The 288,358-nt window shown below is 46.2% G+C and overlaps 4 protein-coding genes across 4 annotated transcripts; 2 read left to right on the top strand and 2 right to left on the bottom strand.

The window, feature by feature from the left end:
- Positions 1-17,984: 17,984 nt before the first annotated feature.
- On the bottom strand, positions 17,985-36,460 carry LOC131917828 (ADP-ribosylation factor 2). The gene is made up of 5 exons (XM_059271931.1): positions 36,343-36,460; positions 33,729-33,895; positions 28,150-28,260; positions 21,228-21,352; positions 17,985-19,428 (listed from the first exon to the last, which is right to left on the bottom strand). Exons 2-5 carry the CDS (start codon positions 33,874-33,876, stop codon positions 19,267-19,269), a joined length of 546 nt encoding a protein of 181 aa, XP_059127914.1. The 5' UTR covers positions 33,877-33,895; positions 36,343-36,460; the 3' UTR covers positions 17,985-19,266.
- Positions 36,461-47,710: 11,250 nt separating this feature from the next.
- On the top strand, positions 47,711-194,551 carry Nsf (N-ethylmaleimide sensitive factor, vesicle fusing ATPase). The gene is made up of 21 exons (XM_059271930.1): positions 47,711-47,801; positions 71,121-71,206; positions 72,834-72,933; positions 75,583-75,622; positions 95,451-95,617; positions 99,464-99,571; positions 100,281-100,356; positions 103,025-103,180; positions 133,189-133,388; positions 141,004-141,169; positions 141,828-141,902; positions 142,352-142,539; positions 149,982-150,077; positions 150,930-151,086; positions 154,643-154,776; positions 166,142-166,208; positions 167,757-167,836; positions 188,398-188,532; positions 189,554-189,667; positions 192,531-192,586; positions 193,029-194,551. Exons 1-21 carry the CDS (start codon positions 47,790-47,792, stop codon positions 193,048-193,050), a joined length of 2,235 nt encoding a protein of 744 aa, XP_059127913.1. The 5' UTR covers positions 47,711-47,789; the 3' UTR covers positions 193,051-194,551.
- A 4,837-nt stretch (positions 194,552-199,388) lies between these two features.
- Wnt3 (Wnt family member 3) lies at positions 199,389-243,462 on the bottom strand. The gene is made up of 5 exons (XM_059269760.1): positions 243,383-243,462; positions 207,570-207,811; positions 204,400-204,665; positions 203,210-203,697; positions 199,389-199,668 (listed from the first exon to the last, which is right to left on the bottom strand). The coding sequence occupies exons 1-4, from the start codon at positions 243,460-243,462 to the stop codon at positions 203,218-203,220; spliced, it is 1,068 nt and encodes a 355-aa protein (XP_059125743.1). The 3' UTR covers positions 199,389-199,668; positions 203,210-203,217.
- Positions 243,463-267,010: 23,548 nt separating this feature from the next.
- Positions 267,011-288,000, top strand: Wnt9b (Wnt family member 9B). Its single transcript, XM_059270734.1, has 6 exons — positions 267,011-267,285; positions 267,374-267,576; positions 267,727-267,852; positions 284,803-285,102; positions 286,543-286,808; positions 287,527-288,000. Exons 1-6 carry the CDS (start codon positions 267,011-267,013, stop codon positions 287,998-288,000), a joined length of 1,644 nt encoding a protein of 547 aa, XP_059126717.1.
- The last annotated feature ends 358 nt before the right edge of the window (positions 288,001-288,358 follow it).

The raw sequence follows: 288,358 nt of genomic DNA, 5'->3' as shown, positions 1-288,358 counted from the left end.
CCAGATAGAAGCTTGAGGGCTTCTGGGTTCTTAATGTTTTTTATTGGTAGGCTTTATACTAAGTACTTAAAGCTTAGTTATTTGTTTGTTTATGCTTGCATACATGGATGTATGTATCTGTGTGTGCTCGCATGGGTTGGGGGATGCCTGTGTACTCATGTGGACGACAGAAGAGGGTGCCAGGGGTCCTCTGTCACTCTCCACCTACTTCTTTGAGGCAGAGTCTCTCCCTCAACATGGAGCTTGCATTTTCTTGGCTAGGCTAGCAGCCAGCAAGTCTCAGTGGTCCTCAGAGCTGGGTTTACAGGTATGTGCAGGACACTCATCTTGTGGCTGTGGGGATCTGAACTCTGGTCCTCATAATCACTCAGCAAGAGCTGGGTCATCAAGCTTTAGCCCCCCTATTTTAATTTTCTAAATTGATACATAATTGCACCTACCTTTAGGATATAATACAATGTGTGTATGTGAGTGTGTGTATGTGTTCACACCTGTGCATATGTATGTGTGTTCACACCCGTGCACGATCTCAGGTGTCATTCCTCAGATGCTGTCCACTTGTTTTCAGAGATAGGATGGTCTCTCACAGGCCTGGGACTTGTTGAGCAGGCTAGGCTCACTGGCCAGCAAGCACCAAGAATGTTCTGTCTCAGCATCCCCAGCGCTGAGGTTACAGCTGTACATATATCACATATCCTTGGTTTCTTTTTCCGGGTGTTCTGGGATTGAATACAGGCTCTCATGCTTTTCACTGAAAGCACTGGACTAATGGAGCTATCTCCCCAGACCTCACAATGAGATTTAAAAACGACATTTCTTTGCATTATTTTAATTCTATGTGTTTTGGGAGCGGTATGTGCATGTGAGTCGTGCCTGTAGAAGTAAAAGGCATGGGATCCCCCCTGGAACTGGAGTCACAAGCAGTTGTGAGCCACCAAATGTGGACGCTGGGAGCCAAACGGGTCCTCTACAAGAGTAGAAAGTGTTCTTAACCACTGAGCCATCTCTCCAGCCCTCCCAGTGTAATATCTTGCTACATGTATACCATGCATGATGATCAACTCAGGGCAACTCGCGGGCCCTCCCTGCTAATGTGTGTCATTTATTTGTGTTGTAGACAGTCAAAATCTTTTCTTCAGCCATGCTGAAACCCACGATAAATTGTTGCTAATTCCAGTTCCCCTACTGTGCTATAGGACACCAGAATCTTTTCTTCTCTCCTATTGCCTACCCAGTAGTCCCCAGGCACATAAAATTGCCCCAGAAAAGACTCACTGCAGCTGACACTGGGGATTCCCTAAAGAAACAGGCAGGACCTCTGGTTCTGAGTGTTAAATTCGTCAATGGCAGATGACACCCGTGGAGAGTCTATTCAGTTTTAGTATGTTACTCTCTACATTATTCTCAGTGCTACAAAAGGGAGCCAAGAGCTTGAGGACCGTCTCCAACATAAAAGGCAGATAAAGAATAGCACAGAGAGAAGCCTGGACAGAAAACACCAGAGGACTGATCATTGATAGCTACAGGAGTAGAAAAAGCCAAAAGGAGATGCGTCACCCAAGAACCTGAACACAAGACTGTAGAGGAACGAAATCATTCAAATCAGGATGTGATGAAGGGTGCTCATCTCTGAAAATTTTTTTTTTTTTTTTTTTTCAAGACAGGGTTTCTCTGTGTAGCTTTGTGCCTTTCCTGGAACTCGCTTTGTAGACCAGGCTGGCCTTGAACTCACAGAGATCCGCCTGGCTCTGCCTCCTGAGTGCTGGGATTAAAGGCGTGCGCCACCACCGCCCGGCGATCTCTGAAAATTTATTCAAAACAAAACAAAAACTACCGAGTTAGGGCTGAGGAGATGATTCAATAAAGTGCCTGCTCTGCAAACACAGGGACCTAAGTTCAGTACCCAGAACCCACAGTAAAAGAAAAAAAAAAGTGGTGTATGTTTATAATCATAGTGCCGGGAGGCAGAGACTGAGATGGGCGGATCCCTGGGCTCAAGTCTGCGTAGTCATGTTCCAAGCCAATGACAGACCTTGTCTCATTAAAAAACAAAACAAAACAAAACAAAACAAAACATGAGTGCTGTCTAAAAATGTTACATTGGTAAACTGCCGCGTGTGGTTTGAGCCCACGGAGAAGCTGCCTCTGGAAGCGGGGCTGCTCCCATCTCCATTTCAGACCCAAGCATGTTTGTCTCGTGTCCTCCAAGGCCTCTTGTCTGGGCATGGACTGGCCCCCTAACTCTGTGATGGGGATGGAAGAGAACAGTAAAACAGCCCAAGAGGGAAATCACTGGCCCTGGAAACCAGTCAGAAGGGAAACCATTCCCACAGAGGCCACTTGTGTTTACCCCACGGTACAGAAGTGCCTGGTGAGGGGATGAGAAGCAGGGGATGAGAAGCCAAGGACAGAAATCTGCACCAGGAACTCCAGCTGGCTGCCTCGACTTCCCCAGTTGTTGGTTTCTGCTGGATGTCACGCGCTCCTGGCTTGATGCTGTCATTTCTCTCTGTTGCTGTTCGTTCTTTTACTTGGAAGCATCACCCAGGGGGACACTGATCTGCCCAGGACTCCCTCTATTAGAAACTCCAGATGGCTGGCTTAAAGAGACGTCCCTAGTCAGTTTCTGCTGGATGCTTTGAGTACCCAATTTAATGATGCTCTTCTCTCTGTCTATCTACCTATCTATCCACCCACACATCCATTCATCAGCTACTTGCTACTTATTCCTTTACTTTGGCTTGCTGTATACTTCATAAACTTACTCATTCAAAACCAAAAATAAGGCTATCATACAATCTTCTCCAGCCTGGGCTGTCCTCTAGTCTACGCGCACACACACACACACACACACACACACACACACACACACACGCAGAGATTTTCTCTTAATGTAGGAAAAACACTGATTTTATGAAGCAAATCCTTGATTACACCAAGTGTGTGAGTGCATGTGTGTATGTGTGCAATGCACATGCACAAGCACACGTGCAAGTTTCTGGCTCGATCTCTTCTGAACGTTGCAACCCTCTCTCGTCAGCGTCTCTGCACGCTGTCCTCCTTCCATCCCCTCATCCCTTCCACAGTTCCTGTCTCCCCGCTGTCTCGTCCTAAACTGGCCATCACATAAGGCAGGGTTTTTCACTCCTTCATTTGTGAGATCATTTTCTGTTCTCTGCTCTCCGTTTTAAGAGCAAAACAAGCAGAACGCTTTGTTTCTGCATCACAAAATCAAATTAAGATGCTTTTGTGCTTTTCCCTCTGTGGCCTCTGTGGTGTCCCCCTGGATTTCTGCCTGGGAAGCCCTGTGTCCCTCCTCCAGTGGGAAGAGTTTAAGATAAGTAGGTTGCCTCAAATGGGAACAATAGACTTAGCTAGTTGGAGCTCAAATTCAGCATTTAAAGACCAACCCAAGCTGGTCTTTCCTACTTATTAGGAAAGGGGAAAAAAAGTTTAGATCTTTGAAATCTAAAAGAAGGCCTCATTGCTCTAGATCTTTCTATCCAGTTGGCTTTCTATAAAAACCCTAACCCTGCTGGGCGGTGGTGACACACACCTCCCAGCATTCAGGAGGCAGAGGCAGGCGGATCTCTGTGAGTTCGAGGCCAGCCTGGTCTATAGAGGGAGTTCCAAGACAACCAGAGCTACACAGAGAAACCCTGTCTTGAACAACAAAAACAAAAACAAAAACAAAACCTAACCCTTCCAAGCATTTCTGTGACTCTATGCCAAGTTTCTAACAGGACGAGATACTCTCAAGACACATGCAGAGGTAGGTGGTAGACACACGTGTCAAACCCACAGAAAAGACTGCCCAGCTGTTTGTTTCAAGAATGCACTATCTGTGGGATGGGGAGACACCTAGATAAGTAATGATCTCTCCTCCTCCTCCGTCCCTGTTTTCTGGAGGCCAGAAACCTAGCTCGGGCTGGTCTGGAACTCACTATCTAGACCAGGCTCAATCCCTGTCGAACTTACAGTGATTCTCCGGCCTCTGCCTCCTGAGTGCTGGGATTCAAGCATGTTCTGCCATAGTCGCTTCAAATACTGATCTTTCGGTGTGGCGGCAGTGGTGGGAAACACATCGGTGTGGCGGCAGTGGTGGGAAACACATCGGTGTGGCGGCAGTGGTGGGAAACACATCGGTGTGGCGGCAGTGGTGGGAAACACATCGGTGTGGCGGCAGTGGTGGGAAACACATGCAGGTGGCGGCAGAGCCACTCACAGGAGGCAGAGCTCCTCTGTCCAGAGCACTGAAGAAGAGGAGGCAGCTGGGACCCTGGCAGATGCAAACAGCTGGAGGAAGGGGAGGGCAGGCTCTGCACAGAAACAGCGTCTGCAAGGGCACTGGGGTGTGTGAGAACATTCCTTTGTGATTCTCGGGGATGTGACATGACTGGGTGTATAACCAACCCTGCCATGGAGCTTCCCAAGCCTCCATGACACCTGTCACCTGCAGTATCCGGTCCAGCGTCATCAATGTTGTCCTTTCAGTGATGGCTCAGTCCTTCGCTCCCTAGATAAGGAACATTGGGGTGTGACAGCTATTCTGGCAACCAGCAGCCCCAGATTCAGCTCTGATGCCCAATCTGCTCTCCTCTTAGGAGGGAGAATCCCAGCTGTTCCTAGAGGCTGAGAGGGAGGCAGCCTTGTCTCTTGCTGTGCCCTGGCTGTCCTAGTCCCCAGGGCCTCTCTCCAGGCCACTCCCCCCGTGGTGGAGAGAACCACAAATGCTTGCAGTTTGCTCAGTATTGGCTTCACCGTGGAGACTGGGTGCTGCCCTCAGGGCCCCGCAGCTTTCCGGCTAGAAAAATTCTGATGGGGAGGGTGGTCATTTCCACTGTCCACTGAGGCTCAAAGCAGTCTGACCCTCAGAGTCTGGTCCCATCTATTTGCTTTGCAGAGTAAAATGAGACAGTCAGCTCACTGCCTGGGGCCCAGATGACTGCCACAAAGCCCCTGGGGGTCAGCAGAATAAAGGGTGGGTTGGCAGAACCCTACCAAGAAGTCTTCCTCTGCAGAACCCACCATCCCTTCCCTTTCACACCCCTCCTTCAGGAGCTAGCCTGATCTGCTCCCTCCGACCCCAATATACCTGCTCCTCATTAAATGGCAGTTTGCCACTTGGAAGGCAGTGGTGCCCAGTCCAACACCAAGCTTGCTGCCTAACTCATCCCAATGAGTGCAAGGAGGGTGTCAATCCCAGGTCAGACAGGAAAGGCAGGGCTCTGGTTCCAAAACCAGCTCTTTAGACTAGACAGAAAACTGTGCCTTTGAGTTCTGAGGTCCACACAGGACACTGGTCCTTATTGCCTTAAAAAGGAAACATGTATCTATTCATCTGTCTATCATCTATCTATCATCTATTTATCTATCATGTATCATCTATCTATCTATCTATTAATCTATCTACCATCTCTCATCTATCTATCTGTCTGTCTATCCATCATCTCTCATCTATCAATCTATCATCTATCTATCTATCTATCTATCTATCTATCATCTATCATCTATCTATCTATCATCTATCATCTATCTATCTATCTGTCTGTCTGTCTCTCATCTCTCTATCATCTATCTATCTCTCATCTCTCTATCATCTATCTCTCATCTATCTATCTCTCATCTATCATCTATCTATCTATCTATCTATCTATCTATCTATCTATCTATCTGTCATCTATTAGTACACATGTGCATACTCACCTACTACAGTTCACATATGGAGGTCAAAGGACAACTCGAAGGAGTCAGTTCTCTCTCCCACGTGGGTTCCAGGGATTGAACTCACATCCTCAGTGCTTTGAACAAACCCTTTCCCTCCATGAGCCAACTCAGCAGCCCAGGCCTTTTTGCCTTTACCACTGGCTCCCCTCCTTCCTAGACTGCCGAGCTTTAGCATGGTTGGGAGAGGAAGTCAAAACAAGAGGGTTTCCCACTGTAGACTCCCCAGTAGCTAAGAGGCTCCCCAGGGACCTAGAGGGCTGCAGACACACTGCCTGCTACAGTTCCCACTAGCCAAATGTGGGTTAAGTGGCTCGGTTTTGGGGGTGGGCAACCTGTCAACAGAGGGTCTAGCATGTGGGAGCAGAGCCTGGGCAGGAGAGTGAGGCGGGACCTTCAGCTCCATCCACTGGAGAGGACAGAAAAGTAGATATAAGAGAATCTCGGTCTCAGGTAACTGGCCCTAGGAGAAACCACTTGTGACAACTGGGGATCTTTCAGGAGGGACACATACCCAGGACTTGTAGTACAGGAAATCCAGGCTGGTGATACCTACACAGCCTCTAAAACCTGGGAGCAGCCCCCGGTTCACCTCTACCAGCATTCGCCAGGCCACAGCACCACCTACAGGGAAGCCCCTGAATCAACTCCAGACTTATTAGGGTCAGTCCCAAGGGTCTGTGACAGGCAGCTTTATGTGATGATTGTGGACAGCAAACATAGAGGAAAGAACCCATCACCTGCGCCCAGCCCTTTCCATCAACCCTGTCTGTGGTTTGGGCAGGTATTACTGTACCCATTTGACAGACAGAGAAACCAGACTCCTGAAAGCTGGAACCAGCCAGCCCCTGGTGGCAGAACCAGGCAGGATTGCAGCTGGGGCCTTTGCTAAAAGTTTCTGTGCTCTACGGTCTCTCCCCACACAGAAAACAAGAAAAGACAGACATGTGGTAGGTGGGAAATGGAACAAAAATCTGAGGGTTGGTCGGTCTCGAGAGCCAGAATTTGTGTCGCTGCCTCATGACAAACCCCACCCACTCCAGCAGGGAGCAGAACCGTCCCCAGACAGCCGATTACAACACACAGAAAATTGAGCTACTTAGGATTGTCGAGGTGGGGCGCATGGATTTTTTTTCTAAATGACTAAAAAGCTGGCAAGATAATTGAGGACATTATATTTTTCCCCTTCCAGAGCTTGTCTTGGTAACAAACCCTTGTCAGCCAGAACTCGGAGGCCAAGGCTGTCTTCCTTACTGGAAAGGAGATACATAAGCTGTTCAAATTCACCAATTTTAAAATATAACACCTATAATTTCATGAGCTCTGTTGTTACTTGGCCATCCAGATTCCTGAGTTCATATTTCAGTACTGTCAGTGAAAAGGCTAGCAGCCCAATCACGTCAACATTGGTGGTTAGTGTTCAATTAGCCACACGTGAAGTGTCCACCCAGCGGGGGCTCGTACTGAGTGTGTCTCTGGGAAACCTTCTACCACTGTTCTAGTCTGCTTCTCTGTTGCTATGACAAACACCATGACCAAACTGAAGGGAAGAAAGGATTTATTTTAGCTTATTCTCCCAGGCCCCAGTCCATCACTGGGGGAGGCTAGACCAGAAACTTAAGCAGGAACTAGAAGCAGAATCCAGGGAGGAACGCTGTTTGCTGGGTCGCTTGCTGGCTCTTTCTGAGCTAGCTTTCTTTCTGTTTAAATTTGTAAAGATTTACTTTTACTTTATTATGTACATGTGTTTGTGTGGGTGTATGCTGTGTGTGTGCTGATAGTTGAAGAGGCCAGAAGAGGGCATCAGATCCCCTGTAGGTGGGGTTACAGGCAGTTGTAAGATGCATGACATGGGTGCTGGGAACCGAACTTGGCTCTTCTGGAAAAGCCATCTCTCCAGTCCTCACCTAGCTTTCTTACACAGCCTAGGGATAGTGCTGCCCACAGCGGGCTGAGCTCTCCCACATGAATCATCAGTGATGACAATCTCTTACAGACATGGCCACGGGCCAGTCTTATCAAGACATTTCTTCAGTTGAGGTTCCCTCTTTCCAGGTGACTCTTGGTTGTGACAAGACAATAAAAACTAACCAGGACAGCCACCCAATTTATACATCCCAGCAGAAGTTTATTCTGGGGACAGAATCTTGTTGCTACAGTCCCCAGGCAAACAGCAATGTTATCCTGATGGAAGTCTAACTGGAAGGCAGACCTGCCTGCCAGCTGGTACTTCCTCTCCCATCTGCACATAGAGCCTTCAGAAGTGGTTTGACTAGCCCCAGCAACTTTGATTTTTGATTATCTATACTGCAGCTTTGTTTCACTAACTTACAACCTTCCGTGCTTATGCTCCCTAAGTAGCCAACAGCATTTAGTAATTGCCTACTGCATACACATCCCTAGGATGTTTGCTTAACGGTGCAAAGAAAATCTATGCTTCTTTGGGATGCTGGTCTCCTTGGAGTCTCAGTCAGATGACTAGATAATACATATCAAACAGTCACTGTGTACAAAACACATGTCTGAAAACACACACATCTGAGGATGGATGCCCACTGGAGAATTTCTACAGTTGGTTAAAAATAAGAAAGAAAACAAGTTATATTCTTCTGGGGTCTTCTCTACCTCACTCAGCCAGGGGAATGTAGAATATTTTGATTTTGAAGCACAGGGAGTTTTAGCACAAAATGCAACAGTCTGCTATGTTGATTATTTTAAGGGAAGGCTTGTGGGACCAGGGAGAGCATTTACTGTGATGGCCCTTCTTCTATTGAAAGACCCACCAAAGGGGGAAACAATGGCCTTCAGTCTCCTCTCAGAGGTTTCTTCAAATGCATACCCCAGGAAGAGAAACTTAAGGATAGCCTGGACAGACCATCTCAGGCTATCGATCACATCCCAGCTCCATTCACACCTCCAAAGAAAATACCCAGGGAGCAGTGGAGATGGTTTAGTGATAAAGTGCTTGCTGGCAAAAGTGAGAACTTGAGTTCAGATCCCTAGCAACCACATAAAAGCTGAGCCCAGCAGTGAGAGACAGGAGGCTCACCAGCCAATATATGCACACGAGTGTGCACACACACATACAAGCACACACAAAAGCACACACACATACAACCAGATATAAGCACACACACACACAACCAGATATAAGCACACACATGCACACAAACCAGATATAAACACACACACACACACACACACACACACACACACACACACACACACAAATTGTTCCTCCTTAGACCCATCTGTTCCCTCTACAAATTGTTTATCATCCAATGATCTACATCCTCCACCTGCCTCTGCCCTCTGAAGAAGGCACACAGATGTGAAGCCCTCTTGCCATTTGCCTGTTCATGTTGGAAACAAGTACGCCTGATAAAGCTGTCTATCAGCTACATTTATTTATTTGTAAGCCCATTCCAGCAAACCTTCCAAGGGTCAGGTTCCTCTCATCTTTGCAGCTTCACTAATTAACTCTATTTGTTGAACACCCACCTCCCCCGGCTTGGCCCTGGGAGAGGGTTTTGCAAAAGCACGGGCTCTTACCTCGGATTTGACAGCACAGTGGGGAGGTTAGATCCAATTTTTTAAACATGCAAATTACAGAAAGCAACAGAGGCGCCATCGGGAGTGACGGGGAAATTTGGCTCCTGGGAGATTGTCAGAAAGACTTTCCCAGCCGAAAGGGAAGCATCATGTGCAATCTCACCTGCCTGTTGCCAGTCTCTGCCTGTAGCAGCTGAGGACAGGAAAAAGAGCCACTCTGGAGAGCCTCGTTGGTGACAAAGGAGCTCCATCTGGAATGACTTCCTTCTCTGCACTTCCAGATCTTTCCCAGAGTTCCCAGACGTTTACTTTCCCCTGCTCCATTGTTCAGCCACTGTTCTGTCCAGCACATCCATGGACACATTTTGGCTTCTGCTATCCAGCATGAAGCCATTAGTTTTTTTCCCAAGTCAAGGCCTTGCATTACCCAGCTGGCCCTAGGAGCTGCCACTCCGGCAGGTCTTGGGAGGCTGGATTCTTGTCCCACCTTAGAGTTAGGACTATCCAGGAGAGAGTGAAGACATGGGTCATTTTAATTCAGAGCTGCAGCTGTGTAGATTTTAAGAGGAAACTAAAAGACAGATGACGGGAATAGATGGCTTCAGAAGTGTTTACTAGATATAAATATATGTAAATCATGGAGCATGGTACTTCAAACACAGTAAGTGTCCAATGAAAAGTTGGGTGGGTTTTTGTTTGTTCTGGTTTTTGTTTGTTTGTTTGTTTGGTTTTGGTTTTTTTTAGGGGGTTGGATTTTTTTTGTTGTTGTTATTGTTTTTTTTTTGTTTTTTGGGTTTTTTTTGGTTTTTGGTTTTTCGAGACAGGGTTTCTCTGTGTAGCTTTGCGCCTTTCCTGGAACTCGCTTTGTAGACCAGGCTGGCCTCGAACTCACAGAGATCTGCCTGGCTCTGCCTCCTGAGTGCTGGGATTAAAGGTGTGCACCACCACCACCTGGCGAAAACTGCATGTTGTTAATACTATTATTACTGAATTTTTGGAAAGATGGCCTCAGAGTGAGATGCACTCGTAACAAGAGCAACTTTTCTAAGATGAAAAAATCCAGGGCAAGAATAACAGAGATGGACTCTAGATGGATGGTAAGGCAGACGGCCTGGTGTTAGTAAGAGTCTGAAATAATTTAATGTCCCTTTTCTCCTAATATAACTTCCTTTTATTCTTTTCTCTTGGTGGCGGGTCTGAGGTAGGAGTTCACTACATAACGTAGGCTGGCCCTGGAGTCAGGGCCTCAGCCTCCTGAGTACTAGGCTGACAGCTGTGCTCTACCACATTTAGCTGCTTCCATTTTCTTTATTAAAGAGGATGGGGCCAGGCCTGGTGCCATAAGCCTGAGATCCCAGCACTTAGGAAACTAAGGCAGGATGGTCAAGAATTTCAGGTCAGCCTGGGATAAACAGAAAGTCCTTGTCTCAAAAAGAAGGAAGGAAAGAGAGACAGAGGAGGGAGAGAAGAGAAAGGGAGGAATCCAAGGAGGAAAGAAAAGAGGAACTGGCAATTGGAAAGGGTAACAAACGTGACTGTAGGGTGGCTGTGACCCAGGATAGCTGACACACTGCCCTGCCTGAGCTCGGTTCTCTTAATATAACCAAGAACTTGACAGTGTGAGCGCAGAACCCCTGCTGGTAAATACTAAGAAGTCAGGAAGCCCAGAAAGCTGGAGGAAGTGCGAATGAGCAAATGTTCCCCAGCTTGAGGAAGATGGAGAGAAGATTCTGGAAATTATAGACCAGATGTCTTCTTTTGGTGCTGGAGGTGGAACCCAGGTCCTCACATGTGTCAAAGGGTACTGTACCCTGAGCTCCAGCCCCAGCTCCTTCTTACATCCGTCAGTGCTCTGCAATCAAATGGGCTCTGAGCCTTTATAAAGCAGCAGGTATGACTAAGGAGTGGTGGAACTCACCAATTAGTTAAATTAACTTCATCTCCATTGTTGCTAGCTTGGTAATGGCTCACCACACTGCATGCTTCCTTGTAGCAATGCATTGGACAGAACCTTTTCAACAAAAAGTTACTTATTCCTTTTGTGCACATAGAAATGTTTCTCTGTGTGTATGCGTGTGCGTGTGTGTGTGTGTGTGTGTGTGTGTGTGTGTGTGTGTGTGCGCGTGCCTGCCTGGTGCCCTTGAAGGTCAGAAGGCATCCGGTCCCTTGAAACTGGAGTTATAAATGGATGTGAATTGCCTTGAGGGTGCTGGTAACTGAGCCCTCCTCTGCAAGACCACAAAGTGTTCTCCACGGCTGAGCCATCCTCCAGTCCCACTGAAAGCACTTAAAAATTTTTTTTTTGTTTTATGTGCATTGGTGTTTTGCCTGCATGTATGTCTGTGTGAAAATTCCCTAGAACTGGAGTTACAGACAGCTGTAAGCTGCCATGTGGTGCTGGGAATTGAACCACGGTCCTCTGGAAGAGTAGCTGGTTCTCTTAACCACTGAGTCATCTCGTTAACCCCTGAAAGTACTTAGAATTGTTTTTTAATTACTAATTTATTGGTGTATGGGAGTGTGCCTGTGCCATGGTGGACACATGGCAATTGTTTAAAGGACAGCTTGTGGGAGTCAGTTCTCTTTCCACCATGTGGATCCCAGGAATCGAACTCAGGTCCTAAGCCTTGTTAGGATGTGTCTTTGCTTTTTGAACCATCTTGCTGACTTCTGATAGACCTTTTCAGGACTGCTGGTGGATGAGATAAAGAAATAAGGCCTGAGACTTAAACTATGTTTAGCCAAATTGAACAGGACCGAACATCCATGTGTGACCCACCGTAAAGCACATTACAGATCTTCAATATGTATCTGTTCCACTAATGAATCCAGCTGGGAGAAGCCTGTGGCATGCCCCAGTCTCATTCAATGTGGAAAGATAACTTGTGCATCATGGTCTCAATTTGGAGAAGGCAAAACTTGGAGGGAGAACTGGTCCATTCTATGGAGAAACCCAAGATTGGCAAAGCAGCCAAAAGGTTAGGATGATGGGTGGAAAATTAAATAAAATGCAACAAATCCAAGTCATCCATTCGGTCCCTAAGAGCGGCGGCTACACACAGAGAGACGAGGACAGAAGGCCAGGCCTCACTCCATGGGCAAGGTCAGTGCGTCTTGTCAGTGGGAAGTGACTGCTGAAATGCAGCTGCAACCTGCAGCTAGAGGAGGAGGGAGAAGGGAGTGCACGCTTGCATGTACTGAGCGCTTCCTGTACGCCTGTGCAGTGCTGTGTTCACATGCACGCTCTCACTGTGTCTGTGATGTAGTTTTGATCCAAAAGGATGCCCAGAGCTGGGAATGTGACTTGGTTGGCAGAGTATCTGCTTAGCATTCCTGAGTCCTGGGTTCAAGACCCAGCATCACACAAAACTGAGGCACAATGGCCTATGCCTGTAATCTCAGCACTCAAAAGATACTTGAGGCAGAAAGATCATAAGTTAAACATCATCCTCAGCCATATATCAATTAGAGTCCAGCCTGGGCTATATGAAATTCTATCTCCAGAAAAAAAAAAAAGATTTCCTAGGTCAGCATAGTGGCACATACATGTAATTCTAGCCCTTGGGAGACCAAGACAGACAGATCAGAAGTTGGAGGGGATAGCCTGGGCTATGCAGTAATAGACTGTCTAAAACCAACAAAACAGATCTATTGCATTGGAGAGGGGAAAAGTCTGTTTTAAATAGATGAAGTCAGTGGAAATACAGTGTGCAGAGTCAGAAGACTGGGGACAGTATTAGAAGGGACCAACTATGTCAGTAGAAGAGGCTGCTGGGTTTTTAGTCTTTTTGTTTGTTCTGTGGGGACAGAGTCTCACTGTATATTCCTGGCTGGAACTTACTTTGCAGACCAGGCTGACCTCCAACTAAAGTCATAGGCCACCACACCATTGGGTGTTTACACTTTTGAAACCCCTTCACAGAGGAAGGGAAATCAAGTTAGGTTCCACTGGAGTGGAACCACAGTCCTGGCCACAATGGAACTTCGCATCCCCTCAGAAGCCCTATCCTCAGGTGGATGATGTAATAGATGTCTGGAACAACAGGAATTCAAGGGTGGAGGGTATGTGGCCTGGCTGGCTCTGTAGTCTAGGTTTGTGCAGTGAAGGGAAGGGAGATCCAAAGACTGGAAAAAACTGTCATCAAGAAGATTAAAGAAAATATAATTACATGTAATGGATGAAAGTTGATTGGATCCTAGTTTGGGGAGAGAAAATCCATTATAAAAACAGCAGGAGACAACTGGAAAGCAAAGATGTTAGAAAATGACTGAGGAGTTCCTTAAGTACGACAGTGAACTTGTCATCTTCCATTCTCTCCCTCCCTTCCTCCACATTGCACCCCCATGCCACCCAGGCTGGCCTTGAACTCGTGATCCTCCTGCTTCAGCTTTCTGACACTGGTCTTGTATGCCCTTTTTTTTTTCTTTAAAAATATTTTTTTTTTACTTTTATTTAGGTGTATGAGGGTGGTGAGTGCACATTGGGTGCAGGTGTCTGTGCAGTCCAGAAGAGGGTATCAGATCCCCTGGAGCTGGAATTATTGGCACTTGTGGGCCACCTGATGTGGGTATGGGGAAACTGAACTCTGGTCCTCCGGAAAAGCAGTGTGTGATCTTCACTGCGGATCCATCTCTCTGGCCCCCTGATTCTCTGCTTCTGATGAAGAAGGCTTGGATCCCTGCTGATGTTCTCAGGGACAAAGGCTCACAACGTCTGTGTTATTTTTAAAGAAGTCAGCAAAAGGAAAACGAAAATGGAAGTTTACAGAGGAAATGTGGCCAAAGTGAGCAGCAGTATTTAGACAGAGTTTCTAGATAACTAGTTTTAACTTCCATGTTTGAAATTTTTCCAACAAAAAAATGTTGGAAAGCCAGGCACCTGTTTGAAATCCCAGCACTGAGGAGGTGGAGTAAGTAAACCTGAGTTAAGAGGCAAGCCCGGGCTACACAGCCAAGACCTGGTCTCAAAGGGAAAATGTCGAGGGAAGAAGAGGAAGGGGGAGTGCTGGCCAACACGGACTTCCTGGGCATCGAAGGTGGCACATTAGCACTGTGGACGGCAGGCTTTGGGGCCTCACCTCTGCCTGCCAGGGGTCGGTCGGCAGAGCTCTCCAACTGCTGTTTCCCTGCTGTATCTTATTATCAGCTGTGGCTGCTTGAGGCCTTCATTCCTGTATTTATTTAGCTACCACCAAGCCAGGCTGACACCACCACCACCCCACCCCACCCCACCCCACCACCCCCACCCTCACCCCCCGGCCAAGAGATCACATAGGGAGACAGTGCGCGTTAGCACAATCCCCACAGTAACTCGGGGAAGTCCCAGGTTTCCAGAGGCAGATGTTTTTATTTATTTATGTTTTGGTTTCTCAAGACAGGGTTTCTCTGTGTAGTCCTGGAGCTCACTCTGTAGACCAGGCTGGCCTTGAACTCACAGAGATCCGTCTGTCTCTGCCTCTCAGTGCTGAGATCAAAAGTGTGTGACACCACCACCCAGCTTAGAGATACGTGTTTTTAATCATGGTCACACAGCTGGCCTGTGATGGAGCAAGAATTTAAACCCAGTGTCTTGACTTCAGTATCCAAGACCCTGCATCTTAATGTTAAGAAACCCCGGCAAGAAGAAAGTGGCACCTAGAACTCTCACAACTAGGAGAACACTGGGAGTTTCTCTCTGGGGTAAAAAGACTTGAGAGGATGAAATGACTGTCAAGCTCTAGACGTGTTGTAGGGCAACAGATGGGCTTACTTTGCTCACAGCATAACAAGCATGAGTGATGGGATTCACCTGATGTGAGCATGTCATCCCAGCTGGAGAGGCCTGCTCTAGAAGCCCTGAGGTCCCCACACTAAGATAGAGCAGGGGCTGGGTTCCACTCTGAAATGCTCTCTCTCCTCATGACTGTGGCCAACTCAGAATAAATTCTTGTTCCACCACAGGTTCCCTTATCCCTGTGGGTTCAGGACTGTACATTTCATACTTTACTAAGGTATAACTTCCAGACCATACAACTCACCCACTGTTAAGTGGACAATGGATGGGTCTTACCAAACTGCTAGTTGTGTCACTGTTAACACAGCAACCTTTCTGAATGTTCGTCTTCCCTCTGCTTCCTTCCCTGGGGGCCTGCTGCGTGGTCTTCCGCGGACTCTACAGCAGCAGTGAGAACTCAGAGGAGTGTGGATCTCAGTGTCACCGACCTGCATTTGAACAGTGTCCAGGTGGCTCCAACAAATCATGCTAACTTCTTCCTCCCTTCATTTCTTTACATCGTGTGTATGTGTAAGTGGGCATGGGCATGCCATGGCACAGATGAAAACCAGAGGATAACTTGAAGGACAGTCTTCCTGCAAACACTCTCCCCCAGTCATCTCACCCGCCCTTTTTCTTTTCTTTCCTTTTTTTGAGAAAGGCTCTCACATGCAGCCCAGGTGGCCCGGAACTCTCCGCAGTCCCCATGCTCGGCCCCCACACCCACGTTGCTGGGATCACTTTGTCTTTTTATATTTGAGTTTCTCCCTTTGTAATGCAGATGCCGCTCATGTGCCCGCTGGGAAGAGGATGTATACAGAGCCCAGCAACCCTTGAGGCTTCTGACATCTTTATTACCACCCTCAACGTTCTCTGCTCCGATGCCTACTTCACCTTCTCTTCCAGGCAGCCCTGTTTACGAGTTACTCCTGTTGGCCAGCCCTCACTACCTACAAGGGAAGATGGATTCCCTTCTACTTGGGCAGGGCTGTTAGAGGAACTGGGGTGAAGCAGCAGCGCCACCTAGTGGCAGTGAATAAAAGCAAGCTATATACAGGGGGACGTGCAGAGGGCGTCCATCTCTCCAGCCCTGACTTTCTCTTTCCTATAGAAAAGACTCTCAGGCTGGAGAGAAGGTTCAACGGCTAAGAACATTGGCTGCTCTTCCACAGGACCCAGGTTCAATTCTCAGCACCCACATGGTGGCTCATAACTGTCTGTAACTCCAGTTCCAGATCAGACTTCTTCTGGCCTCTGAAGGCACCAGGCACACATGCAGCACACAGACATAATAACCAAACTCATAAAATAAAATTTTAAAAAGAAAAAGCTCTTCAAATTGAGTATGGATGCCCACATCTATGAGTATATGAAGTTACCTCTGAACTAGACACCTCAAAGCCTCTCCAGAGCCTGTCACCAGGGTTTCCAGGGTGATAATGGCAGGACAATATCTACCTGATGCCTGCCAAGGACCCTAGATCACTTTGGTCACACAAGAAACCTACTTTGAAACAAACCACATACTCTTCCTGTCCTAACACTGTGGAAATATCCTCACCACTGAGACATGATGTTTAACAATTCAAATTACATGCTCTGCAATACACTGGTGACTCCCAGGCCCAACTACCCATAATGTCCCATATTCTGACATTCACGAAGACCTGTGCCCCTGATAAACCCTGGGACTGTTTCTAGGACAGGAAGGTGAGGATCAGCTGGTACATGGAAGAGCTCTGTGTTCTCCGTCCCAGCCCAAGCTCTTCCCTTCTGATTGGACGACCACAGCCCCTTCACACCTGGTGTCGTGCTGCAGTGGCACCTCTGCCCTTCCTAGGGTGGTGAAGTCCCTGGCCACTTGCAACCTCAGTGCTTCTAAAATACCCAGAAGCTTCCCAGACAGGAGGAGAGGGGACAGATGCCAAGGGACACGGGACTTCTTTTGGTGCTGATGGAGATCATCTAAAATTGGCAGTGACATACTCTGAACATACTGACTCACTGAATTGTACAATAAAAATAAAAAACTAAAGGAAGCAGATTGGGCCTCCACAATCTGCTTTTTCTGTGAGCATCTGGACCAGTCTTGCTGCACTGAGCATGCTTAAAAAAGACAGAGCTCTCGGCAGCCAGGGAAAGGCAAGGCTGCTAAGGCAACTCTCCCATGCTATCAGTAATGCTGGCCAGTTGGAGACAGTGCTGCTGTCCTTGGATGGACACCATGCTACCCGGGGAAAGAGCAGAGCAAGGCATTCAAAAGCATGTATCACTTAGTCCTCGTCCCTGGGGTCAGTACTGGTATCTCAAGTCGGCAGACAGACAGGCTCGGACACAGCAGGGCTAACAGCGAGTGGCTGGAGGGCAGGGCAAGCTGGAGGCAAACGTGGCTTTCAAAGACCAGGTCTGTTCAGATCCACCAGAGTGAAGTGCCCCTCCTTGCACTTTACTGACACCTCAGTTCCAAAGTCACATGAGAGACATGGCGTAGAAGTACCAGTGAGGAGGGAGGCAGGGGCTGAGGGTAGGGCAGCACCTCCTGGTGTGTCCTGTGTGTGTATCCTGAGAGCTTCTAGGAGAAAGTCAGAAATAAGGGGAAAGAGACTTGACTCAGTTCAGACATCCAGGAGAACATGGCCATGTCTCCTCCTTCTCAAGGAAGTTCTTTATTGTCTAACCAATCACCACATTTACTGTGCCCTAGCACCAGGCCAGGCACACTAAGCATAATTACAAAGGGCAAGAGACTCCCTGCCAATGGGAGGTGTACAACTTCAACATTTCTCAGGAATTCCTCTGTGGTTAAAAATCACATCTGGACTTTGTTGCCAGTATTGCAATGAACATTCTTGAAAATGATTTTTAAAGAAAATCATCACAGTCCACATTCACAATGACATGGATTTTTTTTTCCTAGTATAACTTTGTTACCAATGAACAAGGTTTTATCATGTTCCTTAAAATTCAGCTTGCATTCCCCTTCCTAAAGTAGGAATCAAGATTTTTTGAAAGGGGTTTTAAAAGGTTAAGCAGAAGGGCTTCGGTACAAATGTGGCCAGGAGTTGTGTGGACAGAGGGCTTGGGGCTAAGCCCAGCTCCTCTCCAGACCTTCCTGTCTACCGCTATCTGCAGGGCAGCACAGCACACACTTCCAACAGCTCTCTAGACAATACTGCCGTTGAGGAGGGAGCCCGTGCGCCAGAGTAGTCTAGGTAAAAATGCTTCTCAGAGCAAAGTTTAGCACCAACCCAGGGAGGACCAGGGGTCACTGGGAACTCCATCCCTACATGAACCTCACGACTTTCTCACAAACTCTCAGAACTCCTAGGTGTACGGTTCTGCAAACAGATACTAACCAAAAGCCTACAGCAGACTAGGACAACCAGACACAGTGACGACTCCACCAGGGGCATCTGTCTGCTTCCTGTGAGGAACACTCAGCACAGAGCAGGGAAGTGGGAGCAGCAGCCTCGAGGGCCTGAGACGGTGATGCCAGAACACAAGAGCCACCTCACTTCACTCCCTCCAGCCAACCTGCACTCCACTGTGGACCATGTGGCTTGGGGTAAGAGTCCTGGCCTCCTGCTGGGCCACCAGCCCACAGGGTCTCCATTTGGCAAGTGAAGGACAGGCTGGAAACTTCTCTAGTGTTACAGTCTTGATACTCTAATGAAAAAGGTCACTGATTCCTTTGACTAAGCAAGCTAAACAAGTCGGTATGAACTAACAGAGCCCAGGGGAGGCATTGCCCCCTGAGGCTCTTCAACCTGTGGTCATCACCTAGCTTCTCTTCTTGAGGACCGTTAAAGCACGACAAGTGAGCTGCTCGCTTTGGCACGATGGGAAAGAATGACAGTTCCTTCCTTTCTTCTTACAAAAGGACACTGAAATCCAACAGGATCCCGGGTGTGTGGAGATGCCAGACCCAGGACTGCACAATGGGACCTGTCTGGCTCCAGCTCTCTTCTTTTCCAGCCTGGAGACACTCTAGCACTCACACCCAGGGGGCCTCAGCAGAAATGACCATCAAAGCTAGTGAAATGGAACGTAGCATTCAAAATGTAACACTGCTTCTCTTAAAATGGAATACTGGTTTTCGAATAGCGTGTATAAGGCACGGTGTGAGAAAGCTGCCCCCACTGGCAGCTGCCCAGGCCCATGGGCTCCTCACACGCTCACATGCACACAGGAAAGGCCAGCTGGCTTCGCCACAGTGCACGGGGAATGGGTGCTTCTGATCACTTCTGGTTTTTGAGCTGGTTGGACAGCCAGTCCAGGCCCTCGTAAAGGCCATCGCCACTGGTGGCACAGGTAGCCTGGATGTACCAGTTTCTCTGGCGAAGGGAGTGGAGGCCGAGCTTGTCTGTGATCTCTGCTGCATTCATCGCATTGGGAAGATCCTTAAAAAAAGCAAGCCGACAGTTTACCAACCTGTATCGGCAGGACCTTCCTCTAAAACAGACCCCAACCCTCCGTCCCCGTTTCAGTTGCTCAGGCCCCAAACCTTCACTTTTTCCTTCTCAGTCCACACAACAGGAGATCCCAACGGCCCTACCATCAGAATCTGTTCAGAATCTGACCACCTCTCCCCAGCCTCTCTACCACCACCCTGATCTGACTCCACCTGACCTTGATAATGGAAACAACTTCCTCACTGCTCACCCTGCTTCCGTGCTTGCCCCCAACACCTAGTATCAGATCACATCCTCTTATTAAAACCAAAGCGCCTCTGCTCCCCAAGAAGAGCCAAAGCCGCCTCCACAGCCTGCCAGGCTTTGGGGCCTCTACCTGGCTCATTTCGTCTTTTTATCATAGCACCCCTATGTGTGACCATATAATAGAAGTTATTTACTCTGTGTATTAATTACACACCAGGTCTCTTTTACCTAGAATGTAAAGCAGGAATCTTTTCTCTGACCTATACCTGGGTTACCCACACAGTAAGCTGAAACTAGCTGGAATACATCAGCATCAAAGGAAGATCTAGATGTACTGATATGGAAGAATGTCAAATATATGCTAAGTGAAAATACAAAAGGCTACAAAACAATGCATACCATAATCTCTGAAAGTTAAATAGAAATACAATCACATAATTGTTTATATAAGCATAGAAAGTCTTACCTCTGGAAAGAGATACAAAAAATTTGACTGTTTTAACTCACAGTCAAAGCTAGAGGAATGGAAGATCATTCAGAATATAACACTGGCTTTCTTGAAATGGAATACTGCTTTGTGTACACTGTGAAACACACTGTGTAAGTCATCGTGGGAGAAAGCTGCCCCCACTCCTAGCCACACAGTCCTAAGGGCTCTTCACACGTTCATATGCACACAGGAAAGATGTTTCACTTAACATTCTAAGCGGCTTTTCAAATTCCTACCCTGGACATGCTCCCTTTTTATCATTAAAAATAAAGCCATGATTTTCTTGCTTAAAGCCTGTTGTGTCCACTAGTTAAACTGCCTGGCATCCTGCCGGCACAACAGGGTGACAGGTGAGGGAATCATGATCCACCCACCACAGGAAGTCATGTTTATAGAGTGGGGGTGACGAGACAAACTGCAATTGCTAAGTCTGAAGTGGCAGGCGTGGCTGCAGCACGTCATTACACCACGATCTCAGCTGCATAAGGCATGCAGAGAGAGGAACAGCCCGGTGGACAGGTCGCCTCCAGAATCCCGCTCCATCTTCTCTTTGGCATCTGGTTCTGCTCAGCTCCAGAGGTTGGGCAGTTCTGCACCAGCCTTCCTTCCACATTCATGGCCTTTCCTCCCTAGACGAGCCTCTTCCTCCCCAACGACAGGCCCAAGGACCCAGTCTTCCCTGTGCCCACCCCTCATTCTGCTTCTGGAACCCTTCCCTCCTGGCTCAGAATTAAGAGTCATGCCCAGCACTTCCCACAGCCATTCTGCACTCCTGCCACCAGACACATTAAAAAGTCTTTATCCACTGCCTCTCCTCCCACCACAAAGTAAACACAAATACAGGGCCTTTCTGGTTCACTGCTAAGTACCCAGTACCTGCGGCGTAGCCTGGAACTTAGCAGATGCTCCATTAGTATTTATGGAGCGACTACAAGACATTATAAAAAGGAGATGGAGGAGGCAGACATCTAATTTAGATACCTATATATTTAAATGAGCCATCTGGCAGTAAATTTCAGTCTCAGTGTTCAGAAAGCTAACAACTGCATACCTGTTTGTTTACAAACACCAATAAAACTGCATCTCTGAGCTCATCTTCTGCTAACATTCTGGTTAGTTCTTCTCGGGCCTCATTGACCCGCTCTCTGTCATTACTGTCAACCACGAAAATCAGACCTAAAAAAGAAATCCCAAGCATGTTAGTAATATGAACCGGGAGAGAGCAGCTGTTTATATAACCACACAGCTGTTCCCTGCTCACTGCAAGGCTTCACTGAAGGCAGGCAACAGGAAGAGTACCGTGCAGGCTTATAATCCCAACACTCTGGGGGTGGGAGGGCTGAGGCAGAAATATTACACACAAGTTCAAGGTCAGGCTGAGCTGTTTGTACATAATGAGACTCTGTCTCCCTGCCTCCCACCCCATTATTATTTCTGGAAAGTCTATATGATCCCCAAAGTTAGGAAGCTTATTATACATTCACCTCACCTATCTTGTTTAGAAGGATCACAGCAACTTACCAGATTAACCAGAGGGAACAAAGGAAAGCTAGGCTTAGTTATCAGTCACTTAATTTCCACCTCAGAGGGAAAAAGGATTTTGGAAGAACATGGTTTATACAATGAACAGCGTTTGAGTATGGTTCCCTAAGACAGAGCCTGAACTGAAGGCCTAGGAGCAGGTATGCTGTCTTGGAAGTGGACCAGGGAAGCAGGTATGAAGGCTTGAGGAAGTTCGAAGGAAGGACAGTTCACATAAAAATGAGTAGTCAAGTTGGCAACCCCCAGGTGAGCAGTGCTGGACGCTGTTGGACATTCCAAGCCACATGGAAGCCTTCTGTCCCCGCAGGGGAAAAGGGGGGCATTGTTTGTCCTTCCATACATACCCAAGAGGAACCTAAAAGCTATAAAACCCTCAACATTTGTAGGTCACATTTGTAACAAAGTCAAGAGATTCTTGTGGACGCCTACAGTAAAGAATGTGGTTGCAGGCTGGAGAGATGGCTCAGAGGCTAAGAACACTGGCTGTTCTTCCAGAGGTCCTGAGTTCAATTCCCAGCACCCACATGGTGGCTCACAACCATCTATAATGAGATCTGGCTCCCTCTTCTGGCCTGCAGGGACGCATGCAAACAGAACACTGTATATGTAATAAATAAATGAATCTTTAAAAAAAAAAAAAAAAAGAAGAAGAATGTGGTTGCTCTTTTGTCTCCAGAACTTTGAATGGGAGAGGAGTCCTTGATGGTGGGGAGTCCACCCCTGCTAGTTTATACTAATAAGACTGCCTCTAGGGAAGAGAGGGAGCCTGGGGTTGGTCTCACATGGCCAAATGATTGACTCCATGTGCCTCCGTAATAAAGTCCCAATAAAAACCATGTTCACAGAGCTCACACAGCCTCCCTGGTGGCAGCACTGTTCACTGTCTCACATGCGTGCGCTAGCAGAACCCAGTGGCTGGTCCCTGATTTGGGAGCAGTGGACAACAGAGGCTGTGGCTGGTCGGCACCTCTTGGGTCCTTCCTGTGACTGCGGCATTTATGTCCTTTGCTGCGATAAAACTGTCATTTTAAGGTTAGCTCTGTCCTGAGTTCTGTGATTCATCCTCACAAGCTATCTAACCTGCCAGTGGGGTGAAAACTGCCACACTGTAACCACCCAGCGGGAAGTAAGAGTGGCTGGGGGACCCCAGTCCTGCTACAGCTGGTGACGCAAGTGAGGGACTCTTATACAAGCTGTGTCCTTAAACTGTGAAGTGCAGCCCAGCTCTGGACAGCGGATGTCAGGGCCTTGACACCCCTACTAGATCAGCAGAGAAATTCCAGGAGGTGAGAAACCCAGGCAGGGCAGGCTGAAGGAGGCACCACCAGAGCTACCACATTACTCCTAAGGGAATGGCTAAAGCCTGCCCAGACTTGCCACACTGCTGGAGAAAGCAGTAAGGCAGGAGGAACGTGCAGGGGTGAGCACAGACTTGGGAAGACTCCCTGCCAGTATTCCATGTGACGATACCAGCAGCAAGTTGGTGTTTGGCTGAAAGCAAGGCCTTTGAGACAGAAATGTGAGGCAGGTGCCAAAAAAACTTCCTTGAGCCTAGGCTAGACTACCAGTAGTGACAGCTACTCCATCTCTGGGATGTGGGCGCTAACAAGCTGACTCTTCTAGGCATCCATCAGATCATCCCAGGAGTATACAGTGCCAGTGGTGGACCCTAACACTCTTAAGTCACAGGCACACTGGAGGTCTCAAGGAGCCAGCAGGACAAGGTATCAGACGCTGGTCAAGTGATCCAAGCAGGGAAACTCCTGGAAGAAAACCCTGGCGAGAGACAGACAGCTAGCTATCATCAGAAGGGCATGGCACTGAGCTCAGGGAAGAGACAGAAGACAAGCAGGAAAGAGTCACAGGGAGACCCCGGGACAGAAGCAGAAGTCTGAAGAGAAAGTGAGCTGCTAAGAGGACTCTTCTAGAGGTCTTTGTGCCCAGCTTAAGGCACATTTCATGGGGACACTATGGGATGAGAGACTCTGATAGACAAAAGGAAGTAGGGTCAGATGACAGTGAGATTTCACAACAGGCCAAGAGAGAAAACCAGGCCTGGCCCTCTGCCCATGCCTCTGTGTGTCCCAGGCCCTGCAGGCAGCCTACCCAGCAGACAAGCGCTCTCAGGGCTTCTGACACATTTAGAATCTTCATGCGAGTCAAAGCTGTATCTGGTATAGCATCAGATTAAAAAGGGAAAGCACTCAAGGCCCACCCACACAGATTTGGTATGCTACCGCAGTTCTGAACTCCAATTCTGACAAAGTACTCTAGCAGATGTGAAAATTCAAGCAGATCCTTAGTGCCAAAGCAAAACCCACAGAGCAGAACTGACTGCTGTCGCTTTGCTAGTCCTAACACAAGTACAGCTTTCCGGCCTTTACTGAATACTCCCATCAACATGATGATGCCCATGTGCATGAGACCCAAGAAGTCAGGGATGGAGTCCTTTGAAAGCAAGAGCCAAAATACATACTCCTTCCCTTACCAGTGAAACAGAATTAAGTTAAACTTTACAGCACGTCCTACTTTGCACTGTTGATACAGGTCCTTACCTAAGGACCTACCATCAGAATGACTATACTTACGAAGAGAAAAGTCACACTGACACAAGAAGAGTGTGTAAAGGAGCCCTACACAGCTGGAGAACCATGTGCCAGGCAAGCCTGACCTACATAGCAACTCCCTGCGGCAGAGCACTTGCCCAGCATGTGCAGGGTTCTAAGTCTGATCTCAGCCTTGCCCCTCACCCTGGAAAAAAAGGGAGGAAGGTAGGGGAACGTGTGTGTTACATTTTTTATATCGTCTATACTTGTAGAAAAAATGTGTAGACACAAAAACATAAAGCTGGTTGTGTGTAGGAAGTAAACTGTGAAACAAACCTTTTTTCTTTGTATTCCTTTCTTTGAAACAGATATACTGCCATTCAATAATTAAAAGAATCAAGCTGAGTGTAGTGGCTCATGATTTCAGCCCTAGCACTTGGGAGGCAGAGGCAGGTGGATCTCTGAGTTCAAGGCCAGCCTGGTCTATAGAGTGAGTTCCAGGACAGTCAGAGCTACACAGAGAAACCCTGTCTCAATCTGTCCCTCCCCCCCACCCAAAAAAAGAACCCACAAATCAAGGAGAAAATCCACATCAGAACTAATGAGCTATTTTATGCACGCTACAGTTATCAGGAAATCAAGACAGTGTAAATTATAGTCTACACAGGTAAACCCACACAGGGCTGGGAGAGACTAGGACCTGCTACATGCTGGAAAAACGTTCGAGCCCTGAGCTCTGAGCTCTGAGCTCCACCCTCAGGCTTTTTATTTTTTATTTTGAAACATCTCACAAAGCTGACAAGGCTGCTCTTGAATTTATTCTGTGGCCCAGGCAGACCCTGAACTTGTGATCCTCTCTTGGCTTTCAAGCCTGAACCACCAGGCTTAGCTTTTGATGTCTTAATAGAGAATTACAAGCATTCATTAAGGTCTGTCATACTCACCAGACTGATGGAGAAAATTGAAATTAAAAGACAGTCTGACCTTTGGGAAGGTGGCAGACAAACAGGGGCAGCCTCCAAGACTCCTCCCACATGAAACACGTGGCCCGGCCCGAGACGGCGAGTCCGCTCTTCACACAGCTCCTACTTGTTATTTCATCAAGAGCCCACACTACCACCCTTCACTCCCAGGACACAGCTACTTCCTCCATCAGAGCAACGCTACTGAAATTCTATAAAATTAGGCTTGTGACAAATGGAAGACTAAAGACAAAATGCACCTCAGCTTGATGTTTGATTCAGTGAAAACTGAATAGCGTGGAGAAGAAGTGTGGCCCCGGCTTCTGAGCGCTGCTGCCTCTCAGGCACACAACTGAGCACTTCACAAAACTAGTCTCAGTTCGGCACGGGGCTTCGGGCAGCAGGCATTAGCCTCTTTAAGAGGAGGGAATGGAGGCAGAAGAACTTACCCAACTTTCCCGAGGTTTCTCAGCAGCTGTGTTGAAACCCAGCTGTTCTAGTTATTACAGATGAGAAGGTGCAAAGTGGCCAAGTTGCCAAGCACCAGTCCAAGATAAACACACTCTAGTGAGCATCAAAAAAAAAAATGTAGCCTTCTTTGCAATGCGCTAAATCACAGTGTAAATTACACTTCACCATGGGAGTGATGTGGTTTCTCTGAAAATACAGATTGAAGTATTTTTCCTGACTTCCTTGTCTAGAATGTATTTCAGGAAATCCCGTATTTAAAAGAATTTCAGCAGACAAATAGAGAAAGAGTACCAAAGGGCTTGGGGGAGTGGCTTGATGTCCTTGCTTAGCATACATAAGGCCCTGGGTTCAAGCCCAACACCACAAAGCAAAACAATAAAGAGTTCAAGGCCAGCCTGGATTAGGCAGAGCTCTCTCAGAAGGAATAACACAATTTAAAGAAACCACCATTTTGCAGCTCCTAACAAAACAACAGCATACTCAACATCCTTCAATGTACACTAGGATTATGTGGTAAAAGGTTGATAGGAGTTTCATTTGGGGAAATTAGGCTGACATCATCTGAGCATACTTGGCATCAAAGTATGAAAACCCATGGCTTCTGGGGGCTCAAGATGGGAGAGAGCCAGTGTTTAAGGGGTGCTGGATTTCAGTTGTACAAGATGAGATAGCTTTTGAAGACAGACAATGGTTATGTTTGTACAATATTATGAATGTATTTAATACCAATGACCTGTAAACTTAAAAGTAGTTTATATAGGTCTAGAGGCTCAGTGGCAGGGTGCTTACTTAGCATGCTTGAGGGCCTGGGTTTGATCCAATAGCAGAAACAAAGCAGGACAAAACTGGCTAATTCAGCTAGGGAGGCTGCAGTGGGAAGATCCTGAGTTTTAAGACAGCCTGGACTACATATAACAAGTGCATGTCTTTATTCCCTGGTAAAAAAGTTTATATATATATATATATATATATATATATATATATGTGTGTGTGTGTGTGTGTGTGTGTGTGTGTTTATATGTATGTGTGTGTATATAAACTGTATATATGTATGTATGTACACATACATACACACAATATGACAACAGAATACAAGTACAAAACAACAACAGAAAAATCTTTCGCCCAATTGCTCTACGCAACCTAAGTGTCCATTAATAAATGAACAAGCCAGGGCCAGGAGGTGGTGGTGCAAACCTTTACTCAGGAAGCAGAGACAGATGGATCTCTGTGAGTTCAAGACCAGCCTAGTCTACAAATCGAGTTTCAGGACAGAGAAAGCCTGTCTCAAAAAAACGAAACAAAAACAAAAACAAAAAAAGAAAGAAAAAAGAAAGTAAGTGAAGGCTAACTACGTTTTAAGTTCAAAGCCATCCTAGGTTACATAATTTTGTCTCAAAATAAGAAAAACTTTTTTAAAAACCACTCTATTTTGAGGAAAGATACTCTAAAATCTACAAGCTGAGAAAGTAACTACAAATACAGTTACCTGACCAGTGTAGGTAAAAAAAAAAAAAAAATTACTGTCGAGATAAAAGGGACAGTTAACCTGGCGGTTTGGTCCCAAAGGCTGGCAAATGTTAAAGTCTTTACTATTAGACACACGGAACCAAAACTCCATCAGCTTCAGAATCTTCAAAGCGAATATATTCTAAGTAGACTCCAAAGTGAATAATCTGTAGATGCCATACGGTAAAGTCTACATGGGAACCAGGGTGTGAAAACCGTGTGAACAGTCTGTTTCAACTGGCAAGACCCAGTAAGGCACCGTTTACTGAAAATACTGGGAACAGGAGTGGATTAGAACTGCTTCCCAGAACTCACTGATAAGGAAACAGGTGCAGATGTGAGGTGGTTAGAGATACCTGGAGCAGGAGGGCCAGCGGGGAAGCACTGTGAAGCACTGTGGCCACACAAGATGACAGGATTTGGAGTTCCAGCCATCCCTACCCATCCCTTTCCCTACGGGTGTGACTTTCAGGCATTCTCAGGAGATTTAAAGGAGCCGACTGAATTCAAATTCTTCAAAAACTGGCAATTCATCTAAAACATCACTCAATTAACTGAAAGATGAAATCCATTTTCCCAAACTTCTGCATTAAAAAGAGTTCAAACCCAAGTCCTTTTTCTGGGATATGTCTAAGGGCAACATCACAAAGACACTTCCCCAGTAAGTGCAGGAATGGCTGGCTATCCTAATAAAGCAGTGCCAAGCTGGGTGGTGGTGGTGCACACCTTTGATCCCAGCACTCGAGAGGCAGAGGCAGGCGGATCTCTGTGAGTTTGAGGCCAGCCTAGTCTACAGAGTGAGTTCCAGGATTGCCAAGGCTACACAGAGAAACCCTGTCTCAAAAAATCTAAATAAGTAAATAAAATAAAGCAAAGCAGTGCCAAAAGGCATCGCAAGTTCCCATCTTCAGACACATTCAGTACACACGCTTCCAATCTTTACCTTGAGTGTTCTGGAAGTAATGTCGCCACAAAGGTCTGATTTTGTCCTGGCCACCAACATCCCAGACCGTGAAGCTGATATTTTTATATTCCACAGTCTCCACATTGAAACCTAAGTAGAGATGTTAGAAAAACTTTTCAGTATGATTTTCACTGTCCAACAATTCAAAGTAAGTTCAATTAACACTTGCATAGTACCGTTAACTTATAAAGCGCTTGTAAACCACAGAGCTGTAGATCACAAGGAGAAAGTTCTCACTCTGTCATTCACTGTGCCTGGTGTCTCAAAACTTCTCTGCTCTGACCACCCACCACTAACCACCCATCTAAGCAGCAACCTCCTAGCTCTGCTTCTCTATCAGAAGACCTTCCAGGAACTTCTGAACAAAGAGAGCCATCCACAGAAATGACTTCCACTTCCCACCACACAGTGTAAAAATGTACTTACTTGCCAGGCGGTGATGGCGCACGCCTTTGATCCCAGCACTTGGGAGGTAGAGGCAGACAGATCTCTGTGAGTTCGAGGCTAGCCTGGTCTACAGAGATCCAGGACAGGCACCAAAACTACACAGAGAAACCCTGTCTCAAACAAAACAAAACAAAAAAATGTACTTACTTCTTCCCCATGCTTTTTACCCTCTACCTTAGAACACTGAGTATGTGATGACAATTTCCTCCATCTATGTACTGGATTCAACCTACCCAGACAGTCCGAAGTCTTGTACACATTGCTAATCTCTCCTCTATCTGAGTCATCTCCAACCTGTCCTTATGTATATGGACATATGTACTTCATATGTGTATGCCTGTGTACTTCATATTTCACATCTTAAAAAATAAATGTAAGCTGGGTGTGGTAGCACATCCTGTAATCCCAGCACTCCAGACAGATGAAGACTGATCAGGAGTTCAAGGAGATCCTCAGCTACCTAAAGAGTTCAAAGGCAGCTTGGGCAATGCCTCATTAAAACCCTATGTATTCCTATTAACTCCACCTCTTTACCTTCTGTGGCTTTTTATTTGCTCTTCTAAAGTCAAGAAAATTTCTGAAAATGAGTAATGAATTCTTTCTAATAATACTTGAATAAAGTTCAAACAAATATAACAGGAAGTGGTGTAGAAAGACACTTCTGAATGAACAATTTAGTACATGATAAGGCATTTCACGTTAGCATGGGAAAGTTATTCAATAATGCTGTTGGACAACTCTCTACTCTTGAAAGTCCAATACCTAGCTAATGGTCACATTATCTATTCTTCAAAAAAAACTTCACTTACTCTTATTTGATGTGCATGAATGTTTTGTTGGCATGTATGTGTGCCACATTTGCATCTGGTACCCAAAGAGGGCAGAAAAGGGTATTGGATCCCCTGTTAGAAATGGCTGTGAGCCATCATCTAGGTACTAGGAACTGAACCTGGATCTTCTGCATGATCAGCAAGTGCTCTCAAATGCTGAGCCATCTCTCTAGTCTCCTTTTTAATTTTTTTAAAATGAAAAATGTAAACCTTGTAAAGTTAGTAAAAAAAAAAAAATACCAGCAAATATTTTTATGATCTTAAAAAGAATTGTCTAAAGATACCATAAAACTCAGAAAGAAAAGAAACATAAATTTGGTTTTCTAATAATTTAAAATTTCCTTATGTTAACATAGCAAAAAACAAGGTTGAAAGACAAATTTATCAACTGGAAAATAAGCGCCTGACAAGAGTTGTTCATGATCCAGATTGCATTTCTTCAAGTTAGTAAGAGAGTAAACATCACAACAAAAAACAACTGAACAATAAAAATAAAAACAAATCAAGGAGCAAAGGGAGACATTTTGATTTATTCATCTACAATAAAAACAATCCCAAAAGAAGTCAGTGTTTTCTCCCTATCAGATGGCAGAGTTCCACTTTTCACTGCTAGTGGCACAACCTTTTTTGGAGACTAGTCTGGTAACCTGGATATACACATTAAATATTCACATCTCACGGGAAGTCTTCTTCCAGACCGACTGCAAGGAAATGAAGTACATGTTTGCAAATATGTAAGACAGACTGAAGAGATGCTCAGTGGTTAGAGCACTGGCTGCTCTTCCAGAGGACCTGGGTTTAATTTCCAGCACCCACAAAGTGGCTCACAACTGTCTGTAACTCCAATTCTAAGGGATCAGATGCCCTCTTCTGGTGTCCAAAAGCACCAGGTACACAAATGGTGTACAGATATAAATGCAGGCAAAATACCCACACACAGAAAATAGAAAATAAAAATGTTTTTTAAAAGTGAAAGATAGGCCTGGAGAAATAGCTCAGAGGCAGTAAGAGCACTGGCTGCTCTTCCAGAGGTCCTGAGTTCAATTCCTAGCACCCACATGGTGGCTCACAACCATCTATAATGAGATCTGGTGCCTTCTTCTGACATGCAGGCAAACATGCCAGAACACTGCATACATAATAAATAAAAAAATTTTTAAGTGAAAGATATTTACTTTGACATCATCTACAAAAAACAAATAATTGAGCCTGGTATGGTGGCACAGGCCTGAAATTTTAGCAATTGAGAGGATGAAGCAGCAGGATGGCTGACAGTTTAAGGTCACATACATTGCAAGACTGTGTCTTTAAAAAATAAACAAACAAACAAGCGAAACTAAGGGCTGGAAAAATAGCTCAGGAAGTAAAATGCTTGCCTTGTAAGTGTGAGGGCCTAAATCCAATCCCCAGAATAAGGGGGGGGGGGGAGTTGGGGTAGGATGGACATGGGCTAGAGGATTTATAATCCCAGAACTGGAGAGACAGACAGGAGGGTCCCTGGGGCTTGCTGGCCAACCAGCCTGACCTGATCAGGTGAGTTCCATGCCAGTGAGAGATTCTGCCTCTCAAAATTGGGGAGTGGGGCGGGGTGGATAGCAATTAAAGAATGACACCCAAGGCTATGCTCTGACCTTCACACTCTGAAATGCGAGCATGTGTGCATGCGCACAAACACCTATCCACGAATATTAGTTCAAACTACAGCCATAGAGTGGAACGCTAAAGCAGTTATTAAAACATCCTACTGCTGTCCCTTTTAGTCTAGTGAAGCCAGCTCTTTCTTTTGGTCTCAGCTTTAAGAGTTAAGTCTCAAGCTGGGCAGTGGTGGCGCACACCTTTAATCCCAGCACTCGGGAGGCAGAGGCAGACAGATCTTTGTGAGTTCAAGGCCAGCCTGGTCTACAGAGCGAGATCCAGGAAAGGCACAAAGCTACACAGAGAAACCCTGTCTCGAAAAACCAAAAAAAAAGAGTTAATTCTCAAGGGCACCTCTTCTTTGGTGGCTTCGGCTTCTTTAGCTACATTTACCTAGTGAGTCAGCAGGCTGGACCACTCTCTTTCCAGGTGGTCTTTTATCCTCTAGAACTGGCTTCCTTAACTGATGGTGGCAGCTTTCAGTGACAGTGATGCTTCACTAGTCAAAGCAAGTCATATGACCAAGTTCAGCACCATGAAGGAAGAGGTGCAAAGGCGTTGAGGAACATGAGTCATTGGAGGCCATTAGCTCAACAAACTACCACATCAGTATGTAATTCATTCACCAAAGATTTATCAGACACCTAACATGGCCAGGCGTTTTACCAGATGCTGGGAACAGCGAACAAGACGCATGTGGTCCCTGCTTATCTACACTGTTGGGAAGAAGACAGTGAACAATCAATAAACCACAAGTGTTTCTAAGTGTTACTAAGGACTTCAGGATACTCTGGAAACTGAGAATAAGGGAAAAGGAAAGGAACCTCTGAGAAATTATGCTCAAACTGAGATCCAAAGAGTGTGCTGGCAGCGTTCACTAGGGAAAAGGGAAGGGGCAGAGGAAGAAGGCAGGAAAGCACTCCAGAGGAAAATGGGCAGAAGGTGGAGCACACACACTGTTGAGTGCAAAGTGGGAAAGCAGCACTCATTTTACAAACATACTCATCAAAATCTTTCAATAGGATGTTAAAGACAATTCAAAACTTGTATATATTTTTGCACATAAAAATTTATAGAAGCATGTATTTTTGTTTTATTAGTGTATGTGTGTGTACGGGCATGCATGTACCATGTAGCACACACTTTGTTGCACATGTAGAGGTCAGAGGGCAACTTTGTGGAGTTCCAGGAATCGAACTCAGGTGGTCAGGCATGGCAGCAAGAGCCTTTCCCTGCTGAGCTATGTGCCAGTCCTTATATTGTTTTTATAACTGGGGAGAGCTGTTTACATTTTGAACTAAAACATTTTCAAATTGTATGTGTGAACATTTCTATTAGTTTACAACTTTCTTCAAATGCTGCACCCTCTAAAGCTAGTGCCTAAGGTGAAAGTTGACCCATCTTAGCCATGCCAAAACTCAGACAGTGCCCAAAGGCTCGCTCACGGCAGCCTGGGAATTTGGTTTTGTAGGCAAGTCACAAGGTAAAGATTAAGTTCTGTCAAAACTGCTTTTGCAAATCTCCTGAAGAGCCCATAAAACACAGCACTGGTTCACCATGAGGACAGACCACAGAATTCCTTCAGCTGGATGCCACCTCACGTATTTGTCTTGAGATAGGGCGAAAAGAACACAAAGTCTACCACTAGAATCATACCTGGTTCGGAGAGATGCTCCCAGGGGAAGCCAGGTAGAATGGAGGGGGAGAAAGGCATGACTGGTTCCCACCTAAGGCTTGTACTAGGTCCCACTCCAACAGAATGGGTAGAGGGTAGCACTTCCTTACCATCTCAATGGTTACTATCTTTTTCTCCTTCCCAAGCAAATAGGGCTAAATTTGCTTAACCTAAATTTGTTCACAACTCCCCTGTAAGCCAAGGAACATGCCAGGAATGCTAAGAAGCACTTATAAATACGTATGGTTGGGTGTGGTGGTACACTCAGGAGGATGAGTCAGGAGTGACACAAGTTCAAAGTCAGCTTGGCTACATTGTAAGACTTGTCTCAAAAAAAGCAAAATAACACAACATCTGGGGCTTCAAATCAATGTTCTTGAAGTAGTCAAGGTTTGAAAAATACAAATATGCAATATAAGAAGTACATCAGGGGCTAGAGTAATGGCTCAGAGGGCTAACTGCTTGCTGATTAAGAATGAGGACCTGAGTTCAGATCCCAGCTCACACATAAGAGCCTGCTGGGCAGTGGTGGTGCACACCTTTAATTCCAGCACTCAGGAGACAGAGGCAGACAGATCTCTGAGTTTGAGGCCAGCCTGATGCACAAAGTGAGTTCCAGGACAGCTGGGGCTTCACAGAGAGACCCTGTCTCAAAAAAACAAAAAAAGTGATGGGCCTAACGGCACACATGTGTATCCAGTGCTGCAGGAAGGTAGGGGTGGAGGGTGGTCATACAGGAAGATCCGCAAGCTTAACAGACAGCCAGCCTTGTCAAAATGGCAAGCTCTGGGTTCAGTGAAGAGGCTCTGTCTCAAAAAAAAAAAAAAGGTGGAAAGTGATAGAGAAAACACCTGATATAGACATGCATACACACATATGACACATACATATGCAAATGAAGATTTTGAAAAAGCAACACAAAGTATAATGTGCTAAACTATGAACTGGTAAGGCCACAGTCATGGACATACCTATGGTAGGGATGGTTGTCACAATCTCTCCCAGCTTCAATTTGTACAAAATGGTGGTTTTGCCAGCTGCATCCAAGCCCACCATAAGAATACGCATTTCCTTTTTTCCAAATAGGCTTTTAAACAGTTTTTCAAAAACATTCCCCATTGTAGATGAATTCTGTAACCTAAATGAAAAGCAAGTTGAACAGTTACTCTTTGAGATATATATATATATATATATATATATATATATATATATATATATATAATGCAACACACATAAAATACATGGCACACTTAGTAGTGGTTCCTAGTAAAAGTTAAGTGCAGCTTGGCCAGTAAGGAGAAGTATCTGTTTTCAAAGGAGGCTCCACTAAGCTATCCTCTGATGCTCTGCCAGAAAACTGGACTTTCCACTGCAGCATCCAAGTGGATGTCAGAAGCCCAGCCTCAGTGCCATGCTATGGTGGCAGCCTTTAGTCATCTTGAGCATGGAAGAAATGCCACAACAAACAACTAGACTTTCTTCTGAGCCCACCTGAAACAAAAATGTAAGAAGCAGACACTCTGTTCTCCACAATATGAAGCAAAGTTCTTAAGGCAGGTAAAATATCGATATCCCTAGGAAACTACACTTGCCCTTGGCTGGCAGACAATACCAATACCCAGAGAAGGACTAGGAAGTTTCAGAGTTGAAGATACCAAGTGACACATGCTGTGGGATGTTCTGTATGGCAAATGTGTTGCTAATTAGTCAATAAATAAAACACTGATTGGCCATTGGCTAGGCAGGAAGTGTAGGCGGGACAAGGAGGAGAATAAAGCTGGGAAGTGGAAGGCTGAGTCAGAGAGACACTGCCAGCCGCCACAATGACAAACAGCATGTGAAGATGCCGGTAAGCCACGAGCCATGTGGCAAGGTATAGATTAATAGAAATGGATTAATTTAAGCTGTAAGAACAGTTAGCAAGAAGCCTGCCACGGCCATACAGTTTGTAACCAATATAAGTCTCTGTGTTTACTTGGTTGGGTCTGAGTGGCTGTGGGACTGGCAGGTGAGAGAGATTTGCCCTGACTGTGGGCAAGGCAGGAAAACTCTAGCAACAGACACACATCAAGTAGGCAGGCTGAGGGAATATTTTAGCATCCAGCATTCAATGGTATTGACCATCTTCTTAAAATTTATGAACAAATACAAATATGAATGTTCATGAACCAAAGACAACTACTGTAACCAGGTCAAGGAAAAGATAATTAATTAGTAGACCAGATCCTCCCTGTGCCCCCTCCAGTCACTACTCCCTAGAAGGTAATTATTCTGTTGACTTCTAACAGCTTAAGCATCAATAGTTTTCTTTTTCAGTAGAGTATCTGGCAGGTTATCTGACAAAGCAATGAAGCCAGATGAGTTTTTGTGGAAAGTTTGCCTTCTTCTTAACAGATCAGCCTATTTGAATGGTGTGATACTTCAAAGACTTAAAAGCAGAACGATGTGCACACCCAGTACACTTTGATCAACAATGACTGTTCAAAACAACATCCAGGGCTGGAGCTAGAGTCCCAAAACCCAAACAAAATAAACCCCCACAATACCCTTTATTCCAGAAACTATGGTTTTCCTTTTCAAATTGTTCGCCAAGGAAAGCTTTATTGGGTGTGTGTGTGTGTGTGTGTGTGTGTGTGTGTGTGTGTGTGTGTGTATGTGTGTGTGTGTGTGTGTGTGAAGGACAGCCATTCATCCAGATTCTAGTGACTCAGAGGGGAGAGTGGCCGATTCTAGAAGTCCCACCTTTGAAAGTCAACAGTTCCTACGACGGTTTAATATCATGGACTATGGCCAAGTACACACCGCTCCATTCTACCATGAAAGACAGTGAGCACATTTCTCCTGTACACATATGAGAGCCACATGATCAAAGAAAGAATGACTACTTTCCTCATTCACAGGTCTGTCAAGACTCTAAAAACCGTCCAGTACCTTGATGCATTCAAAATCCCTAGATTCCTTTCATGTTTCCGGGGGTGGGGGAAGAAGTGTCATAGACCAGGAAACTCAAAGGACCATTCATTCGGAGGGAAGGGAGGAACCTCCTGCTTTCAGGGCCCTGTGCCAGATTCTCCTTGTCACCGCACAGCGCACTCACGGTTGTCCCGCTCGTTTCCCTTCGTTTGTCTCCCTGCTCCGATACCCGAGGTCTTAGGCTGCATGGTGGGCAGAGGGGCCCTCTGGAGTAAGATCCATCAACCCTAGGACCCTTTTCCAAAAGTCCGCGGAGGAAAATCCTAAGTGACAATGATAGTGAAACCTCAAGGGCACGGGCGACAGCAGCAGCCAAGGTGAGCGCGCGCAAGGGCGGTCGCGCGCGCCGTGAATCTGGGCCCGGCGAGGGCTCCGTCTGCCCCGGCCACCAGGCCGCTCCCTCGGGACAGCGGACCGCTACGCCGCCGCCGCAGAGCCCGCCGAGCGTCAACCCGCTCCGCGCCGCCCGGCCCGACAGAGGCGGGGAACCCAGTGGACCCAGCCCCTTTCCGAAGGCTGCCGCCGCCGCTCTCCGGTGTCCTGCTCACTGACACGCAGGAAATCAACCGAGCCTCGGGCCCCACTGTCCCTCCCTTGCAGCCCGCGACTCACCTGTCTCTGCAGTGATCGCCTCCACAAAGCCAGTCCCGAAACCGCTACTCGGCCCGGCCGCCTAGAAGAATTCCGCTCGCCTCAATAAAATGGCGACTGGTTGGGGGCGGGAACAGCAACCAACCAATCACCCATCGCCTCCTGGGAGCCCTTGAGCCAATGACCTCGAGGTTTCTTGAGTGACAAGAAATCTGACCAATGGAAAGGACAACAAAGGCTAGGCGAGCGGCGGCCCCACCCCCGCGACCTAGGCGACGGCACCAAGCTCTGGAAATGCCGGTTTCATCTTCCAATGGGAGCTCACCGCATCCGGGCGAGCCGCGCCCACGTGCCCCACCCCCAAGACTACAAGCAACCAATCAGAAAAGCAGAAAGAGTTCTGATTTGCCCCGCCAATCAACTCCGGAAATTCTCAGGGATTGAACTAACCCCGGGAGCATTCTGACCAACCCAGTGCTGCTATATGGGCGGGGCCAGGTTCACAGAAATATTTAAGGAAATTTGCTGCGGTTGAGCTAAAAGTAGAAACTAGTTTGGAGCAGAGTTCCTGGTCGGAAATACCCAGATATCAACATCGAAATTAGACATAAAGAAGAAGATTTCCTAATTAGTGTGAAGCTAGACTGTGCTGTACACAGACTTTCAACAGTTGGGAGAAATATAGTCACCAGCACCTTCCTGGTGTCCCAGAGCTGCAGCGCCCATTTCTTGCGAAATGCTTTACATTACTCGCTCCTCTAAATAATACCAAGTTGTTTTGTTAAAATGCTTAGAAGGCCTGGCGATGTTGCGTAGCCGAGGTAATCCAGAGCTGAGGGCGTAGCTCGGTGGTAGAGCACTACCAGACAAGCTTGTGTGATGGCTTGGCTTCACTTCCCTAGCGCAGCACATAGAACCTCGTACATCAATTAACAGCTTTATTCAGTGCTAAAAAGAACCAACTATGGAAAGCATGACGAGACCTTAATTGTACATTACTAAGTGAAAGGAGCCAGTCAGAAAAGGCTTAATATATATTAGGCAGTAAAAACACTAAGGGTTTCAAGGACTTAGTAGGGAAGGAGGGGTGAATAGGTGAGCACAGGGCACTTTTAGAAAAGCAAAAGTATTCCATATGGTAATCATGATGGGCAGTGCCATTGTACAGGTGTCTAAGCCCAGGAAATGCACAAACCAAGACTTCCCTGGCCATCGTCTGATGGGGGACTGGTCTCTGGAGAGGATGTCAGAAAGGGAAGCAGGAGAACATGGGAGATCTTTTGTTTTGTTTTTTGTTTTTTTGTTTTTCGAGACAGGGTTTCTCTGTGTAGCTTTGGAGCCTGTCCTGGAACTCACTCTGTAGCCCAGGCTGGCCTCGAACTTACAGAGATCCGCTTGCATCTGCCTCCCGAGTGCTGGGATTAAAGGCGTGGGCCACCACCGCCCGGCGAACAAGGGAGATCTTTACACCTTCCTCTCAGTTTTCCTGTGAACCTAGAAGCGCTCTAAAAATGACCCTTTAAAAAAATCATGTGCAAGGAGAGGAGCTGGAGAGAGCACTCCAACGTTTAGAGCACTTCCTGCTCTGGCAGAGGACTCCAGTTTGGTTCCTAGAACCCATGTCAGGTGGCTCACAACCTCCCGGGGGTTCTGATACCCTTCTCTGGCTTCCTTAGGCACTGACACATATGTGGCATACATGCACACATGCATGCACACAAATAAAAATAGATATTTAAAACAACATCCCTGTCCACTTGAAATTCAATTACTGAACCATTGGAATCATGAAAGCATGTGTTTTGTATATATTATATATGCTTTCTAGCTTGCTTGCTTTTTTTTTATGGGGTGAGGATCAAGCCCAGAGCCTTGTACATACGTGTGTGTATGTGTATATATATATGCATATGCATGCACATTAGTCTGTTTCCCATTACTATAACGGAGTAGCTGAGATAATTGACTTAAAAAGAGAAAAGGCTTATTTTGGCTCACAATTTCGATTTAGTCCGTGGTTGACTAACCCCATTGTTTTGGACTGTGGCATCATACAGGAATGGCATGGTGAAAAAAAACCTGTTTGTCATAGCTGGGAAGACACATGCACACACACTCACACATTCACACACACAAACACACATACAGAGTAAATGCCCTAGTTACTTTCAACTGTCAATTTGACACAGCCTAAATTCACCTGAGATAGAGTCTCAATTGAGAGGTTCCCCCAGACTAGATCAGCATGTGGGCATGTCTGTGGGGTTTTGTCTTGATTGTTAATTGATGTGGAAGGATCCAACATACTATGCATGAGAATGAAAGCAAGCTACAGCATTCCTCCGACATCTCTGATACACTTCCAGAGCTGTGAGTGAGTTCCCTGGTTAGAGATGATGTTGTGTGGCATAACAAATAGGACTGCTTTGAGGTTCTTGCCTTAACTTCTCTCAATGATAAACTGTGACCTGGAAGTGTAAGCTAAATAAATTTTTTTCTGTCCTAAGTTACTTTTGGTCAGAATGTTTCGATCATAGTAGCAGAGAATAAACTAGAACACGGAGTTCCCATAATCTCCACCTAGAGTACCTCCTTAGGACTTCCCATGTGGTCCTACAGCTCAAAGGTTCCACAACTGCCCAACAGCACCACAGGCTGGGGATAAAGCCTTTTAACATTTGGGCCTTGTGGGGGAACTTTCTAGATCTGAATTACAGCAATAGTATAGTTGTTTAATGATGTTCTTGGTCGATGTGGAGTGGGGAAGGCTAGAAGAAAATAGGCCTAAAGTACCAGTAATGGGATTCAAGAGACAGGGTTATGATTTTTAAAAAGTATTTGAGAGTAAAATTGTGTACTGATTTTATAATAGGAAACTCGTCTTTTTTTTTTTTTTTTTTTAAGTAAAGAGAACTAAGGATGTAGCTTAGTGGTAGAGTGTTTTTCTGTCATGTGCAAAGTCTGGATTCCATTCACAGAACATACACAAAAGAAGAAAGAAAGATAGAAAGGTAGGTTACCATAAGCATGAATTGTTTGTGGTGACACTGATGTGGTGGCAGAAGCATTTCCCCTAATAAAACACTTCCTGTCAATCAGCTGCTTGCAAAGCATGAAAAACACAATGTGCTCTTGGGAAAAGAGGAAGAAAGTTTCACACTAGGAATGTGTTATTGGGGAAGGCTCTCCACTTCCGGTCAGACTTTAAACTCTGTTAATTGGGCCGAGGGTGCATGTAGCTCAGTGGTGGAGCCCCTGCCAATTATGTGTAAGGCTCTGGGTTCCATTTTCAGCACCAAAAAAAGAAAAAAACAAAAAACTCTTCATTGTCAACATGACTGGATTTGGCATCACCTAGGAAACCCACCTCTGAGCTTACCTATGAGGATGTTTCCAGAGAGGACTAAGAAGGTAAGACACACCCTGAATGTGGGATTCTGGGATGGTGAATATGCTAGATTGTTTTATGTCACCTTGACACAGCTGAGTCATCAGAGAGGAGGGAGCCTCAATTGAGAAAATGTCTCCTTAAGATTGGACTATAGGCAAGCCTGTAGGACATTTTCTTAATTAGTGATTGATGGGGAAGGGCTCAGCCATTGTGGGTGGGGCTACCCCTGGACTGGTGGTCCTGAGTTCTACAAGGAAGCAGGCTGAGCAAGCCATGGGAAGCAAGCCAGTACCCCTCCATGACCTCTGCATCAGCTCCTGCCTCCAGGTTTCTGCCCTGCGTAAGTTCTTGCCCTCACTGCTCTTGATGATGGACTGTGAGTGAAATAAACCCTTTCCTCCCCAAGTGGCTTCTGGTCATGGTGTTTCATCACAGCAATGGTAATCCTAACGAAGACAGTGAATATAAAGGAAAAAAGGAAGAAGACATCTGGGCGCCAGCATTCATCTCTGTTTCCTGACTGCAGCTCCCAAGTGAGCAGTAAGCAGCCTCACAGGCTTGCTGCCATGCTGTCCCCACCATGGTGGACTGTGTCCCTTAAACTGCGAGACAAAATTGACACATCCTTTCTTAACTCGCTTTTGTCAGGGGTTCTGTCACCACAATGAGAAAAAATAATTAATGCAATGTCTTAGTTGTAATAACTGAAGAAATGGTATAGACACTAGCTCAACTGCTTGTCTGCTGGATCAGCTACTGAGTGCAAAGCTTCTCTGGGTAATTCTCTACTTTTTTTTTCTTTAAGATTTATTTACTTATTATGTATACAGTGTTCTGCCTGCATGTCTGCCTGCACACCAGAAGAGGCCACCAAATCTCATTATAGACGGTTGTGAGCCAAGATGTGGTTGCTGGAAATTGAACTCAGGATATCTGGAAGAGCAGCCAGTACTCTTGACCTCTGAGCCATCTCTCCAGCCCCAATTCTCTCATTCTTACATACAACATTAGAGCTTAGAGAGTTTGAAAGCCAAGTAATAGATGTAAGTCAGTGGTCCCATGCTTACATAGCACGTATGAAATCCTGGGTTTGCTCTTCAGCACCAAAACAAAACAACAGCAAAACAGGTAGTGTATCCAAACTACCTTTCCCCAAGCACTATTCTCCATAATGATTGTCTTCTGCCTCTTGAGAAGCCCCTCTATACCCTGTCTTTGTTCTAGAAACAACTCTACAGGACATGCACCCCTTAGGTAAAACCTTAAGACACATCTCTACTTGCCCCTAGGAGTCTACTGAGAACCATTACAGTCAGTGATGTTATCCCAGCTCACAGCAGGAGGTAAGCTCCTAATGTTCAGAGTGACTCAGCCCCTCCCCAGAGACTGACCCAGATGAAGGAAAGCATCGGGAGACTGATATCTAAACACTCCCTTGACAGAGATGCAGGCAGCTTCCTGGCCCCACACTGGATGTACAGAGAGTTAGGCAGCATGGCAAGTAAGTGCACTGGGATCATCTGGTTTCCATAGCAACAGTCCTTCCCTTCCACAGGGAAGCCTGTCATGGATCCTGCCCACTCAGACTTTCCAGAATGGATTGATTTTTGTGATTTTAGGTGTTTGTCTTTATCTGTCAAAGAGCAACCAGCCATTCCTTTGAAAGCCGCCCTCCCTGTCCCCAGCCCATCCCTGCACAGCTGGAATGCTGCATTGCATCAACCGGTTCTTTCCTTTACAAAGCCCACAGCCTTTCTCCATTTTGTTCCCTTTGCTAGCTCTGTGTGCATCATTTCAGGAAGTAGGTCTCACTGACAGAAAACAGACAGATGGCAACTGCATCATCCCAAGCCTGGCTGTGATGGGGCTGTGAAGCTGTTCCCGGGGTGGGCTGACCCGTGGGTTAGGACTGGAGCGACAAGCATAAGGCTGTCTGCCTACACAGTGTCACAGTCTCTGCCATTTTGCTATTACAGCTTTGTTTCCTCCACGAAGCCACTTTCCCCGGCAGTATCCTTTTAAATTGCACCTACAAGTACATTAGGTTACCGACGTGGAATAATTTTGGGAAAGATGGGAGGCGCAGAGGGAAGGATGTAAAAGGAACTCTGAAGGTTGCCTTTGCTACACAATGACACCAGCGAGATGTTCTCCGATCCTGGGCTCTCGGATCCACTGTAGATGCCTCTGAAAATTAAGACGCAGTGGAGAATTTGCCAAACGGAATGGTTTCTGAATCATCTGCATACAAGCCAGCTGGAAGACCTTTGAAACCCACACCCTCCTATGACCCTAATCTCTGTCCCCAATGCCATTTCTCTAATCCTACAGTTTCTACAAAGCAAAGGTACTTCCCCCTTCTGTTAGGGCAGAAAGTATCAAACTATAGCATGGCAAAAAAACAAAACAACCCAAAATGTAGCGTGATAAGCCAAGTGTATCCCAAGGAATCAGCTCAAGTCCTGTTGTTGATATTACCTACCCCACCTCCTCAGGGCATAGGAGGAAGTTCTTTCTCCCAGTGAAATGGACTCACCACTAGGACCATCAAAAGGTCTAGGTCACCAAAACCGTCCTCAGCCTAACTGAACTGCTTCCTAGGCATTATGTGGAGCCGTCATTGGAACATAAACGTTTATCCATGAGCCGTGGTTGTCATTAGATTGGTGACCTGCCAAAAAGCAAGTGGAAATACTCGGTGTCACGGGGTAATCTCTGGAATTACTTCCACATCCTTCCACGTCCCTCACTGACAAGAGACTGACTCTACTCTGGAGAGTTCTTCAGAGAAACAGGCCTGAAAGGTTGTGAGTGCAGCTAGGAAGAGGTTATGGTTGGCTGATGTAATTATGGAGGCTTGGCAAGTCCAAAGTCAAGTGTCACAGGACAGGCTGGAATGGCCTTGAGTATCCCAAGGCAAAGTTGAAGATCTAGTGCAGCAGTCATCTGAATTTTCTCCTGGTCTAAAAGAGGTGGGCGTGGTTTTGTTTGTTTGTTTGTTTGGGTTTTTTTTTTTGTTTATTTTTATTTTTGAGAAGCATAGCCCTGCTTTGCTTAGAACTCATTATGTAGACCAGGCTAGCCTCGAACTCAGAGATCTGCCTGCTTCTGCTTGATTAAAGGTGTGGGCCGCCACATCTAACAAGGTAGGTCTTTAAAAAAATTAGATTATTTTATCATAAATAAAATCATGGCATAGCTAAATTAAGGTAGGCACTCAAACAAACACTTGTGGGGTGGCCTTTTATTCTGTCCAGGACCAACCACTGATTGGATGAGGCCTACCAACACTGTGGAGGGTGATCTTTGCATTCAAACTCCACAGGTTTAAATGTAACTCTCATCCCAAAAGCACTCTCATAGAGAGCCTAGGGTAGTGAATATTGAGCAAGTATTTGGATACCATGGCCTAAACATATAAAACAAACTCTCACACTGGGTCACAAATAGTTATGTTCAGCAAGAGATGACTGTGGTCAAACACTGTCCCTACTTGTGCCTCACTGTCCTTTATCCTGGATTTTTCTGTTTTGTTTGTTTGTTTGTTTTTGTCTTCCTTCCTTTCTTTCTTTCTTTCTTTCTTTCTTTCTTTCTTTTTTTTTTTTGTTGTTTGTTTTGGTTTTTTGAGATAGGGTCTCACTATGTAGCTCTGGCTGTCCTAGAACTCACTATGTAGACCAGGCTCACTTTGAACTCACAGAAATCTGCCTGTGTCTGCCTCCTGAGTGCTGAGATTAAAGGCATGCACCACTATGCATAACTGTTTTTATGTCTTTTGTTAACATCTTCTTTACTATGCCCATTAGTTTTTATCAACTTGACACAAACTAGAGTCACTTGGGAAAGGAGAATCTCAACTGAGGGATTGCCTCTATTAGATTAACCTTGTGAACATGTCTGTGGGGGCAGTTTTTTGATTAATGATTGCTGAGAGAAGGTCCAGCCCACTCTGGGCAATGCCATCCCCTAGGCAGGTGGTCCTGTATTGTATAAGAAAATAAGCCAAGTGAGCCATGGAGAACAAGCCTATAAGCAGCCTTCCATTGAGATCTCTGTTTCGGTTTCTGCCTTGAGTTCCTGCCTTGACATCCTTCAATGATAGACTCTAATCTGTAAGCAGAAATAAACCCTTTCCTTCCCAAGTTGCTTCTGGCCGAGTGTTTCATCACAGCAATAGAAAAGCAAACCAGAACATTTCCCCATCTTTCAGGTACCTTTTGTCTCTGATCCTATTCTTAACTCTTTCTCCTGGCTCCCTAAAAAGACCTCCAGCCTGTAGAAAGTGAGGTTAGTCATCTCCATTTTAGTGCACCTTTAAAACATTTGGATAGTTTTCTTACCTGTGTTCTCACTGTAAAAGGAAAACATATTAAGAGAATTTCAGAGATCAATGGAGAGCTGAGGGGAAGTAGGGTTTTGATTTTGTGAGTGAATGAGTGTGTGTGTGGTGTGTGTGTGTGTGTGTGTGTAAGTGACTTAGACAAATCCAGGCAAAGGGAACAATCACATTTTGCAGAAGACAGAAGAGAGGCAACCTCAAGGGTGCTGGAGAACTAGAGGATGGCCTTGCCGGTTGTTTTGGAGTTTATCTGATTGAACCTGGGTTCTTTTCTCACACCAGGGCCAGCCCTGGTCTGATCATCCTTCCAATGCTGCATGAAGTGAGCAAGCTGCAACTAGACAGGGTGAACCAGAGGTGGCAAAGATATGTGTTATTATCAACTACCACTGTAAGGGCTGTTGAGAAGGTAATGCGCCATTAGCTCTTTGCTGTTTCTAGGATGACCTTGAACATGAGCCAGAGCCAGGCACAGATGGGCTGCAGAGACAATCTGGAACAAGGTCTCCAAGTTCTTCCCCTCCGGTTGAAAGAACAAGCTGTGTTTGCCTGAAGCATCACTGGTAGATCCTGCAGGGCTGGGATCTGTTTTTAGTTTTTAACCACTCACAGGCAGGCGGGCTGGGCCTTCCAAGATGAAAAGCATTTGTCCTTGTTGAAGACATGGAAGAAATTTCCCCTTGCAATTCTTTTACTGAGCAAAGCAAGACAAACAGGCCAGTGGCAGAGATAGATGAACATCAGCCTGAAACGTGACGTTAGATCTTAGAGCTGAGAGCCAGTGTCATCTGGTAATTGGGCAAAATCACTGTAATGTATAGGTTTGAATTCAAAGTAACAACAATAAAAAAAAAGTAAGAGGTGCTCACTAAGTTTATCCATCTGTGCTTCTCAGTTTACATTAGGAGGGCTGAGGTTCAGAAAGGCCACAGCAGGGGAGTGACAGAGAAGGACAAGGAAGCCTCCCAGAGCTTCATTTCATCTAGGATATTTTTCTTTTCTTTTTGTCCCTAAACAGCTTTTTGCCAAGTTGACATCAGAGTTCAACTGTTTCCCTCCCCTTCCTCATAACCCTCGAGGCCACTCATGACTTAGTTACACATTTGAGCTGCCCAGCATAGCACCAGGGGCTCAGATCCGGCAGTTCATGAGATCCACATGCATACTTTCTTCTGTTCTTGGTTCATCTTGAGCTCACACTTTGATTTTATCAGTTCTTTTTGTTGTCCCTGCCCCCCATGACAAGGTCTCATTAAGTAGCTCTGGCTGTCCTGGAATTCACTCTGTAGACCAGGCTGGCCTCAAGCTCACAGAGATCTGCCTGCCTCTGCCTCCCAAGTGCTGGAATTAAAGGTGGTCAACACTACACCTGTCTTGATTTTTATCAGTTCTTATTTTTAAGTTGCTTAAACTTAAACATGCTTGTTCCACTCAGCTCACTCCTGCATGGTATGAGAAACCCCATTCCCACCTCTCCAAACCCCACCCACGCAGAGAATCTCTAAATAAAGGGAAGGTATTGGTGAAATTATTAAGGCCACTCCACATAGTTAAAAGGAGATTTATTTAATGACGTAACTTACAAGTTAAGGGATAGGTAGGTCGCGGGGTCTGGGGAAGGTGTATCGCAGTCCAGTGGTGTTCTCTGGAGCTCTGCTTGGCCCACCTTCACTGTCCAAGGTTCTGGAACCGAGTCAGAGCACAGCCCATCCAGATCTCAGGTCTCCAGGCGCCTCCCTTGGCCCCGCCTTGTAGGCATGACAGTTGCCGAAGTCTCAATGGGTGTTGGAACATCCAGATCAAAGCTGGAATGGCTACCCACTACAGGAAGGCGCCAAAAAGCCCAGTTCCAAATTCTTGTCAGCGACAACAGTTTCCTCCCCTGAAGTTGCCAGCTGCCCAAAAACCCACCTAAAGTGCTCAGCTTTTGACCATACTTGGGCACAAACCCAGCTTGTGGCAGACATGCCATCACGCCTCACCTACATCCTATATACATCTCCCTGCTTTTGTTTGTGGGTGGGGCTTCTCCAGTCTCCATCTCTGGGACTGGAGAACCTGCCTGGGAGTTGCTTTGCTCAAATAAACCTATTGTACTTTTTCAATTCAACTTGATCTGACTTACTGCGTCGGCAGAAAAACTTATTATGGAGGTGCGAGAGGCAGAAAACCTATTAATGCTAAGCTTTAATTCTTTGCTTATTTTCTTTCATATTGGATGAAAATTCCTCCCCCCCCCCAATTATTATAAGTGGCAGGTTCCAAAGAAACCCAGGACAAGTCCCACTCAGTACCTGTGGCTCCCCCCAGCATTTCTCACTCAACTCCCTACCCTAAATCTCTCAAACCCAGTGCTGGGCTTCGCTTCCCTTCCCCCAGCTTCAAATTCCCATACAACTCAGCCATTTTGGTTACATTCTCTCTTGGCCCCACTCTTGGCCTCTTGGTTCTTCTCTCTCCTCCGGTCCCCTCTCCTCTCTCTTTTCTCTTCCTCCTTTGCTCTCCCAACCCCTCTCTCCTCTCATAGCCCATTCTACCCTGCTGGCCATGTTCAGTCTGGACTCTTCCAGATGCCTCTGGCTGTGTTCTCCCTGATATTTACAATAAAACCTTTCTCAACCTTACCGTGGGGAGGCCATATGGTCATATCTTCATTTTCTTCAATAAGAAATTAAAGCTAAGCTTTAATATTCCTTATTGTCTCCGGCCAATGTGAAAAGAAATATTAACAAGGGGATTTAAAGCATCTGATAGAGAATCTTTCTTCCTGCAGCCTCAAGTTAGACCTTTTTGAGATTCCAGTGAAGAGATGTCGTGAAGGAAGGCAACATGGAGGTTAAAAGACTGAACTTGGTTTTGGGGAGAAGGCAATGCTAAGTAAGATGCTTTCTCAGCAGGTGAAGAGCTCAATTAGGACGCCTGGCATCCACGAGCATGGCAACAGGTATTTGTAACATACGTCCTGAGGAGGGAGAGGCAGGAGGATTCCCTGGGAATTGCTGGCCATCCAAGCCTATGTGGTAGGTGAGAGAGGTCTTATCTTGAAAAAATAAGATGAACAAGTGATTGAAGAAGACATCTTGGTATCTTCTGGCCTAAACACATACATGCACACACATAACCCCTCATACACAGACTGAACTTTATTTGCAGAATACTCTAAAAATGAAACAATACTGGAAAAAAGATTACCAAAGGTATAAATTGTGCTTATACCTGAAATTACTGAGCCATAAAGCTAACAAATATATAACTATGATTCACTTTCAAAACAAATGCTCCTGCAAAAGAAAAACCTGGATTCAAATAGAATCCGAATTCCGAACCAGCTTCTGGCTATGGCCCTTCCTTGGGGGAAAGGCCAGTACACACACACACACACACACACACACACACACACACACACACACAGGGTTTTCTCGGCGCATTCCCTTTTAGGAGGTCTGGAAGCACAAAGCTAAAAGGCCACTAAAGGCCACGTGGCCAACGCCCATGGCTTCTGTGGAAACAGGGTGGCAGGGAGGCTGCCAGCTTGTCTTCAAGCCAAAATGGCGCCGCTCGGCCTGCGCGCGCGCGCACGGGCTGGGGAAGGGTGCCGGGGACGCGGCCGGGCGCGGGCGCGGCCTCCCGGCGGCTGCGCGCCTGCGCGAGGGCGGGCTGCTGGCGGGCACGCGCGCGGCGGGGGCGGGCTCAGCCGAGTGCGGAGCTGCAGCCTCGGAACCGGACGTGTCCGCGAAGATGGCGGGCCGGGTGAGTGGCGGCCGGGCAACCCCAGCTCGCGGCGGGATCGCGGGGTTCGCGACCGCTGCGAGGCCCACGCGGGCTCCGGGGAGGGGACGCGACGCAGAGCCCCGGGGAACACTGAAAGAGGAGAGATCAGAGTAGGGCTGGAGGCGAGACCCGGCAGCTGCGGCAGGGGATTAGCTCTGCTCAGAAACTCTGTCCTCCCCGAGGGTTGTCTCCTGGTCTCCCGGGTCTCCCGCATCTCCCGTGCCATCCCCTGGGGCTCGTTTCCTTCGTCCTCCAGGCACCCTGAGGGTGGTGACCACTCGAGCCCCCTCTGACGAGCACTGAGTGTCCTCCGCGTCCCTCCGAGGGTTTCTGAGGTGGCACTGCTGGATAACCGCGGGGTGTAGTCTGCTGCAGTCAGGGCGAGGGTGTGGGAACCCGTTTCTCGTTGTTCTTAAATGAACGATGTCCTAAATGAATGATGTTATGAAGAGAGGAGGGGGCTGCAAATGACTTTTAGGGTTAACCTCAGACCATCCTCTGGGGAGAAACCTGTCAACTGTCGAGTGAAACTGCAGTGTCTTTAGCCCGATGTGCAGGTGGATTCGGGGTGTCACGTTCTGTTTTTCTAATTGACAGTCACTTCGAATGCAGCAGGCAGTGCTGTAGTGTCAGGATTTACATTTTACTTCTTCCTTAAGCTTGTAAGGATGGGGTTGGGGAGAAGAGATGGGACCAGGTCACTGCTGTTATTGCAGTATGCATTAGAGCTAAGAGCTCTGATGGATGGATCTGGCCCAGAGATTACCCTGGTCCAAAACGTGGGGACATTAACTGCGTCATTACAGACTGAAGAGGTGCTTGACCGATTCACTTACCCCTGAATATTTGAATAGGTTTGCATTCATGCATGCACATATGAAAATGCCCTGTCTAAAGAGAATTGTAGGTCATGAGATTCTAGAGTTCCAAAGAGACCTTAGAGGTCATCAGTCTAGCTCCATCTCGTTCTCTTCTTTTTCTTATAATCCCCCATTTATCTCAGGCTGGCCCTTCCAAATGTACCTCACGGTCTATTTTTGCCTCCTCAGGAGCCCCTCTTCTGAATCATTAGTTGTTTTGGAACATATTGGAGCTTCTCTTGTCTTAAACAAACCCTCCCTCTGCCCCCACACGTCACTTTTATTTTACAGCAATAACTTGTGATGATTTTCTGTGTTTATTGTCTCCCATTTATTTACCACCTGCTCCCTCCGTGGCCCACCAGTCTGACTGAAACCAGCCCCTAAAATTAATACACATTTTTCAAGCTTTGTCATACTTGATGTCTCAGCAACATCTGACATTGTTGACTGTTGCTTCCTCTGTGTGTGTGTGTGTGTGTGTGTGTGTGTGTGTGTGTGTGTGTAACAGCTCTGCCTGTCCTAGAATTTGCTCTTTAGACCAGGCTGGCCTGGTGTTCACAGAGACCCACCTGCCTCTGCCTCCCTAGTGCGGGGATTTAAAGGCGAGCGCCACTGCTGGGCCTGACCTTTGCATCCTCAATGGGAGACACTCTTCCCCCGTTTCCGTGATGCCTTGCTACTGTTTCAACTAATCTCTCTTGCAGACTCGCCTGTCTCCACCCTGTCATTCAATTCCCATACTGTTTTATCTCCTCCCATAATCCCTTCTGAGCCAAAGCTATAACTAACTGTCTGTATGCCTGAGGTTCTCAAGATTTCACCCATCCCCCACAGAACTGTCCTCTAAATTCCAAATTGATACGTGAAACTGCCTATTTAAATTCAAGAACAAGGCTGGGCCCGTACCTTTGATCCCCACAGAGATAGAGGCAGGAGGATCTCTGAGTTCGAGGCCAGCCTGGTCCACATAGTGAGTTCCAGGATAGACCAGGTTACATAGAGAGACACTGTCTAAATAAATAAATAAATAAATACATAAATAAATAAATAAATAAATAAATAAGTAAGTAAATAAATAAATTCAAGACAGCTTGAAGTCTTGTTCAAGTACTTTTCTGTTTTTCTTTCATTGAATGGTACCATCACTCTTCTGGTGGAAACCTGGTGGGTATGATGTGTGTGTGTGTGTGTGTGTGTGTGTGTGTGTGTGTGTGTGTGCACATGCATAGTCATATATGTTTAGGTCAAAGGACAACACTGAACCCAGTGTCTCTGCTACCCACCCTCCTTCAGACAGTGTTTCTTTTGTTGTTCACCTTGCTTATGCCAGGCTAGCTGGCTTTCCGGCCTCTGGAGAATCTGCCCAGGATTGTGGACATGAGCCATATTATCTGGCTTTACAGTGGTTCTGGGGATTTGAACTCAGGTCCTCACATTTGCAGGACAAGTGTTTTATCCACTCAGCTGTCTCCCCAACCCTCTTCTCTATACCTCTGCCACATCCTCTGCTCTACCCTCTGTACATTTCATCCCTGTCTTCCTATCCACACACTAAGGATAACAAAAATAATTTTTAAAGCTATTTAATTGGGGCCCAGAAAAGGTAGCAGCTTTGGGAGTATTGTTGCTTTTAGCCATGCTCACTACTAAAACCATCCACTGCAGTCACTGCATCCTTTCCCCTGGTCAGCTCACCATTCTGCACCTTCATTCCCACCCTTTTCTCTCTCTGGTCTGGATAACTGCAGGAGGTTTCCACGTAGCCTCCTTCTGGCATTCTCCCCACTCCCGTTCTCCACACTGCTTCTTCTTCCCGTGCCCTCTACTGCTTCAGCCCCTCCTCAGCAATGCCCCGTCTTTGCGGAGAAGATCAGCTGCTTACCACTGAGGCTCCTTGGGGTTTTGCTCCTCGCTCCCTCCACTCACCTTTACTGTCTGTGCTCACGTTATATAAGCCTTTCAATTCCTTGAAGCTATAGCAGTTTCTCTTACCACAAGGTCTTTGCTGGGCTCTTTCTTTTCTTTGTAAGGTTCTGCCTCCAACCATTTACCTCCTACTCAGAGAACACTTGGGAAGCTGGTTCTGATCTCTCGGCTGTAAATCAGGATACTTTGTTACACAGCCTTGAAAACCTGTGTTCCTATCTTAGAGCTTTATCTGTTTCTCATTGTAACTGTGTTAGTGTGCTGTACCTGGTGTGTATGTCTTTAATCCCAGGACTTGGGAGACAGAGGCAGGAGGATCACAGTATGTTTGAGGCCAGTCTGATGTACGTACTGAGTTCTAGGCCAGCCTGAACTATAGGATGTTGTGGAATATTACTTTAACTGTGTAAAGATATGTTACATTTGTTTAAGTTGTGGAATATTACCTTTTGTAAAGATGTGTTACATCTGTTTATGCTGCATTTGTTTAACGATGTAAAGATGTGTTGCTCTGCCTGCCTAAGGCACCTAATTAGTATTAGTCTAATACAAAGCTGAGTGGCCTGCCGGGCGGTGGTGGCACACGCCTTTAATCCCAGCACTCGGGAGGCAGAGGCAGGTGGATCTCTATGAGTTTGAGGCCAGCCTGGTCTATAGACAGAGATCCAGGACAGGCACCAAAACTACACAGAGAAACCCTGTCTCGAAAACAAACAAACAAACAAACAAAAACAAAACAAACAAAAAGCTGAGTGGCCAATAGCCATTCAGCAGAGGGATGGGTGGGGCTAGCGGGCAGAAAGAATAAGTAGGAGGAGGAGTCTAGGCTTGAGAAGTGGAGAAAATGAGGGAGAAAAAGAGGGAGACACCGGGGGCCTGCCAAGCAGCCACCAACCAGACACGAAGTAGGACATACAGAAGGAAAGAAAGACAAAAAGCCCTGAGGCAAAACTTAGATGAAGAGAAACAGGTTAAATAAAGTTACAAGAGCTAGCAAGAAGCAAGCCTAAACTAAGGCCAAGCATTCATAATTAATAAGTCTCCCTGTCATGATTTGGAGACTGGGGTCCGAGAAAGCCTGGTACAATAGAATAAGACCCTGACTCAGTATTAGTAAAGTATTAGTGTGATTATTTGTCTCCACTTCAAGAAAGCTTATGCAATCCTAGATATTTACTCTTTATTATCTTTTTTATACACTTGCTTTTGTACATCAGTCTAGTAGAGATTTAAAAAGTATCGTCAAGTGCAATAAATTTTAGAAAATAAAGTTTAATTCCTTAAAGCACTATTTGATATATGGACTTATTCTTTTTTTGAGTATTGAAGGTGTAAAGGTGAACGTATATTATTTTTACATCTATTTGTTTATTTATGAGTGTGCACATTTGTGCCATAGTGCATGTGTAGAGGACAACTTGTGGGAGTCAGTTCTCTCCTTCCACCACGTGGGCCCAGGCCTTGAATTCAGGTTGTCAGGCTTGGTAGCAGGTGCCTTTACTTGCGGAACCATCTCACCTATTTAAAGGTATATTATTTTATCATAGAAAAATCTCTCATTGGCTGAAGAGTAACCCATTGGAAATGCCTGCATTTGGAGTACACCAAACACTTGCTGTAAAGCTGGTTGTTTTTTCTTTTTTTGTGAGACAGGGTCTTCCTATGTATCCCATGCTGGCCTGGAATTCACTTTGTAAAATGGGCTGACCTACTCACAGAGATTTGCCTATCTCTGCCTCAGAATGCTGGGACTAATGGTTTGTGCCGCTACACCCAGCCCTATAATGCAGTCTCTAAACACTCATACTCTGGGTTGCTGACATTAAACTTCATATAAGAAATGCAACTTGATCTCATCAATGTAATTTCCATTTTGTCCTGATTACCACAGTGAGGTTAAGCATTTTTCCTGTTGGTCACTGGAGAGTTCTTCCGTGCATTATCATTGTACAGCTTTTGTTCATTTTTTTGGTTGGGTTATTCATATTTTCTTACTTGTATAGTTTTTTTCCTTTTGAGGAGGGCAGTATTTGCTTTAGATTCGAGTTGTTAGTTGCAGATAGCTTCTAGATGATCTTTTTTTCATGTTGTTTACAAAGTTTTAGATTTAACTGTTATTGTTAAATTTGCCTTTTTTTTTTTTAGCCTGTGTGGTTTGTACTTTTATGTGATCTTCAAGAAAGCTTACCCTACTTTGAAATCATAAAGATCTTACTTGAAAAGTTTTGTTTGCTTTGCCTGTTGTGGTGATTAATTCATCTGGAACTTATTTTTGTGTTTGGTGTGAGTTATGAAGTTAACTTTATCCTGCCGTCTGTGAGAACAGCTGTCCTGATGTTTATTGAGTCCGTCTTCTATCCCCACTGGTTGGTGATATACCTCAGCATGTGTGCGTCTGAGGCTGCACTCCATTGTCTCCTTACTACTCCCTGCTGCCTCAGGGAGTGCACCTCTCCTCCTTTAACACAGTTGAAAATCCCATTTATGTACTTGTTTGTTTTTGTGTGTATGTGTGTGGTTGGACATGTGTCAATGCATACATGTGTGGAGGTCAAAGGACAACCTGAAGGAGTCTGTCCTTTCCTTTCACTGTGTGAGTCTTGAGGATTGAACTCTGCCTTTTCCCATGGAGCCATCTTTCAAAATTCAGCTAAATAACTTTTAAAACCGATTTTCTCCTTTTCTAAAAACAATTTGTTTGGTTTTTGGTTTTAAGGCAAAAGGTATAGTTTATCACAACTTGAAGCTGTACATTTGAACCAAGTGACGTAGCACCAGCTCTTTATGAATCATGCGGGTTATTTCCATCTTCTGTCTTATTCAGAATGAGGTGCTGAGGGTCCGTGGATTTGCACTAGTGAAGTAGAGGAGGGAATAGGAAAATCATTCGGGTAAGAAATAATAGTGAGTTTTGAAATCACTAGACCAATAGAATGTTTTACAGACTTAGTGATGAGATTCACTTTTGTTGTAAAGAGGTTTTAGTATTAAGAGCTTATGAACATATAAGTTCTTACATGATTTGACAAGCTAGGGCAATATTATCACCAAGTTCTGGGTCTTCTAAAGAACCTCTTTGTTGGGGATTTCTTTTTCTTTTCTTTCTTTTTTTATTAGCCTTAGCTTCTAGAACATGTTCTCCTAAGGAATGACTCTGATAACATTTTGTGAGATAAAGCAGATTTAATTCCTTCTTGTTTAGAATGAGCCTGGAATGGATGTATAGCACTCACTAAGTGATTGCTGAGCAAGCCAGCGCCTTTGAAGGACAGTTCAGTCTTAATGTTATCTTCTCTACTGAGCTGTCGGGTAATCCTAAGTAATGCTGTTGTTTCTTGAGTTATCCAAACCATTAATAACATAGAACTAAATGTAGACAACTGCTTGACTCTAAAATAGTTCTTTTTCTCTACCTGTAGATAAATTGAATTTTTTAAATATGTAGCCTTCCAATCAATTTACAGTGAATTAAAGGACAATATAAGTTTAATCTGTGTTTGCTAAATTAAATGATTCAGTATACTGAATAGTACTGAGGCCTCTGTATACACGCTGAAGCCTCAGTATTGCTTGTGTTCTTCTGTAGAAAGAAGAAAAGGAACTAGTCTATGTTACAGATACATACACATATATTTGAATATATATTTGAAAATAATTTTTCCCATACAATATATTCTGATCCTGGTTTCCCCTCATCCAGTTCCTCCCAGATCCTTCCTATTGACCCAGCTTCATACCCTTTCTCTCTCTTCCTTTAGAAAACAGTCAAACAAAAGAAACAAAACAGAATTAAAAAAAAGAAAAAGAACAGTAAATGTACACACGCATGCACGCACACACAATCACTCAAAACTCATAAAAACACAAAATGAGAAACCATAATATACAAGCTTTTAGGACAGTTAAGACAAAAGATACCCAAACAGAGCCATATGAGACAAAAAGTCTATAAAAATACCATTGAGTTCATTTTGTGCTGGTCATCTACTGTCACATAGTGTCTACCCATAAGTACAATTAATATACCCATTGAGATGCCATTGGAAAAAAACTAATTTTTCCTTTGCAAGTAGGTGTCAGTTGGAGATAGTGTCTTGTTAGGGATGGGAGCCTGTGTCCACTTCCCTGACTCAGTGTTGGGACCCTGTCTGGCTTGAACCTGTGCAGGCCCTGTTCAGGCTGCCTTAGTCTCTATTAGTTCGTATATATGTCAGTCTTTTTTTTTTTTTATTCATTCATTATTTTATGTGTATATGTTTTGTTTGCATGTTTTTCTGTGCACTACGTGTGTGCCTGAGGAGGCCAGAAGAGGGGATCAGATCCCCTAGAACTGGAGTTATAGACAGTGTGTACTGCCAGGTGGGTGCTGGGAATTAAACTCAGGTCCTCTGGAAGAATGGCCAATGCTCTTAACCACTGAGCCGTCTCTCTAGGCCCTTAGCATTGCATTTCTCATGATGTTTTTGTATCTCTGGTACAAGGACTGTCACAGTGTTTCTGCAGAGCAGCCATCACCTGAGAGCTTGTTAGGACAACTCAGGCTTGCTCCAGGCTGACAGATGCATTGACTCTGGAACTCGGCAATCTTTTCAGCAATCTCCTTCAGCAGTCTCCAGCTGATTGTGCTGCATGGTGGGCTGAGAGCTGTTGACTTTGTATCTCCCTTCTCCAGTGTGGGTCCCTGTGGATTGTGGAAGGTTTTCTATTTTTTTAAACTGTATTCAGCCTTGATGTTCATGTTTCAGGTTGTCTTTTCTCCTCTTTAGGACCTCTGCCTGCACCCAGTTTTTCAAATATCGGAGTTGTGCTATTTTTTTACGATATAGTGAAGGTCCTCTCATTGATCTTCCTACATAAAAATTTTAGAATGCTAGATAAAATATTAAAAAACTGCTGGGCGGTGGTGGCGCACGCCTTTAATCCCAGCACTTGGGAGGCAGAGGCAGGTGGACTCTGTGAGTTCGAGGCCAGCCTGGTCTACAGAGTCAGTTCCAGGAAAGGCTCCAAAACTACACAGAGAAACCCTGTCTCAAAAAAAAAATTTTTTTTAAAAACTGAGTTCAGGACTGGAGAGATGGCTTAGAGGTTCGGAGCACTTGCTGCTCTTCCAGAGGACCTGGTTTAGTTGCCAGCACCCATATCAAGTGGCTCACAAGCACCTGTTTCTCTCAGTTCCAGGGAATCCCATGTTGTCTTCTGGCCTCTGCAGGCTGCTGGACATGTGTGCGCACACATACACAAAAATAACAATAAAAATAAAAATAAGTCTTAAAAATAATTGAATTCAGAGAGGTAGCTGGCCAGAGCTTAAAGAATAATCGGACCAAAACCTATGTGCAAGTGGAAAATGTCGGCCAAGCGCTTTTGCCTTGAGGGGGTTATTTCCACTTATGCCTCTAGAGCTCAGAGAACAGGAGATAGACATTGGTGGTTTTGGTAGAATCCCCCTAGTAAAGATGGCCCCTCCAGGGGATACACCTCATAATAAATGTCAGCTAGGAATAAACTTGTTCCACCCAGGGATCGAAAAGGAAAATTTTCTGTTTCACTTTGGTGCTGCGTAGGGTCGCAAAAACAACAACAAAAACAAAAACAAAAAAAAAACCTCTTAAATATTTTTATTCACTGGATCACCTTGAAGTTTGGATTCTGATTTCACACTGCCCGGTTGGTATGAAACCCTTAAGCCAGTAATTAGGTGTAAAGTGGCACGGTAGTGGCAGTGCCCCCACACGCCTCGAATGTCCCAGCAGCAGCAAGCATAACCCCAGGACTCAGGAAATTCCTAAAAATGAAGTTTTGAAAAAAATAGAGACAGAGTCACAAATGACACAAACAAGACTCAGCAAAAAAAAGAAGAGGGTTAGAGAGCTGGTGAGGTGGTTCAGTGGGTTAGGGCGATGGCCGCCAAGGCTGACGATCTGAGTTCGATCCCGGGGACCCACATGGTGGGAGAAGAGAGCTGAACGAGCCTGCAAGATTCTCCTCTGATCTCCACACTCAAGTGGAGGCGCACACATCTTTCCTTAATAAGTGAATAAGTGCACGCCAGAGGCAGGCAGATCTCTGAGTGCAAGCCCAGTCTGCTCTACAGAGAGAGTTCCAAACCAGCCAAGGTTACATAGTGAGACCCTGTCTCAAAATAACAAAAACAAACAAAAAAGGAGTTGGAATTTCCAAAGGCTTCAGATATTGAAATTAGCAGACACATAGTAAATATATGCATTTAATATGCTTATAGAAATAAGACTTTAAGAATGAACAGCAAGAGGGGTTGGGGATTTAGCTCAGTAGTAGAGCAAGCGCAAGGTCCTGGGTTCGGTCCTCAGCTCCAGAAAAAAAAAGAATGAGCAGCAAGAGTATGAAATGATAGATTTGAAGAGATTTAGAAAAATAATTTTTTTTTTTCCCTAGAGAAGGTGTCTCTGTGTAGCTTTGGAGCCTGTCCTGGAACTTGCTCTGTAGACCAGGCTGGCCTCAAACTCACAGAGATCCGCCTGCCTCTGCCTCCCGAGTGCTGGGATTAAAGACATGCGCCATCCAGGCAATAAATTTGTTTTTTATTGAATTTTTTTTTTTTTTTTTTTGGTTTTTAGTGGCAAGGTTTCTCTGTATAGCCCTGGATGTCCTGGAACTCACTCTATAGACCAGGCTGGTCTTGAACACAGAGATCCACCTGCCTCAGCCTCCCTAGTTCTGGAAGTAAAGGTATTCGCTACCACTACCCAGCTTGAAAAAAATGTTTGTCATACAATATATTCTGATCACACTTACCCCCTCTCCAAACGCCTGCTAGATCCTTCCCACCTTCCCACCCACCCAACTTCACACTCTCTTAAAAACAAAAAGAGCCCAAAAAACATACCAAACAAAACAAAACAAAACCCCCACAAAAACACAAAAACAGAAACCAAAATATACAAGCAAAAGACTAATAAAAAAAAGCCTAAACGAAACAAAATTAGACAAAAAGTCCATGAAAATACCATTGAGTTAATTTCGTATTGGCTAACTACTTCTGGCCAGAAAATAAAAATTTGAAAAAAATTATTTGGAATTCAGTTCCAAGGAAGTGGAAAGCAGTGGAAGGGTTGAGGAGAGCATGAAAGATGGGAAAGGAGGTCTGCTCTAGTCAGGCTCCTGGTGGAGAAGGAGGAGGCAAAGGCTGTGTTTGAAGAGAGAATGCCTGGAGAACTGACCTGTGTGCCAGTTCAGAAAGTCTGAAGTAGCCGGATGTGGAGGCTCTTCCCCTCGACGCTGGAGCAGAAGGGCTCCTGTGAGCTGAGGCCAGGCTGGGCTACACAGCAAGACCCTGTTTCCAAACAAGAGCAAGGGCAGTAATAGTACCCGAGATAAATCAGTGATGTCTTGTGGGAATTTCGAGGAACTAACTTATGATGGCAGTTGCACCTCAGTGGGGTACGGGTAGGCTTAGACTCAAAGTCGTTTATGAGTTTCGTTGTATTCAGGAAGGAGTTAGAGCTACTTGATATGTATATTCATATTTCCAGGGTAACTACTGAAATAATAAAAATAGGAATAATAATGGGAAATTGAATTTTAAACATTTAAGAAAGTGAAAAATAAACAGAAAAGTGCAATTAAGAGGAATCAAAATGATAGATAGAAATAAATAGAAGCAGCGGCAGGTGTGGTGGTACACTCCTGTAATCCCAGCACTTGGGGCCTGAGGCAGGAGGATTGGGAATTCGAGGCTAGTCTAGGCTATGTAGCAAGACTCTGTGTCCAATAACACTCACACACCCAAAACCAAATAAACAGAGAACAAATCCTGCTAAGACTAAATGCTTCACTCAGAAAAAGAGTGTCATTTTAGATTTTTAAAGAGTGTATGGTAACAACTCCCGAGCCCAGAAACTATTTGCTTTTATTTATTCATTTGTCTGTCTGTCTGTCTGCCTATCTATCTATCTGTCTGTCCGTCCGTCCGTCCGTCCGTCCATCCATCCATCCATCCATCCATCTATCTATCTATCTGTCTATCTGTCTATCTATCTATCTATCTAAGATGGATTTCACTATATAACCCTGACTGGCCTCAAACTTGCTTATGTAGAATAGGCTAACTTTGAACTCACGGAGATCGGCCTGCTACTACCTCCCAATGCTAGGATGAAAGGCATGCGCCCCTATGCCTGGCTACAAGCCTTTATTTTTAGGATAGTCACTATAGATACAGGTAGAAAGCAAAAAGATTTTTTAAAAAAAATCTGATGAGATAATTTGTAAACAAAAAAGAGGTAAAGTGATCACAATAGACATCAGACAGTGTGAACTTTAACACTGAAGAAAGGAGTCAGGTCAGGAACCATTGAGTTCAGTTATCCATAAAGAGAAGACAGTTCTAAATGTGTGTGAACCTAATCATTGCCTCCATTTACAAAGTGTAAAGTGATGGAGCTGAGCAGGATAGGGGGACAGGGAAAACCAAGGGGGCACAGGACAGGAAGGGAGCCTCCTCGCCTCAGAATCTGTTGTTATCTCTTACCGGCAGAGAGTCAAGAATTCCAGCACAATTAATAAAATTTTCAGTGAAGGCCTACATAGAGGCAAAGCCTTTCGGATAGTGATATTACAGATAATGCTACAATTGCAGGACCCTCGCTTAAGGCCTAAGCATGCATGGCTTTCAAGTATGGTCTTATTTCTTTCCCACATATAAACCTGAAATTTTCCAAGAATCTCCCAAACAAGACTATAAACTTCCTTTACAGTTTTTTTTTTTTATTTTTAAAGTCTGAATTCCTTTTATGACATTTGTGATCTGTGGTTTACCTCACCAGCTTCAGTCCTCCTCAGTGCTCCTAGGAACGACCCCATGATTTCACTTACTGAAGAGAGAAAAAATGTGAAAAGGTTTCTTAGCAACCCTTTGAGGTGTAGTATCAGATGCCCCAAATGCACGCGTGGCCGTTACAAAGAACTCCAGCACTTTCTCTTGAGAAGCCCACGCCAGTCCTGGGGTGTGTAGTCCTTTTCTGAAGTTCCACCACTCTCACCCACGCTTAGGTGTGTGCTAATACCTTTCCTAATCAACTCCAGCTCCACTTCAGACTGTCTTGTCTCGAAGTTGTTTTCTGCTGCACAGGAAGACTCCTGGCTTTACCTGAACAGTGGTCCCTCAGAGACTCCATCCTGGCTACTCCAGGTGGCCACAGGGTGGAGCCGCCTCTGATCCAGCTGCTTCCGACAGAAATGGTGATGGTGGGGTTTCAGGCCTTTCTTAGTAACTGATGAAGAAACAAAACAGAACAGTCATGTAAACTGATAAAAGCCAATTAAAGTCCAGTTTCTCTCCAGGCCTGGTAGTGTAGACCTATAATCCTAGCTACTTGGAAGGCTGAGGCAGGAAGGTTGCAATTGTACTTCAAGGCCCACCTGGACTGCAGAGTGAGTTAAGACCCTGTCTGAACATTTAAAACAAGACCAGGTACTGTTGCTCAGTGGTAGAGTGCTTGCGTGCACTAGGCCATCGGTTTTTAGCCCCATTATGGGGTGGTAGGTTTATTAAAAATATCCAGTTTGTCAGTTGAATTGGCCACATTTCAAGCTCTACATATGACTAATGGCTGCTGGATCTGACAGCACAAAAAGTCCTTCTGCATGACTCTGATTTGGAAGGCTTAAATTAACAGTCTTATAAGGGGTAAATACTGAGCAGCACACTCAAGGTACAAAGCTCTCTATTGAGCAGGGTAAGTAAACTAGAAATGAGACCAGAAAGTGACTGAAAAGCTAGAGACCAGCAGGCTTTCTCAGAGAGAGAGAGAGAGAGAGAGAGAGAGAGAGAGAGAGAGAGAGAGAGAGAGAGAGAGAGAATGAAGGAATGAAGACAGCCCTGGCTGTTGTGGAACTACTCTGTAAACCAGGCTGGCCTCGAACTCAGAGATCTGGCTACCTCAGCTTCCCAAAGGCATGTACCACCACCACCCAGCAGCAGATTTCTTAAACAGAATGAAGCCAGAAATTGCTATAAAGGAGTAAAAACAGACTCCATTAAATTGAAGACTACTTATCAGAAGGCATTGTTGTACTTTGCTCAGACTGACATAACAAAATCCTACATATGGAGTGGCTTAAACAACAGAAACATGCTGTGGATATCACTCTGTATGCTGTGAATGTGTTGCTCTGATTGGTTAATAAATAAGATGCTGATTGGCCAGTAGCCAGAAGAGAATTCTGGGAACAGGAAGGCTGAGTCAGGAGACACTGCCAGCCGCTGCCATGAGAAGCAAGGTGTAAAGATACTGGTAAGCTGTGAGCCATGAGCCATGTGGCAAGGTATAGATTTATAGAAATGGGTTAATTTAAGATGTAAGATCTAGCTAGCAAGAAGCCTGAGCCATTAGGCCATACAGTCTGTAATTAATATAAGCCTCTGTGTGTTTATTTGGATCTGAGTGGCTGCGGGCCTGGGTGGGACTGGAGAAAACTTCCACTACAGAAACATATTTTCTTCTGGTTCAGGGGCCTGGAAGTTCAAAATCAGGGTGCCAGCATGATAGGCTGGTAAGTGCTCTCTATCTGGACTCGATACAGCCTTCTAGCTGTGTGCCCACATTGTGGGGAGAGAGATGTCTTTTCTTAGAAGGCTAGAAGCCTCTCTCCAGAGTAGCCACTGGGGTAGCTGTGCAGGTTTTAGGTTTTAGTACCTCAGTATATAAGTGAGTGTGGGTGGGAGATGACTGAAGTCCTTCCATAGCATACACCACGTGAGAGAGGACAGACAGGCTGCAGAGTGTGAGAACATACTTAAAGCACATGTATTTGGTAGAACTTGTACCTGGAATACAAAATACAAAAACAAATGAACAAACCACCAAACCAAACCAAAACAAAACCCTGCCAACTAGTCATAAAAAGAAACAACAGAAAGCCAGTAGAAAAACAGATAAAAGGTTCAAACAGGCATTGCAGAAAGAGTGTGTCTGTAACATTTGCTAAGTGCTTGACCTCATTCATCATCAGAGAAACAGGAACTGAAGCTTGGGGAGGCAATGCTGCACTCTCACCAGGAAGTAGATGAAGCACCAAAATCCCAAGTGTACGGATGTGGAGCAGCTGAAGTCCTAACATCCTGTGGGAAGGAATGAAGACAAACCAGTACAGCCCCTTTGGAAACACCTGTAACGTCCCAAAACATGCACACAGAAACACGGACATTGTATTTTTTTTTTTCTTATTTTTTTTGAGACAAGGTTTCTCTGGGTATCCCTGTCTGTCCTGGAGCTCACTCTGTAGACTAGGCTGGCCTTGAACTCACAGAGATCTACCTTTCTCTGCCTCCTGAGTGCTGGGATTAAAGGTGTGCATCACCACCGCCTGGCATTGGTTCCACATTTCCAAAATAAACACACCTAAGGTAATCAACACCCAGTTTAAGAAAGACGGTATTACTAGCATCCCACAGGGCCGGTATCTTCTAGCACTGTCCTCCTAGCAAAACAGCTGCCCCTTCCTCACATCAGCCAGGCCTCCTGCCCCTCACTGTGTGCCAGCCCCTCTTCCCGGCCATTTGTATGCAGTTCTGCCCTAAGTGTATGTGGCCTCAGAATCCAGAGAAGGTGCTAGAGTGTAGAGACAGAAGACTAGAGAAAAGGGGGGCTTTTCTATGTGGCCCTGGGGGAGCCATGCTGGATGCTGACCTTTCCCCCCCTTTTTTTTTTCCCTGTTTTTTGTTTTGTTTTGTTTTTTTGTTTTTGTTTTTTTCTTTTTTGGTATGCTATGTGAGCACTCAAGTGCTAACCCTGTATTCCCAGCTTGCCCAAAAGATCCTATCTAAGGAACAGAAGTATGCTAGTAATTCCTGTTTACTGATGAAAATCAGCCATTTGGACATTTAAAAGTAATTTCTGAATTATAAAATATGTAATCGTTACCATTATGTTGTACTTATATTTGTTATTAAGCTGTGTTAAGTGAGAAACCTCTAAGTATTAAAAATACGTTGTGAGTGTGTGTGTGTGTGTGTGTGTGTGTGTGTGTGTGTGTGTGTAATTACAGAGCTTCAGAGCAATACAACAATTAAGGTAACTATCACGAGGCCTGTCGATGTATTTTGCTGTTTTGAAGACATGGTACTCACTAGACCTCAGACTTTGTGATGTCTTTAGGTGCATCTCTGTATTTTCATTTGTTTTTGAAGAATTGGGGTCAATTTGTTTTGATTTCCTTAGCAACTTTTGGAGTAAACTTTGTTTGGAGTAGGAACACCGTGTTGTGGAATACAATCCTGAAATGAACCCGGCATCTTGCAGTTTTGAAAACACCTTCACAGATCTTTTCTTGTTAGATTCTCGGAGCAACCTGATGAGTTGGCACTGTCAGAATTTGGTTCACAAAACAAAACTCAACCAACCAAAAACTCCACAGCCATCATCATACTTCACGGTGAAGTTGGTAGAAGCTTCCCGTGGAGATCAGGACCGAGACTAGGATGTCTCCTTTGGCCCCTTCTGTTCACCACCCATTGCCAGTTGTCGGGGGCCAACGGGCAAGGGAAGGAAAGGAATAAAGGCACCTGTAACCACCGCTATGCGGTGGTTTTCCTTTGTTGGTGTTTTGGGTTGAACTGGGGAGTGAACCTAGAGACTCGGTGCATGCTGGGTATGTGCTCTTCCATTGGGGCTACATCTCCAGCCATAGATGACGGTCCTAAAAAATGTATCTATCTGAAAAAAAAATGAATTAGAGCGAGTAACTAGGTTCAGCAAAGCCTTACCAGAGAAGAGCAATATCCAGAAGCCAGCTGCGTTTCTATATGATGGCAATGGATGATCTAGAAGTGGAAATAAGGCAACAGTTCCCTGTATTAGCATCAGAAATAATAAGTTGAGCAGTTCAAAGACCTAACTGTGATTCTTCCAAGGAAGGGTAGATTTTTAAAATGCATGCTTTTGGATTAAGCAATTTTTTTTTGTTTTGTTTTGTTTGTTTTTTGAGACAGGGTTTCTCTGTGTAGTTTTGGTGCCTTTCCTGGAACTCACTCTGTAGCCCAAGCTGCCTTGAACTCACTGAGATCTGCCTGCCTCTGCCTCCCGAGTGCTGGGATTAAAGGCATGTGCCACCACTGCCTGGCCTGCGATGGTTTTTTACGATGTGATACAAAAGCATAAGCAATCAGGAAAAATAGGATTTTATTTGAAATTTTCATATGTTAAAGGAGATGATTAAGAAAGTGACGATAACCTCCAGAATGGGGGAATGCATTTGTAAACAAGATATCTGGTTAGCACATAGGAGAAAATTGAAGACGTATGTTCATATGTAAACTTGAGTGTAGAGCCAGGCATGGAGGTGCACACTGTAATCTTGCCACTCCAAAACTGAGGCAGGAGAATCACAAGGTAGAGATCACAGCTGGCTGTGTAGCAAGGCCCTGTCTCAACAAACAAACAAACAAACAAAACCCCTATTTTTCCACATAACTCTTCTGCTTGGATGTTCAGAGCAGCATTATTCTTAAAATTCCTACATGGAAACAACCTGAATGTTCATTGAAGATGAAATGATAAACAAGTGTGGTCTGTCCATATGATGGGATATAGCTCAGTTGTAGAAAATAATGAAGTATAGATGATATGTGCTCCAACCTGGTTGGACCTTGAAAACATTGCACTAAGAGGAATAGGCCAGACACAAAGCACAAACACCATATGATTGCATTTCCACAGATGGCTTCTTTTACTCAACATTACTTTTTTGAAGTTCACCGTGTATATACCTGTCAGAACACCACCCAAGAATGAAGTAGTGTGAGGAGAATTCTGAGTGCTTATGAGAAAAATCCCAAGAAAACAGTCTTGTGACCTCACTTTCTTCAAAACATGGAATTGTTCTTGGAATGTGTTTTCATGCTCCTCCCGGGTGTTGTGGATAGGGGTGGGTTTACTTCAGATTACTCATTGTTGCTTGCTGCTGTTATTCTAGTAAATGTTTACACATGTGCATGCACAGCTTGTCCTTGTGACTGTATACAGCTTGAACTTACAAGGATGTAACTCGGGTGATTTTTCTTGACCCTTGGAGTATAAATTGTCTGATGCTCGGAATAAAGTTGGCTATTGCATGAGGCTTTAATCCATCTCACTGACTGGCTCCATTCTTCCAGGTCCCACTGCCTTTAGAACAGTAAACATATACCAATGATTAATTTTTCTCTAATTGCTAGTAGTATTTCATTTTACAGCTATGACATAGTTGTTTACCCACTCATCTTTTGGAGGACTTTTGTGATGTTTCCATTTTTGTCTATCGTGAATATAGATGCTATGAACCTTTATGTTTAGTGTCTGTGTGGACATAAGTTTTTAGGTTTCTTGGCCAAAGACCTGGGGTTACATTTGCTAGGCCACATGAACTTTATGAAAGTGCTTCATACAGTTGCCAGTATTTGATGTTGTCAGCCTTTGATGTTCCTGTTTTCTGGCATGGGTTTCCCCAGAAAGACCAAATTGAAAATTTTTTAGAATTTAAATTTATAAAAGAATCTCAAGATCATGATGGGGAAACCTACAGAGACAATCAAACCAAACTAGTGGGAACTCGTGAACTTTAGACCAACAGCTGTGGAGTTTCCATGGGACTGGACTAGGCCCACTGCACAAGGGAGACAGTTGTGTAGCTTGATCTGCTTAAGGGTTCCCCTGGCAGTAGGATCAGGATCCATCCCTGGTGTATGAGCTGGCTTTTTGGAACCCACTGCCTATGGTGGGACATCTTACACAGCCTTGATGCAGGGGGAGAGGCTTGGACCTTCCTCTACTGAATGTACCAGGCTCCGATGACTACCCATGGGAGGCCATACCTTGTTGGAGGAGGCAATAGGGGGTGGGTTGGGGAGGGGGGAGGCTGGAGGGGCAGGAGAAGGAAAGAGAGGGGGAATCTGTGGTTGGTGCGTAAAATGAATAAAAATTCCTTAATTTAAAAGAAGAAGAATTTTGAGCACTTGATAGATGTCATGTGCAGAGTGTTTGTCTGAGTTAGGGAATGCCAAGGATATTCCAAGAGACGTGAAAATAACTGGCACACCATGCTTCCCACCCCCTATCCCATCATTTCTAGTACCCTACATCTTCAGAATTTTAAAAAAAACAAATTACATTTCTTTATGTCTGGGGTTGGGGGGTGGGGAGGTGTCTGCATATACCATGGCCTGCATGTGGACAAGCTGTCTCAAGACCAACAATAAAACAAAACCCCAAAGCAAGCACACTTTTTTTTTTTTTTTTAAAGCAGAAGGTGTGGTAGGAGTTTATAGCATTGGAGGTTCTGTAGCCCTTGCAGGTAGGCATTTATGATGACATCTCTGTGTTGCTCTGGACCAATCATATCCCTTGAAACTATGTGCAGTGTTAGTGATCAGGCACTTGTGGCACTTGAAATGTGGGTAGTGGTACTCCAAAATGGAATTCTAAGTTTTCATTAACATTACCAGTTGTATGTCTGGGGATCACTTTGTTGAAAAATGAAGGTTTCTCTTTGTCTTTCTCTGAAACAGTCTCACGTAGAAACGGTCTGGGGAGAAACTTGTGGTCGTCTTCTTCCTGCCTCAGCTACCCCAATGCTTAGATTACAGATGTGAGCACCCCACCCCTCACCCCTCAAACACACAGACACATAGTGCAAGTGTAATTCTAAACCATTAGTTCTTCAGAAATGATCCTCTAGGAGGAACAATTGAGTGGGGCTTGTCATCTGGCCTGGCCCTGGGGCCAGTTTCTATATTTTGCTCTCCTCTTTCCTGTGGGAATATGCGCATCTCTAGAGAAATGTAACCAAGGCCTGAGGCGCCAGAGGAAAGGCGGTGTGTTTTATAAGGGTTATAGTCAGGGTAGGAGGGACTGTTTGGTGATGAGCCCTTTCCAGTCTGCTAGCACACTCTTTCTTTTCAGTTCCTTTCTTTCGGGATAGGGTCTCGTGTAGCCCAGGCTGGACTTTAAGTCCCTACATAGCTGAGGATTATCTTAAACTCCTGATCTTCCTGTCTCCAGCTCTCTTGTGCTAAGATCACAGGAGAGTATTACCACTCGCTGCCTCATATGTATTTTTCTCTGCTTATTTTCCTGCACCGTTATTTGTTTTAAAAGTTCACTTGAGTAATCCGTTTTCTTCAGGGAACCTTTACACAAGAGTGTGTTATTTAAATTCCCAAACTTAAATACTGTCCAGAGAAATCTTGCTTAAGTGCCTCCTTCCACACACTTTTTTTTTCCTTTTTTTTTTTTTTTTTTTTTTTGAAGAGAAACAAATTCTCTGCAGTTTAAAGCTTCTGGAATAACCAATGGCATAATTACTTGTACCACTGTTCCCTTTGGTTTGTTGACATTCTTCTCTCTCTCTCTCTCTCTCTCTCTCTCTCTCTCTCTCTCTCTCTCTCTCTCTCTAGTTTTTTTGAGACAGGGTTTCTCTGTGTAGCTTTGCCCCTTTCCTGGAACTCACTCTGTAGCCCAGGCTGGCCTCGAACTCACTGAGATCCGCCTGGATCTGCCTCCCGAGTGCTGGGATTAAAGGCTCTCAAATAGTGAGCGGTCTATAGTGGTAATGTAATGTTTGGGAATTTAAGTTGTTACAATGAAGACATATTTATCCTTAAACAGTGTTGTATTCCAGTAACTCAAACAGCTCAAGTTAATAAAACTACCCATCACTGATTGTGATTTCATGTTTAAAAGGCTGTAGGTCTGTAGTGGTTGGCTTTTATTATTGTTCCCTAGAGGCAAAGCCAGTGTTAGAAAAATTGTAGAATTTTCCCTTGGCACTTCTATGATAAGTAGACAACTCCACTATTTATAGGGACTTACACTTTGTTTAAAAATGAGATCCCCTGCTTGGCTTACCATAAACACAAATGCTTCTGGGTTCTAATAGGAAGGCCCTTCAGTCATAGCATCTGTTTCCATTGGCCAGCCAGATGCTATCCGCAGATCCCCACCCCACTCCTTATTAAAGGACATGGACAGTTAAACAGGTTACATTTTGTAAAGTTTGTATTGTGTTGGCTTTATCAGTTGTGTAATTTTTGTTCTAGTTATTGTTTTCTGTTTTTCCATTTGTTTGTATCTGCGTATGGTGCACGTTTGTATGTGCATGTTTTTACATGTGTGTAGGTGCATATGTTTGTGTGTGCACATGTGTTCTGCATGTACATGTAAAGCAGAAGGATTATGTCAAGATTCATCTTCAATTGCGCTTCCTCTTTATCCATTGAGGTAGCAGCTCTCAGCCAAACTCAGCTCCCAGATATGGCTAGACACTTTAACCAGTTTTCTCCGGGGATCTCCTGTCCCCATCTCCCAAGCTATCTTCCTAGCCCCAAGCTTTGTAACTTTGAACTGTTAAGTCATTTGAGTCTGATTATATCATATCCTAAATGACCTTGTGCTGTGTACGCTTGTTCTTTGGGCGGTTTAAAATGCAGTTGAAACAGGTTTGTATTAATTTATAATGTTTCAAAAGCACTCACTGTGTGCCAGGCCCAGGAGCAGTCACCAGGAAGGACAGACATATTCTTAGACTTGCCCTATATATGATTCTGGCATGCAGGAAGACCATAAGGACATATCCAGGTCTTCCAGTTACCTTTCATCAGTTTAGATGGGAGGGGCAGATGTCCAGGATGTCTCCTGGAATAAGTATTGCCTTCGCTGGGAATATAGGAACTGGCCAAGTAAGGGATGCATGTTTAAGGGAAATATCATAAAAGGAAGAAACTTGAAGGTGAAGAGACTGTGGGAAGACAGAAAACTTTAAATAGCTTGATGTGTTTTTGACAGCCGGCTGGTCAAGGTGTGACCTTAAGCAAAAGGCTGTTTCATTTGGAAGGTGAATTTGTAACCTTCACTCTGTTCATGTCATGGGAAATCAGTGATTTCCAAACATTTGGTCATGAATCCCATGCATAAAAGGTGTTTATATAACTCCAGTATGTCCATATTGTGTATTCACTGATGATGTACTAAGATTTTATATACATAGTGAAACATATAGAAAAGAATAAGCAAGCTAACGATCAAATGTATAATCTCATATTTTTACTTTACTAGTAACCCATAAAATGGTGAGTCATTGTTCTTTGAAATCTTTTGTTTGTTTGTTTGTTTTGTTTTGTTTTGTTTTGTTTTGAGACAGAGTTTCTCTGTGTAACAGCTCTGGCTGTCCTGGAACTCGATTTGTAGACCAGACTGGCCTCGAACTCACAGAGATCCTGCCTCTGCCTCCGAGTGCTGGATTGAAGAAGGGCATTACCACCATCTGGCTGTTCTTTAAGATCTTGCTTAAGTGTTTTTCAATACATCTGTTCAAAGGCCTGTTCCTAAATTTAGCTTATTTTGACACTCCATTTTAGCGGCAATCAAAGCCTAGATCAAAGTAAGGGAATTTGGCTGCACTTTTGAAATTATAATAGTCTGTGTTTTTTTTTTTTTTTTAAATCAAACTAATCACCATTTATGGAAATGTTTTCCTGAAATGTGGCTCGTACATTTCCATCTGTCTACTTGTTTTTCTGCAAATTAATCAAAATGCATTACACTTTTCATAGTGCTAATAAATGTGTTCAGAAACCCCCCTGAAAGCCGCCAGGTGGATGATTGTCTTAGAAGCTATTCTGCTCTGCTCTGTTCCTGGCTTTAAAACATACACACATGAGTTTGGAGTTTGTTTTTAGGTTGGATGTATTCACAGGCGTGGAGGTCGAGGATAATTTCAGGAGTCCGTTCTCTTCTTCCTGTGCAGGTCCAAGGGATCAAACTCAGGTTGCCAAGCTTTGGCAGCCAGTGCCTTCACGGTTCATTCTGAAGATGCTCTTTTCAATAGTACACTTAGCAATAGCACCATTTGCAGATATCCACTTTTGAAATGCAATCTGCATTAGAACAATGTCTTTTTTTCCATTTTGGAAAACATTTTTATTTTATGGGGAGGTGCAGGGCAAGTTTTTGTCTATATAGTATCTTTTTGGTAATGTGCTACTGTACTCTCTTTAGAAATAGTTACCATGTTTGAAACACTCATTTTTTTATAAAAAAATTACGTAACTCGTTTCTGTTTTGAAACCCTTTTTGTTTTGTTTTGTGTTTGAGACGAGGTCCCACTGTGCTTTAGGCTGCCTGGAACTCAACTGTGATGTCCAGGCTGGCCTGGAAGCTGTGGTCTTCCTGCCTTAGCCTCAAGACAGCTGCCGTTACTGATGTGCACCAACACCTTAAGCTCTTTCAAGTATTTTGTAATTACCAGTAATCCCTGTATGATCTTTAAAAAGGAAAGAAAAGACAAGACAGGCTGGAGCAATAGCTTGGTAGTTGTGAGCTCTTGCTGATCTTGACAGGACCAGTCTAGTTCCCAGCACCCACACTGGGTGGCTCACAACTGACCCTGACTCCAGCTACAGGGGATCTGACACTCTGTCCTGGCCCCCTTAGGTACCCACAACACATGGCATATGTCACACAAACTATAAAATAGTTTTTAAAAAGGAAATCTTTTGATAGCTACTTTCTCTGTCCATGTGGAGTGTAGGAGAGATTCAATGTTGTAAAGACCTTGTTTACATAAAATTGATCTCAACGACATCCTGCACGCCTCTTTGGTTCTGACCAACCTGTGAATAAGGCAGTAACTGCAGTGTTTTTCTGCACTTCAGGACTTTGTGTCTCTTCTAGGAAAACAAAAATCATTATTTAGAAGATTATTTGGCTAGTAGGTATTGACTAAAAAGGCCATTGTTGCTGTTTTTCTTTGTGGGTACATCTTATAATTATTTTGTTGAGAAATGTTTGGAAGGTTTTTTTTTTATGTGTGTGGTTTTGTTTTTGTTTTGTTTTCTCTTTCGAGACAGGGTCTTGCTTTGTAGTCCAGGCTAGCCTCAAATTTGCAGTAATCTTCCTGCTTCAGGCTGGAAGATGATTTTCTTTCATCTATAGGAAATACAATTCATAGCCACTTGGGATCTCTTATAAAAAGATGCTTTTCATGACGCCTTTTATCAAATTTACTACCTGACTTTATTTCATTTTACCAGTCGTGATTCTTTTCTACGAAAGAGATAGAAAATCAATTCAAATAAGCTTGAGCAAAAAAAGAATGTATTGGTTCTATGCAATAGTCTTTGACTCGGTTGTCGGGTCTGTGTTTCCAAGTGTGTATACCTCGTCTGTGGCCTATGCTTTCTCCAGGACACTGTTGTCATTTAAAGTGGAAAGTCTTCATGTAGTAGTGTGTCAAGGAAGAGTGCTTTCTTCTAGTGCCATGGGGGAGAGAAGATAGGCGTGTGTGTGTATCTGCAGTCACACAAGCCACAGGAAATAAGAGATGGGCAGCTTCCCAAATGAAGGGCTTGCTGCTACCCAGGAGGAAGAAAAGCAGGAGTCAGAACAGAGGAATGCTTACTGCAGCGCTTATGGTGATGGAGAGTAAAGAGCAGGAGGCATGCCATGTTCTTTCAGGTTAGAAAACATGACTTAATCTTGTGTTTCTGATCTTACAGAGTATGCAAGCTGCGAGATGCCCTACTGATGAACTGTCTTTAAGTAACTGTGCGGTTGTGAATGAGAAGGATTACCAGTCTGGCCAGTGAGTAGCCATATGACTTGATTCTTTGAACTTGCTAAGATTTGTTACACAAACTTCCAAAGACTCATTGTAGGGAAACTTTGGGAAATTACCTTTTTTTACTACTCTTGCTGAGTTGGAAAATGGAGATGAGAGTTATATAATTCAGTCATTACTATGTCAAGCCTTGATACAGTATACATACTACATAGAACCTCTTTAGAAGCTGATTTTCTTAGCATAGACACACTTGGTACAGGGATCACATAGCGTGGTTGGTAGTCATCTTGCTCTGAAGTCACATTGTTCAAGTTTGGTCCTCGTTCTGACAGTCACAAACTGGTGACCACAGATAAGGCATTTGCCACCTTTGTGTTCCTGTGTCCTGATCTATAAAATGGGGGAGTTGTAGGAATAACTTACTCCACTATAACATTTACACCGGTGCCCAGCGTGTTAGCAGGTCCTCCATAATTTCCACTAGTGTGATCATTGTTACTGTGATCATGGAAGAGGTGTAAAAGGTGAAGATTTACAAAACCCTCAAATCTTTAAAGGAATTTTTTATCATAATTTATCCTAACTGATTCACATCTCCTACTGACCTTCCAAAGGCTCTTGGTAAGTTCAGTACCATCTCCATCAAAAGGCTCTCTCTGGGGTCTTATGGAATTAGCCACAGCATGAGCAGGAGATGATATCAAACATTCTCTGATGCCAAACTGAAGATAAGATTTTCAACAAATGGACTGAAGTGTCAGTGACCAATGAGAGAGTTTTATGGAATTCTTTCACATAAACTTTCCACTTAAAATATAGTAGATATAAAGGGCTTGTGTTTTAGCAGCAAAGCAGTATATGCAAATACTAACTATAACATTGAAAAGTATAACATTGTAAAAAAGCTACTTGTTGAAAGATAGTGGGTTGGGTGGTGACACGTGGCATGGTGTGTGCCTGGCGTGTGTAGGTTCTTCTGCAGCTGTTCCCCATCCCCACCGTCCTTTATATACAAAAGATAGTGCTGGCCCATAACCAAATTTGAAGAGTCTATCTCAAAGGACTCATTAGTTTCCTGGGGAAACTAATTATCATTATGTAATATGTATGTTGTGGATAATGTCTGATGACTTATGAATTGGTCCAGAGTTCTTTGAAATTTTGACATCTGTATGAAAGTTGATGTATTTGAGGAAATTTTCATTTTAATAGCTATTTTATGTATTGCTATCATAAATGTTCAAGCTTTGAGAGTCTGATGAAAGATTTAATAAACAACCTTAAAAACTAACAGCTGTACCATCTATATCCTAGCTCATCTACCTTTGGTTCTCCTACATTTATTTTATTGGGATATGTGAAATTACTCTCAGGAAAGGAAATTCATCTTTCTTTTACTTACTAACAAGGACTCTGAATCGCTGCTTCAGTTCCCTGTAAAGTGGAAACGTCACAAAGTTGGATTTGTATAGGCCAAGGTGTCTTTATGTCTAGAAGACATTTTGAGTTATAATTTCTGGCAACTAAGTTTGTGGTTTTCTATCAGCACGCTCATGTGATGCCATGTTTCTACCTGTGTATGGGAAGAACACATGTAGAAGACATGTTCTTATTGATTTGGAGTCCTGATTGTGCTCTTGTCTTTTAGGCATGTGATCGTGAGGACATCTCCCAATCACAAATACATATTTACACTGAGGACTCACCCATCAGTGGTTCCAGGAAGCATTGCATTCAGCTTGCCTCAGGTAACAAATGACAATGTGTTTTCTTATAGCCTGAAAGTTGCAGCAGAGTCCATTCATTCTAAGTAACTGTATTGACTCATACTGAAGAAAAACACCTAGATGTAACATAGTTTAAAGATACATTCTTCTTTGAAAAAGTGTTTATTTATTTTGTTTCGGGGGAGGGCGCACGTGCCACAGTGGAGGTCAGAGAACAAGAACTGGTAGGAGTTACTCTATCATGTGGGTCCTGGGTCTCAAGTTCATGTCTGAAGTAATATCAGTTAGCTCTTGGAAAAGGTGTGGTGTTCTTTTGATGCTGAATCCCAGGGTAACAGAAAATAACACTTTTTTTTATAAATTAACATCTAATAATAGAGCTTTTATAAGAATTTATTTAACTTTATCTTATGTGCATTGGTATGAAGGTGTCTGATCCCCTGGAACTGGAGTTCCAGACAGTTGTGAGCCTCCGTGTGGGTGCTGGGAATTGAACTCCGTCCTCTGGAGGAGCAGACAGTGGTCTTAGCTGCTGAACCATCTCTCCAGCCCCCGACAGAGGTTTTATAATGCTGTAGTGTCAGACCTAGCCTGCAAAGAGTAGTTGTTTAGATTACTACCTAACTTTCTGGGCTTCTCTAGAGCTGGGAAGATGGTGCGTGTAACAGTGGGCAGAGTGTGAGGAATCCACAGTCAGGTTTAACTAGCATCATTAAGTGTCATCTTGGCCAGATAGAAGGTGGCGTTTTACGGAGGGAATTTTAGGGGATGTGGGACAGAGGAAGGAATGTGACTTGTGGGAAAGAAGTTGAAAGGGGAGCATTCACCACACATATTCATGGTGTAGCACCTTTTTAACCATCTGCCCCAGAATCCACTGGGGTCACACGAGTAGGCAAGCTGAGTTTTCAGCCGGAAGTTATTGAGTAAAGATATTGCTAGCAGTCCACTGAGTCTGCTTAATGGGCAAAGGAATTTGTTAGAGAAGGGAAACTCATGATACAGAACAGAGGAATTATTGCAGGGTCCTGGAAGACTTAGGCACAGTCCTACATTGTTCTTTCTCCCGGTTTGTCTCCAGCATCCAAAACCACGAGGGAGCGAAGAGAGTGATGTGTACGTGCATCCCAGGTCTTAAGGGTCCTGAGCGGCCACACCCCAGGGGCATGTACTTCAAGGTCATAGCTAGAACAGCTACCCACTACATCAAGTTCTTTTTCTCAGCAGTCTATGGAATGTTCTCAGTAATAGCTGATTTTAAATCTGTGTCAAGGTAGCCCTTGAATTCCCACCTGCCTGCATTCTGTCCTGCCTCTTGCCAGTGTAGTCAAGACTGAGGAGCTTTAGGTGCCTGAAAATTTTTTGAGCAGACTGCACAGGGTCGTCCTGACCAGATCATGGTTTGAGTCCCAGCTTAAGTTTCAGTGTGGATCATCTGACTAGTTTTTGTTTAATTTCATGAATTAAATTTGTATTTATGGTATTCTAACAAGTCATACAAAACTATCGGCAGCCATGCACTTAATACAGAACAGCTGCCAGAGTGAAGACGGTGAGGTATGTTACGTTGTACAAAGCTTTCCACACCGGCCAGCTTTGCTCTAGAGGGGCACTCCGGGCACACCACGCATGCTGGCACACAGTGGCACACACTAAGAAGGATTCCAAGTTCCAGACTGTTGGAACCTGTAGCTGGAGAGCTTCTCTCCAGCTTCCGCCAAGCCCACTTATAAAATAAACACACAGACGCTTATGTTATTTAAACTGTTTGGCCTAATGGCTCAGGCTTCTAGCTATCTAGTTCTTACATCTTAAATTAACCCATTTCTATTAGTCTATACTTTGCCATGTTGCTCGTGGCTTACCTGGTACCTTACATCTCAATTTTCATGGCAGCGGCTGGCAGCGTCTCTCTGACTCAGCCTTCCTGTTCCCAGAATTCTCTTCTCTCCTTGTCCTGCCTATACTTCCTGCCTGACTACTGGCCAATCAGCATTTTATTTATACAGAGCAATATCCACAGCAGGAACCCTGTCTCAAACAACATCAACAACAATAAAAACCAAATCCCCAAAACAAAAAAGTCGAGCTTCGAAAATGTCTATAAGGTCTAATATACATTCATTTTTGGACTATCTGTTAAAAAAGGAACCACAATTTGGTTAGCTTAAAATAATAGAAAATTTAAACAATATAGAAATTGTTAAAAAGAAAACAAAAATAGATAAAAATGAAAAAATATGATTCTCCAGTAGTCCTGAAAGCTAGGAACTTGAAAAGGTATCACAGAGGCAAGCCGCCTCTGAGGGCTCGGGAAGGCTGACAGAGCCCAGCCGGTGGTGGTGTTGGCAGCCCCTGACTGGCTCCACTTCAGTTTCTACCTCTGTCGTCACAGACATTCTCCTCGTGTCCCTAGTCATGTTGGCTCGGGGCTTATCCTCATGCAGTCTGCAAAGTCCCTAATTCTAAATACAGTGGGACCCACGGGTCCTGGGGGCTAAAGACTGGTATTTGGGGTGTGGGGTTACAGTTCAGCACGTAACAACACACTGTGTCTGGGCTTTCCAGCGTCTTCCTGAAATTCATGCCTATTCATCTTTTCTTTATTTCTCTGATTCTGATTGACTTGATTTTAACTTGTTTTTTTTTCCTCTCTCATTTATTTTATAGCGAAAATGGGCTGGACTTTCTATTGGGCAGGAAATAGAAGGTAGGTGGTATTTTTTAGCTATCTAAAGCTGGGTTTCCGTATTTTTCTCACAGTTGTTAAGATCTGTATAGTTAGTGATTATTGGGCCTTAACCATTCATGCCGTCAGAGTACCAGTGACAGCTGTGTAAACAGAGCAAAGGCGTGCTGCCCCCAGCCCTTCTTTTCTCTCAATAAAGTGTGTCCTACGATCTTACAGTTCGTCAGCTTTCCACCTGGTTCCTAGAGCTAGCGCTCGGGCCCTCGTGCTTATAGGGCAGGCGTTTTACCAGCTGAGCTGTCTCCCTGGCCCCTGATCATTTTTATCTTTAAAAAAAATCTTACTTTTCCTGTCTTCATTCACAGAACCTTAGTCAGTTCATTTGAACTTACTCTCTCGTGAGGGATTTCATTGCCTTCCTCATACTTACGTCTGTTCTCGGTTTTAGTCTCCTGACTTAGCTGTGAGGAGGCTGGTGGAGCTCAGTGGGTGCCTCATGTAGTGACTTGCCCTCTATTGCTGCAATAAAGATGACCAAAAGCAACTTGGGGAGGGAAGGGTTTGTTTGGCTTACATGTTGCTATCACAGTCCACCCTTGGCGGGAGCCAGGGCGGAAAGTCAAGCAGGGCAGGAACCTGGAGGCATGAACCAGAGCAGAGATCACCAAGGAATACTGCTTACAGGCTTGCTCTCCATGGCTCTCTAAGCTTGGTTTCTTATACAATCCAGGACTATCTGCCTGGTGGTGGCACTGCCCAGAGTGGGCTGGACCCTCCCACGTCAATCATTAGGCAAGAAAATTTCCCATAGATTTGCCTACAGGCCAGTCTAATGGAGGCACTTCCTCACTGAGGTCGCTCCTCCCAGATCACTGTAGGTCATGTCAGGCTGACAACAGCTAACTGGTACACCTGGCAGTACGTGTATGTGGCCCTGTATTGGGTCCCCAGATCATAAAAAGCAAATAAGAAGAAACAAACTCACAGATTGGAAAGATGGGTTAGTGCTCATGAACACAGGAGGACCAGGAGTTCAGATCCCCAGCACCCACATAGATGTTGGATGGGTGTGGTAGCCTGCTTATAATCCCAGCATTTGGGAGGAGGAGACAATCGAGTGAGCTGGCTGGCTAGACCGGCAGAATCAGTAAGCTCCAGGTATAACAAGACTCTGCCTCAATTATATAGGGTGGAAATCTATAAGGTAGGTTTTCACATATATGTGCATGCCCGTGCCCCCCTACACAACTGTGCTCAGACCATATACACACATCACACATACATACACGTGCAAAAACAAATGACAAAAAACCCCAAAAATTTGTCTAAGGATAGATGATTTAAATTATGACATGTGGGGTTTTTTTTTTGTTTTTTTGTTTTTTGTTTTTTTTTGTGTGTGTGTGTGTGTATGTGTGTGTGTGTGTGTGTTTTGTTTTGTTTTGTTTTCTATTTCATGGATGTTTGGGGGAAGACAATTAAAATGTGGTGTTTTATTATATGTTGCTTTCTTTTTATAGTGATTTTGCAAGCAAGTATCTTTCTCATGGTTTATGGTTAATATTATTGGTCTAGGAACATTCTTTTCTGTTACTATGGAGAAATACAATCTTCACTGTGGATAACTTGAGGTGGAAGGGAAAGGTTGGTTGACATGGCCTGTTTCTCTGTTGGTTTCATATGATCCTTAATTTTATTTTCTAATTGCCTTTTTTTAAAAAAAGATTGTATTTATTTTTATTTTATATACACTGGTGTCTCGCCTGAATGTATGTCTGTGTGAGAGTGTCAGACCCTCTGGAGCTGGAGTTACAGACAGTCGTGAGCTGCCATGTGGGTGCTGGGTATTGAACCCAGGTCCTCTGGAAGAGCAGTCAGTGTTCTTATCCTCTCAGCCAACTTTCCAGCCCCTTGAACTGCCCCTTTTTCTCCACTGCCACATTTCTCAAAGCACCAGCCTTTCTTTATCTGATCCTTCCAAGTAATTGATGTTGGGGCTGGAAAGATGGCTCAGTGGTTAAGAGCACAGGCTACTCTTTCAGAGAACCCAGGTTTAGTTCACAGTACCCAAACAGAGGCTCACAACCCTCTGTAATCCCAGTCCCAGGGGATCTGATGCCCTCTTCTGGCTCCCAAGGGCCCTGTATGCATTGATGCATGGGCATAAATAAAGGCAAAATACCCATATGCACATTAAAATTAAAATAAGGAAACAATAGCCTGGAGAAATGGTTCAGCTGTTAAAGGCTAGGCTCAAAACCAAAATATTTTTTAAAAAAGGAAAAAAGATTGATGTTGCTACCTCTAGTCTTACTTTCAAGTAATTTCTCTGTATCTGGAGCTATAGACTGCCAAGTCCCCTGTCTGTCTCTCTGTCTGTCTGTCTTGAGACGGTCTCATTATATAGCCCTCGCTGGCTGGAATTCTCTATGTAGACTAGGCTGGCCTCAAACTCACAGAGATCCTCTTGTTTTTGCCTTCTGAATGCTGGGATTAAAATCATGTACACCATGCCTAGCTGAATTCCAATCTTTGCTTTACTGTCACTTGGTGCTATATTTATCTTTTGGGGGGATGTTTTTGCCTGGGTTTTATCTGTGGTCATCCCTCCCACTCTCCTTTTCTGCTCCCCTCTTCCCACAGTGGGAGCTCTGTATACTCGTCTCTCTTTTCAAGTAATTTAGTTTTCATGGTGTTCTGTGACTGGGGACCGTGTGTGGTATGATTGTCCTCCTCATTGCTATCATGGGGCCACTGTTATCTGTCAGCCCAGCACTTTTGAGGATATTCTCAGATTTAGTAGCTTTAAAGTGGATCAAAGAAGATAGCATTTGAGAGGAGTTGGTTAAGTGGTAGCACACTGGTCATCTCTCTCAGCAGAGTGACAGCAAAGGACTGTGGGAGGATCCCAGTGGGAATGTTTGCCTAGAAACACGACAGCTTCCTTTTTTTCTGAGTTGGAGGGAAGGTAAGCGTTTTGATTACCTTTAGTTATTGTGGAATCAATAAGAGAGATGAGGAAAATGGGGTGAAATGAAGGGGCTTAGTTTAGAATCGGATGGAGAGGAATACATAGTCGGTGCCTTCCAGACTAGCCTAAAAGGATTGCCTGGAAGGTTTCTTTTTAAAAAACAGTTTCACAGGCTCTTGGGGGATTCACGTGTCTGTGTCACCTTTAAGTGGTCCTTCTCAGGAACATTTTGGGAAACACTGACATAAGTGATTCCCTTAACTATCACCTCTTCACCTGAAGCATCACGCCGAGCTGGGAAAGCGGAGGAGTTGGCACCAAAACGAAGTAGGTCAGCGCGCGAAGCCAGGGTTCCCTGTTCAGCAGAGAGAAAGCAAGGACTTGGTGAAATAATGAGGATACGTTTGAATGTGGGACCAGCTTCTAGTTTTGTTACATTTATTTGTTGAAATAGAAGCACAAGAATGTTTTTAAATTTAACTTCAAAAAGACTTATTTTTTGTGTATGTGTATGTCTGCATGACTTTGTGAGTATGTGTTCACCTACATGCATGATGGTGCCTTCAGAGGCCAAGGGCATTGGATGCCCTTGGAACTGGAGTTCCAAGCAATTGTGAGCTTCCCTGTGTGGATGCTAGGAACTAAACCCAGGTATTTGCCTTAACCTCTGAGCTGTCTCTCCAGCCCTTTAACTTAATATAATATCTTATATAATTTAATATTATGATTAATTAATGTAATATGAAGTTATATATAACTATGTAATTTAAATATATAATTTAATATAATTGTTTTCTGTTTGAAAAGGTGTATGTGGTAGTCTGGATGTCAGTGGCCCCCATAGGCTCATGTATTTGAATGCTTGATCCTCAGTTGGTGAACTATTTGAGAAGGATTAAGAGGTGTGGCCTTGTTGGAGAAGGTGCGTCACTGGGGGCTAGCTTTGAGGTTTTAAAAGCCCATGCCATTCCCAGTTACCTTTCTCTCTGCCTTGTGTTTATGGACCAGGACGTAAGCTCTGTTACTGCTCCAGCACCATGCCTGCCTGCCTGCTGCCATGTCCCCTGCTATGATGATCATGGACTCTAACTCTTTGGAACTGTGAGCCCCCAAATAAAATGCTTTCTTTTATAGGTTGTCTTTGCCATGGTGCCTTATCACAGCAATAGAACAGTAACTAAGACAGTAGATTGTAAACTTTGGTGGGTTAAAAATACATTTTATGGCTGACAGTATGTTACAAAACAGTTTCCTTCTACCAAGAAATGGTTTCTTGTCTAGAATCAGATCTTTTTGGTTTTTTTGAGACAGCCCTTGTAAACCAGGCTGTCCTCCAACTCACAGAGATCCACCTGCCTCTGCTTCAAGTGCTGCCATTAAAGGTGTATGCCACCACCACCCATCTGAGAGTCAGATCTTTAGAGAGGTGAATCAAGGAGACTTTATGGGTCAAACAGTAAGTCAAGTGATTGATCCAGACTAAGGCAGGTGGGGCAGCTGTGTGAAGCATGGACTGGGGTCTGGCTGATGTGGATGGTGTGGTCCTAAAGGTAGGAACTGCTCGTCAGTGTCAATGGTGATTCAGGTGTGCTTTGGAGAAAGATGATTCAAGAGTTATGGGGTGGGAGTCCTGGCTGTGAGGCTTTATAGGTAAATCAGTCATTTTAGTGTGAGAGTGTTTCCTGGAAGGATCACCTAATGTGTCTTCTTTCTGTTTGACAGTGTCATATTTTATCAAATTTAATTCAACTTCCCTGAACCTGGAGTTACAAACAACTGTGATACAGCATGTGCAGGTCCTCTGCAAGCAGCCAGTACTCTTAACTGTTGGACCATCTCTCCAGCATTTGTAAAAGTCACTTTAATTACTACAATGTTTTTGAAAAATTCCGTACCTTTTTGAAAACCTTCAGGCACCTGAATCTTTGGGACTGGCCATGGTGCTGACCTTCTGGGACACTGTCCATGGTGCTGACCATAGCCTTGGAAAATGTAGCCGCTTGGCTTTTGCTATATAGGAACATGACCTTAAATTAAAATGTATTTAGTAAATACAGTTTAGTGATGACATTTAATATACATATTCATATTTTTCAACTTGAAGATAGTGCATATATGTATTTTAGAGACTATCTTTATTAAATTAGATCAAGATTTTATTCTAATAAAATTGCTATACACTGTTCCATGTTATGAGTTTACTGCATCTTGTTCCTTGTTCTCCTACTGATCAGTGTTTCTCAGTGTTTGGCCATTGCAAATCATGCTGTAGCTGAGTCTCCCTAGAGATCTCTCTGTGGACAAATGTTCAAGAGTGTCTGGGACAGATGCCTGTAATGGAATTACCTACTTGTTTATTTTCACAATGTTTCAAACTATAAGTATTTTACTACATAGAAAGCAGTGAATCTCTCTTGGTTATAAAAGTCACTCAACATATAACTATAACTTACTATTGCTACAAAATGTGACAAGGGAACAAAACATCAGAACTGGAGGCAGGAGAGTATTCTAAAACTTTGGCTGAAACTTGAATTTACTCTTCCATCTTTAGTACATTTTCTGGCCCTTACTGGGGCTCTGTTTTTTTTTTTTATAAATTATTTAAAATATATTTGCCCCCACTTAAGATGTCAAGCCAAAGTATGTAATTACATATAATAAAAATGTAATTACACAAGCAATTTCATTCAAAGAATTACAGAAAGTCTTTGTATACAACTCAAGTGGCTATAATCTATGAAGTAAATTTAGCATAGAGCCGGGCGGTGGTGGCGCACGCCTTTAATCCCAGCACTCGGGAGGCAGAGCCAGGCGGATCTCTGTTAGTTCGAGGCCAGCCTGGTTTACAGAGCGAGATCCAGGAAAGGCGCAAAGCTACACAGAGAAACCCTGTCTCGAAAATCAAAAAAAAAAAAAAATTTAGAATAGAATTGGAGTTTACTGATTGTTAAAACTTACCTAACCCAGTCTTCCTGGTGACAGCTGTGACAGCTGAAGGCACAGAGAGATTAAATGATTTATTTAGATTCCAGTAGGATCTGTCCATACACAGACTCAGAATTCTTTTGGAGAGAATGTCTTCATGAACCACTGACGTCTTAGTGTCGGGTGTTTAGTAACGATGAGTCATTTCAAAGCCTTACAGTGACTCTTGTTTCACTCCTTACTATTGGACCAGAGTAACGCATAAATGAACAACACCCTTGTCCAAAATTAATGTTAAAATCCATTTTTTGCATTTTTTTTCTTCAAGACAGGGTTTCTCTGTGTAGCCTTGGCTATCCTGGAACTTCCTCTGTAGATCAGCTTGACCTCAAACTCACAGAGATCTGCCTGCCTCTGCCTCCTGAATTCTGGGATTAAAGGTGTACACCACCACTGCCTGGCTTTATTTTTTGTATATTTTTAAGATTCATTTTTTTGAGGCAAGAGATATGGCTCAGAAGTTAAGAAAATTCATTGCTCTTGCAGAGGACCTGAATTTGATTCCCAGGACCCATTTCAGGCTTCTCACAACTGTCTGTAACTCAAGCTCCAGGATCTGACACCTCCGGCCTCTGAGGGCACTGACATGCACAAGCACACTCATACACTAAACACATAAGTTAAACACACATAATAGATAAATCTTAAAGAGTGTGTCTTTCTTCTTTGGCAGTTTCATACATGTATATAATAAAGTTTAGTCATTCTTGCCCTCCCATTATCCTCTCATCCCTCTTCCCTCTTTTCATTGAAATCATTCTCCCAGCAACTCTTCTACTTTCGTTCTGGAGTGTGTGTGTGTGTGTGTGTGTGTGTGTGTGTGTGTGTGTCTACCTGAGTTTGTTTAGGATTGTTTGCATGAGCATGGGTGGGAGGTTAGTTACTGGAGCATGGGCATCTTATCCATGGCTACACCATGGAAGAAAGTGACACTTCTTCCCCCAGCTCTCATGAACTGTCGTAGTTCCTCCAAGAAGGGTGGGGACCCTGTGAACCCTTCCCTCTTCCATGATGAAAGGTTCAAGGGCCCAAGCTTATGTAGGTCTGTGTGGATAACAGATAATGGTGTGTTCATGAGTTCAAAAGCCTTGTCATGTCCAGAAGATGTCTTTTAAAACAAAACAAAACATTTACTTATTTAATATTTGTATAAGTGTTTGTCATGGTGTGCACTTGGCAGTCAGAGGAGAACTAGTGTGGTTCAGTTCTTTTCCCCCACCCTGTGGGTTCTAAGGATTGCACTCAGGTTGTCAGGCCTAGCTGTGAGTACTTTTGCCCCCTGAACTCCCTTGCTAGCCCAGATGTTCTTTTGCAGTGTACCTCCACGTCCTCTGGCTCTTTCATTCTTTCCACCCCATCTTCTGGGAAAAAAATCCAAAAAAAAAATTACTTAAAAAGGTTTTTTAATGTGTATGTGTATGTCTCAGTGTGTGGGTGTGTACATAAATGTAAGAGAAGGTGCCAGTGTTCAGATCATTGGATCCCCTGGAGCTGGACTTACAGAGTTGTGAGTCATCTGATATGGGTGTTGGGAATTGAACTCAAAGCAGATTGCTTAGCTGCCTAGTCCCCCCTCCAGCCCCTTTATCACCTGTTATGAGCACTATAGAAACAAGTATTTGGCAGGACTGGGGCAGGAAGCTAGTCGGTTGCAAGGCTGGTTAAAGGCCTTTTCTTGGAGTTTTGGTCTGTGGACTAGAGTGCTGTGTGTCTTTTATGTATAAATTTCAGTCACAATTTCTTTTTTTAAATAATTTTTTTAAGATTTATTTAATGTATATGGTGTTCTATCTGCATGTACACCACCTGCATGCTAGGAAAAGGCATCAGATCCCATTGTAGATGGCTGTGAGCCGCCATGTGGTTGCTGGGAATTGAACTTAGGACCTCTGGAAGAGCAGCCAGTGCTCTTAACTGCTGAGCCATGTCTCCAGTTCAAGTCATAATTTCTTAATGGGTTTCTTTAAAATGCAAGGAGAACTTATACTATTTGAAACATGTGGGAGAAATATTTAAATACTTGTAGATTTTAAAAAGTTATCATTATTTATTTGTTTGTTTGATATGTATGGATGTTTACTTGCATGTATGCCTGTATGCTATGTGTGTACCTTGTATTTGTGGAGGCCAGAAGAGGGCATCAGATCTCCTGAAATTGGAATTACAGATGGTTGTGATGTGGATGCTGGGAATTGAACCTGGGTCTTCTGGAAGAGCAATAAGTGTTCTTAGTCACTGAGCTATCACTCCAGTCCCCCTATTGGATTTTGTGTAGATTTCATCCATAATCTTTTCTAACTTTCTTGCTCATGCCTAGCTGATTTTTTTTTCTTTTTAAAGAGCAAACTAAAAGTGTTTCCCACTATTTTATAACATCAATTGTAGTGTTCATCCCACTGATTGAGAATAAGACCACTACCACAGTTTAAAGCCAAATTTAAAGCAAGCTTTAATGAAATACTGGCCAGGTGGATGGGCTCTGGCCAGGTCCATACTCAGGTTCCTGGAAAATGGCCCAGAATCAAGTATGACAAGGGTTTAAGAAGGAAAACCCAGCCGGGCCTTAATTCACACCTTTAATTCCAGCACTCGGGAGGCAGAGCCAGGTGGATTTCTGTGTATTCAAGGCCAGCCTGGTCTACAGATCAAGATCCAGGACAGACACCAAAACTACACCAAGAAACCCTGTCTCGAAAAACCAGAAAAAAAAAAAAAAGGAAAACCCATAATTCATTGCATTTCCCATCCGGTCTAATCAGGGTTATGCATATATCCTGACATATTTCCTGTCTATTTCTCTTCCACCCATGTGTGATCAAGCACATCCAGTGCAGATGAGTTGAACAAACTTGTTTAGGGAAGTGAAAACATGTGACTTATTGTTGTAGTTTGAATGTAATTGGCTCCCATATTCCCATAACCTCATAGGGAGTGGCACTATTAGGAGGTGTGGATTTGTTAGAGTGGGTATGGCCTTGTTAGAGGAAGTATGTCACTGTAGGGGGCGAGAGTTGAGGGTTCATATACTCAGGATACTGCCAAGTGAGTCAGTCGACTTCCCATTGCCTGCAAGATTTAGGACACTCAGCTATTACTCCAGCACTATGCCTGCCTACATGCTGTCAAGCTCCCTGCCATGATGGACTGAACCTCTGAACTGTAAGCAAGCCCCCTCAAATGTTTCCTTTATAAGAGTTGCTGTGATCATGGTGTTTCTTCACAACAATAGTAAACTCTAACTAAGACACTTGTTATCTCCCATAAACAATGACCTCCAGCATTTCAGGAACTATCTGTCCTTGGGCAGGGGACTTGCAGATCAGAGGCGTTTTTGTTTCATGGATCTCTCTGGCATAGCAATTAAAGCTTAAAATGTAACTTTGGCTGTCACATTCTCCCCTTGAGTTGTATCCTGAATTAAATCCTTGACTCTGTGATGGGTAACTGTTTATATTGGGATCCAATAAACATCAGCTTAATGGTACCCAGACAGGAATTATTATTTAGTTAAGGCAATGATGTAAGAGCCAACAGCAATTAGCAGAAGCAGATGTGCCAAAGGCCCTGTGATGGTTGACATCAGAGTTACTATCTAGAAGGAACCTGGAAATGAAAATGAGGACCAGTTACTTACTTCATCTCAGGTCCCCGTTTTTGCAATGAGTTTTTTGAATACAGCCAGATTATTTCTAACGATTCCTGAGTAGTTTATATGGAAACAACAATTTTCTCTTAAAGCTATTTAATAACCTCTCTGTTTTACATAGGTTGAGTGCCCTATCATATTGTAGAACTATTTCAGCTAGTGAGTCTACCTGTAGATAGATCTCATGGGTCTATTTGGTTTTAACAGGTACCTTTCTTGGTATGCCAGTAGGCACTATAGGTAGCTATAGTCCCCTATGTCGGGGAGTTTCCTTTTGGTCTAACATCCCAGCCTGTTTGGGGATAAGGGACAGTGTACTCTCTTTTGAAACTACTTCCTGCTGAAACTAGAACATTGTTGTCAGGGCCCAGGAAGCTGGAATGCTAGTCAAAGGCCAGGAGGGAATTCAGGCAATGGGGCATTCATCAGAAGCATCTGGTTCGCTGACCCAGCTGAAGAGACAGGGAGCATTCACATAGGCTGGACTAGTCCACATCAGCTTTCAGCAAGTTTAGGGCTTCTGGTCATTTGGAGTGTGTTGTAGTCAGCAGATGATGCTTAGATGTGTCTGTCAGCCAAGTGGAAATCTGCTGAGACTAGGGACAGAAGTTAAAATTTAGGAACTTAAAGGAAAATCTTACATTTGGAACTTTTAGGCCCATAGTTTTTGGTATGCCAGTAGGCACTATAGGCATATAATAGAGGAAGGGGAGGAGCCCCAAGACCAAGAAAGAGAGAAAGAGAGAATAGACAGGTGGGAGAATTTAGGCTGTACTTCTCTGGAGTCCTTTTGACCTGTGAATTCAAGTCTTATGACTCCCTCGATTCTCTGAAGCTTACATGAATTTTTTTGGTTTACAAAAAGACATAAAAGTTTTAGATATATTAGCATTACCATCTGTACTTAAATCCGTATTGTAGAAAAAGCAGGTAACAGGTGTCTGTAAAACACCAGGAGTAGACTCACACCTTTGAGTCCTAGCTATAGCTGTAGATTTGGGTTAAAAAGCATTAACATTTTCCCTCTGTCCAGGAGGCTAGATATAGATTGGACAGAGATGTCTTTGGCCTGATGAGCAGCATATTTAAGTCTACATTTAGAAAACAACAAAAGGAAATTTAAAATCTTGAGCTTGTGACTGAACAGTAAGTAGTCAGTGCTCTACCAACTTATCAGAACTCCACTGATCCAGTGTTAAAACTCTGAACTTTTGAAATCTTCGTGTAACAACAGCATAGAAGGGGAAAGAATTCTGAAACATTTCCCATTTTCACATACCTTAAATCATTTACTTACACCTTTACAACTTGCATTTATACATCTCAAATCACTTTCTGAGACCCTAAAAACTTACTTAAACTTTTACATCCTCAGACCTTCATATATCTTAGATCCTCAGAACTTACATAGACTTTAACATTTTTTCTTTCCTTCTAATCATTTACATAAGCAGTTATTACTGAAAATAGTCATTGCAAATCATGTTTCTTTAGTGGAAAGTTATACCTGAAACCTGTTTATCTTTTAATATGAAGCCTGTTAGCAAGGCAAACCTGTCTACCTTTTTTCTACAGGAGACCTAGTAGCTCTAGAAAAAGTAAGGCTTGATTTTTACATATGAAATAAGTTAACAAGCTGGCTGCAGCCTGGGGTAAGAACCTGGTTGTCTGCTGCTGCTAAGCTGACAAAGCTATAGTTAGTGTAGCCATCAGTACTATCAAAGAGCTGAGAAGGATAAATTATAGCATGAAGTGTAATCCAAATGGCCTTTGTATTGATTAAAATGGCAGAGACTAGTCCATTACCTAGGTAGCCATCCCAGGCCCCTGTGGTCTCCATGGCATTAGGGGCAGAGGTACCAGGATAGCATCAGTCTTCAGCTGCCAGGTCCAGAAGGTGAGAGGCTTTCCTGTGGAGTAGGAACATGGGAGAGACTGATCTTACTTTGTCTAGGCAAAGTGAGGCAATCAACTCTTCAGTGCCCTGCTTGTCCACAGTTTGGGCCAGGTCCTGGGGGCAGATGCTGCATTGGGGCAGTTTTGCCTAATGGTTACTATTACCACAGTCCAGGCAGAGACATCATGGTGTCCCATTGCCTCCTTTGGAGACTTTGAGGTTACTGCTAGGGTCTGGAAGCCTCTGTCATAGTAAGCTTTTTCCAGTAAATATTTTAAATATCATATTCATCAGATCTTTAACAAGTTTGAGGACTATTATCTATTAAGTATATCTGAGCTAACCTAGGCTTAACCTTGAAATCATATCTAACATGACTACAAATTTGATTATTATAGATGACTAACTACTAACCTGTATTTCTTAATTATACTTTATATTTTTAAATGAGCTGCATAGGGACAATACCTTAAATAATAGTAGAAAGAATGAGAGAGACAGAGACAGAGAGAGAGAAAGAGCACAACAAAAAATAATCTTCAGTTTGTATCAATATACAAAAATCCATACCAATATGGAATGTTTGAGACTAGTAGTTGTTTTTTTAGTTTAAAAGTAGATTCAAAATCTATGCTTTTATCCTATCATTTTTATTTTTGAAGTAGATTCAATAATCTACCCTTTCCTAATATCCCCCTTCTTTTTTTTTTTAAAGATCCCTGAATCTAAGCTTCTTTGTCTAGTTTCCTCCTTGACTATGATCAATAACAACTTGCAGCCAACCCCCCCCCCCCAAACAATGACAAACATTCACTGAATGACCAGAAACCATCCATCCTACCTCTTGGGAATGTGGGCATCATGTTCTCCGGACTGTTTCCTGTTGTCTGGGGTGACAGCATCTCTAGGGGACCCTTAGAATGGGATAATGGTCCAGTCCTGGGAGAGCTAGCTATGTTTTTTTGTTTGTTTGTTTAGTCTCTGTGTGATGGGAAAGTGTAAGCTTATCTGAAGTCTTGGCTGGAGTAGTCTGTGAAGCTGGACCATCTCAGCTAGCAGCTTTGAAGTTGTTTTAGATACAGATTTTTGGGGAAAGTGTAACTGAGGCATTCTGAGAAGCTGGATCATTTGGGCTACTTGTCTTGTCTTTATTCATGTCTGGTCCTTTTGTTCTGAAAACTTACAAACTTTTAAAGGTAACAAACATATCTGTATTAACGCAAGTATGGAATGTGTGGTGTGCACAAAACAAATTATTTGTTTTATGTTTGATCAGGTAAAAGACATCTGTCAACTTTATAAGTCCATTTGGACTGTATAACCAAACTGTTATGAGGACTCTGTAGCCAACAAGACTTATCATGTCTCATCCAGTCTCAGAGCTGTTCCCATGTAGAGAGATCAGCATTTATGTCACCTGTCCTGTAGTCTTTTCTGGCTTCCTCTCTCATGTTTGCAGCTAAGATCCTCAGGAGGTCTCCCTGGTCAAATTTGATCTTTATTAATTTTGAAGGAATCCATAGCTTTGTGGAAACAAACGTCTCCCACAACACAACACATTTCCCAACTTCCATTCTGGAGCTAAGACATCTCTAAAGCATATATGCTGGTTTAATTCAGCAGTCCCTTCCACAATCCAATATCTCTTAGCAGCTTAAAATCAACAAAGCAGCATGCAGGATCCAGGCGCCCTGTGTACTTCCCATCCTTATGTGGCTTATTTGATATTACTTTTCTTTTTCTTTAAAGACTTTATTTTTTTAAAACTATTTATTTAGTTTTATGACTGTCTATACCCATTCTTTTTTCTTTCTTTAGTACCTAAGCACATTTTTCAAGTACATTGTAACCTGTTCAAAGGTTTTCTTGGCCTGGACCTGGTTTTGTTTTTTTCTTTTCTTTTCTTTTCTTTCTCAAGTCTGTAGTGTTCTCTGACAGCATGAGCCAAAGCTTAAACTGTTAGGCAGCAGCTAGGCCCTCTGCCCAGTGGCTCTAGCAGCTGGCTCTGCCCCCCTTGGCTCCCTGAGAGTCTGGCCTCATGCTGGTGTGGTATGGACAGGAGCTGCATTTACTGCCCCAGCTCTGGGAAGTTGTTGAGCCCACTTTATGGAGTCCCCATGAGAGACAGCCAACTGTTGTGAGTGCTCTCGGAGAGGCCCAGGTGGCGACTGCAGCGGTGCTGACTGACATGACTTCTGTGGGGTCATGCCCCATGTTGGGCACTAAATATAGTCCAGTTTTTCTTAGTTATCTTTAACAGTTCACAATAACTTACTAGCTTTCATAAGACTAGGACTTCCTGGGGTAGGGCTTGTGAGAAGGGATTGGGGGAGCCTAGAGGCTAGCATTGCCCTCGACAAGTAATAGGCACCACAGCCATGTGTTAAGGAAGGGCCACAGTTTCCTTTTGCCAGAGTTAAGGAGAATGACCCCCTTTTTAGCAAGCAGGAACTTTCTTCAAACCCCTGAGGGAATGGGGTCTTTTGTCTAAATGCCTGACCTTGGGAAAAGGACTTTATAGCTTTATCTCTGTTAAGTTTGAGCCTTAAAAACCAATTTCTGAATTGAAACTCCTTCAGTATCAAAATAAACCTTTTAACTCGTAAAAATAGTCCACAGAGAGAGTAGGAAATTTCCTGATCCTTTTGTAGTACACCAATTCAGAATATAACAGTTTCTTATATGACTCAGTTTATCACAATAGCTTAAATTTAACAAAGTTAGCAAAGACAAGGAGGCTAGACAAAGACATTCCATTTATTTATTTATTTATTTATTTATTTATTTATTTATTTATTTATTTATTTATTTATTTATTATACATTGTTCTGCCTGCATGTATGCCTGCACACCCAGAAGAGGGCACCAAATCTCATTACAGATGGTTGTGAGCCACCATGTGGTTGCTGGGAATTGAACTCAAGACCTCTGGAAGGGCAGCCAGTGCTCTTAACCTCTGAGCCATCTCTCCAGCCCAACAAAGACATTCTTAAGCGTGAATAGACCTTAGGTAAGGAGAGACATTCTCTGAGCCAGTGGTTCCCAACTTTCCCAATGCTTCAGCCCTTCAATACAGTTCCCCATGTTGTGGTGACCCCCCAACCACAAAATCATTCTTATTGCTATTTCATGACTACATTTTTGTCACTGTTATGAATCTTATTGCAAACATCCAACAGGTGGTCTAGGCTACCCCATGAAAAGGTCTTTCAGCTCCCAGAGGGATCAGACTTCGAGGTTGAGGAGGTACTTCAAGTTCTTTGCTGGACTGCTTAGATCATTCATTGTCTTGCTGACTCATAAGATAGGAACATCCCAATTTCTGGTCTTTAGTATTTGGTGCACATAGATGTAGCCTTAATTTTTAATCTTTTATTTATTTTAAGTTCAAACATTAATAATATAAAACATTTTATAAACTTAAAATGTCCCATAGTCTTATAAATTTAAATATTTTAAAAGTTGTTCCTTTGAAAAAAAATCCAGTTTTTATGTGTGTAAGTGGTTGGAGACGTGGCTCAGTGGTTAAGAACACCGACTGTAAGACGAATTGCTAAATGGTCTTATTAATAAAAAAAAACCCAGAGCCAGATATTGGGGTAAAAAACTGAGAGATCAGAAAAGCAGAAAGAAGCCAGCCAAGTTCTTACCACTTGGAAATCCTCAGCCAAAGGGACCTACTTCCTGTATACCCACACCTATATGCCTTATCTCACTTCCTCTCTCCACCCAGCTACATCACTTCCTGTCTGTCTACAGACCTCCAGACCTCTATGGTTAGTGCTGGGATTAAAAGCATGTGTCACCACGCCTGGTTCTGTTCCCCAGTGTGGCCTTGAACTCACAGAGACCGAATGGATCTTTGCCTCCTGAATGCTAGGATTAAAGGCATGTGCTACCATTGTGTGACTTCTATGTTTAATATAGTGGCTGGCTTTTCCCTCTGATTCTCAGATAAGCTTTATTAGGATGCACAATATATTGGGGATACAATATATCACCACAACTGACTGTTCTTCCAGAGGACCCAGGTTCAATTCCCAGCACCCATATGGTGGCTCACAACTGTCTGTAACTACAGTTCCAGGGGACTGGATACCCTTACACAACCCAAAACACCAATGCACATAAACATAGATAAATATTTTTTTAATCCAGTTTTTTAACTTTCTGTAAAACTCTAAAATTTCCTCTTAAATAAGTTTAAAATCCCTCAACTGACAGGGTGGTGGTGGTGCATGCCTATAATCCCAGCTCTCGTGAGACAGAGACAGGCAAGGCAGATCTCCATGAGTTCAAGGCCAGCCTGGTCTACAAAGTGAGTCCCAGGACAGCCACAGCAGTTACACAGAGAAACTCTATCTCAAGAAACTAAAAAAAGGTGTAAAAAATAAAATTCTCAACTGTGTGTTCCTACAATATCGAAAATAAAGTCCCCCCTCCCTTGTTTTTAACCTCAGGAGGGAGAAAACAAGGAATAGCCACAAACTGCATAAGGCAAAACCAGGCTCCAATAGTGCAGTTCAAAGCTCAATATCTGGGATTCATTCACAATCCTTTTGGGTTTTTCCAGAGGCTTGGATCACCTCTTTGGCCCACCCTCAGCAGCATATACATAGCCTGCCTTATATATCTCAGCCTGTTCCATTTCATTGTGGCTGGTGCTTCTGGTGACTATCACATGGCACCAGCATTTCCAAAACTGCGAAGGTCCGCTATTGCAACTGAGCTCTCTTTAGGAACTCTAGCCTTGCCACACATTTGCAAACCTCAGCATTTCCCCATGATCCTTCATGTCTTTAAAACCGTTACCACCTGTTGACTCTTCAATTACAAAGTTTAGCTGCCAGAGAAAGGTACATTCTTGCCTATAAAAACACGGAGGTGCAGCTTCGATAGCTTATTAAACAAACATTGTTTTTAAATTCTATCTTTCATAAACCTTGTTTTCAGGACAGGACAAGAATTATCATACAAAAATTCATCCTAATCCAAAATATCCTGGAGACCCACTCCATGTGGTCACCTTTAATGAAGATGGTGGTGAAATCACATGACATCTGTCCTCTCCAACCCTAGTGAAGATGACTGCCAGACACATGGCTGCCCAAAGATGGTGGCAACCCATATTTTGCTTATATCACAAAATGGAATCATGCCACATGGTTCCTTTAAAATTACCCATGCATAGATTTTTAACTATCAACTCCCAGTGTTAAAAGTTTTAACTTTTTTTTTCAGGATTTTACAGATTTTTAACCATATTCAACAAAACAAACTTACAAATCTCAAGGTACAGAATGTGCACATAAACCAGGTCTAATGTTTTGTCTGTTCTGCTTTGCTGTCTTTCCCCTGTCACTGTGTCAGGAGCTCAGACTGACACAGGACATAGAGGAAACTTTCAAATATGCCCGGGTCTAGTGAAAGAAGAGCCATAATCCAACTCTAAAGCCAGATTTCAAATAAAATAGAACAACATAAAACAATTTAAATGTTATCCACACTCGAAAGACATCCGAACTCCTACTAACCTGAATCCAGTGACCAGAGAGCTCAGAGATAAGTTTTGAGCCCTGGCTGTAAATGCAGCCATGGCAGTGGTGGTGACTGGCTGCTCTCGGCAGCAGGAACAGCAAAAATATCCAAACCATTTCTGTTTCAGCTCCATGCTTGCAACAAAACTTATGGATACACCAGAAAACACAGACAAAACTTTCCAACAAGACAAACAATGCAATAAAACTTACAGACCATGAGAAAACACAGAGAGACAAAACTTCCCAACAAAACAAGCATATACAACTTTCTTAAGAAATAGACAAAACTTTCCAACAAGACAAACAAAACTTTCTCCTAGAAATGAAACTTTCCAACCAGAACCAGATGGGTGTAAGATGTCTCAGTATGCCCAGGAGAATATTGGGATCTCATAGAAACCCCTCCACATCCCAGAAAGGGATCCCATAAAACAGAACCAGATTATGACTCACCAGGAGGCCTCCATAGATGCTTGCTGCATTTCTCAGCATGAAAGTTCACTCCAATAGTCTGCAAACTGAAGGCAACCTTGCAGCCTTTGAACATTTCAAGGCATGTGCCTCCTGAGTGGCCCTTTAGCCCCAGAGTTCTGGAGTGAAGTTTCAGCTTTAGAATTTGGGTGGGTGGTCTGAATCTCAATGGGGCCTCCAGAAAATGCTAATCCCACCAACTGAGAATAAGACCACTATCGCAGTTTAAAGCCAAATTTGAAGCAAGCTTTAATTAAATATTGGCCAGGTGGATGGGCTCTGGCCAAGTCCAAACTCAGGTGCCTGGGAAATGGCTTAGAATCAAATATGGCAAGGGCTTAAGAAGGAAAACCCACAATTCATTGCATTTCCCATCAGATCCAATCAGGGACAAGCGTACATCCTGACATATTTCCTGCCTTTGAACCTCCCGCCCACATGTGATCAAGCACATCCGGTGCAGATGGGTCAAACAAACTTGTTTAGGGAGTGAAAACATGTGACTTGTTATCTCCATACACAACAGCCTCCAGCATTTCAGGAACTATTTGTTCTTGGGCAAGAGGCTTGCAGATCAGAGGCATTTTTGTTTCATGGATCTCTATAACGTAGTAATTAAAATTTAAAATGTAACTTTGGCTCTCAAAGTAGAATGTCAAAATTTCATATTTTAACTATTTAATTACATTGTATAATTACTCTACCAAGCATAACTAACATAAAGAGATTAGAGAGTGAGCATGGCTAACTCATGGTGTGCACAGCTCTAGGGCTGGGGACCTGCAGACTCAGGGCATTAGGAAGGCATCAGTGCACTCTAGAATGGGCCTTCAGGGAACACGAGGAGGAATTACACATGTATTAGCCCCACTGAAGAGCAGGGCTGGGCTCGTACTCACTGGACATAAACGAGTTGCCCTATTGGGGAAAGTCAAATGCAGAAGTTTCTCCGGACTTCCCTGGGCAGCTTTCCTGCTTTTTCTGGTGCTCCCAGTATCAGACGCCGTAGTGGAATATCTTTTGCTTTAAAAGTTTGTTTAGAAACCGGAACATATTAATAAACACAAACTGATTTAAAAATCAGCCTTTTTTCCCTCTGAACATGCTTCCTCACAATTATGTATCATTGAGAAATTTTCTTTTGATACCCATTTCTACCAATATGGTATATAAACTTTGTGTTGTACAGTTAAGCATTTGAGGCTGAATAGTTATTACATCATATAAAATTACATGTAGTGCTTTAATGTTGAAGTTCATGACATTATAGTCTAAAAGCCAATTTAAAACTCTTCCCAAGGCTTATATCGAGCTATATATATGCTTGTCTTGTGGATTGGAGGCATATGGCTACCGCTCCTTGATGTAGCATGAATCCTAATTGGACTTAATATCAGGGTAAATGCTGAAAGGTCAGGGAAGCAGAGCAGCCAGCTACTAGCAAGACTTTTTACTTCTACCAATTCCTCAGACCAAAAAGGACCAAATTCCTATCTCCACCCAGCCATATCACTTTCTGTCTCCACCTCCCTAGTGCTGGGATTAAAGGTGTGTGCCACCACTGTCTGGCTCTGTTTCTCTTTTACACTGGATCAATCTTGTGTAGCCCAGGGTGGCCTTGAACTCACAGATCCATCTGCCTTTGCCTTCCAAATGTTGGGATTAAAGGCTTGCACCACCATTTCCTGGCCTCTGTGGTTAACTAGTTGCTTAGCTCCACACTCTGATCTTCTTCAGGCAAGCTTTATTTGTTAGAGCACAAACAAAATATCATCACACCTGGATACGGTGGGTGCTCAGTAAACACACTTGCAATGTTACGGAGAAGTGTAAGGTAGAACTTAGATTACAGGAAATAACCCCTGGAAACATTGTTTCTGAAAACTGCCATCCCCCATCCCCCCTCCCCCACTGCCTCTTAACTTTCTTAGAGCAAGGAATCTTCCCACTTCTCTCATGGTAGCACTTTCTTAGATCAAACAAAAATCATCTTTGGTAACCACATGCTGGGCCAACTCCATGGAGGCCACCTATACTGTCGCTTTGTCCTCTGTTAAATGAGGAGGAGGGAGGTGCAGGGACTGTGAAGAGGGATGAGGGGTCAAAGGTGAGGGAGAGTGTCATTTAATATTTTCTTCTTAACTCAGGTGAGTAAGGAAGGAAATGTCTGACTCTTGATTTTCAAGTCTGTGCTTGTGTGTTCCTCCAGGGAAGCCCACGTGGAGTTCCCTTTTGGTCAAATGCTGCTGTATTCCCTCATGTTGAGCTCTTTGTAACTAGAAACCTAAGTTTTTGGTGTTCCTGTGGTTCTTAAAGAATGCTCCTTTTCCTCCTAGTTGCCTTGTATTCGTTCGACAAAGCCAAGCAGTGCATCGGCACAATGACCATCGAGATTGACTTTCTGCAGAAAAAGAACATCGACTCCAACCCCTACGACACAGACAAGATGGCGGCAGAATTTATCCAGCAGTTCAACAACCAGGCCTTCTCCGTGGGGCAGCAGGTAGACACATTATAGGCATCCAAATGAGGAACTTTTCATAGGAAACTGAGGAGTGAGTTTCCTGAACCAATAGGAGTCTGTTCAGAAAAGGCTTCTCACAGCTTTAGGAGCCGGAAAGATGGCTCAGCAATTAAGAGCACTGGCTGCTCTTCTGCAGGATCCAAGTTCAGTTCCCAGCTCCCATTTCAGACAACTCACAACTACCTGTAACTCCAGCTCCAGCGCTACTGCTGTGTTCTGGCATCCAAGGATCCCTGTGTGTGGCACACATGCACATAGACATAAAATTAAAAACATCTTTTAAATTGTGTTAAGATGTCACATAGAGTCACAACAGCTTTTCTGCCTGCACATTTGGGAAGACGGTAGAGATATAGTCTGAATTTTTTTTTTTTTCTTTTCTTGCTGTGGGACATGAGATTTATTTCTAGGATATCTTCCTGTGTCATTAGTATGTTTCTGTAGAAGAGCAGCACTTGGGGCTGAGGAGATTGTTCAGTCAGTAAAGTGCCTGCTAAGCAAGCCTGAAGAACTGAGCTTGACCTCTAGCACCCAGGCAAAAAGCTGGGAGTGATGGGATGAACCTACTCGATTGTAACCCCACCCTGGGGAGGCAGGGGCAGAGCATCCCTGGAGGCCCCTGGCCAGCGGGCCTAGCCAGGTCAGTGAGAGACCCTGACCAGGTAAGAAAGACAAGATGGAGAGCAATGAGGAACAATACTTGAAGTTGACGTCTGGCCTTTACACACACATGCATGCACACCTGCACACACGTCGACATGCACACACATGTAGTATGTCTTAACTTTTGGTAGGGGGTGGACTTCCTGGGATTTCTAAGAAAGCTATGTGCATATATTACCAAGTTCATTATAGAGACCCTGAAGCTTACTTAGCCTCTCGCTGGGAACATTTGCCAGTGTTGCCTCTTTCTATGCTTCAGTTAATATCAACTGATTAATCTAGGAGAAACAATCTTTTAGCCATAAAGTGTGCTCAGTTGTTAGAGTGCGTCACAGCATGCATGAAGCCCTGGGTTCTGTCACTAGCCCTAGCACCACTTAAAACCAGGCATGATGGTGTCTGTCTGTAATCCCAGCACTTGGACAGTAGAGGTGGGAGGATCAGGAGTTCAAGGTCATCCTCAGTTACACAGCAAGTTTGAGACCAGCCAGGGTTCCATGAGATCCTGTCTCAAAAAAATAAAAAAAGAAAGTGGGAATTCATGCATTCTTTATACAGGTAAATAATTGTAGCTCTTTTGCCCTTACTGTTATATTTGTCTTATTTGTGATTTTGTGTTTTGAAAACAGGGCTCTTCCTATGTAGCCCAGGCTGACCCTAAACTCTAGCCAACATCTTCAACCACCCAAGTGCTGAGCTAATAGGCCTGAGCCACTACATCTGCCTTTGTGTTTTTCTCAGTTACTCTGCACTCCGTTCTCATTTCACAGCTCCATAGCAACAATCTCAGATGTTGTTGGGAGACCTGGGTGGGCAAGTCCTTTTCAGAGGAGTTTCAAAGTCAAAGCGGCTTTTATAATGGTTGTTTGCCCTCTTTCTGCCCCTCTGTTGTATGAGTTTGGTGCAGTTCTGCAGCGAAGACTTAGTATGTGTTAGCACAGCACCCTGACTGCCAAAGCAGATGGAATCATCCGGCTGTCTCTAGGAAGCCGGACAGGAAAGAGATTTGCAAAAATGCTTTTTGCCCTTGCAATTTTTTGTTTTAGAAAGTGATTTTATTTTAAATGGATACATTATTTTGTTTTGTTTTGTTTTGGGGTTTTTTTGAGATAGGGTTTCTCTGTGTAGTTTTGGTGCCTGTCCTGGATCTCGCTCTGTAGACCAGGCTGGCCTCGAACTCACAGAGATCTTCCTGGCTCTGCCTCCCGAGTGCTGGGACTAAAGGCGTGTGCCACCACCGTCTGGCTGATACATTAATTTTTTTCTTCTAATCTCTAGTCTGGTAAATCTCAGTAGTCACATTCCATATAAACATAAACTCTTTGGGTCCTCAAAAGTAAATAGTGGAATCCTAGGAGCAAAGTCTCGGGGGTTGCTGGCCGCCAGCACTGCCATGGCCACCGATATACCTAGACTGCCCTGAGGTCTCTGTCTTGGGAGATAGCCGCGGAGGGAGAGCAGAAGGCAAGAATGGTTGAGGTGAATGGAGTGTTGTTACTTTTATTTCATTTTTTCCCTGATAAATATGGAAGGATAGCAGCCCAGAGTATTCATATATTATAGTATCAGACTTTTGCAGGCAGAACCTGAGTTACTGATGTACAGGAACAAAATACAATGTTTTTTAATGAAAGCATTATAATTAGCTGGGCATAGTGGCACACACCTTAAATCCCAGCACTCAGAAGGCAGAAGCAAGAAGATCTCTTAGTTCGAGGCCAGAGCTACATAGTGAGACCTGGTCTCAAAAAAAAAAAAAAAAAGCAAATGAACAAAAATCAAACAAACAAACAAAAAACCCTAAAAGAAGAAAACATTGGAATTAGATGAACCTTAGATTTACTTGTCTGACTTCCTCCCAAACGAGAAGTTTTAATTTCAGAGAAGGTCAATCTTGTGCCCACGGATACACAGCTGGGGACATAAAGATGAATGGAACAAGTATTTAAGAGCATAAGGTACGTCCCAGTCATTATTTTGGGCATGGCAGGTTCATGGGGCACAGAGTACACACAGTTCCTGCTGTTGCAGAACTTTCTAGTTAAGACAGGATCGAGCAATGCCACCAGATGCAAGAAACCGCCGCTGTGCTCAACCCGCCGCTGGTTGGGTTAGCTGCTCTAGAACACTCCTAGATTCCACCTAGCTGTCTAGATGTTGACTACTGTCCACTGTCGAGGTTTTTTGTTTTGTTTTGTTTTGTTTTGGGCTGTGCTATCTTCCTTCTGGATTCCTAGGTATTTTGAGTATATTTGTATTCAGGTTATGAGTTTTAACCTTTGATTTTAGCTTTGGTATCTTAAGATACCAACTTAAGACATTCTCTGATGTTTATAATAACTTAAAATCCAATAACATGTAGATATCAATAACACTATGAAAGAAAATACTTGAGAAAACAGAAAAAAACCCATCCGACCCCAACCAAGTCCCCGTTCTTTGTAGTAGTGGTGACAGAGTCACCTCAGCACATAGAAGGCACTCTGCAGTACTTGGTAATGAGTGATGGAGCTTTCAAAGCTGCCCACACTTGTGGCAAGTGCTTGTATTATTTATAGGAAGGGCTGACTTAGAGTTACAGACCCACGCCTGACCCGGCACTATCATTGACTCGGCCTCCGCCCTGGTGCTCAACCTGTTTCTAGATCGATGCTTGTTGTTGTTGTTGTTTTTGTTGTTTCGAGACAGGGTTTCTCTGTGTAACAGCCCTGGCTTTCCTGGAACTCACTCTGTAGCCCAGGCTGGCCTTGAACTCACAGAGATCCGCCTGCCTCTGCCTCCCGAGTGCTGGGGTTAAAGGGATGCACCACCACCACCCAGCTCCTCATAAACAATGTTAAAGCTACATTTTATGCATGTGAGTGTTTTGTACTGCATGTGCCTGGCACTGTGGAGGTCAGCAGAGAGCACCAGATCTCAGCTTTCTTACTAGTGGTTTCCCGAAGTGTTTGAGTGTTGATTATGTCACCTCCCGTTGTACGAATGAATGCACATGGCTTCCTTTTCCTGTCCTTTGGGTCTGTGAGTAGTGTGACTGAGGAGCAGAAACTGAGAGGAGGATTCAGAAGAAAACTGGTTTCCACCTTTGGAGTTTCGGTGATGTGACAAGAAGCCCATGGTGATGTTAGGTAACTTTCCTGCCATTATGTCTTCTCTCCACAGCTTGTCTTTAGCTTCAACGATAAGCTCTTTGGATTACTGGTGAAGGACATTGAAGCCATGGACCCTAGCATCCTGAAGGGAGAGCCCGCATCAGGTAAACGGCAGAAGGTAAGCTTTATTCCTGGTCTTTCCTGGGGAATCCTCCTGATGTGACTTGTGCAGGCTGCTGTGTTTCTGGCCGTTCTCCTGGTGCAGAAGTTCTTCATATTGTACACTCTTCCCTCTGAGTACTAGCCCAGTGGCTCTCAACCTTCCTGATGCTGCCCCCTCTAATACAGTTCTTCATGTTGTGGTGACCCCAAACTATAACATTATTTCATTGCTACTTCCTAACTGTAATTTTGCTACTGTTAGGAATGGTAAGTATCTGCTATGTGACCCCCAGGTTGAGAACCACTGTACTAAGACCTCACTTTTGGCTATAGTTATCATTGCTACTGAAATAGAAATTAAAACATGCCTAACTGCAGAGCCACTTGTAATTTGTACTTTTTATAAAAGATTTGTTTATTTATATGAGTGCTCTGTCTGTTTGTACACCGGAATGCCAGCAGAGGGCATCAGATCCCATCATAGATAGTCGTGAGCCATCATGTGGGTGCTGGGAACTGAACTCAGGACCTTTGGAAGATCAGCCAGTGCTCTTAACCGCTCATCCATCTCTCCAGCTCCTGTAATTTGTACTTGTAGTCTTAGTTGAATACAGATACTTACTATAAATGAAGGAGGACATAACTGTGACTATGCAGACATTGCACAGAAACACTTGCTTTGAAATGTCTGTTGCCCACTCACTCATTTTCATCTTTCTGTGCAGATTGAAGTAGGACTGGTTGTTGGAAACAGTCAAGTTGCATTTGAAAAAGCAGAAAATTCATCGCTCAATCTTATTGGTAAGATTTACAGTTTTAGAAAACTACGCATGAAGCTGAGATGTCTCTGATGTTACATATGACTGGTGGGGAAGAAGAGGGACCCCTCCCTAGGGCTTATCCCCGAATCCGGGCATTTGTGCTGTCAGATGTGCTGACACGAGACCTTCGCCTGGAGCGCCTCGTCCAACAGAAATAGAATGTGAAACACACAGGCACCTTTTCATTTCCTTTTCTCGTAGTCATGTCAAAAGTGATTAAAAAGAACAATGACATTTTTCAGTTTTGAGATTCTGAGATAATTTTAGGCTCACAAAGATTTGTAGAAGTAGCTCAGAGGATCCCTGCAGCCTTTCCCACTTTCCCCTGGTGTGAACATTATACCAAAGTTTCTAAAGCTGGCAAGTTCACATGGATTGGTTGCTGCTGCCCAAAGTGCTGTCTTCCTTGGGTCTCACCAGGTTTTCCATTACGGCTTCTCTCTGTCCCAGGGTCTTATTCAGGTGATCCCATACTACATAGAGTTGTTCTATGTGGGGTTGGGGATTTAGCTCAGTGGTAGAGTGCTTGCCTAGCAAGCACAAGGCCCTGGGTTCGGTCCTCAGCTCCAGAAAAAGAAAAAAAAAAAAAAAAAAGAGTTGTTCTATGTGAGTCTTCCCATCTCTGACACCTCCTCCAAAATTCACTATCTTCTGTGTCCTTCAGCGCTGGTCAGCCCCTCAGCTAACTGCTGTGTTAAATGAAATACCATCACCGTTCTCCAGTGATCGAGTGATGAGTGGGTGCAGATTTGGTTCTCGTTTACTAGCCTTACTTTCATATGCTAAAATGATGCAGTTTAATCTCCAAGAATAGCAACTCATTTAAATAATGATGTGCTAACTCGAATTTATGGTTGACATAATTATGTTCAAGTCTGTCCCAAGAGAACAGAGAAGGTTTTCATTGGCTGTACAATCGTGTCCGAAGTTACTTAACTGTTTAAATGTGGGTTGTTTTTTTTAAATCAGTAATTTACCAGTCTCTATTGCGGTTTCTTTTACCTTTTTAGCAAAAGCCTTTCTTTTTCATTATGTGTGTGTCTGTGTATGTGTGTGGTCTGTGCATGAGGACAGTGGACGGAGGCCAGAGGATGGCATCAGATCCCCTGGAACTGGAGGTACAGGTGGTTATGAGCCTTTCGGCATGAGTACTGGGAACCGAACTCAGGTCCTCTGCAAGAGCAGTAAATGATCTTAACTGCTGAGCCATCTTGCCTGCCCAGACATGCCTTGAACTTGTAAACCTCCTGTCCTAGTGCTCTGGCATGCTAGGATCGGAGGCATATGCCACCATGCCTAAAACACAACCCACATTCTAAATTTGATTTTATTTTTATATTATTTTATAATGTACCTTATGTAGTTTCTGTGTAGCTATATGTGTTTGGGCACATGTGACATGGAACATGTGTGGAGGACAGAGGACAACTTTTCTTCCACTGTGTGAGTCATGGGGATCAAACCCAGGCTGTCCGGCCACAAGTGCCTTAATTCACCAAGCCACCACATCAGTAACCCCTAATTTGCTTTTTTTAGTTTAACATGTTTCAAGGATTTTAAATATATATCTAAAATATGATTTTAACACCCACATATATCCCAATTTTATGAAGGATGTATTGTAATTTTCTATTACTGACATGGAATATTTATGATGTGACTTACTTGTATTTTTATTTTTGTCTGCTTTTTGTTTGGGATAAATATCTTATCCCAAGGCAATTCTATAACCTTTGGACAGTGTAGGTGTTTTCAAGTAACTTATGAGATGTGATTTCAGTTAGAAAATAAAATTGTAGTAAAAAAATTTGTCATGCAGTAAGTTTGACCACAAGAGGGCAGTAGAGTATAAGCAAAATATTTTTGATCCCCTTCTAAAGAAAATCTTAAGTTGCAGAACTCTAACCAGAAAATTATTACCTGCAAATTTTTTAGTGTGATATTTTCTTCTTCATCTTCATAAAATCTCTATTCCCCTCTTTGTTTAGAGTGTGCTAAGGCACCTTGTTCTCTGTGTCTGACATAGGTGTGGTTCTCTTGAGGTACTTTAGGTGGCACTCTGACATTTAAATTAAACTATTTTTGTCTTTATGAGAGAATTTGTAAGTGTAACTTGCAGTCATTAAAGCCTTTAGAATGTTTTTGGACTTTTGTGTACATGTGACAAGACGTCACACTCATTCCACACAACTTAGGCTGAGGAGTTATCTACCATCATACGCTTACCCTGGGCAAATTCATGTATCTCATATACACTTACCAGGAGCTGTGAGCCAGTGCTCGCCATGAGCGACATTTCTGGAGCTAGTGGAATTTACATCAGATATATGTATGGTGTTTCCTTTCATCAACTAAGTTAATTTGGTTGGATTAAAAGTTAATGAAACGGAGTTCTGTGGACTGATTACAAATAGACTGGGCTAGCATAAGTTTAGTTGGTTTGGGAAGTTTGTTACTGACCATGAATGGAGAGCAGATGAAGTAGGTAAGTCGGTCTTATGCTTCTCACTAGAAAAATCTGCCAAGTGTGTGCTGTCCACCTTTACAGAACACCTGTGTGTCAGCTCACTCTGGAGGTCCAGAGGGCATATGTCCTTTTTACACTCAACCTCAACGTTTTCTTCACAATTTGTGTGTGTCTGACCCAGGCAAAGCTAAAACCAAGGAGAACCGCCAGTCCATCATCAATCCTGACTGGAACTTTGAGAAAATGGGGATCGGCGGTCTGGACAAGGAGTTTTCAGATATCTTCCGACGCGCATTTGCCTCTCGGGTGTTCCCTCCGGAGATCGTGGAGCAGATGGGTGAGTTTCTGGGGCTCCTAAGGAGGCACACAGCTGACGAGAAGTCCTTCTCAATAGTTCTGAAATGATTTTTGAAATCCACCCAAGTATTTTTAAATTTTTACTTATTAAAACAATACCTTAAGTTTCATGAAAAACTCTCAAAATATTTACTCTTATGGGGGAAATAATAGAAGTAATACTTATAGTTGCTCCATTTTGTTTGTTTAGTTTACAGTGTTTTTCTGTGGGCGGTTTTAGAAATGGGGCCTCATTCTGAAGACCCACTGTGGGTCGGGCTCACCCGCCAAACTGTCACATCCATCCGTGTGGACATTGTGCCGATGCTGGCTGCTGCTCCGCGTCATAATGCCTTATGGGCCCCATCAGCACTTCCTCGAGTCTAGTAAATGGATACTTGGCAAGGTTTTTAATTAGATAAGTCCGATCCCCAAAGACAAATGCCGGAGACACATGGGAGTTTGCATACTGCCTGTGAAGAAGTACTCGCTGTCTTCATTTGTCACTTTTCTCCTGAAGGTTTATTTAATTTATCTGTGTGAAGTGATTCTCTTTGCCCGGTGGAAATACTGTCAGGACGGTTTTCATATCCGTATCATTCGTTGGATTGGAATGTGAGCAGCAGAGTATCTGAGAAAGGAATTTATAACGCAGACCGAGAGTGAAAACAGGATCAGATCCAAAAAGCTGGAGGAAGACCAGCGTCCTACCCCCTCCCCCTGTTCTTTCTCCTGAAATTGCTACCAGGAGATAATAGCATATTCATTATGGTGGATGAGAGCCGCTTTCCAGGCACTGAGTGCTGGGCTGCATCAGCCGGCCAGGTCGGCCGCTTTTCTGCCTGTTGCTCGCTCTAGTAAATTACAAGCATAACACACACCTGTTCACTGGGTAAAGGTCGAGTTTAGAATTGGATTAAGTCAAAATGACAGAGACCCTCATCACCTGAGTTTTATGCACCTTGAAATGGCAGTGACATACTCCTTATCTGAAAAACACAAAGGCCAAACCCATTAAAAAAAAAAAAAAAAAAAAAAAAAACCCCACTAACCTCGAAAGTTGGAAGAAGTGTGGCCGGTCACTATCCCTTAAAGTATATTTTGAGAACCAATAAATACTTAAGGTGTTTTGATCAAAACATGGAAATATTATTTAAATATATTTTTGGTAAAAACGGATGGTTCTAAATGTTACAAGTTTTTCTTGTGGACTATTTTTACTGGTTTCATGACTGAGGCCTAGGAGAGGATAAGGACGCTGTGTGTCTTTGAGTGTTTGTGGGGTCCAGCAACAAGCAGGATAACAGCTGCTCCTGAAGGGTGCTGTACCGTGAGGGTGCTGCTGTAAATGTCTGCCCAGGGTCGAGGAGCCCGTGGTTCAGGCACCGGCGTCCTGTGTGACCCCTGCTCACGGGCCTCTGCCTGAGGCTGCAAAGCCCTCAGCGGGTTTGTGACTCTGCCACCTCTCAGTTGACGGTTACCCTGGAATCTGATCTGTGGCTGATGGGTTTTAGATGAAATGAACTGGAGGCAGTGTTTGTACTTGCTGACCGAGGACTGCGAATTTGAATTTTGAGTGCCTCTCCCCAGAGCCCTTTTTATGGCTTTGTTTTCTTACTACACTTACACTATTTTAAGACAGAAAAAAAAAAATAAGTTTTATCCTTTTAAAAGTACCCGACCATGACTTTCTTCTGTCAAGAGGCACGTATTATCAGTTTAATTCAAATGACAGCCTGCTGTAAAGCTGCCTTGGCTTTTGAGCTGATTTAAAAATAAATCAACAACAACAAACAAACAAAAAACAAAAACAAAAAAAATTGCTGTTTTCTTTATTTTAAAGGAAGTGCCTGAGCATCTTTTTTAAAAAGGAAGCTCTGCTGCTCAGGGTTTATGTCGGAGAAATAGTTATCTTTTAGGTAGATTTCTTTTCTTTAAATTTTGGGGGAGTTAATAAAGTATTTCATTGCCCTCCCAGAAGAATTTGGTCCCACAGCTACCAATTGGCTTGGTAAAAAGTGAAAAGTGCAACATAGGAATCATATATACACTTGATCTTTGACAAAAGGCTGAAACAATCAAACCAAATATAAATAAAATTCTACATGTTCCTTTTCCTCAATCTGCTAGGTAGAAATAAAATTGGCTGATTTTTTTTCTCACTCTTAATCACTAAGTAGATTTAATAATATACTTCTTGGTTTTAATAATTAGTGTATGATTAGTTAAATCAATTAAAATGAGAAAAATATTTAGAAAATAATTATGTAGATTATTAGACATTTGTAAGCAGAAAACTTTATTTTGGGCTTAACATATTGTCTTTCCTGTAAAGTCTGGAGTTAGACTTCCTTTGAAATAAGAATATTAATTGGATTTTTTGCATATGTACATATATGTATATTAATATTTCTAATTTAAAAAGTGAGATGTCATTAATTTTCTTTTCTTTGGCCATCGTATTTATGAGACTGATGGTCATGTCTCTAGGTACATTATGTCTTTCATTTGGTTGTAAAATTTCCTATTTCTTCTTAAAAACTGAAAGTAGAGACTAGAAACATACAGAATATTGTGATGGGATTTGAGATGACTAAGGGGTTTAACTGAGACACAGTTGTGAGGTAAAAGTAGAGAGCAGATGAGTAACAAACATGAAAACAGCCATCGTTGAGTCTGGAGTAGCATCTCTGTCTTCAGGTACTTTCACATGGTATATACCTTCCTGCTTTTTAAAACGTTTGTTATAGAATTAAAACTAGGGAAATCCTTAAAGAGAAAATCAACCACATAAAATTCTAGAGACTGGGGATGATAGCTGTGTGTGGGATAGAAAAGGCCTCATTTATGGCGAATGTCAGCTGAGATTTCTGTTACTGTGTCTAATCAGCCTATTTCCCACCCCCATTTCCTTTTTGTCTTGTCTGTAGCAATTAGGCTAACTCAGACACAAGCGGGTAGGCCATTGTTAGAAATGGTGAAAACTAAACCTCTATTTGACACCCGGTGAACATCAAATAGTTAGATTGTCTCCCAGCTCCTCGATGATGCTTCATCGACAGCTCCTTTTAGTCCTTCCTCCACGAGATAACAGTGCCACCATTTGTGTCCTAGCATAGTCGTGTGAGCATCAGAAGCTAGCCTTCGAAGGTTAGGTGAGTAGACTCAGTGGTTAATGGCTGGCTGCCCTTGAGCGTTCTGTGTCCTGTCCAGATCTTTACCGCACTTACTCCTTGAATGCAGTTTCGTGGAGAATACTCAGGATGAATGAGTGACGAATCACGCCACTTGTCACGGTAGCTCTTATGTTGGCAAAGGGTGTTTCTACAAAGAAACTTCGTTTTTCAGCATCCCTGGCAATAACCTCGAAACTGTAAATGTTAGAGCCAAAGAACAAATCCTTTTTAAGAACACTGGAATGAAGGCTGACAGGCTACTCAGCGGCTGGACATCGTCTTGGGAGTAGGACTGCATCTCCCCATGGGCAGGTGCTGTGTCTGGAGAGCTGGGGAAAGGTTGGAGGGACCCAGGGTTACAGATTCACTGCCTTTCAGGGACAGGTGGACTCTGGGTGTCCAGGCCACCAAGGCGAAAGCCCCTTCCTAAGGACTTATGACCCATTCTTTGAAACTGACACTGCATTCTTTTTGTCCCCCTTTCCCTGTCCCTCCCTGACTAAGCCCGTTTCCAACCTTCATGTTCAATATTTCTTTGGAAATTAAAGAGGAAAGCAGCTCTAAGTGTGCTCTAAGTGAGACCGAGTTCCTCAGGAGAGAGGATACGGAGCCTCCAGTCACACCCAGACAGCTTTCACATGCAAAGACCAGCACAAATAAAACGGGAAGAAAGGGCACTGGGTTCTGTGCACGCCATCTTTGGGAGAAAGGGAGTTCTTGCTAAGATTAACATAAACACTGACACTCTGAAAATGCATTTTCACACCCCCACTCACGAGGAGAGCTTGCAATTTAAATGGGGGTTAAGACATCTCAGCGAACTCGGGGCTCTGTAAACAGAGCCCTGAGGCTAAAGAGCTTATCTGAAATTTGAAAAAAAATGGGGGAGGGGGGAGGAAAAAAAATGAAGGTTTCTGACATTCATCTTTTTTTCTTGTATTAGTCATAACTTGCTTTTCAGCTATATTTTAGGTTTCGAATGCCAACCTGACATCTGTTCAAGTCTGCCTGTAATTTATTAGCAAAGGAAGAGAAAGCAGTTGCTCGCCATTGGGAGATACAAACCCCTCTCCCTGCCTTTGCACGGGATATGAGGAATGCAATGACTTACTAATTCTCTCTTCAGGTCAGACGCATTAGAAAGGTTTATTTTGTTTGTTTCTAATGAAAATAGTTCATGATTTTGTAACTTCCAAAGTCTCTACAGCAGGATTTAAGTGGCAAAGGGTATACACTTAAAACAAAACAAAATAAAACACCTATAGGTAAAGTAGCCTTTTGCATATAGAAATCCCTTTTACCTCGGGTTGATTCCCCATTGTTTGCCTCCCCTCCCCCTCCTTCCCTGCTCTTCCTTCTTCCTTCCCTTTCTTTTATAGCTCAGGCTTGCCTAGAAATTACTGTGTAGCTCTGGCTGGCCTCACACTTTTGACCCGCTTGCCTCAGCCTCCTGAGTGCTGGAATTAGAGACATGTACCACAACACCTAATCCCCCTGATTTTTAACTTTTAAGTTACATTTATATTTGAATAGTAATAATGTAGTTGTATCTATATCTCAAAGTCAGACTATATTTAAATTCATCTGGCATTTTAAAGTTTATAAGCAGACTTTTGAAACTAAATCTTTTGGCAAAATAGTACAGTTGGTAGAGTACACAGTGGGTCAGATTTCCTGGTAACAGTGGTGTGCCTTATAGGCCAATAACTGGATCTTTACAAAGTTCAACTCTGATCTCTGGGGGATGTAGCTCAGTGGTAGAGGCCAAGACCAGCATACATCAGGTGCTAGGTTCAATCCCCGGTAGCAGCAAACAGCCAAACAAACCAGCAAACAAATAAACAAACAAACAAAAAACTTTAATACTGAAGACTCAATACTGACCTGAATGTCCACCAGTAAGGAAAATCCCAGCTGAGCTGTGCTGCACAACCTGTAAACCACAGGCGAACCCGTGTGAACTTGATTTGCTCCAGATGCACAGACATGCTTATGTTATCAAAAAGGTGTCAAACAAACAAATAAACAAACAAATGCCATATAGAAGCCCCTAAGGACACATTGAATAGAAAGAAAATGTTTACCTCTAGGAGAAGGGGAGAGGACCAAACGGAGATCATCTTTCTTTTCTATTTCCCTTTGTGTATTTTATTGGGAGTTTGTATCTCTAATATACAGTTTGAAAAATAAGCAACCAGATCCTCGCACAGGCTATTTCAGGATGGCCCTCAGTACTGAGCACAGGTCTGTCCTTGGCTTTCACAAAGCGCATAGGGTTCTAGGCTGGATTCCCAGGACCCTGGTGGCAGCATGACAGAGGGCGGACAGAGACACCTGTCCTGCTCTACTGAAGGAGGAGAAGTTTCTCGATAGGTAATAACTTCCTGTCAACTGCTTCCTCCTGGTAATTCCCACATAATGAGGAGTGTTAAGTCCTTTGTCCTCCCTCTAAAGGGGTGAGCACTTGTGTCAAGGCCTTTAGGTGGACAGCTGAAGAAGCATGTGAGGAGAGAGCAGAAGGGTGACTTGGGAGAGCAGAATTTCTGACACCTGAAGAACTACGCCCAAATTTATCTTCACTATTCAAAGACTCTTTAATACTGAAGACTCAACTCTCTGTGACTCCCACGTGAAACAGCGTCTGCCTCTTCTGTCTTACACACCTTAGAGTGTTGATGGTGATGATAACTAGTACTTGTGAAGTGGGAGACACTGTTCTACATACTTGGCTTGTACTTTGTATATTAACTTATTCAATCCTCACGACAACCTTATGGGGCATGTACTGTATTGTTCCCATTTTATGGAGAAGGAAACTGAGGCCCAGAGAAGTAGTTAATCCAAGACCCATAGTCAATGGTAAGGGCAGATTTGAACCCGGCATGGCCTCAGAGTTCATGCCATTGACCCTTATATTCTTCTCTCATGAAAGCCCATCACGTGAGATCATTGTAGTGGGTCTTCTTGAACCAGTTTGGAGCAACCTTAGAGGTGATCTTTGCATTGGCCACAGGTATTTCAGCCATGGTATCATTAATCTGTTGGGCCAGATAATCATTTAGTACAGAAGCTAGCTGACCTATACACTGTAAATTACTCTTTCTAGTAATCTGATATGTTCAGATTGTCATGAACTGGACACATAAAGAGCAGGCAGTAGGACTGTAATGCTTTGTATGGAATGCCACCTTTTAAGGTGTGTTTTTAGCACCAATTGTCGCATAATGCAGGAAGTGATTACTATGCTGTGTCAGAGACATTGTCTTTAGTAAGCTATCAGCCTAGACACAAAACATAATCAACATCAAATGACCACTTAAAGTTAACCAACAGAACCTACTAGATGACGTCAAAGCCAGCATGTGATTAAGCACCAGCCAATAGTGTAGACAGAGGAATTCGTCCAGGAACTTAAGGAAATTCTCGAAAGGCTTCGTGGAGGAGCGAGAGTTTAAATGCCAGTGACCTTGGATAGCAGGAGGCAGAGGACGACTGTCCATGTAGAGAAACAGCTAAGGAAGGTAGAGAATTCGAAGCTCCAAGCAGTGTAGCAGTCCTGGTGTTGGGGAACAATGTAAGATTTGAAAGTCAAGGTGTCAAGTTGGAGTTGGGTTGTGGAAGATTGTGAATCAGTGAGACTTTTTCTGTCCATGACATAACCTTCCAGACAGACTGGCCTCCTTTCTTTCTTTCTTTCTTTCTTTCTTTCTTTCTTTCTTTCTTTCTTTCTTTCTTTCTTTCTTTCTTTCTTCCTTCCTTCCTTCCTTCCTTCCTTTTTTCCTTCCTTCCTTCCTTCCTTCCTTCCTTCCTTCCTTCCTTCTTTCTTTCTTTCTTTCTTTCTTTCTTTCTTTCTTTCTTTCGTTTTTCAAGACAGCATTTCTGTGTTTAAACCTTGCTGTCCTGGAACTCACTCTGTAGACCAGGCTGACCTCGAACTCAGAGATCCACCTGCCTCTGCCTCCCAAGTGCTGGGATTAAAGGCGTGCGCCACCACCGCCCGGGCCGGCTGTCATTCTTAATGTACTCTGATACTTTGATTCCTAAGGCAAGGTTTCCTGATCTTTGCCCAGTGCATACTTCAGGCTGTGTTACTCTTTGCTATAAGGAACTCACCCTGTACATCACACATCGTCAGATGGTTAGCAGCATCTATCCTCCTTTTGAGATTCTTTCCTTGCTGTCCACCCAGTGTCAGTTAAATAATGTCTCAGCTGGCTGGCAGAATCAGACTGCATATGCTGAAAGACTTTGAAGGAAATAACCATACTGTCATCTGTCCATCAACTGTCAGCATCGGGTTGTTGGGAATGTTGTCCACCAGCCATTGTCAGACCAGGAACCACTATTACCGGTCTGTGATAAGATAAATATTGAGAGACTGAGAGTAAGCAATTGGAAATGCTTATGGCAATTTGACATTACTATGATGTTGTAAACTATATTTTATAAAAATATTGTAATAGATTGAAAGTTTTAAAAGAAACGTGTAGACCATAGGTAGTTTAGGTGGTTTGAGAAACACGGACAAATATAGGTAAACAGTTCTCAGATAAATGAGATAATTGAACAAATGATTGTAAGGAGAAGTTATCAGAGACTTTTCAACAGTGGAGTGATGCAATTCAAGTTAACACTTTAGGGGAGTTGTTACAGGTATCCTGTGCGAGGGGTCACTGGAAAGGCGGTGGAGGCCCGGGGTCTGGGAGGTGGTGGGTGCTGGTTGTCTATGCAGTGTGCAGAACCTTGCCTATCACGGCACTGACAGGATGGTGGTGAAAACGAGGCTGGCAGAAGTGAGTGATGAGGCATGTGGATGACGGGCTTGGAAGTGACAGCCAGGCCGTGTGAGAAGATATGGGAAAGAAGGAAGTCATAAAGTTCTACTTGTAGGGCAGTGGGAAGATGCCATGGCACATCTTCTCAACACTAAAAGGAACAGGAAGCAGAGCTGGAGAAAGCCAGAATTCTGACAGTTAAATCTGGCCAGTGTCCGTCAGTCAGTCTACACGTACTTAGGAAGCACCCGTTGGCACTGCACTGTCCCCTTGACTTGGCTTCTCTCCAGTTTTTTTTTTTTTTTAATCTCCTTGCCTCCCCTTTCCCATCCCCTTTGTGTCCCTTAAGATTGTGTGTGTGTGTATATGTGTGTGTGTGTGTGTGTGTGTGTGTGTGTGTGTGTGAGGGGTCCTCAGGGGTTTGTTTTAGATCTCTTTATTTACTTTATATTTTCCCTCAAATGGATCGTGTCCACTTCCATAGTGTTAATTAGTGTCTTCGTGCTATTAACTCTTATTAAAGAACATGTGAGTTCTTTCTCTGCCTCAGTTTAGAGCTCAGGGTTTCCATAGACATTAACCTATTGGTTATTCCACCATCGTACAGGAAGTTCTAAATTAAACTCATCCCGATGCAGCCTTCCTCCTCAGGCATACTTCCACTTTTGAGTTGTCTGTTCCTGGAAGTATGATAGCTCAAAGCCGAGGCCCCTTCTCTGCCTGGAAATGGAATGCCATTTCCGGTCAGTCGTGGAACAGACCGTCCGTGCTGCAGACACTGATCAGCTCCCGCACTTCTCTCCTCCTCCTCGCCCTGCCACTCTGCGGGACACCAGTATCTGGCCTGAGTCGCTGCGGAGCGTCGCCTTGCCCTTCTTTAATCCATTCTCCACACTGTAACTGGAGGGCTTTTTTTTTTTTTTTAATAAAAAGGCAAGTCTGAGCCTGTCCGTCCACTGCTTCAAACTCCTTAGCAGCTCTCCGTAACTCCTTGCACAGTTTACAAGCCCTGAGTGTTCTGGCAGCTGCCAAACTTTCCTGCCTCATCTGGGCCTGCACCCTTCCCCCCTGCGCTGGGTTCCAGCCAGAGTGAGCTATTTTCAGTGCCTCTAATTTGCTGTGCTACTGTCTCTTCCCTTTGTATCTTGGGGCATGTTTTGACCATCATTTTGCTCAGTTCTTGTTCATCCTTCAGGTCTCGGCTTTGATCTGACACTTTCCAGAGTGTTCTGGCTTTAGTATGCTTCCTATGCATCCCATATGTCCTTGTATGCATTGCTCTGCTGTGTGATGGTTGCTTATTGCCTAGCTAAACATTTTCTAGAAATGAGTAAATGCCAGGAGCTTGATTAATCTGAATGAAACGGAACACTTACACTCCTGCTCTGCCCTCAAGATGCTTACAGCCTCTCTGGGAACAACACTGCATTTGTATATCCCAGAGCAGTACATGAAACACGAGACACCCTAGGAGCCAGGCTAATGGGGAAGGCCATGTGATAAAGCACACGTACATAGGAAGAGTGATGCTGAACCCTGTCTTCTACAAGTCAGAGCAGGGAGGGTGGTTCTGGTTCCTTATTAAGTCGGAGTAGGTACTCTTCAATTCATTTTTGCTCTAGGAAAGACTTCTTGGAATAGTTCCAGCTAGATCTCCATTCTAGAGATAGGAAGGGGGCAAGTTTTCTTAGGCATTGCTCGGCTGCTCTTGGTTTGACAATGGCTGTTCATATGTATGGGTGTTAGAAGAACAGAGTTCAAGGGTCAAAGCATCAGCTCAGGGGTGGGGAAGGGCACAGCACTCATTACTTGTATGTACACACTTGTATTTTCTGCTTTACAGATTATAAAAAGTAACCTAGCCTCATAAAGCAATGCCAATATGCAGAGTAAAAGAATAAGATCTCCGTTGTACCCTTCCCAGTTTCTATCAGAAGTAGTCACTGTAACATCAGTGAGTGTTTTTAGACCCTTTCATGAATATTTATACACACATGCATATTTGGCTCTGTCTACTCATGTATGGATGTTTTTGATTGTTTTTTTTTTTTTCTTTTAAATAAGATCACAACAGCTATTGTTCTGTGACTTCTAATAGTGTATCTTGGTCTTTTTTCCATGATAAAACCTGGATAGCATTTTATTTTCTTAAAAAGATAAACAGCACTAGAAAAATTGTCTGTCTGCATGCCCTTCAGCGGTAAGTTAGCCCACGATCCTCGGCAGTGACAAAGTCCTTGGGTACAGCAGAAGGTTGCCTTAGAGTCTTCCTTTACTGCTTATCCCTGTGTGACCCTGGACCAGGAAATACTTCAGGACACTAGTCCCCAAACTCTTTGAGCCTTGTGTCCTAACCCACAAAAGTATTTCTTGGTAGGCTCATTGTCAGGGTGGCATTAACGTGAACATTTTCTAACCTGGTACCTTACTTGTACTCCATAGACAATGCTTGGTTTAACAACACTGCCAAACGTTGTAACTCTATAAAGGGCAAAAATGTGGAGCCCGACCCTTTTAATCAGGTGTTGAGACGTTTCCTTTTCATCTTAACCTTTCCTTGCTGTTGAGAAAAGCTAACACCTGGGATTATCGTCTTAGGCTGTTTTGTAATTACCCATTCTGAATAGTGTTTGTTGATAGGTAGTCAAGGGGACACTTGGCGATCCTCGTCTGTTTGTGAACTCAAACCTGGGCTGATTTGTATTCTCTTTGTCACATCTCATCAGAGAGACTGATAAATGCTCTGCCACTGCTATAAATCTTGTGTGTTTCTTATATGTGATATGCTGAGTTGGAAAAACAACAGACACATTGGTAGATATAGAGAGTACGGCGCCAGAAAAAGAGGTCGAAGAATTAGTCCTGTTAACAAATGTGGCCTGGGATTCAGCTGCTCAGTCGAAGAGTACTACCTCAATTCAGTAAGACTTTTCCAGAATTCCATACAATTTATTATTAGAGCAATCTACCTTTGATATATTTAATATGCTCATACTCTAAAAATGCCTACAAGGAACTTGGGTTTTCCTTGTTTTCTAGAGTTAACATGGGCCTGTGAGATGGGTAAAGGTGTTTGTCCCCAAGCCTGATGATCTGAGTTGGATCCATGCAATCCATGTGATGGAAGGAGACAACCAACTTCTGCAAGTTTTCTCTGACCGCCACATGTACACAGACACACACACAACACCAAATAAGTGTTAAAAAAAAAAAAAAAAGAACTAACATGGGCTGGATGTGATGCTAAGGTGTGTGGGAAGAGAAGGATTTAGAGACATTAGACAGGGGTTAATCCCTTTTACATATCATTTTACAAATATTGTGCAATATTACTTTGAAAGAAATGCTTAAGTAATGTATCAAATACTCAGAGATTTACTTGTGACTTGGAGTTCTGCAGCATCGACTTTGCTTTTATGCAGTATAAGAAAGTCATAGTTTGAGTCCTGTTCATACTCAGTGACTAAACATTGGTCTATAGAAAGGACCATGCATCTGTACCTTAAACTTCTATGCTATTTACATGCGTATCTATTCTAATTTGTCCACAATTTCTTTGATTTTTAAAGTGCTTTGTTTTAAAAACCTGTGTAGTACTCTGCCATGAGAGGAATCTTAGACTTAAGAGCCTTTTGACGATTTATGTGGTTACAACAGGACAGGCGCATCATGAGTATGTTGCCACCCCACATGCTGTTTGACTTCTTTTTTTTCTTTCTGCTACCAAATTACGTCACTTCCTCCATGGATCTTATTTAGGACCCAACTGTGGCTTCGATAAGCATAGAAAAAAAGAGGGTCAGGATTACCTACCTGCATCACAAATTCTCTTCTCTATCTGGCTGTAGCAGGCTGAGCACACTGATGGAAGGTGGCTGTGGAACTCAGTTGTTGATTTGTGTGTGTCATAAGTGGGAATAGCTTTAGTGGGATCCATCTTTGGAGTGAAAGACTGTAGTTTATAGCTGCAGTTCAAAGACTGAGCCCTTTCTGTATATTTTCTAAAAAGAAAATCATTGTTTAAAAATTGTTTTGAACTGGTATTGGTATAATTCTGCTTTCAGAAAATCATGAATTTGAAGAAAAATATGATTTGGAAAGACAGACCGAAATTGAGCGAAAGACACTGTGTAGATTCATTTTTTTCTGTTATCTTCACCAGACATGGTTTTAACCTCTTACTAGTAAACACTTGCTTTCTGTTCTCTGTGGCTGCTGGCAAGCTGTGGGGATTTTTTTTTCAAGTGGCTTGTTACCCATCCTGCGTTATTTAGTACTCCTCTCCCTTTCTGTGAAGAAACCAAAAGTGGGTATGTATCTGTGCATACAGGTTTCAGTGCATCAGGGAGCTGAAGCGTTGACTCAGATCTAGACTGTAGTGGAGTGGGGACCTCAGAGATCGTTAGTCTGGCATTTTGCCTTGATTAGCAAATATACCGACATAAAGACACAACCCTTCGAGTTCCACCGACACCAGGCCGAGAAGGGCTCCTTTTCATTTTTATTTCACTCTTGGCAACACCAGGCTCCCAGGAGACCCAGCACCTTGTTTAGGCTAAAGTCCCAGTCAGATAGAGTCTAGGCCTGGCCCCCAGTCTGGTGCCCTTTAGGCTTGGTGACTCAGACACGTAAACGATCTGATTTATTGTTGGCTCTTCTTTAAATTTTAGATTTCACAACTTGATTGAGAAACTCTTGAGAGCAAGCTTCAGTCTTCTGGAGTCTAAGGTTGATTCACAGAGCCCATTCTTGCCCCTGTCAGTCACTGCAGGTTCCCTGCTGGGCCCACAAGTTTGGGGAGACATTTTTTTTAACCTAGTCATTTTTAACCTAGTCATAAAAAGTCCCTTGACTTTTCATGGATCACTTAGCTCTGTTTCTGAAAACATTAGTAATTTATGTTCACTATATTTCAAAACCACAGATGACCAGAAAGAAAAGTAAGAGAATAACTATTTTTAGAAAGTGAAAAGGTTAGTTTTCTTCAGTGTATCGTTCTGTTAGTTTTTGTTGTTTTTCTGTGCATGAGTTTATATACACACATTTTTTTTTTTCATTTTGTACTGGTTTTTCTCCCTATACAACAAGTTGACTTTTTAAAAAATAGGTAACATTCTGTTTCATAAAATGCTAATGCCATCAGTTATTTAATCAGCCTCCTATAATTTTTGAGATTTTCACTATTATATACCATTTATGACAAGCACCCTTGGAGTTATGTATTTCTGCCTAACCATAGTTATTTTTGTTTGTTTTGTTTTGTTTTGTTTTTTTGAGACAGGGTGTCTCTTTGTAACAGCTCTGGCTGTCCTGGATCTCGCTCTGTAGACCAGGCTGGCCTGGAACTCACATAGATCCGCCTGGCTCTGCCTCCCCAGTGCTGGGATTAAAGGTGTGCGCCACTGCCCGGCCTAACCGTAGTTCTTTCAGATAAATTCCCGGAAGTGGACTTGCTGAATCAGAGAGCATTAGTAATTATACCCATTTTTGTATGCCTTGGCAAAGTTAGCCTTCCTTTTTATGTATTATTATCATTATTACTATAGGTTTTCTGAGATAGGGTCTCACTCTGTAACCCAGGCTGGCCTAGAGGTCATGGCAATCCTCCTGCTTCAGCTTCCTGAGTGTTGAAAGTACAGGGCTGATACCACTGTGCCAACTTTAGATTTCCTTTTTTGAAGTCAAGCTGTCACATGGATGAAAGCAGACAACAGGGAGTGAAGAGAAGTGGCAATGTTAAAAATGTCAAGGCACACTGATGGACACACCCAAAGTAAATCTCAAACTAAACTAGTGTTTCCTTTTGGGTCTCAGTTTCCTCATCACTGGAGAGGGGAAGGTAGATCAGGAATCAGCTTGGTGGAATTACCATCATGGAAGTACCTCATTCCGGTGAAACACAAGGCCGCACATACAGGCGGCTCTCATCAGCACAGCTGGACTGTCTTTGGAAGAATTTTCACACAGCCATGCGCCCACTAGAGGCAGTTGTTTGCCTTTGGCTTTCTCAGCATTTTAAAAGCTTGTTTCCCATAGTTGTAGCTTTGATTTTTAGTACAGAGCTACTTCTCACAGAGGCCATCTTGTGTCCTGGAAGAACTCTGCTTAGCACAGTTCTTGATTATGTACTAGAGCAGTGGTTCTCAGTCTTCCTAACACTGCGACCCTTTAGTTTCTCATGTCGTGAGGATCCCCAACCATGAAATGATGTCGTTGCTACTTCATGACTGTAATTTTGTTACTGCTGTGAATCGTAATGTATCTGAAATGTAGGATATCAGATTTGTGACAGCAAAGGGGTCACGACCCACAGGTTTAGAACTACTTACTAGAGACTGAGCAGATATCTAGGAAAGTTGAGTGTGATACCCCAGCACATGAAAGCAGATACCCCACCCATTTTCTTTTCTGAAGACCCCACTTCTTGCTCCATTTCCTGTTGCTATAACAGAATACCTGAGACTGGTCCACTTGTGAAGGAAAAGGAGTATAGTTAGCTCACAGGTATAAGAGCTGGAAGTCCAAGATCAGACGGATGCAACTGATAAGGGCTTCGTGCTGGATCCTAACATAGGAAAAGGGCAGGACAAGCAGACGTGTGCAGGAGAGCTGACATGTACAGGCAGGCACTCCTTGCAGCAGCTCATAGAGTAACTAATCAGTTCCACAAAAGTGAGGGTCACCCACTGTGGATACAGTTAGTTAGCCCACTTCCTCGAGGGGGCCGTTGCTCCCTCTTAACAACTTCATGACCTCTTTAAACATGTTTTAGATTTATTTATTTTTATTTTACGTGTATGGGTGTTTTGCCCGCATGTATATCTGTACACCACATGCATGCCTGTGTCCACAAAGGTCAGAAGAGGGCATTGGATCCCTTGGAACTGGAGTTACAGATGGTTGTGATCCACCATGTGGGTACTAGGACTCAAACTCAGGTCTTCTAGAAGAACAGCAAGTGCTCTTTACCCCCCGAGCCATATCTCTATCCCCCAAATGTGTATTTGGTAACATTAGTTTATTTTTGTTGTTGTTTGTTGTTTGAGACAGGGTCTCACTATGTAGCCCCAGCTGTCCTGGAATTCCCTATGTAGACCAGGCTATTCTTGAACTCACGGAGATCGACCTATCTACCCAGTGCTGGGATTAAATATGTGTGCCACCATACCTGGCAATTCAATGGCCTCTTAAACATCCCCTCACCTCTCAACATTTCAACATTTGCCTTGGAGGGCACATATCATATTCAAAGCATAGCACCCACCATATTTCTTCATTTTGAGGAGTTATTCCAAGTGTCTCCCATCTCTTCTGATGCTTTTCCTATTCAGGAACACGGTATCTCTTTCTCTGGTATATATAAGAATTTTTGAGGCTTTAAAAGAATACAAATTCCAGGCTGTGCCTCAAGTGCACTGAATGTGGACCAAGCAGAGCTGAGATCCAGCTCTAGCAGTAGCTGGGCCTCCCTGGGGGTTCAGCCCTGTTAGGTAGATTGGTGGTCAAGAGCCAAATCTGCCTCTTTCTACATGTCTCCATGAGGAAATCATTTAGGCTCCATGCTCTTTCCTACAGAGAGGAGGAACAGTACCTTGTCGTAGAACTTTGTGACTGCATGAGAGAACACACTAATGGTTCAGCCTGATTTGAACACTACACAACACATTTCAAACACTACATATCCCTTAATAGGTACAACTTGATGTGTCTGCATATTGGTTAATTTTTAATTAAAATAAAATAAATCAAAGACTATATTAAAACATTTAGGATAGTCCTTCCATTTTGTAGTTACTTTAATCTCTAGCTTCCTGGATCCTGTATGCATTTACTATTTATTTACTTATTTAAAAATAGTGTTTATATTTTTTCAACTTTTGAGGGTCAGCATGCTCAGAGAATACTGAAAATTGCAAGAAGCAAAGCACTAGAAACTTGCCTAACTACCAGCAATTTTGACGTATCCTTTTATTCCTTATATAACAAATATACATTTCTATATGGCTGAGCTTATGTATGTATCTCAGTTTTCCCGTATATCATGAATATTTACTAATATACAAGTCCCAAAGCCTTGAGCATTTTTATAACGAAGCATATAATACCAATGAAATTGAAGGTGTATTTTATTATCTTTCATGAAAACAAAAAAAATCTTAAAATCAAAATGCCATGAGGCCTCTGGAGATACATACTGGCAGGTGGACAGCTACATACTCTGTTCATATAATGCCTAATTTAAAACAAGGTGCGTGGCATTTGAGTGGAAATTTTTAGACACTTCAGTATCAGATTTGCACTGTCATAATATTTGCATATGCAATGTTTTCATTTAATTGTTTAATATTGTATTCCTATACTCCAGCCAAAAGAAAGGCACCACGTATCAGTGGTTATAATCACAGTGTAAATGTGAATATATCTGAGTGCATCTCTGCTTCTTAACAACCTAGGGGGTATTGATAAGACTGCTTAGAGGTAGTTTAACAGTGCCACATCCCAGATGTTTCTTTTCTCTTAATTTTCACAAAAAGAATTTGCTAATTGTTTAATTCACTGGCTCCACTTTTATCATACATTATCATCTGTAAGTATCTAAAAGCTTCGTGTTGTGAAATAAGGACTGGTAAACACAGGCGCATTACCAGAGCAGATGACGTCTATAGAAGTAGGGAACTATCTGAAAGTATCTCTGGGTGTGAAGATGCTAACAGAGAGCTTCCCCTTGCCCTTCCTCTCCCTCCTCCCTGTACTCAGTGTGAAAGTGCAGAACTGTTAGCTTAATAATGATCGCTCCCGAAAACAAGCCTTCCTAACTTAACGAAAGAACAGCTCTAAGCCATCCTACTACTGTGTCTCAGCACTGAGGACCAGTTTGTGCTTTACATAGACCACTGCTAACTTAGTGCCCTCGCAGACCAGTGAGTAGATAGTCTGAAATTATCTAAGAAAAACAAATGGAACCTTTCCATTTCCACCTCCTTTACCACCCTGTGACTGAACAGTATGCAGGTCAGAGACGTGAAGAAGTTTAGCAGTTTCACTTGAACTGACTGAGAAAATGCTTAAAATGGGGGCCAGGGAGATGGTTCCGTTGTTCAAGTGTTGGCCACACAAGCATGAGAACCTCAGTTCAGAACCCCAGCACTTGTGCAAAAACTAAGTTTGGCCTCTGGAACCCCAGTACTGGCGTAGGGGTAGCCCTGGGGCTCACCATCCAGTCAGTATAGCCACATGGAATCAGTGAGTTCCAGGTTCAGCAACAGACCCTGTCTCAAAAATAAGCTAGTGAGCTAGAGAGATGGCCCAGTGGTTAAGACACTTACTGGTCTTGTAGAATACCTGGGTTCAGTTCCCAGCACCAATATGGCAGCTTACTGCCATCTGTAACTCCAGCTACAGGGGAGTTTGACACCCTCTGCTGGCCTCTTCAGGCGCCAGACATACATGTGGTGCACATACACACATGTAGACAACACCCATACACATAAGATAAATAAATAAGTCTTTTTAAAAGCAGGTAGAGAGTGACTGAGGCAGACACCCCCTGTGAGCCCAAACAACTCTTCCTCCATTAAGTTGCTTCTATCTGGTACTGTCACACATGACTGAGACGCCATCCTGGAGTGCTTACTTCAGATCCCTGCAGGACTAGCTGGCCCCACCAGAGACCGTCAGCCTTGTGTGGGCTCCGCATTGCACTGGGTCCTGAGGCTCTGCTAGCCCACACTCCTGCCTTCTGTTCCTGAGTGACTTCTGCCACTCCAGGTGGCGCTTCCTAGGTTAAGTGAGACGTCTCTGTGACCAGCTCTGGTTTTCCTGAGACCACACAGAAGGAGAATAATCCTACTTCTCCTTCTTTGTGAAAGTTCTTAAAGTCTGTAAAGAAAAGAGTTCTGCTGATCTCAGACCTCCTCAGATCCTTCTTTCTCCAAGGCTCATTTCCCAATCAGGTTGTTTCCTGTCCACTTTTCTGAACATTAACGTCTGTTTATAGTTACTTTAAGTTGGGCACCCAGGGTTGAGGGGAGTACTGTGAGTGTGGGTCCTTTGGTAGACACATCAGTCTCCCAGTGCAGGCTAGAACTAAATGTGTTAACATTTTAGACATCGTTTTGTCTTCACTCCCATTGAATTTACTACTGGGGAAAACTATCTCTCACAAATTCTTATTGCTCCCACTGCACTCATGTAGAGGAAACTTCCATCTAGTCCTGATAATTTGATCTCTCTAGACTTGCTGTCTTCTGCAGCTACAATTGTCAAAGGATAGGAAATGTATTATTATCAGCTTGTGACTCAGTGGAGGCCAAGAACATACACACGAAGTGAAATAAGAAGCCAGGGATGCTCCGGCAGCTAGTACATTATTAGTTCTCACTATGCTTGCTTGGTGTGTCCTCTGCCTTGCTTTTAGAGGCATGGAAGGGCACATATTACATATTCGCCTATCTCAGGTCCCCTTCAGACTTCATGAATTCACGTTTCTTAGAGTGATACCTGGAAATACGCATTTAAATAAACCCTGTACGGCCTTGATACACATTGTTTTGACACATTGTTTTGACAATTGCTACTATAGGTATTGAAGAATTGAGTCCAAAGATGTGATCAGAGTCAAATAGTGTTAATTAAGGAAGTGATTTTTCCCCCCTTTGGTAGCCTAGGCTGACGTTAAACTCACTTGTTTAGCCCAGGTTGGCCTTAAAATCACAACAATCTTTAGTCTCCTGAGTGCTGGTGTTACAGACGTTTAACACCAAGCCTGGCTTAAGGCTGTGGTTTCTGAGGAACAGAAGACTGTGAATGAGAGAGAGGAAGAGGTTCCAGGTGAAGGAAGAGAAGCCAGCCCTGAGCTGTCCGCCAGAGCAGACCTGGGTTTGGCTGAAGCAGATGTCCTGTAGAGCAGCAAGAACGTAAAGGCTGAGGGACAGAGGCGACAGAAGGGCAAACTGCAGACTGCTGAGATCAGAAAGCAGACAATGCCAGGTGGCAGCAAGGCAGGACCTGCTACAGAAGAGCATGATCTTTGTCATCAAGAATTCGTGAAATACCAGGCAACACCCTAGGAGGGAGTGTGAAAGGGTGGGGGTGTCAGCAAAGATTAGTTGGGAAGGTTGCCCCACACATCCCATCTCTCATTCTAGGCTATCTGATGAGAAGATCTATACTGAATTTCAGTTGACTAATTTGGATCTAGACCAGTCAGATGGTAGACAGCTAGCACAGCTGCTTGGTGCTCAGGCCCGGGTCCCTTTCTACTCACAGCAGAGCTCAGTGCCTCCTTGCAGCGGCACCCCCCCCCCCCAGATAAAAATGCTGTAAAGAGAGTGGAGGCTGGAGTCGAGTGGTCTTCATCTTAAATGTCTCCTTAAGGATTTGGAAAGCACACAGATGCAGGAGTGTGAGGGTAACCTCCCTTCCATGCTGATCAACACTCTTAGAGACAGAAGTTGATGAAAGTCGTGCTCCAAGTTTTTCCTGCCTGGTTAGAAAAACAAAAACTGGCACTGGAGAGATGTTTAAAGCATGCACCCGAGAGTGGTTTCCAGCTTGTCCTGCAGCTCACAATGGCCTGTAACTCCAGCTCCCAGGGATCTAATGCCCCCTTCTCACCTCCACCAGCCTCGCACTCACATGTGCATAACGACACATACAAAAGTAAATCTTGCCGGGTGGTGGTGACACACGCCTTTAATCTTAGCCCTTGGGATGCAGAGGCAGGTGGATCTCCGAGTTCTAGGCCAGCCTGGTCTACATAACAGGTTCCAGGACAACCAGGACTACATAAATGGACCCTGTGTCATAATAAATAGAATATATAAATAAGTAAACTTTTTTTAAAAACCTGTTTCTTAACATAATCATCCTGTACTCTGAAAAGAGGAAGTCAAGTAGAACTATATTTGTTAGTTCCAATTCATACTTTTTAAAGACACAGAAGCCAAAATTATGAAAACTTAGAGATCAAATATCAATAATAACTGGGACTGTACTTTGTACAAGTCCATGCACTTTTTAGTGTTAAACATTTAGAGCTGGTTTGCACACCTGCTTAGAGAAGCTTGCAAGACTTGTGACGATGCCCTGACTTGCATTGGTCTCGACAGACTCCTCCTTGGCAAGCGCCGCTGTCTGTGTTTGAGCTGGAAGCCACTTGGGATTCCCCTTTAAATATCACTAATCATTCATATCCTGCCCCCACTCTTGAAGTGAATTAGGCACTCCTATCTCAATGCTAATTTGATAGAGATCATTTCTAATTTATTGACATCCTGACAGTGAGTTTCCCCCTTTGAATACCTGTGATTTTGCTGACAGTTTTTCCTTGATGCAGTTGGCCTCTGGTGACATCTAGGGAAAAAAAAAAAAAAACGTTTGTTTAACTCACATTGACATGTCTCATTTTGGATGGTATTTTCAAAGATTCTAAACAGCAAACATTACTGTTTATTCCTTGAGTTGCAGAACTAAGGCTATGTAATTTTTATTACTCGATTTTAGGACATCATAATGAACTTATTAGGTGACCTATAAATATTTTTGTGTGTTATCTTCATCAGTGGGGCTAGAAATGCTTGTCGTTGTGGTGAAGCCTTGTTCTGTGTAGACTTTTAGACCACCAGTCACTTCATGCTGTCTGTAATGTACACCTTAACATCTCTTGAAGTTTATCCCATCAAAATTTTTACAGTATGTTAACACCTGGGTCTAAGTGTGTATCCTGATTTTGTATGTTGTTGAAGGATTGTTGATTTAGCTAAGAGACTAATAGTTAGAAGGGGAAATAATGTATTTCTGGTTCCCCTCAAACTAATGGGAAAGATGTATTGTGCTTGTTTAGACTGCAATAATACACTTTTGGGCAGATACTGAGAAATGGCTCATGTGGTTCCCAGTAGACTCAGGTCCTGTCAGGTGAGCTCAAGCAGAGCAAAGACTATGCCCCCATAGAGTCAGTGTTACCCTTCTAATACTGGTAGAGACTTTAAGAGGGGTTGCAGTTGGGGAAGTGAAGAGAACTTTGGAAAAGAAACCTACTAAAGATAAATGGGAGAAAAGATAGAGGGATGTGCACCAGTGGAATTGATCATCGTGGTGGCTTGGCTTTTATGGATGGGGCTACATACTGATGCTGCGTGAGCTTAGGAATTTGAGAAATTGGTGGAGTGGGCTCTGCTTGAGGTCCAGAGAAGTGAGATAATTGATTCCGATAGTCCAGCTGGAAGAACAGCTAACACTGTGGGAAATCCTGACTTCACTGACTTGCTAGGAACATCTCTGGGGAAATGCTATGGTGTGGTGTATGTGCTGCTGTGTTCATTTGGAGCTTGAGTTTCTTCATTGCAACAGACACTGTAATTCTCAGCATTCCATGACAATAGTAGTGCTAGGAAAGTTTTAAGGTGCAAGATGGCCACCTTGTCATGCTCAGAAGTGATGAGCCAGCCGGGCAGTGGTGGCGCACGCCTTTAATCCCAGCACTCGGGAGGCAGAGCCAAGCAGATCTCTGTGAGTTCGAGGCCAGCCTGGGCTACCAAGTGAGTTCCAGGAAAGGAGCAAAGCTACACAGAGAAACCCTGTCTCGAAAAACCAAAAAAAAAAAAAAAAAAAAAAAAAAGAAGTGATGAGCCATAAGCAAAGTAGTTAATTATTTCAAGCTTTACGGTTGCATCTAATGTGATCTAATTCTTAAGTAGCAGTTAAAGGTCTGGTTCGTTTCATTGTTCATCCATAGCCAGACAATAAAAATGAGCAACTATTACTTAGCAACAAACATCTAGGCATTGTCACTGAGAATCAGCAGTTGCTTTCTGTATGTTATGCTTGATTATCACAGTGACCTTCAGGTACTTACTATTATTTCCACCTAGTGAGTGGATTTTAATCTAGACAAGCGGATTTCAGCATCTCTACTATATGTGTGTGCATTTGTGTATGTGTGTATATACATGGTGCCCATGTGTCCAAATGTATGTGGAAGCCAGAGGTGTCTTTCCCAATTGCAGAACCTCCCCCCCCCACTTTTTCTTTTAGTTTTGAGATTATAATATAATTACATGATTTTCCTTTTCTAGAACCCCTATTTTTTTTTAACAGTATGTATAACTGAGTTTAACACAAAAGACTGTCCTTTATTCTGAGATTACTTCTGTCATTCCTTTTGATACTAAATGTGTTTTCTTATATGAAATAATGGTCATATCTCTTATTTATTCATTTATTTTTGAGGCAGTGTCTCACTGTGTCACCTTGGCTGTCCTGGAACTCATGATGTACATCAAGCTGGTCTTAAACCCATAAGGTTCCACTTGCCTCTCCCTCCTGAGTCCTGGGATTAAAGGCTACATAGTTCTTTTTTAAAAAGAAATCTTTACCTGACAAAATTAAAAACAAACAAACAAAAACCCTAACCAACACTATTACAGCATTCCTCCCCAGTTTGGAGGGCGGTGTTTCTCTTGTTTATGGGGAGTGGTTTTTGAATTATTATTACATTTATTTATTGTGTGTGTGTGTATGTATGTACATGCATGTGCACATGCCATAATTCACAAGTGGAGGACAGAAGACAACTTGCAAAGGAGTTGGTTCTCTCCTTCCACCATGTGGGTTTCAGGGATCCAACTGAAGTCATCCGCTTGCTGATGAGCATCTTTACTCCTGAGCCATCTCATCAACCTGCTCTGGAACTCTCCATCCTTCTGCCTCTGCCTTCTGAGCACTGCAGTCACAGGTATGCACCACCCCACCTGCTCCTTACCTGTTTTAAAACATGTCTGGCTTTGCTTTCTAGTTTGTGACATCCGAGTCTAAGAACTGGTTAGAAAAATCAAGGCATAGTAATTTTTAATGTTCTCTAGAAATCTCCACTTGATTTATTTCCTATTTAGTCCAATCAATCTTCAACCTATCTTGCACCTTAACACAAATCATACCCTCAGTCTTTTTGACAAATGTCTTCTGAGAAACATAATTAAGATGGAGCTTTTGTGCTGCAGAGTTTAGGAAATGTCTGGAACTGCTTTATTTTAAAGGATCTGGAATGAGATGGCAATCAGTTTTCAACTGGGTTCTTTCTAGACAGTCTTCCAGTGTCTCATTGCCTAAATCATTACTAAAGCAGCCTGTGATCATTTGCTGTGTGGTGGTTTGAATGAAAATGGCCCCCATAGGCTCACAGAGAGTGGCACTATTGGGAGGTGTAGCCTTGTTGGAGCAGGTGTGGCTTTGTTAGAGGAAGTATGTCACTGGGGTGGGCTTTGAGGTTTAAATGCTCAAGCCAGGCCCTGTGTGTCTCTCTTCCTGCTGCCTATGGATCCAGATATAGAACTCTAGGCTCCTTCTCCAGCACCATGTCTGTCATGCCACCGTGCTTCCCGCCATAATGATAATGTACCAAACCTCTGAACTGTAAGCCAGCCCCAGTTAGACACTTTTTTTCATAAAAGTTGCCATGAAGAAAAAAAAAAATTTGGGGGGTGGGGAGGGAATCCAGGCAGTGGTGGCTCATACCTTTAATCCCAGCACTTGGGAGGCAGAGGCAAGTGGATCTTTGTGAGTTCGAGGCCAGCCTGGTCTACAGAGCGAGATCTACGATAGCCAGTGCTATACAGAGAAACCCTGTCTTGAAAAACAAACAACAACAACAAAAGAGTTGCCATGGTCGTGGTGTCTCTTCACAGCAGTAGAAACCCAAGACATGCTGTTTGTTTGGTATCTTGTGTTCTTTGTGTCTTTGTAATCGCTAGTGCGTGTTGAATCGGTGAATGTTAGGAGTGTTGTCACTGAAGACTTTGGTGTTTGGGTAACACAATGAGCGTGAAGGGAGCCATTCCAGAGAAGAGCAGGCAGGAGAGCCCGGCAGAAGCTGTCTGCATTACTTGTTCCTAAGTGCAGTTTCACTGTGTGTTCTATTTAGCTGTGTGCTGTTGGCAACTTTACCACCCTTGTTATACTGTTTTGTCCACTAAACTTCGTTCTTGGTCCGTCTCACACTCCCACTCTTTGATTACACCCAAGACTTTGGATCGCCAGTAACCACTTCAGATTCCAGCTTCCTGCCGTCTTCCTCTTTAGCTTTGTTTTCTTCCCCTTACTTCCAGTACACACACACATACACACACACACACACACACACACACACACACACACACACACACACACACACACACCATCCCAACGCCAGTGAGTTAGATTCCACTGGAGCCTCAGTTAGTCTCCAGCCTTAACTGTCCTCTTGTCCGGCTTTACCCAGCCTGCACTGCATGTTTTATCAGACTCATCCCCTTCGGTTGTAGCCTTGCTACAACGTGTCAGTCTCCAGTGTTTCTCAGCCTGCCGAGCCTGTGCCGGTATCTGCCTGTTAAGTTTGACTTTAGAAAAAAAGCCACACTTGTGGTGTGGGATCTCACTTTAAAATTAGGATCCACAGCTCAGATGGTCCCTGGGTGTTTCGTTCCTGGGTCTTACCCAGTCAGCCTATTGTCCTGTTCTCTGAGATCACTGGGTTTTTTCTACCTGCCCCCACCCTCCAGCTTCCCCAGTAGCCTAGAATCTTTAGAATCTTGCTTTCCACCATGTGGGTCCTGGAAATTGAACTCAGAAATCAGGCCATGAGGCTTGGTTGCAGGAGCCTTTCCCCAGCGAACCATCTCGCCAGCCCCTGATTATCATTCCTTTCCACTCATTATCCAGGTTATTCAGTAGTGTGTTCAGAGAGTTTTCTTTTCTTCCCTCCCTCCCTGCCTCCCTTCCTCTTTGCCTCCCTCCCTCCCTCATTTGTTCATTTGTTACATGGGATGGGGGTGGGGGTGTCCATGTGCATATGGAAATCTGAGGACAACTTGCTGGAATTGGTTCTCTCCTTCCATTGTGGGTTCTGGGGCTTGAATTTATGTCATCAGGCTTGCCAGCAAGTGCCTTTGCCTCCTGAGCCATCTTGGTGGCTCCTACATAGTGTTTATATTTGGCTTGTCTTTCTTTCTTTTTCTTGGGGCGGGGGGTGTAGCTAGAGTTTTCCTTCCTGGCCCACGGTCAGGGCAAATCTCTGTCACCCGCCAGTCCCACAGCCACTCAGACCCGACCAAGTAAACACAGAGACTTATATTGCTTACAAACTGTATGACCGTACCAGGCTTCTTGCTAACTGTTTTTACAGCTTAAATTAATCCATTTCCTTTCATCTATACCTTGCCACGTGGCTCGTGGCTTACCGTCATCTTCACATGCTGTTTCTCATCATGGCGGCTGGCAGTGTCTCTCTGACTCAGCCTTCCACTTCCCAGCTTTATTCTCCTCCTTGTCCCGCCTACACTTCCTGCCTAGCCAATGGCCAATCAGTGTTTTATTTATTGACTAATTAGCAACACATTTGCCATACAGAACATCCCACAGCAGGGGGGTGCGTTGAGTCAGGGTTTCTCTGTGTAGACCAGGCTGGCCGGAAGTCACAGAGATCCTTCTGCCTCTGCCCGCCAAGGATTGAGATTAAAGGCGTGCGTCCACCACTGCCATCCTGCTTTGGTTTGTGCTTCTAATGCTTCAGCTCAGACCCAGGTCCTTGCACACACCAGGCCAGTGCTTTGAATGAGCTGCATCCTCAGAGCCTCTCATTTAGTGTCCAGGGTGACCTTTGAGAGTCTAGGAATCCCTCAGTTGTGTGGAGATGCATGTGTGCATTTTCCTAGGGAGCTCCATTAGACTGTCCGTGGGAAAGAAAGGAGGAAGAAGCTAAGCATGGAGTTGTGTGCCTGTAATTCTACAGCATGGGAGGTTTGGGCAAGAGGGTCAGGAGTTCAAGCCTAACGAGCTGGATGAGACCCTGTCCCAAACAAACAAAATCAATACACACACACACACACACACACACACACACACACACACACACACACAGTGGGTGGGGGAGGGATGGAAATGAGAATGAATTGAAAGAATATGTCAGCTTCAATAATTTCTACTAGTCTCTTTTTCTTCTCTATCTTCCTTTTTATATCTAATTTACTGGTCCAGCGTACTGATCACTGAGGAGCCTATACAACATCAAGCAGGGGTAAAAGTGGCAGCAGATGGTTCTACAGCCTGGGATCAGAGAGCCCCAAAATCAGAGCCGGGAAAAGCTCAGGAGAAAGCTGGGCATCCGTGGTGGAATGGGGCTTCCTCCTGATGCCTCCAGGTGCCTGGTCCCAGAGAACTTGGAGTGATATGAAAGTTCAAGTGGCAAAAATCCAGTCAGCTAGTGAGTCAGTCTCTACAGAAAAAGGCTGAGTATCCCTTCAGCGACCCTTCCATCCCCTATAAGTTCAAAACTTGTGGATGAGTTGGCGAGATGAGATGGCTCAGTGGCTAAGGGTGATTGCTGCCAAGCCCAATGACGTGAGTTCAATCCCCAGGACCCACATGAGGGAGGAGAGAATCAACTCCCTCTAGTTGTCCTCTGACCTCCGTATTCTAACCATGGCATGTATGCACCCTCCCCAACCAAATAAATACATAAAATTTTAACTCACTGGCATGGTGGGAAGGTCCACCACAGACCTGTCAGTCTCCAGGCACCTCCAAGGCTCTGGCCATAGCAAGTCGCTGTTGGCATCTGTATCCATACCCCTGTGCCTGTGGCTCTCTTTAGTCTCTCTTCCTGGTATCATTTCCTTTCCACTGTCCAAATATGACTCCCACTCATCCTTCCAGGCTAGATTCAGGATCTCTTTGTCCCAGTGTCCAGCCCTAATTTTCTCCTATCAACTCCGTGGAATCAGTCTTTCTTGGGTAGATGCCAAAGATATGTCTTACATTTCACTGATAGGTTGTGGTATAATGTGGATGCTTGACTTCCGTCTTTCCTGCTAAGCCAGGAATTCCATGCAGGTAGGGACTGCTTCTTGCATGTCTGTATCCCTAACACCTCCCTCAGTGCTTCCCAACAGGAGCTTACTTAATACACGTTTGTTGAATGGAATCAGTTTATATGACTCACTTAAAATTAGAGACCAGTGCTTATTTAATAAGTCAGGACAGACTGTAATAATAGTAAAAACAAAGTCTCATTTCCACTGCTTATCCAAATAACTGATTCTTTTGTGGAGCTGGATTTTGAAAATCTTTTTGTCGATGTATATTTCTTTGATATGCTAGACAGGAATCTAGGACCGATACGGCCTCGAAGCAGCACAGATACACTGTGGATGTTGCACTGGCTGTACTGCTATGTCAAAGATAACATACAGTGCCTTTCATAAGCGTGCATCTCAGCCTTCTCTCTTCATTGTCATGGCAATATTTTGTGGACTATTTATAAGGTCCAAGTTAGTTTAAATCAAACCACACTAAACTAAGCATTTTCCAGACACAAGAACAGAACGCCAAAGTTTGGAATCTGGTATTCCTGTATAGTTTGTTTGCCAATCTGCAACGGCTTGGTCACTCAAATAGGTTATTTATTTATTTATTTTACTTTTACAGATTTAAATTAGTTCAGTAGTAAAATTCATAAATTAAGGGTTTCAAATAATTTTGAAAAATGGTATTTTTCTCCCTCAGATTCTTTGAATTTCTAAGAAAAGGAATCAAGGATTTGCTTATTTGGCCCTTTTTTGAGTGCATGCTATGGGCTAAGCATTATGCTGGGTTAGTTGTGATTCAAGATCAATAAAACAGTATTTTTCCTTAAACAGCACACCATCCCAGAGAGAAGGTATACAAACAAATGATTGCAATGTAAACCTCAGAGAAGAGAAAGGAAAACTCCTCCTTTGAGAGCCAAGGTTGGGGTTAAGAATGGATGTGTTTGCAGACCAGGGTCTGCAGGCGAAGCGGAGAGCTGAAGGGAGGTCACAATTGATAATCTCTTTTTTTAAATATGCGAAGTGGGAATCTAGGTCATCTCTGAGAATTAGTGGCATGAGGTAGCTCTTGAGAAGAACTGAGTATTTCAATAATTCATAAGGAGAATTAGGAAAGAGATAACAAAGACAAGTCAAGGATGGCATGTGGTACGAGCAAGCTGTGAGAGCCGAGCTGAAATTGGATAGTGTGGGGGAGGAGGCTCCATCAGTCAGCACAGCGCTGTAATTTGCTCCCGCTCTGCTCTATGACCATATTGTGCCCAGGGCTCACAGGAAGTATGGCCTGTTCTGGAAGAGGTCTCCATAAGAGGAGGCCGACAGACTTGGAGAAAGTCCAGACCAGAGGAGAATAGGCCTGGACCCTGTAGGTCCTCGGCAACCTTGGCTCCTCCTCCTCCTCTTCTCCTGATGTTTATTCACTTTTATGTGTGTGCGTATGTGAAGGGTTTTGCCTGCATGTGTTGGTGCACCATGTGCATGCCTGAAGACGGCAGAATCCCCTGGAACTGGAGTTACAGATGATTGTGAGCCGCTGTGAGGGCGCAGGGAACTGAGTCCAGGTCCTCTGGAGGAGCAGCCAGTGCTCTTAACCACTGAGCCCTCATGGCTTTCTCTCACTCCCGCCACCGCCTACCTATGGTCTGTGCATGCGACAATCAGATGGTAACAGCTGGCTTAAACAGGACGATTAGGAGTCACTCTCCAAATCCTAGTTGTCCTTGAGGTTTGAATGTGGGCTGTGATCCGTGGTGCCAGCTTCTAGGAGAAGAACCAGGTTTACCCCGTAATGCAGTATGAACCTCTTGCTGAGGTCAAAGACATTTTACTTGGCTAGGTTCTTGGGGCAGAGCTTTTACTCTGTGATGAAAAAGGTTATGGTACCAAGCCTTCATGAGTCTCCGGTAAGTTCCCTTTCTGCCTGCGAGCTTACCCAGGAATATAGCTCTCATGTTTTCAAGAAGTTGTAATGGTGTCTTTTCTTGACATAAAGATGTTACATATGGATGTCACTGTCAGCCCAAAGACCTTCCCCCTCGGAGTAGTTAGTTGTAATCGTGTGATTTCTTTTACTTGCTGTGGCAAGTAAACGGTGGCATTGTACTTTTTCCCCTTCGAGATAGACTTCTTAAGACTCTCATTTCAGAAAAGGGTAGGCCGTTTCTCACAGGAACGCACTGTGTTGCACTCCAGCGTTTTTACCTGTAGTTCTGAGAACAGCTCTGAGGTCTGATAATGAGTTACTTCATAGAGTGCTGTTTCAGTGTAGTATAAAGGAAAACTGTGTTCAACAGAAACCATGGACCATGACAGCGAAACACTGAAGCTTAGTGTCCCCAGAAGAGTAAAGAGAATCACAGGTCATCTTCATCTCAAGAAACTGAGCAAACAGCCCTGTAGTCAGCTGGAGATGCTCTGGGGAGTCTAGATCATCAGTCTTAGTTTGGCTTATCAGTGACAAGTCTTGAATACTATTTTTGAAACTTCATTTCCATCTGGATGGCCCTAAAAAGCCACATACATTGTCACTCGACATTTGTCAGGTGCAGACATCCAGATTTATTCACAAGTTGGTGCCATCTATCTAGACCTCAGAACTCTTCACACTGTCCAACCCAGACACACTTGCTTCTCCAAGTTTGTTTGGGCTGGTCAACCAATTGTTACCTTGTGACTAAGATATAGTTCCCATAGCCCACTGTGTTGTAATTGATGTGTTTTCCATTAGACTTTCTCAAGGCAGACTTTCCTCTGAATCTCAAAGGATAATGAAGCAAGTAATAATTCCTAGTTAGATATTAGGTCAAAGAGACAGTTCCAGAGTAAAAGTGTTCATTCTAAGTGTTAGTTAAAGAGTTTTCCAAAAATCGGTAACTGGCAGCTTCCCTTCCCCCTTCAAATATAGCCGCGGTTAGGCCTGGTTTCTGGATTTTCAGTTTAAAAATTTGACTTTAAAAATTCTTGGGGTTGGGGATTTAGCTCAGTGGTAGGGCGCTTGCCTAGCAACCACAAGGCCCTGGGTTTGGTCCTCAGCTTCGGGGGAAGAACAATTCTTGTCTGTCCTCAGCAAACATATACTGCTGTATGTGAGTGACATTGGTATGTAAGTGACATCAGTGGCTTGTCCTAAGGTGCACGTGAAGAAGGCAGACTTCCTTTAGATGTCCTCCTTGATTTCAGTCAGTTGGTGTAAGTCTGTCTCTCTTTCCTTTTTAGGTTGTAAACATGTTAAAGGCATCCTGTTGTACGGACCCCCTGGTTGTGGTAAGACTCTCTTGGCTCGACAGATTGGCAAGATGCTGAATGCAAGAGAACCCAAGGTGGTCAACGGACCAGAAATCCTTAACAAGTATGTGGGAGAATCGGAGGCCAACATTCGTAAACTTTTTGCTGATGCTGAAGAGGAGCAAAGGAGGGTATGTGAACATATAAGACTAACATACTAAAAACTTCGTGTGGCTTACATGATGATTGGCACCGAGTGACACCCAGAGACACAGAGCTGACCTGTGATCTATATTTTGAAACAACTCTTGCAGGAAAAATTTAGTTACATACAGCATTGCCCTAGAGCAGTGGTTCTCAACCTGTGGGTTGTGACCTCTTTGGGAGTTGAACAACCTTTTCATATGGGTCACATATCAGATATCCTGCATAGCATACATTTATATTATGATTCATAATAGTAGCAAAGTTACAGTTATGAAGAAGCAATGAAAATAATTTTGTGGTTGGGGGTCACCACAGCATGAGGAACTATATTAAAGGGTTGCAGCATAAGGAAGATTGAGAACCCCTGGCCTAGAGGTTATGTGGGGTTTACATGATGTGAAATGCCATTACTCACATGTTCAAAAACAGATCTTGGATATATATTCAAGTGGTGCTTTTGGACCACACTGTTTCCAAACAGTTGAACTCATTTGTCTTTTGGGAAAGGAGGGAAGTTAAGTCTGTGAATAGACTGTAGGAATCCTCTATGTGTAAAGTCCCCCATGAAGTAAATACCTTAGTCACACTGAGTCAGCTCAGTTGTGGAGTAGCATCTTTCAAATTACAGCATTACCAATTATTCCCACCTATAATGAAATGAAAGAATTTGGAAGTTATTTGGAGCTCCAAGGGCTCTATTTAAATTGGCTACAAGTTTAAAAACTCAAAAGCTGGATTTGGGCCTTAGGAAAAAAATGATTTAAAAGCCAGACCTGAGTTTCTTGACTGTGACAGTTGTTTGATGTATTGTTTTGACTGTATCACAAGTTGCCCAGATGTTTGGTTATACATCCTGGGTGTGTTTGTAAAGTGTTTCTGGGTAAAATTAACTTTGAATTGTTCAGCTGAGTAAAGCAGATTGTCTTCTCACTTTGAGCCGATGTCTTCTAAACAGAAACAAAGGACCTAGAAGCCACTGAACTACATTGTAAGAGCTGAGAGAAAAATTGATTTTTTTTTTTTTTTTAGTTTAATATGAGTTATTGGGCTAAGAGTATAGTTCAGTGGTGGAGCACTGTGTGAGGCCCTAGGTTCAATCCCAGCACTGCAAAATTAAATGAGTGAATTTCTCATTCACGCTAACATTTGAATGATGTTGTGCTTCCTAGTCTGAGGAGGTCAGGATGGTCCTTCTCTGTTGAGTTTTCTTTGCTCTGTATGGCCAACAACGGTGTTAGGATATCAACCGAACTCTTGCATCGTTTTTCACATAACTCCAGCATTCTTCCACTGTATTACCATCATAACCTTCTTGAACACAGCAGGGAATAATTGCTAATGCTATCATCTCAAAGATGATGAAATAGCACAATCCATCTTAGAGTTAAGAAAAGGTCCAGCAGACTTTGTGGTTATTGAAAGATAAAATGAGGTTTAGTATATTTTAAGAATACGTGGTGGTTTTCTTTTTCTTTTTTTTTTTCTTTGTTCTTTGGAAATTTAGAAAAAAGAAAAAGTATGAGGCAACAGTCCCTATAAATAATGTCAACTAAAAAAAAAAATACCTAAAAAGGTAAAATTGAGTCTAATGGTAGCCATGATAGTTATGCACTAAACAAAGATGAGTTGAAGCGTAGTCTAGAGGAACAGCTCATAAACTCTCACTGTGAGAGTTTCCATGTAGTTGAATAGATAATTTTGGTACTGTTTTTAAACTCAAAGCTTAAACATGCACTACTAATGATAAAACTGCACCGGCAAAGAGTTTCTAGATGGATATTAATCATACCCAGCCTCTTCTGGTATACCCAGCTAATGACCCCATGGAGGGTAAATGTGTGTCACAAAAGCCTCCCCTTTGTGACTCTGGACAGTCCAGGCTGACAGAGATGAGTGCTTCCATGTAGGTCAACTCGATAAATTTAGAACACCACTTTAAAGGCGAGCACCACCACGGCCTACTATTTTCCAACAGTTTCTTACTGAACCTACAGCTGCCATTTGGCTAGACTTGCTGGCTGAGCAGCCCCCAGGATCTGCCTGTCTTGCCCACCTAGTCTGGGGTTTCAGGTGCATGCCACTGGCCACCTTTTATGCAGGTGCTGGGCATCTGAACTGAGTCCTCATTCTGTGCAGTGAGCACTTTGCCCAGCGAGTTATCTCCCCAGCCCCGTTCTTCATTGTATTTTTCCTTTTTCCTTTCGGTTGTCATTGGTGGAGGGTTTTCTTCTGTTAGAATGATTCTGATGTCCATTTAGAAGTAAACGTGGTTCAAAGTAGTTTTAAAAAGATTTATTTCTTTTATTTGGTGTGTATTTGTAAGTTCCTGCATGTTTATGCATGAACATACCATATACGTGTGCCGTATACATGTCTGGTGCCCTCAGAACCAGAATAAGGCATTGGATCCCATAGAACTGGAGTTACAGTTGTTTGTGAGCTGCCATGAGGGTGCCAGGAGTCCAATCTGAGTCCTCTGCAGGAGCGTTCACACACGTACACACACACACACACACACACACAGAAACCCCCACTAGCTAAAAATTAATATGTATTGTAAAAATTTAAAGAGAATAAAATGTAGGTGACCATCAGTTTATATAATGGAGATGGATTTTTGTTTTTGTTTTTTTTTTTGGTTTTTTTTTTTTTTTTTTTTTTTTTGGTTTTTCGAGACAGGGTTTCTCTGTGTAGCTTTGCGCCTTTCTTGGGACTCACTTGGTAGCCCAGGCTGGCCTCGAACTCACAGAGATCTGCCTGGCTCTGCCTCCCGAGTGCTGGGATTAAAGGCGTGCGCCACCACCGCCCGGCTAGATGGATTTTTAAAAAGTAACAGAAAACAATAAAAATAAAAACTGATATTGGCTATTTGTGGTAGTTTGAATGTAATTGGCCCCATAATCTCATAGGGATTGGCACTATTAGAAGATGTGGTTTTGTTGGAGTGGATATGGCCTTATTAGAGGAAATGTGTCAGTGTGGGGTGGGCTTTGAGGTTTCCTATGCTCAGGATACTGCCCAGTGTGTCCTGTTGCCTGCAAGGTGTAGGACTCTCAGCTATTCCTCCAGCACCACATCTGCCTGCATGCTGCCATGTTCCTCACCATGATGATAACGGACTGAAACTCTGAGACTGTAAACCACCCAATTAAATGTTTTCTTTATAAGAGTTTGCCAGGTCAAGATGTCTCTTCACAGCAATAAAAACCCTAACTAAGACACTGTTTCAATACTAAAACCAAAGAGAACACTCGCCTTCTACTTAACAAAAAGTATGCTATAAATAATATTAAGATAACAAAGGGCAAACTGAAATGAAATATTTATAAAATATATTAATAGACTTAATTTAAAAGCATTTTTTTATAAATCAATAATAAAAGAAACATACAGGAGACAAATCAAATAAGAAAAACTTAGCAATGGTAAAAAATATATAATTTCTGGTTTTGGTTGTGAGCCTAGCCTTTAACAGCTGAACCATCTCTCCAGCTCAAAAATATATAATTTAACCAAGCTGTGGTGGTACATACCTTTAATCCCAGCACTTGGGAGGCAGAGCTAGGCGGATCTCTTTAAATTCAAGGCCAGCCTGGTCTACAGAGCAAGTTCCAGGACAGGCTCTAAAGCTACACAGAGAAACCCTGTCTTGAAAAACAAACAAAAGGGGCTGGAGAGATGGCTCAGAGGTTAAGAGCACTGACTGCTCTTCCAGAGGTCCTGAGTTCAATTCCCAGCAACCACATGGTGGCTCACAACCATCTGTAATGACATCTGGTGCCCTCTTCTGGCCTGCAGTCATACATGCTGTATACGTAATAAATAAATCTTTAAAAAAAAAAAAAAAAAAGTATTAAAAAAAGAAAAAGAAAAACAAACAAAAAATATAATTTCGGTAATTATTAAAATGTGATTTAGAAGTAGAAAACTCAGTTCCTAGTACCATTAAAACCAATGAAACACACAGAGAAAGGTACTAGCACATTGGTAATTATTTTTTAAAGTTTCTGATATTTCTTATTTGTGAGAACATAACAAAATAGGCACAGTCATGCATTGTGGAATTCTAAACTGATTTAAAAAGTTTTTCTGAGGGGACTGATGATGTAACCCTAAATTTATCCCCAGGACTACAAAACAGCAACAACGAATTAGTTTAGAAAAGCATTTGACACTCTATTTTAAGGTCTTTAAAATATCCAGTATACCCTTTAACGTAACAGTTGTATTTAGGAAGTAATTATGTATTTTGTCAAGGATTTATGTATAAAAATGTTAATTGCAGCAACATATATAATTAGAAATATATAATTAGAAATAATTAAATATCTAGCAGAAAGGAATTAATGTTGAGTATGGGTGTTGAACTGTGAAACCAGTCATGATGAAATATTAGAGAGCTACTAATAATCATATTGTAGTTCTGGATTTAAGGTAATAACTAGACTGGAAAAGCAAGTAGGCTGAGAGTATTACACAGTAATAATATTTTGACTAGTTGACTTTGGTGGTTATGATCTCTTTATGTTTTCATATATTTTCCCACATTGTATATTTTGCAATTAGGTATTTTGCAGTTAGAGAGAGTGAGAGAATTTTGGCATACTCAGCCCTAAATGGAATGTCTTTATCAATGTAAATGGACATTTCCATGTCCCAACTGCCCGGTCCCAAAAAACTGACTCAGAGGCTGAATATGAATTATAAATGCTTGGCTGATAGCTCAGGCTTATTATTAACTAGCTCTTACATTTTAAGTTAACCCATATTTCTATTTATGCTTTGCCACATGGCAGTACCTTTATTAGCATGGCATGTTCATCTGCTGCTCTCTGTGCATCTGGATGGTGACTCCTGACTCTGCCCTTCTCCTTCCCATCATCCTTAGTTTGGTCACCCCGCCTATCCTTCTTGCCTGGCTACTGGCCAATCAGCATTTTATTAAACCAATTCAAGTGACAAATCTTTACAGTGTACAAGAGAATTATTCCACAGTAATCAAACCCCTCTCCTCCAGGCTCAGGGATCAATAGACAAGAGAGGCAGAAAGATTGTAAGAACCAGAGGTGGTGGATAATTCCAAGGGAGCAGTCTTCCAGACACAACAGGACTGATGCACATATAAAATCAGAGACCGCCGGGTGGTGGTGGTCACGCCTTTAATCCCAGCACTTGGGAGGCAGAGCCAGGGGAATCTCTGTGAGTTCGAGGCCAGGCTGGGCTACCAAGTGAGTTCCAGGAAAGGCGCAAAGCTACACAGAGAAACCCTGTCTTGAAAAACCAAAAAAATAAAATAAAATCAGAGACCATGACAGTGTGCACAAGACCTACTCAAGTTCAAACTGGACAAAACCACACTGGGAGAAAAGGAAGTGGACACAGAGTTCCACCCCTAATCAGGAAGCTATTTGCAGTTGATACCTGCTAGAAGAGAACAAATCAGTTTTCTCCAACTGATTGTCACTGAATATATCAACCATACTCCAGGGCAGGACCCATGCCCAGGAGAATTAGTCAACATAAAATGGACTCCATGGTGTGTGTGTGTGTGTGTGTGTGTGTGTGTGTGTGTGTGTGTGTGTGGTGTGGTGTGGTTGTGTCTCTGTGTTGCATGCATGCTTTTTGTCTTGGTATTTTTTTTTCCTTATTTTTTTTTGTTGGTGGCATTTTGTTTTGACTTGGTTTTTTGTTTTGTTTTTGTTTTGAGAGAGGGAAAGAACGTGAAGTTGGGTGGGTAGGGAGGTCGAAAGGATCTGGATGGAGTTGGGGGAGGGGAAAGAATACAATCAAAATACTTTTCATGAAAATAATTTTAATAAATAAAACAACGTATTTTACTTTAAAACAAGTAGAAACAAAAATAAGTACTTGAAATTGTTTTCAGAGAACAGTAAATGTTTAAGAGAATACAAGGTGTGATGAGTTCCCATTTTTTAAAAATTCTTTCTTTTTATTTATTATTTATTATGTATACAGTGTTCTGCCTGCATATATGCCTGCAGGCTGTAAGAGGGCACCAGATCTCATTACAGGTGGTTGTGAGCCACCATGTGGTTGCTGGGAATTGAACTCAGGACCTCTGGAAGAGCAGCCAATGCTCTTAAATATTGAGCCATCTTTCCAGCCCGAGTTCCCAATTTTTAAATAAAGTGTAGAAATCTGTAGAGGCCACCTAGATGATTTAGTGGGTAAAGGACCCCTGAGCTCACATGGTGAAAGGAAAGAACCAACTCCCACAAGATGTGCTCTGACCTCTTGTGATCCATGACTCACACACATAAATGTACACACACGCATACACACACCACCACCACCACCATAAATAACTGTAAATATGAAAAATAAAAATTTGTTATAACATTAATAGCATTTATCTTTAGGTGATGAGTAGTTTTTAACTTTATTTTTAATTGTTTTATAACTTTTGCTAAGTTAACATATTTCCTAAGGTAAAAATACATCTCTTATTTTAATTGATTATAATTACTTTGTGTGTGTTTGTGTGCAAGGACTGACCTTTTGGAGGTCCTCCCGTTTGGGAGCTATCTGTCCACCATGGAGATTTCAGGGATCTGATTGGGTCATCAGGCTTGAACCATGGCTCATCCCCGACCCTTTCTTTTAAAATTGTATGTGTGTGTATGTATGTGTGTATGTATGTTTGTGTGTGTAAGTATGGGTGTGACTGTGGATATGTATGTACCATGGCATGTGTGTGGAGGTGAAAGGAAAACTTGGGGGAATCAGTTCTTAGACCGTGTGGGTCCCAGGGATTGAATTCAGGTCATCAAGCCTTTACCTGCTGAGCCGTTTCAGCGGCCCCGTCAGCCTCTTTGAAAGGTTGCATTTTTACAGGCTGGGTGTGTGGAGGCAAAAGTGGGTGAGTCGATGTTCCAGGCCAGCCAGGGCTACATAGAGAGACCCGTCTCAAACAAAACACACGTCTCGTGCCCTCCAAACAGGGATTGTATTTTTACCAGAGATTAATATAACCATATCTAATCCTTAGGTTCACTGTGCTCATCACTTAATTTATGTCATTTATATATTTTTATGTTTAGATTATGTGTATTCTCTTCTGTTTTGTTATTTTTTGTTGTTCTTTTCAGTGTTAAACATAGAAAGTAAAAGAATCATGATTGACATCAATTAATTTTATATTTCAAAATAGTAGAGAGGATTTTGATGCCTCCCAAATGAAGAAGTAAGTGTTGCATGCTTGAAGTGGTGGATATGTTACCTTGACCTGATCATTGTATGCACACGTTGAAATGTCATCACATCCCATAATAACCGTATCAGTTAAAGTTGGAAGACGTTTTCTAGTGTGCTCCTCCCTCTGGTCCCTCACAGGAAGCTTAATAACTAAGTATAAATTGCTAGAAAGCCCATGCTAGTTTAAGCTAGTGAATTATTACTGTTTTGCAGTTCAAACACCTTTGAGAGGGCAACAACCATGATTTAACTTACACTCATCTATATTTATTAGTCAAAATGCACCAAAATCAACCTGTAGAGTGCTTTGTTTTGCCTTTCTTGATTAGTTTGTTTAATAATGCATTCAGATTGTGACCTCTAACAGAATTCCTTCCTTCATAGCTTGGCGCTAACAGTGGCTTGCACATCATCATCTTTGATGAAATCGATGCCATCTGCAAGCAGAGAGGAAGCATGGCTGGTAGCACAGGAGTTCATGACACCGTTGTCAACCAGCTGCTGTCCAAGATCGATGGTGTTGAGCAGCTGAACAACATCCTGGTTATTGGTATGTCTGAAGTAAAGGGCGACCCTACACACTAACCTCTGGCTCACCCATCTGGGCTTCGGTGCCTGCTCTGCTCTCCCAGAGCGTTTTAACTGTTGTACGTTCGGAGCTGCTGCTTGGGATGCTTTTTAGGAGGGAAAGACATTACTGCTTTATGGACATTGAAACCCCTGCCTACAGGAGGGGAGACCTGCGAGCTGGAGAAGCCGTAGCCCTCTCTCCTTTTAGCCACTTACTTGCTCTCGCTGAACCTTAAAAAAAAAAAAAAAAGTTCTCTTTTTAAATAGGCATTTCATTACAAAGTCTTGCAGTGTTTTCTACTAGATAAAAAAATAAATGCTGTTTTTAGTTTAGTGTTATTTGCTTTGTGTTTGGCTTTTATAAAATGTCCTTAGGGAAGTTACTATTTGTGTGTGTGTGGGGGGGGGCTTCAGCACAGGGTTTCTCTGTGTAGCCCTGGCTGTCCCAAAATTCACTCTGTAGACCAGGCTGGCCTCAAACTCAGAGATCCACCTGCTTCTGCCTCCCAAGTGCTGGGATTAAAGGTGTGCACCACCACTGCCCAGCTGGGAGGTTACTGATTTTACATAGACTGAACTATATTTTATCTTCCTTTACTTCTGATCATTTGCTCACTGTTCTTAATATCTGCATTCAGGAATGACCAATAGACCAGATTTAATAGATGAGGCTCTCCTTCGACCTGGAAGACTGGAAGTAAAAATGGAGATAGGTAAGTAAAGTAGATCACTGGTGTGTCTGTGTGCATGTGTGTATCCATGTGTGTGGGGTGTGTGTTTATGTTTGCATGTGGTGGGTTTGTGCATGTGTTTGCGTGCAGTGTGTGTGTGTATGTGTGTACATGTGCATGGTGTGCATGTGTGTTGTGTGTGTGAGCATGTGTCCATGTCTGTGTGTGGTATGTGTGAATGTATGTGGTACGTGTGTGCATGTGTGTGAACATGTATGCATGTGTGGTGTATGTGTGTGTGTGTGTGTGTGTGTGTGTGCAAACATACGTGTATGTAGTCTGCCAGCGTACCTGTGTTTTCACATGTGGTTTCAGAGTTCATAATGAGAGCAATGTCATATTAAATGCTCACTGTCTTATCGCATTGGGATTGTAAGTGTATCTTCTGATGGACTCTGAAGACGAGGAAAATGTCTGGTTTTTTCCCTCAGGCTTGCCCGACGAGAAGGGTCGACTACAGATCCTTCATATCCACACAGCGAGGATGAGAGGGCATCAGTTACTGTCTGCAGACGTGGACATTAAGGAACTGGCCGTGGAGACTAAGAACTTCAGTGGTGCTGAGCTGGAAGGTCTGGTGCGAGCAGCGCAGTCCACGGCCATGAACAGACACATAAAGGTCAGGAAAACCGATGACCAGGTGGAGCATGCGGCCTGGGAGTGCCAGGCTGCCATTCTGTCTCTCTTTACCACACGGGTCAAGTAGAGTAGTGCTGACTTTTGGTGTCAAGAGAGGTGGAGTAGGGATTAGTTTTCCACTAGAGGACAAATGGCGGTGTCTGCCCAGTGGTGACCACCAGCTTATTTGGTCACTACCAACTGGCAGACAGAGGATTCTGAAGACAGTTGTTTTCAACCTTTGTGCTCTCTTAAGGTACACTCTGTTAAAGAAGCTGAGTTCCTCATCCAGGAGCTGCTGCATGTGCAAACACTGGATACTTGCTAGTTTTCAAGTTTGGGGCTGGAGACACAAGATGTGAATCTTGAGCTTTTCCCTCAAGGGGTTCAGTCAGGAAAATGGACTAGTATGATGTGTTAGTTTCTGATTTGTGTGTGTGCTATTGAGGGTTGAACTCAGGGTACTCTACCTCTGAGTTACAGCCCTTTTATCCTTTTTATTTTGGTCTTGCTAATTTGCTCAGACAGGACTTGAGCTTGTGACATATCACAGACATGCTTTGAGCTTATGATGCTCCTGCCTCAGGTTCCGTGTAGCTGGGATTGTAGGCGTGCTCCACTGTGCTTGGCTTAGTACAGCTACATTATAGATACAGTGGTAAAAATATGTATCGAGTCCTTGTATTTTGATAAGTGAAGTCTAAGAAATAAGTGCCCTTGGCTCTTTCTCGTGCTGCAGTTACTCCGGTAATTCCGTAGTTCCCAGTCTCCCGTCTCATCTCCTGACAGTGCCCGTCTCCTAACCCTCTGATTGACGTGTAGGAATACCACTTGGGTGTTTTCTCTGATCTCAGATATAAGATTCTCCAGCCACTTTCCCTCTTGCTCCTGTTTCTTTTGATCCCATCCCCCCAGGTTAAGATTGCAGAGTCACCTCTGCGTCCTAGTCAGGCCGTCTGTCATGAAGGGGTCTGTCTTGGAGCAGTTTTCCACCGTGGTTGCTACCACACACTTCCTCTTCACTAACTACCCTGGTTCAGATCATTTTATCTTCACGGCAGCCATGTCTGCAAAGCACACTCTTAGTTCCTCGCCTAGTTTCAGATCCGACTAACTGGCTCCTCCAGGTCTTCCCCAGTTCATCTCTACGTATTCCAGCCAAACTGAAGTACTCACTGGTTACCACACTCTTTTGTCCTCAGCCTCTCCGCTCCTGCTGTTTTGTTTTGTTGTTATTCTTCTGTGAACCTCAACACTCTTTCTTTACCTGGTGTGTATGCTGTTCTTTGCTTAAATCTTTTCTCCCTTTCCCTTTCAAGAATGCTCCACCGCCTTCCTTCCTGAAGTAGTTAGTCACATAGCATGTGTGATTCCTCCAGCTGACTTTGACTCCAAATAGTTTATCAGGCAGGTGCGGGGCTCAGTGGGTAAAGGCATGTAGTGTGCAAGCATTATGACCTGAATTGACCACCAGACCCATGTAAAGGTAGGAGAGAACCAAGTCCACAAGTTCACATGGACTGTCACACATGCTGCCCCTCCCCCATCACACACCCACACCCACACTAATAAATAATAAATTCTTTTAAAAATGTAAATAAAAAATAGGTTTATTACTGGACCTGGTGGGTACAGGCTTGTAACCCAGTAGTTGGAAGCTAAGGCAAGAGATTTGTTTTAAGTTTAAGGCCTGCTTGAGGTACAGACCAGGTACCAGGCCAGCCAGGATTACATAACAAGACTCTGCTTCAATACCCCTCTCAAATACAAGTTTATTTAGTACCAGATATGTGTCATATACTGTACAAGCAGTTAAAGCTATAACTGCAAAGAACTTAACTGCCTGCTGTTGATCAGCACACACCGTATACAAGAATAGAAAACAAGCCGGGCGGTGGTGGCACACGCCTTTAATCCCAGCACTCGGGAGGCAGAGGCAGGCGGATCTCTGTGAGTTCGAGGCCAGCCTGGTCTACAGAGTGAGTTCCAGGAAAGGCTCCAAAGCTACATAGAGAGACCCTGTCTTAAAAACAAACAAACAAACAAACACAAAAATAATGCATGATAAAGGAAACGAGCAGACGTCAGATGGGATCAACTGTGGGGTGAGAGAAGCCTTCACAGAGGAATTTTCCAGAAGTATGTGAGTAGCTCTTGGTGTGTAAACAGGGATGTTTGCAGAGGCACACAAACAGCATGATAGGCTAGAGTAACTTCATATTGCCTCAGCATGGAAGAGGAGGGATGCAAGGAGGCAGGATTAGGGCAAGTCAGGAGACAGCAGAGGATGAGCACAGGGAGCCTTCTGTTCTCTGCAGAGAAGTGCAGACTTTCCTGTGAGTCATGTCAAACCCTTGAAGAGCTTTAAGCATAGTGGTGACAGTATTACAACGTAAGGTCTCTCTGGCGGCTGTGTCAAGTGGGAGTGCAGTGGGTGACACTGGACAAGAGAGGGGGACTTTTGTAACAGATCAGGCAGGAGGTAACGGCCTCAAGAGGGAGGTTGAGCATGTGGTCTTTATTTAGGGCCATCCTATCTTTGTCTAGACCACACTTTGGTTCTTGACCAGACCCAGCCAACCAGTTCTTCTGCATAAAGCTTTAAAAGAAGACAGTCATACCCGTTACTGTGTTTATTTGTGGCTGTGTTTGTCCTATAATGGCAGAGCTTATTTTGCAGTAGAATCTTTGTGGCCTGAAAAGGCTTTTACAGAACAGGGTTGCTTGTCCATATTCTAACCTGTTAAGTCCACTTCTTCATCCTGTTCTTTTCCTTCTCCCTCCTTGCTACAAACAGTGTAAATTAAGAGGCCAGTGAGATGGCTCAGTTGATAAAGGTGCTTGCTGCCAAGCCTGACAACCTGAGTTTTACCCCCAGACTCTACCTGGTAGAAAGAGAGGAGTAATTCCTGTAAATTGTCCTCTGACCTTCACAAGCACATAGTGTCATGCATGCCCCCACCCATACATACACATCATACACACACACACACACACACACACACTAATAATTTTTTTTTCTTATTAGAGACAGGGTTTTCAGAACATTTAGGTCAAAGCAAAGATTGAGCTGGGTCAACAAGACAGGCTTCCTGGTGGGCAGTGGTTTTAGGTTTTCTGAAACAAACAGGACATCCAGTCGTGAACTACCTGGTGTTTGTGTCATTATACTTGAGCCTGTGTTCATGGTCAGCTGAACCTCACGTGACATTTGGTTGTTTTTATGTTGAGAAGAATTTCGGCTTCAGGTAGAGAAGACTCATAACCCAAATTTCTTCCCTGATCTGTTGAAAGGAATAATACAGGAGTTACAGCTGGAGCAACTCTCGGAGCTGTGTTTGTGAACTTCAATAAAATTACTTCTTCTTTTCCATAGACCTGTTGGCTGATTAAAGTCATTCTTCCCTTAATTTCGGAGGAATGATAAGAGCCTGGAAAGGTCAGGTTTGGAAGGTTACAAAGCGTAAGGGTGACCACTTGATATTTGCTGGTGTTGAAATACGAGCTTATGAGTTTGTGTCTAAGCTGGTAGGTGTTGCTGCTTCTGTATTGATTAGCTGATGCAAATAAAATGCCGAAAATAGCTTATTAACTCAACCAAATGGGGGGAAAAGGTCTTTTGAGTATAGAAGTTCAGAATCGTTGAGTTTTAAAATAAAATTGTGTTGATATTGATAAAATAGTAGGTGTTAACTGGGAAAAACCCAACATTAATGACCAAGCAGAATAATTCAGCACTAGAATATTATTTACAGTTAGGTGACTTTAAAAATTCCCAGAGTGCCTGGAAACACTTTATTCTCCTCCCCAACTCCTAGCCATCTTAGTTCATTATAATCGTCTGTTGTTGTTGACTCAGGCTTCTGTGTAGCCCTGACTGTCTTCACTGTGTAGTCCAGGCTGGCCCAGAACTCCCTCCTCCTGCCCCAGCCTCCCAAGTGCTGGGATTGCACATACAAGCTACAATATCCAGCTTAAATTAAAAAAAAAAAAATTATGATTGACATATAACAATTAGCCATATATGTAGGCTTATTTTAATACATGTATGCAATATATAATGAATAGTTTGGGATAACTGCCATACTCACACACTTCTTGGTTTGGGGAACATTCAGAATCTCTTACTAGCAGTTTTGAAATAAACACTAGTGTGCCAGCCTGGGAACCACCCTCTCCATCCCCTTTCACTCAGGGCCTCTGCTAATCACTTGTATCTGTGTTTTTAGGCAAGGTCTCAGTAGACCAGGCTGGCCTCAAACTCTAGAGCCCCCTGCCTCCATCTCTTTAGGTGCTAGGTCCCTGTGGGTACTGTCTTTAGGAAAAACTGAAGTATCACTCCATGGGCCCTGTTAGTGCTCAAGAGAGGGTTCTTAGAAAAGCAAGCCCTCTGGCCTCTTGCTTGGAGATGGGAATTCTTTCTCCTACACATGCCCTTACTCCAGGGCCCTTGCCAGAGCCTACGCCATGTTGTTTAGACTTTCAGCATCCTAAACCGAGATCAATAAACCTCTTTTTTTTTTTTTTTAAATAAAGCCAGTCTGTTTCAGGTATTAAGAATTCAAGGATGCCAGATATACAGGGAAAATGAGAATAGCTCAAACATCCCTTTCCTTCCCCTTTCTAGAGCTAGCCAGCATTTGAGATGTACCTTTACTACTTGCTTTCTCCACATTTGTATTCATAGACACACATACTTTATAGAAAGGGGAATAAGTATAATTGTACTGAGATTTTTTTATTTTTCATTCTCCAGTATATTTTGGAAAGTATTGCATGTTAGCACTTGTAAGGTCCCTCCATTATTTTGGACTGATGTCCAGTAGTCTAGTAAACTACCACATACAAGCTAGCTAGACTGGGCATGATAGTGAATTTCTGTAGAAGACAGCAATAGGAAGTCCACTTGGGCCCAGGAGTTTGAGGCCAGCCTGTACAAGCCATGAGGCCAGAGAACATGCACATCCTATTTCATGCTTTATTTTTTATTTTTTGGGGCACTCGATAAGTATATTGAATGAATGAGCTAATAATTTATTTAACATTAAATTATTTCTGGCTGTGACTATTTAAAAATGCTGTTGAACAGTGCTCATCTGTGTCTCCTGGTACAGTAAGAGAGCTGTTTTCTAGAGCGGATATCTAGTTGTGTGTGTGACTACTGGTTTCATTGTCTCCCGGTACTGCCAGCGAGAACCATCACACCAGTTCTAGTCCAGGGTTACGGGCTTGTTTTTGTTTCTCAGAAAGGCTCTGGGACTTCACCTTCTTCTTTGATGTTCAGTGGGTTTGCCCCAGTGTGTCTAGACAGGCTGGATTTCTTTCTATTGATCCCGATCAGCACTCATTGAACTGCAAAGACACACCTTTCTCCAGCTGGGGAAAATTCCCTCCCTTTTGTCGTGTCTTGTGTGTTAATCAGTTTCTCTGTCCTCTGCTCCGAAGACTGTTCCGGTGAATGGCAGATTTGCTGTGATTTTTCATCTTTCCAGCTGCTGTCACTTGCTGGGATTTGGAGCAGAAAAGGAAGCAAATGCATGTGTTCTGTTTGCCATCCTGATCCAGTTTCCTGACATAGTTCTTTTTATCCCTCAAGGCTGAGTTTTCCTTTTTAAATGTCTATTTTTTTTCTTTTCCTTTTTTCTTTTTTCTTTTCTTTTTTTTTTTTTTATGTCTCAGCAGTCTGTTCCTAAAGGAACATGACTCATATTTTATAATATCCATGGAAGGTTGATGTGTGCCTAACATAGTCTTGTTTTATAGTCACTGTTTTTAACATGGCTTTTTTAAAAAGCCGTGATATCAGTTTAAAAATGAAGTTCTCTTGCTTTGTGCTATTGGGAGTGCGCCCAGTCACATTAAAAAGAAAAAAAAAATGTGTTGCTATCTTAATCACTCATCAGGTCCAGGCAGCTCCAAGTGCTGATAGAGGCCTTGATGCTTCTCCAGATGTGCGAGTGCGAGCTCCAGGTGCAGGGAGCAGAGTATTTGGGGCTGGCACGTAGGTTCTTGAGTACAAATCAGAGTTTTAAGTTCTTAGTCTCCTGGAGTAACTCATGGTTCTTAAACTCGGCTCAGTACCGGAGTCATCTATGGCACTTTCTAAAACGAGAGGTGCCTGGGCCCTCCACTGAGCTGTTCAAGGTGGGGCTGCTGGCATCTGCATGTCTGGAAAGACCCTAGGGGACATCCTGATACACAGCCAAGGCTGGATATCATTGTCCCTGAGTATTTCTTTGTTGTGTTAAAGTAGATGTAGCCTTAACTGTTATAATTGTACATTTTAGTGATATTAAACACATTCATAATATGTAGCTATTACTACCACCCACATTCAGAACTCTTTTCATCTTGTAAGTCTGAAACTTTGTATCTATTAAAAAAGTAACCCTCTATTCCCATCTCCTCCCATCCTAGGTAACTATAGCTCTGTTTTCTGTAGGACCTTGAGTATCCTATGTCATTCAAGTAGAGTCATACAGTGTGTGTCTTTTTGTGACTGGCTTGCCTCTATCAACACAATGTCTTCAAGGTCATCTGTGTTGTGTGATGCTCAGATTTCCTTCTTTCTAAGACTGAATAATACTCTGCTGGGTGTCCATAACATGTCTGATTGTCCGTTCATCTGTCGGTGAACATCTGGGCTGCTTCCTCACCTCAGCTGCCCCGTTCCATGCCCTTGTGAACAAATATGGCTGTAAAACGCCTAAGACCCAATTTCTGCTCTCTGGGGTATATATCAAAGGAGACGTGGTTAGATTATAGGCAATCCAGTTTCCTTCCTTCCTTCCTTCCTTCCTTCCTTCCTTCCTTCCTTCCTCCCTCCCCCCCCCCTTCTTTTTTCCCTGAGACAGGGTCTCTTTGTATAGCTCTGGCTGTCCTGGAACTCTCTCTGTAGACCAGGCTGACCTCAAACTCAGAGATCCTCCTGCCTCTGCCTCCCAGTGCTGAGGTCAAAGGGATGAACCACCATGCCTAGCCTCAGTCCTGGTGTTATTTTTGTGAGGAGCTTTTGTGTTTTACATTCCTATCAACAACCCAGGAGTCTAGTTTCTCCACCTTCTTGCCTTAACCTCCTGATTACTGGTGTGCACCACACTTCACTTTGTGTACTTCTCTAAGAATTAGTGGTGTTGGCCATCTTTTAATGTGCTGTTGACAGTCACAACATGTCTGGGAAGGCTCTAGAAGACACGCTGATGTTTGGCCAAGGTTGGCCATCATTGTCTCTGTTCCTTGGAGAAAATGTCTGTTCAAGTACCTAGTTTTTGTTATTGGGTTTTAGGAGTGGTATATATTCCAGCTATTAACCTCTTTAACATATGTGATTTGCAGGTATTTGAGAATTTCATATATGAAAATATTCTTTTAACTCCTCTATTCAGAGACTGGGAATACTGCTAAGTTTTCTAAACTCTTTGGTTTTGTTTTTTTTCTTCTCAGGCCAGTACGAAAGTGGAGGTAGACATGGAGAAAGCAGAGAGTCTGCAGGTGACAAGGGGAGACTTCCTGGCTTCTTTGGAGAACGACATCAAACCAGTGAGTATGCAGTGTTGAGTGTGGCCCACAGAGTGGGTGTGGCCCGCAGAGTGAGTGTGGCCCACAGAGTGGGTGTGGCCCGCAGAGTGGGTGTGGCCCGCAGAGTGGGTGTGGCCCGCAGAGTGGGTGTGGCCTGCAGAGTGATGACTGCTGCTATGGAAGAGGGAAAATGCCTTTCTACCATGTGCTTCAGGACCTGTTTACACATGAGAAAATCTTACTGTAGCAATCAGTAAACACTGATTGCTCAGTCTTTGACCAATACTTCCTGTAATAGAGATCTTACCTTCTTACAAAGCAGCCCTTTCAGTTTTGAGACTTTCTATTTCTTAGTTCTTCATATTGAACTTTATAGATTTTTATATAACCTCAAGCTACGGAAACCTAAATTCAATCCTTCCTTTCCATGTCAGCCTCTATGACATGGAAAATGAACCCTTGGGAGCTGGAAAGATAGCTCAATGGTTAAGTGTTACAGAGAACCTGAGTTCAGTTCCCAACACCCAACTCAGAGATCTGCCTGCCTCTGCCTCCACAGTGCAGAGGGATTTACATGGGCTACCTGAGCTCCCTACCACTGTGCTCAGTCTCAATCCTCAGCTTGGTCCTTCTCCAAAGTCTCCGTGGAGTTAGACTTGATTTTATTGCCAGTTTTTATCCAATGCATTGGAGAATGAGACAGTTTTTGTTTCTTGGTCAGAAATCATTTAATCCAAAATGTCTGCCAAGAGGACATGGCAAGGAATGGGTTGTGTGACCCAAACAGCACAATGACAGAGACAAAAAGAGATGCGGTAGTTTAGTTTCAGTACTAAAGACTGAAATACTCTATCCTTCCCTCTGCCTCCATAGGCATTTGGCACGAACCAAGAGGACTACGCAAGTTACATTATGAATGGAATCATCAAGTGGGGCGACCCCGTGACCCGTGTCCTGGATGACGGAGAGCTGCTGGTCCAGCAAACTAAAAACAGTGACCGGACCCCATTGGTTAGCGTCCTTCTGGAAGGTAAGAAGGATGATGCCATGGCCTTAAAGGTTTGAAAAATACAGAGAAGGCAGCATTTGTTTTAAAAAGCTATTCCATACCTTTCAGAAAGGTAAATGATTTTTAGTTCTAAGCTTCGTTCATAATAGGCAAATAGTATCCCAGCCTATGTGCCGATGTTGGGCAGATTGAAATAGGGGAGTGGAATGTCACAGACACGTGACTGCAGCGAGTTTTCTCACAAGAATGTACTTCTCTAGGACTTAACTGTCCTAGAGACTGCATAGCTCAGTGCAGGAACTTGTGATGTGGAGACAAAGACAGTCCCGAGCATCAGTCTTGGCATAGAGAAAACTCGTAAAGAAAGAAACCCTGCAGCGCAGTGTGGTGCACACCTTTAATCCCAGCTCTCAGGAGGCAGAGGCAGGCAGATATCTGTGAGTTCCAGGCCAGCCAGAGTGAGTTTCAGGACAGCCAGGGCTACACAGAGAAACCTTGTCTTGTACTGCCCCCCCCACCTCCCAAAAAAAGACAAGAAAGAAAGAAATCCCTAATTTTAGCATACACATGCAAAGGTGTGGGGGGGTACAAGTTGTTTTGCCCAGGAGTGGTCAGAGAGCTGGAGGTGATGCTTCATTTAGGCCTTGAGTGATCCTTCGTATTTTATCAAGTCAACAAAGGGAAGGACTTGCCATTTGCAACCAGTTAGCTTAACATTAGTTTGACAGCAGAAAAGTCCAGTGAGGCCAGATGACAGGGGAGCCTTGCTCCGTCTAAGGTCTGAGGAGAAGGCTTCTGAAAGAAGCATGGTGAGCCGAGAGCCAGAGGATGCGTGGAGGCTCGCCAGGCCAAAGAACTGAGAGGATAGTCTACCAAAAGAGACCTGCAGGTGGACAGTCCCTCGGCAGGAAAGACCTAGAAGCAGAAAGATGAGCTAAACTAGGATTGACGACGTAGATGGGAGGGGCCGGTGAAATGGCTTACAGGGCTGCTTGCTGTGCGGGTTTGGTGTCACCGGAGCCCACAGGAAGAAGATAACGGCTTTGCCGAGTTGTCCTCCGGCCTCCACAGGCATGCCATGGCATGCAGACATACACGTTCACATAGTAATAATAATAATAATAATAATAATAATAATAATAATAATAACAAAACTGAACTGGATAGCTTACAGACCTGTCCTACCTAGGGCTGGTTGTAGCTCAGTGAGTGTGTGCTTGCTTGGCGTGTGGGGAGCCTTGAGTTCCATCTCCAGCAGCAGAGGGGAAAAAAGAAAAGATTTCGATCATGTCTTAGGAGCGCTGGGCAGCCACTTGGAAGCTTTTTAGCAGTGAAGTCACATAGCAGATTTGTATTTTGAAAACATAACCGTGGCTGCTTTATGATGATGAGAAATGGACAGGGGCAGCAAAAGTCACAGGAAGCTGCTGGGTAGAAGCAGGTGACTTGGCCTAGTGAGGACTGCCTGTGCGTGGAAGCAGCGTGGTAACGGAAGCATCTGAGAAATATGAAGGAGGTGGACTAAATGCCGATGAGAGTTATCATCACATTTTCTTCTGGTCCTTTCTACTTGCCAGCTACTCCATCAGTACTTCACAGGCACTGTCTCCTAGGCCTCACCTCAGGCCTGTGAGTGCAGATGCTGTGTGTTATTATTATTATTATTATTATTATTAGTTTTTCAAGACAGGGTTTCTCTGGGTAGCCCTGGCTATCCAGGAACTCTGTCTATAGACCAGGCTGGCCTTGATCTGCCTACCTCTGTCTCCTGAGTGCCAGGTTCAAGGTGTGTGCCACCACACAGGGAAACAGAAGCATAGACATCCTGGTTAGATTAAATATTGGCAGGGTGCTGGAGAGGTAGCTCAGTAGTTATGGCTGCTTACTGCTTTGCAGATAATCTGAGTTCAGTACCCAACCCTGTGACAGGCATCTCACAACAGGCTGTAACTCCAGCTCCAGATCTGACATCCTCTTCTGGCCTCTTCAGACACACTGCACAGACACACACACACACACACACACACACACACACACACACACACACACATAAATTTTTGAAAGAAAATAAGTCTTTTAAAAATAAAAACATAAGCCAAGTGGTGGTGGCGGCGGCGGTGCACGCCTTTAATCCCGGTGCTCAGTAGACAGAGGCGGGAGGATGTCTAGGCTAGCCTGGTCTACAGAGTGAGTTCCAGGACAGCCAGGGCTACACAGAGAAACCCTGTCTTGAAAAGCAAAAAAATAAAATAAAATAACATGAAAATAAAAAACAAAAAGATAAATAAATATGGACAAAGTGTCAAACATGACCCCCAGCCTGGTCACAGCGGGGCTGTTCATCAGAGAACACTGGCAGAGAAAAGAAAGCTCACGAACTCACTCTGGAGCAGCTGAATTCCAGGTTCCTGTAGGATGATGTGATTAGCAGTGTTGACTAGCTTATTTGATTTGCAGGTCTGAAGCTCACGGGAGCAGTAGGGCTGCCCGAGATCGGGATCTGCCCTTGTAGTCACAGGAGTGGAGACAGTCCTTAAATAAAGGGGTGGATGAGATGCAGACAGGGTCTGGAGCTTTTATCTGAGACTCGTTAACAGTTCGGGACTAAATAGAGCAGGAAAAAATGACAAGGGAGACTAAGAATAATGGAGGGGAGGAAGAAGGGAGAGGGTGTGCTGTCAGGAAGCCAAGAAAGGCGCTTCAGGACAGAGGAGCTGCACGCTCCTCACAGGCCAGAATACCTGTGTGGAGTTGGTGACCTTGATAGGAGTCTGGCCATGTGATGGCGGCCCTACATCTGGGTGAGGATGGCTGAGAGATGCAAGGTCAAGCCGCCGGGGAGATAGGTAGGGAAGTTCCACTCTAAAGAGAAATGAAGGGGTCAGGTTGAGAAGTATGAAATCCAGACAGAGGGTTTTGGCTTATTTATCGAGCTTTCAGATCTGCAAAACTTATTTAAATGCCGTTGGAAATGTGGCATTTAAATGTCCCATTCCAGAGAGGATGGCAAGGAAGGCTTGACTGGTTATGACTAGAAGGAAGGACATGTCTTCCAATACACAGAAGAGGTGGTGGTGTGTGTCTGATTGCAGGTGACTATGGATTTGATTGCCTTTGTGAGAACAAATGAGTCTTCAGCATTCTAGCCTTATGACACTTTTGTTTCTAATAAAGCAGTTTTCCCCTGCACCAATATCATCTAAGAAAGCTGTATTTTTGTTACCAAGAGAGAAAAATATTTGATACAACTAATAATTCACATACTGATATGCATTTGGATACATTTTCTTTCTTTCAGAAGCAAAATCCTTGTGTTCTTGCTTAGTCAGAAGGTTGGAAGATTAAGGGTATGTGAGAAAGCAGGAAGGCATGCATTTCACCATCCTTTTGAGAAATGCTAATCAGTTCATTAAGTTTAGTTGCTAATAAATAAAAGGAAACATGTCTGCTGTGAACCTGTCAGGAAATGTTAATGAGCAACTAGTTGAGGCCTCAGAGCCTTGTGGAGAAAAGTTTGAACTTGTTTGATGCTCTGTGCTTAGGCTCTCTGTTTCCCTCCACCTGTCTTTTTATGCAGGCCCTCCGCACAGCGGGAAGACTGCCCTAGCTGCAAAGATTGCCGAGGAGTCCAACTTCCCCTTCATCAAGATCTGCTCCCCGGATAAGATGATTGGCTTCTCTGAGACAGCCAAGTGCCAGGCCATGAAGAAGGTATCAAGATCTTGATTTTCATTTTCATTTCTAGTCTTAGATGAGTGTGTACATATGTTCACACGTACACGTACCTATATACACATGCGTACAAAACCGTAGCAACTCTGGCCTCAAACAGAACTGTCAGCGGAACTTGAGAGCAGATGGTGACCATTTCAGATTCTCCAACTTTGTGGTGCATATGTGTTGAGAGTTTCTTTGCCTTCCAAATTTTACTGTCTTAGTACGTATCAACAGTGATTTTCACCTCTTGTCTATATCAATTTGATTAAAGAAAGATCACTTAAGAGGGTCAGGTAGAGTGGAATAAATTCTTTTATGTTTTGTTTCTTTAGTTCTTTATCAACATACAAAGCCAAACTGTTCAGGTTCAATTAAGTTGACTATAGTTTGGAAAAGAACAGAAATTAAAATGTCTATTGAAGCTTTTCTCAAGAACCCCTACACAGGACGGTTGTGTATCACGTGATAAAGAAGAACCTGATTCTCAAGTTAATGCCCTCCTCACCCTTCTCCCTTTCTCCAATTGTCTGTCACTTTCTGAATGCCACTCTGAGCCATTAGTGAAGTTAGAGTGACACAGAGTGGAGTTGGGACTATCTGGTCCATCTCACCTGCATCTGGGCAAGAACCGAGGAAGACCTCTGGAATGGCCGCTGCGGTGGTGGCGAACGTGTTTAATCCCAGCACTCGGGAGGCAGAGACCAGTGGATCTCTGTGAGTTCGAGGCCAGCCTGGTCTACAGAGTGAGTTCCAGGACAGCCAGGGCCACACAGAGAAACCCTGTCTCTTTTCACTTGGTGCCTGTGTTGATGCTGGCATTCTAATTTTGCATACCTTGATTGTTGTTTTGTTTTGTTTGAGTGAACCTGGCACATGCCAGCCAAGTACTTACACTTGAACTCTTCCTCCAGCACCCCCCCCTCCCCCGTTTCAAGCTTGTGTTTTCCCTCTAAAGGCGACCCTTAAGCTACTTGTGTTGAAACTTGAGGTAACCCTTGGAACTGGTAGTCCCTGAACTTGGCGCTTGGGGAAAAGCTGGTTATATTTGCATTGCCGTAAACCGTTTACTTCTGCCCTTGTTCAGAGTCAGTAGCCTGTGCAGATGGCAGCTGACTCCTTCGCGTTCCAGCTGCTGCCGGCTCCTCCCTCAGAAGTGCTCTGAGATGTGGGTGGATGGCCCTTGCTTCTCTGTAAAGTTTTTAAAAGGACTTTAGGCTTCTGCAGATCAAAGCCACCTTGTGAGTGTGAGATAGTATCATTTTTATTATTTTAATCTCTTGCAAATTGACTTGGGGGGGGAAGGTAATATGTGCTGATTTTAGAGGCTTAAATGGTTAAATTAATGACTTAATAACTTATGATTTAATCTTTAAATTGCTGAAGCCTTTTAAGGTAGAGTTTTAGATGAGCAGAAAGCTAAGGAATATAAAACTAAGAGTCCATACCAGCTTATTCAAAATTGTTCTGATTCATGATTCACTGTCTGGATCATCCGTATGCTCTTAAAATTGCCACAAAAAAAAAAAAAAAAAAATCTGCCTCAGCAGAATAATAAATAAATCCACATTAGACTTTGTTTTCCTTGGAGTAGGGGAATATTATTTCCTTTAACTAAACTAAGAATAGAGAAAATAATGCACCATAGGTGTCTCAGAAACATTAGAAATACTCTAAAGCTTGGCCAGCACTCAGTTCCGGGGTGTTACCTAATGGCTGGCTGACTAATGCCCGAGGGCTCCAACTGCTCTGAACACTCCAGGTCTCCCAGGTTGATTCTGAGATGAAGTGAAAAGGCCATGCTTCAGTCCTTCTAACTGCCTCCTCCATGTTCTTGTCCCCACGATGTTAGTGTGAGGATGGGAAAAGGGTGTTTTAACGTTCTTTTCAGACCACAGATAATTTGTGATGTTTTATTCTGAAAAAAGCATTTCTTTCCTTTTAAGTGTCCTCTTGCTGGGCGGTGGTGGCACACACCTTTAATCCCAGCACTCGGGAGCCAGAGGCAGGCGGATCTCTGTGAGTTCAAGGCCAGGCTAGTTTACAGAGTGAGTTCCAGGACAGGCACCAAAGCTACATGGAGAAACCCTGTCTTGAAAAACCAAAAAAAAAAAAAAAAAAAAAAAAAAAAAAAAAAAAAAGCAAAATAATCTGTATTTACATTTTAATCCTAACACTTAGGAGGCAGAGGCAGGTGGATCTCTGTGAGTTGGGGACTAGCCTGGTCTACATAGAGAGACCTTGTCTCAAAAAAAAAAAGAAAAGAAAAGAAAACCATAAATAAATAAATGAAACATAACTGCAGCTTATCTCAGTGTTATTAATGGTTGAATAATACACATTTAAATAGTACCCTCTGGGAAGTTAAGAGTGCATACTGCAGAGGACCCGAGTTCAGTTCCCAGCACCCACATCAGGCGGTTCACAACCACTATAACCCAGGCTCCAGCTTTAAGGGGACCTGATGCTTCTGGCCACCACAGGTACCTTCATTCATGTACCCAGGCACATACACATAATTTAAAAGTAATAAAAATATTTTTAAAAATCACTTTGTTTTAGGTTATTTCCAAGTTTTTTTTCACAATTGGAAATAATATTCTAACTGGGCAGTGGTGGCGCACGCCTTTAATCCTAACACTGGGCAGGTAGAGCCAGGTGGAGCTCTGTGAGTTCCAGGGCAGTCTGGTCTACTGAGGACAGCCAGGACACAGAGAAACTCTGTCTCAAAACAGATAGATAGATAGATAGATAGATAGATAGATAGATAGATAGATAATTACTGAACTAGAGAAATCACTGCCCCATATTTTTATTAGGTTGATTTACATCATGTGACTAAATACTTGGGTTTTGATTCAAATAGACCTGAGTTTGAATCCCATCTCTGTCACACTGTGGTCTCTGTCACCTTGAGTAAGTGATTTTCTCTAAAAGCCTTGAAGTCTTTGTTTTTTCATGTTTGAAGTAATGTCTGTTTAGAGCATGCTAGTGCATAACCTCCATCCCAGCACTCAGTAGACTGAGACAGTAGGATTGCCACGTAGAGGCAGTGTGAGAATTAAATGAGGTAGTAATTTATTTAAAGTAACATGGCATTTCTTGGACAGAACATGTACTTAATAAGTATAGTGGCTGATTTTACTTATTATTATACAGGTTTCTCCTTATTACTTTAGGATAAATCTTCAGGATTTGGATTGCCAATATTTATTAATATTTTTATTATAAATTTTTATTTTTTCAGATTATAATAAAATTACACCATTTCCCCCTTCTCTTTCTTCCCTTCAGCCTCTCCCATGAACCCCCTTGTTCTCTCTCAAATTCATGGCTTTTTTTCTTTAATTGTTGTTATATGTATGTGTGTATGTGTGTGTGTGTGTATATATATATATACTATATATACATATATATACTATATAAACACAAGCTGCTCAGTGCATATAATATTGTTTGTATGTATGTTTTCAGGGCTGACCAGTTGGTTGGTACTGGATAACCAGTTGGTGTGCTCTTCTGGGGAAGACTGTTAAATTCAGCATTCCTTGGTTGCCTGAAGTCCTTCTCGGGCTGAGGCCCTGTGGGCTTCTCTCTTTCCATCTTAGCATGTTTTCTGGTGTCCTCCCTCTTCATGTCAGGTTTAGGCAGCCATGTTGGTGAGACTTGATGGGTTTAGCTTCTCTGACATTTCTAGGAGACATATTCTCATAGCGAAAAAAGGAAAAAGAAACCTTAATATTTGTGAAGATTTTCACATGTATTGCTATCAAACCTTTTATATAAAGATAATACTGATTTTACATGGCCCATTCCTTCAGAAAGTTGTGCTAATTCATACTTGAAAAAAATGTGAAAAGGATGAGTTTCTTTGGATTTTTGCCCCAGCTTAGTGTTATTAAATTTTTCTTCTCTAATTTGTTAGGTTTTTAATTTAAATTAAATGTTAGGCATTTAATTCTTTCTTGAGCTACATTTTAATGCCTCTGGTAGAGTATCTGTTTAGCACGTGCCAGGCCTGGTACTCCATCTCTAGCGCACGCGCGCGCACGTGTGTGTGTGTGTGTGTGTGTGTGTGTGTGTGTGTGTGTGTGTGTATGTGTGTGTGTGTGTGTGTCCAAATACTCTATAGTTATCATAGTTTATAAGTTCCAAGATACCACAATATTTTAATTTTGTCAAATAGGAGTGGTCTAAGTTAGTTCATTCAATATCTTTATTATCATTTTATTACTTGGATGTAACAGATACTTTTTATGAAGAGGGCCATAATTATACTATTGCTTTTCCCCCAAAATGATGGTGCAAAAATACATGAAAATAGTTTATTCTCAGTTCATTTAAAATTTGCCATGTACTTCTGTTATTTCTCCAGTAAATCCTTTCTGCGTGGATAAACTCAACACTGTCAAGCACTTAGGAAGCGTTGTCTTCTCACTCTGGGTGGGGAGGGGAAGTGCCATATGCTCCACCAAGATATTTGAAATATTTGCAGATACTTCTTTTTTCTCCTATTTTATGTTTGCTTCCCAAACTTCATTCTGTTCTAAAATTTTAATTCTTTTATCCATTTTTGCATCTATACTGTAAAAAAATCTATTTTGCTGGCTGTTAACGACATTAAAAAAGGGAACAGCGCAATAGAATTTGATTTTAACTAATTACCTAATCATGATGCTTCTGAGTACACATTTAGTATGGAGATAAAATAGACAAGCCAGATATTACTAAAATTTTTAGACAAAATTAAATAAAAAACATTGGCAATATATGGAACTTCTATTAATAGCATGATTCTTCTTATTTTCAAAGGTTTGAAAATTAGTGGAAGAAATTTTCCTTCCCACCAGCTTTTGGAGAAAGAAATAATCTTCTGTGAATATCCTACTGTAAATCCACAGCAAACTGTAGTCTGCACAGACAGTCATGGCGCCTAATCCCCCTCTTTTCATGCTTTAGTCCGTACAAAGAGCAGAGCTGGAAACTGGATCTTCTGACAGCAGTTACTAAGCAACAGAATTTGGATGTTTTGGGTTGACATCCTAACGTATCATGGAGCTGATGCGGTGAAGTTTGAGCATGTATGAGTTGAGCAGTGTGGGTGCCCCAGTCCTAGTGGACGTCCCTTGGCTTTTGGACGAACACACTGTCTTTGGCTGGGCACGTAAAGGAGGAGCAGAGCTTTGAGACCTCGTGGCTTTTAGACTGAGAAGCACGCCCTCTCTGTGGATCATGATAGTGAAAAATGTCAGACTTTTTCTTGAAAAGCAGGGAGAACAAATAAGGGATTTTAAGGTCAATCCAAGAAGCTTTAGTGCTTTGCCAAAACTTGAGGTCCACCTTCCTGCATAGCCTGTTTGCTTGGTCTGCTCCCAAATTATTTTTAGAGACCAGAGATTATTACTGATAGTGCCAGTTGAAATTTGCTCATTTACGTTTTTATATGCTACCAAATATCATTAGCATATGCTTTCCACTAATTGTTGACAGATTTACTGCATTAGGGATTTTCTAAGCCATGAGCTTCCTCCTGTCATTAGATTTCTGCTAACTAGGCTGAGGTACTTCACGCCAACTACTCCAGAATTGAAGTGAACCTTCCAGTCACCGAAAGAGAGAGCTTAGCTTTACTTAGTGAAGAGCACTAAAGAGGTTATAGAAATGAAGGATAGAAGCTCCTTAGAGCACACTTTGCTGTGGCTTGTGACTCTCAAAGACTGGGATTAACATGGAGCTAATAATGCTGGCATCCTCCCTGGAGCGCTCATGGCAGACCGGAGAAGCAGCTGCTGCCCCGCCCCCTCACAGGTGGCTCTAGCTTGTCTGAGAGTCCAAGGCTGAGAGAGCTCTGTGCCCTGAACACTTGCAGTGTCCTGCCCCCTCGCCGGCCTGCCCCCTCGCCGGCCTGCCCCAGTCCCTGCCCCGTCCCTGCCTCAGTGCTTTCACTGCGTCTGCAGCATGCCCCCGTGAGCCCGGGTAACCCGCCCGTGAGCCCGGGTTACCCGCCCGTGAGCCCGGGTTACCCGTGGTCTGGTTGTCTCTCTGACCCTCAGGTCTGTGTCCTGTCTGCCTTTACCAAGAGGAGACGTGCTGCAGCGTGCTTTACAGTGACTGGGGACAGACTCTGGGAGTCCGTTTTCTAGAGATTATCTTCATCCTTCAGAGCAAATACCATCATTTCCACACAGACCCATAGTGTCCTTCCCTCTGGTCCTTCCTTCTTCAATCCTTCCTTTTCCTCCTTCCAGCCTTCTTCAGGCTTCCCACTGATTTCCTTGGACCCCATGCCTATCTGCTGACAGTTCATCTGCTCTATAGGACACTCCCCGATGACTCCAGAATGAGTACATTCCTTAGATTAATCTCTCTGGAGTCTGTGAGGGATAGCTCCTAGCTGCAGCTTCCACCCACCTGACTGCTCCAGGGTGGTGGCATATTTGATCCAGAGCAGGCGCCATGTGTCCGCTGTGTTGTTACTGATGGCGAGATGTGATGGCATTCTAACTGGGGCACTTTGCATGATTTTTGTTTTTCTGTATCTTTTCTTCCAATATCTCACCTCCTTTTGAATTGATTTACATAAAATTATGGTAGAACTTTCCAGCTTGGTATGTAAATATCTCATTAGATTTAGGCTGGCAGCTGATCTCCTGTGTTTGCCCGTCAAGGCTGAGTCTCATCTTAGTGAGCGCCCCGCTGGGGCCTGGGCCAGGAAACAGTTTCTGATAAGACTACACATGAATCGTGGATCCAGGGGAAGAGGGAAGAAGACCTCATGTTAGACTGGTGACCAGATAGAGGGTCTGTGTGTGTAGGGAGTGAACAGGGTGTGTGTGCACATTCAGATTAGAGCAGAGGAGTCAGAGTTAGCTAGTCAAGTCAGAGGGCGTTGGCACAGCCCTTGTGGAGAGTACATTGTTAACAGGGCTAGCTGTGAGTGCTCCTCTCTCTGTAGCATTTACTACACTGGGAGCTGTTTATTTTTTAAAAAAAAAAAAAATGAAAGTACAAAATACTTTATATTAAATGAATACCATTGCTATTTTTCTTCTAAAATTCCAGGTAGTCCCTAAGGGGTTCCTGCTACTTGACACAAAACTGTCTATTCTTTTCTTTTGAAAGGACCTCACATAACCCAGGCTAGCCTCAGACTTTCTTATGCAGCTGAGACAGGCCCAGATCTGAGCTTGCTGCCTCCCAGGTGTTGGGATTACAAGTGGGCGCCATCACACACGCACTTCACACATAAAAAATTTGCTATGTAAGTTACACATTGCATTGAGAAAGAAGAGCCAATTTGGGAGCGGGGGTTGCAGGGAGATAGTGTAAACTTTAAACAGCTGGCCAGGCCCTGATACCCCAGGTTTCAGTCACTCCAATCTGTGATTTCATAGCTTGAGTGCCAGAATGATGTGCCTGCCTCAAAACCTTTAGTAAATCTTTGAGAACTGTTTTGCAAAGCAAAGTACTGTTTTTAGTGATTCCCTGCATTTACACAATATGACAAAGGCTTTAATACCAATTCAGACTTCAGAAATAGCAAAGAACCACTGCTCCCAGGCCTTCCAGTAGTCTTGAACTAACTCAAAGCCAAAGTAGCCATCAGGAAACTGAACAGCTCTTCGTTCCCCAAAAAGCTCCTCTTCCTTTGTTTGAGCTAGGATGGGGTGGGCTAGCTGAGCAGTCCTCCCCTTCCTGTTCAGATGTGCTCACCATCCATTCCCAGACTGATCCTTCGGCTCCTGTTTCTCCGGCATCGCCACACTCACGCTTCACTAAGTTGTTCCTCTCTGCCCCGTGCACACACACATACACACACACACACACACACACACACACACACACACACACCCAGATACCTGCAGTAGCTGCTCTCTTCTCCATACGTTCACTTCCCAGCCACCGCTTCTCACCTGAAGGCCTGCAGTCTCAGACTCTAACTCTTCTCTTGCTTTTCTTGACGTCAACCTGGAAAATGTTTCTAAAATGTAAAAATGGACATTTCAGTTCATTGTTTAAAACTCTAGAGTGGATTTTTTAAAAATCACCTTTACAATAAATTTTTAGCTCATAGAAAATTTTAAGATCCTCTCGGTCAAGCTAGGCAGTGGTGGTGCATCTCTTTAGTCCCAGCTCTCAGGAAGCAGATGCAGGATGATCTCTGAGTTCAAGGCCTGACTGGCCTACAGAGCGAGTTCCAGGACAGCCAGGCTGCATATTGAGACCCTGGGTTTTTGTTTTGTTTTGCTTTGGGAGAAATGTTGTGTGTCCAGTGCTCTTCGCAAGCTCCTCTCTGCCTCACTGCTCACTCACCACTCTGCCCACATTATACCCTCACGTCTGCTTTTTAACGTTATCTGCTTCCTACAGCCTTCCTGCATTTCCTCTGTCTGGACCCTGATATTCAGTATACTATAATACGTTCTCCTCCTTATTTAAATTTTGGCTTAAATGTCTTTTTTTTTTTTTTTTTTAAATGTGGGAAACCACCCTTGTCCCCTACACGCCTGTGTGGCTTGGGATAGCTTCAGTTGTGCAGCAGTAAGCAGCGCCCCCAAATCTCAAAGCCATAACACACTGCACTGTTCTTACTCAGAGGACATGTGGGCACCATGGCTCCGAAGGTGACCCTTGCTCACTGTACCTTCTCAGAGACTCAAGCGAGTAGGTAATATGTAGGTGACTCCTACACTGACTGCTCTTCTCTCAGGAAGGTGTCTTCACAGTCACAGGGACCTTTCCCATTCTAACTTCCGACAGGGTGCAGTCATCTGCCTCATTACTCTCTCCAGAGTGCTCCATGAGCACTTGACACGTGATAGGAATTAAAAACATTTGGTGACTGAGGGACTGAAGTGACTGAATGAATATGGCGCTGACATTTCTACCGTATCGGCCCTTCATATTGTGTTCTTCCCGGAAGTCCCATCCAGCCGCCATTTCCCCTGCCACTGTGCTGAGAGCGTTTTCTTATCCTGACTCGGACAGCTCCAACTACGTATTTGATACTCTGCTTGAATATAAAACAATACACAAATTTTAATTGATTTTTTTTTAACAAACACTCGTTACTTTTCTGGTCTGGCATTAAATTAATTGATCTGAGGACCTAGAGATAATGAAACAGTACTTGCCTTCTGGGTTTTTACGGTCTAGTTTAATATATAGGGAAATATAGTGAATCTACAATATACATCATATAGAAAATGCTGGGCCAACAGAATAGAAAGAAAAATGGTGCAGGACAAGATGTACTTGGAGCTTGTGTTGTCTCAATTAGTGAATCTGCTAAGCAGACGTCATTACTGAATACTGCCTTGTGCTGGGTGCTAAAGATGGTATGAACAGGGTGATATTTTTATACATTTCACATTCCATTGGGGAGACAGGTAGCTGAAGAGAAAAGGCTAAGTGGGGCTGTGACACAGTGTGGAACAGTGTTGTGTGATAGACTCTTTCTGGGAAGACACAACACACAAGCACACGCACACACACACACACACACACACACACACACACACACACTCCAACCTATGAGTTTTATTGTGGTTATTTACAGGAAAAAAGTAAGGGGTTCCTTACAGGAGCAACAATAACTCAATGAGAGCTGCATCCCCAAGCCCACTCCAGCATGGTGACAGCTCACCAGGCTGGGCCTGGGGCTCACTGCACAGCCCGCAGCAGCCCTGCAGGCTGGAGTGTCCTTCCCAGGTGGTCCAGTTGGGATGGCCTCTTCAGGCAGCTGAGCTGGTCTTTGCTCCTTGGAGGCTGGACTTACCTCAGAGTCCTCTTTGCAGCTTGGCTTGCCTGAGAGTGATTCACAGTGGTCTTTCCTGTTCATACAGTTTCAGGGAGGGAGGGGCCTAGCAAATCTGGTCAGTTTCAGGGACTTTCTGAGGCTGTGTTGAGTTGTTCACTTCCTTTCTTTCTTTTTTTTTTTTTTAAAAAGATTTATTTATTTATTATGTATACAGTGTTCTGCCTGCATGTATGTCTGCAGGCCAGAAGAGGACACCAGATCTCATTATAGATGGTTGTGAGCCACCATGTGGTTGCTGGAGATTGAACTCAGGACCTCTGGAAGAGCAGTCAGTGCTCTTATCCACTGAGCCATCTCTCCAGCCCCAATTTTTATGCCTTTTTTTTTGTTTTTTGTTTTTCGTTTTTTGTTTTGTTTTTTGAGACAGGGTTTCTCTGTGTAGCTTTGCGCCTTTCCTGAATCTCACTCTGTAGACCAGGCTGGCCTGGAACTCACTCCTCTGCCTCCCGAGTGCTGGGATTAAAGGTGTGCACCACCACCGCCCGGCTCACTTCCTTTCTTAAGTACCTTCCTGCAAAATTGAATGTTTGAATCTGGTAGGAAACTGCTACACAACAGTGATAAAGGGTAAAGGACATGAACCAAAAGAAAGCATTTCTACTGGAGGGGCTGATCTGACCAAATACATGGAGATGGAACATGTTTGGTTTTTACGCCACAGAAGAAGTAACCAGGAACCGAGTTAAGATGGTGACCATGGGAAACTCTCCATGGTAGGCTTTCTTAACTGTTAAGGATTCTTTAAGGACCAACTATGTGCAGGTTAATTTAAGTTTAGTATGAAAAATATTAGTATCAGTTTGATTACTTTATTTCTATACTTAATTCTAAATCTTCTATGGTTCAAGGACACCAACCAGGGAATACCGTTCCGCCGAAAGCATTATGTGGTGAGGCTGGGCCATTTTTGCCACTGTGGTTCGCCAAGGTTATGTATCAACCAGAGAGATTAGACTGGATGCAGAGAGTAATTTGTATTTATGACACTGGTGGGTGCACTGAGTACCATTTACAGTGTCTAGAACAGACCTGTCACCATTCCTAAGGGGCTGGCCTGAAGGCTGTGGGCACTGATCTTCAGCTTCAACATCAACAGACTCTTCTGTCTCATTTGAAACTGCTGCTCTCTGTTTGCAGGACATAACAGCTTGCGTTAATTTACTGACTGTATTTGACCACCATCTTATTGTTGGTCCTGACCAGTTATTTAACCGCTTTCTGTTTCCCGCAAGTGCTCTTTAAGTTCTAAGGTCATGTGATCTATTAATGCACTGTCGTCTGGGCAACTAGTGTGACGCTGTGCTTTGTTTAGGTGTTGGTCAAGAATTACCAACATTTACCTGGGCATCATCATGGCACACATTTTTAATCCCAGCATTCAGGAGGCAGAGACAGGTGAATCTCTGTGAGTTCAAGACCAGCCTGGTGTAGATAGTGAGACCCTGTCTCAAAACAATGGGGAAAAAATAACCAAATTTAGTCTTCTTGGACTAGTCCTTATTGTGGAGGACGGTGACGTCATGGTGGTTTTCTTTCTTCCAGATCTTTGATGATGCGTACAAATCTCAACTCAGTTGTGTGGTTGTGGATGACATTGAAAGACTGCTTGGTGAGTTGTAACTTCGGCTGTTCTACTCTGCCATGTGACAACTAAAATCTTGAAATTACAGGAGAAAAATATTTGTGTGGGAATTTGTAGGCTATGGGGCAGTAGAGTCCCTTGTGTTACAGGGACTATAATAGTGTCTCTCATATGAAACAGTAGTCATGATGTCCTGTCCATAATAAATGAGGAATGTAGGGTCAAAATGATAAAATTCTGAAAATTAAAGGTGCTCTACAGTAATTTTAAAAAATACTAATTAAATATCTTTTGGATTGAAGTACAGTGGTTACAAAGATGAGTGAGACTTAGTCCCTGCTCTCAACTCAGAAGTAAATGTCAGGAAAGCTTTGTTACTTTTACATTTTTGTTCATTATAAATTAAGTCAGTCTGGTGTATATCATTATAACAGTAGATTAGGACGGGACATCAGGAACATCTGATGACCTGATAGACACTGGCGGGGACACCCAGCACTGGTGCAGTAATGATTTCAAGTTAACTGTTCTTCACTACCCTGTGATGTTTCAGCCTTATGCTGTGTCCTCTGCTGTTGGCTTGTTACGTTTTGATAGTGTTTATTGTAAAACAAAGCGGGAATACCCATGAGGCCTCCTTAAGTTAATAGTGTTTACCTAGTGGCCAGGATTTGGGGTGCGCCATGTTTGGGACATCTCAGTCCAGTTTATAGGATTATTTCTTTAAGAACTTTTCGCTATGTTCACAGCTCTGTGTAAACCTTTTTATCCAAACACAATTAAGGCATGTGGTCATAGCAACACACTGTGTCAGGAATTTGTTCCCTCTGAGTATATTTTCACTTGTCTGAATAGTTGTTTTTTTGTACTTTGTTCATTTATTCAAGTATTACTACTGTACTAGAATTGCAACTGTTCTAGAAGGATCTCAGAAGAAAACGACACTACCTATCTTTTATGATGAGAAGTAATGTAACTAGAGTATGCCTGTATCCCAGGTGTTCAGAAAACGGGCGAAGCCTGCAGGGCTCCAAGCACGGGGCTAGATTCCCATGCAGAGGGAGCTGGCTGGGGAAGTAGCTTTCCTGCTCAGGTTTCCCGGGTAGAGAGAGCCTTATTACCTGCATTTTCTGAAGGCCAGTCTGAATACTTCTCTATCCTTGTCGTTATATTATCACTTCTTTTCATATCGTTTTTCTCCTCTTGGGATCTTTACGGCTGAGCCACATCCCAGCTGTTTCTCCCTATTGTTTCTTGTGTCCTATATGTGAAGATACTATGATGGCTTCCAGTCATGTCTTAGAAATGTCTGGTAACTACACCTAAATATTCTATCCTTTAGGAAAAATTAGTCCCTGAAGACCAGAAAATATGTCTACATGACTCAAAGTGGATATTGAGAAGCTTTTTTTTTATGTACTGTTTTGAGAATGTCGATTATTAAGGATGTCTTTTTCATGGTGGAGCTGCCTGCCTCTTACTACAGCTGATGTTTAGTTGCTGGAGACAGATCTGCGTGTTTGGATGTGTGCCCCAAGATCGCAATCCTGAACCCCAGCCATGTTTCTCTTTCAGATTATGTACCCATTGGCCCCCGGTTCTCTAACCTGGTGTTGCAAGCTCTTCTTGTGCTGCTGAAAAAGGCACCTCCTCAGGTAACCTAGTAATAAGAAGGACGTTTCCAGACCCTCCCGCGAAGTTTATACTCAGGTAACCTAGTAATAAGAAGGACGTTTCCAGACCCTCCCGCGAAGTTTATACTCAGGTAACCTAGTAATAAGAAGGACGTGGGCTGGAGAGATGGCTCAGCGGTTAAGAGCACTGGCTGTTCTTCCAGAGGTCCTGAGTTCAATTCCCAGCAACCACATGGTGGCTCACAACCATCCGTAATGAGATCTGGTGCCCTCTTCTGGCCTGCAGGTGTATATGCAGACAGAACACTGTATACATAATGAATAAATAAATCTTAAAAAAAAAAAAAAAAAAAAAAAAAAAAAAAAAGAAGGACGTTTCCAGACCCTCCCGCGAAGTTTATACTCAGGTAACCTAGTAATAAGAAGGACGTTTCCAGACCCTCCCGCGAAGTTTATACTCAGGTAACCTAGTAATAATAAGGACATTTCTAGACCCTCCCATGAAGTTTATACAGTGGAGCACTCCAAATATGCAGCTCATCACAGACATAAAATTCTGTTGTTGAGGCCCCTGGAAGGGTCTGGCCTAGCCTTCTGTCTTAAGGTGAATTGTTTTCTTGTCATATTTTTTTTTTCCTTTTTCCTTTCCTGAAAATACCAAGATCTGACCATTTTAGTTAGTTTTAGATCTTGTTTTGTGAGTTCTCCAGCATAGTCCACATCCCTAACCCCGTCCTCTTCAGAGGTAGATTGTGATACAGATGCAGGATTAAATACACGTTCCCGTTTGTTTCTTTGAGCATTTCATAGTTTTCCTGAGGATTTGTATTTGAGAATTACACGTACATTTACTAAGCCAGCAGCTTTGTTGTTGAGTTTTAGCTCGTGAGGATGACGTGAAGACGTTTCTCCCGTGCCACATGCTGCTCTTTAGGAACAGAGCTGGGATCACCCTTCATTTGCTCGAATCTTTACTGATACAGCTGCTGGAGTTACTGACCCTGACCCCTTAACAAATGCCGAAGCATCCTGTGAGGATTCATTAAGAGTGTTACATCTGTCCAGGTCGCCAGGGTGTGCTTGGCTGTGTCACAGGACATTTTCCAGGTTAATTCTATGTGGTAGAACATTGAAGACATTCCAATCAAAGGGAGACACACAAAGAGGGTGAGCAATTATTTGAAAACAATTAGTGCCTGTATGGGAGTCTCATATATGATTCACTATGAGGAGAAAGAAATAATAAAATTAGTTTGTGATACTAATATGTAATTTAACAGTTACATACACACATGCATATTTTACACTTAAAGACTGATCTTGATTTTCTAGATTTTTAGTGCTTCCTAAAAATTTTCTAAAGTCATAACATCATCGAAATTTTGCAGTCTATGGAACATGGAAGGATTTTCTTTTTTACCTACTAGGGATCAAACCCAGGGCTTCACGCATACTAGGCAGGTTCTCAATAGTCTTCGTTTGACTTTGAGATGGGACTCTCACTGTGTTGCCCAGACTCCCTCAAATTCCTGAGCTTGAGTGAGTCTCCTGCCTCAGCCTTTTGAAGTTTCCCCTATGCTAAGGCTGAAGTTAAGAGAAGTGAGTATATTTTTGGCTTCTCTTGATTCCTTCTGTTTTTTAAATAAGTAAATAGATACATGTGTCTAAAGTTGCTAAAACAAAATAAAACATTTCTACATACTCATACACAATCTATTTTTACTAAGCTAGCATATTTTAAATTTTTAGAATGGGAGATATTTTTCAGGCATTTAAAAATATTATAATAGTCAGCTTTTTGTTTAAACAGAACGTATGCAAAAGTTCACTTAGGAGAAGAATGAATAGCTTTTCCATGTTATTTTCAAATTTTTCCTTTACCTGATCATGTGCTATCCACGTTGAGTCTAAGTAAAGATGCATTTCTTCTCTGAAAGCTCTTTATATCCAAAATAAACATAAATAGAAAATACTAACAAATGTCATATTTTAAAATATCATTTCATTGTATTTATAATTGGGGTTCCATGCCATAGGCCCTGTGGAGGTCAAAGGACAGCCTTGAAGGATTGCTTCTCTTTGTTCACCTTTCTGTGGGTTCTAAGGATTGAACCTGGGTCATGGTCAGGCTTCCTTGAAAGCACATTTACCCCCAAGACATCTTGCTGCATTTTGATTAGAGACTAAAGAATAACTGTTTCTGTTTCTTCAAATAATTGTAATGTCTTAAGGGAAGGAAAATTATCTCATGCTTCTGATTCTCACAGCACACATGCACACACACATCCCTCATAGTTTATTCGGCAGACATATTGAATACACATTTATAACTACATATGCATCTTCTTATGTTGATGGTCTTAGGTTATAAAACAAGATGTGTTTAGTGTAAAAACATTTTTAAAAGTCCAGTGGCCAGCAAAATGGTTCAGCAGATAAAGGCGCTTGCCGTGCAAGCCTGATGACCTGTGTTCAGTTCCCCAAATCTATGAAAAGGTAGAAGGAGAGAACTGACTCCACAAAGGTGCCCTCTGACCTCACATTTGTACTATGGCACATGCTGTCCCCATCACACACACGCACACACACGCACACACACACACGCACACGCACTATTTTTTTTAAATTTTATGTGAAATTCAAATGACCAGTTAATACTTGAGTAGAGCATTCATTTTCGTGTTCACCAGGGACTGTAAACCAAGACCAACACAGTGAAGTACTTTATATTTTGGATTATAGATGACTATGATCCAAAAATCGGGTGGAAGTAAGTGCTGGTGAAGAGTTAGATAAATTGGAAAGCATATAAACTGTTAGTAAAAATATGAAAATCGTGTTGCCTTTGGGAAGTTTAGCAGTTCCTCAAAAGTTTCAACTGGAAGTCAGGAGATGCCTCATCAGTCCACTTCTAGAATCCACCCAAAACAAGGGAGAACACACATCTGCATAAGAGCTTTTCATGAATGTTCGTAGCTGGATTATTAATAGAAACCCAAAAGGAAAACAATGTGAATCTAAGTAGAATAAAATATAGCATAACCATGAAGTGGAATATTATTCAGCAATGGAAATGCACTCAGAACATGCTTCAACATAAATGGACCTTGAAAATGTGCTAAGTGAGAAAAGACCATCACAAAAGACCACATACTATGATTTCATTTCTTTTTATTTTTAGACTTACTCATTTTATTTTATATGTATGGGTGTTTTGACTGCATTATGTCTGTGCACTATGTGTGTGGCTGATGCCCTCAGAGACCAGAAGAGGGCATCAGATATCCTGGAACTGGAGTTACAGATGGTTGTGAGCCATCATGTGGATGCTGAGAATCAAACCCAGGTCCTCAGCAAGGACAGCCAATGCTCTAAACAGAGCCACCTCTCCAGCCCCAGTATGATTCCATTTCTATGAAGTGTCCACAATTGGAGGTTCTGTAGAGATAGAAGGTCCATTATCAATGGTTGCCTGGGGCTAGGAGGGCTGGATTGTGAGAATAAGAGGCGACTGCTAATGAAGGTGGGACTTCTTTCTGGAAAGATGAAAATTCTAAGATCAAGTGTGGTGAGAGCTGCCCATGTCTGTGAACAGACCGAAAACTGTTGAGCTGCACACTTTAATGAACTATGTGCTTTACAAATTATATCTCAATAAAGTTGTTACATTTTTCAAATGTAGTTTCTCAAGGCATGTGAATGATGAAAGAAGAATTATATAGAGGGTTAAAAGTAAAGGGCAAGTCACCAGGGTACATGGAGAAATCCCAGCTTGGGAGCAATCTTATACCCAGCAATTGGATCATTAAAAAGGGCCGTGGAATGAATTTCTCTAAGAAGTAGAGATGTATGTAAGAAGTAAGAAACCTGGTTACCTTAGTGACAGGGAATGGCAGGGATTCTCTTTTAAGGGAACACTGGCCTGTCATTAGTCAGAACTTGGTGACTCTGACCCCGTCTGCCAGGTGACCTACTGTGTAAGTGAATTTGTGGCAGAAGAAATTAGTAGTGAAAATATTTCTAGTTGGCACAAGTTTAACAGAACAAAAATATGCCCTGACTACACCACTTTGCTTTGTAAATGTATTGTACATTGTCTCAAGAAAAGGAAAATCATTTTTAAGCTGGTCCAGTGTGGAGAATGTTGGTGACTATAGGAAGAACATCCACTTGAGCAAACTGGCTGCATGGATTTTTCTATTTAATAGTAAAGCTAGAGGCACTGAGTTAGGTAGAGAGTGAGGGTCACAGGAAACTGTTCTTTCTGGCAAGAAAACAAAAGCCATGGGCATCTTTCTTTAGAGAGCACCGTGCATCTTCCAAGAGCAGTCGTATCAGTCACAGGAGTCTTAATTTTGCATTTGTCGTAATTCCAGCTTTCTTACAGAAATACTGTGTGTGCGTGTGTGCACATGCTCCCATGACAGAATCCCCCGGGGCCGGTGTTGTTATGTATCCAGATATTCCCTTTCCACTTCCCCTCCCCCACCCTCCCCTCTTGTAAACTGGCTTATTAAAACTGGGTCTCAAGCCCTCCTTTTTCCCTTTGTGATCGCCTGGGTCTTGGATTTTCGGTGTAGAACTAAAAATTCAAGGCAGATTTCAGTTACTAGGATAATTTTCTTTGAATTTTAAATTTTTCTAAGCAAATGCATAGATTTTTAATGAACCTGGTATTCAGTGGATTTGCTTTAAATTTATCTGGAGAGTTACTTTCATGATTGATTTATTAGCCCTTTGAAAGTATAAAAAGTGGTATCGGTAGTTCATGAAGACTGAGAAACATCATCACATTCTGTTTAGCATCTTTTTAAAACCAATTAAAAGCTTTTCTAAAATGGATTGAACAGGAGAAAATAAAACATGTTCCCTAGGTCTTTATTTCAATCAAGTTTCCCTGTGTTCTGCGGGAGAAGAGATCGAGGGGGGATAGAGAGCCTGAAAAGGGCTGTCCCAGCAGGGAGCCGAGCCGGAGAAAAGGCCTCTCTGAGAACTCAGCCGCAGCAGCTCCGAAAGCTCCCAGCCGGCTTCATCTACATGCAGAGTCACACAAGGCATGGAGGCGCTCCCCGGCACACAGAGGTTTCACATGTGCTTCCCTGCTGATTCCTGTGAAAAGCTAACAATTGGCTTGGAGGGTAAAAGACCACTGCGGTTCACCCTCCCTGAGCTGGACGTACAATTTGTCCAGTGTTAGGAAATGTCCGGCTTAGCAGTGAGAGGCTTGAAGACACCCCTCCTTGCAGTGAGATCCTAATGCCGGCGCTTTTACTCCATGACACTGGGGCTCTTTTCAAGGTTTGCAGATTTATGGAAGTTGGGGGGTGGGGGGTGTGCTTCTCCAGATCAAGAGGATGAAAGCCGAAGTCTCCATGTCAGGGAAGAGCCCCAGTAAAGCGGGAAGGACAGGTGAACCCCTGTACCCGCAGCACCGTAGCTTTAATGTTTCCTCTTGGGATCTAATGCCATGCTTAAAAAATAGCTTTATCATTTGGAAGACAAGTGCCCCAAAAGGAGCTATTCAGGCCTTAAAAACAACACAATTTCCCAGTTTCCTCAACAAGTCTAAGGGCATTCAAGTCATGAACTGGCTTCTTAATTCTGGGTGTTGCTGACATTGTTTGGAGTCCCACTGGAAGCCCCATCGGAATAGGATAGGATAGACTAGAGTAGCCTTGCACTCGTGGAAAACCAATCCCTTTTCAGTGCCTCCCAACCTTCTTTTATCATGGCATATAGAAAATGGCAGCTGATTGCATGTGTGAGTGAGTAGCCAAGGACACTCAAAGCTGGCCAGGGACCCATGCCCCAGGTGCCCTTTGCCTTCTCCTCAGCTGATGAGAATCAACACATTAATTCACATATAACTCAGTTGTGCCATAGCAATAGTATACTCTTAAATTATAAACTTGAAGCCGGGCGGTGGTGGCGCACGCCTTTAATCCCAGCACTCGGGAGGCAGAGCCAGGCGGATCTCTGTGAGTTCGAGGCCAGCCTGGGCTACCAAGTGAGTTCCAGGACAGGCGCAAAGCTACACAGAGAAACCCTGTCTCGAAAAACCAAAAAAAAAAAAAAAAATTATAAACTTGAAAATTCTTAACAATATTACTGAAGTAAAGCTCAGACCTAATAATTAAGAATTTAAACTGAATTTAACTACAAGAACTCTACTGCTCTAGTGCCTAGGAATGTTCTTTGTTTTTTAAAGGAAAGGAGACTGGATGTGCTGGGGCATGCTTGTAATCCTAACTCCCAGGAAGCAGGGGCAGAAGGACTGAGTTCAAGGCCAGCCTGGGCTACATTGTAAGACCCTGTCTAAGAAAAAAAAAAAAAAGAAAGAAAGAAAAAAAAAGAAAGTTAGGTGTGGTGGGGCTCACACATATATAATCCTAGCCTTTAGGAGGAAGAGGCAAGAGGACCAGAAGTTCAAGGTCATCTCCTTTGCTATATAGACTGTTCAAGGCCAGCCTGAACTACATGAGTTCCTGTCTCAAAAAAGATATGTGAGGGATGGTATTGTTGGGGCATAAATGGGCCAATAAAAAACTATAGCTAGGGGTTGGAGATTTAGCTCAGTGGTAGAGCGCTTGCCTAACAAGTGCAAGGCCCTGGGTTTGGTCCTCAGCTCCAAAAACAAACAAAAACAAAAACAAACAAACAAAAAAAAAAAACTTTAGCTAGGCGGGTAGTAATCTAGTTACTGCTCTTTGGGAGAGTATTCAATAAAATATTCTTTAAAAAAAGAAAACTATAGATCTCTGGGTAGGTGGGTGTGCTTCTCCATGGATTTTGTTTTAATGCCGCCTGTCTATAGACGGCACTGTTTTTATGTGATTCCCTTAGGACATTTCAGTACATAGGTCTTACAGTGGCTGTGTCATTGGGAAGGTCTTGGTAATACTGGGCAACTCTTCAGGCTTTGGGTTGCTTTAGTGAATAAACAGATGATGGAAGACTCCAAGCCCTACAGGCCTAAACATGAGAATCTTTCCATCGATCTGTTTAAAATGAATGCTGGTTAATGACTGCAGTGTGACTCAGTAAGATGTATAACCACTTCAGGAGAGGGGTGTGCTCACTTTGCCTGACACATTACATTCATGTAACCACTCGACAGGGTGACTTTTGCAGTGGGCTTCCTTTAAAAAAAAAATAATAATAATAATGACTGACAGGGCAGTGGCCTAATTTTTCCATTTATTAAATGTCAATGATATAATATAGCTACTGTGTTTTATAAGTCTATTTTATATGTACTTTTCTTAGAATGGGTTTTCTTGGAGGGTCACATGTAAATTGAATAAAATATATAAGTGCAGAATAGTTTCAAATATATCAAAAATAGTAAAAGATATTTGATGAACCCTTTTTTAAAACATTGCTACAGATATCTGCTGAGTAAAATCAGCAAATATCTCAAAGGGTTTGACTTTTTAAAATTGTTTTTGGAAGAATACATCTACGATAGGCATTGATTAATACCAAAATCAATTCTGGGTTGTCTATGCATGCTCATGTGTGTGAGCGTGCATATGTGTGTGGTGTATACACCATTTTCCAGTAACACAGAATATCTCAATTTTAATCAGCAGAGAAATGTTGATGAAAATTTTGCCTCCCAGCTAGAACTTGGCCTTGACCTCTTTCATCCTAGGTCAGTTACCCCACTATGACACCAGCTCTGGAGGTGGTGTGTACAGCACCTAGCATTCATTGGCACCATTTACTTCCTAGTAGTACCTTCTCTGCAGAACTTGCTCTTTGAGATGGACTCAGTTAGAAATCCTGAATTCAAGTCTTAGTTCAGCCTTAGACTGGGATCTTAGTGTCTATGTGTATTTCTTTATTTATGTAGGTGGAAAGAATTCTTTTCCTATCCAGTTGAGGGTCAACTAAGATATTATATAGTAAAGGTCTTTATAAATATGGCACACGCCTTTAATCCCAGCACTTGGGAGGCAGAGGCAGGCATATCTCTGAGTTCAAGTCCAGCCTGATCTACAGAGTGAGTTCCAGGACAGCCAGGGCTACACAGAGAAACCCTGTCTCGAAGGGGGGAAAAAAAAAAAAATGTATGAACTACAACCGTATAAGGTATAAAGCAAAGAAACCTCTTTAGGTATCCACGGGACCTTTTTCAGCTGGTGAGGTAGACACCTGAAGAGTGCAACTCTGTGTAGAGGAAATGTCACCAGAGAGTAAGCTCAGAGTTCTAGCTTCTGTCCCCTGCTGTGCAGTACTAAGGAAGGAAATGGGCTTCTCGCCTCTGTGCACATTCAGTGAGATTTGCAGGCTAAGTCCTAAGACAAACGTATTTGTCTGGGTTTTAGAGATTATTGTGATAAAAGAATGAAACAGAGACAAGAATTTCAGAGCTCAATAAGATGGGGGAGGGGAGATTCCAGCCACTGAGCTCCCTGAGGATCTGGTGCTGGTTGCACTTGTACTGACCCACCTGTTGCCTTTCCGTGAAGCCCCTGGAGGCTGTGGCCTGTGTTCTTCCTCCCCACTCCCAGGACAACTGAGTGACAGTTCGTGTTCTTTCGTGAGTCCCTGCAGTCCCTGAGCTCCCTGGGACTTTATGCCAAGCACTGTGTGCCTAACAGCTGCTGGGCAAGAGTCAACCTTACAAAAAGACTAGGACAGTCTATCTATGAGATTCCTGGTGTTTATTGGAAAGTAAATAGAACTGGAACCCGATGGCTTAAGTCACAGTTTGTCTGTAAACCACACACCGTGACAGCCCTCCTTGTCACACAGAGTCCTTTTCACTGGGTGTTCCAGGCTGCCATATACCTGGTACACGCGCGCGCGCACGCACACACACACACACACACACACACACACACACACGTTTGTTTTGTTCTGAAATAGGAGCTATGCATGGCTCAGGCTGGCCAGGAATTTGCAGTCCTCATGTCTCAGCCTCCCAGGTGCCTGAGGCCGATAGGTGTGTACAGCTGTCTCAGTTCTGGAGATACCGTTTTAGGGGTGGATATTTTGAAAACCACGGGTCTTAAGTACACATAGAACTGTTATTGGTAATATAAATAAGAGGACAGGAAAAATCAAAAGACAAATCTGAATCCAGTCATTTAGCTTCTGAGCTTCAGTTTTTCTCATTTGTGAAATGAGAATGACCTTCAAAAGTGTCTGAGTTGTGGGAAATAAGAACCGTATTAATGGTCTCTGTGTGTGCATTGTGCAGGTACACATACACATGTATTTGTGCACGAATGTGTAAGCACATGTGGAGGGCAGAACACAGCTCCAGGTATTTCCTCAGTTGCTGAAACAAGTTCTTGCTCTAGCCTGGGGCTGGCCAGTAGGCCAGGCTGGCCAGCCAGTGAACTCCAAGAATCAGCCTGTGTCCCCCTTCTCAGTGTTGATACAGGAAAGTGGTCTGCACACACAGCTTAACCTGCCCCCGCCCCCGTGGGTTTTAGGGATCGAATGCAAGGCCTTGGACTTGCATAGAAAGCGCTTTACCACCTGAGCCATCTGAGCTATCAAAGGGGTCAAGAACCAGTTCTTCATTAACTGCAAAGTGCAGCTCAAGTAGTACTTTATTCTTCATTTTCAAAGAAAACTGACTTCCCAAACAAATAAATAAGGGCAACAGAGAAATCCACCCTATCAAATGAGCGAGGCTTCAGGGTCTGTAGCCCTAGCTGCCAAGCGACCTACCTGCCTTAGGGAGCTCAGAGCAAGGTGCAGAGGGGCCAACTCAAGAAAGAACAGTGGTATGGGAAGAGAAGAGAAGGAGCAAGTCACCATGACAGCAGCAAGACAGACAGCTCTCTGTGGCAGGCCCCCAAATGTGGGGGACAGAGAGAGGAAGGAGAATGGAAGGAAGTTTGAAGCTAGCCTGGCCTATATAGCGAGTTCTACTCAAGCCTGGGTTACAGTGTGAGGCCCTATCTCAAAAATCAACATACACACACATACAAGAAAATGAGAGGAGAGAAAGGGGGCTTTTATGAATTGTGGCACACTCTTGGGAGGTAGAGGCAGGAGTATGCCAAGTTTAAGGCCAGCCTGGCTACATAGCAAGACCTGTCTCAAAAAAATCGTAAGGGGTAGAGTAGATATCTCCAAACTGTTTGTTGTCATTGCCTTTCATCAACTGGACTCCAGATTTTCTGCATATATTCCAATACTGTTACAAACAAGGAAAACTGGGCTCAGCATCCCCTAAATTCTCATACAAGCATTATTCTGTAAGAGGGTGTTCTCTGTAAAACACAGAATAGCAGTGTCTTACGGCGACAGAAGTGCCACATTTTTGTCTTTAGCACAGCTGTTCTACCTAGATGGTAGCATTGTAGGTGATTTTTTTTCTGCTTGGTTATTTCTTATATTTTATAAAATTTCTGCAGTAAATGTTTATTACTTCAGTAATCAAGAAAAAAATTATATATATGTACAGCCTAGCAGTGTAACTCTTTGTTTTATTTTGTTTGCTTTGTTGAGATAGGGTCTCATGTAGCCCAGGATGGCCTCAAAAGCATTGGATGAGTCCGCCTTGTTGGAGTATGTATGATGTATATTTCTAACCTTGCTTTTTCTTTTAAGATGAATTCTGTACTGTCTGTAAGATACTCTGTGGTAGTGAGGGGGCCCTTTGGCTCTGACAGTTGTCCCTGATCTACTCAGTGCTGTGCTTCCCATCTGAGTGGATGATGGTTGAGCACCCATGTAGCCCAAGGTGACCAAGATAAATGACAGTTGTTATGGTCCAGCTGGTGGAAGGGTTATTTTTTCCATCTGGAACATGTCTTTAGACATTTGAGGTTGAAGTACTTTCTACCCTGGGCAGTGGTGGTGCATACCTTTATTCCCACCACCCAGGAGGCAGAGGCAGATGGATCTTTGAGTTTGAGGCCAGCTTGGTCTACAGAGCAAGTTCCAGGACAGCCAAAGCTGTTACACAAAGAAATCCTGTCTTGAAAAACCAGAAAAGAGCCGGGCAGTGGTGGCATACACCTTTAATCCCAGCACTCGGGAGGCAGAGCCAGGCGGATCTCTGTGAGTTCGAGGCCAGCCTGGTCTACAGAGCGAGAACCAGGACAGGCTCCAAAACTACACACAGAAACCCTGTCTCAAAAAACCAAAAAAAAAAAAAAAAACCTATCTGTTCTACAGTATAGAAAGTGAAGATGAGTATGATGCTTGCTCAGTTGTGGGGTTTGCAGGCAAGGTGTACACCCATGCAGTGTAGATGACACCCACTGTCGAGCCTGGCGTGGGGCTGAGGCAACCCCAAGATGGTTGCCAGGATGTGTCATTCAATTTGATTTTTTTTAAATATCAAATGTGTTTTCAGTGTCTCCGTATCCCATGCATGGGCAGTGCATTCTTGTTCTGGAGGGTTCTGTGGCAACCCCTCGCATGAGGAAGAAGTAGAGAGGCACTTGCTTCTTCACACGAGGTGCTATGTGGAAAGCAGTGCAGGTGTGACCCGGTTTGCACAGCCCCCGCTGGCTGTTCTCAGTCCTCACTCTCAGACACCAGTGACAAGGATGTGCCTGTACCCAAATCAGCAGGGCGCCGTAGCCTTCCATGCAAAGATTCTTGGGAATTTGAGGAGATGCTTTGGGTTCAGTAAACCATCTCAGGTTTTACTGGGGGTAAGAACAGGGATTCATAAGAAAGCATGGGCTTCACTTTTGACTGAAGCATTGAGTGTTTGGCCTTCATGTATGTCTGTGTTGATGTATGACTGGTGCCCTCAGAGTCCAGAAGAGGGCATTGGATCCCCTAGAACTGGAGTTACAGATGACTCTGAGTGCTGGGATTTGAACCTGGGTCCTCTATAAGAGCAGCCAATGCCTTTAACCATTGAGCCATCATCTCTCCAGCTTCCAAAGTGAATTCTTATTTCTCAAATGTTATGTGTTCATGCTTTTAAAAAGTTTGCTGTGTATATCTTTGGTATCTGAGGCAAAATGTGCTAAACACGGTGTTAATGGATAAGGATTGTCCTCTCCACCGTGTGTCAGTGTGCTCAGCAAGGGATGTTGGCACGTGCAGACTGTGTGCAGCTGTCAACAGAGAGACCCACATGCCCTGTGTGTTAATGGGTTTGTGCCTCCCAGCTCCTTGGTGATGCCACTGACTGATACTTGCAGGACTCCAGGGAGTGAGGTCTCTGCAGGGCCGTCTCTAAAGGGTCTCTCACTAGTTTGGTGCTTCTGTCTGAAGAACTAAGGAGAGCAGCCACCAGGGCTCAGGGGTGTCTTACAGTAAAAGTCACAAGGCTCTGGTGTTAGAACAAGAACACAGTGACTGGGGACGGGGGAAGCTTTGTCCATGGACAAATATGTAGAGTTTATCGTTTTATTTTTGCTGTATGTTACCATAGTGTTAAAAACATCTTCAACCTGAGTCCCCCACTTTTAATTGTAAAAGAAATTAAAATGTTTCTGTGGGCCCCTCAAAGTCTTAGGGGCCTCGGACAGTGTCCTAGTAGGCTGGTTTGTAAAGATGACTGAACCTTGGTCTCGTTGTGTTCAGTCCTAGACAGTAGAGGATTTTGCTTCCTTCTTAGTCCTTACCTGTGTTCTGGGTAATTGAAATTGTTTAGCAAGTTGCCTCTTCAGAGGTGAGATGTTATTACAGGACACACTGAATCATATTCTGTGGTTAAATGTGGACAGAGTATGGGGGAAGGGAGGTTCTGAAATACGAACATGGTACAGATGCCCACTGGTGTAAAACTCCCAACAGCTTGTGCAAAAAGAGAGGTTCCCTGGGGTGCAAACCACAGAGGTGGAAATAAAGTTAGAACAGTGATGCATTCAGAACAGGAGTTAATTTACAGATATGAAGCTGAAAACCAAGCTAGGTGCATCAGGGGCTGGACCTCAGGGGCTGGACCGGCTAAACAGCCTGGGGCAGAGGTGTCCACATAAGCCATTCCTCTTGGCATTAAGAACAGTGTGGCACGGTCAGTACAACTTTATTTTCTTAAGTTATTTAACCTTTTCTCCTAAGAGTTCAGAGGTCATTTCTAGCAGATGTCTATCCCAAACTTGTAATTAGTAGGACAGCTATTATAGACATGGGTTTAAAATTGCACATGGTGCCAGGTGTGGTGGTACACATGCCTTTAATCCCAGCACTGGGGAGGCAGAGGCCAGAGAAGCTCTGAGTTTAAGGCCAGCCTGGTCTACAAAGCGAGTTCAAGTACTACACAGAGAAACCCTGTCTCAAAATAAACAAACAAACAAATAAACAAATAAATAAACAAATAGGATTGCATGTGATGGTACTCCTGGCTACTGTGTATGAGGCCCCGGGTTCAGTTCCCAGCATCACAAAAACAGGCAGCCAACGATGGACCGGTAAGGTTAATGGAAAGTCAGTGGGCATGAACTCCAGGTTCAGCCCCTTTCTGGAGCGAAGACCAAGACACATCACCTCCCCTCAGGTTCCTCAGCTACCAAATGAGGAAGGGGATGAGAGGACAGGGAGAAGGGAGCCTCCTTAGGTGCTGCTCCAAGTGCACGATCACGTGATCCCGGGTCTTTCTCGTGAATTGCTGCAACAGATTCTCTACGATCACAAAGTTGTCTGCTTTTGTCCAGGCTCTGGTTTCTACCCCATCAGCCGTGAGAGCCTTCCCTTGTCCCCTGCTCTGCCTGCAGCACCAGGTTGGCTACAAAGGACGAGGCAAAGAATTCGCTCCAGGGGAGTGTCTAATGGGGAATTTAAGTGTAGTTGTCTGCTTAGTTAGAGCGTGATTTATTTGAGACATCCTTCCTTTGGTATTCAGCTTCAGCATTTAACTGAAGGAGAAAAAGGGAGGAGGAGTAAAAAGAGAAGACGGGGCCACTGCAGGGCCAGACACGTGAGCCATGATCCGAAATACAGGCTGGCCATGGAGAAGCCGAAGAGGGCCATCACTGCTGCTGCCCTGATTCTGTGCGTGCGTGCGTGTGTGCGTGTGCACGTGTGTGTGTGTGTGTGTGCGTGTGTGTGCGTGTGTGTGTGTGTGTGCGTGTGTGCGTGTGTGTGTGCGCGTGTGTGCGTGCGTGTGCGTGCGTGTGTGTGTGTGTGTGTGCGTGTGTGCGTGTGTGTGTGTGTGTGTGTGTGTGTGTGGTTTGTTTGCAGTGTTGGGGCTTAAAGCCAGGGTTTCCCACCTGTGGGCAAGCTCTCTGTCACTGAGCCACACTCGGCCCTGCTTCTGGCTGGGTTTCACTTGGTGTACGGCAAACCAAGAACTGAAGGAGGCAATAATATTTCTTATCTCACTAACTTGGGTTCGTAGCTTCCCATAAATCTCTTTCCTTTGCTAGAGAAGCTGATAGTATACAGTCAATAGCTAAGCGATTGGTCAGCTAAAAAAATGTTCTGACAGCCTTTGGCATCAACTTAAATTGTAAATAAAGCACACTCACCACCCATTCTGGAATATTTTCATTAAAACTTAGTGTGTCATAGCATTCAACACTTAGGGCTCGAGGCCATAGATGTCCTAAAATGATGGTTTCCTGTTAAACATTTGGTGTAATGTACATTTAGGGCGAGAAGAGAGATCGTAGCAGTAGAGCCATCTACTACCCTTGAACTGAACGAGTCGTCATTCATTCCTTCAACATGTATTTATTAACTGTCCTCTGCACATGGCCCTGTGGTATCCCTGGGTAGTTGAGTAAAACCAAACACACTTCAGCTCTCCCCCACAAAAGACCCGTGAGACACACAATAATAAGCAAATACAGAGAACGAGTCAGTAGATGGTGTATAAAAGGTGATTTGACCGTGAGACCACAGAGCAGACTAAGGGAGAGGACACAGGGCGGGTATGCGGCTTGAGAAGCTGTGGGAAATGGGCATTCAAGCAAGCCCTTGATGGAGGGGAAGCACCATGCTGACGGGGAAGGGACTGGAAGTGCACATGTGTGCGTGCGCCAGGCAGCTGGGTCCAAGTGTGTCAGCGCCTGGCAGCTGAGGAAGTGTCAGATCTCTACGTCAGTGCAGGGAGGGAAGCAATGGGGTCAGGAAGAACTGTTCTTGAGGTCTCAGTAGCAAATGACACAAGAGAGAGAGAGAGAGAGAGAGAGAGAGAGAGAGAGAGAGAGAGAGAGAGAGAGAGAGAGAGAGAGACAGACCCTTCCCAAGAATGAACCCAGGAAGGTAAAAGGTGAGATCACTGCTGGCCTCTGTCCTGCCTTTCAAAGGCCCCTCAGACCCCACTACAGTGATGCCTCCCAGAAGGGTTGTGGCCTGAGCCTTCTTCCTCCCTGGGCCTCACTGTCACCCCAAGTAGGCTGAATATTAGGACCCTGTCATCCCTCTGAGAGCAAGCCTGGTGCCTGGGTGTATGCATGTCCCATGTCACTGCTAGGGCCTCGGTGTTGGGAAAAGAACCTTGGGTCCTGCTGCTCACTCACCTGACCTGACAGGAACCCCCCCCCCCACCCCCCGCCTTCTAGGATCCCTTCAGAACCATGCCTGCACACTCCTGCTTCCTCTCCTTCTTGCTGGTGTGATGGTGATGTTGGAGAGCCCCTCCCCAGCATTCTTTGCCTCATGCTCTGTCTCACAAGTAGGTAAGATTTTTCTAATCCCGTTTTAATGGTTGAGGAGGAGTCTGGTGCTGAGATAATCTACCCCCAACATCTGTCACACAGCTGTAAACGATGGTGCTAGTCCCTTTTCTACTGCACAGGCTACCCAGCCTTCAGGAGAACTCCCTTGCTCCCCGCTTTACCTCTCAGGCTGGCATCAAAAGCACCCCCATTATGTGTAAGTAAACCTTTTCCTTTGGGGGAGGTTTACTGAGAACTGGCATGGTATCCATGTGGCTGCCATGTTCCAGGCCACAAGAGGAGGGCATGCTGCAGACACTTGCCAGGGTCCCTTCTCTCCACCACAGTCCTTTTTCCGTTAAGACCCTTCTCTGGTTTCCCCTGATGCTTTCTGTGTTAATTCTTTTTCCTTCCTTTAGCATTCCAAGTCTTCCTTCCATTGGCTGCCCTCATCTCTCCAGAGAGACTTGGTACTGTGGCTCAGCTGCTCCCACCACCGACATGGGGTTTGGTAGCATTAGAGGTCTATCCTGCTCCTCCAGGGCCGTGTCAGTGCCCTATGCTGCTGCTCCAGGTTACCCCACTCTGAGACACTCCCCCCTCCTCCAAGGCTCCATAGCCATTGCCACAGAATGTTTTTTGGTATGTGACTTGGTAGTGGTCCCTTTGTGCTGACCATCCAGTTTCCCAGCTAAACTGCAGTCACTTTGGAGGTGCAAACTAAATTTCATCTTTCACATACCTAAAAAGAATAAATTCTTGTTAATGTTCCAATTAGTGAATGTTAATTTCATCTTTTTCTCACTAGGTTTACAAATTCCTAGTATTCTGACATTTCTTTTTCACTCTTCTACAAAAACATCAGATTGTGATCATCAGAAAATAGAGGTTAAGGCCCATCACACATGGCAGATTTGAACCTCGCTTTTAAACTCAGTTCTTAATCCATCCCAGGGTTTCCGATTGTTCCGGGTTAATTCTTCTTACCGAGGGTGTGTTATATTTGCTGCATTGAATGGTAAGAAAGAACAGCCTTTCTTTCCTGCATAACTGACTTCACTTTTGTTGGCGGGTTGAGGCCAGCCCTTCCATTTCACTGCAGTTATTATATTGGTGGCATTTTTTTATTTAGGAAAAGAAAAAAAAGCTTTATTCCACATAAACTTTTGTTACAAATCAGTTGATTGGGGCCAATCAATGGCAGATCTCTGAAAGGGTGTGGATTATCTGGTTAGCCCTTTGTGTGGCAAAAGGCTTAGATGTTGCTTGGCGCTTGGCTCTTTCTTCAGCCTGTAAAGAAGTGGGTTTTTGAAGGATCAACACCTGACTGAGCCCTGCTTTTTTCATGGTAATGTTTTCACCTGAGTTGCCCCTTATAGTACTAAGACTTAGTTAACTAATACTTATTTAACCTTGGAACAATGTTCACCGTAATCCGATTGGCAGATAGTCATTTTATTTAGGCCTTTTCTGTGTCTCGTCAGGACCAGCAAATCTCAGTAGAGGATGCTGGGAGCGACTCCCTGCCCCCAAATAGGTTACCACTGCTTTGTTTCCCCCTTCCATGGGACATGTTTGGGCACCGTGGGCTTTAAACCCGTAGCCACACATTAGCAAGATAGATTTCCCCTTTGGACGGAACCCGCCTCTTCTAAAGCCCCACTTCTATGACTGCCGGTGGCTCCTGTCCTTCAGATGAGACCCAGTGTGGCTCTTACATTAGTACGTCCGCAACTGTTTTTCCATGAGAACACTTCCAGATGAACATTACCACTAATTAATACACAAAACGATCCAGCACAATTTAATTATTTGGTAATGTTTTTCAGTGTTTTCTTAAAGATGATGCTTTACAAGTCAAGGCCTGAGCTTGCCTGGGTCGTGACCTCTCCACAGTGTTTGCCGTCTTGTTAAACAAGAAGAGAGGCAAAACATAAATTAGCGTCTCCATTATAAGTTACCCCACACTTCCCGATCTTTCAACACTCGGAAGCCATCAGAGTGGCTGTGGAGAAAGTTGCTTGAGGAAGATGGCGGTGATTAGAAAGTCCAGCTTCCTTTTTTTTTTCTTAAGGAATTTTTTATTCATTTTCTATACCAATCACAGATCTCCCTCTCCTCCCTCATCCCACTCCCCCCCCATTCTCCCCCTCAACCTACTCCCCATTCTCTCCTCTAATAAGGCAAGGCCTCCCATGGAGAGTCATCGGAGCCTGGTACATTCAGTTGAGGCAGGTCCAAGCCTCTCCCCCTGCATCAAAGCTGTGCAAGGTGTCCCACCATAGGTAGTGGGCTCCAAAAAGCCAGCTCATGCATTAGAGATGGATCCTGATCCTACTGCCAGGGGGGCCTTTAAGCAGATCAAGCTACACAACTGTCTCCCTCCTGCAGAGGGCCTAGTCCAGTCCCATGGAAACTCCACAGCTGTTGATCTAAAACTCGTGAGTTCCCACTAGTTTGGTTTGGTTGTCTCTGTAGGTTTCCCCATCATGATCTTGATGCCCTTGCTCATAGAATCCCTCTTACCTCTCTTCGACTGGACTCCTGGAGCTCAGCCTGGTGCTTGGCTGTGGATCTCTGCATCTGCTTCTATCAGTTACTGGATGAAGGCTCTCTGATGACAGTTAGGGTACTCACTGATCTGATTACTGGGGTAAGCCAGTTCAGGCACCCTCTCCACTATTGCTAGTAGTCTAAGCTGGGGTCATCCTTGTGGGTTCCTGGGAACCTCCCCAGCCCCAGGCCTCTCCCCAGCCCCATGACGTCTCCCTCCATCATGGTATCTCCCTCATTACTCCTCCACTCTGTCGCTGCTCCAGCTGGACCATCTCATTCCCTCATGTTATCATCCCCCACCCCCCACCCTCCATTGCCCCCTTCATCCCCAGTACAGCCACTTTGGAAATCAGTATGGTGGTTTCTCAGAAAATTGGGAGTCAATCTTCCTCAAGACCCAGCTATACCACTCTTGGGCATATATCCAAGGAATGATCAGTCTTACCACAAGGACACTTGCTCAACTATATTCATAGCAGCATTACTTGTAAGAGCCAGAACCTGGAAACAGCCTAGGTACCCCTCAACCGAAGAATGGATAAAGAAAATGTGGCACATATGCACAATGGAGTACTACTCAGCAGTAAAAAAAAAAAAAACAAAAAACAAGACATCATGACATTTGCAGGCAAATGGATGGAACTAGAAAATATCATCCTGAGTGAGGTAACCCAGACTCAGAAAGACAAACATAGCATGTACTCACTCATAAGTAAAGCAAACGATAACCAGACTACAACCCACAGCTCCAGAGAAGCAAGCTAACAAGGAGGACCCTAAGAGGGACACATGGACCGCCCTGGGAAGGGGAAATAGAAGAGCTCTCCATTAAAGTCCAGCTTTCTGTAGTGAGCAAGAGGCGTCTACAAGCCTCTCTTTTAGGGAGACCAATGTTTCCCTCTGTGAGAGGAGAGAGATGAGGTAGCTGGGCAGAGGATGCTGGGAACCTAAGGGGAGAAAAGCAGCTGATTTCCTTAGTTATTATGAGCCAGAAGGCCAAGACAGGAGCATCACTGAGCTCAGGAGTTGAAGGCCAGCCTGGGCACATAGCCAGATACTGTCAACAACAGTCACAATTGTAATGAGACTATTCCAGCTTTGATATCTGTTAGCTTTGAGGAACCTTCCAAAGTTAGCATTAGAATTTATTGTTAATGTATTTTTTTTAGTATAGAAGCCTTTTTTGTTATAGTTGAAATATAGATAAGTGTGTTCATGTGTGATTACCCCAGCACCCAGCTTTTGTCATTCTTTTGCCTTTGGACCTCTGCTCCGTCTGACTTAGTGTCGTCGTTCCTGCTCCTCTTCAGCTCACCCACTGCAGATGGGGCCTGCAGACTCCTCCCTGCAGAGAGCACAGCTGCTTCTGCCAGGCTCTGCCTGGCGTAGCATAAGCCTCCTTTCCACATGGCATAGTGTGGGGGGTTCGTTGTGGTTTTTATCTTTCTACCTCTCTATACAAGGTCGTTCCACAGTCATTCAGGAACTTGGCAAATGTCTGTTGATGAGTATTTGGTTTTTTGGGTTGATAGGCTTTTTTCTAGTTGATTTATTGAACAGTAATAATGATTAGCTTTTAATTTGTATCTATCATAAATAAATTTCTACCATGGAATCTTTATACAGTCATCTGTTGAACCAAGGAGTTAATATTGTCAGGAGGGTTTCTGCGTGTGTGTGTGTGTGTGTGTGTGTGTGTGTGTGTGTGTGTGTGTGTGTGGTGTGTTTATGTGTGCACACATACATGTGCTAGAACTTGAACTGGTCTCTGTATGTAGACAAGTACTGTACCAGTGAGCTGCAACTCTGCCTTCCACTTTGTTTCTTACAGACTTCGTGATGGTGCATTCTTATTCTTGGCATATAGTGGACAAAAGCAATGAGTACAATTGAGAAAAGCTGTCTTGCTTTGTTGACCGTTAGTGGTATAGTGTATACAAAGCCCAAGTTGAAGTTTTTGGAGGTTTGGGGGACAGGCAGAGGGGATTGTTTTATTTTGGAGACAGGGTCTCACTATGCAGCTCTGGCTAGCCTGGAACTCACTATGTAGACCAAGCTGGGAGAGGTAGGCAGATCTCTGTGAATTAGGAGCGAGCTAGTCCACATATTGAGTTCCAGGCTAGCCACAGCTACATAGTGAGACCCTATCTAAAGAAAAGCCCTACTTCGGATCACACCTGCGCCATTCTGACTTGAGGGTGGAACTGTACCATACACTTCAGTATCTCTAGCTTTGGTTTGGTGTCCCCAGTTTACTGGTCCCTTGTCTGCTGGCATAAGTGGGAAGGACCTGCTTCATTGTTACTGCTGCTGAATTGTGGCATCTGTGCCTTGTTTAGTTTTATTTGGAAAATTCTGGTTTTTTGTGTATTTTGCCTGCTCATTTACATACACAAATAAGTAGATTCTGCTCATATCATTCAAGCTTCCTCCAGTCTCCTCGTTAGTCCATTTCAGTGCACTGTAACACATATTTCTCTCGGTAACCAGGGCCGCAAGCTTCTCATCATTGGGACCACCAGCCGCAAAGATGTCCTTCAGGAAATGGAGATGCTTAATGCCTTCAGCACCACCATCCACGTGCCCAACATTGCCACAGGAGAGCAGCTGCTGGAAGCTTTGGAGGTAAAGATGAGTCGCTGTTAGAACTGTTTATCAGAAAGGAGTTGAGGCCTGAGATAATTAAGGAAGGGTCCTCAACCATAGCAACAGGCATTTAGTGGCACATCAAGCTAGAATGTGGGGCCCTGGGATGTTATCTTCAGTTCTTTTCAGAAGCTAGAGAGGACGGACGCAAAGGAGAGCGGATAAACTTGTCATTCCTGGGTGTGGGCAGCACACAGACTGCAGGGGTCAGTCACTCTCTTCCCAGCAGGTGACACCTCCAGACTACATGACAGGGGTTCGAATGGGGGCAGTGTAGGGGGTCATCACTGTCTCTTCCCAATGGCTGGCAGCACATTTCTTTACATTTAATAAACCAGAACAATGATTAAATCCTTTAAAACTACAAAAAAGCTACCCAAACTTTACAACTTTATAACGTAGAAATGTTTCCTTAATTTTTAAAGCCTTTAATTTAAACACTGAGTCTTTCATTAAATGTTGATTAATATTAATGTGCACAAATGACTGGATGAGATCTGTTGGAAAATGTGATGTAAGTTGTTCGGTGTGGGAGAGTCAGGGAGGCTTCTTAAAGGTCCCATCACTTCAGAGTTGCTGTGTGCTCCACACAGAGCAGAAGTCGGTATGAGAAGTAGTTCAGGGTCACCTGTTTGAGCAGCCTTTTGTAGCTGGGATGGGTAAGAGAAAAAGTCAGTCTACTTTGACATATACAGATTGTTCCTAGGAAGGAAGGCTAATACATTTAACTTGTATTTAAGTTTACTGGAGGTCTCTAGAAAAACAGCTTAAGATATGTCCTTCCAGACAAGGCAATCTCAGCACCAGGGAGGCTGAGGCAGGAGGATTACCATGAGTTTGAGGAGAGTCTGGGCTATGGAATAAGGCGTTACCCTTGTATGGTCACGCATGGCTAGGAAGGTCAGTCCATTCCATTCAGGAAGCTCCTCCCACTGGTCACTTAAGGGTGTGTTGGTGTGTGCACTGTAAGTGTCTTTATTATTGTTTATTGCTTTTGTAGCTTTTGGGCAACTTCAAAGATAAGGAACGCACCACAATTGCTCAGCAAGTCAAAGGGAAGAAGGTCTGGATAGGAATCAAGAAGTTACTAATGTTGATTGAGATGTCCCTGCAGGTAAGGCGATTCCTTCTCTGTGTGAGTCACAGGAACGGCGGTGGCACACCAAGAGGACCTTCGATCCTCTCCCAAGGCCCAGGGACACTGGTGCCATCCTTAATCTTCAGAAACAAATGAGAACAGCATAGTGTGACTCTTAATTTTAATGTGGAGAGTTATTAGGTCTGAAAATTAGAAAGGACTTCAAAGAGCGATCTAGAAAATATGAAGGCCATGTCCACAGGTTGTCAGTGAATTAGCACAGGTCACACACTCTGCTGTGGTACTCTACATCATAGTCAGCAAGTGACTGCAAAAGCCTGGGAGACGTGTAAGGACAGACACATTGACTTGTACAGGTTAGATGTGACCTCCGTCTATGTCCCCTGACTGAACTCCTAGAAATTCCTTTCATTTTTTATTTTTGTGTTTGTTTTTGTTTTTTGAGACACGATTTCTCTGTGGAGCCCTGGCTGTCCTGGAGTGCTCTATGTAGACGGGGCTAGCCTCAAATTCAGAGGTCCGCCTGCCTATGCCTCCCTAGTGCTGGGATTAAAGGCGTTGCACCACCATGCTTAGCTCCCTAGAAGTCCCGTGCAGACTGCTGTACGGTTAAAGCATCCAGGCTGCCATAAACAACTCAGCCCAAGCCCACTGCCCTTATCACACCCTGTCACAGGCAGAGGAGACTACTTTGGAACTTCCTGGTATCTACTAGGACTCCCTCCCTTCTTCTGGAACCCCTTGTCTCCATGTGCCTGTACACATGCACACATGTACATCATACATGTGTGCAGACTAAGGTCTGTGTGTTCACACACCTCGGCTGCCACTCACTGTGCACGGCCCCAGGGCCAGCTCAGCACTCCCTCGCACAAATGAATGGGTATGTGAATGAGTGAATGAGTGATCCATCCCCAGACTTGAGTAGATAGATTGGAGTTATTCTAAGCATTGTGCGTCACTGGGCAGCCCTGCCCTTCCCAGTGTGAGCAGCAGTGGGGTTTCTCAGATTCACATTTACAGCTGAAGGAAGCTCTAGGGCCAATAAATAAGAAATATGGAGAGAATTCTTTTAATTCTCTCTGATAAACTTAATTTAAAATTAAATTTTTGTGGTTTTCAGACACCAAGAGTTTCCCGAGCTTCCAGCGACTGTTTTTAAGTGGATTTATGTATTTTCCATTATGAGCAGTAAATTAGACCATAGACTGAATGCTGTGCTCGGGCTTATTCCTGGTGAAGGCGCACATACAGGTGTACTGGCTCTGTCCCTGAGACAAGATAAATCTGTCAGAAAGTCAACACTACCTTCTTTTTTCAGTTTCAGTGCGATCTTTGAAAATAATTGCATAGAAGAAACTATGCGAGGTTTTCTCCCCACCCCCCTTCCTCTTCTTCCTGGGATGCCTGCAGCTCAGTGATCAAGTTAATACCTCTTATGTGTGTGGGGTAGAAAGTGAGAGTGGGGTGCTCAGCCTAATCTTCAGGGACTGACACTTCATAGGCCTGGGGTTTGAACCCCTTCACGTCAAATGGATTCCGTGCAGCTGAGTGACTTCTCTTTAGATCTGCCTCAGGAGCTGAGCCCGAGTAAAGAGGCATGTAGTTCAGCAGAATGGAAGTCATGCTCACTCGGCTCGCCATACCCGATTTTGTTAAAACTTGCTCAGTGTTGAGGATCTGCTCTGACTGGATGTCACCTGAGGGAATAAAGTCATTTATCTAGATTACTTTTTTCCTCCCTTTCTCTTGACTTTTAATTCCATAGCTACAGGCAAGTCAGTAAGTCGTTCCTCACACATATTAAATATAGTTAATGGGCAAAGACCTGCATGTGCTGACTACAGCGAGCTCCAGCCAGCTCCATTTTTTAGAAAGAACTCTGACAACTGATTCATGTGTAATTCTAGTCCCAACGAGGAAAAATGGTTCTTTTGTTAGCTGTTCGCACTTTTTCCTAGGTCTTTGTAGTCTGACCCCTTAACTTTGATACATTTGAAACTTCTGTTCAGGGTTTCGCTGGGGACAGAGGGACGAATCTTTTTCACAAAGTGGTTGGAGGGGAATTTGATTGTGCAGTTGCCCGCAGCTGCGCACAGCCCAGCGTAGCATTTGCAAGCTGCTCCTACAGGGCAGGGAGTTCCTCTTGGGACCAGACTTCTGCCCTACAACATGCTTTAAAAGTGAGGCGTTTCTGACAATAAAAATTCATACTAAGGAATTAGAGATGTTTGTTTGTAATGATCGTTTTCCAGGTCACCGCAAGTCTCAGTAAGAATACCATACACGTAAGAAAGTGGAGTAAATTGGATACAAAACGACAACTAAGAGAGATAATTAGTAACAATGACTCAACCGAGCTCCTGGATCAAAACCCACCATCTTGTCTTGGGCCTGTGGCACACTGGCAGCCAGAGGCCAGGTGTCCCAAGAGCCCATCAGCACTTTCTGCTCTCTTAAGTCTGGTGGCATCTCCACCAGTCCCAAAAGGACACCGCAGCTAAGAAAGCCAGGTCACTGAGTATATGCAAGTCATAACTGTATCCTGGTCACTCAGTCAGCCTCAATTTGGCTTCTTCAAGTTCTGTCTTCTTCCTTCAGTAAGATGCATGAATTAGATATCATTTGAACTCCCATGAGTCATAGCACCCTGACTGCATCCAAGCATGTCTGGACCCCCATGAGTGACCATAGTCTAGTTTATGGTGATGCCCTACTGGTATGCTTTTCCTCCTCACACCAAAATAGCCAAGGGAGCACTTGGCTGAGGTGCCCATGAATGACCTCGCCCTGCTGTGAAAAAAGTGCTTCTTTTTTTTTTTTTTTTAAATGAAAAGTGCCATCGACACGTCTTCTTTGTTTCTTCTGATGATTTTAGATGGATCCTGAGTACCGAGTGAGGAAGTTCTTGGCCCTCTTGAGAGAAGAAGGCGCGTAAGTATATGCCGTGCTCAGAAGCACCCACTGTAGGTACCCATCTGTGAGGTCCCAGGGCTTGCCCTGAGCACTGATGCACTGCGGTGCACGAGTCCGATGCTTTCTTTCCTGCATAACCTTGTTCCCATGCATTAGCATCTTCCTGTGCTGTAGGTCCGAGGGACCAAACATGGAAGTGGGCTGTTCTGTCCGTCTGCTCTCCTTGTCCTGCTTCTCAAAGCTTCCTTGTCACAGCGCAGGGAAAACTTGAGGGTACATATTTATTGGAACCTGCTTTTAAAATGCATGGAGCTGTGACCATTTTCTTTTAGAAAATGCCCATCAAGTAGCAAATGCATGTTGGAAAATGTAGAGAAAACAGGAAGCTTTTAGTGATTTCTTGGTGAATTTTTTTGGCAGAGCTCATGGTTTTGTGTCTACTTTGGAATTTCTTTTGCAGTAGCCCTCTGGACTTTGATTAAAAACGGACTGTTTACAGCAGTGACCAAGGGAAGTGACCAAGGTAAAGACGGCCTGGGATCGTCACTCATCGTACTCAAGACACCGGACTAAGTGACACATTCACCACCCTCGACACACTTGCTCTGCATGATTAGTGCAGTGAACTCCCTCGTGCTTTTGAGATATCCTAGTGTTTCCTGGAAGGTGTAAACTTGCTTTAGACCACTGTGCTCACCGCCCATGCTAGCTAAGATGATTCCTGCTTACATGGGAGGCATGCTGCACCTGTGCACGCTGCTCCCACCACACCCACCCCTAGAAAACACTTGGCCTACCAGAAGGTAGGCTTCTACACGTGACCAAGAGCGAAGGTGGAAGTTCTGAGGGATTCACTTAGCGCTCCTCCGTGCTAACAGCTGGGTATCTGGTTAAGAGGTTCTTCCACAGAATGGGTTATTATCTTTGCCTGAAGAAGCAGGCTTTGAATGTCTAAGATGCTGTTCTCAATCATTTTCAGAGATATTTCCAAGTTGCAATCAGGAGAGCTTTCCTAATCGGAAGTCCCATCATTCCTGTGGTGGCTGTGATATGCCCTGAGTGTAATTAATTGGTTCTGTGGTAAGAGATATGCTAATCATTACCACTTGGTAGATGCTGTTAAAACCTTATGAAAGATACATATGGAAAGCTGTACATCTCTAAACAGAAAAAAAATATTAAAATAATTTACAAGCCTCTCAGCTCTAATTAGTGTCCAACTGTAAGTGGGTCAGCTCCCTGGGATGACGTCAGAGGCTTGTTAGTGCCATCCTCTTCCTTTTCCTCAGCCGAATGGCTTATAATTTACTCTCCCTGCATCTCAAGTGATCTGTAATGTCTAAAGCACATAAATAAAACACTATTATCCAGCAAAACAAGCCACCTCCTAGTCCTCTCTCAGTCCTTGAATATCCATTCCAGTGTGTTCAGTTCTTCCGAAACAGGAGGAACACACCCAGCCCTTTGGAGGGTGATTTGTCTAATCAGTGGGTTAGAAGAAATTTAATTAGGTCGTCATTTGTGGTGATGAGTCTTAGGGAGCATGCCCCTCTCCCCGCTGCTGCTAAAAATGCAAAGACAGTGATCCGCAGTCATCCAGGAGGCTGGATGCCGCAGGGGCACCTGGTTATGACTCTGACACTGTTCCCACAGTAGAAGGCAAATCATCTCCTAATCTTGCTGTCTGTATGCTTCGTTTTGGGTTTTCATCCCTGGCTTATTTTGTGGCTTTAGAAGAGTGGATTGTGTTGTGAAACTGTGATGCCTGTGGCCAGTGCCGTGGTCCCCGTCCATCACCATGGTCCCTGTTGTCTGTGGTCCTGCCTTTCTCCTCCCAACAAAGCCGTGTATGGATTAACTTATGTTTCTTGTTCAATGAAGTTAATGTCTTGTGTTTTTGTCCAAAATTATATTGAAAAAGATAAATATTATATTGTGTAATGCAAATTGAAGGAATGCAATAAAGAGTAAATATACTTGAAATGTTGTGTAGATCAGTATTTTTACCAAACAGCACCGATCGCTTGACAGGACTGTATGAAGAAGGGGCTCAGGAGAGAAGCCCCTCCTTGTTCTGTTACAACTAGCACAGGAAATGGATAGTATTAAGGGGACTGGAGAGATGGCTTACCAGTTAAGAGCACTTATTATTCCAGAGGACCCGGTTTGATTCCCAGAATCCACATGGCAGCTCACAGCTGTCTCTAACTCACACATGTGGTACAGATATATATGCAAGCAAAACACATAGACTAAGTTTTAGGCCAAGCTGATGGCACGTGCCTTTAATCTCAGCACTTGTATTTATGTATGTATTATATATGTATGCAGTTCGTATCCAAAATGTGTTTTAAGACTGTCTTATTGTAGCCTAAAAATTACAGTGAGCAGCCTCTAAGTTTTGACCATATGTCCTGGAATTAAGGAGGAGATTCAGTTATGTCTGATAATCAAACCCTAATCAACAGACCTGCGGAAGCAGAGTCAGCCCATAGCCATCTGACCAGACACAGAAGACAAAGGCAGGATTTTGGTTTGCTTTTAGAAGTCAGTGCAGAATGAAAGCCACCGGCAACTGCTGAGGCTGCGTCCCAGTGACATCCAGGTGGGCGCGAGCACACCGACACCATGGCATCAGGATGCACCGATGACATCTGTGGTCCGCAGGAGCCCCAAGGGGGTGAGGGTGGGATTTGCAAGGAGGTTGGGACGTAGTGGTGCACACCTACAACCCCAGCACTCCAGAGGCAGAGCTGAAGGATCAGCGCAACTTTGAGGCCAGCCTGGTCTACACAGTGCCAGGATGGCCATCACTGCAGAATGAGGCTGTGTCCACTCTGAAATTGCAATGGCGCATATTTGTGACTGTCTAGCACAGTCTCCATAGTGGACAGCCACTGCTGGGGATTAATCAGTGGTGAGATAGCCAAGTTCTGTTAAGCCAGGCATGGCAGTGGAACACCGTACTTTCTGCTGAACTCACTTCCTGAGTGTAGACCCGCTTTATTCATGCAGATATGCCCAGCAACACACGAGAAAACCAGCAGGTCCGCCCAGAACAGCCTCACTCCATTTGCCTTGCTTCTCCTAGCTTTCTCCTCAGCTCTTCTCCCTGAATTTGTGCCTCATCCATGAACTCAACAACCTGTCTTCAGAATAATATTGCTTTGAGGAAAGCCTCACAATATTGTCCCATTTTCTTCACTCAAAAAAAAATTTTTTTTTTTTTTTTTTTAAAGACAGGGTCTCACTGTGTAGCACTGGCTGGCCTAAAACAGAGATCCACCCATCTCTGCCTCCCAGGTGCTTAAATGAAAGGCACGCACCACCACGTACAACTTAAAACATCCTCTGCCCAGTGTTTCTAACCAATATTCAAGCTCAGCTATAGATTGTATTCTCCTTAATAGAATACGATGGTCATAGGATACAGATAGCCTTACTAAGTATGACTAGGAACTATTTAAATATTTGGCGATCTTGTAGGTTTAAAAAAATAAAAAATAAAACCCAGAATGCTGGGAGAGAAGAGTATTTACCTCATGGAAAAGTGAAATGGAATAAAAGAAGGCCAGCCGCCCCAGCCAGGAGCTCTGCCTCTACCCTGGAGGTGCTTCTCACAAGTGGGACAAGATTCCTAGGGGTGAAAGATGCATCAAAGGGAGACTCTTGTGGTCCGAGGGGTGTAAGGCAAGGGACCTGGTATTGGCAACCCATCTCCACCATCAGAAGTCGATGACCTCATTTTCTGACGGTGCAGTGCAAGTAACTGTTATTTCTAATGGTGGCAGACCAGGAGAAAGAAAGGAAAAACAAAAAAACAACAAACAAAAAAAACTCTTTAGCTCTTCTCCAAAGCGTGTGCCAGAAACACTGAAGGGGACGTGTAGTGGGTAGCTCTTCTGTCTATGATTTTGAAGGTCCACCCCTAGAGATGCAGCAGGTAACTGCTCCACCTGCCTATGACCTTGAAGTACATGTCCCTGGGGCATGGCCTCTCAGTGACCCTTAAGACCTGAGCTGCAGGTAGGCATCGCTCTCTTCGCTCCCTCGTGGGACTTGGATCCAGAACCTGTGTCAATTTTGTTCTGTACAGTGAGTTTCTCCCCTTAATAAATTCTTTGCTCTTTAAACAGACTCCATGGATTTCTCGTTATAGAGATGTTTTGTAGGTAGGTCTGAGAACTGAAGTCATAAAACTGCATGCCTTTAATCCCAGCACTCAGGAGACAGAGGTAGACAGGTTTCTGTGAGTTTAAGGCCAGCCTGGTCTACAAAGCGAGTTCTATAGCCAAGGCTACACAAAGAAACCATGTCTTGAAAAACAAAAACATCAACAACAACAACAACAAAAAAGATGATGTGGCCAGGCGGTGGTGGCGCATGCCTTTAATCCCAGCACTCGGGAGGCAGAGGCAGGCGGATCTCTGTGAATTTGAGGCCAGCCTGGGCTACCAAGTGAGTTCCAGGAAAGGTGCAAAGCTACACAGAGAAACCCTGTCTCAAAAAACCAAAACAAACAAACAAACAAACAAAAAGATGATGGGATGAGGGCCTCAGGTGAGTCTTCCTGAAAGTCCAGCCCATGGAGAGTGCCCTTCCCAGAGTTCCTAGCAAGTTCTTTCTATCCAAACCAACCTACAATTGCAATGTCAAGTGGTCCAGAGCCCAGGTGGGACACACCATCTTGCCAACCTACTTACCTCTTCCACAGTTCAGCTGTTATATGGAGCTGGCAGGGGGTGGGGGGCAGCCATTTCTGGTCCAGCTTCGTTTTCAGTAGAGCAATTCCTCATTCCCCAACAAACAGAGGACAATGTGGTGAGGAGGGGAGTAAGATAATGGCTGGCCAGCCCTATGACCCGCTGACCTGGGCCAAATCTTTTAGAAATATCTGAGACATCAACATACATGTTAAAAATGTTCAAGTCTGTGAATGAATTACTGACCAAATTTGTTCTTCCCCATATTGGAAATTCCTTGTTTGATGTTGACTTAGTATCAAGAAATACTTTAAGTCTCATGTCACATCTGTTGTCCATGACATCTCATCTTGCTTAGAGAGCAGAGGAAATGACCGTAATGTGGCCATTTAATTAGCAGAGGCCACGACCTTCAGATACCCTTGACCTAAGGATGAATCTGGAGACTCCACACATTGTACAATGTATCTGTTTGAAGTTTACCTTTTCTTTAATGACTTAATGGAAAAAAACTGTATGATGAAATAGATTTTCTCCAAATATATATATATATATATATATTTATATAATATATAATCTTAGTTAACTCAAAGGTATATACATTGTATAATAAATAATATTTATAAAAAGAGACTTTTTGAATATAAAATCAAAAAGATCAACAACTTCTACAACTTTTTACAAAACTTTGGATACAGCAGGTTGGTAGGAAATTCCCATTGGATACTATTACCTGACTATGGCGAGGATAATTACAATGCACTCATGTACTATTATTAAATAATTACTTGTCAGCTACTTGAATACACCCCAGAAACATGACTTTATCACTTTTAATATAGAATACATAGATATGAAAAGACTTTTAAATTTTGTATCCGTTCTGCTGAAGTGTCCTCATATAAGCAAGCATTATCCAGTTGACTTTGATTTCAGACTTCTGGAAGGAGAGGTGGGAGGGGGCATTTGGGATGCTAGGAAGGGGTGGGGAGGTGTACCTTGAGCAGTGCTCACGGTCACAGGGTGGGGAGTGCAGGCAAGGGCCTACACTTGGCAAGCCAACTGCCCAACAGGAAAGTTAAGTAACTGCCCAGATGTCAAGTCAGAGTTAGCAGACCCCAGACAGAAGAGGGGAAGGACAAATTCTTGCTCGGCTCCATTCCTCGGTCGCATCTCCGCTTTCTGATTCTCCTTAAGACAGAGTTGATGGATTTATGCATGCTGCCACGCCCATCTTCCTAACCCCAGCCAGGACCACCGTGCATCAGAACTCAGTTGGGAGGTGCTTCATTCTCTGGCTTGCCTCCTCTGAGCATCGACTCCAGATCTTGGGAACCGAGATAAGCTACCTCACTTACAGGTGGGGGAAGGGAAGCGCTGTGAGGCCTGCCCTCCTAACACAAGGGAAACGGGAATCTTCACCCTCCCCGCCTGCCAGCTGCAAGTTTGGAATTGCAAGATGATTGTTTCCACACTGGTGCTGTTAGTTAACTAAGGTGTCCAGCTGTTCTCCCTAGTGTCTGCTGGTGAGCAGGACTGAGAAGGGCAGAGCAGCCCCCTCTTTCTGCAGGTAGAGCATGGAGCTGGAAGAGACTTGCCTGCACGTCTAACCTATTTACAAGGGCCACCATGACAGACAGATGCAGTGACAGTAGAAGCTGTGGGATGACAGAAAAAGATGTTGAGATCTGACTATTTCTAATGCAGAGCAGGGCTATAGAAAAAAAAAAAATGAGCCTAAGAGGAACTCAGATATTCTTCAAATAGCTTCCCAGGCGGTCCAGAATTCTGAGTTCTTCAAAACTCAAGATCCTGCTCCGACAACGGCCTAGGGCCTCCCCGCCACTACATCCTGGCTATCCCTATGGCTTTTCTCAGAATGGGAAAGTATGTCAAACTGAATGGGAATAGATGGACAAAAGGGACTGCAGGGCTCTGTTCTATTTCACAACCCCCACCTCAGAGGCATCTTGGAATGTCACGAGTAGAGGCAGCTTGGAGACAGACTCTTGCCATGCTCTTGTCTTTACCACCAGGCCAAGAGCTCGCATTAGCCCAGCCTGTTCTGTTGCAGTAGAATTTTTTTTTCACTTTTATTTTCTTTAACATGTGCAAAGGTAAGCCTCGGGTCTGTCCCCAGCAGACCCTGGAAAACCAAAAAAGAAAGCCCCTCTGTAAAGCCACACACCATCCAGAGCAGGGTGAGAAACGTTAGATGAGAAGGGAGAGGCCTCCCGTCCGAGGCCGGCTGGGTCCAGGTCGTGGATCACATGCAGCTGGTAAACAGTCCACGCTCCTTGCTGGCCAGTGCCGAAGGCTGGCCCCAGATCTAGATCCTGCTTCCCATGGGACTTCGATGAATGGATCCAGCGGCACAATCTACCCCTTCCCAGTGCCCTTTGGGAAATAAACAGGAAGAGTCAGAAACCTAGTAACTGCTGTTGACATCACCCCCTGGGATGCAAAGATCACAGGCTGTTGACTCGGCTGGTCTTGCTCTCTCCTAACCTCAGAGCCTGCCTGTGGAGGGAGGACATGCCATCAGCAGGAACAGCGGGAACACACACACACACACACACACACACACACACACACACACACACATCAAACCTTCTAGCTGAGGAAGCCCGCTGTAAGTAACTATGGCAGCACTATTCCATGTAGAGATGGAGAAACCCAGTAGTCTGAGGGACCGACCAGCAGGGCTAGTGCCACTGGCCACACGGTCTGTGTTTCCGCTCAGGCACCAGCAGCTCGCTATGAATTGTCCAAAAGAAAGGGAATCAACTAATTATGATGAATCCCTTCCCAGAGTGCTCGCTCTACTGAGAATGTTGATTCCTCTGTACAGTCCTATCCGGTAGGATTTGAGGTACCAAGGCCATCACCTCCCAGGAAGCCCCAGCCAACCCTCAGCTGTGGGGCTGGCAGAGCTGAACAGGCAGCTCAAGATGACCTGGATATGCCCAAGGTGCCACAAAAGACTAGTGGCAGACCCAGGACACATGGCCAGTTAGATGAGGTGACTGGGTCCACAGCTTTTCCAACATAGCGATAAAAAGCATAAACCCAATGCTTGTAAACTGAAGGTATTCAGGTACCAAGCCAGCAGCTAACTGGAGACAGTGGACAAAACCCAAGCAATGGAGAAAGTATCTTCCCCACTTAGGCAGGGCGGGGGTGCTGCCACTGTGCTGAGCTCTCCCCGGAGGGTACGGAGGGCCTGTGGCCTGCCCTGCCCTGCTCTGCGGCTCCTTCTCTGCCTATTCTGCCAAGAAAAATGCCAGAGACTTTCTCTGCCTGCTGTCTCCCTGTCCGATGGTCTCTTGGGTTCCATCAGTAGTAGTAGCACCTACAGGGGTGAGAGGGTGGGAAGGAAACAGGTCTCAACCAGCTTCGGGCAAAGCAGGCGACAAGAGCCTGGAGAAAGGAACTCTTGACCAGCCCTGCTGGGCCCCAGAGTCTGAGCACTGGGCCAGGCTCTTCATGACTGTGTCTAATTCCCAGCAGCCCAGCAGGACACAGATCTTATCAAGAGGAAACCCGGGCTCAGCAGGGCAAAGGACCTCACAGTGGGAGAGAGCTCCCTTCTTATCAGGAGGTGTGAGTTTGAGAGCTCCACTATGTGAAGGACTGAGGCTGTGATCTACATGGTCTTGAAACCGTATCTGCATGACAGTGGAAAACCACCGAGTGTCTATCACAGAAACGGAGAAAGGGGGTTGCTTTCCTTCCTTCCTCCCCAGCACTAGAGAGTGAACCCAGGGTTTGACAGATGCTCCACTACCTAGCTACACCTGATTCTTCTTAGGGGATGATTTTTAGTACAAGGGTTGGAGCGGAGCGATTTCCTGGACTTCAAAGACCAACCTAGCACTTCCTTCTTGGCCTGGAGGATCTCAGTCGCCCACATGGGCAAGGACTGAGTCACAGGACCTGTATCTGGGACCCACACTGCCTCCGTGGGTCCAATATGAGGCTTGGGCTGGGGGTGCTGTGGCCCTAGCAAGATGACATAGGGGGCTTCTGGGGGCAAGCACATGAGTCTGTTGAGGCCACTAATACAGTCTGTCCTTCAGTGAAATGGGCGGGCTAGACAAATGGCCCTCCTACCTGGCCAGAAGGAGACTACACCTACATATCTCCTCAAAATGGCCAGAGCTGGTGTCATCTGATTGTGGTGGCAGGGCTCCATCATACCACAGAGGAGCTCAGAGAAAGGGACCACCCATGGTTTTCTGACAATTCCTTCCACCCCACCAGCCTGCGAGTCTCCGCTTACTCGCTGACCCTTCTCCTGTCCTTTCCAAAAGCAGAAAGACTGCCAAGGTGACGCTGTCCCTTTGCAGCAGCCCTGTGATGACGCTCTGATGCCTTCTCTGACATTTCTGATTAGAGTTAGCTTCAGAGTTAGCATTCTTGAGCTTTATAGAAATCCAGAAAGGTGCCCATTCCGCCATCACTGTGCATGTGAGGAAGTCAGTAAGGAGTCCGAGGTTCAAGAGCAGGCAAGTGAAGTGCTGGGGCTCCACTGCTGTCCTCCCCAACCTTGACCTTGATACAGAAAACTGCCCCCTCCTCTATGGTTCTAGACCCTGCCAGGATGGAACGTACACCCTACAGGGGCTTCTTAGATGGACTGAGAAAGGTGTCACCCTTCGGTCAGAGGTAGTTCCTGTGATGTCAGGTACGTCCCAGCCCTGCACAGTGCAAACGTGAGCTACCAGCTCCAGTGTGTCACCGGCTGGCTCCAAGGTGCTTGGGTGGAACACATTGCCCTGGCCAGCCATAAACGGACAGAGAACTGCTTTTCTATCAGTCAAGCACTGTCCCCGGCATTCTTCCCCTCATTCCTCACAGCGGCTCAGGAAGGGTAACAGGTGTTAAAGTCAAGGTTGTTGGTTGACAAGTGGGGTGAGCCGGCTGATCACAGGACCTAATTGCAAAGCCTGGGATGCACGGCAGACCCTTCTCAGGGGAGAGGGACGGAGAGAAGGGCCACGCTGACCTTAGGAAGCGCCCATGCCAGAGACTTTAGGACCACTCTGCTTCTAGGCTGACCTTCCCTGGGGTCCTCCCACGCAGACCACCTCTGGGAAGCTTGGGAGCATAATCCACCAGCCTTTTATCCCGTGATTACTCACCACAGTCACTCTGAACTGGGATCCTTTCTCCTTCCCATCGCCCTCCATAAACTTGGTGAGAGTGCTCCCTGCTCCACCCAAGCTTCAGATCTTGCTCCCCCACCCACCTCCTCAAGCTCTGGAGGATTTGTGCTAGGCCAAAGCTTGCCCTCTTAGTTCATGGTTGATGTGAAATGACTCTGCCCCAGGGTATGAGAGACTTTCCAACCCACTGTTTCAGGCATTTTTTTTTTCTTCTTTTTTTTAGGACAGGGTCTCCCTATGTATTCCTGGCCGTCCTGGAACTTTCTATGTATACCAGACTGGCCTCGAAGTCACAGAGACCTATTTGCCTCTGCCTCCTGAGTGCTGGGATTAAAAGTCAGTAACCACTATACCCAGATCCTGTTTCTGGCATCTGAACCTCTCCTCATTGGACAGTGAGGACACTGAGGCCCTAAGAAATGAAAATTAGGGGCTCAGCTGGGACCAGACCTCAGCCTCTCTCTTCTGGCTGCACAGATGCTCAAAAATGACAGCCAGCAGCCATGAACAAATCTGGTCTAGCTCATCGTTGCTAATTTGTGTAAGATTTTTAATCAATTGCTTGTGGCTTATGTGCACACCGTTGGTTATTACCTGAGCCTGGTGTAAATCTGCTACGTCACTGCCCAAGACCGGTTCCCATAGAAGCGTGGGAAGCTCTGGATTCCCACTTAACGGCTGGGGGAACTTGCCTGTCTTGGGAAGCTTAGAAACAGAGAAGAGGGGAGAGGAGCCCTGTGCCGAGCCCTGTGCCCCGCCCTGCGCCCTACCTGGCTCCCTACTTGCAGGTGTGCACATCGTAGATGCGGATGCATTCCTGGCAGCTGACGTAGCAGCACCAGTGGAAGACGCAATGGCACTTCTCCTTCCGCTTCTCCGTCCTCGTGTTGTGGCCGCGGCCACAGCACAGAAGATCGCAGCCATCGATGCCATGGGAGGTGACGTTACAAGTCCTGTCCCTGGTGCCAAAGGAGCCCGTCTCCGGGTTGGGCTCACAGAAGTTGGGGGAGTTCTCATAGTAGACTAGGTCCCTCTCGGTGGGTGGCTTGAAGAGTGCGTACTTGGCTCGCAGGGTCTCCACCCAGCCTCGGGACTCCCGGTGCTTCTCCACCACCATCTCTGAGGCGCTGTCGTACTTGTCCTTGAGGAAGTCGCCAATGGCACGGAAGTCAGGCTGGGCCCACCAGCAGGTCTTCACCTCACAGCTGCCGGACAGCCCGTGGCATTTGCACTTCAGGTGCATGTGGTCCAGGATGGTCTGGGGAAAAGGAGCAGCAGCTGGCCCAGACTGACCCCCCTGGGGCACCCGCCCCCGTGCCCCACACCCTCTTTTGCCCTTACTCAGTGCCAGGAAGAATGGATGGAAACCAGTGTCCCTAGCACTGAGACACCCCCAAGCGCTGGCAGGCTTCACCTTCATGTCACATTCACACAAGTGGTGCTAAGGAGGGACTGACTGTTAGGCCCCTTCAGTGCTGTCGCTGAGAGCTAAGCCATGGGCCCAAGGTTCCACAACCACAGGAAGGGGGAAGGCTGGACTCATAAAGTCAGTTCCCACCCCACAACCACATCACAGGCTTGCACAGACTCCGCCTGCCAAGCAGCATACTATAGTATAGTCTGCAGGTGCTTGCTCCTACCGGGCAGCAACACTCCCTGGCAGGTTTATATCCCCCAGAGAACCAGGAACAGGGCCACATGTGATGATTTGAGTTTGATACCAGAACCTACACGTTGGGGAGAACTGACTCCTACAAGTTGTCCTCCGACTTCCACACACACAGCGTGACACATACACAGAGACAATGAATAAGCAAGTGTACTTAAATTTGAAAAAATAACAACCTACTCAGGAGTAGCTGGGGGAGAAAGGAAAGAGGGTGCTCAAGGGAGTACTCTGGGGTGTGGATGGGCCAGGATTCCCGGCTGGGGCTCCCAGAGTTGTGGGTAGCTGACTCACTGTGCGGCCTGCCTCGTTATTATGCTTGTTCATAGCCGAGCGGGCATCGGGTCTGTTTTCCCGTGCATCCGCAAACTCCCGCGACACAAGCACCCCGAAGTCGGCGTCCTCGCTGCAGCCGCCCCACTTCCAGCCTTCTCCAGGTGGCCCCTTATGATGCGAGTCGCAGCCGCAGATAGTGGAGGTACCCTCGGCGCAGGAGCGCGTGACCGCGAAGGCTACACCAGCCGAGGCGATGGCATGCACGAAGGCTGATTCGCGAGTGGCTGCAGAAGGATGTCGGGGAGAAGACGCTCAGGCTGGAGTCTAGGGTACAAAGCCTGGGAAGGACCCTGAGGGCTGGGAAGGAACTCAAGGGCCCATTAGCTATCGAGGGAAGAGCAAGTGCCCTCCTGCTCCTCTTTAGTGAGTTCAGACCCTAGCTGGTATTCTCCCTTTACAGATGGGCAAACTGAGGCCCGGGCTGCAATGCTGCTCTGATAGGAGGGTCTACGATGGGACGGGAATGAACACTGAGGAGCTAAGGTGGCCACACCCTGTCCTGGCTCTTGGTCTCCAACTTTGCACCTTCACAAGCACACCTTCCCAAAACAGTTCTGAGCCCTCTACTCTGGAAACTGGAACCTGCAGCCTCAACCTACTAATTCACCTATGTTCCGCCCAAATCTCGGTTCCCCGAAGGCAGATTCCTCATCTGAGTTTCGCATTACACTCTGCAAAATGGGTGCAGCTTCTCCTGCCATAGCTGCCCATTTCCTGTCCACATCCTTCAAAGCCACAAGGGTCGAGACACAGGGTAGTTTTTCTGCCTTTGGCCCCAGGGTCCCGGGAAGAGGAGATTCTCAGGGAGTGTCTCTAGCCTTGTTACAGTAAGAGCTACCCCCTGAACGCTGCGAACACACAGATCTGTCTTTCGGATGCTTTATTCCCTAAAATGTTCTAAACTCTGTTTTATAGACAGAGCACTGCGAGGCCAGAGTGGGCCCAGCCATCTCTTCTTATAGGACCCCAGAGCGGGTCGTGCCATATTGCTCAGGTGGTCGGACCCAGGTCTCCTTTCCTAGGTCATAGCCACAGCAGCCTCTGCTGGCACGAAGCCCTCACGCGCCGGTGGCGCGTCCCACTTTCCCTGTAGCCTGAGAAGGAGCTGCCGCAGGAGCACGGGCCGGGCCCCGGGGGCTGCGCGCGGTGGTGATCCGGGCCTCCGGGCCCGTGCGCCCTAGGGGAGGGCGCCCCTGGCTTCCGGCGACCCGGCCCCGCCACGCTCGGTTCCCAGCGCCGGGGCCGCGGGGGTGGCGGGGGCGGGGCGGGGATTAGCCTGGGAGCGGCGCTGCCAGCCCCGCTGTGCCGGTCCCCGTCCGGCGGGGCCCGCTGCGCCGCTCAATCCGCCTTTGTTCGCGCGGTGTCACACCGCATTACCCGCATAATGCGGCCGCCGAGCCCCGGCCGCCGGGCCGGCCGCCACCACGTAGCAACGGGCGGCTCCCGCGGCCGGGCCGCGCCCCCAGCCCCGGCGCCGGGCAGCGCGATCCCCGGGAGGCGGCGGCCAGAGGGCGTGTGAATGGCGCGGCGACCGGAGCGGGCGCGCGGCGGGGGGCGGCGCTCGCGCCCTCGGGGAGCCGCGGGGGACCGCGGCCTCGCGCCTTCCGGCAGCCCACCCCCGCACCTACTGGGACGTGAGCAAAAGTGGACAGGACCCACCGCCTGCTCACGGGGCACCGGGGCGCGGGTACGCCTTCCCGGAACCTCACCCCACCGCCTTCATCAAATCCCAGTGTCTCAGCCCCATATTCCCTGCACAACCGGGACACAAACTGCCCTCTTGCAGTGGGACCGAGGCATGTGGCACAACCCACTGAGGCGAATCTAAACAGCAGACCCACAGCGAACCGGTAGAAAGCTGAAAGGTCTGGGTGGACGATGTCCTAGGCGGGAGGCATGATCAGAAGGCCGGTGTTGCTTTTGGGGAGGCGTCGGGACGCCGGGCTGTTTGATTAAGCGCTACCTGGACTGAGGTGGGGCGCCGGAAGGCGGTGAGACCAACAGGCGGGCGAGATCGGGTTTGAAAAGCCAGCCGCCGCCGCCGCCACTTGGCCCCAATTAGAGGCCAAACCTTTTATGTAAACAAGGAATAATTAGCTTTGATAATAGAAGCGTAAACAGAATCATCATCCATTGATTTGCTAATTGCCCTCCTGTCCCATGACAATAGCCAGCGTTTTTTGCCTGTAGGTTGTACAGACCCTTCGCACTAGAGCACAGGTGGGGGGGAGGGAGCGGAATTCGCTCCAATCGGGAGGGTAGTCAGCTCCCATCTCCCAAACTCAGCCGACTCTCAGTCACCCCTCCTCTTCCTGGCTGTGAATGCAGCTTTTATCAATTCCTTCTAAGAGGAAGAGCAACGCCACCACCCCCAATCGGCTGGCAAAACTCCAGTCGAGGCCAGCCCAGCTAGGGTCATTAAATTCCTAAACACAGGAGGTTCTGGAGCCAAAGTCCCCTCCTAGGAGCGGTGGCCCCACTCATCCCTCCCTCTCTTACACCCCATGCTCAAAGTCAAATGTGGCTACTTTCATCCACCAGGGTCACAGCTGGTTACACTTCCAGGTCTCAAGATAGCTGAGAGCAATCTACAGGCCACCAGTTTATGGGCATGTCTCGCTTTCAGGACATGGGAACCAACAGGAACTCTCAGGGGACCCTTGGAGGCCATGAAGTGCTGCTACCAGCACCAGGCAGCTTCCTCACATCCTGGAGGCTTTTCCATGTCACAACACCTAGGCCTGGTACCATCCCACCCCCACCCCAAAGCCGTATTTGCATAGCACTTAACACAGCATACGGGAAATGTCACACATGTCCACATCAAAGCCTGGGTTCCCGCTGTGTCATCCAGGAAGGAAGGCTCCGGGCTCCTTGGTGCCTGCCCTCCAATCTCAGGACCTTGCTGCATCTCAGGGCTACCCAGCCCCCTGCAGCACTGGAAAAGATGTGCTGATGTGGAGACAGCCTAGTCTGTCCAGAGATGGACCCCACCCACTTTCCACCAACTTTATTGCCCTCCTAGGGAGATCTTGGACTCAGAGTTTCCCACGATGGGAGGAAGCCGGGCAGGTTCCTGGGACCCAGGACCCTGCCCGGCCACCTCCCACCCAGCCCCAGGCAAGTACCTTTGTCCAGGACAGGCCCGAAGATGGCCAAGCTGTCATCTATGGTGGTGCAGTTCCATCGTCGGCCCCGGAACTGATGCTGGCACTCCTGGATGCCCAGCTTCACACCTTCCGCTACACTGGGCATGATCTCGATGTAATTGCGGCAGAAGCGCAGTTGCTTGGGGACCAGGCCTGGGATGGAGCCGCAGAGCAGAGGCTGGGAGCCCAGAGATGTGTACTGCTGGCCCAGGGCCAGGGACCTGCAGGCAGACAATGGGGATGGCACTGTAGATACAAAACATTTGGCCCAGTACGGATGTCATTTCTTCACAGAGGAGGGAGTAGGGTAGGGTGGGATGATCCATGGCTCTGAGAAGCCTGGCACCTCGTGCTTCTTTTGGCTCCCTTGGGGACATGGTGTCCCATGAAGGTACAGCACTGGTTTAGGCAGTGTCCCTCTGACATGGACACATCTGACTTGCAGGGTATGTGGAGCAGCCTCGCCTCTGGGGGAGGAGGGACTTTGCGGGTCTGTATTATGTCATGAAAATAACCCTCGACTGGAAATGTAGAATTGGGGCCGAGAGCAAGTTCTGCCCAGTGCCTGGGCCCAGTTGCCCTGGTGGGAATTGCAGGACTCCCGCTGAGCAATCTCCCAGGGACTCTAGGATTCATGGGCCATGCGGAGACTAACAGCCATTCATTCGTGGGAGGAATCCACATAAAGGACAAAGGAAGCAGAGGCCATTGTGGCTCCAGCTCCATCTTAGGAAAAAACAAAACAGAAGCATAAGTCTCAGCAGAGCTTACACACACACACACCAAAGACCCCGCAGCCCCTTCCCCAGGATTAGACTTGACCAAGAGCCTGTCTGCCTCTGATGTCAACACTCTGTCTACAAGGGCCTCCACCTCCATCTTTCTTGTTCCCTAGAAGTTTCTAGAGTGCCACCTCCCCTCACCAGAAACAGAGGCTCCATGTCATGACTAGTTTTAACTCAAGAGCAAAAGGAAAAGTCTCAGCAGGCATTTCCCCCCACCCTGTTCTTCAGTCAAGTCACCCCATTCTTCTGCCCCCCACTCTTCAACCCTTGGGAAGTACATGTGGGGGGCAGGGTCATATACTCTAGACAAATCAAGGTACTGCCAGAGCCTCCCTCTCCTTTTTCCTTCCCTCTTCCCAAGACAGGGACAGCAGAAATGACGGCGTGGGTCCAGGGGCTTCACAGACAATTGTAGCCAGCCCTGTGATAAAGGGTAGTGTCCTAGAAGAAGGTGACCTAGGTACTGGCCAAGGTCAAGTCCTGGATTCAGGAGCCTTGGGAAGAGGGCCTTGGAGCTTCTGGAGTGGGTCAGAAAGCATGCCAGAGCTTCTTGACTAGGTATGGGTGAACCAAACACGGGACATTTATGGATTCCTGTTGCTCAGCACCTTTCACAAAGCAGACCTGATCCATTTTTGAACATCTCTGTTTGCTGATGAAGAACCAGGGTTTCCAGAACGCTTGCCCCAGACTTCTTGGGAACAAGTATGTGGCCGATCAGAGTATGCAGTAAGCTGCCTTCCCAGGACCCTTCCCAGGACCCTTCCCCCACATTAGACGCTCAGAGTCTTGCTCAATTCAGAGACTCCAGGGCAACGTGGCACACAGCACCGCCACTTCCGGCAGCCTCTGGTCTCAGCTGTCAGGGGAAGAAGTCCAGGTTTTCCCATTTGTTGATTGGGAAGAGAGACTGGGGGAGGGGGGATGCAGAACTGGGGGATTTTGAATTGGTGAGGAGTCATGTCCAGATCTGAGAGTCCCCAGCCTGGCCTTTCAGAGCCTCAGGCATGCCTGCAAGTGATCTCCCACTGAGTTCTCCCCAACCCAAAGCCCTGAGCCCTTTTGAAAAGGAAAATCCAGAGACCTGGTGGCGCATTCCTGTAATCTCAACACTTGGGAAAAGCAAGAGGATCAGGAGTTGCAAGCTAGCCTGGGCTACAAGAGACTCTGTCTCATTGAGACAGAACAAGAGTGAGAAGAAAGAGGTAGCCACTGAAGCATTAATGTCGCACCATCATGGCTAACTGCAGCTCGGTTCACTAAGTGCCCTTTCCTGATAGCAGCACCCCAGCACACAGTGGGGACTTTACTAGCAGTGCAGACCACAGACAGAGCCAAGGGACTGCTGTTAGAAACTAGACTGCCTGGCTCCAGAGCTCCAGCCACTTACCTCTGCCTTATGTGAGGCCTGCTGGGTCTCCAGGGAGCTGGGGTAACTTCTGTCTACACCTTAGTGGGCTCATGTCTAAGAGAGACAATGATGAACCCAGAGCCTGATGGCACACAGCACATGAAGCCCTGGAGGGAGCCCCACTCTGTGTATAGAAGAAAACACCTAACATGTGTTATAGGTCTGACCTCGGCTGGGCACAGTTCTAAGTACTTATGCCATTAACCTGTTTAATCCTCATAGGTCTGTGACGTAGAAACGGCCGTCATCACCATCATCCCATTTCATAGACAAGAAAACCAAGGCAAGGATCTGCAGGCCTCTCTCATGGCCTGTTCTCTCTCTTCCTTCTTTAACCCTTACCATGCCCTTTCCCAGCACACAGCCCTGGTCTGCACTCACCTCCCAAGCCCTGCAGTCATTAGAAAGGAAAAGTGTAGCAAGGGTTTAATGTAGACAGCTCATCACCCTGAGTTATGCTCCCTCCTCTTCCAAACCTGTCCCCTTAGCCTGGCTCATAATCAAGCTGCCAAGCCAAGCAATTTCCTTAACGTCTCTGCATCCCAGTTTCTTCTTCTGTGAGACAGACCCCACAGGAGGAGTAAAGGTGGACAGCCAGGCACGTCAGAACCCCCCAAAGACTGGTGGCCATGCCCTCAGTACTCTGTCCCTGCCATATCACCACCCTCATTTCTCTCGTCCTCATTTCCCTGACTTGGTACAACACATGAGAATTTCCAAAGCCACCTCCCATTAAACAGGCCTCAGGACAGAACTGAGACCCTTCACCAACAGTCCTGACAGGGCTGGCAGAGCAAAGCCCTCTGACAGACAGGCCGAGCTGAGCAAAGCCATGTGTGACTTGGATGAATGTTCAAGCTAACCAAAGGGCATGGGAGCATTTCCAGGATGCTCTGGTCAAAGGTCTCAGTGGATCTGGACATCCTGTGGTAATTAGCCAGGGCCTCTGGGGATGGGGCTCAGATCTATGGATGGCTTTGGGCTCTTCAGCCTGTGGCCTGGGGACTGAATTCTGTGGGACAGACAGCTGCCCTCCCAGACATGCCCTGCCGGCCCTGAGCTGTGCCCACGCAGCATGGCTGACATTCCATCATCGCAGACATATCAATGTAACCCACTTCTTGTCCCCATTACAGAAGAGCTTGTCCCCCTGGGAGAGTCAACAGGAGAAGCCTCCTCTTCTCTCTCTCCCCAGTGTGAGTGGCTTTGATGAGATTTGCCTTAAGGCCTGCTAAAACTGCTTCACACCCTTTGCACATGCTGAGCTCTCCCTCCACCTGAGTGCCTCTCTGCAGCCCATACCCAAGGCAAACCCATCCTGAATCATTTCTAAAGACTTCCATGAACTCCCAGGCAGAAATAACCTCTCCTAGCTTGAGTTCTCCTGCACCTCATTCACCCCTTCTCACTACAGAAGGCTAGCTAATTTGTTTGCAGCCTGTCACACAAAGGGGGCTTGTCTTCTATTGTTTCCCCCCACACATACACCAGCACACTTGGGCTTCCAGGCAAGAAACAGAGGATGCCCCCCAAAGAGCCAGCCTGATGCCCCCACTCGGCAGGTTCCAGGCAGCCGGAGGTTTCACCCACACACAGGACAAGACTCCTCAGTTCCGCTGAGGGACTTCCTACATTGAGGATCTGAGATGATGGCCAGGCTCCCAAAAGAGGCTGGGGCATGGCTGGCACCAGCAGCTGGTGAGGGGGAGGGCAGAGGGCTTGCCAGGCCTGCCCTGCTGGGTAGGGGCTATTTATACTCAGCTCCTGTCCCTTTCTTGCCCTGCTCTGCCCAAGGCCCTGTTGCCTTCAGCCCCAGGGACGGCTCATCCTTCATCCAACTACCCACCATCCAGCTGGACTAGGGCAAAGACACAAGCAGCCAAATGAATGGGCTGTAGTTGGCAGCAAGCCATAGGCCCATCATAGAGACCTGAGTGCTGGCCCTAAGGAAGAAGTACCACTCTCCAATTAGGCCAGACTGAAAACATCCCCATAGCCTTGTCAGGTTCCCACTGCCACCGAGTTCTTGGTCACCTATTTGTCATCTGTGGATAGAGGGCTGTGGGTGGGTGTGCATGGTGACAAGATCAGACACACAAAGTTCTCCTTGCTGGGGAGGGAGCCTGGACCTTGCCCAGGCTAGGCAAGGGCTCTGCTGCCCTAGATAGTGGTGTTCTGAGACAAGACCATAGTCTGTAGCCCATGTGGGCCTTGGCCTTGCAATCCTCCTGCCTCGGACACCTGAGTACTAGGATTATGGGCGTGCACCCCACATCCAACTCAGACGCAACAATTTTAATGAGTTAATTTGTATTCTTTATTTACATATATAATTAATTAGAAGGAAAATGGGGGAAAGATCTGCAGCCGTTCCCAAAGAAAGCGAGAGTGCCTGGTTAATACTTCTCACAGTGAGATACAGAATTCTTTCTTTTGTTTTTGTTTTAGAGACAGGATCTCACGTACCCCAGGCCGGTCTTGAACTCCCCATGTAGCCAAGGATGATCTTAAATTTTTGAGCCTCCTGCCTCTACCTGAGTTCGAGAATTGTTGGCATGAGCCACCGTACCCCATTAATACAGTGCTGGGGAATCCAACTCAGGCCTTTGTGCCTGCTGTGAAGGCACCCCACCAACTGAGCTATACCTTTCGCCCCAGTCAGAGAATTCAGGGCAGCCTAGCTGCTGCATTGACTCACAAAGGGAAGTGTCCCTGTGACCTGAAATACCTGCAGACTCTGTATCCCAGCATGACTGAGCCCCCACTGGGGCGCGGCTGGCTGCGCCAGTCAACACCAGGCTCATCCTACCAGGTAGCCTCTCCTGTAGCCAAGCCCGGCTTGTTTTGTTTGCTTTTAAGTTTAGAGTCTCCCAATACAGGATCTTAGAGCTTAGGGAGGTGTTGGGAGTCACCAGGTCCAGGCCAGGCTGCTGTCTTCACTATTTTTGTTTGAAAATGGACACAAACACAACCTCCCTCCTCTCCCTATTTTAAAAGAGGGATTTGCTCGTGTGTGTGTGTGTGTGTGTGTGTGTGTGTGTGTGTGTGTGTGTGTGTAAAATGAACACAGAATTTCCATAAGATCCAGCAGCCCCAGCCTAGGCTCATATTCCACAGTAATGAATGTTTAGGATGATAAGAATGTTCTAGAAATAATGGTGGTAGTTGCATGACAATGGAATGTACTTAACACATTGATTTATACAATTAATAATAGCTAAAATGAGCAGGACTGTGTCTACCTGGGTCCCTCAACTTTTTAGGAAACTTTTGGAGAACCACTGGTCTGCTCTAGTTTTATGGGGATACCAAAGCTCAAAGAGGTTTCATTGTTTTTCTGGGTCACTCAGTTAACTGGAAAGATCAGGAGCTGTGGCCACAGCTCTCCATTACCAACAGGCTCTTCTCCCTGCACCGCTGTCCCTTCCTGTGAGTCCCAGGGTATGATAAAGACACATTCTCAGAAGCTACTCTAGCACTTGGAGGAGTGGACAGAATGAATCTCAGAGCCACAGCACAGGGAGAAAGCTCTCTGGATCCTCCATTGGTCTTGGGAGGAGTTCTGTGGTCAAGCCACCCCCATCTTGCTCTTCTTGAGATCATGGGAGTCCTTGCCCTTCCCTTCTCATGGAGCTAAGTAGCCATCCTTCCAGCCTCAAAGAGGGATCACTATGAGATTCTGATCCACAAACCTAGGACCTCATAAAATAAACACCCAGGGATTGGGAGGGAGAGGAAGGCTCTACTCCTCTCCTGCACAGACCACAGGGTTTCTAAAAGACCATAAAGGCACACAGCCAGGTACTCTGTCTGCTGGCTTCTAGGCAATTCTAGACAGAGACCTAACCTGCATGTGGTCCAGCAGAACTCTACCCTGTCTGGGCAATATGGAAACTTCTAGAAGCCAAAAGAAAATCTTGAGACATGAGCAGAAAGAGCCAAGGTATTGCCTTTCCACTTAAACAAGGTAGAGCTGTTGGGTATATTGAGGGAGGGGACAAAGTTCCTTCATGTGCCTGAGGGCTGAGAAGGAGCTGAGCCTGGTGGGCCAGAGTTCTCTCAACTCCTGGATCCTCCATGGGCCCTGGAAGGGGACATTTGCCCTGGCACCTCGTCAAGAAGCTTTGACAAAGCGAGTGGAGGCACAAAACTCAAGATGCACATCTGCTACCACCTTTCCTGGAATATGTGCTGATCTCAGACACACAAGGACCCTGTGCAAGCTGAGCAGCTACTATACCCTTCCCAGCACAGTGCATGGCCAAGGAGACGTCTCTGAGTGATGCCATGCCCGGCAATTCACAAAGGAAACCTAGATGACGCCCTTCACAGAAGTGGGGAGCCCCTGGACCTCTCTCCACCCCACAGGCCCAAGGGAGCATCTGCCTTTCTGGATCCAGCAGCAACAGAGACCACTCAGCTCATAATACAGGTGCTGAGGGGAAGTAGGAGGAGCCCAAGGTAGGGCTGAGTTTCCAGTTTGTCCAAGTCTGGGTCGGCAGACTGGGCCCAGAGAGAACAAGCAAACGGAGGCTTGGTCCCAGCAGCTGGGCTCACGTCCTTCCCTGGTAAACACATTCACTCAACGCCTGCTCACTCGGCATCACTTACTGAATGATGACTCCAGACCTGGCAGAGCTCCAGGTCCTAGGAACACAGAGATGAATGAAGCCCCACAGAACAGCACCCAGGCCAGGAGGCATCTATCAGCGACAGACCAACAAGCCCTCTTCAAGTACCTACCAGCTCAGGGCACTGTGGATGCCACACAAGGGCAGGAGATGGTCTTTGGACACTTGTCATTTACAACTCCTGTCCTTTTTGCCCTAGCATAGGGAAAAATCACTTAGTCTTCCAGAGGGGAACCAATGGGTCCCTGCTGCCGTGATCAGGAGCAGCTCTGCACCTGGTAATTAGATCCGGGTTCTCTTAAGCACTTGGAACAGAGAGCAGCCTCAGAACAGCTGGTATACCTGGGTAACCATTTTATCTCTCACCTGAAGAGTCTTGGGCTATTCAGAGGAACAGATTAGGAGAGAAAGGCTGGTAAGGGACCCACCTGCCCAGCTTTACACCCCTTCAGGCAGGCTGGAAGAGTTTGAAGCATCCGAAGCTGGACTTCGGTCTGTTGATTTATCAGTCACATGTGCCATGGGACAAGGGCAGCCCTAGAGATCAAAAGCTGGGAAGCAGCTGGGAGACTGATGTGACAGTTGGCAATAAGGAGATTCTGGGACCTGGCAAAACATTGCCACAGCCAGAGACCTCAATGCCACTGGCCTCAGGTGAGCCAGAGAGGTTATCCGGGGCTGTGGCAGTGGATGGGCATGCTGTATGTCTCAAGACAAGGGCTTCAGGGACAGAGAGAAGGCTGTGGATAAGGACAAAGAGAGAGGAAGGGGTGAGGGTCTGAACCAGGATGACCAGGAAGATGGAGATGGCATCCATCAAGGCTAGAAGCTAAGGAAAAGGAAGTCTTGGGGACAGTGACAGCTCCAGACCTTATATGGGGAGCACCGAGCCCAAGAAGAATACAGAAGGCAGATATTCCCACTTGAGGACAGTTATTCAGAAGGTAGAGTGGAATGGTACTCTAGACCTTATCTCCCCAACAGGTACCTGGGGGAGCTGGGCCAACTGGAAACCTCATGTTGGGGCACTGATACCGTATGGTACCCAGGCAGGGAGGTTCGACACTGGCCCAGCCCAAACCTCACACAGATAGGCCTAAAACCTGTAGGACGCTAGGTTACATCCTTGGTTTCTGTTCATGGTCCTTACAGAGGCATACAGTCTGCATGTGTGGGTGGGCATCACACTGTTCCTTCTGCTGTCCCTTGTCTGCTCTTTTCTCCCTAAGTGAGAGCTCTGCTTCACCCTAAGCCATCACCTCAGCCAGGTGAAGCCATCACCTCAGCCAGGTGAAGCCATCACCTCACCTCCTCCTGTGGAGACTCCTATCTGGCCCACACAGTGGGGTTTATCCCCAGTCTGACCTTCTCCACCCAGTGAGAGCTGCCTGGGAACCAGCATCTGTGTCTGTTTCTCAGGCTGGCTCGGCTGAACTCTGGGTTTTGGGCTTTGGCTAGACTTTCTCATGTCACCAAGACCACCACGAGCACGGCAGGAGACAGAAGGCAGAGCCTCTTGGAGAATATGAAGGAAAAGGGATTCCAGGCTGGCAGTCCACATCATGGGGTGAAACCAACAGGCATGAAGAAAGAAAACCAATGTCAAAGTCATTCCTTCTGGAAGGAAGCAGCCACTGAGAAGGGCAGGTGGCTTTCTTCTTCTTCTTCCTCTCTCCCTGAGGTTCCCATGGAACTCAAGCAACAGAACTTACTGGCTGTGCTGGCCAAGAGACTGTCTACATTGGGAGTAACTCCAATAACTCATCTTCACCCCCTATTTCTAGAAGCTCCTTTCCGGGCCAAGAGGAGGCCTTCAAGGAAACAGTGCCCTTGCCCGGAATCCCAAAGAGCCTTGATGCTGCGCAGCCATGGAAGGAAGAAAATGATATGAGAAGCAGCATGCCCCCGAGGGGCTACTGGAGCCCCTATCAGAGGGAGGTGGTAGCCGGGTGGACCCTTTCCACCCAAGACAGCCCAGCCTCAATGGAATGTCTACTCTCCGCCGCCGCCGTGCAGCGGGCCTGCAGGCCCTGATCTGATAAGGTGTGACAAGGCCGCCTGAAAAATGTTGAAACCTGTGAAATGTTGAAACCTGTTTTTTGAGGTGTTGTGAGCATGAGCCAGCCCCCACCCCACCCCCGCCTCCATTTCACAGGAAGGTGGAGTCCATCACAGTGGAGAGGGGAGGACAGAAGGACTGTCCCTCCTGGCTAAATTGGGGGTTGGAGCACGGAGCAGGCTGGTGGGCCCTGAAGAGGAGGGAAGAGGGTTAATAACTGTCGGGGGAGAAGGAGGAATCCAGAGACTTGGAAGGGGAAAGGTGGCAGATGAGAAAACAGGAAAAGACGGTTCCGGCAGCCATGGCCTGCTCTGCAGCCTGGCCTGGTTCACTTTCTCTAGGCTTATCAGGGGGAAGACTCAACCCAGGATATCCAAAGGTGTCAGGGCCAGACCAGGGACCTCCCACCTCAGACCCCAAGAAGGTCTCTCTGAGAAGTGCCAGCTGTCTCGGGGACATGGCTTCCAGGAACTTAGGTCAAGAACTGAGTCATTTCCTACCAAGCAGTTCCCAAGTGAATCCCATGATCTTCCCTTCCCCACCCCCACTGGGCAGGGTAGTCCTTGCCTTTGGAAACCGTGGTCTGACCTCTAGCCTCAGACACCACAGTTAGGCCCTGTTTCACAGACAAGACAACCAAGGCTCAAAGGTTTGCTTGGGTCACATCATCCCTGCCTGGCAGTTGGAACGACTCTCCTAGTTCCCCCCAGATGCATTTAGGCTTTAGAGGGGGAAAGATGTCGAGCATCCCTGAAACCCTGTCAAGAGTAGGGGTCTCTGGGTACAAGGCTGATAGATAATAAAAGCTTGTAGAATACAAGTTTCTGCTTGAAAATGCCCCTTGCTGGCTTCTGGCTGGTTGGAGGAGGGTGTGATATAGAACGTATTATATAGAAATGATAAGATAAAGAGGTAGATTATTGAATCTGCTTTTAAAAAGCAACTACTAGTTTTAAATATTTTGCACTGGATTGGATTTTTGTATATTATATACAAATTTTGTATATTGATATAAATTTGAAATTGTTTTTGTTAGAATACACTGTACATACATTTCTAATCTTGTTCAATTGTACCTATATAGCTCATTTAACAATGTAGTGCAAATTGCTAGTCCTTGAAAGTTATTACTACCAACTAATTAGGATATAAAGAAATGAAAGTTAGTAGTTATTACAATCGAACTTGTAGTCATATTAGGTATGTTTTCAAGGTCAAACAGATATATTTTAGATAGACAGGTCATCTTTAAACACTTCAGAGATCTACAGAATATGGCATTTAAGATGTTTTAATAACATAGATTCTTTTTTTTTTTTATGACAATGGGAAATGTCTGCTCCTGGCAGCACCAATCTACTTCAGAGAAGATGATGGGCATTGAAGAAAACTCCATATGGTGTTTACTTTCTTCGTGGCAAGTTAGCCTCCGGAAAAGAAAATGCCCTTATTTCCACTGCTGACAAAATGGACAAGCAGGACACAAAAGAAAGGACTGCCAAACCTTGCCAAGACAAAGTAGGAAGACCCTTCAGAATATCCTGCTCCACAGATAAGTCTGTCAGATATGCTAGGCCTGTTGGCTGAAGATGGATGCCCCAACGTTGCAGAGGAACACTGGGTGACTGTCCAGGCAGCCAGCTGTTTCTGTCATTTCTCACATTTTTCAGAATTTGCTTATTTGCACTTCCTATTTACTTAGGTAATAGTATTTCCTTCTTGGGTCTCCAAGGGAGTCGAAGACTAGATAGTTATAGTTTTCCTTGTTAACATATTCAGAAAAGAAACTCACTAAAGAGGTGTAATGTGTAAAAGTTTGAAAGACATCAAAAGATAGTTTTTGGTGGGTAATACAAGTTAGGATAGATAGTTAATTAGGTACAACACTTTGCACTCACCAAAATAAGATAGATAATAGAGTATTTTCTCTGAATTTGTCAAATGTTAATGGACTAGACATTACTAATGTAATTCTTGACTATATGTGTTGTATATATTTATTGTACTTATTGTATATAGTTTTTCTTGTATTAGTTATAATCTTTTTTTTATTATTTTAGACAAAAAAGGGGAAATGTGGTGATATACTGTATACTCTAATAAAATTTGCCTGAAGATCAGAGAACAGAACAAGCCACTAAATCAAACATAGAGGTCAGGCAGTGGTAGCACACACCTTTAATCCTAGTATTTTTGCCTGAGGAAAGCTTTTCAGGCTGGGGAGTCCTAGAGTTAAGAGGTGGCTTATTCCTTTGTCTCTCTGATCTTTCAGCATTCACCTCAATATCAGGCTCCAGGTTTTTTATAAAAAGATCATTTAACAATTCACGTTATGCAAGTGTGAGGAGTCCCACTTGAGGTAGAATTCTAAAAACAAGAGTGTCTATTGGAGAGAGGCTGAGAGAGGTGTCAAAGAGATGGTCTGTGCTCTAGGCCTGAAAGCTCAGCTTGATTTGGTTGTCCTTTTCTCTCTGGGCTCAGCCGTTTATTTCTTTACCTACCAACCTGCCAATCAGAACTACAGATGTTCCCTAAGCCCAGTTTGCTTCATTGGCACCTTTGAACCTTATCCACTTCCTCCTTGCTGACCCTCTAAATCAGAGTTACAGATGGCAGAGACAGTCTCGCACGTGCAGATGGGTGCCTGACAGGATCTGGTTAATTGTTCCAGGAAATGAAGATGGCCAGTTCCTTGGTCTGAACTGTTCTGGGTTCTCATGGAGCTTTCCCTTCAAGCCAAGTTTTCGTAAAAAGAGAAAACAGCCTGCCTAGCCATTCATTTCACTTTGAGCTCTTATTCACCCCTCAAGATCTGGAGATTAAAATCCCCTCCTGTTTCCAATTTAGACTGCTCCTTCTGGTCATCTCTTGAGCTTATCAGAGGGAGGCATGACCCTGAACACCCTCCACTGAGCCATCCATTTACAGAGTCCATTTTGCCGCTAAATGGTGATGCTTTTCAGAGAACAAATTGTCTCTGCCACTGGGAACTACTAAGTGGAGAGTTTGGCTTCCCAATGGGCACAGGACCCCTGGGAGGGCCTCCTTGGACTAGACCCAGTGGCTCCCACTGACTTCCCCTGTCATTCCTCCCTGCCCAATCACTCAGGCTGCCACCATGACAAGCTGAGGGCAGAAGCCACCCTGCTGGTTCTCTGGGCTTTTTCCACAGCTGCTGCACAGCCTGGGAAATCCTTATCTGAGTTGTCGGATGCAGAAAGCTGAGCTATTGCCTGGAAGCTCACTCTAGACCATCTCTCTGGGGGCTCCATGAAGGCCACAAGCCTGCCGTATACCTTCATTTCAGAGGCAATTACCCTGGGCCAGCCCTGCGCTAGACATTGAGAGCATATAGATGTTTGTGGGTATAGTTATAATCTTACAAGAACCATGGACTCCAAGAGCAGCCTAGAGATGCTGGCTGGGACCTAGGTGCCTCCCTGCCCATTTCAGATCCAGATATCAGCTACTGCTGGGACCAGAGCCTTGAGAACTCACCTTTCTCCATACCTCCCATACCATGCCCTTTGGAGGGCCGAAGGTGATCACTGCCCAGCTGGCTGCTCAGGTCAGGAAGGCAAATGAGACACTGAAGCAGGCAACTTACCAGGGGCAGATGTGAAAACCCAGACACACGGACTCCAGCGCTAACCCGCTGGACCAGCCCATCTGGGAAGGAGACTAGGAAACCCCATTAAACACCTCCAGAGAAGTAGGACGGCCGAATAGCCGGAGATGGTGCAATGCAGGGTACCCAACCTCCTCTATAAAGTTCACTGCCAAAGACGTTTGACCTAAGAGGTAACCTTCAGCTGTCAGGGAAATGAGAGGCAGAGGAACAAGCCATATGATGCTTCAGAGGCAAGCAGACTAGCTGAGAATAGGCCACGTGATGAACGACTACAGGCCGTAGCTCTCTGAAGAGCCAACGTCATTTTGAAAAGTGCGTTGGGCATGAGGAGAAATACTTTCAGGTTAAAATGAAGGCAAGAGGCAACAAATAACTGGAGCCTAGGTTGAAAACCCTTAGGGTAAAGGCAGTAGAGGTCACCACCAGAAACCCGAATCACTGGGAATCCTTAGGAGTTCTGTTAAGCAGCATGAAGTCTTGAGTTCGGAGCCAACCTCACGTATCAGAATCTCAAGAGTTCGTGATGAATAGAATTTACTTTACAATTGTTCAGCAAAAACAAACGTGTATGTGTAAAACATTAGAAATGGCTGCACTGGGAAGCACATAGATGCTTGCTCCTTGTATTGTTTTTGTCTGCTTTTCATGTAGCTCTGCCTGGCCTGGGACTAGCTATGACCCCTCCTGGCTCCCATGACCTTGGATGTGCTAGCTAAGCACTCTACCCATTCAGCTACATACATCTCCTGCCCCGCTTCGACTTTTCTGGCTCACTTTCCCCCTTGTGTTGTGGTGTTGAACGCTAGGCCCTGGTAGCATGCTCTGCCAGCCCTAAACCTCTGAGCAAGACCCACAGCCTTCATTTACAATTTTCGTAATAAAACTTTGAAGAACAATAGAAGATCCCAACACATTTGTGGGGACTTCTGGACGTAATCTGCGCAGGGCTGGACCTGCGATGGCCCAGTTGTTGGGAGCACCACCAGGTCGGGGCCCTGGAATCGACACTGGCACCCCGGCACCAGCACCAGCACCAGCACCAGCACCAGCACCAGCACCAGCACCAGCACCAGCGGGCCAGCGGCAGCAGGTGCGCAGGCTGCAGCCAGGGGCGGGTGGGGATGGGGGCGGGCGCCTCGCCACACCCGGTGCTCAGGGCTACGTTCCCGCTCCGTGCCTTTCAAGGTGGGTATTTCCACCGCATTCCCAGGAGGTCTCCCTTGCGCCTCGTCCCCCACAGCGCCAAGGATCCGCAGGTGAAGGCAGCCTGGTCGGCACCTGGACTTCCCCCGCCCTCCTTCTGGAGGCTGTGCGCAAGTTCAAAGCGCTGCCTGCTCCTCCCTCCCGGGCCCATTCCCGGGAGCGAGCCTCAACACCTTCCTTTGCACCCCCTGCCCCACACCCACATCATCACATTCACCAGTCCCGGGCTCCTGCCTCCAGTTCCTCCACTGAGCCTGGCCTTTCCTCTCTGGGTTTGTGAGTGCCCACTCCATACTCTTAGCTGCCGGCAGACCCAAGCAGGACCCCATTAGGAATTCCAGCATTCAGGAGGGCCACTGGGTCTCAATGATGACTACATGTGAAGTTCACAGTAATGATGTCTGGTAGTCCTTGAATCCATAGGACGTGAGGGGTCTGGGTGCTCAGTGGGTCCTTCCTGCCTTTCAAGGAGCAGGCCAGGAGCCAAAGGAGACTGGGGCCCACTCATAAGGCTCCACTGGTGGGCCCTATCTGCCCCGCCCCACGCCACACATCCTTTCCTGGTACCCAGAGTGGGCCTGCCTTTCTTTCCCATCCCCTGGTGTTGCCCTCATCCTAGAGCTCCGGGTTTCTCAAGCCTCCATCTTGACAGCCGCAGCAGCCAAACTGTGTTTTGATCAGCAGCGCCGAGTGAAAAGTGTTTGGGCATGTCCCTCATCTACATAGGCCGGGTGTAAATCACAGGCGCCTCTGAGCTCGAAGTTTAAGAGCCTTGCTGCTAACCGCTTGCTAACTAACATCCATTGGAGAAGAAAGGTCCCAGTGAAAAATACTTTGAAAAGAAACTTTGTCTTAGGCACTGTTGGGGGACCCCAACTCCTGTCCATACTACATTCCTCCTTGTATCTTTCTTCTCAATTGTCCCTGATTTCTCCACCCAGATTTCCAAGCCTTGAGGTGGGGGTTTACATGCCTGTGAGTACAGAAACTCAGACATGTTGGGTGTCCACAAACAGGCCTGGGGTTTAAGGTCTCAAGACTTGCCTCTTACAGGGATGCAGGCTGAGTCCACTCTGTTCACCCATTTCCTCTCAGTGTGCCCAACCTTGTCATCCCAGAAGGCCACAGGGCCCAGCTGATAACACAGGCATTTCTGCCTCTACAGTCTCAAGCTTCATTGTATTTCTTCTCAAGGAAAACAGGCTTTGTGCACAAGACTCTGTTCTCTCTCTCTCTCTCTCTCTCTCTCTCTCTCTCTCTCTCTCTCTCTCTCTCACACACACACACACACACACACATACATATTTAACAAGAAATTCTAATTACAGATTTCTTTTTAGTACTGGGGATTAAACCCAAGGCTTCACACTGCTAGGCAAGTCCTCAACTGCTGAGCTATGCATATAATATATTATATATGATAGAATGTATTATATATAATATACTATATATAATGTAATATGTAATAGCCCTTTCCCTATTATACAGTATACAGTATATAATACAATATAATATATATATAATATGATACAATATATAACAGCCCTTTCCCTATTATATAGATACGAATATATAGATATAGATAGATAGAGTCTTGCTAAATTCTGGAGCCCACCTTGAGCTTTCTTTTTTAACCATCTTTGGTGAGACAGGGTGTCACTACATAGTCTTAGCTGATCTAAAACTCACAGTGTAGACCAGGCTTGCCTTGAACTCACAGAGAATCACCTCTACCTCTTCAGTGATGGGATTAAAGACATATGTTCACCTTGGACTTTCTATCCTCCTGCCTCAGCTCTTCAATAGGTGGGTTTACAGGCCTGCACCATGAAGCTTGGGCAAATTATAGATTTTTCTGCTAAGGAGCTGTGTGTTCAGGATGAGGGAAGATGCCAGCACAGACCAATGGCTAAGGATTCCTCAGGAGTCACCCTGGCCCTGAGTGGTCACAAGAGGAGCCCACAAAACAGGGGGAGATGAGATAATGAGGGGTCTCTTTGTGGAAGCAGCTATAAATGAAATAAAGGGGAGTGCTTTTACAGGTGCATTCTCAGTGGTGAATAAGATAATACAGGGTGCACTTGTCTGGGGAGACAGTAGTTAATAAGACCATGAAGAAATAATTTCCCGAGCTCTGGTGTAAGGGAGTGAGGGAACCCACTTCCAGGGCACTCACGATGGTTATTATTGTTTGTAAAGGATAGCATTTATTGAGCCCTGACTCTGTGTCAGCACTTTACACAAACTACATCCTTTAATTTGCCAAAGAACCCAATGACGTTATTATCTCCATCTGACAAGTGATGGCATGGGTTTAGAGGCTAGGTGACAAGTCTGGGGTCATGGAAGGTGGTACTGAAGTTGCTAAGAAAGCAAGAAGAGACATTTATTAGGACAAGGTCTCTACAGTGTGTCAATGGAGGGCTGAGGCGCTCAAGCCTGTCTTGTTGCTCAGGGTGAGCATTGGACTCACACTGGGGCCTCTGCCTCCTGATATTTCTTCTCTTGAATGTTGATGTGGATCTTCTAACCTTGACATTTGTGTCTCTGCATCAAAGCAGGGCTGTGTCTCAGGCATCTTCAGGGGACAAGAGACCCCCATCTCAGGATCAGAGGGGTAAAATATATGAGTTCAAGTAACCACAGAAAATTCCAGGTTACCAGGCCTCTTCCAAGATACCAAGTCCAGAAGATGTGAGTTCTCAGAACCAGTGAGGACATGAGGTTCTCGGGGGAGCTGGGCACCTTTGAGACTGCAAAGCTGTTCCCCAGAACCTCTGGACTCAGATGCATTCTTTCAAAAGCACCAAGGGGTTCAGGCTGCTGCCTCTGCATGGTGGAAACTAGAGGCTCAAAAGGAACTACAGGGCCTGGAACGGTTTGCTCTCTCCTCCTACACTGATGCCATTTTGTCTGACGGTCTAGATCTGCCCTCTGGTAATAACTCATTCTGACATAATGCATTTATTTGGCACTCGATGTGTGTCCCACGCTAACCTGATGCTGTCACGGTCCCTCACCTGGAAGACTGTGTACTCTAATAGTGGGGTATGCACCCCGGGGCTAGAAGACAGTGGCAAGGACACAGCCAGCTTCAGACAGAGCTGAGGAGACCCAGAGAAGGGGGCCACAGGGCAGGATGGGATGGATAACCCATTGGGGGTTGGCATATTGTATTATATTATATTACCTTGAGACAGGGTCTCACTGTGTAGCCCTGGCTGGCCTGGAACTCACTATGCAGACCAGGCTGGCCTCTAATATATGGAAATTACCCTACCCTCACCTCCTGGAAGCTGGGATTACAGGTATGTACCACCACACCTGGCACCGTTGTTTTAAAAATCTTTTATTCATTCCAACTAAGTACAACCGTTGATAGTGGTACACACAGTGGGTACAGAATAAATGCATTCAGCCAGAATCTGGTATCACCAGAGGGTAGGACCTGGACCAGGAGACCAGAGGGAGAGGAGGTGCTCCATGCTTCTGCTCTCAGAAGAAAGGAACCTCAGACACAGAGATGTAAGCAGCACACCAGCTCAGAGGGGCAAGGGAAGATGGAGGCAGGGGCTGATGGCCAGCTGCCGAGTTCAGATCCTACAGGCATCAATGTGGGGACCATCTGTGTGTCTGAAAGAAGGAGATTGGCAGGATCCTGGGCACTCTTGGGTCCAGCCTGACAAAGTATCTCTTGAGGCAGAGGAGTCAGCACTGAACAGGATCCTTCCATATCTCTGAGAAATTCAGACTGTCCTTGGTTACTGCTTGTTACCTTGTACCACTGCAGAGAAGACAAAAACCCATCGCTTCCGCCTCCCCTGCTCCTCACACTAGCCAAGCTCTCAGCAGACCAGGGGTCTGTGAGTGGCTTTGAATTCTTTCTTTACCAGGCCACAAAGATCTCAGTCTTTCTCCACCAGATTCTCTGGCTCTGTCAGCTCAATAGCATCTTTGGATCACCTGCTGGGCAACCTCATCTACATGCCTCCACCCCTCTGAACCATTTTGTCTTTGCCCTTCCTTGCTGAGGGGACCATAGCTTGTTACTGAAGCCCCCAGCCTTCACTGCTCCCCAGTGAACAGCCCTGGTGTCCATGTGAGGCATCAGCCCTTCATTTCAGCCTTCTGCAAAGCCCCCATGCTCGCTTCTGTTGGGTGGCCAGAACTAAGACAGGTCTAGAACGAAGGCTGGCCAGTGTAAAGAGGAGGAGGCAGCTGCTCTGCAGCTTGTGGGTTCCCCTGATGAGTGGGCAAGGATGAGCTCTGACAAGCTTCCTTGAGCTCAAGGCCAAGACAGGGATCCTGCGGTGTGTGCCTCGGAGTGAGAAGTGACCCCAAGCAACCTCAGTCCTTACTGTCTGACCTCCTGGAGCTTCTAACCCTAGGGGGAAGTGGTCGTAGTGTTCTGTGTGCAAACATCTCCCAGCACACACAGTCTTGTGCAGGAGGCTGAGGACCATGGCAGTCAGCCACACTCTGTGAACCCTCTGTTCTAGGACTCCGCTGCAGCACAGGGCACTCCAGCCACACATGTCAAAGAGATCTCTGTTTCAGTATCCTTAGCTTCCTGGGTCTGTCAGGAAAGCACTGGCCACCCTAGGGCCTCCCAACTTCCTGCTTGCTTGCCTATGTGTTCTCTCCCTCCAACACCTCCACCCCCACCACACACACACACACACACACACACACACACACACACACACACACACACAACCCAACCAGGCACTGTTATGGACTCCAGTTTGTTAGGATGAATAAAGGATCCAAATAACAAAGCCCAGCAGTGTTGTAAATGGTAGTGCACACTTGCACTTCCAGTGTCTGGGAGGCTGGAGCAGGAGAGTCATTACAAGTTCAAGGAGAATTTTCCCTACATAGTGAGTCCTAGGCCAGCCAGAGCTACATAGTGAGAGCCTGTCTCAAAGCAAGCAAACAAACGGTCTGGGATTGTAGAACTCTTGTCTCATACACATAAGGCCCTGAGTTTCATCTCTGCTGTCACATAAACTGAGTGTGGTCCTGTGATCCCAGAACTTGGAGATAGAGGCAGGAAGGTCAGAAGTTAATCCTCTACTATACAGTGGGTCCCAGACCAGCCTAGACTATGTGAGAGCCTGTTTCAATTTAAACAAACCAACAACGAAGACTCCAAGCAAACAAAAAGCCAGCCAGGGTGGTAGCACATGACTGTAATTCCAGTACTTGGCAGGAAGTTGTCATAATTTTGAGCCAGTCTAGCCTGGTCTACATATTGAATTTCAGACCAGTCAGAGCTACAAAATCAATGAGACCCGATCTCATTGATTTAAAATAAAAGCCTGGTTGCATAGTCAGTTAAGGTAACTGTGGGTGGGAACAAGAGGAGGAGCCGTCCAGTCTCCAAGCTGAGGCAGAGACTGGCAGGTAAAAGACACATCTGGTCTGGCTCCAGAGTCTGCAGACTTAATCATGGTGCACTCCAGTCCCTGGGAAGGATAAACAGCAGACCTCCCCGGCCTGCGTTCACCCAGCAGCCAGGGAGTAAGCACCCATTCTTGAGAACCGGAGGGGCGTATGGAAGCGAGCCTCTGCCCTGCCAGGGCTCCAGGCCTCCCTGTGAAACAGATGCCTAAAAACCAGTGACAGGAGGCCTAATTTGAGTGATTCACTCCACGTGGGTGTTGGAGGAAGGCTTTGCAGAAATACTGTAGGCAGGGTTGGACACTGGCCAGACGGCCTCTCAAGTGTCCCTGACTCCTCCCAGGACAAGAGACCCAGCTGGACCACAGAGCAGTGAGCCCATGGCTGATGGCTCCATTCACCGTTCACCCTTGCGTCATTCATTCATCTCAAGCCCCTCTGGGATGGAGATGCTTCATACAGGATAGTCAAAAAAAAAAAAAAAAAAAAAAAAAAAAAAAGCTTGAAAGAAAAGTTGCAGCCTCCCGCTGGGGAAAATAAGACCACAGAAGCAAACGGAAAGCCGAAAGGGGCAGAAGGGTTTGCTAGGACTGCAATTTCCTAACCGAGTAACGCTTGATACCTAAGGGAGAAAAGGCTCCTGGGCTAGCTACTTTGGGGAAACAGACTAGACAAATAATAATAATAATAATAATAATAATAATAATAATAATAATAAAAGGACCACTTCTGCAGTTCACCTGGTGCCACTGAGATTCCAGCGAACAGGGGTGACTTCTAAATTTATTTGACCCTAGAAGCCTTTCCCAGCAGGATCATGTAGGGCTGGTGTGACGAGACACACTTTGAGACATAGTGCTCTGACCCAAATGATGCTCAGAAGAGCTGGGGGTGGGGGGTGGGGGTGGGGCACAGAAGCCAAGCTGGGATAAGGGAGGCTTTGAGATGGAATTTGAAAAGGCTTTGGAAGGTCACAGGCAAAAAGAGGAAGGATGAGAAGAAGATGGGATCATTGTTTAAGGCAACAGCTGGACATCAATCTAAGAAGAACATTCGATAGCCACACCTCCCACAACCTACAGCTCTACTCCTAGGCAAGTGTCTTCAGAGAACTCTCCTCCAAGTGCACGGAAAGATGTGTGTCCGTGGAAGAAAGTGAGCAGATACAGCGTCTGCTCCACAGCTGTGAACATGAAGGAGATACAGAAGGATTCAGCAGCAGAATGCAACTTAGAAACATAATACAGTAAGAACAAAGACACATGTGGTGGTTCACACCTTTAGTCCCAGATCTTGGAAAGTAGAGCCAGGTAGATCTCTGTGAGTTCCAGGCCAGCCTGCTCTACATAATAAATTCCAGGCCAGCCAAGGCTATACCATAAGACTCTGTCTCAAAAAGAAGAGAAAAATCACAGAAGACCGCAGACAAGCTAACTCCATTTTTTAAAAAATTCTAAAAATAAACAAAGTGAAAAATGTAGTACAGGCACTCTTGTCTGGAGACACTTTTTATCTTTTGTTGTTGTTATTGCTGTTTGAGACTGGGTTTCTCTGTGTGGTCCTGGCTGTCCTGGAACTTGAACTCAAAGATCTACCTACCTCTGCCTCCCCAGTGCTGGGGTTAAAGGCATGTACCACAACACTCAGTTGGCTTTTTTTTTTTTTTTTTTTTTGGTTTTTCGAGACAGGGTTTCTTTGTGTAGCTTTGCGCCTTTCCTGGAACTCGCTTTGGAGACCAGGCTGGCCTCGAACTCACAGAGATCCACCTGGCTCTGCCTCCCGAGTGCTGGGATTAAAGGCGTGCGCCACCACCGCCCAGCTTCAGTTGGCTTTTTAATCTTAGTCATGGAATAAATGTGCAGGGGCTGGGGCGACTGCTCCCTCAGGAAGCTTTGCAAGCAACAGCCAAGTGTGGTGGTAACTCCAGCACTGGGGATGCATTGACAGGACTTCCTGAACAATCTAGCCTAATTAGTGAGCTCCATGCCGGGTGAGAGACACCTGCCCTCCCCGCTCTAAAAAAAGACGAAATTCAGAATGTGGTCCCATCCAGAGGGAGGTGGTGGTGGGGTGGGGAGGGAGAAGCCTGTGGGACAGATGTAGAAGTTCTGGTTCTTCAGGGTGTGGGGAAGTTCAGGGTTTCATCTTGTTATGACATCCCATATATGATGTGTTTGCTGTGTGTGTGTGTGTGTGTGTGTGTGTGTGTGTGTGTGTGTGTGTGAAGTGCTGTATAATAAAAAAAGAATATTCATTCACCAGTTCTCAGCAGAACAGCTGGTGTCTGTGTAGGATACATATCAGCCACATTATTAGCATATCATTTCTTCTTGTCTGTGATCCTCCAAGCAGTTCACCAAGGCCCTCTTCCCTAAAAGACGGATGTGCACAGCAGCCCAGACTCCCAGGAGTCCTAGCCAGGCTTATTCACCACACTTTGCAGGACTGAAATGACCGGTGCTTCAGCCATATTAAACCTGCACAGACCAGCCCAGGAGCCCCAGTAAAACTCCCTGAAGCCACATCTGACATGCCCACCTGTTCCCAGGAGCCAGGGGCTGAGCAGGACACCAGGACACAGGGTCAGGCCAGTGTCCTCACTGAATCACTAGCATCCTGCCCTGAATCACTCCCACTCTGGTTTTCAAATAAGGTGATAATTGAGACACACCATCACAGGGTGTATGGCTTTCCCCAAGCGTGGCCCTTTCTCTAGAGCAGGATGACCCGCATTCTTCCTGGTACTGAGTACTCGGACAACCCTCGCTGTACCGGAATGACCTGCACACCACCCATGATCAGTCCCTGTAAGCTCAGCTCCTGTGTAGCGGGGACTTCTCAACTTCCCTGACATCACACTGCTCTTGCCCTGTTTTACATGGAAGAAATAGAGGCTCAGAAATTTTCAAGTAACCCTTCCCCCCAAAGTCTGGGAGCTACCAAGTGACAGGTCTGAGACGTGCCATGTTCCCTGGACAGCTCTTCTTCAAATGCAACAAGAGGTGTGTGTGTCCATGAAAGGCTAGAAGCTCAAGACTGGGTCCTGATGAGATCGTGGGTGAGGGAGATGCTGTTCAGTGGGTGGGAAGCAGCTAAGCCCCACTAGAGCTTCTGTGGAGGAACCTTGAGTCACTGGCCCAACAATCACTAGAATGACTGTGCCCTGCATCCCTCAGGTTACAATATGAGGCTCACTTGGGTCACAGAGACACAAAGCAGAACCTATATCCTCAAGATCTGAGCCCCTCTTTGGGAGAATAAGATAGATGCCCATGAGATGTGACTGGGAAGCCAAGAAACAGATGATAGTATCAGTCGATCTTGAGGAGGAGGACATTGGGGGGAGGAGGGAACACGCCTGGAGCAGAAAGACTGAGCCTCTGTCCAGCAGGGCGCATTCAGCACCATCCCTTCAACCTAGGACCTGTCCTCAAGATGTCTTGTGTTCTGTGCTGCCTGGCAGGGGTGGGTAGAGATGAAGAAGACCCGGACCCACTGAGGCTCGAGGAGGGGCTCGGGTGGGGCAGGTGCTGGTGGAGGGCTTCAGTGAGGCAGCGGTGGCAGCTTCACTTTGCAGAGTGGACAGGAGTCCTCGCAGCCTCCCCAGGAGAAGGTAGGGACATGCACAAAGGCACGGGGAGGTGATGCATCATAAGAGCCACAAAACGTCCAGTGAGATTAATGATGGCAAATGGGAGGATTACTCACTGTGTAGACGCCAGACCCTGTCTGTCTCATATGTTATATGCTTTAATCCTCATGATCCCCGTTTTACAGAGGGAAAAGTTGAGGCTCAGAGAAAATAAGGTCACCCAGATACATAGACAGAAACCCAGGACTGTCCTCTGGAGCTCTGCTCTATTCCTTGTAAGTGAAAGGAGGCTAGAAGAAAAGCAGACGTCGGTGGAGCTGGGGTAGCCGGGAGGAGAGCCAGGCAAGGGTTGGATGGTGCAGGGTCAATGTCAGCCTCGGGGTTAGAAAACACTGCAGTCAGGTGTGTTACCTGGTGATGTCACTGTCCTTCTGATCACACCATCTAAAACCACAAAACCGGCTAAGCACCGGGGAAGGCCATTTGAAACAGAGTGCCAAGATGAGACCCAAGATTAGCAAAGAGAGCCCTGAAGGGGGAGGGAACAGACCTGGGACAGTCCCCAGCACTGCTGCTGAACAAGGGATTCACGTGCTAAGGTGAGAAGCCTAGCTGCAAGGCTGGAGTGGGGACCAGGTCCTCTCCCAGATTCTGTGCTGGGAGAACCTAGATAGACCCATTTTCCCATCCAACTTCCTCAGCCTGGCCAGAGTGTGTGGGATAGGACTACTAAATGAAGGCTCACTCATTAAGTACCAGAGACTAAAAACCTTTACCTTGGATTAGCAAATGTCAATATTCGAATTCTACTGAGCTCATTGACCTGAACTCACAGGAGCCATGTGCTGTGTGTATACATATGTGTGTGTGTGTGTGTGTGTGTGTGTGTGTGTGTGTGTGTGTGTGTGTGTGTACAATACTAGCTTCCTATCTGGGAAAATTACCAATTAGGTTTAGTTAGTTCTTTAAAGAGTTCATTCTAGAAAATGGTAACATGGACAGAAAGAGGCCCCTGGCCTCTACAGTGTTCATCTTTCCATTGTCCCATGCTGGACACTTGGCCAAACCTCCAGATATCCACAGCCCCTGCAAATAGCCTGCCTGACCTCTTTTTGGGCTATCAGCAATGTGGCCTCCCCCTGTAGGAAAAACCTCAGGCAGAAACCTGCAGAGCTCAAAAGGAGGTTCACAGTCATCTGGGAAGGAGTCCTGAGACACTGGGATGCCTGCAGCATGACCAAGGTGGGTGTGGACCCTGGGGGTATGAGCACTGGGACTCCAGACTTCTGGCTCCATAGAGAGGGGCACAATTGTCAGACAACAGAGCGGAACCCTCTGCCTCAAAGGCCCGGGCAAGACCCCGCATAACTTGGGCTAAAGGTAATTCTATGGACCACAGGACTAGAGAACAATGCCAAGAAAGACCTGAAGGGCAGTGGTTCAAGGTAGGTTACCTCTAAAGGACTGTTCTGGAGAAAGGAGACTCCAGGAGAAATATATCCAGTCCTCAAATGCAAACTGAGAACTCTCAGTGATGCTTATATCCCCGGAGACCAAATGAAATCATCTGGGCTTAGATTAAGTCCACAGATTGACCTTTAGGGAACTTCCTGGCTATTGGGGTGGAGTGTAGTATCACTGAGAGGCTGTGAACCCTGGAGGGCCTGGCTTCCAGCAGTCAGCATTATAACTAGGGCTGAGGTCTACTGGCTGAGAAGCCTTGGGCACTGAAGTGTGGTTCTCTCAGGGCCTCAGTTTGTCACCTGTAGAATGGGGAGAAGAAGAGTACATGCTTCCAAGACCATTGGGGATAATGTGTGTGATAGTCTCTCTGTGCACATGAGGCTGAGGCTGGAGCATCCGGATTGACGACTTGCTAACTACTAAATCCCATTCCCAGATGTTCACTTTCTGAAGTCAGGGGCACTACTACATGCCAGAGTCATGGCCATCCTGGAAGGCTCCAGAATCTCTCACCCTGCAAAAGCTTTCACTGAGATGGAGGGCCACTCAGAGTGGATTTGGATGTTCTCTTTGCTCAAGTCAAGGGATCGGTGGGGTGGTCTCTAAGGTGCCAACCAAGGGCAGGAGTTGAGAGGTAAGCTGAAGCTTTGCAGGGTAGTGGGTAGGCTGCCCTCCTTCCCTCCCTCCTCTCCCGAGTTCTCTTCCGCTTCTGTTTTCATTTCTTAGGTTTTTATTTTTATTTTTTGTTTATTCATTTATTTATTTTGACACATGGTCTCTCTTGTCACCCTGGCCATCCTGAAACTTGCCATGTAGACCAGGCTGATCTTGAACTTACAGAAACCTGCCTGTCTTGGCCTCCTGAGTGTCGGAGTCAAAGGCATCACATGCATGGCTCTCCTCTCCTTCTGGACAAAGATCCTACCACGGGACAGCCGCGGTGAAGCGCAGCCCAGGCCTAGGCCGGCTCTCACCCAGGGCTTTGCTAATAGGAAAGCCTGGGCCAAGGGAGGCCACCCTGTGTGATCCTGAGCCTGCCTCCTCTGCTCCCCCCACCCTCATGCCACCCTGAACCTTGCAGGGTGTTGCCCTACAGTGGCTTCCGGAATAATAGCAACTGAGCCGGAGAGAGGGGAAGGGTTCCTTGGGCACTGGGTGTCACCTGTGAAATGGCATCAAGAGTCTAGTTAGCTCCCAAGGTGAGGGAGGTGGGACAAAACAGGTGTGTTGGGGACCAAGCAAAGGGAAGGCACAGCCATCGAAGAGTTGGTAGAGTGCTCGCCCACCCAACACCGAAGAAAACCAGGAATAGCGGTGCATGCTAATCCTAGTACTGGGAGAGTGGACTCCCGAGGATGAGAAGTTCAAGCTCATCCTTGGCTATCATGTTGGAGACTTTGTCTTGAAAGAAAGAGAAACAGATTCCCAGGAGGTAGGATGCCATCTTCAAGTTTACACTAAAGCACATCATGAGGGCATCCCTGTAAACAGCATGCCCAAAGACAAGGTTTCTGAGGACATGCAGGAAGCAGATGATAGACACCGAATACACACACACTTCCTCCAACCCAAAACTGTTTGCTCAGAGTTGCTTCTCTGAAACAGCCATTTTTCTCCCCGATTCACCCATTTCCTCCGTTCTTTCTTTTATAGAGGCAGATTCTCATTGTACAGCCCAAGCTGGCCTCAAACTTGCGATCTTCCTGCCTCAGCCTCAGCCTCAGCCTCAGCCTCAGCCTCAGGGATTACAGGCACACTACCACCATACTGACAAAGCATATTTTGCTGCCCAGCAGTAGTGGCATACACCTTTAATCCCAGCACTTGGGAAGCAGAAGCAGAGGGATCTCTGAGTTCGAGGCCAGCCTGGTCTACAGAGCGAGTTCCAAGACAGCCAGGGCCACCACACAAAAAAACCCTGTCTCAAAAAACTAAAAAAAAAAGAAAAAAAGAAAGAAAGAAAGAAAAAAATGTATTTTGCTTTTTCATTTTTGTGTGCCTTGCCTCTTTTCAGAAAGAATTCAGCACAGCTGGCAGCCAACATCCTGTCTGAAGACAAAAAATATTTATGGAGCATCAGTAGCCGCTACACAGAGACCAAGCATGGAGAATTCTAGATGCACTAGGCATGGGGTTTGCCTGCAAGGAGTTTAGAATACAAAAATGTTTCTGGATAAATAGCAGAGTGCAGACTGAAGAGCTGGACCCAGCAAAGGAGGGCACAGATACGCTGCTCAAGGTCAGCGTAGGTGTCAGCATCGGGCACCAAATGCGGCTCTGGGTTCCTAATGGCCAGGACATAAAGGAAGCATGCTCTGTAAGAAAGGGGAGAGCAGCCAGGTCTCTCAGCGGGAAATAGTGCCGAATACTTAGCTGTGAAAGTCAGGTGGAAGATCAACAGCCCGGAGACACCACCTGAATTAATTCTGAGGCGGCGGAGGCAAGATGGCTTATCCGAGACCTGAGTTCATTCCTCCAAACCCACGGAGAAAAGTTGGGTGTGGTGGTGTGCCTGTGACCCCAGAGCTGGGGAGGCAGGAAAAGGAAGATCCCTGAGGCTCACTAGCCAGCCCACCCAGTCTAATAAGTAAGGCTGAGGTCCCAGGGAGAGGCTGTGTTTCAAACACCCAAGAGAGTGACTAAGGAGCGACACCTGAGCTTGTACTCTGGCCTCACACTCCAATGCATGCGTGAACATACTCTCCCCCACATATGCATGCATAGCTCCCCCACACACACACACACAAAGACTGCTTCTGGCCCACACAGGGTGAAGATTAGGCTTCAAGGAGGAAAGGGGAACCACGAGGGTGATGGTACTGTTAGCAGGCAGTAACCCTGGCGGTCATTGACTGCCTTCCAGTTAAGAAAACAAAGGCCCAATGATTGACCAAGGTTAGCCCTACTTAGTCCAAGGGTAACAAAATGCTCACATGACTACACTGTACCATCCCAGCTGGAGGGCAGTCTGACCACCTCCATTGACAGGTGCCTGTCCCCAGTAAGCGTTCCTGGACTCCTTAGAGTGGGATCTCTCTCTCTCTCTCTCTCTCTCTCTCTCTCACACACACACACACACACACACACACACACACACACACACACACACACACACAAGTAGCGGTTCTCAAGTTGAAAGTCAATTGAGATCTGGCCTCAGAATGATCTTTTGGAGAACAAGGTATTACAGGAATAAACAGCTTCCTGACTAGGAAGTCCTCTTGCAAACCTGAGTGGAGGCAGAAGAAAGGGCATGGGCTCCAACCCTCCTCCCACCGTGTGTGGCCTAGGTGACGTAGCTGCTCCTCTTTAAGCTCGGAAGAATATCTTCTAGCTCCTGTAGGTCTGCGTAGACCACCACACAGCATGCAGTACCCAAGGGCACCTGCCTCTAGGTCTTGCCAACTTTAGATGCACAGCATGGGCTGGGTGAACATGGAGGAAGGGCACATAGATAGAAAAACTCTGCAATCTAGCTGAGAGAACACAGAGAGAACGAACAAGGGCCAGGGGAATGGACATGGCGGAGACATCCCAGCATCTAGAATAGCAGCAGCAGCCTGCTCAGGTGAAGGAAGGTCCCATTGCCTTAGGAGACACTGATGGCCCTCTACACTTCAGGGCTGTCAGCTGCATGACCCGAGCCAGGCTAGACCGGTGCTGAGCACAGCAGAAATAAGCCCTGGCCAACCTGGGGAAGGAGTCCTCCTGCCTTCTCAGAAGTCCTCCTTCCTCCATCTCAGAAGGAGGAAGTGGGAGAAGCCAGCGAATAAGCACAGGGGCTCATGTTCTATTTCATGTTGGGTTGGAGGGAGGAGTTGGCCAGGGTTTCTGAAAGGCATGTTGTATAGGTAGGTATAGGTCAAAACAAAACAAAAGGAGTCTAGACCGGAAGTGGGGAGCCATGGGAGGTTTCGGAGGAGTGGAGTGACACCCTCAGAGAGCCACATTATAAAGTGTGGAGAAGCTAGAGAGAGGCCGCATGCTGGTTCACATGGTCGCAAGTTCCATTTGCATTCATAGCAGGCACTGGAAGATTGGTTTTCCTTGCCAATCCAGCTGGCTCCGATAGATAAGTGGGACTCTGCGCCCAGGGGCAGGTTTGGCAGAAAGGCCCTCCCAGCAGACCTGGGCACGGGGTCCTGTTACTCCCATCCCCCTTGCCAACACAGGGACGCACACTCTCCTCTAGCCTCTCCAGCCCAGCTTGAGGAACAGGGCCGGGCTGCTGTGGGTTTTCTTGGTATTCCCTGGGGGTGTTTAGATTTCTTGATGACCTCAGGCTTCAAAAGAGCCCTTCCAGCTGCCTACCTTGCCCTCACATCCCTCACCTCCACCCAGACCTCCTACCCCAGCTCTCAGTGGGAATCAGGCCTGTAGGCTCTGAGTGGACCTCCAGAGCCGAAACTGGGGCATGCCTGCTGTCACTGGGTCTTAAACTGAAGCAAGGGCTCTGCTCCCTACAGATTCTACCCAGAGATTAGAGGTCCACTGCAGCTACTCTTTACCTCGTATGGGTAGGGGATGGGGCTTTCGGTCATCTTTCTAGCAATGGTAGCTGCTGACTCTGGGGGTACTGACATTCTGAGCTCTTAGCAGCCCCACAGGCAGGGAAGGTGTGTTACTGCCCATTTGGCAGATGAGAAAACTGAGGTCTGGAAAGGTTGGCAACTCAGTCAGCACCTTGCAGCTGCTTGAGTGTAGAGTTTATGGTCTGCACCTTGCCCTGGAATCAGTTTACAGTTTTCCACCGGGCACAGACACCTCAAATATCTGCTGACTCTGCACAAAGCATCACTTTGGAAGAGGAAAACTACGTTCAACAGCTCAGGTTCCCTGGCCAGGCCCTACCTGGAAACTATCTCTCACTCTGATTCCTCTCTGTTCTCCTCAAGCACAGCACACTTCTGGGACCCCATCCTTCCTTCAGATGTGTGAGTGTGCCTGACATTTCTGGAATTCACTCCACATACATTAATGAGGCCATTTTGAGAAGGCTTGCCTCAGGGGGAACCAGAGAACTGTCTGCTGTCCCCATCCTGACCCCTGCCAACTCTTGCCAGCTCTACTAACCAAGCTCAAATAAGCAAACGGGGGCTGCAGGCATGAGCACCCCTACCCCTGCCTGCCCCGCACCCCTACCCCTGCCTGCCCCATACCTTTCTTGGCCCCTGAACCAGAAGTAAAGTACCTGGAGCTGAAAATGCAATAGAGACTGTCAGAGTCACCACGCCGGTCACCAGGCAGCCAGGTGAGCTGTGGGGCACCCAGAAAAGTTAGTTTAAGGGAGGCCTTGTGGGGTTCCCACCCTCTAACACAAGGCTGATCCTACCAGAACCTCTGTGGTGTGAAGGCGGTAATCATACTTCCAAGCAAGATGGTCCAACACAGAGACTTCAGCCTCTAAACAGCAGGCTTGGTCTCTCACCCCTACTGACCACCAGGACCCAAACCACAGGACAAGAAGCCAACTGGAAGGTCTTCACAAGCAACCATAGGACTCGGCACTAAGGGGAAGTGGAGAGCTGCTACATAGAGAAGATTCTAGAAGTCTTCAGCCCAGATGACTTAGCTATTCTCCCGTGGAAGCAGTGTGGAGACCCAATGGTCCTTCCCAGCATTTCCCTCTTCTACTCGGCTCCATCGGCCTGTCCTGGGGGAGTCCTCATGGGACCCTAATCCTCTTTCCCATTCCTTCCTCCTCTCAGTGACCTAGCATTCAGTACAGAGGAGTCACTAAGAAGAACCCTATTTGGAGCTGGGACATCACAGGTACCAGGCCCGGAGGGGACGCGGTGGAAGTCTCTTCTTTACTGTCGCCCCACATACCTCCACCCCCCAAAGAATGTAATTAAGCAGCAGGCTTCGGCCAGGAGCCTAGCTTTCTGTCTTCCGTCTATAAATCACCTCCTGAGTCATCCCCTAGCTCCAGAAGCGACTTCACCTTATGCTGGGGCTGCTCCAGCAGCCAGTGCCCAAGCCTACCCCTCCCCACCAGGCTCATGTGCTCTCTTCCTGTGGCTTCAGAGTTTGGGAGACTGTGGGGTGTCAGGAGGTTTAGAGGAGACCCAGCACCTCTGCCCACTGGGCAGCAAAAAGCTCAACTTCCTCTACTTTTGATGAAAGTTACGAGTCTGTGGGCTCTAATGCCAAGCATTATGGGACAAGGAGAAATAAGAGTCATGCAGACCAACCTGGGAAGGTTTCTTGGGAGAAGTAAGCCCGGATTCAGGACCAGACAGAGGTTCAAACATTGAACTGTACTTCCTGTCTATGGGCAGCATTCTAGGAGCTTATATTCGATCACCAATGTTCACAAGGTAGAAGATATAACTCTGTTTTTCATATGGGGAAACTGAGTCTGGGAGTGGCCGCTTGGCCTTGGTTACTATGTGAGCCAGCAGCCTGGAGACGGAGGAATGGAATGCTTAGGAGAGATTTGGAGGTTCATCAAAAAGGCTTGGCAGTCGTGGGGCAGGGGTTTGGGCTTTGGGCAAGTACACCAGCTACAGCCGTAAAGGGGTGCACTGTCTAGGCAGGTCCCAAATGTCTGCTGTGGAGTCCCCATCATATGCCTGGGACACTGAGAAGATGGACTGAACACCCCTCAGCATAGTCAAGGGCATGAAGCCCAGAGAGAGGCAGGGACCTAACGCACAGAGAAGGACAAAGATTCACCCTAGGTCACACAACCAATGGGTGGTAAGCTTAGAACTTAGACATGAGTCTCTCCACTCCCAGCCTGAACAATTTCCAGCACCTCAGTGTGAATATATATATAAATAGAATATATAGCCAGACAGTGGTGGTGGTGGCACATGCCTTTAATACCAGCACTTGGGAGGCAGAGCCAAGCAGATCTCTGAGTTCGAGGCCAGCCTGGTCTACATAGCGAGTTCCAGGACAGTCAGGGCTACACAGAGAAACCCTGTCTCAATGCCCCTCCCAAAAAAGAAAATATGTGGGGACCCAGCCTTTGAAGTGGGGTGCTAGGTAGAGGTAAAGGAGGCCCTTCTCTTCAGCAGCTTTGTAGGAGGCTGCTGGATTTAGCTGTCATCCCCCAGCCTCTGCATCCTCCAGCAGACACTGAGTTCTGTAGTGACAGGATGGGAGAAGTTTGCTTGGACCTTGTTCCTTGGGAATTCTTACCTGGGACACCCCCCCTCCCGCCCACCCCACCCCCACCTCACCCCTTGTCTGCCTCTGGCCTCTTTAATCAGGGGTGGAGCATGAGCCCAGATGTGAGGGAGTGTGGGCCCTGGAGAGCTCTAGCTAAGTTTACAGCAGGGCAGCTTTATAAAGGCCTAGACTCCCGAGTCACTTCTTCTGACATCCAGGGTCCCAAGACCTCAGAACCTCCTGGGTGGAGAAGCAGGTCACGCTCAACTTTTACCTCTTGGTCCCAAAGCTGTCGATAAGACACTTAGAGATTTGGGGGAGACTTTCCCCTGACGGCTGTGTCTCCCCCCAAACCCCCCGCCCCATGCCTTCCTCCCTGTATATTCCAGTAGGTTCTTCCCAAGGACACAGCTCCCAGTATTAGTATAGCCTTGGACCTGTTTTCTTTTTTTTTGTTTGTTTGTTTGCTTAGCAATGTATGATGCCTTCAGAAGGATACCAACAGATCTACCACCAATTGCCCTCCCTTTGCAGCTTGAGGCCCCGCCCACAATAGAGGTGGGCTGGGTAGGAGGGCCGTGAACTCATTTTCAAGGGGCCTGCATTCATTTCCCCCAGACGAATCCCCCAAGGCAAGATCTTCTCTGGAAGGGCGACCACCCTGCTGAAGCTTGGCCATTCGATCTGGTATCTCCCAGCTGTCTGTCTGTCTGTGGGATCTACAGCCTCCAGCCAGCTCAGCTCCTCACCAGCCCAAGCCCCAGCTGTAATTCCTGCCTGTTACAAGTGTTAACACCTGGCCTGGGGCCTTCCTCCCCCGCAGTCTCCAGGTGCCTGCCTCCCTGGGCCCAGTCTACTGACCCCCACTGGGGGTTGACTGAACACGTTCCCATGCCTCTGAGACAGGCAGGCTGTTGGGTGGGTGTTGAGCAGGGGAGAGGCAGCAGGATGTGACACATGGAGAAACTGAGGCAGGGCTTAAGAGAGGCGCTCGGGTGGGGGATGGGCTCTGGGGTGGTGGAATAAGAAGAGCCCAGGTGTCCTAACAGGCTTGGAGTCCTCAATGAAACATCTTAAAACTGCAAGGTTGGGTGGGCTGGTGATCCTGGGTAAAATGTGAGAAAAGTGGCCCAGGAAGGGGAGGGGTCCGTGGTCTTCAGTCACCCAGCGTTTTATCAGACGTCTCCTGTGGAACACAGCTGACACAGGGCAAGGTCCTAGGAAGATAGTTTTCCCAAGAAAGAGAAGGACAGATTTCTGTACCCCCAGCTAGTTAGCACTGACAAGGAGAGCAAATCGAGCTTGCCGCCGTCACTGGTTCTACCCAGTGAGGCCACTACCTGGCTGGGAGGCTCTGCAGCACAGGGCTCCCTTCTGGACTAAGGGGCCTCTCTCAGATCCCCTTCCTCATCTGCTTTCTGTCAGTCTTGGGGCCCAAGAAAGGAAGAGTGGAGATAGGTGACTGGGGGTGGGGGGTGTCTTCCTTGAGGTGATGTGGACCGAAATCCCAGCTAAGTGATTTCCCCTGTAAATCCCTCCTGGGGAATGTGTGAGCTGGGTGGGCCAAGGAGGGCAGGCAGTGATGGACTCAAACGCTAAAAGGACTGGAATCTGCCTGCCTGGGGGCGGAGGGGGGAAATCAAGAATTTGAGGCCTCCCCACTCTCCAGCTCCAGCCCTGAGAAGGTGATTCATGCCCCACCCCGGGCTCCAAGACTTTCCAAAAGGAAACTGCAGAAGAAGGAGGGTCAGTGGCCATAGTCCTCAAGCAGACAGGGCACACTGGTGCCAAGGAAGGCCCTGCCCCCACTCCAGCTGGGAGCCCAGGCCAATTGTGTCTGCAGCCACCTTCTGAGACCTCCACTTCCTGCCTGTCCTTCCCCTCAGGGCCATGGATGTCCACCAAGCACCCCATCTCAGGTGTCCCTCACGCCCACAAGTCAGGTGTCTGCAAACACGACCACAGACACATAGCCACTGGGACAAAACTATGCCACTGGCGCTTGGGGACAAGATCAGAAACAGGCCTAGACACAGCCCTCTCCCAGGTATCGATTCAAGGCTCACCCTCATACTTCCAACCACAAGCAGGTCATGTCACAAACACTAATATCATGCACAAAGACATTTGCTGAACCTCCTCCCTTACACTATCAAGAAGGCATGCTTTCGTGTGCAGGGGCTTACATCAACACATGCACAAACAAAACACAGATTCAAACACACATATTGTCACATCCAGCATCACAAGCAAAGCCAGGCGGTCCCCTTCACAGGCGGTCCCCTTCACACAAGCAAAGATACTTCTAGACTTCTGTCTCACAGCACGAATCAGCCACTTGCTGATACCTGTGTGCAGACACAGCTCACCCCGCTATGGGCCATTGATCCGCTAGGCACCGGCCACAAGATTTCACATGCACAGTTGCCTGGGTCTCAGGCACTACCAACTCTTACCCACAGAGACACACTGGTGCAGACATACTTCTTAGGGTCATAGACACAGAACACACACTGCACCACATACACAGAAGTAACCATAGACACGGACAAACCAGCCATCCCTATTTAAAAAAAAAAAAAAAATCCTCTCTCTCTCTGGCTCAGACAAAGCAACCACCTGGTCCCCCCTCGACCCCCAAACAGGCCATGTGTGCAGCGTTATGTTAGGGCTTGGCTCGGCCTTCTAGGTTCTCCTAGTATTGCTTCTTGTTGGTTGGGAACCTTATCTAGACATTCCTGGACACCGGCACACACAAACCCCACTGCTACCACCTCCTAAACCACTGGCACTGCCCCAGGAAGTGCTCTCTTCCAGTTCACAGAACTAGGAAGCCCACTCTTCTCTTTCGTCCATGTCATTTCGAGGACTCTAAGCATTTCTTCCTGTGCATCCCCAGGCTCCCAGAGAAGGTAGAGCATTGCCTTGGCTGGGGGATGGAAAAAGAGTCAAGAGGCAACCTTCCTCCGACTGACAGAACCCCACCCTGGAATTCCTGGCTGCCCCCAGCATGCCCAGGCTCTGTATACACCACATGGGAGGCCTTAGACCAGCCCAAGTCCACAGGAAAGAAAGCCTGTCTGCCCTTGGGGTGTCTGCCTAAGGAGCAACTCCTAGTCCCTCTAAATAGACCCTTGGCCAGGCCATGGCTTGGGCGTTTGGGTTCATGACTGTCCCCTCCCTTAGCCCCCAGATATCCCCCAAAGCAGCTGGAAGAGTTGGGGTGTGGCCGGGCATCTCGTAGGCTCTGGCCTCATGTTGCAGACTTGCAGGTAGCAGGCAAGGCATTCAGGCAGCACAGTCACCCTGGTGGCACTCCTCTGTAACTTTCACCCCAGGGGCCAGTCTCCTTCTCACTCCCGGGTCCCAAATTCCTCCTCCTCACCTCCCACCCCCAGGCCGATTGCCGCTGTCCAGGAGGGGAGGGTTCTTTTATTAAAGTTTTCCGGAATGCAGGGGGCTGGAGACTGGGATAGCTGGGGTGTAATTTAGAAAACTGGTTTTAGTGTCTTCCCCAATAGGACCTGCGGAGGGGGAGCAGCAATGGGGTTTGTAAAACAGGGGAGTCCCTGGAGCGGGGGGGGGGGCTCCCAAAAGGCTGTTTATTTTCCAGTGAGTCCCCTCACACACCAACCAGCCCCGAAGTACTCCGCCTGCTTTCCCAGCCTTATTTACTAAAATGCCTTTTGTATCCGTATTTCTCAGGGACAGAATTCCCCTTTCCCTCTCCCTTTCTCCTCCTTTCTCCGTCTTCCAAAAGCAACGAATTTGACATGGAGAACTGGGTTTTCCGCTCAAAGAACAACAAACCTATCCCTCCCAAACAACTACATTTTCAAAGATCCCTTTTCTCCGGGATGGACAAGCAAAGAACGAATACACCCGGATCAGCAATGGCATCTAGGACCAGCAAATTCTACATTCACTTCAGAGGCTCAAGAGTGGGGAGAATCTGGTGAAATGCCCCCCAAGTCCCCTTTTGGGATCCCCAAAGCCCTTAGGATCTGAAATAGGAAGGCAAACGCGAGTATTGTGGGAGAAATCTCTTGACCGAGACACCGAAGAGGTGGGGTGGCGAAAAAAGGACAGAATAATTTTGTCCATGTATAGACCCTAAAATGGAGAAGAGGAGTGGCCGGGCCCCAGGGAGAGCACAGAAATCCAAATGTAAGCAAACGAAGGGTCTCCGGGCCCCCCAAATTAGAGTGGGAGAGGGTGTAGACTAAGGATGAGAGATCTTCAGGGGTAGAGAGAGCCCTCCCGCCTCTGCGGTTGGTAGCAGGGAAAATGGTGATTATCGGGAGAAGCCAGGAGTTGGATTCGGTAGGCAACACCAGCAGAAAATCCAGGAGGGGTGGACGGCTGGGGGGCTGGAGAGAAGCAAGGAGAAAGGAGCCCTAGGCCTGCCGTTGCCCAGACCCGGCCAGCGCCCCCCACCGTCCCCGGGCGCGGCCGAGAGGTCGGGGCCTCAGGCAGACAGGAGGCAAGTCTTACCACCAAATTGGGTAGCCGGCGAGGACCCTGGTGCCACTGAGCAGGAGGCCGAGTAGCAGCCCGAGCAGGTGGGGCTCCATTAGAAGCAGCGCCGAGGAGGAAGTTTGCCGGCGATCATGAAGAGGGGGAGCGACGCCCCCAATAGTTGGAACAAAGTCCACTTGAGGTTGGAAATGACTTTCGGGCTTGTCAGAAGCGCACCTCCACCCGCAGCCGCCCCCCTCCGGAGCCCAGCGCCGAGCAGCCGGGTTTGAGGATGTCAGCGAGCAGCCAATCAGCGCCCGCGGCCTAAGGTAAGAGATGAGTCTGTAGTTCAGCCTGTCAATCACGCGCCCCTCCCTCCCGGCCCACAACTCCGGCTCTGGGAAGGGCATCTCCCGGCAAACTTGGGCAAAGCCTGCGCCCCGGGCGCACGGAGGCCTCGGGAGGACCCGGCACGCTGGATTCTCTGGCGGCCCGAGACGCTCCCTCCCCAGACCACGAGAGCCAGGTTTAGGGAGCTGGGGCTTTGACCCGGCGTTCACGTGGTGAAGGGGTCGGTTTGGGTATTGATGGGTGGCTCCCTTTTCTGTCGGGGAACTGTGATCCCTTGGGACTTGGGCCCGTAAGAAATCGAGACTAGAAAGCAAGGGGTTGTTTGCAGATCGGCGCGGCTGGGATCAGGGGCTTGGGAAATGCAACCCCTCCCAGGCTCCCGCCTTTCCGAGCCCGCGAGCTGGCGACCGGGCCAGCAGCCGCGGGTCGCTTCCAGGGTGTCCGAGGGGCGCACGGGAGAGTCCGCGGAGGCTCGAAGGTCTGACAGCCGGCGGCGCCGGGGGACAGAACTAGTGTCATTTGAGTCTTTTGTCAAGAGTCAGATTGGTATCGCGACCTCCTGCAGCCTTTGCATTTCCTGCAACTGACACCAGCCGCCGTTAGCATTTCCTGCGGGAGGACTCGGTCACTTTCTCCTGCTGGCCTGCAGGCCGGACCTCAGGAGCACCTGCAGTCTTCTTCGGATCTTGGGATGGAACCATTTGGGACCAGTGAAACACGGCAGCCCTGCCTGGTAGTGCTTGGGGCCATGCCCTATGTCCAGGTCTTCTGACCTGCATTTCTGGTCCTTCTGCGGAGGAGAAAATAGAACCTGGTATTTGGTGTTCAAGCGTTGTCCCGTGCAGACCCCAGATTCACCCCCATGACCTACTGTAGCCCATATGCAGGGGGAAGCGTCCAGGCCTCAAAGGGGCCTTCTTTCCTATTCTCCAATGCCTGGGAGTTAGGTCTAGACCCTGAGTGATGCCTAGATGATGGCCAGGTTGTTAGGACTCAGTCCCCTCACCTAGGTACCTGCCCTCAGCCTCTCTCCCGGGCTACAGGAGACACTCAACCCTTGAAATGCTCCTGGCTTGGGATGAAGAAAACAAGCCTGAGGAGAAGCCTTGGTGGGACCTGCTCCCCAAACTGTGTAGAGGGCTAGAGAAGGAGCCCACCCAAACCTGCCTGACCAGGAATCCACTCCCCCCCCCCATAGGGGTGGACAGGATTGGGGGAAGTCCTACAGGGGAGCAGACATTCCTAGCCTTTGATCCGAGTGGCTGGTGCCCACAGCTCGGATCCACTGCCCCTGCTGGTCGGCTCTCGGCAGGCGGCTGCTTCTGGTGTAGGGAGAGCGAGGAACTGGCCCCTGGGGGCACCAAGGGTCGGGAGAGCCGCCTGGGCTTGTCACTGTTTCTGCGCGTTCCTATCCCGATCCACGGCTGGAGGGGGTAGAGGGAGAGATGAAAGAGGGGAGGAAGGGGAGATAGAGAGAGACAAGTGGAGAGAGACACTGAGACAGAAAACAGGGGCGGGGGTGGGGTGGGACAAGCTTGAGCTCCCAGACAGAGGAAGGGGGGTTGGGGGAGAAAGAGGAAGGTGAGAAGTAAAGCGGGCTAAGGAGCAGCATGGTAACCCCCCACCTGCAGGGTAGATGGTAGTATGATAAGCACCCCTAGAAATGCCCCCCAGGGGCTGGGCATTCCCAAAAGATGCCCCCTAGGTTCTGAAGTCCCGATTCTGGTTCACCTGGGAGGGTAGTGGGAGGGGGCTGCCCACTCTGCGGGAATGCAGAGCCCCAGGGCTGAGCCTTCAGTCAAGAGGGAGCTTCCACAGGCTCTTGGCTACTAGGCACCCTTTAGCTGAGTACTGGATTGCGGCTCCTCCCATGGGAGGGGGTCCTCATAGTTTGCTGAACATCGATGTGGGTTAGCTCTCAAGCCCTGCACCACAGCTTGGGGTTCCGTAGCCCAACACTAGTGTTTCTGAGAACCGGGAAATTGCCTTCCCTTGCCTCTGACACACTACCGTGGTGCGGAGGCAGGAGCTAATCTGGATGACTTCTGAGGGTCATTTAGAGCCTGGAGATTCATTCCACAGGTGCTAGCCCTAGAAGGTGGTGGCAAAGGCTCTTGGTGGCTTTGGGTGAGATGTTGGTTGCCTGAGAGATGCGTGGGAAGCTGTCCTGGCGGGGCTAAAACTGGTCGTTTCTTGAAGGGCTGTGTGCATGCAGGTGCCTCTCACAGGCATCCTAGAGCCGGAGGCAGCCCCAGGTGCTGTTCAGCGGGTAGGAAACAGAGGGGAAAGCGCAAGAAGTAAGGGAGGAGGGGACCAGAAGCGGGGAGTGGCCGCGCAGGTTGCCGCCGCAGAGAGTCGAGGCCTGCGTGGGGATTTCCCCCCACTTGAAAGTTCCCCAGAGGAGGGGATTCCGGAGTCCTTTCGTCTCTCTTGCCAGGTGTCCTTCCTTCAACACAAGCTTAATTTTCTTCCTCCTGCCTGCGGGTGGTAACGCAGGAATGGACCCTGCCCAGGCAATGAGGGAGCCCCCTTGCCACGAGTATCTCAAAGAAACCTCTCCTCTCTGATAGGCACCCCAACCTCAGGGTAGGCTGCCCATGGCGGGAAAGGGTTAATCTTACTCCAAAACCAGCTAGTGAGGGTGGACACTTGAGGCTCAGCCCTGGACAGGAAGGGTGGTCTCCTGGCTGAGGGAGGGGAAGGCAACCGGGGCCCGGGACCCGCAAGCAAAAGATGCGGCACGTGGGAAGCCTGCGTGCTGTGTGTGACTGACAGGGACTTCAGACCTGGGATGGGGACCCCCACCCCCCACCTCTGTAGCTGCCCGGAGGTTCCTTTTGAAGTGCGCTCCCTCCAGGAGCCTTCGGTCAGCAGCTGTGTATTCTGCGCGGCTCCACCGGACCCCTGCCGAGCCACCTCGAAAGACAAAGAGTTCGGCAGCCAGGCCCCCGCCCGCCCTCACGCGGCTGCCAGTCTGTCGCGAGGAGAGAGGAGGAAATCTTCCACCCAGGCACTGACTGCCATTCATTTTGGCTGGGCCTGTTCTCGGGAGCCCTGCGGGATGGGGGTGGGGGCTCAAACCAGCCCAGCCCAATGGGAGGATGGAAGAAAGGGAAAACCACTGTGGGCAAGCCGGGAGGCATCGAGTGCGAAGGTCAAGGGACTGGAAGCGGAGAGACTCTCTCAGAATAGCACCAAAGGGACTGGGAGACTCCGAGGCCTCTGACCTGGAGAAAGGGGTCTCTTAATAGCACTAGGAGCCTCCTGGAGGCCACTGGAATGCTGGACCGCAGAGGGTGGCCTTGGAAGTAGGAGGACCATGGCGTGGCCGGCAGAAGCAGAAATTGATTGGGCACGATCCCATTCACTCAGGCCCCATCCTCGGAGGTGGACAGACAGAAAGCCTGTGCTTTCTGTGTGCAGGAAGCCTGTGACTTGCATACAGACAGCAGAGTAGGGGACCCGAACACCCCTCCCCCCCCATGCGGTGTCTGTCCCAAGAGCTCAGAGCCTCTTCTGTTCCTGCCTCCCGTGTCCCCCAGAGAGGAGGTTCTGAAAGAAGGCTAGTCAGGTCGCCTTGGGTCGTAAGCAGCCTAGATATTTGGGAATCCTGGCTAATGAGACATCGTCGTGAGTGAATTACCCTAATCTACTAGGCAATCCCTGTTCTTACCTGGGGATCAAGTGTGCCTGGTTCCTCTCTCCTCCTCACCCGGGAGTCACCTGGAGTACTTACAGATCCTAGAGACAGTTGGCAGACTGGCTAAGGTGGCACAGGTTGGCATCTCTGGGAGTGGACCCAGTGATGCTTTGGTGCCTTTCACCCACAACAGCTGTTCTTTCTTGGTCTAGGTCTACCAGACCTCAAGATGCCAGGTGTCCCCTTATCCCAGTGATCGTCCAGCAGCAGCCCCAGGGCCCGGGGTAATTTGGAAAAGGATACTGAACCTGAGTCCTTGTGAAATGAAGGGCAACCTCAATAATGGAAGCAGCTGCCCCCAGCGTGTACCCTTAGTTGGGATGTGGAGATAGAACTTAAATGTCTCCCAGGGAGTTGATAACATTAAATGTTAATGCAACAGGCTGCCTGAGCTAGATGGTAAAGGACTCCGACTTCCTTTTTCTCTGGGATGAGGAACGCTTCTCTCCTCCTATCCTGACCTAGTATCTGTGAGGAGCCCAGAGCCCTCTCTGGCAGGACTTGTTCAACACTACACCCACCTCAGCATCTCTTTGGAGAGTCTCCCCACCCCTGTTAGTGGCCAACCCCTACCCTATGGCTCTGACCCTCTGAGCCAGAGGGGTGGTTTGAAAGAAAATAGCCCCCAAAGGGAGTGGCATTATTAGGAGGTGTGGCTTTGTTGGAGTAGGTGTGGTCTTGTTGGAGGAAGTGTGTCTTTGAGGCAGGCTTTGAGGTCTCATATATGCTCAAGATACAGCCCAGTGTCTCAGTTCACCTCCTGTTGCCTGCAAGATGGAGGATACTCAGCTCCTTCTCCAGCACTATGTCTGCCTGCACACCACTCTGGCACACCATGATAATGGAATAAACCTCTGAAAACATAAGCCACCCTAAATAAATTTTTTCCTTTTCTAAGAGTTGCAGTGGTCATGGTGTCTCTTCACAGCAACAGAAATCCTAACTAAGACAGCCAGCAACTTTCTTTTTTCACAAAGCCCCTAGCACCCACGTGAAGTCACACATGGCCCACACCAAGCCCATCTTCTCTGTGCTTCTCTTTACTGCTCTGAAATCAGGAGAACTCTAACCCGGAGAACAGGATGGGCTCATGGTGGCCCTGTATAAACACTGGTGACAGGCCTAGAGAGGGCACTGAGGTCTCCGATGGGAGGGCCCTGGGTTTATGTTCCTTGTGGTCTTTCCAGGCACTTAATGCTCCCTGGAGATGTGTCCACCCCAGCTACTGTAAAGTAGCTGCCTTGCCTGCTGATTTGAGGTGAGAAGGCTTGGCCACCTTGGAAATCACTGCCACCTGGAGGTCTCTGAGGTTCGGAGACCGCTCCAGGTACATTGTACCATCTCTCTCTCTCTCTCCTCTTTCCCCTTCTCTTTCCTTCCATCTCCGTTTCCTGCCTTTCACCCAGAACCCTGAACCTCAGGTCTGCAGGCCTCAGCTGCCCAAGGCTCTGGGCATGAGCCAAGGCCCATTCCTGGCTCCATCATGTACCTCTGTGTGTGTGTGTGTGTGTGTGTGTGTGTGTGTGTGTGTGTGTGTGTGTGTGTTGGGGGGGAGCGGCAGATCACACACAGTCACTCCTCTGTGGCTGTAGTCTTTCTTGGCTGGGATGTGAGAGCCTTTTTTTCTGGCTCACTTGTTTGCAATCCAAGGTGGGTGGCAGTCATCTTTGGTCTCTGCAGTCTCTAGCCTCAGCCAACCTGAGCTTTATAGCCCTTTACCTGGGCTCTGCACACAGGAATGTAATCAGCAAACTGGCTGTGTGCTGCTACAGAGTTCCAAGATGTTCTCTGTATAGGTGCTTTGTGTGTGTGCCTCCTGCATAGCTTCAATGAGAGGGCCTGTATGTGGGCAGCCTCCTGGTAGGCATTCTTGAGTCCCAACAAGGTTTTGAGTATATGAGGCTTGCCATCTGCTGGGGAGAGTCATGCCCCACAGGATAAATTAAGTGTTTCTAACCAGCAAAATTAAGAGCTGGAAAGATTCTTGGGAGAAGACTTTGACAGGGGCACTATAGGAAAATGGAGTAGAATAAGCCTGCTGTTATCCCAGGAGATGGCACAGACATTTTCCCAGCATGCTCTGCTTTGCACCCTCCAAGAGCTCTGCCAACCAATCATTTCTCCACACACCAGTATGGCCAGCAGCCACTGCCGGAACCTGAGGCTGGACCAGAATTGAGCTCTGGGCCCTGGAAGCCTGAACACAAGCAAAAGGTTCAGTGGGCAGTCACTGGGGCCCTGGCTGCCTCACCAGCAATGATCCCGGAGCAGATGTTTGTGGCTGCCACACGTGTGGGTGGGTCCTTGGGCAAAAGAACCCTGCTTAGCATTGCTCACATCCAGCCAGCTCTATCCTGCTGGGATTTCTCTTGTCTGTTTAGGGAGACCTTACCTGAATGGTTGCCTTACAGGCCAGCTGCGCCTCTTACTGTGCCAGCCTGGGCCATTCCCTGTGTTCTCTGAGCCCGTTCCCTCATTTGCAACGGTGGTACCCGCTGTCTATGAAGTGGTACCTGGCAGGAGCTGAGTGATTAGTAAGCTTCCTTTGGGTTCCCTTTTTTAATTAAAAATATTAAAATTTATTTATTTTATTTTTTTTGTATATGAGTGTTTTGCCTGCATGTATGTATGTGTACCATCTACATGCTCGATGCCTGCAGAGGTCAGGACCCTGAAACTAGAGTTCCTGATGGTTACAAGCCACTGGTACATACATACATAAATCAGTACATACATACATACATACATACATACATACAAAGTATATATAATACAAATACACATATTTAAAGGATTTATTTAGGCTGCAGAAGCCCGTTTGTTCTCCCCCGCCTGGCTCAGAGATAAATCTTGACTAGTCTGAGTCAATTTGCAAGGGTTTTGGGCTACGCTGACTCAAAAAAGACACGAAGGGAAGCCAGCGGGAGGATTTGAGATTTCTAGAAAGCATTTTGGGGGACTTTTAAAATGAGGCAGAGGGAGAGGTTTCCTGCTTTGAGACACTGTTGGGTCTTGTTAGGTCTTGGTGGGATGCTATGAGAACAGAGAGTGAGGAAGAGACCATAGACAAGGAGGAAGAAAGATGCGGAGCCTCTCAGGCCGTTGCTAAGACAATAACTGCCCGCAGAATCCTGCCTTGGCAACTTCTTGTGATACAGGAGGATGAACGTTCCTAGTCCCGTTTGAGGCTGTTCTTTGCAACTAAGGGTAGCCTTGAGCTCCTCTGCAGTAGTATCTGGGATCACCATGGTCATGAGCCTCATCCCTATCAGACACTTTGAGGCAACAATCCAGCCTTGTGAATGAGTTGGGTGACAGCATGGGTCAGTCTCGAAGCCTCTGGGACCCAGATATTCCTAGCAGGGCAAGAAGCTTGACTGCCTCTCAGCTGTCCCGAGGAGCTGGGCAAGGTTCTGGTTCACCCCTTTGGTCTAAGAGAGGCTTTCTTCAAGAGTGGGGTGAGGAGGAAGAAGAAGAGGGCTGGGTCAAGTTCAGATACTTACCTCAGACACCATTCTAGAGGTAGACGGGAGCTAGGGGGTAGGGGTGCAAAGCCAAGGGGTCCAGCCCAGTGTTCTGCTGATGGGCTGTGTGATCTCAGGTGAGGTGCTTGCCCTCTGTGACTGTCACCGTACGTCTAAGTTGAAGTGGTCAAATGAAGAGTGTCCTTCTGGCTATGATACCAGGTGATTGGATGTTTTACTTCTCCATCATTACTAATGGCCACTGTTCTTGATGCCCCTGCTTTTCAGGGCAGACCAGGACACTGGCTAGGTTCCTGGTGGTGGCCGCCTCAGCCTTCTATGGACACTTGTCCTAGGTGAGGGTTGTATCCAGGCCCAGGAGGTACTCACAGGGCTGGCAGTGCCCAGTGGCCCTCTTGGCAGACTCCAAGCACTCATGGGAGACATTGGGGTCCTGGAGGAGAGGGGAGGAGAGAGAGAGAGTGAGGTGCAGCGTGCACACGCGCTTGCGTGCACACAGTAGTGGCCGCTTCTCTGAATGTGCTGAAGGTTGCCAACTGGAGTTTAAACCTCGTTCCATCACACAAAGCCGCCACTCTGGGGGCTTGACCCCTCGGATCCTGCACCCCTGGGGCCAGCTGATCTGCCCTGAGGGAACTGGCCCCAGAAGGGCCTGGTTGCTGGCTGCCAAGTGGCTGGGAGGGAAGTTTTAATGACACACAACACAAGACACAGGGGGGAAAGGAAAAGGGGGGTAGTGGAGGAGAGAAGGGAGGTGGGGGGGGGGGGAGAAAGAAAGACCTCCTGCCAGGTCTGTTGCCAGGAGACGGCCAGGCAGCCAGAATCAGCCCTGCTCTTTTCACAGTCCCCTTTAAGCACCGAGAGAAAGCCCGGGCCATAAAGGGGGACATGTGTTGCTGGGTGTGTAAAGCTAGCCTCTGCAGTTAGGGGAACCCCGGCCCCCCCACCTGCTGCCCCAAGAGCCTCTTGTGCCCCCCCCCGGAGGTTACAGAAGAACGGGGCTGGCCTGCAGAGTGACTGAAAAAGACTCAGAAGGCGGTGGTCCTGGCTACTGCAATGTCCCAGCCACTTCTGAGGTGACCGGCCACCAGCAGGGCCCCAGGAAGGCAGCAGTGTGGACGCCTTGAGACCAGGGGTTGGTGATATGCTTTCTCCACGGAAATGTATTTCCGTCGGTTCTGGAGAAACACTGGGGTTTGGGAGTGTCTGACCTCCGGGAAATCCTCAACAGAGAGCTCAGAAGGGGTGACTCTTGAACTGACTACTGACTCCCATGGAGAAAACAAGTCAGTGAGGCTGTGTCTTAATATTTGGAGACTCTACCTGCAGCTACCAGTGGTCAGTCAGTCTATGGGCAGATGGGGTCCACCCCACAGCCAGGAGGGTGAACAGATGAAGACTGTTGACAGAGTGAGGCCTCAAGTATCCCAGACCCCTGCCTATCCACGGGGAGATAAGTCAACTGGGACAGGTGCCGTGGCTCAGGGGCCTTAGGAGGCCATCAGCAAGCCTAAAGCAGCTCATGGGAGCTGGACTGAAGCGCTTCCAGGTTCCTTTGGCCGAGAGCAGGAGTCCCCTGGGCCAAGGCCACTGAGCCGGGTTCTAGTTCTGGCCACATCACCAATGCCCTGAGATTCAGTGCTGGTGCTGGGAAGGAAGGAACAGCCATCACCCAGCTCCCCAGCAGAACCACTGACTTTTCTTTGACCATTGGGGGCGTTGCTGGAGGCTGCCATGAGCTGGCACCCCTGCGTGTACCCCTCCCCCCACAGCCCTGCTTCTCTGGCTGTTCCCAGGCGTTGCTCCATGGGGAAAGTGAGAGTGAGGAGCAGGGCGGCGGGGGAAGCGCTAAACCAACTCAGACACTGTGCTCTCGGGCAAAGGCTGTCGCACAGAAACACGCACCGCAACCTCCCTTCCGGATCTGAAGTGGGGCCAGGTCATATCTTGAGATATAAGTCTTTCCCTCCAGGAAGCCTCCTTGACTTCAGCCACTTTCTCTGCCTTTCGAATCTAACCCCGAGTGACCCTGATCAGTCACCAAGGTTTGTCCCCAAAAGTTCAGGGCTGGGAGTCAGGTGAATGGGGCAGTGGTGACAGGAATGTCTCTCTCAATTCAGGATGGAGAGACCAGCTGGGCTGGCAGGAGGGGAGGGTGGTCCCGGATGCCAATTTCCTTCTGCACTCTGCACTCTGCCCAGCTCTGAAACTGTCACCTTGAACCACCGTCTCTGATCCATAGCCCCTCCCTGAAGTGATCCTGTGAGACAGTGAAGTGGTGAAAAGGTCCCACCTTTAAGGCCACCATAGCCCTCCTGGGTTATTGTGCCCTAACAGGCTGGGGTCTGGGTGGATGGTAAGGATGAGAGTGACACCTGCTGGAGATTCCAGAAATAGCATTTAATGAGACTGTTGGGAGGGGGGCAATTAATAATAGTACCTCGCAGGAATCCCGAGACTCACCATAGATCTGGAGCCCCGCTTTCCTTCCCTAGGGAGAGGCTTAGGTGGGTGCATAGGGAAGGACACTGGAATTCCATCTGGGAGTCTAGGAAAGGGCAGGGTCCCTACTGTATCCTTGGCATTGGTGCTAGTTTTTGTATTTCATTCAAGAAATAAGAGTCTCAGGACCCGCTTTACTTTACATGTCCCGGAAGCAGGACCAGTTGTTCTTTGTATTTTTGTATGTGATAGGTTTTGAGGGCAAAGGGCAAACACACATCTGGTACATGCTTTGTATGCCTTTGCGTTTTATTGCCCTGATAAGGGGTGGGGTGGGGGAGCAAAGTTCAGTATTGTCACTGTCCAGACGTCAATGATTAAAAATGTCAACTGCTAAGGAACCAGGAGGAATAAGTAGGGTAATGAGATGAACAGCACCGTGTCTGCCACCCGACATATTCAATGTGCTGGTGCAATTCATACACAAGTCTTTGGGGAGAGTGGCTGGCCTCCCTGGCGAGCCAGGCTGGAGGTGAGCTTGTCTAGACCGCAAGGTGCTATCCTGATGACCTCTGCCCCGACACGCAGGTGTGCTGCTCCTTCACCACTGGAATGATTTAAAAGCAGGATGTGTGAGCGGGGCAGTGGTGGCACACGTCTTTAATCCCAGCACTTGGGAGGCAGAGGCAGGTGGATCTCTGTGAGTTCAAGGCCAGCCTGGGCTACAGAGTGAGTTCCAGGACAGGCTCCAAAGCTACACAGAGAAACCCTGTCTCAAACAAACAAACAAACAAACAAACAACCAAACAAACAAAAAAGCGGGATGTGTGGATGAAGAAACCTACACAAGAGGATTTGAGCTTGTAAAAGAACTGTCTCCCTTATCTACATATCCATTTGTGCCAACATAAATGAAAGAACCTGTCCACTTTCAGAAGGTCTTAGCAGAAAGGACCCTTGGCCAGTGTGTCACATCACTTCTGTTTCCCACCTCTCCCTTCTGACATAGAATTAATCCTGCTATCATGCCTGAGTGCCCAGACACATGCTGTCCTGGAGCCCAGTGTCGACATCCCTCAGATGGAGCTTTGAGCCATCATGGGAGAAATATCTTGGACGCATGAGACCCATGTGAGGGGCCCAGTGAGTACCAAGCCCTGGTCTCACTGTATTCTTCTTGTTTCCTCACAGTTCACAATAGAGCCCCAATTAAGAGCTGGTTGGTGCTATCCATGCTTCACAAACAAGGGACATATGGCCCAGGGAGGCTGGAGGGCTGGCAGAAGTCAATGTCCTAGTAACTTCAGGAGCTGAGATGTGAATCCAGACCTCCTTTTGTGTCAAAGCAGGGTGTGTGTGTGTGTGTGTGTGTGTGTGTGTGTGTGTGTGTGTGTGGTCATTCCAAAGGGTTGAAGTTGGCTTCCCAAGAAGGTGTTGACATCTTCAGGACATGTACATGGGGACAGCTAACGGTGCTAAAGACTTGCTTTTCCATTCACCTTGCAGAGGACAGAGCTAGTGTATGCCTTTAGAGTGGACACAAGGAGCTCTGCACACTTAGCACCTCTGGAGGTCGCTCTGCAGAGGAGAACCTGTGGACACTGTGGGCATTTTTACAGTGGCCATCATCTGCCAATTGGAAATGATGTGCCTAGGGGGAAACCTGCTTCTGAATCACTCCGAGGGGCTATACAGAGGGCAGTGGCCCGCCAGCCTTGTCCATGTGTACTACATATCTGCCTCCACCCAAGAGAACAAGCATATATTCGGCAACCCCAAGCCATAGCTCTGACTCCCCATAGAGGAAGTGTTCTCATTTTCTGATCCCTCTGACTGTTTCAGAAGTCATCAGAGGAGGCCGAGGGTGTAGTTTACTTGGTAGAATTCTTGCTTAGCACATATGAAGCCTTGAGTTCAATCCCTAGCTCTGCAAATCCAGGCACAGTGCCGTATGACTGTAATCAAAGCACTCTGGGTGTGGAGGCAGGAGGATCAGAAACTCAAGGCTATCTTTGGTTACACTGTAAGTTTGAGGCCAGCCTGAGCTATAACTCTGTCTAAAAAAAAAAAAAAGACTCAGTGCTTAAGAGCACTTGTTGCTCTTTCAGAGGACCTACGTTTAGTTCCCAGCACCCACATGGTGGCTTACAACCATCTCTAACTAGAGTTCCAAGGGATTTGAACCCTCTTCTGGCCTCTGCAGGCACCACACAGGTGGTACACCTACCTACATGTAGGCAAAACACATGACACACATACATACATGAGGCAAACACTCATCTGCATAAAATAGAAATAAATCTTTAAAAACAAAACACACTAACCAAATGAAATCTCACCAAATGCGTCACAGAAACAGTAGGGACACAGGTACCACAGTCCCTGCCCTTGGTTCTTCTCTCTCCGAGATGATTTGGTAATGATTCAGGCTAGCCTGGTGGTGATGGAGCATTAGACAGAGGAGAGGAGGCAAGAAAGAGCCGGAGGGTGGAGAGACCACAAGGGACTAGCTTTAAAAAAAAAAAAAATAACAAAAGTAGGTCTGGAGAGATGGCTTAGTGATTAAGAGCGTATACCATTCTTGAGAGTTCATTCAGCTACCAGTACCTACAGCCAAGGGCTTACAACTACAGCTCCAGGGGATCTGACGCCCTCTACTGGCCTCCATGGGAGCATGCACTCACATGCATACATAACACATACACTCACATACACCTAATTGAAAATAAATCTTTTTAAAAACAAGGTAACAAAATCAAGCAGAAGTGGTGCATATGTATACCTGTACTCACTCCTACACCCAGGAGTCTGAGGCAGGAGAACTGCCATAAACCCAAAGTCACATGGTAAGACCCTTTTTCAAACAAACAAACAAATCCCAGAAAACTCATCCTGTTTCAGAGATCACAGCGGGAAGGAAACAGCTGCTCTCCCAACACCCCTCCTGTGGGGTGTGTGTGTGTGTGTGTGTGTGTGTGTGTGTGTGTGTGTGTGTGTTCATGTGAATATGCAAATGTGTGTAAAAGCTAGAGGTTAACATTGAGTTTCTTCCTTGGTTGTTTTCCACCTTATTTTCTGAGATAAGCTCTCTCAGAATTTGACACTCACCAACTCATAGCCAGAGAACCCCAAGGGTCCTCTTGGCTCCACACCCCCAGCCGATCTGGGATTCCATGGGCATGCTGCTTGCTGCTGGACCCAACTTTTCTGTGGGTGCTGGGATCCGACACAGGTCCTCATGCTGGTAAAGCAAGTGCTTACCTGACTGATCCATCTCCCCAGCCATCATTTATTTATCAATTTATTGACAGGCTCTCTAGTCCAGGCCCCAGACTTACTGTACAGCTGAGGTTGACCTTGAGTTTAGGATTCTTCTGCTGACATCTCCACAGTACTGGATCACAGGCATATGCCATCATACCTGGTTTACGAAGTGCTAGGGATTGAACTCAGGGCTTTGTGTATGCTAGGCAAGCACTCTACCAACTCAGCTACATCCTCAACCCTGAGTCTGGCACAATTTGACCGAGAGGCCTGGGAAAATGGGATTATTTACCACACATAACAGCTTGCAAAGGTGATTTCCTTTTCCCAAGAATTTCAAATAAATTTTCATGGATTTTAAATATTACTCATAACAATGCTTATCAGTTGTTTATTTTATTGGATAAATATGTTTGTGGCCATGCTTCACAGCACTGACCTGTCCCCATGGCCGAAGTCCCCTGGGAGCAGATTCGAACACATAATACTTCCAAAGCCAGTCTTCAGCTGCCCAAAGCATTTGATAGGTCCAGACAACATGCATGTGAGGTCCCCTCTCCTCTTAGTCGTATGTGTTGGGGTGCACTGAGCCCCGACACTGAATGGTTGCAGCAGGGAGAGTATGCCAGAATGGCTATGGTGAGCCATGAACAGTTCAGAGAGAGAGGGCGACTGTTTAAGAAAGAATACAGGGTGAGAAAGCCAGTTCAAATTGGAGAAGCCAGCCGGGCAGTGGTGGCACATGCCTTTAATCCTAGGACTTGGGGGGCAGAGCCAGAAGGATCTCTGTGAGTTCGAGGCCAGCCTGGGCTACAGAGCAAGATCTAGAACAGGCACCAAAACTACACAGAGGAACTCTGTCTCAAAACAAACAAACAAACAAACAAACAACAAACAAAACCCAAAAATTTGGAGAATCCAGTCTCTGAAACCTGGACGTCGGGTCATTTACAGGAACATTAGCTGACAATGTCCCAATTACACCCTGTAGTAGCACCTTCCTTTCCTGTGGTCCCTGCTGTGACACCGTGACCTCCCCCAGAGTGCTGCCTTCAGTGGGAGTCAGGGAGGTTAGTACCATTAAGGTAGGAAGACTCACATCCAACAAAGAGGATGTCATGGAGGAGAGGGAGCAACCCAGACAGATCATCCCACAGCTCCTTGGAAACCTGACTGACCAGATCTGCTCTTGACCGAGCACCCTACTATGTGCCAGGCACAGTGCACTCCCGTACCCCTTACAGTCAGCACAAACAGCAGCCGTTTTAAAGTCGGGAAAACCGATGCACTCAGAGATTTTAATCGTCCAAGGTCACCCAACTAGGGATGAAAGCTAAGCTAGTACTGGTGGGGGATGGGATGAGGGGAGTCACACATCAATATCCTCTCCCCCTCCCCCGAAAAAAGTAAACTCCACACTTCTGAGTGGAGGAATCCCTAGTTCCCGAGATCTGTGAGTTCCAGGCCAGCCGGGGCTACACAGAGAAAGCTTGTCTCGAAAAACCAAAACAAACAACAAAACCTTGAACGCGGGCCCCGTTCAGCTGGGGAACTGGAAACAGTAAGACTTCAGGAAGAAGGGCTCAGGGCCTGCAGGAGGAAGGCGGTGGGACTGCAGGGGCCTACGCTGGGCCTGGCAGAGTGCAGGAAGGAAAAGGGCCGCTTGGTTCTACAGGGGGCTAGGAGTCTCCGGCCTGTTCCCTTTCTTAAACGGCGTCCTCTGTGTTAGGTTGGCCTCCCTGCCTTTCCCTTTCATCCCCTGGTGAAAGACAGCGATATAAAGGGGTTCTTGGGGAAGCCAAATGGACTACAGGAAAAGAGTCTGTTAGCAGAAAAGACTGTGGGGGTTCCGGGGTTGGGGGAGTGAAATAGAGAGGGAGGGCTTTACATTGAGACAGAATGAGACAGGCATTCTGGAAAAATCCCAAATGTACCGGCTTTCCCTTAAACGGGTCACTTTCCCTAAAGCTTTGTGTTTGCCCTGTGCAAAATGAAGGCATTAAGGCCACTCCTCCACCTGTGCCCCTAAGGGAGTTTCTGAACCGTCCTCCACGCAATCGCCGCGGCCCCGCTGGCCAGCAGGGGGCGCTCCTGCAGAAGGCTGCCTACCCTGGCCGCCCTAGGGAGTCGCTGATCTCAGGTCTTACTTGCAGGGTTGTTAGAACAGAAAGGTGTTTCCACCTACTCCGTCTCTCCCAGCCCACTCCAGCCACTTTTCTTCTCAAGCTGGCCCTTTCTAGTCCTTGTTCTGGAATTAGCTTGCTGCGAATTTCTGAATCTAGATCCTTGAGTCTTTGTGCCTCCGTTTCCCCATGAGCCAAATAGTGGTGAGTGAGTCTTCCAGCCATAGTTATTTTCTTTAGCAGGGCAAGAGTGGCTGCGTCTACCTCCCTCAAAGAAGAGCCAGACCCTGCAGGCACGGTCAGAGTACGATCTGATTTATATGGTTATTCAAAGTCCTTTTATGCAAAGGTAGACATGATTTCTGGGTCGTGCACGGCATCTGTCAGTGAGTGATACTCAAAACATTGTGGAAGGAATGGGGTTTTGAATACACATGAGTAGGAGCTGAAAGTTCTCAGTCACACTGGAAAGCAATGGCACTGGTCCTCACCATTCTTAGAGGGCGGCTGACTGAGAACGTTAACCTATTTAATGAGTGAGGAAACTGAGATACCAGAACGACCCATTGATGGAGCTGCTATGGTCCAAGCTTCTCTCAATGTAATCCCAGGCTCCATCCTGTTGGAGTTAGTGACCCCTATTGGAAGCATGTGCAATTACAACTATGTCAGAGTAGACACTGATAGGCTGGTTATCAGGAGCCCAAACAAAGAAGCCCATCTTCTATTTCAAGTACTTCTGTGGCAAAGCAGGATGTGCTGTCTCAGTGGGTAAATCAAGGAAAGAAGGACCAGAAGTCACCTGCAAGATCCAGGTAAAAACACAACAACATCTCAGTATTGCCTTATACAGCTTCTCCGAGAGTGAGTCAGTGAGTCAATGGTCCTCCTCTGAGACAGTGATGGTCCTCCTACCTAGTTTCGAATCTTGTTTAGTACTTTCTTCTCTTTATTGTAGTAGGTAATTAAACACATGGTCTCTGACACCAGCTCCGTGGGTTCTAGGTTCATGGTTCTAGCCTGACAAACAGGCCAGCCCTCTGCCTCAGTTTCTCATGTGTAAAATGTAGGAATTAAATGAGTTAATAATGGCCACCTGGTGGTAGTGCACCCCTTTAATCCCAGCACTCAGAAGGCAGAGGCAGGTGGATCTCTGAGTTTGAGGTCAGCCTGGTCTACAGAGTGAGTTCCAGGACAGCCAAGGCTACATGGAAAAACCCTGTCTCAAAAAAACAAATAAATAAATAAATGAGTTAATACTATATCTAGGGCATAGTGGGTGCTCACTAATTAATTTACTATTTTATTATTATAATTACCTACTAATTATAATAACTAATAATCTTACATAGAAATACCAAATGTCATTAAATATTTGTTACATAACTTCCTGATAGACTGTATTCCTTCAAAGACAGTCATGGACTTAGCCATCTCAGCAGGAGATGCTGACTAGGAAGACTTTTTTAAAATGTCTTTGCTGAATGTATGGACTTATCTTTCTTTCTTTTCTTCCTTCAATTTTTTTTTTGAGACAAGATCTCACTATGTCACCCTGGCTGGCCTGGAACTCACTATGTAGGCTAGGTTGGCCTTGAACTCAAAGATAACCACCTGCCTCTGCCTCTATCTCCCCAGTGCTGGGATTAAAGGAGTGCATCACTACACCCAGCTTATCATTATTTCTGAAACAATACAGTATAACAGCTATTTACATGGTGGTCTCACCCTACTAAATGTTACAAATTATACATAATCACATAAAATTACAATTTATAGATACAATATATAAAATTATATGCTATATAGTTACAAAAATATAATTTTTTTTTCAGACAGGTTCTCTCTATGCAGCCCTGGCTGGCCTGTAATTTACTCTGTAGCCCAAGCTGGCCACGAACTCACAGAGATCAGCCTGCCTCTGCCTCCGGAGTGCTGGGATTGAGGATGTGCATAGGCCCACCTGGCCTGTGTGTGTGTGTGTGTGTGTGTGTGTGTGTGTGTGTGTGTGGTGTGAATGTGTGTGTTCCAAGTTTACTGTTTCCCAGTTTTAGTTTCCCCCACTCAAAAGAAGGAAGTCTAGCTACACCCTTGATGTCCCAACTCTGAGTGTAGAAATATGCACTGAACCACCCACCCAACAGGATGGTTGACAAGACTTCCTGCAAATGTTCTTGTATCTGCAGTTACAACGACCTAGAGGAAATGGCCTTGGTGGCAAGCAGGAAGAAAATGCATTGCTCCTGGGACTTTCTGAGCATCAAGATGGGACCCCTTCCTCTCACTGTCCTTTGTGGAGAGGATGCTAATTGAATCAAATGATGTTGAGGATGCCCATATGCAGAGCTGCACGTTTCGGGTGTTACTTATGGTACTTTCTGGCCTCATTCTTTACTTTTTTTTTCCCCGAGGTGGTTGGTACCCTTGACTTTCTCCTCCTCTTCTTTCCTTCAGTTTTCTTTCCTTCCTGTGGGCAGAGTCAGCCACGGTACCCTGCATCTCTGCGGGGTTCACAGTAGTGAAGGACAGATGTCTGCTGTGCCATGCTGCCTGCCCAGGTATCCTATTGTGTTCTGACACTTTTAAAAGTGGCCACCAAGGATGGGGTGGGACATTCACACCCCAGTGAGTCTAGTGGCCAGGCAGAGGCCAGACATATATATGACCTGCCATTTATGAGTCCCACTGGCAACCATGGAGCAGATTCTTTGACATTGGGATTTTCCCTCCGGGTCACACCTTCATGTGTGTCCATGATTACGGAATTGGCTGTCTAAAAACATTTTGCCTGTGCTCACCTGTTTCAGAAGAGAAGGTTCTCTCTCTGTCTCGTGTCATGAAGGCCATGGCAGGATCCCTCTCTCTCTCTCTCTCTCCCTCCCTCCCTTTCTTTTTTCTTTTCTTTTTTGAGACAGGGTCTCACTATGTTGCCCTGGCTGGCCCGGAACTCCCTATACAAGCCAGTCTGGCCTCAAACTCAGAGATCTGCCTGCCTCTGCTTCCAGAGTCCTAGGATTAAAGGTGAGCACCATTAGCCTGGGCAGGGCAGGATTTCTAAACATCAGTAAGTCAAGTTTGACTGCTCAGGGTCACTCATTCATTAATCCATTCTAGTCCAGTGGTTCTCAACCTTCCTAACACTATGACCCTTTAGTACAGTTCCTCATGTTGTGGTGACCCCCAACCATAAAATTATTTCATTGCTACTTCATAACTGTCATTTTGCTACTGTTATGAATTGTAATGTAAATATCTAGTGTGTGACCACCAAGAGTCATTACCCACAGGGTGAGAACTGATGTTCTAATACTTAATGATCTCTTAACTTGGAGCCAAAGATCAAATCTTCCTCTACAGGAGCTGGTGGATATGAAAGAAATAGGAGGAAGCTGAGGGAGCAGCTCAGTGGTAGGATGCTTGTCTAGTATGTGAGGCCCTGGGTTTGCTCCCTATCATTATAAAAGAAAGGGGGGAAGGGAGATGGAGAGAAGGAGGAAGGAAGGAAGGAAAAACAGGGCACAGGCTCTTAGCTCAGTAAGGATTCCAAACATCTCCTAAACTCAAGGGCACCTTGTATGAGTGGTCGCTGGTATAATGCACCAATAAAGTTTCTTGAGTCAAAGTTATGAATGAGCCACAGCTGGAGTTGGTCAAGACTTCCAAGAGGAAACCTGTTGCTTTGGAGAAGGAAGCAACCAGTGTCAGGGGTGTTCAAGGACCCCCCTCTGCATTCAGCCTTTCCTGGTTGAGGGTAAAGATATAGCCGTGTTCAAGGGCTGGAGAAGGGCCTCAGGCAGGTGAGAGAGGGCATGTCGTGTTGCTCTTTGCAAACACACACCAGTATAATGATCAGGACAGAACACGTCAGAAGAAAAGGAAGAGCATAAGGTCTCAAATTGGAATCACTGGGGCAGGACTCTGGATTGAGCACCTCAAGGAAGGACTTGAGTCTTTGAAGGGCTGATTAATGAATACCACAGCATTGCCCCTTCCCAAATGCTTTCTCACCATTGCTTAAAATTCTACTGTCAGAGATTCATTTTGATCCTCTCTGCCTTCTCTTCCTCGCTCCTCTTTTTATCTTGGGTTCATGTAGCCCAGAATGGTTTTGGGCTTCTGTGTAGCTGAAGATGATCTGGAACTTCTGATCCTCCTGCCTCTGCCTCCTAAACGCTGGGATTCCAGGGGTGTGCCACCATCAAGCCTGGTTTATGCAGTGCTGGGGAATCAAACTCAGGGCTTTGTGCATGCTGGGCAAGCATTCTACCAACTGAGCCATACCCCCAACCCACCTCCCTCTTTTAAATGACGTCAGTTTTAATATGAATGTCAGCCACAATTGCACTGAAATACTTGGAGAACACAAAGAAAATTAAAAAGTCTTTACTCATACTCCAACCTCCAACACACCCATTATTAACATTTTGGTCTCTTTCTCTGTCCTTTCTCTTTTGTGGGAGCATCATTTTCAGGCCCAAGAGTGGGTGTCCTATGTGGGGATTCTCATACCCTTGTTCCCACTTAGCTTTAGTCTTATTTCAGGCAGATGTTCTGGAAACATCAGTGAGTTCTATGACCTTCAAGGACTTCAGTGTCTTCATCCATATAATGGGGATGACAGATGAGCTACCTCATGGTGTTCCAGAGTCACATACAAGTGAGGTGTCACAAGGATGTGGCCAATGCAGTTTAGATTTGTGGGGTCAGGACTGGTGGGAATGGTCAGAACAAAGCAGATCACAGTCAGGTCCTGCAGAGCAACCGGGGGGGGGGGTGAGACAAGGAGAGAGACATATTCATAGACTACCCTGGGCCTCTCTGGACCTCCTGTGACCAGCCGCCTTAGCAGCTGAGTCAAGTTCTGGCATTTTCCTTCAGGCCTCTGGTCATGACTGCCCACTTTCTCTTGGCTCAGAGTCCATTTCCAGAGCAGCTGGGTGGGGGATGTGCTGCAGGGAGCAGGCTACCTGGGCTGTCAAATCTCTGCTTGCTTAGGATCTGGTGGGGGCTCAGAGGGTCTTCTGGGTGAGCTCCTGCCTAGGATTTGGAGGTGCAGAGAACTGGAGCCAGGCAAGGGTGGTTCCCAAGGCTTTGTATCAGGCAGGTAGTCTGCTTGGGAAGAAGTGGGATGAAGAGGAAGGCAAATTGGAGAGACCCTCCTCCCCCTAGCTGGATTTGATGCAGAGCAGTAAAGCTTTTGCTGTATGCTCGACACCTCCAGGATGTGTGTGTGCTATCCGTGAGCAGTGGCTGCCTTGGGCTGGTTCATGGAGACAGGTAGCTGCTTGTGGATGGCTAAGAATGTCTCTCTTGCATACTTGTGTGAACGTGTGGATCCCAGAGCAGCTGCAGGTCTGCCTAGGAATTTAAACATCCATTGGGTAATGAAGGAGAAGGGGGTCTGTATCACTGAATGCCTGGACTTGTGCTGCGTGTGTGTGTGTGTGTGTGTGTGTGTGTGTGTGTGTGTGTCTGTATACATGTGTGCATAAGCTTTTTGCATGCTCATTGGAACACGTGTCAGTATAGGAAAGAGTGCTTCTGTGAGCACGTATCATGTTATCGTGACACTTCATCTCTGTAGCTTCCTAAAAAGACTGCAGAGCAATGGACCAAGGTCATGACTGGCAACAACATCCTAAGCACCTGCACTGTGCTAGAGCCTGTGTCCGGTTCCAAAGACATCGGAGAGAGCAGTAAAGTTCAGCCTTGCCCTTGAGTTTGCCAGGCGGGAGCAGAGCAACAAGCCATTCACAGCACAACGCTGTGCGTTCCAACAGCCACCCCTCAGGTCCTTTCCCAAGACTGCAATTATGAGGTGATCCGCTTCATCGCCCTTCTCTGCTTCTAGACCATACGTGCATCCCTTGAGGGTGAGCTCCTAGGAGCTACACCATACTCAAAACATGGCTCATGCCAAGGCTGCCAAGAATCAGGCCATGCTGGTACCGCTAAGTCATCCGCAACCATCCTGATCCACGGCAAGTGCTCACACTTAGCCCAGAGCTGGACTCCACTCCTGCCTCCACTCCGGTAGCTGAGGCTACCTGCACTGACTATTTCAGTCCCCTAGCTTTTCTACCCTCATCTGTGCCATTGGGACAATGACTGCCCCTGCTTCCCACGGGACTTGAGACGTCAGCTGGGGGTCAAACACCCACGGAGGCCCATGTACACACAGGGAGGGAATCTGCTGTAGGGATTCCTATTGCCAGCGATGAGAAGCTGTCCCTGGTGTTGTGTGGAGCCATGTGGGCCACAAAACAGAAGCAGCACTGAGAGCTCTCTGTGAGCTACTGGAAGACACCCAGGAGTCAAAGGCCTGCCATGGCTCTAACTTCAGAAGGAAGGGGCCTCGGGGTGGGGACCACTGTCCTGGCTGTTGAGGGCTCAAGAGCACGGCATGAGCACTTTCTGTGTCTCATTCTCTAGCCACTGAGGTCTGCACTGAATCCTTAGGCTTTCTCTAACCCCCTTCCAGTACAGTCTCCCATCAGGACAGCAACAGGTAGCTGCATCACTTGGGGGAAAACTGTCCCCTCCCGCTTCCACCGCGCCTTTTCTACGCATATGTGTACTTGTGGGCTTTAGGGCAGGAGGGACATTTGGAGCAGCCCAAGCTGAACTCATCCATCATCCTCCACCCACACTAGGGTGTCGGTGGGTATGGCTAAGACTTGCTGGTATCTTTCTATTACTCCAGTCCACAGCACTCTCTTCTTGGACTCACAGGGATCCCACTGAGCTCCCTTTTCCTCCGAGCCTCCTGCATGCCAGTTCACAGGTTTTTGTTTGTTTGTTTTGTCTTGTCTTTTGGGTTTGGTCTGTTTTGCTTTTCTGTCCTTTGCCTTCACTGTCCTGGAATTCTCTATGTAGAACTCAGAGATCCGCCTGCCTCTGACTCCGGAGTGTTGGGACAGTTTTACAAGTGATGAACCAGCTTGCCAAGCTGGCTGTGCACACATCTTCTCCATGCTGTCATAACTAGTGACCACAGTGACGGTGTAAAATCAGCCTTGGAGCAGACATTTACACCCACAGCCCAGAAACCAAGTCACAGAAATCCCTCACCCATCCCTCATCCCCCAGCAGAGTTAACACCAGCACCCCGCTGGGCTCCTGCTCGAGTCCTCTGTACCTGACGTCTCATCTGCACAAACAGCTTGTCTGTTATTTGTTGCTTCCCCATTTCACATCTGGAATTTCTAGTTCACATGACTGAATTCCAGGTCTCTGAAGCCCACACCAGGCCTTGCAGCCTCAACAAATAGGCCCGTCAGATTTGCTAGGACCACAGCGCTGCTGGGTTCTCCACAGTGAATCAGCTCCAAGAGGCTCACCACAGCGGAGTTTCCTCTGTTGCCACTACTTGATGTCAGAACCGACATAAATCTTCCTAATTTCAGCCCCCATCATGCTGATATCCACCCAAAAGCCAAGGTCACTGTCACCCAATGTTCTAACTCGATGTCTGGTTTCTTTCTTTTCCTTCCTTCCTTCCTTTCTTTGAAAACTGACACGAAGATTTGACGTTCATTACAAGCTAGATTTTTTTTTTTTTTTTTTTTTTTTTTTTTTTTTTTTTTTTTTTTTTTTTGCTTTATTTGGCCCGATGTTCAAGTCTCCCAACGAGTTTGAAAGCTCATTTGGTTGTATGTCTCCTCCCTAGACTGATGTCACCTCCTGCTTCACTACAAGAATTGGAGTCAAACTTTTATAAAGAAGCAACAGGGAGCTTTGAGGCCCAACACTGGGGAGACTCACGTGTTATCTGATGGAGAGCTGGCATTTACGCGACTAGGGAGGCCAGTCCCTCCTTCCTCTGTGGCTCTACCTCACTCTCCAGACTGCCTGAATTTCTGGCCAGCATTGTCAACATGGCCCTTGGCACCTGCCGATGACCACCAGCCTTGTGTTTAAGACTAGGTGCCCTCTGTATACTATCTTCTGACCAAGAGTTCTCCTAGCCATTGGACATGGATTTCTCTTATTGTTGGAGAAGGACTCACCACCTTCTAAATCCCTGAGCAGAGAAAGCTGAACCCGCCCAGCAGGACCGCCATGACCAGGAGGCTTTGTCGTAGAGCCCAGGCGAGTCGCCCTATTTCCCACGTCCAGCTTGGAGCAGAGCTCACGTGCCCCTGCATCCCTCTCGGGACAGGCAACATCTCCTTGGCTCCCAGAACTCCCATCCCTGTCTCTCCAGGCCCTGGGTCCCGCCCTCTGTCCTGGAGTGGGCGCGACTCCAGGTGAGCACTCACCTGGGGTGGGGCGGGGCCTGCCACTGGCCCCTCCCACAATGAGGCGGGTCGAGCACGGCGAGGCCAATCGGGCGGCGGGGGGGGGCTCGCCGGCCAAGCCGCTCCCTTCCCCGGCGGCATGCGCTCCGCCCCACCCGGGTTTAAAGCCCCACGGGCGGCTGGTGGCGGCGCTGCGAGCGCCCGGTGGCGCGAGGAGATGCGAGAGTGCACCCGCAGTCGGCATCATGCGCCCCGCGCCCGCGCCCGCGCTGGCCCTGGCCGCTCTCTGCCTGCTGGCGCTGCCCGCCGCCGCCGCCGCCGCCACCTACTTCGGGTCAGTGCCCGTCGCATTCCCGCTCTCCGCGTGCCCGGTCCCCGGCTCCAGTCCCTGAGAAGCCCCGAAAACTCAGCCCTTTGCCCAGACAGGACCCCGATCGCCTTGCGTGCGCACTTCGCGCCCCTTTCTCCGCCCCTGGCTCTCTGAGCTCAGACTTCACCTCCCGTTCCCGAATCCAAGTCTCGGTCCGGTCCCCTGCCCTTCCCGGTTCCTCAGCCCAGCGGCTGTCAGACTCCAACCTAAGCCAGGAGCTCTGCTCTCGCCTAGGATCCTGGCCCGACACCCCCGGTACGCCCCGTCCCTGCTGGTCCAAGTGTGGGCTTGGGCTCCCGTGTCCTCTTCGGGTCCTTTCTCTGTGCCCCGTCTGTCCCCATCCTGGGCTCGGTCCCGCCACACTCCTTGCCTGCGATTTCTGTATCCTTCGCTTTCTTTCCGCAGATCTGGGACCTGGACATCTGGTCGGGTGGAGGGATTGGTGGGTAGAAGCGGGGGAGGGTGACGCTGAGAGTTTTGCCGATACAAGGGCACGAGAGATCCCGGGACCGCGGGGCATGTCAGTTGGAGGTATAAAGAACTGTTCTCTGAGGAAAAGCCATCAAATTAAACCCCAAGCTGGAGTGGGGACGTGAATTCTAGAGCTCATGGCAAAAAGAGGGAAAGAGGCCCATTGGGGGTGTGCATGTCTAGAAAAATGATGATAGTTTGTGGTGACACCTGGGGAGTAGGGAAGGATCCCGAGGGAGATTGTTGTAAGGGAAGTAAAATAGCATTTGTCTGCAAATGTCTTCCCTGACCCTGAATTGCAGATACTTGGTGAGGGCTGGGATGGCAGGGATCATGGATTTTAAGATCACCTTCCTGACCTCCACCCAAAGCAGGTTCCAAATACTTAACTTTAAACTTTGCCTTTTTCTGACAGCTTCAGCCCTAGTCAGGCAAGGCTCACAGTGTGAGCACAGCAAGCAAGAGGCCCGAGGCTGCTTTCAGGAAGCCGCCACAGAGGGCATATGAGGGTCTAGGGGCAACCTCGCAGGCTGAACTAAGGGCTGCAGGTTAATTTCCAGGTCACGACCCCTGGCTAAAATGTGCCTGGGTTATAAGCAACAACCTCCCTTGAAAATACGTGGGGAGGGACTGTCAATCCCAACTTTAGTGCAGATCCTAGGTAATGGTGATGACCTGAGAGAACCACTCAGTTGCTGGGGACCCAGTATCTCTTTTTGACCCCCCCCCCCCCAGCATTGGACATAGATTCAGCCGGAAAGAACTTTCCTCTGTGGGCATGGCTGAAGGGAGAGGACACAAGCTCTGAGTTCGGTCTTGCCGCTTTCAAGGCATGGTGACATTGGCTGCCTCACTTAACTACTCTGCTCCTTGGTGTCTGGCCTGTAGAATGTGGGTGACAGTGCCTGACTTAGCATATATAAAGCTCTTTGAAGAGTGGCTAGCATGAAGTAAACATTCAACCAATGGTATTGAGGATGATGGTATAGGAAACCAAGAGGGTTCCAGGTATCCCAGACCCGACAGACTCTGAGCAATAGAGGAGGAAGTGACACCAGACCTTTTCCATGATCCTTTTGTTTCCTTGGGTTTTATGGTTGGAGGATGGAGTGAAGAAGGCCAGATAAGGTGGGAGGAGAGGGGTCCCAGGAGGCCTGGACCACCCTGGCTGGTGTGTTGAAAGGGAATGAATTTGGGGGCACAGGAGCAAGGGACAGCCTTGGAAATAAGAGGGGAGATGGTTAGTTACATCTAGAGCAAGAGTGAGGGGGGTGAGTACTGGAACCCCTCATTGGAAGAGTCGAAAAGGTACACACGAGCCTCATGCTGTCAAATGTTTGAGTCCAGGGAATGGGCAGCACCCATCTGGGGGCAAACTCTCTAGAGACTTAGTTGGACCAGGTTGCCTAGCTTCCCACCAGCATCTCTGATATCAGTCACCCACACTTCAGCGAGACCGTGAAGCAATGTGCTTATCCCTCCTTAGGTCAGTTGCCTTTGAAGTCTCATTTCTAAGTATAACATGAAATACGCTCTTTTATTTCCTGATGAAAGGAAATTCAACGATGAGGAGAGCAGGTGACAGCAATTTTGGTACCAATCTTTTTGGGATCTTTGCAGTCAAAGACTTCAGAGTGAGACGTGACCAACCCCCTGCTTCAAAAGGGTCACATATTATCCCCATTTTTTCAGATCAGGTGTCCCCCTCCCAAGCCACAGGGAGGAAGCAGTGGCTTTTGCTGCCTATAGCCTGATTCAGTGGTGGCAATGGTGACGTAACAAAGCAGAGTGGAAGTCTATAAATCACTTCTGCACAAAACCCTTCTCCCATAGACGCTCAAAGCAATTCCTGGGTAAGTAGAAAACAGCCAGAAAGGTCCAGGGAAGTCACCCGGTGTCACATAGCAAATGAGTGAGGGACAGGATAGAAACCAGGCCCTGCCTCACAGTTAGTTGTTCTTCGTGCTGTATAGGGAACAGCCTCATAAGCTGTCATTGTGTGATGCCCCAGGGGGACAGCTGCTGCAGAGGGTGGGGTTGGAGAGTGGCCTCCCTCTCCTGCTTGGTGAATTCTCTCAGACCCTCTTGGCCATAGTGGGAGAGGCCACACATTCCTTAACAGTGAGACAGGCAGGGTTCCATGAGCCTTCTCACCTGTCAGGTGGGCTCTCCAAGGACAGCAATGGGACAAGAGGTGGCTGACATGCCAAGAACAAGCCTACACTGAGCTCTTAGTGCCTGGTAGGCACCCTGTTGGACCTTCATTGCCTAAGCTGCACACCTACCTGCCTTTAACATAGGCGTTATCATCACTGACAACCCAGAAGTGTCTGCCTGGAGTCACACAGCCATCAGAGAGCCAAGCTGGGATTCAGACCCAGGACTCAAAGTCTTGTGCTTTCACAACCTTTTCTATCTGTCCCTAGAAAAGAAAGGAACTCCACCAGAACAGAGGCTACACACTTGCAAAGGACCACTGATGTCAACTATGTTTTAGAAAGTTTCATCTCCAGGCTTGGGAGATGGCTCATCAGTAAAGCCTTGCAAGAATGAAAGCCTGAGTTCGGATCCCCAGCCTTCATGTAAAAAGGCTACATGTGGTGGCATGTCTGCATGTCTCAGCACTGGAGAGGCTGAGACTGGAGGATCCCCAGGTCTCACTGAGCAGCTAATCTAGCTTAATTGATGAGCTCCAGCTCAATGAAAGACCCTATCTCAAAGACAGCATTCTTAAGGACGATATCCATGGTGGTCCCTCTGGCCTCTGTAAATGCTTACACACAGGAGAGCTCCTGGGGTGACTGCAGCACTGAGCTGGGTGATGGGATGTAGCATGTACAAAGCCCATCATGTAAGCTGTGTGCTTGTCTATCAATCCAGGGTAAGTCACCCCACCATTAGAAACCCCTGAACTTCCAGGTCTGTCAGGGTGGGGAGATGTGAAATCTCCCAGTGTTAAGGACTCTGCATACAAGAGACTTGATCAGAACAACACATCACAGGCATCTCAGAGCCAGGACAAACTTGGCCTCTGAGCTCTGGCCTACTCCCTGGTGTCACAGCACCCTGGGAGAGCCCAACTGGCTGACCAGCAGTGGGCCAGCTCACCAGGCCGTTTCTCTACCTGACTGTTCAGGTGCTGTCCTTGTGGGTCCGTGGAAGAAACAAAACATCACCTGTATTTTTTCCAGGTTCTCATTACATATAATATACTGCATTCATTTTAACAACATTGTCTAGGTCTTTCAAAGGTACACCTTTATAATTCCTTTGAGGTGACCACAATTATACATTTGTAGATAATGTTATTGAGATTTATCTGTGTTGTTGCATATTTCAATAGCACTTTCCTTTTTATTCCTGAGTAGTAGTATTTTTTGTTTTGTTTTGTTTAGTTTTTCAAGACAGGATTTCTCTGTGAAGCCCTGACTGTCCTGGAACTTGCTCTGTAGACCAGGCTGGCCTTGAAATCTCAGAGATCTGCCTGCCTCTGCCTCCTGAGTGCTGGGATTAAAGGCATGCACCACCACTACCTGGCTGCCAAGTAGTGGGCATACCATAAATTTTTATTGATTCCACAATTGATGGACGTTTGAGTTAGTTCTAGTGCTCAGATATTCCCAACAAAGCTGGTGTGAGCATCCTTGAACACCTCTTTTGTGAACATATATTTCCATTTCTCTTTAGTGGCTGTCTGGGGTACTGGATTGTTGGGTCACCTACTATGTATGTGTTTAATTTATAGGGAATGGCCAAACAGTTTCCAACATGGCTATGCCATTTACACAGGAATATCTGAGCATTACAGTTGCTCTATGTGGCTAGCCCTCTTCAGCCTTAATTGTTGCTATTTTATTGGTATCTCATCGTGGCTTTAATTCATATTGTCCTATTGGTGAATGATGTGTTAGACATTTTTTCATATGGTCATTAGAATATCATTTTTGGGGGGTTGTCTTTCTATTAATCAAGTGTAGGTGTTCTTTACATATTTAGGACACAAGTCCTTTGTCAAAAAGTATTGGCAATATTTTACTGTCTTTGGTTTGATACGTCTAAAGAGCAGAAGTTTTAGGTAGGATTAGGGGACCAGGCCTGTGATTCCTGCTCCTCAGGAGGCTAAGGCAGGGGATACACAAGTTCAAGGCCTAATGGAACAACTTAGTGAGACCTTGTCTCAAAAAGAGGACTGGGACATAGCTCAGTGTTAGAGCACTTGCCTGGGATGTGAGAGGCCCTATGTTCAGTCCCCAGTACTGAAAAAGAAAGAGGAGGAGGGGGTAGGGACAGACAGAGCTTTTGAATTTTTTTTTTTAAAAGTTTTATTTATTTATTATGTATACAGCATATGTGACTGTAGGCCAGAAGAGGGCACCAGTTCTCATTACAGATGGTTGTGAGCCACCATGTGGTTGCTAGGAATTGAACTCAGGACCTCTGGAAGAGCAGTCAGTGCTCTTAACCGCTGAGCCATCTCTCTAGCCCAGAGCTTTTGAATTTTAATGACATCCAACACCCTGTCCACTTTTTCTTGTATGCCTTCTCTCCCTATGTTTTCTTCTTGATGCTTCACAAACTCCACTTCTATACTTAAGTCTGTGAACTTGGGTGCATGATGTGAGGTAGAGACCCAGGCATGCCACTTTCCACCTGGATCTTTATAGTAAGTCAGAGACGAAGTACTACAAATTCCTTAACTTTGTCCTTCTTTGCAGAAGTTGTTCTGGCTACTCAGGTCCTTTGTGTTTCCACATACACCTTAGCATCAGCTTGTCAGCATCTACACAAAAGCCTGCTGGGATTTTGATTGTGACTGTACTGAATCTAGAAACCAGTTCACAGATGATCAAGAAGGCTGCTTGGTAAACAATCCTTGTCTGTTTATGCGGGGCTCTGAAGTTGCTCTCAACAATATTTGGTGGCTCCCGGTGTATAGCTCTCTCGAAACATTCTTTATGTGAGGGACAGGGATATGGGGTTGAGATAGGGTCTCAGGAGCCTGGGCTGGCTTCAAACTCACTATATTCCTAAGTCTGTCGTAAAATCCTGATCCTTTGCTCCCCTCCCCGCCCAAGGGCTGCGGTTGCAGCCCTGTAGCACTACACCTGGCGTGGGTCTTACAAATATTTTTAAAGTGTCTTTCCGTGTTCAGATTGCGTTATTTTTTGTTTTAGTTCACCTCCCATACTTTTAGAAATGGAATCAGGTCCTGAGTAAGACAGGGTAAGAGGGTAAAGGGTAAAGGAGATCTTGCAGCTGCGGAGTGATGAATTAAAGGCAGTCTCCCTGATAAGAATCACTGTGTCTGTGGGAAGGACTTTAGGCCACCCGCTCCTGGTTGAGCTGTGATTCCTGAAGACAAGTGCTTTAGGCATGAGCTCTGGGTCAAACCAGTCACCTCAGTGAATGGTGGTAGCTTTTCTCTGAGAGAAGTGGACTGGGGGGAGGGGTGCTGAACAGACATCCTCTTCTGCTGGAATCATCTAAGCATGAGATATTAGTGCCTTTGGGAGTTGGTCTCAGGAAATGTGCCAAATCATCAACCAGGGTTACTCCTATGCTGGTAGCAACCCAAGCAAGATGAAAATGGCCAAGGCTTGGCTCGAGTACATTGGTTCTCAAATTGTGGTCACGACCCCTTTATGGATGAACAGCCCTTCGATAAGGGTCACTTAAGACCATCGGAAACCAAAGATGTTTACATTATAATTCATAAAAGTAGCAACGAAAATAATGTTATGGCTGGGGGTCACTACAACATGAGGAACTGGATTAAAGGGTCACAGCGTTAGGAAGGTTGAGAACCACTGCTCCAATGTAAGAGGAATTGAGTTACCTGGATGTGATGGTGCACACCTTTGCTCTCAGTATCTGGAAGGCAGAAGCAGACAGATCTCTGTGGTTCAAGGCCAATTTGGTCTGCAGAGCTAGTTCCAGGCCAGCCAGGGTTACTGGACTCTGGACCATACAGATCAGAGTTCAAATCCTCCACTGAGACTTACTGAATGACGCAGGACAAGTCAGCCATCTTGACCTTAATACAGAAAATGGGCTAATCTTTCTCTCTCAAGGTTGTTGTGAGGGTTAAGCATTTGCCAAGAACATGGGCAAGGGCCTGGGTTCCATTCCCTTGCAATGCCTACCTTCAGAAGAGCATAGAAAGTATTGAAATGTCACCACACATCTCATACCTTACAGAAAGCATGCAAGACTTCTAGTGGCCTGCCTTAGCACATCCCACTAAGGAGTGGTTTTGGCAATGTCTGTTCCTTCCTATTTACATTGTTCTCCCAACTATCCTATAACTGAGAACAAATTGTCAGTTTCTATGTAAGATGTCATTTAGTCATTGTGATACCCCAGGAGCTTGTTGCTTCTCTGTTACCTTACATAGCCAAGTGGAGAAAGCTTACACAGACCAAGTGCTCTGCCCAAAGTCACACAGCAAGTGGCTAGCTGTGCCAAGATTGAACTCTGTCTAGTTTGTGAGACTCCTGAGTGGCTTCTTTGCCCCTGCCTCCTTCTTCCCGCTCAGCAGGCCTGTCTCCACCCAGCAGCTGGGAGCCTCTGATTCCTTCACTGTCTCTTACTTCCATATATGCAGCACAGTGTGTCCTCAACTCTAGTTATCCGAGTTTTCCTGTGCTCACTTCTCTAGCTTTCTCAGGCTCCCTGTGGCCAGAGGTCTTGGGGTGCTGTTGTTAGCTGGGTCCTGTCCTTACAGCCTTTGATGTCAGCCCTGTCCTGTAGTGAATGTTTAGGTGGATGGTGCTGATTTTTTTCTTGCTGGCCTTCCCCTTCCCGTGTGCCCCCTCTATACCCATTGCAAGTGCTCTTTTGCAGATCTCTGGCTTCTCGCACTTCACTCAGGCTTGTAAGATTCCCTGACCCCTCTCTGTCAGCATGGGACATGAAGAAGAGCAGCCTGGAATCGGCCACTCTGGGCGTTTCATGGGCAGTGTGGATGAGCTGGAGGAGGATGAGAACTTAGGTCAGGTGGTTGCTTCCATCTGGGACTCCTCATTAGAGAGAAGACTGAAGGGAGGATGGGAGCTGAAGGAGCCAGGACAGACTTCAGCCAGCACATTCTGGTCAGTGCAGGAAAGCTCTGGAGGCTGGAGGGAGGGCACGATCAGAGGGTCTGCTTTGCCATCACAATAGCTTCCAGGCCAGGTAGAGTTTGCAGTTCAAAATGCCTCTGAGCTGAGAGAGGTCATCTGGTGTTCTTGCCCCCAAAGAGCACAGCACGTAGAGATAGACACTTGGTTAATTTTCATAGGGAACATTGATAGGTTGGGATAAATAAAGACCATAACACTCTTTGGTCTGAACTCTGGGTGGGTCAGTTCATCCCAATTGTGTCAAAGTCCTGGGGTTCACTGAGCCTTCTGGAGTTTGGGTTACTGATAAAGGTTTGTGAACCCATGGTACCATGTCACCATGAGAGGTTGTGCAAGCTGCCTTAAAGAAAGACATGGGCCAGTTTCTCAGCTGGCCCTCAGCAGGTTTCAAAGGGAGATTAAGCATATCTCAACCCAAGACCTGAAGTTCAGAGGGACCTGGCCCAGCTCTCTGCACTTGGGGTCTGAGTGTCTAGAGCCAGATGGCCCTGAAGTCTGGTGTTGGGAAGAGGGTGCAGAAATAATCAGGGTCGGGGCAGGGAGGGTACGGCCACAGACAGGCTCCCGCAGAGCCGTGCCCCTTCCCAATGTCTGCCCTAAAGGTTTGCATGTTTGGAGATGGTGGTCCTGCAGCCTGTGAGCAAGACTGTGGGGGAAGCCATCAGAGTGAGTCCTGGGGAGGCTGAGGGTGAGCATGGACTACACTGAGCAACAGGGGCTGATGTAGCTATCAAGTGTCTGAGGAACATCTATCCTGGGGGAATGGCGAGCTAGGGATAGCCACTAAGGTTCCAAGGAATCATGCCAGCCCCCACCAAGGAGTTCACCTATGACTTGGAGAAACTACGCAGCCAGCCATGTAGAACCAAAGGCACTATATGCGTGAAGGTGGTAAAAGACAAAGATGGAGGACGGGCCTGTCAAACAAGGACTTCCTGGAGGAGGCCTGGGTGCCACACAGCGCCCCAGAGTCACCTTTTCCTCTTCCTGCATTCTTGAATCATGTGTTCTCAAAAGCAGCGGCTAGAAAAGTTTCTAGGGGATATGAGGGCTTTGAACCCAGGAAAAGACCTTGCAGGCAGGAGAGACAGCATGAAAAGGGGTGTGGTAGCCGGGCGGTGGTGGCGCACGCCTTTAATCCCACCACTCGGGAGGCAGAGCCAGGCGGATCTCTGTGAGTTCGAGGCCAGCCTGGGCTACCAAGTGAGTTCCAGGAAAGGCGCAAAGCTACACAGAGAAACCCTGTCTCGAAAAACCAAAAAAAAAAAAAAAAAAAAAAAAAAAAAAAAAAAAAAGGAAGAAAAGGGGTGTGGAGGTTGGACTGAGATAGGCCTGGCAGGAAAATGGGAAGAGCCTATCCTGGCCCGGCCCAAGGGGAGCAGCCCTCTGCTTCAGCCCTGGATGGAGTCAGTACAGGCCTACAGGCCAAGGTAGGAAACTGTTGGGGTTCTGCTCCACTCCCAAGAGAGCATCTTGGACTCCCCCAACTCTCTGGGCTTCCCTGGGCTACTCTTGCTCTGCTTGGGTATTTAGGGTTAGCTATCTGGCCTGGAGTGGGGAGCCCCTCCTCCCCCTGGAGAAGAGGGAAGAGAGCAGTGGCCGTAGCCTCTCAGGCCCACAGGAGGAAAGTGTCAACTCTACCTGAGCCCTTGCCAACAGACGGCAGACTCTTGTGGACCCATAAGTGAGCACATGCAGGCCTGGATCTCCCCAGCCTGAGCATGTGGGAAGAGGGTACCAGCCGGAGTCAGGGAACACTCTGGAGCCTGCCAGGCTAGTGAGCTGGTCAACATGTCCTAGCTGAGCCACTCAGCCTAGGATCCAGGATCCCACAGTTAGGGTAGAGCTGGGGGAAGGGAATGCACTCCTTGCCCTCCACCCCTGCACAGCACCCACCCTGTGTGTCCCAGAGTTACATGGGCCTGTGAACCCGAGAAGCTGGGGGAGCTTGTCTTCAGAGCTAGGCTAAAGACTGAGTTTATTGCTCTCCCCCGACCCTCTCTCTTTCTCTCTCCTTCCTTCTCTTCCTCTTCCTCTCTTTCTCTCCCCCTTTCATCTTCTCTCTCTCTCTCTCTTTCTCCAAAATTTAGTTCTTAAGCACTGGTGTTACACTCTCACACTTTAGTATAAAAAGGCAGGCCACTTCTGCTAAAGCCTTATTCTGATTTGCAGCTGAAGAGACTGAATTTCAGGCTAGGAAAATTGTCTTTTAAATGGAGGGTCCTCCTCTCCCTAATCAAGGTCCCATTCCCCGGTCTTCCCAGCTACCCAGGAGGCTCGGGGAAGGCACTGAGAGGCCTCCTTCCTGAACATCCAGAACCTTGTGTTTTGTGTCCCCAGCACCTCAGGCACTGGCCACAACAACGGCTCGTTTTGCTTGCTAGAAACCTTATGACTAGGCAGAAACTTCCAGGAAATGTGGAGCATATCCTACACCTGCCATGGTCACCCTGGATGACAAATATTATATGAATTCCATGGGCATCAGACCCTCCTTCCCCATCAGATTCTGCAATATTCCCAGGAATCACCTGGGCAAAACCTTTGGTCCAGATGAGAAGGCATCTCCTGACATGTCATGGTCCCAGAGATGTCAGTCTGTGCCCAGCCAAAGCCCTGGGAGATGCTTGTAATTCCAGATGTTCAGAGCCCAAGAATCCCTCTGCCCAGGACTGGCTTTGGGGACCCTCTGTGGCCACTCTGCCACCTGAGCGATGCCTGCCAGGAACAAAGGTCTCTCTTCACAGCTTCCATCTGTGCAGAGGGAGGGGCAGGGTGTGGGAGTGTTTCCTCTGCAGATGTTGAACCAGCGGCTCTAAATCAGGAGACTGTTGAGATGTAAAATGCTATCTGTATGGCTAGCTGCCACTGCCCTACTCAGCTCACAGCCTGTCTGTGCAGGAAGTGTAGAGGCAAAGCCCACAGCTGGGCCAGGCTCTTTCCTCTCTGAAGAGGGACCAGAGTGGGGCACTGGATCGGCATGAGTTCCAGGTAGGAGGTTGTGGCCAGCTCCATTCCCTAGGATTACGCTTCTGGGCTATGAGGTTAAAGTTATGGAGGGAGCAGGGAGTGGAGCCAGGGAGAGTCATAGCAAGCGGTCCTGTGCCTGTGGGTGGGCCCTCCATGAAGGATGCTTGGTGAATGAAGGAATGAGACATCATGGGAGGGAAGGCCAGAAAGAGCTGTGACACTAGGCTTCGAAGTACAGACGTCTTCATGAGGGAATCTGCAAGCTGACCCAGGAGCCTCAGAAAAAGGTGTCCAAAGATGAAGATGCCCAAGAGGGCATGACAAAGCTGGAGTGAGAAGCCTGAGGGAGCTGTTGGAAACTCTCTCTTAAGAGGGGCTGGCCAGTGTCCAGGCATGTACTGCCCCCACAGAGCTGCCCCCTGCTGGAGAGAGGAGAGAGAAGGGGGGGATAATGTGTGTGCAGGTGTGGGAGTGTACTCACGGGTGTGGGAGTGTACATACAGGTGTGGGAGTGTACACATGGGTGAGGGAGTGTGCTGAGGCTCAGACAGGGCCAGGACGGGGACCCAAGGTGCTCAAGCTGGAAGCACAAAGGGGGCATTGACCATGCAAACGGCCCTACAGCGGAAGCCGTTATCAAGAGCATCTAATGGGCTCTGCAGGGCCGAGGAGACCAAGGCCCCAGGCAGCTCAGGCTTTCCTGCTTCTCAGCAGCAGCCTGCACTTGGCATGGGCCCTGGTACCAGGCTCAACTCCTCGTCCCTCCAACCAAGAGTTCAGATGCCCTGGCATTAATCTAACACTATGGGTACCACCTGCCTCTCCCCATCCCACCCAGCCACCCACAGCCTTGGACAGCCTCTACTGGAACCCACAGATCATCTGGAGCAGAAACAGCTGGAAGAACAGCTGTCTTCCCTAGGCTGGAATGTTCCGGCCTCCCTCTCCAGCTGGCAAGATGAACCTGGCCAAGGCCAGGCTGTCACACAGACAGAGAGCTCCTCAGCTACTTTTTGTTCTTCAGGCAGCCAGGCTGATTCAAAACTTTCTTCTTTTTCTGGCTCCTCAGGCTGTTAGAGAGTTTAGATGACTCTTTAGTCCAACCAAGTTCCCTCTAGGTTGTGAGCTTCTTGAAGGCAGGATCATGTCCTTATATCCATCACCATTTACACAGTTGGTGCTTCAGAACAAAACACTTAACCTGGAGCTTACTGTGTGCAGGGGACCATTCTAGGAATTCCCCAAACATTAGCTGGCATGATCTCATCAACAATCCTGAGAGACAGAGACTGCTACTGTCTTCATCTCGTAGACCAGGTACCCAGAGGCACAGGGCCTTGCCAGGGTGTATACTTGTGTATGAAATGGCATGAGTCCAGGGATGACATCATTGAGGTCACCTCTGAATGAGAGGAAAGCCTGGGACCAGACTACTCAAGGCAGAATGGTTTGGGGGACATGAGGTCTTGAGGTTCTCCACACCGGAGTACTGGTTAGTGTTCCACTTCTTTTGGGGGGTGTTGAGCGGCCCCTAGGGTTCATCAGTAGCTTTCTATTCCTTCCTGAAGGGACATCATGACGGGGCAGCTTTAACCAGACCTGTGGATGGGACAGGTGTAAAAGGGGAGGGACAGGAAGGGCCAGCAGTGGACAGAGGAGACTTGGGAATAGGAATGGTTCGTCTTGCCTGAGAGTGAAAGCCGAGAATGTCTCATCCTGTGGGCTTCTTATCTATCACCAGCTGAGTGCGAGGGACCGTGGACCCAGGCTGTGACCCAGGGGACACAGCACACTGGTGATGAAGAGAAGGAAGCAGCTCACCTCAGTTGTTGTTTCGTAAGGAAAAAAAGAGGTCAGGAATCGGGGTGGTGGCAGGAGACAGAGTGGGGAGTCTCATTGGGCCAGAGCACAGATTTTGGTCCCAGTGGCTCAGGGGTGTGGAGTCAAGCAGAAATCCTAAGGAACTGCTGTCCCCACTGTCCTAAAGGCTACTTAGCCAGCTCATAAGCTCCACCTCCTCTGTCATCTCGATCCTGGTCACGGGTGACATTGTGACCTGTGTGTGAGTTTCTGGTTGTCACAGAGCAGTGTCGTCCTTACAAACCCTCAAGTCTCTGTTTCTTCGGTTCTCCGTTTCACTCCCAAGTGTCTCAACTAACATGTGGTTTATTGGAAGGTGGGGTCCTTGAACCCAGGGTGCCAGATACCATACCAGCTGGCCACTGAAAAGGCTGTAATCTGCAATGCTCAAGATCCTTATGAGCTGGAAAAACTTTCCACATCTGATGTATTTATCTAATTATTCTTTATCAATTAAAAAAAACAGGGAGTCACATATTGAGGTAAGAACCTATATGATCAGAGAAGCAATGGAGAAGCCACCAATGACCTCCTCTCTCTTCTGTTCTTCCATCCAAAAGGCTGAGAACCTCTCTCAGCCACGCCTTACCACTTCCTGTCTCCTATCTGTCCTCCAAAACCTCTGTGGTTAATTTTGGTCATCTAGTGGCTAGCCCCGCCCTCTGACTCAAAGCAAACTTGATTGTCAGAATGCTATCAAAATATCACACAACACACATCAGGTGCGATGGGACAGGTGAGCAGAGGAGACCTTACTAGCCCTGGTAAGGAAATAGCCAAGCTGTTCCGCATTGGCTGTGGTGGTGCTATTTCTTCAAAGATACTGTTTTCCAAACTGCAACATGGGAAGCATATAAAAGCGACACCGAGCCAGGCGGTGGTGGCGCACGCCTTTAATCCCAGCACTCAGAGGCAGAGCCAGGCGGATCTCTGTTAGTTCGAGGCCAGCCTGGGCTACAGAGCGAGATCTAGGACAGGCACCATAACTACAGAGAAACCCTGTCTTAAAAGAAAAGAAAAGGAAAAAAAAAAAAAAAAAAAAAGAAACAGTCTTTAGCCAGGCGGTGGTGGCGCACGCCTTTAATCCCAGCACTCGGGAGGCAGAGCCAGGCAGATCTTCGTGAGTTCGAGGCCAGCCTGGGCTACAGAGTGAGTTCCAGGAAAGGTGCAATGCTACACAGAGAAACCCTGTCTCGAAAAACAAAAACAAAAACAAAAACAAAAACAAAAAAAGATTTACAAAGGCGACACTGAGTCCTAGGAGACCTCCTAGGGCTTGTGAGAACCCCATGAAAATGCTGGGGAACCTTTTCTGAAAGCAGCTCTGGGTAGACTGGGGCCCAGGGAGGCCCGAGGCCTCTGTGTGCTTGGCTGCCTTTCCTGACCATTAATCGCTACTAAGTGTCATTACCACTAATAAAATTAACGGACTTTATACTGGACTTCTGCAGCCATCAATCTCAGGGCCCATTACATGAAATTAGAGAGGCAGGTGCCTGCTGATGAGTGGGAGAGCGTTTGCGGAGCCACAGCCGCAGCCTGGAGAATTCTGTTACTCTGCAGCCAGGCCCGACATGTGCTAACAAAGGCCAACGACCTTAGGGAGACTGAGCAACTCCCAGCCATGACTCTACAGTGTAAGCGTGTCAGGCAAGAGCAGGGCGAGCCGTGGGAAGACTCTGGGACCTAGGCCGGAAGTATCCCCTGCATCCTCCCTTGCTCTCTCCTCTGCTAGTCCCAAAGCGTTGGGTTCCTTCTTCTCCCTCCTCGGCTCAGCTTCCTCTGTTTCTTTTCTGGGTCTCGGGCCCAGCCATGCAAGGAGAGAAAGGAAGAGAAATCAAGAGCGTGCTCTCATTATCCAAATTCTAAATTCCCAGGGAAAAGATTGGCTGGTTTAGATAGGGTCACCAATTCATCACTGATCCAATTGTTAGACCAGAGCAGCTGAGTTCCAGGCCAGCCTGGTCATGTGAAATACAGTTATGGACAGGGACCATATGGCAACCATGGTAGAAAGAATGAGTGGCAGAAAACCCAATCACATGTTCGTGGTACTTTGAAGTCCTCAGTAATAGGTACTCAAAAACTGACATGTGTATATTTATATGTACCACAACCATATAATGAATGCAATATTTTAATGCATGATATACTATAGCATATAATATATAATATAGTCATAATGGTAAAATAATATCTATTCTTTTAATTAGTTTTTTTTAGTATTGAGAGTCAAACCTAACTCATGCTAGGTAAGCACTCTACCACTGAGCTGAGCTACATACCAGTCTTGTAACTTACTCTGTAGTTTAGGATGACTAATGTGGACCATGCCCAGATTAAAAATGTTTTTGCTCACGGTGGTGGTAGCACATGCCTTTAATCCCAGCACTTGGGAGACAGAGGTGAGTGGATCTCTGAGTTCAAGGCCAGCCTGGTCTATAGAGTGAGAGCGAGTTCTTGGACAGCCAGAGCTATACACAGAAAACCTGTCTTGGGGAAAAAAAAAAAACAAAAAAACCCAGAGCTAAATTCAGGCAAGAACCCTATCAACTGGGCTACATCCCCAGACCTAACTAACTCTTTCTTTCTGTGTGTGTGTGTGTGTGTGTGTGTGTGTGTGTGTATGGGCAGATGGGTACTACAGTGTGTACACGGAGGTCAGAAGACAACCCTGGGCTGTGGTCTTCGCCCCCACTGTGTTTGAGCCAGGGTCTCTTGGTTATTTGCTGCTATGTGTGCCATGCTAACTGGCTATAACTGTCTCCTGCCTTCACCTCCCACCTCACTGTAAGGAACACTGGGGTTACAGACGCGTGCTACCATGCCTGCCTTCACATGGGTTCAAGAGACTTGAACTCAGGTCCTCACGCTTCCATGGCAAACACCTTTACTTACTGAATCACTTTCCCAGCCCTACTGTATTTTTTTTTAATGAATATGAATCAGGTTTTAAAGGATGTTTAGCCACATTGGCCAAAATGCCCATCATTACCATTTTTTTCTCTAGTGTGTCAATCTGCATCTACAGGGGAAGTCCTAGTTTCTGAAACAGGAATTGTGTGAGCCAGTTATCCCTCACACCAGCCCTGGGTGTGAAGGAGAGAAACTCTAGGAGGCTACATGAGCTGTGTTCCCAGTAGCCCTGGAGCTGCCCTCCAACACTGGAAACCATTTAAGGTGGGGCCTCGCCAGCAGGACCTGACCTCAGGCTCTGCTCCTTGCTTGCCCAGGGTCAAGCTCCAAGGGTTTCCTGCCAGGCTGCAGGGAGGGGTCTGGGTATAGGCCTGATGGACTGGAAACTTACCCATTTGCCCCCTGATTAATGTTTAACGGGCCCCTGCCCTCACCGTGTCTGGGAGGGGAGCCGGGTCCAGGCTGGGCTTGAGGGCGCCGATAGCATCTGTCTGTGCTCAATGTTTCGGAGATATGCTCCACGCCGGGTTGGGCACACCTGATAGACTTGGAATCTACAGGGGCACCTGGGACCTCGCCAGGACCCCCACCTTCCAATGAGGCTTCCTATTTCTCAGGCAAACAGAGAGGCTATGGCACCTAGCCAAATGTCCTGACTGAGGCAGGCGACTCAAACCGTAGAGCCGTGCCCTCGACTCTGTGGGATAAGGGCCTCTCTGGCCCCTCCGGGTTTGGCCCCAGGACTTAGTAGCATGTGAGCAAAGGTGGCAAGTGCCACATCCAGGTGGGTATGTTGACAGTCCCCATCTGGTCCCGCCTTGGCTCTTTTACCCTGGCTGAAAGCCTGCCGTTTCGAGAAGGGAGCTGCTTTCTCTAGCTCGGGTCTGACAAGGATGTCTCTTCCATCCACATGGGGTGCACCAGGGTGGGGGACAACAAACATCTATCACTGTCACAGGGAGGTTCAGGGAGAAGGAACGGTTCTAATTCTGGACCACGTTGCCACTAACCTGCCATGCCTGCCATCTGAACCACTTGTCACCTCCACACAAAGCCGCCGATACCTGGCAGGGCAAAGGGAGACACTGGCGACTTAGAATATAAGGCATCTTGCAGGAGGAGAGAAGGAACTGCCGGCCAGCAGGAAGGCAAGACTGCCTGGCCAGCCTGTGCTTTCTCTGCAATCCCCACAGCACCTCTGGGAGGCGAGGGTGTTAGTGTTCGTGATGCCAAGGAGGGAGCCAAAGCTTCAAGGTTGTGGTTAGGACTTGGCAGGGTTATGGTTAGAATTTGGCAGCCTTATTATAGGATCGATGGCTTTGGATATAGATCACGAAGTCTGGGATTTGAGACTCCCTCCCTCCCTCCTCCCTCCCTCCCTCCCTCCCCTGTCTCTTTCCATCCCTCTGTTCCTCCTCCTCCTCCTTCCTTTTTCCCAAGCTTCTATTTGTACCAGGCACCAAATAGCCAGATGGTTGATGATCTACCTGGGATCCGGGAAACAAGCTAGACTGCCATGGGCTTACTTGGGCAGCAATAGAACACAAGGGAGAGAGGGATCCAGGGACCTTGGCTGGCTGTTTAGTCTGTACCTCCTGTGCTTAACCCTGGTAGCAAGGTGGCACTCCCCTCCAGGAAGTGACCAATGCTACATATAACATCTCCCACACTTGCCTGAGCACAACAACTGCTCAGGGGATGTGGCAAAAGTACAGATTGCCAGGCCCTGCTCCGGAGCTATAGAAACTCAATGCAGGCCTTGGAAATGTGTGTTTGTCTGAAACAGATCTTGCTGTGTAGCCCAGGCTGGCCCTGAACTCACAGCATTCTCTTGCCTTAGACCCCACCAAGTGTAAAGATCGCAGACACGTGCCACCACACTCAGCCTGGCTCTGTATTTCTAGGCACTCAGGATGACTTTCCCAATTGGGCAAGTTGGCAAACTAGGATAGATAAGAACAGACTAGAATCCGGAGAACTTGGGTTTGGGGTTCTACACCAATCCTTGCTATGTAAGTACCTTGGTCTTCTCCTCTGTAAGATGGGGGCACAACCCCTATGAGACTGGCCTGCCATCCGTGGGGGTAAAAATGTGAAGACAACCTCTCGCCGTCCCTGTGGGATGAGCTTTGGCCCTCCACAGGCAGGAACTCCAAGCTTACCATCTCCCTTCTCACGCTCTCCAGCCTGACAGGGCGTGATGTGCTGACACCCTTCCCGGGCCTGGGCACAGCGGCAGCCCCGGCCCAGGCTGGTGCCCACCTGAAGCAGTGTGATCTGCTGAAGCTGTCCCGGAGGCAGAAGCAGCTCTGCAGGAGGGAGCCTGGCCTGGCTGAGACCCTGAGGGACGCGGCACACCTGGGGCTGCTGGAATGCCAGTTCCAGTTCAGGCAGGAGCGCTGGAACTGCAGCCTGGAGGGGAGGACCGGCCTGCTCCAGAGAGGTGGGGAGGATGGCAGGGAGGACGTTGAGGGAGGAGGAGGACAAGGAAAGCCAGCATGAAGGGGGGGAGGGAGCGAGGGAGGGAGGGAGGGAGGAAGAGGGCTGGCGGGAGGTTGTGGGTGGTGAGGAGGTTATGCCCAGGCCTCATTGTGCTGACTACCCAAGCACAGTCCCAAGTGAGAAGAGACCTGGGGTGTTAGTAAGGTCTGTTGAAGGCTCGTGGTTTGGGGAGACAGAGAACCAAAGATAACACAAGAGAGAAAAGGACAAAGCACTCCTGGAAGAGATTCACAGAGGAGGTGGGTGGCCCCAACCACCTACTAAGTGATCCAAATGTGCAAGTCAGGCGGATTCCTTTGTCCACAAATTCATCTGTCACCATTCATCACATCTGTTGATGCGTCATTCTCTCCTTCCCTTCCCACCTGACTCCTCCTTCTTCCTCATCCTTCTCCTGTCCCGTCCATCTGCTGAGCATCCGCAGAGGCTCACAGTGAGCTAGGCACTATGCAAGGGGCCAGAGGCACAGGCTGAATGTGACCCAGTTGCCCTTGGAAAGTGCACCTTCTAGAAAGAGAAAATGGGCCATAGCTTGACTTCATTGCCATGTGGAAGGGACATAGGCACTTTTATGGTTGTTGTTATTCCTTTTGGGAGACTAGGTCTCTGTAGCCCAGGCTGCCCTGGAACTCCCTATGTGAATTGTTTCGAATGCTCAGCAGTCATCCTGTCTCAGCCGCCCAAGTTCTGGAACTGTAGGTGTGAGCCACTCACCTCGCTTGGCTCTCCAGTGGGGAATTGTTATAGAAGTGTCCAGCCCCTCTCTAGGCCAGCTGCTCTCTATCGCAGGGAGGGTCGGGGACAGAGCTAGTGGCCTGCTTCTCTTTCTTCTCAGCTGTCACCAGTGCCCCAGATACCCTGAGAGCAGAGGACTCGGGGAGGCCTGGTTGGGTCACCACCTTCCAGTAGTGTGAGCACAGCGGTTGTCCCCAGTGTGGGGTTGATGTCAGGCAGGACCCCCAAGACCATTCTGTCTTTGGGTCCCCTACAGACGGTGGCAGAGGACATTTGAGAAACATGAGACAGCTTAGAACTCCATAGAAACAGGTTGTCCAACTTGTCGCATAAGCTCTTGAAGTCGAGATGACTGTTTAGCTTTAGCTCAGTCCTGCCCATGTGCCCAGGCCACTTTTTGCATAAGTTACTGAGATTAGCAGCCCTATCCTGCTGCCCTCTGAGAACTGGGCACATGCTTCGGGGTAAATCTGGAGGCGTTTAAGGGGCAGCTTTCGGGCTAAGTCGGAGGGACAGGCAATGGGAAGGCCTTACACAGCCGTGACCTTAGGCTCACTCTCCCCCACCCTACCCACGGTCCACCCCACATGCCTCCTACCTTCAAAGGGCTGCAGATGGCTTCTGAGCTCCCTCTCCTCCCGCACAGGCTTCAAGGAGACAGCCTTCCTGTATGCGGTGTCTGCAGCTGCCCTCACGCATGCGCTGGCCCGGGCCTGCAGTGCTGGGCGCATGGAGCGCTGCACCTGCGATGATTCTCCGGGCCTGGAGAGCCGGCAGGCCTGGCAGTGGGGCGTGTGTGGTGACAACCTCAAGTACAGCACCAAGTTCCTAAGCAACTTCCTGGGGCCCAAGAGAGGAAGCAAGGACCTGCGAGCCCGAGCTGACGCCCACAACACCCATGTGGGCATCAAGGTGAGTGGATACCCTCCCTACTGCCCAAAGTGCCACGCCAGGCAGGGTGCAGAGGCAGAGAGCAAGATCCATGGCAGGCCAGCGTCCTGCCCTCAACACACGGATGTCCCAGGGTGAACTTCGGATCCCCTTCAGTGAACCTTCTCTGCACATTACTGGGCACTGGGGCACAGACTCCCAGACATCAGTACAGTGGAGCCAGGCTTGGCTTCATGCCTTGATAAAGCAGGAAAGGAGTGTTTGGAAAGAAGTCTCCATTCCAACAAAGCCAGCATCATTTGATGACTTCAATATGACAACCACGGGGCCTCCTCCATTTTGTAAGTAGAAGAGAGAGGAGGCCCGGAGAGGGGAGGGGCTTAGCTGAGGTCACATGGCCATGACAGAACTGAGAGTAATAAGCCTCTAGGTCTACTGGAGTGAGGAGGCAGGGAGGGACCAGAACTTCAGTTCTATCAGGAAACCGGACTGCCGTGTGCAGCCGTGCTCTGGGCTGAGATCTGACCTATACTGCCTTCGCACTGCCTGGAGGAAGGAAAACTTCTTCCCCGTATGCACGAAGGTACCTTGAGGGTCTCAGGTCATTGTGACCCTGATCCTGTTTGTCACCTTCACATGAGCCTTCCTGCCTCCTCGTTCTGTTGACACTCCTTGGCAGAACTGGCATGTGAGACAGACTCAGACCACTGACAGACCTCCGCTCTGCCCTTCTCCGCAGGCTGTGAAGAGTGGTCTGAGAACAACCTGTAAGTGCCACGGCGTGTCGGGCTCCTGTGCCGTGCGTACCTGTTGGAAACAGCTGTCCCCATTTCGTGAGACCGGCCAGGTGCTGAAGCTACGCTACGACACCGCCGTCAAGGTATCCAGTGCCACCAATGAGGCTTTGGGCCGTCTGGAGCTATGGGCGCCTGCTAAGCCAGGTGGGCCCGCTAAGGGCCTGGCACCTCGTCCCGGGGACCTTGTCTACATGGAAGACTCTCCCAGCTTCTGCCGGCCCAGCAAGTACTCCCCAGGCACGGCGGGCAGGGTGTGTTCTCGGGACGCAAGCTGCAGCAGCCTCTGCTGCGGGCGAGGCTACGACACCCAGAGCCGCATGGTGGCTTTCTCCTGCCACTGCCAGGTGCAGTGGTGCTGCTATGTGGAGTGCCAGCAGTGCGCGCAGCAGGAGCTTGTGTACACCTGCAAGCGCTAGGCCTCCACCAGCTGAGACGCTGGCACTGCCGGGGCTCCCACCGCGCAGGACTCCGGCAAGCACTTACCTGCCGATGTACACGCCACGCAGCACGAGGGGGTGCCACTCATCTCTCTTCCCCAACGGATCGTTGGCCCGCCTTCTGCCTTCCTCCCCACTCAGCAGAGAGAAACAAAGCCCTGCCTCTGAGTCCCAGGATCACCAATCTGGTTGAGGACTTGTGGCAGCAAACAGACTGAGGAGAAGAGAGGGAAATATATGAGGGTCAGGGTAGGGCAGGAACGATGCTATGCCGGAAGAGAGAAAGAAACACCTTCCTGTCTCAAGGCCAACAAACGCTGGGAGGATATGGGAAGAG

Source organism: Peromyscus eremicus, chromosome 8a (assembly GCF_949786415.1).
Source record: "Peromyscus eremicus chromosome 8a, PerEre_H2_v1, whole genome shotgun sequence".
NCBI lineage: Eukaryota > Metazoa > Chordata > Mammalia > Rodentia > Cricetidae > Peromyscus > Peromyscus eremicus.
Note: the sequence above shows the minus strand (reverse complement) of the source record. Positions and strands in the feature narration are given on the sequence as shown.

Bases quoted from the DNA above. Each gene is read 5' to 3' on its own strand.
- Nsf (XM_059271930.1), top strand. The intron at 142,540-149,981 runs GTCAGGAAAACC...TTTTCTTCTCAG, and splicing joins CCATGAACAGACACATAAAG to GCCAGTACGAAAGTGGAGGT. The intron at 189,668-192,530 runs GTAAGGCGATTC...TGATGATTTTAG, and splicing joins TGATTGAGATGTCCCTGCAG to ATGGATCCTGAGTACCGAGT.
- Wnt9b (XM_059270734.1), top strand. From the start codon at position 267,011: ATGAGGCGGGTCGAGCACGGCGAGGCCAATCGGGCGGCGGGGGGGGGC. The intron at 285,103-286,542 runs GTGGGGAGGATG...CCTCCCGCACAG, and splicing joins GACCGGCCTGCTCCAGAGAG to GCTTCAAGGAGACAGCCTTC. The intron at 286,809-287,526 runs GTGAGTGGATAC...CCTTCTCCGCAG, and splicing joins ACACCCATGTGGGCATCAAG to GCTGTGAAGAGTGGTCTGAG.
- Wnt3 (XM_059269760.1), bottom strand. From the start codon at position 243,462: ATGGAGCCCCACCTGCTCGGGCTGCTACTCGGCCTCCTGCTCAGTGGC. The intron at 207,812-243,382 runs GTAAGACTTGCC...GTCTGCCTGCAG, and splicing joins GCCGGCTACCCAATTTGGTG to GTCCCTGGCCCTGGGCCAGC. The intron at 204,666-207,569 runs GTACTTGCCTGG...ATCCTTCTGCAG, and splicing joins CGGGCCTGTCCTGGACAAAG to CCACTCGCGAATCAGCCTTC.
- LOC131917828 (XM_059271931.1), bottom strand. From the start codon at position 33,876: ATGGGGAATGTTTTTGAAAAACTGTTTAAAAGCCTATTTGGAAAAAAG. The intron at 28,261-33,728 runs GTATGTCCATGA...ATCTCTACTTAG, and splicing joins GACAACCATCCCTACCATAG to GTTTCAATGTGGAGACTGTG. The intron at 19,429-21,227 runs GTATGCAGTTGT...GCTTTTTTTAAG, and splicing joins TGGTGTTTGTAAACAAACAG to GATCTTCCCAATGCGATGAA.